Consider the following 288,358-nt stretch of genomic DNA (forward strand, 5'->3'; position numbering starts at 1 on the left):
TATCTTTTGAGTTTTAAGAATATATGCCTGTCCTGCTTGGACCCTGAAAAGGGTCTGCAGTATGTACTAAATAAATAAATAAATAAAAAGTGCCCCGCAGGTTCTTCCACCGGGCTTTCACGTCAGAAACTGCGTATAAGAAGAATGAGTACATAGCACCCACTGCACTTCGCGCACATGCCATGATGAATGCAGCATTCGCCCTATACATGCATGCCTGCGGTTGTCACATGCGATTTCAATGCGCGATAGATCGCAGTGTTTCTTTTTTTTTTGCAATTACAGGGCCGCAAGTTTGCACTGGTGCCTTTTCCCGCGCTATTCTTTTTCGCGCTTGTTTAAAAGTGGTGATCAAGCATCGCTTCGCCCACGTTTTATGAAAGGGCTGGATCACCAGCATAGAATGCAGCAGAAGGCTTGGTAAAATTCGGAACCAAGCACACGATGTAAACAGCGACAAAGCACAACTCACCGGTCGCTCCGAGTTCCGCTGCTGCACGCCGCCACGCTGCCTCGCATGCGCCACGGGACTTGTAATCTTTCTGCTACAGGTCCCACAGGCAGCGCTTTCGCTCAACTGCGTCTATCAGACGCTCACTGAATTCGTTCTTGTTGTCCGCGTTCCCCATGCTCAACGTGGATGCTGCAGTACGCTCGACCCAGGGAGGCTGTCTGTTCAGCTCAGCACGTCGTTTTGTATACCGACAAGCGCGCGCGCGCGCGCAAACCGGTAGTACGTCACTAATGTACATCCCGTTGCGGCTGCCTACTATTGGCTAGCCGCTCATACCACTTCCGGGTGACGAGTGACGAATTCTAGATTTGCAAAACCGAGCGATCGCGCGACAAGGCCGAGCGCTCTGTTCAAGCGACGGCCCGATCCGTCGCGCGAAGCCGTCGCTCGTCGCTGTCGCGCACAAAATCGCGCGCATGGGGTTCAGCCTTTAATGTGACTAGATTTGATGGCTTATCTTTTACAGTGATCGATACGATGTGATATAAGTTACGACGGAGCTATCACTTAGGAACAGAAAATTCAAGGTTATATTTATTTGCGGCTAGAGAAGCATTCAACATATACATTCGACATATAAAATGAGTGGAGTAACTTTGAGACGCTCTTTGAGGTAATAAGACTAACGGAATTGCGTACGGCGGATACATACTCTAGTTTTGTTCCTATTTGAGTTTTCTATAGTAGTGGCTTGAGAGGGGGTGGTGGAGTATAGAAGTAGCGGTGGAAACAATCCATAAGTTTGGCTCGCATTATTATTAATGTCAACGTAGGTTGACCAAGCAAGATTAGCGGTAATATGATCGCATAGATACAAGGAGTAAACAGCGCGTAAGACGAGTACAAGTCAAACAACGACAACAGAAGGGCTGACTAACAACATTGTATTTATTCCAACAAAGCAATATATAGACACCATGTACAGCGTCCCCGCATGCGCCGAGCATATCTTCAAGGATAAATGCATTGAGTAACCATTTTCTGTAGGAAGGATGAATAATCAATTTCTAAAGGTCATTATTCCTCAGGAGTGGTCTAAGAATGCTATTTAATTTTTGTTTAAAGCTATCTAAGTCCTGATCACGCATACATTGCGTCCTTTGTTGATAGCGCAAATGTTATGCGTTCCATTCGAATAGACCCGATAGAATTCGATCAAATATAATAGTGAATTCAGGAATCGCCTACGATCCCAATATAGCATATAGCATTCGACGAGACTAGCTTGTTTCTACTTCATTTCGCCTGCTGGCTCATTGAAGAAGATTGCCACACTAACCATTGGACTTTACGTCCCAGTCGCCCCGATTCAGATTCACTACACAAATGTGATGTCTTTTCTCAAGCATTTTTGCTTATATTAGCGTCTAATCACTGCCATGATTCCTTCTCTCGGAAACGCCATTTGCACACTAGAGCGTGCTAGAATTGTTGCGCACTCTATTTCCATCCGTTCATCTGGGATAAGGCTCCAGCCACAGGCGTTCGGCCGAAGCTGGCGTGCGCGCTCCCATGAGCACGGCACCACGATCAAGGAAGGCACGGTGGTGCGGCGTGGGCTAGTGCGAACGCACTTATTCCGGTAGAGAGTTATCACTTCTTTAATGCTTACAGTTAAAGTATCTGCTAAACTTTCTTACACACACACACACACACACACACACACACACACATATATATATATATATATATATATATATATATATATATATATATATTTATATATATATGTGTGTGTGTGTGTGTGTGTGTGTGTGTGTGTGTGTGTAAGTCGTAAATATGTCTATGCGTCATTTCATTTACAGAGCAGTGTAGTCATCCGCTTCTCTTCCTGTCACGTACTTAATTACTAACCTGGTTTACTTCGCCATAATATTGTTTTCTTCGATTATTTGCCGTGTTGTTTATAACTTTACCGACAAGATGCAGGCATGAAACAGCATGATGAAATTTTCTGACATAGCTTGATGTTGGAGATCAGCGGTTGCTGAGACAAAATTACGGGTTAATTAAAAAAAAAAGTACGTTGAATACAGAAGTTCAACTGGCTAAAATTAAAGTGGGTAGCAGCCTAAAAGATCCGTTGGCACAGAAAAACAAATAAATAATTAAATAAAAAATTTGCTGTACAAGCTCTCTGCAACAAAAACCGCGCAAGGAAGGCGCGCTCGCTAGCACACGACGCGCTTCATAATGACAGCAAAATTGAAAACATCTAATCCATGCCTCAAAAATTTATGCTTGGCGAAAATGGTGTAAACAAATTTGCACTTTAAATAAAGCACAGTTTTAAGAACGTAGAATGTGTGATCTGCCTCGGCACCCGCAACGAAAGTACGTAAATATGCCGTGGGGCGGGTCTCCGCCCCAATAATAGAGGAAGGAAAAGTTATTTTCCTTCCTACGTGGCCATTGGCCAACTGGCTGAGTGCACTGCGGCTACCTGAGGACAACCACGTTTGGCACGGCTGGCGCGTCGTAGGCACCAAAATCGAAAATAGTGGCGTCTATTTCAGAGATGCAAGTGGTTGAAAATAACATTGACAATTTGAGCGAAAAAAAATGTTTCTTTTTGTTCTTTTCGCAACCAGGATATAATTGAAAAAAAAAAACAGAGCTTCAACGCAGTATTCTGTTGCGACGCGAGATCTTTCCACACGCCTAAATGGTTGGTCAAAAGAAGGAGTTAGGGCATCCGCGAAGCACCTGGATCCATCCACATAGACGCAAGGACTTTGCTTCGAGCAGCCCTTGAACCCCCTAGCCTTTCGCGTACTGCACATTTCCCCTTCCTCTGCGGCATGTGAAAGAAACTGGACCGAGTTTTCAAATGTGCACACAAAGTTACGCAACAGGCTCGCAGTGGATCGCATCCAAGAGCTGTGTGCGTGCACTCGAACCTCAATGTCCGTAAGGCTTCGTACGCTGAACGGCGAATTGTTGACGCGTCAAGCGGAAATGAATCGGTCACAGATTGATACAACTGATTGTCTTGACACTTTGATGTGAAATCGGTGCATAGATTCGGAACCCGGACGCTCTGCTGGGACTTTTCTGAAGCAATTATGTAACAATTATATTCTTTTCAGTGTCAGAGAAATGAATGCATCGGGTTTTTCGTAGCTCTCTGCGCAGCCATATATTTTTTTTTCAATTTTTGGTACTTTTAAGAAAATAAACACGGTAGAAATCAGTTCTCTGTTTTTATACCCCCTCAAAATTTTATGAAATTTTACATCTCTAGTCTACGTGAACATCCAAAGTGAAATTTAAAAGGCGCGCTTCGGTGAGGTTCACCCGGGCGGAGCGCTGTGGGCTCAACCCGCTCCGCCGTACCCTTCGTAGTCCAAATAATTGAAGTAGCGAAAACACCGTGAACGCGATTTTTGATGGCTAATAACTTCCCTTCAGCTGAACTCACTGAATAACTTTTTGCGGCAAAGTATTTCTGAAATAGACCAAATTAACTTTATCTGTATTTTTCTTTTTCTGCGGAAGAGTGGCCGAGGGCCTCTTTAATATAATCAGGTAACTCTGAGGATTCTATTATATTCGTGGGAAATCGGCAATCGTTTTTATTGACCACCTGGACACCGAATATGATGAAGTATGCTGAATTTAGAAGAAAAAAGTCAAAATGTAGCTACTTCAGAAAGCGATTTTGTTATTTAGGCTGTCAGCATTTTCTTACAAAAAATCATAGCTATTACAAGATTTCGGAAAAAACTTGATGTATTTAACGGTGTGCCATAGAAACTAAAAGTTACATCTTAATTCTGTACGCTGCACCTAATAATACATATAGAGTGGACAAAAATGATATATCAGACACCATTCTGAAGTATGGCAATAATTTGTGTATGGAACATTTGTAAAACATATTGAAGCCTTGTAGCAAACACGTATAGGCTGTGAATTCATATGTAAAACTTGCCCACTTTACATTCTCCAACGGATGCTGTTTATAAAAATGCGTCATTTGTTTTTGATGCTGAGTTACAGATTTGCAAATTCATGCTGCCTTTATTCTTATTTTTCTGATTTACCAATGTCCGGCAAGTCTTGTAAAAACATTCCATGCCACAAATCAAAATTGTATTTGCGGAGTCTCTCTAAGATACCTTCTTTGTTAAACGCAACAAATTTCACTTAAATAAGGTTCAGTGGTTTTCTCATAAAACAATTGACCACCCTTCCACTACTGTAAGGAAGCGTACAAGCGAAGCTCGGGATCCACGGCTCTTTGTTGTCGTAACGCTTCTGCTTCGCGCTTCCTCACGGCGAGGTTGGCAAGTTCATAACAAGCCCTTTCTCGAGCGAGTTCCCGAAGACGTTCATCAAACGCCCCCTATACTTTGGATTTAAAAAATCCGCATGTTCATAAAATTACACCAACTGGCCTGGAGTGCATCCTGATCCCGATGACCAGAACCGGTAACGCACTCCCTAACCAGAGCAGGATTGGCCACCCTGGCGCAGTACTTCTCCACAACCTCCTATATGAATACAACAAGTGTTCTACTTAAATTGAGGACGACGCAACGAGCTATGGAAAGAAGAATGATGGGTGTAATGTTAAGGGATAAGAAAAGAGCAGATTGGGTGAGGGAACAAAGGCGAGTTAATGACATCTTAGTTGAAATCCAGAAAAAAAAAAGGGCATGGTCAATGCATGCAATGAGGAGGGAAGATAACCGATGGTCATTAAGGGTTACGGACTGGATTCCAAGGGAAGGGAAGCGTAGCAGGGGGCGGTAGAAAGTTGGCTGGGCGGATGAGATTAAGAGGTTTGCAGGGACAACATGGGCCACAATTAGTACATGACCGGGGTAGTTGGAGAAGTATGGGAGAGGCCTTTGCCCTGCAGTGAGCGCAACCAGGCTGATGATGATTCTTTGGCCGAACGCGCGACTCGCGACCCCGCTCCCCCTGCCGTTTCTTCGACGCAACCGACACAACCGGCAGGAGAAACCAAACGCGGCCTCCCTCTCTGACTGCCGGGCCTTAACCGCCGGTGAACGGCGGGCGCGAGACGAGCGAGCAAGCGACCACTCCCTTTCTCTCCTCCAGAGGGAGGGGACGCCTGTGATTGGCTCGTACCTTGCGTTGCGCATACTTGGGGTGCCATGGCAATATTATCGTGGCAGTGCAGCGTATTAGATGGAAGATCTTAGAAGAGTTCAAGATCAGACAGAAAAGTGGGAGGGCATAATTCTTCCATGTTTTCAAGAGCTAGTGTTTGCAATTTATTTTAGCTACAAAAGATTGTTATGTACCACAAGTGTTATGCATGGCAAGCATCTCGGTGCAGAAATTTCACAGAGTGTTTGTGGTATATATAAGGGATCCACATGGGAAAAAACTAGCCGGTGTAACTTGTTTCATTCGATGAAGAAGGAGGGACTAGGGCTAACACACTTGTTTTTGAAACACATTTTTATTAGGTTCTTTTTCTTAAACAACCAAATGGATATATTTCTGCGAGATTACGTTCTTCCTTGCCTCAGTGGGTTGTCTCATCAGCAAATGAGCAAACACCATCACCAATTGGTTTTCTGAGAGAAGTTGTTATGTCCTTTTCTTTACTGAAAGCACATTTTTCTATTGAACCTTTGTCTTCTCTGACACGTATGAAACTCTACTGTGATCTGGTTGATGTTTTCTTGCCGATTCCTGTATACCGCACGATAACTTAGGACCTGAAGGCAATGTGCTGAAAGGCGTTAAAAAAATGCTGCTTGGATCTTCAGCGAAAACCACCTATTTTTTTCAATTGCATTCTAGCACTCTCCTTGTGAAGCCGTGGTCTGTTGACTGCAACATATGGAAGAAACCTGAAATTATTCAGCGCAACATCTTCCATTGCCCTAGACTTCGTTTCCTTGTTTGATGTTCTCAAACGATCTCTGCAGAGTGAACTGCCATTACGCCCTTTCGGTATTGGGTTCTTACAATGCGCTGACGCAGGGGAAGTGACGGCTGACATGATTATGTTTTTGTGTATGAGTAGCGTGTGGAAAACGCGCATTGGTTTCTTGAATGCCCGCGTAGATGAAATGTCTGCGAGGCAAAACCTAAGTCAAAGTACCAGGTACACGCGCGATGCCCTCAAGCAAGTCATGGAAACACCAGAGTGTACGGCAGTTTGGTGTCTGTGATATCCACATTGAAGGCCTTTGAAATCAGTACAGTCTCACCAAATGATTTAATATTATTGTTCTGCCCCAAGTGACCTGCTTTGTATATGTTTACGTGGTGTTGTAATTGAGGAAACAAAAAAAAGAAAAAAGAATAATAAAGGAAAGAAAAAAGAAAATGGCTGAATCCGCTAGCGTGGTGGTCTCGCAACCCGGAGAACGGTGGTTCGAATCCGCAATGCGACAAGGAATCTTTTTTTGCGCGCCTTGGCTTTTTTTTTTTGTACGGCAACACCAACACCGACGCCGAAACGAGAAGGCAATACAAGCTTCGCTTCGTAACGTTCCTGCGTTTTAGATGCATCTGAGTAGCCCGCATCGGAGATAGGCGCGGCCTAAAACTTCCTCCTAAACAATAGATTTACAGTTTTATAGGAAACGTATGAAACAAAACGCTGGCGTTTACGCAGGCCCCCAGCAATAGTAGTGCCCAAACAAAATAATTATGCAGAAACTATACTGGATCTGTTTAAGTATGCGTAAGCATTGCGCGGCATTTCTCATCTCTATGGAGCCTGGTGTCGTTATCGATCTTGTCCAACTTGATCCAATAAGTGTAAACCCTTAACGGTTGTTATCAACCTTGTCGCAATCGATCCAATCCTTTCTGTCAAGTATGTAGTGATGGTGAATAACACAGTAGCAAAACTGTGAATCGCGAAAGGAATTCCCTATTGGGCGAACCTGTACCCACAAATGCAAGTGACACTCAACGCACAACGATAGCGGCGAGCGTAGTTGGCGATGGTCAAAATCTGATTCAGTGGGTCAAGTGCGTCGGCTTTTAAGAATGCCTCGTCGGACGTTCCAGCGTAATCGCTAGTGCCCACGTGTCTTCCTGTGTGTAGTGCACGATTCGTGTCGCGCGCACAATCTGACTGCAAAGTTTGGCGAGAACATACACGCAAAACAGATAAAATCAGCGATAACAGCCGTGTAAGTTCCAAACCATGCACGCGCGTCTTGCGCCAAGCGATAACATTAGGTCAGCGGGTGAAATAGAGTCCCCGCAAAAAATATAAAGATGTATACGTGTCACCATCAACCATTAGCTGTTCTTATCAACCTTATCGGACATTAGCTTCACCTTATGAACCCTTATTAGTCCTTATCAGCCTTATCGGAATTGCTCCAAAACCATTATAAGCATTTACGCTCATTAGCACCTTTTCCATCTGCGTCAAATGATTATCGACCGTGATGAGACTCGTATAACCCCTCCTCACACGTCATACTCGTTATCAACTCATTGACTCCTTATGGCCCTGTATTGCGCGACGCAATGCGCATGGATGGATGGCATTTTGGACGGAAGGCGCATCCCTCGGCAGCCGGGGATGTGGCTTGTGTGGCATTAAATATCGGCAAAACCGGAATTTTTCAGATGTTTCCAAGGCGCCAAGTCCGAACTATATGTGGTCCTAGAGATGGTCCAAGGGTCCAAGATGGTCCTACAGGTGGTCCAAGAGAACACTAGATTCCGCGTTCCCCAAATATATCAAACCAGCACTCATACAAATTGTTCTCATTTGACTTTTTTTGTACCTTCAGTGGAACACATACACATTGTTCAGATATATCCACCTTGTGGATGTGGTGTGGAAGACACTGGGCTTCTAAGCGTGGATTCGTACGTTCGAGTCTCACCACCGTGAATGTTTTTCGTTTCGAATTTATTTTTCATTTCTTTATCGAGCATATCGTGTGACGCGTAATGGACGGAGCGACAGACTGGCGGAAAGATTTTCTAGGCGAGTTGCCCAAGAATGATTACGCATTGAAAGAAAAATGCTCAGGAAGAACCGTATTCAACGGAAGTTTCCCGGGAGCAGTATGTCGACCATGCATCTCATGTGGAATGCCAGCAATCTATAATACCAGACGTCTAGCAAAACCATTGATTTATTGCCAGTAGAGCAAGTAGCCAAGCGATCTTCGAGGTAGCGCTAATACATAAGCGCCCTCATTTTCGAGTACCGAGGTCAAGAGTCCGGCTCAGAGTGTGCTTATTTTTACTCTGTTTTCTTTATGTGTGCGGAATCTCATACGTAATGGTGGGAATTTGATTTTTTCTTAAGGTTGATGCGGCATGTGTTGGCTAAAAAAAACCTGAACTAATTGTCACTAATACCTAGCTATGTCCTTACGCGGTAGCTACAAATCTTGAGAGGAGCGGCTAAAGATCACTAATTGTCTTCGTGTTATACGTAGAGGCTTCATTGTGTCGTCTGTGTCCATAAGTACAGGGAATTTCCGTGCGCTCAGCAATGGCGATGTCACGCAACGAAACAAAAATGTTCAAGAAAGGGTACGACACAGTAGCATATATTTTATTCAACGTTCTGCAATGCATAGCTAGCAACGTGGTAAAAATGCCCACCAAAGGGAACGATGCAACAGTGGTATCTCAGTTATAGACTCAAATGACCCTTTACGTTTAGTAACAGATGCGTGAAACTGTTTCAAAACAGTGGTGGTCTTAATTTCATCGCATCTCTTATCATCTTGCTAACTGAGACAGTGCTCCCGGTGTCCTCGTGTTGTACATTAGCCAATACGTTCGTATTTAAATGCCTCAATGCGTTATTTCCACGTGTGATTTTGTTTAAAAGGAAACCCTTTTAAGCCGGGGTCTACCATCAACTTCGCGTAAAGAATGTGACGTCGAAGCGAACACGTAAAATATTCGCTCTGTTGACAGGGGTGGCGCATCCATCTAGGAGCGGTAAAGCTAAGCACTGCATCATGACACTAACGAGCGCCGCCAATGAGCGCTTCGGCAGTTTCAGCGCACCGGAGGGGGGAGAGAGAGAGAGGGCTCTTTATTAGAAAAACAGAGAATTTTGCCGGTGTGTATATAACCGCTGGCATGCTACTCTGTATAGGAATGGAGAATGGGATTAAAAGATTCCAGAAATTAGTGGGAGAAAACAAGGATAAAAATAAATATGAAATGTCCGAGTGGAACTGATACTAATATTTACAGGTGACATGGCAGGTAAATTTAGGCTTTTGTATAGGAAGGATGCAATTTTTAAAGATTTCCTATTTGACCAATTTCTGTCAGGTATTTGAACAATAAATCCGAAATCCGTTGCTGTTTTGAAGGGCCGGGCATTGGACCTAAGACGCTCGGTAACGTTAACGGTTCGTGGCAAATCATTTCCATTTGGTGCTCAAAAAATTGTCTCTCGTCGCGGTGCGCGGGGCATTCTAGTAATATGTGCTCAATTGTCTCTAAGTTGCGACAGTTATCACAGTATGGGTTAGTGGTAAGTCCTATGCTATACAGATAATTGTTCGTGTATGCCACGTTCAGTCGAAGGCGATGGTACAATGTCTCGAAGTGTCGAGGAAGTGGTCGTGGAATTTACCCGCCGTGGTTGCTCAGTGGCTATGGTGTTGGGCTCCTGAACACGAGGTCGCGGGATCCAATCCCGGCCACGGCGGCCGCATTTCGATGGAGGCGAAAACACCCGTGTACTTAGATTGGTGCACTTTAAAGAACCCCAGGTGGTCAAAATTTCCGGAGTCCTCCACTACGGCGTGCCTCATAATCAGAAAGTGGTTTTGGCACGTAAAACCACATAATTTTTTTTGGTCGTGGAATTTTCGGTCTCATTTCTTGGTCAATCTAACGTAGGAAGTTATCTTGGTGAAGCGGCAGATTCAAGATGCGGTCTTTTTCTTGATAGGCATATTTTTTTGCCATGTTTGTAGCGTCGGCTTTTGTAAAATATGTTCTTTTGAACTTGCGGTATTGGAGTCCATTTCTGGCAGCTTCGTCCGCTCTTTCATTTCCCGAAATGCCGGCATGGCCAGGTATCCACTGGAACTTTATGTTATGCCCAGCAATCTTAGCCCTGTGGTGAAGATAAGCAATGTTAAATGTTGCTGGTTGATTATTGCAGCGCTTGTGCCTGTTCCACATACATTGTAGGGCTGATTTTAAGTCTGTGAAAATTACCCATGTCTTTGGCGGCTGCTGTCGAAGTACATACACAAGGGCCTCCTTAATGCCATATAGCTCCGCTGAAGTAGATGATGTCGCTCGCTCAAGACGAAACGAGAATCGTTGCCCTGTAGAGGGAACAAAAAGTCCACATGATGAACGATGTGGAGTTGTAGAGCCATCTGTGAAAATGTGCGTTGCGGCTGCGTATTCTTTGCGCATATATTCTAAAGCTATCTGATAAGTCGCTGCTTGAGGCTTTTTCTTTTTCGCACTGATTCCAGGTATATATGGCACGATTTCCAGTGGGGAAAGTGTCCATGGTGAAATGTTTCGCGGCATAATTTGTGACGCCTGAGCTGGAATCGAAATAGATATGCTTCCGACGGCCTGCCCAAAGCTAGATGTAGCACGGGTTCTGGAAATATCCTTTAAAAAGTCAGTCTTCGTATGAATGACGTGGCGGAGGTGTATCCTAAGTGTCTCCTGCGAACACAGCACTTCTAGAGGCAGGCATCCAGCTTCTGCTACAGTCCCTGAGCGGGACGACCCCTTCGGAAGGCCAAGACATACGCGAAGGCAGTTGTTTCGTGCTGCCTCGAGTTTTCTCTTGCTTATGGGAGATATTTTGTGCAGGATCGGGAGGTAATATTGTAGTGTTCCGTCGACGTAGGCCTTATGGAGGAGCACCATTGATCGACAGTTGCTGCCCCACTGTGAGCCTGCTAAAAATCGGAATACGTGCGACGCCGAGGAAATCTTCTCACTCAGTTTTTTCACTTGGGGCGACCATGTGAGGTTCCTATCGATCGTCACTCCAAGAAACCTTTGCGTCTTGACATATGCAAGGGCACGACCACCCAACACTAGTGGGTATATTTCTATACACCTCCGCGTGAAAGCCATGGCAACGCTTTTGTCGGGGGACAATTTCAGACCCCTTGGATTTAGGTAGGCGGATATATTTGCTAGTGCTCTCTGTAGGCGTTGTTGGGGGGTACTGCGGGAACGCGCCGCACTCCAAATGCAGATGTCGTCCGCATACAGTGTGATTTTGACGCCAGGGGGCAGGTTTCTTTTCAGATGGATGAGGACTAAATTAAATAATACCGGGCTTAACACAGCTCCTTGTGGCACTCCCTTCTCGACGGCATAAAGCGCCGTGGGGCCATCCGGGGTAGACATGAAAAGTTGGCGTCCTTGAAGATAGTCTTCAATCCATGCATAGAGCCGTCCTCCAAGACCAAGGGTTTCCAAAGCATCAAGTATTGCTTTATGATAGACGGAATCATATGCTGCCTTAATGTCTAAAAATAATGCAGTAGGTATGTTTCCAGAGACCAATTCCTCTTCAATTGATGACACCAAGGCAATGACATTATCAATTGCGGATCTATTTTGCCGGAAGCCATTCATTTCCTCCGGGTAAACTTTTGCAGTTTCCAGGAACCAATTTAGTCGTTTGTAGATCATTATTTCGAATAGCTTCCCCACGCAGTTAAGCAGAGATATGGGTCTGAAGGAGCCGTAATTTGTTGGCTGCTTCGCTGGTTTCAATATAGGAATGACGTTCGCAAGCTTCCATTCCGTAGGAACCTCCCCAGTTATCCATGGGGCGTTGTAGTACTCCAGAAGGCATAGGCGAGATGTGTGGCATAGATTTGAGAGCGCTTCATAACTCACGCCGTCATGGCCAGGTGATGATCGATTGTTTACGTCGCCGATTGCTGCCGTGAGCTCTTCGATGGTGAATGGTAACTCTAAGTCAGGAAGGGTAGCTCGAGGTGGATTAGGCTGACGACTTGCAATTTGTCGCAAAGGTTCTGCCCCGTTGGAAAGGAGCTTGCAGTACTGCTCTGCCACCTCTTTCAGGGATGCGCGCTCATGTAATGAGAGGGCGATAAAAGGATAAAGCTGTTGCGGCTCTTTGCGAATGCCTCTGACGACTCGGCAGATTTTGCTCAGCGGTTGTCGTATGTCCAGTGTCCCACAAAAGTCCCTCCACCTTTTTCGGTCCAGTTTGGTGAGGTAACGGCGTATATGTCTTTGTGCCCGTCGACAAGTTCTGAGGTCTTCGATATTCTTAGTACGTAGAGCCTTCCTTTCGGCACGCCTTCGAATGGCACATAACCTTTCAAATTCCTCGTCGTTTGTTGGTACATTACAATGCATAGTGGCGTAGCGGGTACTTTGTTTGAGACAATGAGCTATTGTCGGTACTATTTCTGTATTCATAGTCGAGGCTGTGATTCCTTTGTTTACGGCTGCTGTGTAAGCTTCCCAGTCTACCGACTTCAGTTTCACTTTCCTAGGCGACGTCCGAAAATGATGGGCAGAGATTAGGATCGGGTAGTGAGTATCGAAATCTGTACACCATCCGAACATAGGGGCCATTTGACTTGATACGAATGCGACGCCAATGAAGCTAACTGCCGTCGGATTTTTCAGGTATGTTATGCTGCCATCGTTCAAGGGCTCTATATTGTATTTTGCAAAAAGCTTCGCCAGCTTGGCACCCGAGCACGTGCATGTGAACTGCCCCAGATCTCGTTATGTGCGTTGAAATGGCCACAAATAATATGTGGAGACTGAGTGTTTGTCAACAAGTTTTCCAATCTTGTCACGTCGAAAGGTGATCCTGGTTCCAAGTAGACGCCGATCAGGGTAAACACTTTGGGTGCAATCATTGTGGTTGCGCAAATATATTCGTTCTTGTCATGTGGTGCTACGTCAATCGCAGAGGCAGGTATGTCGGTGCGAAATCCAACGAGCAGTCGGCTAATTCCATTTTGTCGCCTTGAATGATGAAAATATTACCCCTTTATCCTAAAGTGCTCGTCGACGCGAGAGTCGGAAATGACTAAAAAAGGGAATCGGTACACTCGCGTAAGATGCTTAAAGTCTGCTAAATTCGAGCGCAAGACGCGAGCGTTCCACTGGAATATAGTACATGTGCGGAAGTGTTTGTTGGTGGACACCGCTTGTGAGACGATTGTTGGCGAAGCCATCTTTGCTACTGCGAAGAATTACGGCTTTGCGCCGTGAAAGAAGACGACACTAGCCGTTCCAAAGCCAGGACGGCCTCTACTTCAGAGATGCTCTTAAACGATGGGCTGGCGCGGAGAATAGCCTTGACTGCGGCGAACATCATGGGAATCAGCATACTTGATATCTCATTTGCAGTGCTACCATGTAACAACTTTTCTTGGTTCTTGCTGTTCTTCTGCTGCGACCTTGAGGACAATTGTTGCGGTCGTGGGCTGGAGGTTATATCACTTGAGGGCTTTGATGGATTCGTTGCAGTTGAAGGCCTTTGCTGGTTTTCTTTCATGACTGAGGCGTAGGACTTTTTCAAAGCCGTGTCGCTGCGCTGCACCGTGTCGTGTTGCTTTTGGTTTGTAGATGTATACATCATCTCCGTATTTGGTGGTGGTTCTCGTCATTTCCGCACTTTTCCTTGGATTTGCTCCATCGTCCGTGCAAGAGTGGCTAATTTCTTTTTAGGACACCCTCCGTATGACGCAGCATGCTCAGCTCCACAGTTTGCACACCGAGGCTGGGAACGTGACGTAGGCTCCTTATGCGTATGTGGACCAGTGCATATCTTGCAGCGGATGGGGCCTTTACAATATTTCGCTATATGTCCATGGCTTTGACATCTGAAACATTGAGTAGCAGACCCCATGTATTCCGTCACGGGATAACTGCAGAATCCAAGCGACACTCGGTTTGGTAAAGGGGCGTCCTTAGAGAATTCCAGGATGACCGAGCGTCTTCGGGTTTCCGTTACTACGCCATCTTCGTTAGGGACGTAGAAAACTTGCCTTTTAGCAGATATGACTCCTTGTTCGCTCAAATACTCCTCGAGGTCGTCATCTGAGTACTCAACAGGAACGTCCTGTATCCTCTCGTACGTGGCAGATTAGGAGTATGGAACTCGAGCTTCTACAGGCATACCCGATAGATGTGTCACTGTGAGGAGACGATTGGCTGCGGGAAGTGTAGACACTGTCACCATGAGGCTGCCATCCTTGTTGAGACGGTGGCTGAGTATCTTTTCTTGGGCTGTTGTCACGACAGCAGAAGCCAGAAGATTTGGGTTTACTTTCCATAAGCTGCTGTCAGGCTGAGTTGGCTTGAATATAGCAGGAACACCTGCGGCTCTTTTCTTTTTTTAAAAGACAACAGTGAAGGCTGTCTGGTCCATCTCTTCGTTGTCTCCTGCAGATTGCCTTGTGTCGATGGCATCTTCACGAAGCCTTTTCCTTGCTTGCTCATCTTCTCTGTGGTCTACAGAAGCAACGTGCTGACCTGATTGCTGATTGCTTGCGACGGATGCCATCAAAGCATCACGAAGGGCGGCCGACGGCGGAGGCTCGCCGCGCTGCTTCGATCCGGTGCGCTTTGGGAGCAGCTTGCTGTGCTTCTCTCGCAGGACGGTGACCCCCAGACCGGCGTTCGGTGAAAGAGAGGCACAAAGAGTAAAAATGAGCTCTACACTTGCTAAAAAGACTTAAAATTACAGACGGGCGTTCGGAAGCGAGCCTATAGCTCGTCGTCTTCGTCTTCCTATCCGCACCGGAGGCTCCAACGCTGTGTAGCCTGGTGTAGGAGGTGTAGGCCTTCTGCTGAGGTGACAACGCAGTTCTTACGTATGCTTTGTCTTTCGCATCAGATTAGCCTGTGACGCGTCATCGCTTACGGAGTGCAGGTTGAGCATGCATCTGCAGTGTTTCCACGCCGTCTACTGCTTCGCTTGCGATTGTAAAAAAACTGCTGCGCTAAGCGGCGCAGAAAGGCAACGACGTCGATGGGCGATTCTCGCTTTGGTCCGTCGCGAAACTCGCCAGTGTGAAGCGGAGCGCCTTATCGTGTTCGAGGCGCACGCTGCGGAATCTGCCGCTCTCATTCCTGAAGCTCGCCACGTCGCAACTGGCTGCCCAGGGCATTACGGAGCCCGACCAAAGTGCTTCGCTATAGCGACTGGCCTGCAGGATGCCGCTGGCCAACAGGACGCCGCGCGCCAAGCAAACCTGAAACACGGTCGCCGACCCCAAAATTGTGCGCCTTTCGCTGCAGTGGACCGTGAGTTCACGAAGGAAACGTGGAACAGCTTCTGTGAAGGCCCATTTCACTTTCGTGTGCTAGCGATTCCTATGAAAGAGCGATCAACCGTTATTTTTCTTTACCATACGTTATGCTAGATGTAATATCAGCTTATCATTTGTATTGACAAATTTTGTAGTTTGCAATGTGTACCTACTGAATCTTTTGCATTTTCTTCTGAGATTGACAGATCCCTTGTACAATAAAGCGCTAGGCCTGAGCAACGTTTGTACGTCCATTTCAGTATGAGCCTTACAAAGGCTACAATAGTGATAAACAGACGAACAAACAAAGAAGAGATGAAATAATGGTATAAATAAGTAAGTAAATAAATAAATAAGAATTCTTACTCACATTTTGGTTGAATAGAGTCCCTTGCGATTCCTGCATTCAGCACGGCGGCGTTAACGATGGACCAAGCCTTATCCACTGCGCTGTCTCTATTTGTATAATAGTCAAAGAAAGCATCAGCCATCAGGTTCACCGCATTGCACTCTTTGTAGCGGCAGAGCTTGTCATTTGCTTTCAGCAGCACCTTAGTGGATCCGACAACTTCCTTCACAGCGTCGTCTACTATTTTTTTATATAGCTGGAGTCTTGAAAGCATTTCTTCGTCTGTGAGAATAAAACAGAGATAGTAATCTACTACCAAAGTATAGTAGAATTGAATAGTTCGTGCTACCTTTACGAAATGTAACTGATACTGTAAACAAAGCTGTCGATTGATTTCGGGATCTTTCAAGTCATTAGTGCTACGGTACCTCACAAGTAATTCCAGTGATATAATTATTATGAATGAAATAGTGTGCTGTCCAAGCTGTAAGATTAACATCGACGATATCAGACAGCGCAAAGGAACAAAGGAAGCTAGAACAAGGGCGCGTGTTGCCTATGCCTGTTCTTTGTTCCTTAAGTGCTATTTTATTTTGACGAAGGACTACTTTTCTGTGCTACTGTAGCATTTATGTATCTTCGACCTCCTCATTGCAGACTTATTTACCCGTAATAAATCTTTACGCACTGTAAGTTGATCAAGGTATTTGTTGAAGTGGGCTAGTGGGAACAAGTTGAAAAATAAATCAAACAGCGTAAAATATGGCAGGAAGTGGAAAAAACAGCGCTCTATCTCGTCTTCACTTTGTCCGGTCTTCCGCGCATTTTACATCTTACCTAAATTTACTAAATACTCATTGAATAGCGCAGCTACAATTGTCTTAGAACGACAGAAAGCTCAGCTAGTTGGTAAGGATTCATCATGCTAAAAAGAAGTGAGGCGTGCAGAGAGGACACAAGAGTAGAGAAGTGGACAACACGAACGCCGACTATCAACTGAAGGGAGCACTGAGGCGAAAAAAGAAAGAAGACACTAAACTCATCTGCGAAAGCTCAGGAATGGTATCACCACGTGTCAATCGGGTACATGTGCCAGTCTACATGACGGATAATTGTTAAGGCACTTAATCTCTTCGTTATGTAAAGTAATCGAAGGCTGACTCACACACGCACTTCCACCATTATAGATATGCCATGCTTCTGCCATAAGACGCGTATTTTCATTCTTATGCCTCTACAATATCGCGCATTCATCTAACTCTGGTGTACAGTTGCAATCTTGGCAATGTAGGGAAAGATTAGAAGGCGATCCACCGGTTAACGACCTTTTTTGCACCATCAGCCTCTGATTATTACACCGTTCCGTTAGCCCTACGTGGAACTGGCCACAGCTAAGGGGAATTTTATGAACCACACCCATACGACATTCAGTAAAACTATTTTTCTTATTCTGCTTAACTGGACAAAAATCTGCTCTTTTTATGCCTTTTATGAACTACTTTTTCCTCTGTACAGCAGCGCATATCTTACCTAGCTTATTGCGAGCACTGAAAGCAACATTAACATCATATCTGCTTGCAACTTTTTTAAGCCTGTGCGACGCTGAATGAATGTTCGGAAAAGCCACTACTCTTTCTTTTGCTATTACTGCTTTCTGTAATCACGTCCGTCCCCCTCGAAACCGACTTCTTCAGGAGCTCAGCCACAGTGGCCACTGCTACACTGGGATAACCTGCTTCTAATAGGTGGTGGACCTGCGCATTAAACCTACAACTGTCACTCAGTTGGATTGAAATTTAGTGTCACATAAGTTACATACGTGTAGTCATTAGGCACGCAAAAATTTCGCATGCGTAACACGACTACGTTAGGTTCTCATGACCCTCATCTTGCGTGCAAACACTGCCAATCGTAGTGGTTTACGCAACGGCAATGACAATAACCATAGCGCCGATCAATGGCGCGCATATTATGCATGTAATATATTAGCATGTACATAAGTACTTGATAGCTCGCATGATCTTATCATTCTCGTGAGCCCGGACGTAGAATTTGTTCACTCACGCTCCTATATATTAACTGTCACAGATATCTACGACCAAAACGTCAGTGCAGGTGCCTTATCTTACATTGGTCAAAGGCATACATCACTGACGATCTGACAGCCTAATATTAGGCACCGTTTCAGTTCTTTTCTCATAGAACTCGAAGCGAAAAAGCGTCATCAGAATAAAGCAAGTCCTCTGTCTTTCTTGAACTCAGCCCAAGAAGAAGTGAGGAAGGTGCTTCAGAAGGCGAAGAAGTGTGTGGCTTTGAGGAGCTGATAAAGAGAGATGGCCGTCTTGTTGGCCTGGTTACTTGTTCTGTTACAAATTTAGCGCAGTCGGATATGTAACCTTGTGCTACTCGCCTGCGCCGCTCCGATTTTGCATGGCCAATGGGCACCAACCTTACAGTTGTTCGTGGTGAGCCGGTGAACCCCATATAGTGTATGTGCACTGAAGAGTGATTCTGTTCGGGTAAGCACTGATTATATTGCACTCTTACTACTACAAACTTGACTCCCAGAAATCGAACGCAGGCCAGGTCTTTCAAGATTGGCATGAGTTAACCTCAGCATGGCAGAGAGGTTGCGCGTTCTTGAGATTATCGTGGTTGCACCTCGGATAAACCACTGTCCTTAGCAGAGCAAGCACTCTTCCTTACTGGGCCTCACTGCTGGCCTTAAGTGAAGTTTTTTTATGACGGTAGCAATTATATGGACACTCCAGGTGCATTTTTGGCGCCACCGGCGTTGCCGTCGTCCTCGCAGTCGCCGTAAGGTTGCAAACGGAAGTAACCTTTCATAACTAGTATTTAGAGGACCGCCGTCCACGTGCGCTGCTACAAGACATACTACAGTTGCAAGAAACGAATAGCCACCAACAGAAGAAACTGTTGGATTTTTTACTGCAAGAAAACTTTCGCCAAAGGCGCACGACACCTATGCAGTTTGTCAGACCAGAGGTTTAAGATTGGTCGTACGCAGGAACTGTCCAGGAATTCGTAATAGTAAGAGCACGATCAAAACGCCGACGGAGCGAAAGGTCACAGGACGGGCGCTGACTCACAACCAGGTTTACTGAAACACACAAATCAAGGAATATCTCACTCCCTCTTCGTTCTGATCGAGCTGTTACCATTATGAGTGCATACCAACTCGCCCAACTTTCCGCTTGAATGCCCAGGAAGAGCTTGGTTTTTAGAGCACGCCTGTGACAGGAATTGCCAGCGGGAGGATAAAGTTATCAATATGCGGCTGTACTTTGGAAGGCAGTGCAAGATTTTGTATTAGTTTGGAGCATCTGAAAAAGCTCAATACGCCCACGGAACGACTGGAAACGGAACTTCTTAATTTCATTCTGTTTGACCAAGCTTCAAAACTGGGATAAAGCTATATCTTACAAGTAGTACTATGGGCGCGTTCTTCACTATATCTTTGAGAAATGAAGACTGCTGTATTTAGCTGACTTTGATCTTTCGCCGCCTTCACTGGTTCCGCTCATTACGTTGGGACTTCCGGAAGACATGCGATCCCGTTTTTAGCTGTGAAAATCTAACACAGATGAGTTTCGGCAGAATATGAAGGAGCTGTGTTATAATTTCCAGCAGCCTGTGAGTAGTTACGATATTGTCAGCAATGTGTAAGAGGGGTAGAATTTCATAGTGTGAAATACCAATATGGAATGGCTCCACCGAGTAAACAAGTCAATAACTTGTCCATATACACGCCCATGTTAACAGGCAACATTACATGTCACACGCACATCTAACATGTTAACATGTAAATAGAAAAGAAATTAGCGCGTTGGTTCCCAGTGGAGCTCCCATAACTGTTGTGAAGGAGAAATATATTCCGGACTTAATACCAGTAAAGGTTTTACAATCGGCGTCTGTGGATATGAGGGTAAAAAAACAAGTGGATATTGAGTGGGCGGAGGTAATGATCACATGTCAGGGCATGACTGTCACAAAAGCGCTGTTGCTCGATTGAGTAAAATATTAAATGCTTTTGTCATGCCCAGTAATGCAAGAGCTACGTCCAAATCTTCAATTGGATGGCCAAGTTACCACTCAAGATGATCGTCAGTTATCATCCTTCTCCCTTTTATTGAAAGCATTCGAAAGCCCGCAAAAGCGGATGACGTCACCAGGGTGCACCCGGAAGTCCTCTGTGTAGGATGTTATCCCAAGAGCATATTCAAGTTAAATGCTGTTTGAGCGACGGGATACAACAGTTGTGAAACGAAAGCATACATGTCGCGGTATACGACGCTATGGCTGAAGAAAGAACAACAGAAGATGCTCGGCGCTGGTTTCATCCAGCCGTCCACGTCTACCTTCGCATGCCATTCCCTCACGTTATTTTCCTTACCCTCGCCCTCCTTCCTGGAGTGCGTGGCTGCACTCGGGCTCGGCGGATAAACCACTGTCCTTAGCCGAGCAAGCGCGCTTCCTTACTGGGCCTCAGTGTTAGCCCTAAATTAACTTTCTTTTTATGGCCATAGCAATTATATGGAGACACTCCAGGTGCATTTTTGGCATCGCCGTCGGCGTTTCCATCGTCCTCGCGGTCGCCGTAATGTTCCGTACAATGTCCAAGGGCGATAACTACGTAGCCGCGCGTCGTATGTTGCATGTGCGAGTGAAAGCAAGCGATGCAAGCCGACTATCGCGGCTCAATCTTGGGTGCGCGAATAAAGAAAGCGGACAGCAAGCGCGCTGTCGTCCGTATGCTAAAGAGAGAGAGGGTGGGGGGGAGGCGGCGGCCTTCTGCTCCGGCAGCAACTACGCATTTCGCGACCAGGGGCAAGAGGTACTGCGATCAATCTTGCGCGCCATATAAGGAGGAAAGCGAAGTGGCCCCGAGGGAGGGAGGCGGGGGGGCGGGGGGGCGATTTGCACTCCACCAACAAGTGCGTACTTTGCGCGGACACGCGCTGTCGCATATGCCGAAAATCTATCTCGAAAATCTCGAAAAGCATCTGCAGACGGCTCATACCTTTGTGCGCCTTTGTTTTTGTCGCTCTTGTATTGAAGCGATAGACCGCAAGAAGCTCTCTTTGCTCGCTGCTGCTGCCGCGTTTGCTCACACCACCGTTTTGACAACGTGTCGGCGCTCATCGAGTGTCATGTGATTTTGTTTGCCTGTGTTCGATGACACATTACTTGTTAATTCACTGTGTAAAGGAATGTTTCCACGTTTATACGGGCGATAAAACTGCTATCCACCGCTCGTATAGTTGATTACTAATTTGCTATTGCAATCGATGCTTCGTCTTGCGGGCAAAGCTGCGACATTTTTCTTCCTTCCTTGGCATCAGCCATCACTATAGCACCGAAATAAGAGGGAGCGTATCAACTTAGCACCGATTACAGGCAAATTAACAAACAAACTGACTAGTTACCTTTCCGGATGCCACACATCGACGAAATTATCAAAGAAACTGGTGGCTGCAGCAAATTCTCTAGCTTGGATGTTTGCAAGCATTTGACAAGTGCACTTAGAAGAACAGACCAAACGTTTTAAGCATTTGTGGCGCCTTTCGACATATATGAATAGTGCCTTTTGGTTGAAAGAATTCACCAGCTTTGTTTCAAAAGATAATGAATAACGTTTTGAAGTCACATGTTAGACTATATTGAAATATGCATATTGCCACGACCTTGAAACAACTGACAGCCACTCGGTGCAATTCGGTGGCACATGCCAGGCGTGTTCGGTCGATCCCAGAACAAGACAACGACGATGGTGCCAGGACAGCTTTATAAAAGATCTATAGCGTCGACCGAAATCTTTGTGGCTTTGTCTGTGACAAACTGGTGGAGGTGCTGGGTAGGCGTCCATGTACTCTGACCCCCAGGCACTGGGAATCGACAAGCTATATAAAATCCGACGGCTTCAAAGACTGCCTCGGGAATACGGCCTGCAAGATCTGTCGAGGATGTCAACCACAGCCGCAAGCCAGACACCGGAGACACACGGTGCGGAAGGGGCTCCTGCGTCGCTGGTTCTCCACACGTCACGCTGGCCGCGCTCGTTCCGTGGTGAGCCTTTTGAGGACGTGGAAGACTGGTTCGACGACTTCTATCGTGTCATCGTCATCATCATCAGTCTGGTTACGCCCACTGCAGGGCAAAGGCCTCTATCATACTTCTTCAACTACCCCGGTAATGTGCTAATTGGGGTCATGCTGTCCTAGGAAACTTCTTAATCTCATCCGCCCACCTAACATTCTGCCGCCCTCTGCTACGCTTCCCTTCCCTTGGAATTCATTGCGTAACTCTTAAAGACCATCGGTTATCTTCTCTCCTCATTACATGTCCTGCCCATGCCCATTTCATTTTCTTGATTTCAACTAAGATGTCATTAGCTCGCGCTTGTTCCCTCATCCAATCTGCTCTTTTCTTATCCCTTAACGTTACATCTATCATTATTCTTTCCATAGCTCCTTCGGCCGTCCTCAATCTAAGTAAAACCCTTTTCGTAAGCCTCCAGGTTTCGGCCCCGTACGTGAGTACTGGTATGACACAGCTGTTATACACTTTTCTCTTGAGGGATAATGGCAATCTGCTGTTCATGATCTGAGAATGCCTGCCAAACGCACCGCAGCCCATTCTTATTCTTCTGATTATTTCAGTCTCATGATCCGGATCCGCAGTCACTACCTGTCCTAAAATGATGTATTCCCTTACCACTTCCAGTGCATCACTACCTATCGTAAACTGCTGCTCTCTTCCGAGACTGTTAAGCATTACTTTAGTTTTCTGCAGATTAATTTTTAGACCCACTCTTCTGCTTTGCCTCTCCAGGTCAGTGAGCATGCATTGCAATTGGTCCCCTGAGTTACTAAGCAAGGTAATATCATCAGCGAATCGCAAGTTATTAAGGTATTCTCCATTAACTCTCATCCCCAATTCTTCCCAATCCAGGTCTCTGAATACCTCCTGTAAACACGCTGTGAATAGCATTGCAGAGATGGGATCTCCCTGCCTGAAGCCTTTCTTTATTGGGATTTTGGGATTTTGTTGCTTTCTTTGTGGAGGACTACGGTGGCTGTGGAGCCGCTATAGATATCTTTCAGTATTTTTACATACGGCTCGTCTACACCCTGATTCCGCATTGCCTCCATGACTGCTGAGGTTTCGACTGAATCAAACGCCTTCTCGTAATCAATGAAAGCTATATATAAGGGTTGGTTATACTGCGCACATTTCTCTATCACCTGATTGTTAGTGTAAATATGGTCTATTGTTGAGTAGCCTTTACGGAATCCTGCCTGGTCCTTTGCTTGACTGAAGACCAAGGTGTTCCTGATTCTACTTGCAATTACCTTAGTAAATACTTTGTATGCAACGAACAGTAAGTAAGCTGATCGCTCTATAATTTAAATCTGTGGCGTCCCCTTTCTTATGTATTAGGGTTATATCAGCGTTTTTCCAAGATACCGGTAAGCTCGAAGTCATGAGGCATTGTGTATACAGGGTGGCCAGTTTCTTTAGAACAATCTGCCTAGCATCCTTCAACAAATGTGTTGTTACCGGATCCTCCCCAGCTTCCTTCCCCCTTTACATAGCTCCCAAGGCTTTCCTTACTTCTTCCGGCGTTACCTGTGGGATTTCGAATTCCTCTAGACTATTCTCTCTTCCAATATCGTCGTGGGTGCCACTGGTACTGTATAAATCTCTATAGAACTCCTCAGCCACTTGAACTATCTTATCCACATTTGTAATGATACTGCCAGATTTGTCTTTTAACTCATACATCTGATTCTTGCCAATTCCTAGTTTCTTCTTCACTGCTTGTAGGCTTCCTCCGTTCCTGAGAGCATCTTCAATTCTATCCATATTGTACTTCCTTATGTAGGCTGTCTTAAGCTTGTTGATTAACTTCGAAAGTTCTGCCAATTCTATTCTAGCTGTAGGGTTAGAGGCTTTCATACATTGGCATTTCTTGATCAGATCTTTCGTCTCCTGCGATAGCTTACTGGTATCCTGTCTAACGGAGTTACCACCGACTTCTATTGCACACTCCTTAATGATGCCCACAAGATTGTCGTTCATTGTTTCAACACTAAGGTCCTCTTCCTGAGTTAAAGCTGAATACCTGTTCTGTAGCTTGATCTGGAATTCCTCTATTTTTCCCTCTTACCGCTAACTCATTGATCGGCTTCTTATGTACCAGTTTCTTCTGTTCCCTCCTCAGGTCTAGGCTAATTCGAGTTCTTACCATCCTATTGTCACTGAAGCGCACCTTGCTGAGCACGTCCACATGTTGTATGATGCCAGTGTTAGCGCAGAGTATGAGGTCTATTTCATTTCTAGTCTCGCCGTTCCGGCCCCTCCACGTCCACTTTCGGCTATCCCGCTTGCGGAAGAAGGTATTCATTATCCGCATATTATTCTGTTCAGCAAACTCTACTAATAACTCTGCCCTGCTATTCCTAGTGCCTATGCCATACTCCCCCACTACGTTGCCTCCAGCCTGCTTCTTGCCTACCTTGGCATTGAAGTCGCCCATCAGTATAGTGTATTTTATTTTGACTTTACCCATCGCCGATTCCACGTCTTCATAGAAGCTTTCGACTTCCTGGTCGTCATGACTGGATGTTGGGGCGTAGACCTGTCCAACCTTTATTTTGTACCTCTTCTTAAGTTTCACAACAAGACATGCCACCCTTTCGTTAATGCTATAGAATTCCTGTATTTATCCAGCTATGTTCTTATTAATCAGGAATCCGACTCCTAGTTCTCGTCTCTCCGCTAAGCCCTGGTAGCACAGGACGTGCCCGCTTTTTTTTAGCACTGTATATGCTTCTTTTTGCCTCCTAACTTCACTGAGCCCTATTATATCCCATTATATGGACACCATAGTCGATCGAGTGGCTGACTTCAAATATTGGGCAGAAAAGTTGAGGAACGTGTGCTTCGCCCTAGAGGACTCTGCCCGAACATGGTTCGCCAACCACGAGCCATCCATCACCAGCTGGCAAAAATTTAAACGGCAGATACGCGATACGTACAGAAGTCTCGCAAGAAAAGAGCGAACCCAGCAAGCCCTTCAGAGTAGGGTTCGAAAGCTGAACGAAAGCGTAGCCATGTTTGTAGAGGACATGTCGCGTCTGTTCAAGCGGGCTGACCATGGCCTGACAGAAGCGAAGATGCTGATGCTGATGCGTGCAGTGAAAGAGCGAACGGATTCGAAGGCCTACAGTTACGGTAGCTGAGTTCGTCAGTGAGGCGACAACAATGGAGAGAGCCCTTCAGCAACACTCCTCGATCTACGATTGCCAAATCAGCCTGTGATCAACACCTTCTCTTTTGTTGTCCTGTGACACCGATGCGCTTCGAGAACTTGTGAGTAGCGTCATGCGGGAGGAGCTCGATCGATTAGAGGGAGTGCGATTTCAACCGACCGTAACATCCCTCACATATATTGTCCGCAAAGTCCGGTAGGTGGCACAGCCATTCCCGCAAAGCAGACCTGAAGCCATCCCCTTACTGACTTATGCGCAAGCAGTGAGGCTGCCTGCGCAACCCGTGAACCACCGTAACCCGCCTTCTTCTGAAGAACCGTTGTGCCACTTCTAGGGCCAAGCTTCACATACAAATATGTACGGGTCCAGGAGCCCCCGAATCAATACGCGAAAGGCAGACGTGTGGCGCATACCTGACTATCAGCCACTCTGCTTCTGCTGTGGCGAATCGGGCCACCTTGTACCGTGCCTGCTACTAACGAAGAATAGCACTCCAGGGCTATCACCGTGGCGCTCGTCGCCCACGTGAGGGAGAGCGTCCGAGAGAAATCCAGCAATACCTAGCCAGTCAACCTTCGTCGCCGTACGCACAGTTACCACCGGTTCAACAGTGACTGTCAACAACTCGATCACCGTCTCCGTAGAGGCGCTAGTCACTATCACCACCTGTTCGACGATGAGCGTCGCCTAGCCGCTCCACGACGTTCACCGCTTCCGTGGGCAACCAGCCCGCGAGCCCGAGTCGGGGAAACTAAGAACAGCTACCTTCGAGGGTGGGGCGGCTGTCCAACGCACTTCGAAAGATCCTCCGCTGCGACACCCCGATGACGACGTCGACGACGATAACGACGATGGCAACGACGACTGCATACCTTCGGCACCTTCCTTTGAAAACCGTGAACCTGTTTCAGCCAACATACTCGTTTCTGTAGATAACCACCCGGTAACCGCTCTTGTGGATACTGGTGCCGATTATTCTGTCATGAGCCGAGAAGGGGTTACTGCACTTCCCAAGGTGACGACACCATGGCCAGCATCTAACTCCGTACAGCAAGCGGTCATGTTCTCACGCCGATCGCCAAATACGCTGCGAGGGTTCAAATTTGTGAGGCCACATTTGTTGGTTCATATATTATACTAGCAGAGTGCTCTAGGCAGGTCATACTCGGCGTGGACTTTCACTGGGAGTACAGCACAATCATAAACCTTCGCGAGCTGCTTTTTCACTTTTCCAGCCAACACGCAACTCATTCGGACGACTATCACACACAGTCCACGGTGTTAGGCGTTTCGGGTGACTGCGCTACTTTACCACCCCCGAGTACTGCGTTGATCACCGTAGAAACAGACGATGATCCTGCCGACCTCGCAATCGCTGAAGGCAATTTGTAAGTCTCGTTGGTTGGACAGGTTTGCGTAGCCCGCTGTATCTTGCAGCTGTCGTCACGGACTTCTCAGATTTTAGTGACCAATTTCAGTCATGAATACCAGCACTTCGCCCCACGAACTGTCATCGCCTGTTTGGAGCTAGTCAGTGACTCTCGTGCTAGTTTAACTGTAGGACACAATGATGGGGATTCTCACTGCGACGCACCAGCGAACAGCACAATTGGTGTCAATTATAAATTATCATGTGGACAACAAGCTAGCATTAAGAGCGTTTTACAGTCTTTTGCAGACTGTTTCGCTTCAACATCGAAGGTCAACCAAACCCCTATTGAGAAACATATAAATATTACAAATCCGAATGAAAGACCCGTACGCCAACGTGCCTAACACGTTTCTCACAAAGAGCAAGACGCCATCCGAAATCAAGTCCAACAAATGCTTACCGGCTACATCATAGAGCCCTCCACCAGTCCAAGGGCGTCACCTGTGGTTGTGGTGAAAAAGAAAGATGGTGCACTGCGTTTTCGCGTTGACTATCGCAAGCCAAATAACATTACGAAGAAGAACGTTTATCCCCTTCCCTGCATCGACGACATTTTGGACTGCCATCGACATGCTCGATGCTTCTCATCAACGGACCTTCGCAGCGGCTACTAGCAAATAGAGGTTGATGGCTGTGGCTGTGAGAAAACCGCATTTATTACGCCTGACGGACTCTAGGAATTCAAGTTCTTTCCTTTCGGATTGTGCTATGCGCCTGCTACTTCTCAGCGCGTAATGGACACGATTCTATCAAGCCTCAAGTGGCAGTCATGCTTTGTCTATTTAGATGATATCGTTGTGTTTTCAGAAACTTTTGAGCAGCACTTCCAGCGCTTACAAGCAGTTCTTGACGCAATTCGTACTGCTGGCCTGTCTTTAAAGCCTGAAAAATGCCATTTCGGGTATGACGAATTAAAATTTTTAAGCCATGCCGTCATCTAGGAAGGCATTCGACCAGACCCCGAGAAAACCATTGCTGTTGCTTCGTTTCCAACACCTTCGAACAAACACGAACTCCGCCGTTTTCTAGAGCTTTGCGCATATTATCGACACTTCATGACTACCTTTCACGGATAGCCGAACCTTTGCAACGGTTAACAAAGGATAATGTTCCGTTTGTCTGGGAGCAGGACCAACAAGAAGCCTTCTGTGAACTCCAGAAAAATCTGCACCCACCTCCAGTTCTAGGACACTTTGACGAACACAGTGACACCGAGTTGTACACGGATGCCAGTAATGTTGGCCTTGGTGTGGTCCTCGTACTGTGCCAAGATGGAGCCCAGCGCGTCATTGCTTTCGCAAGCTGCACTTTTGTCTCCAGCGGAAAGGGACTATTCCACGACGAAGAAGGAATGCTTGGCCGTTGTGTGGGCAATTGCTAAGTTCCGACCATATTTGTACGGTCGATCGTTTCAAGTTCAGAGAGATTACCATTCATTGTGACGACAGTGTTCAAGTCCAGGCGTAAACACACCGACGCCGACTGCCTGCCACGTGACCCACTTCAACCGTCGCAACTCGACGTTGATGAAGCGGAGGCATTTCTTTCAATTATCGCAATATCAGACATCAGCAAGCACATCGCGATGATTCAGAACTGCGGCCTCTCATCGACTACCTTGAGAACCGTCGAGCAGAGCCCCCTCGTATGTTCTTCCGCAAGTTATCCTTGTTTTTTCTCCGCGATGGCGTCCTCTACAAATTGGGTTTTCACTCGACCGCAACCGCCTGTATCCTTGTAGTGCCGTCTTCATTATGCAACGACATCCTGCGGGCCTCTCACGACAAGCCATCTTCGGGCCACTTGGGATTCGCATGGTCTTTTTCACGGATACGCCAAAAGTACTTCTGGCCTAACCTTCGTCGTGACGTAAAGCAATACGTGAAGACATGCCGCGACTGCCAGAGGCGCAAGGCACCCCCCGTGCGTCCCGCTGGACTTCTCCATCCCGTGGATCCTCCGCGAATTCATTTTCTACAGGTTGGCATAGATTTTCTTGAACCATTCCCCACGTGGAGGGCTCGTAACCATTGGATTGCTATTGCCACAGACTACTTTACAAGTTACATTGAAGCCTGAGCTCTCCCACGAGGCACTGATAATGATATTTCCACCTTCTTTCTACATGGTATCGTAATCCGCCACGGTGCTCCAATAGAGGTTATAACCGACCGGAGCACAACATTTACAGCACAGCTCTCAGCAGATATCATGCTTCTAAATGGTACAGTTCACCGTAAAGCCACTGCTTACTATCCCCAGATGAATGGGCTCACAGAAAGGCTAAACAGAACGATCGCCGATATGATTGCCATGTACGTTAACGTCGACTACAAAAACTGCGACGACGTTCTCCCATATGTTAAGTGCGTATAAAACGTTCAAGAAACTACCGCCTTCACCCCTTTCGCTTAGTGCATCGCCGGGCAGCTGTCACAAGATTGGACGCAATGCTTTTACCCACCCACTTTTCTAATGTCACTGATGCTGCCGAATACGCTCGATGCGCCGATGAGGCGCGCCAGCTCGCACGAATGCGTAACCACTACCAACAGCACAAGGACACCGACCGATACAATCTTCGTCGCCGCGACGTCACTTATCAGCCCGGTGACAAAGTATCGGTCTCTACACCGATCCGCCAGCGTAGTCGGTCGGAGAAACATTTGCGCCGCTACTTTGGACCTTATAAGTTCCTTCAACGACTCCGCGACGTCACATACGAAGTGATTCCTGAAGGAGAAGGCACCGCTCGCCGTCCTCAACGCCTGCGTCTGTCCAATGTCGTTCACGTCTCTAGGTTGGAGCTATGCTACTCCCGCTGACCGCAAAGCTCTAGACCTCTCTCACCACCTACGTCTTCCTTAACAATATCCCCGTGGCAATCTCCACTGCATCAATGTTCCGCATCGAGACGATGCTTCTAGGGAGAGGAGTAATGCCCCGACTTTAACATGACTGACAGCCACTCGGTCCAATTCGGTGCCACATGCTAGGCATGTTGGGTGGCCCCCAGAAGAAAATAACGAAGAAAGTGCCAGGACAGCTTTATAAAAGATCTATAGCGTCGGTCGAAGTCTTTTGTGGCTTTGACTGTGACCATATTGATAATATTATAGTCTGCTTGAGATCGGAAAAATAGCACTCTGAACACTTCGCCACTGTTCTGCAAGCGCTTAGTGATGAAGATATGAAGATAAAGGAAAAAAAACGCAAATTCTTCAAGCATCGGACAGCTTTTCGTGGAAGGGTGTTTTGATTGTGCCACCAAGAGCATCAAACAAGAGTCGGTGCAACGAATCTCGAAGCTGGCGAAGCCACATGATCTGTATTCTCTGTGTTTTTCTGGAACTTGCTGTTCACTTCAGTGTATTTATCCAAAATTGTGCTAAGATAGCAAACTGCTTCACTGAACTGAGAAAAAAATGATCTCTCTTTCTCTGAACTGAAGACTGCCACGCAGCCTAGCAGGAGCTCCTACATCGAATATCATCCGACCTAATCTTTACGTTACCGGACTTCAGCCGGCCATTTGAGATGAATACCAATGCATCTAACTAGGGTACTGGGGCAGTCTTATACCAAAAAGACACACGATCTTCCTCGAGTCTGCCGCTAGGGGTGATACGTTACTATTCTTATACCTTCAGCCCTCCTCAAGTTAATTTTGCTGTGACCGAAGACGAGGCCCTGGCTGTTTTAGTGGCGGTGCGCAACTTTCTGTCACATATCAGAGGAAGAAATTTTACAGCACCCAAAGATCATGAAGCACGGACTTACTTCCTGAACACGTCGAAACCAAGAGGAAAGAGCGCATGTTAGGGCGTATTGGTATTCCATAACTGAGGTTGTTAGCGCACGAAAAGGGACGAGAGACAGAGGCAAGACGCGGATACAGCGCTTGCCTCTGTCTCTCGTCCCTTTTCGTGCACTAAAAACCTCAGTTCAAGAGGAAAACTTGCTCGCTGCATAAGTGAACTACAACAATATTACTTAAAATTTTGCCATCATTCAGGTACCACCCTTGCCGACACGGGTGCATTGTCTCGGTTGACAGTTGAGCTCCCACATAAGATGGTCAGCATGACCAAACTATGGGAAGGACGTGGCGACCTAGATATTCAAAGCGGCAGGTTGAAGGTACGCGAGACCCTTATGTCAAGAATACTTCGCCTTCACCGCAAAACTCCAGAATCCGGCGGCCACGATGGTTTCTTGCGCACGTACAAGAGTTTTCAGAAGTTTAGATGGCAAACCATGAAAACAGACATCGAAAACTATATAAGGTCATGCCACTTCTGCCAGACAGACAAATCCAAGTACCGGCCGAGACCAGACGAGGTTGCGTTGCCTGAACACTCAGACAAGCCCTTTGAATTCGTACATGTAGGCTTCATAGAATTGAAAGAAGTCACAGTTTCACCCGAAAGACGAAGTATGGATTGCGATGGCGAATGAGTGGACAGCTATACGAAGTAAGGATAGTAGTTTTGTCGGCCGTATAAGCTTGTAAACATAGGCACGCTCACTAAATTAACAAGCATGGTGTCACGCGCACACAAGAAAACATGAACGAACGTGACTCGATGACCGCAGAAACTCGCTGCGAACACGCTCCCGCGAGGAAACGTGACTGCTGCAGAGAGCGAAGAAGCATTCGTGCTTTCTTTCGCTTCAACTAAAAGTGAGCGCCGAGAACAGACAGCCCGCACAAAACTACCACCCGCCGACGTGCCTAAACTCTGCCCTCACGCAGATCGCCCTCAAGAAGCGGCCGGGCCACCGCGCGCAGCCGCCACATGCGCAGATGCAGCTAGAGTAGAACACCGTCTCCATCTCTCTCCCCTCCCCTCGGTTCCTCCCGCACGACGGGAGCTGGCCCGTTTCCTGCCCGCTTTTGTCTCTTTCGCGGGGATGAGATTAAGCCGAGATCCTCGGCCCCCGCCTTGGCTGGCACATACAACGCAGGGCGCGAGGCTCGGTGTTATCGCCCTTCAACTTTGCACGGAGCCACACGGCGACGGCGATGCTGGCGGCGGCAATTCGCGTATTGCTATCCCAATAAAAGAATAGTGCAAGCATAATCAAACCTTAGTAATTTCTTGACGCAATAGATAAATCTACCACAATGGTTGTGGCGCTGCTCGGCAAGAAAGACACAGTGTTATAACCCTCTTTGAGAGAGGAATATTCTCCAATTTGAAGCTTATAATATCGGATAATGAGCCTGCATTCCTTGACAGAAAGCTTAAAAAGTGGGCAAAGAGCCGTGGCTTGACACTGTGCCATTGTGGGCCCTATCCGCACAAGCAAATGGAATGACGGAGAAGGCGGCACACGATATAAAACAATTCGTGGTGATGTATCCATCTTTTAATGGTTGCAAGAAATGTTGCCTAGAAGCGGCTGTGGCTCACCACAACTGGACTCATACAAGTAGTCTTAGATGTAGTGCCTATTTTGCTGCATATGGTGAGATTGCAAAGCTAAGTGCAGACAAAGAGTTTGGAATTGCAGGGAAGTTACTGTTGGCCGAGCGTCACAAAAGATCCGAGGAGCGATACACATGTAGAAAAGCTATGAATTTTCATTTCGACAAGCGGTGCCAAAGCCATATACCGGGCGTTGGACTATAAGACTTCGTGCTCGTATGGAAAGGACTGCTGGCCAGTGAAGTAACGATTCTTCGCCCTTTGGAAGCAATGAAATCATCGGTAGAACAAGGTGCACGCAAGAGTTGGCTACATCACTAATTGACCGCTAAAACTTGCGGCCATAAGCAACTTCATTTGTATCACCCCAGGAAAAGTGACCCAGAAAAATGGGAAAGTGTAACCTAGACGAGGAATATGCGAGGAAGGCGCTCCAAAAGACGAAGTGTGGCGCTTTGAGGAAGAGGAATAAAGAGTAATGGCCGCGTTGTACGCCTAATCACTTAGTCTTACATTTCTACCCATGCATCACCATGCTGTCTCTGCTTTCATTACATGTGCTATGTTCAAGAATTAAGGCCCCAACTCTAAAACACGTACATGGCTTTGTTAGGTGCAATGATACACCACTAAGGTTTCTCACTCTGGGCAAGATACACCGGACAAGCACCGCTGTGGCGGCCACCATAGCATCGTGGTGTTGGAGGATTGACGGATGCCAATTAGGCGAACATTGAAAACAACAGTGCGATACGTTTTATCGGATAAGTTACAGTCGTCCCTTATCACGCGTCGACAGCCAGGCATTAGCAATAAGTAACTTTTTTCCGTGCGATAACATTATAATTCATTACCGGATCACTAAACCAAATGTTCAAAGCGCATTGAATTTAATTACGTATTAAACCACTAAATCTTCGGGCTTCAAGATACGGACGGTTTAAAGCACTAGCGTTGTTTGGGTACTTGACGTACTTTTTGGAGGGCTGTCTATTGAAGCTTGTATCGACCTATGTTTTTATCTAACCATTTTCCCGCCTGCCTGCGTCACTGTGTAGTTCATGGTCGGGTGGGTAGCACATCGAACTGCTGTGCTGAGGTAAGAATGTTTGAAACGAAGCACTGGCCCAGCTTAGGTCACTGAGTATGTGGCAATGTGTGCATGAGTGACGCCCTTCAACGAACCTCTTCGCGCCAAACTACACTTACACGTGCCGACGCGCAAAAGCCCGCGCTCAGGCGGCTTGCGTTTCCCGTGCCTCGCGAGTAATGGCGGTTTGAATCTACAAGACACGCACCAGCGTGCTTCCACTTGGCTCACTATTTTCGCCTTGGTAGGCATAGTTTCGTATTTTTCTGAAGCAGCCAGAGCCCCGATATTTGTCTCGAGAAAATATCTGTGCTCGCATCGAGATTCGATCCGTACCACCTGTCCTGCATCATCTGCGCGTGCTTGAAACGCCTGGGCGAAAGCTTTCGCGCAACGGCAAGCGTACGTTTAGTTTGGCCTTTACGCTCCAACTTGGGTCACTGTAGCACTGGGTAACTACTGCAGTTCCGAAAAACTCTGACACCTACTTGCAGCACTAGGTAGGCGCCACTCAGTCTCAGCTCGTCTCAGTGAACCTCTTTCAGGCCAGCTTGGGCCACTGGATATGTGCCGGGCGCTCGGTACCGCTTTTCAAAGAACATCTTTGACGCCGACTTGGGTAACAAGGCATGCGTCACTGTGAATGTGCCACCTTACTGTCGCGAAGGCAATGTAACGCGGCCTTCTTTGCTGTCTTTCGGGGAATTTTGTGGGGTCCTTGACGCGGGGCAAACCTTTGTACACAAATGACCTCGACGGCGCCGCGGACAGTGCTGCCGCGCGGCCGCCGCCCCCGCCGCACCTGACGTCACACCTGCACATGTCGCGTCGTCTTCTCACGCTCGGCTGTCAAAGGCCAATTAGTTATGGTCAGAGTGCTTTTGTGTACGGAGTGTTGACGCGACCATTTCTTGACCCCTTGAACTCTGCCGCTTATTGGATGATGTCGGCTTGCCTGATTGGTCGGAGTAACGAAGTAGCCCATTGGTGGAGAAAAGTGTCTCTTGGATGCTGGGGAAACTTATTTAAGGACTGGTTTGGGGTAGTTTAGGGTGAGCAAGTAGACCGCAGCAGACACGGCGCAACTTCACCAGGGGAGACCAGGCCGGTCAGGCAGGCCGGTCAGGCAGGCCGACGACGACGGGTATGACATCGTTCTGTTTGTAAATATTTTTGTACAGTTTAAACTTACGGCAGATGCCAAGTGAATAAACCTAGTTATTTAAATGTTACTCTCGTCGTCGTACCTGCGGATTTGGACTTTCCCCTGCCAGAGCTCATCCCCATTCTTCTTCCGTCTCCCTGGTGAGTTGATGCGTCTGATATCTCACGGCTGCGTCACTTCGCTACATTACAATGACGAGAAGGATCCCTTAAATTTCTCCCATGCGGAACCGAATCGAACCCACATCACAAGGATTCCTCTACCAGGCGGATTCGCCGGCTGCGCCGCAAATGCACTGCCTATGGGCTGCTTTTCGATTAACCTCTTTCACGCCAAACCTTTAGCGGGCTGCGCCATGGATGCACTGGGTGTGTGCCGCTCTCCAAGGAAACGTGCGTCAACTTAGGTAACTCGTATGGGTCACTGAATGTGCGACAAGCGAAGGACCAATTCTCAGCGTTCGCAAGCACCGGTGCGCGTCGCTTCTCGTCTCAGAGACCACGACTGGATTGGCGGCAGCGCCACTAGAGGGCGCAGCCTGTCCGAAAAGAATAGCGAGAGAGGAACGCGGTTGCCTCATGACGCGTTTGTCGCAGGATTGCCAGATTGGGTTATTAATAGCCCGATTATAGCCCGAAATTAAAAGCCCGATTAATGGCCCGAAAATTTTCTTTTTGGCTGCGTAGCTATTTAGGGGCTACATCTCTTTTTTGTGTGAAAAAAAGTAAAGTAGTTCAGCACAAATAAAAAAAGCTGGAATCAAACTGCAGACGACAGCAGGTTAAAGAAATTTAGCGCGTCTGCTACAAAATCAAAATTAACAAGTTCTATGTAAGATAACATATAGGGACGTCAAAAGGTCAAAGATCGCGGCATCTTGATAATTTTAATTAGAGAGCTGTCCTCAGGAAACACGTCTCCATCCTCGAACTAACGCTACCTGCGTGTGTACGCCAGCGAACATAGACTGTTGCTGTCTCCACATGTGAGCTTACGGCGTCCTGCGTTTTAAGGATGAGATGCTTTTAGATCCCGTTGACGGTGCGCCGCGGGTGACCTCGGCGTCAGAACGAGGGAATTTTTGCCGAATTTTCTGCTGGCCGCCTGGCGCGTACGTGGCGATTCGCTCTGACCCTTCCCGCCCGAATTTCGCCTTCTCCAACGCCAACGTGGAACATATCCTGTATCGTTGCTCCACAACCACCACAGCCATCCATTCCCGACATAAATCCAAACCCTCCTTCTGTTTTTGTCACTACCCGTATCAAATGCCGCCGTCGAACGAGTATCCAGCCAGGTCTCGCTCATTAAAACTGACCTTTGAAATATAATGTCAAAAGAGACATTGGTAATGCTTCTTCTACGTGAAGTTTGCCCTGGCCATGAACGGAGGCTGATGCCAGAATTTTAAACCGCGCCAAGAATTTTTGTCCCGTTTCAGCTCTGTCATTTATCTAGGACCAAGCAGTTCCACTTCGCAACAAGCTCATGATGCTTAATCATAGCATATATATATATATATATATATATATATATATACATGATACTACATTTTGTACCAACAGCCGTCTATTTTGTGAAACTTTGTCTTGCAATTTTTTGCAGTTTTTCTTTTAGTGCATTCTGTGGTGGTAAGCGAAATTATCATCAGCTGTAAGTAATAATACTAAACGCTGAATGCATGCCATTGCTTAGCGTGTATATTGCGCGGTGCTATTTGTGCGTTGTTCTTTTCGTGATCTTTCTTTTTTGTTCGCTAGAAAAAAAAAACAGTGCATTTGCAATGATGAACCGCATTTTCCTTATGGATTTGCCTGCACGTACACGTTCCTGCAATTCGTGCGCTAGTTCAGCATCTGTTTTCCGTGCTGCATGGCCTCCGTGACGATGCGCGCGGAGATCATTCGTGGTCATGGGTGGAAGAGCCAATATGTAGGTATTCTTGCCGAAAATTTATTAAATATGCTTAAGAAAATGACTTCACAAAAAGAGAAAGCTTTTTCGCTACTTTTGGGCTATTAAAATGTTTCGCTTTTGGCTACATTTGGGCCACTGCGGAGGCCAATTTGGCTACCTGTTCTTGGAGTGATCTGGCAACCCTGGTTTGGCATTGTTGGCACCACGGGTTGGCACGCACAGGAGCGCCACACATTTCGGAGACCGCGAGCAGGGTTTGCGGTTCCGTTGGCGCACCGATTGTTCCTACGGAAGCGCGAAAGAGGAATCCCGCTGTAGTGCACGCCTCATATATGACTCGCGTCGACGGTGGCAACACGTTGTGTAGATATACTGGTTCATTGCTAATGCATTGCCGTCGACATGCAGTCATCGTGAGGTGTGTCGTGCCGCTTTTTTTTCCTTCACTGTGAAGATGTTTACTCTAGCCTCCGTATGCATCCCCCGCATGCATGCCCCAGGGGGCTACCGTGTCCGGCTTACGTGCCTATCGCGGCGCGTGGACCTATCCCGGAGATAGCGCAAAACTGTGCCGACCCGCGGCGGAGGCGAAGCAGGCTTCAAGCTTTCCGCGAACTCTTGAAAATAAGTTTAATATCATGGGCCAAATAGAACCGCATAAATTCGGCGTTGTAAGAAAAATACTACATATATACAAGAACGTGCACTTAGTATAGCAAGTTTGCCTTCACGTGCTTTATTTCTTTTAAATCCTGTTTGACGAATAACGAGAGGGTGTAAGAGTGTGGAGATCGTGCCTGCGCACGTGGCCTGCGCCTCTGTGGTTATAACGTCACGTGCGTAGGACGTGCCGGCGCATTGTTTGCGGCAGATGCATGGCAGGTGCGGCGACTGCGGCGCCGCTTGTCTCGGCGTAGTTTCGCGCCGTATGAAAAAAGTATCATTTCATAATGTATGCAGCCATGTTTGTAGCCTGAACTGTTTCGCGGGTAATCCGTCTCCATATGAATGTTGTGTTCCCACGAATTTTTTCTGTCTACTTGTGCGGTTTGATCTCATCTTCTACTACGTTTCTTTGTGGATCACATGTAATAAGTGCTATAACTTTTCTTATTCCTCTGTACTTCCGGAATAATCGTCAACTGGGCAGTTGGTAAGGTGTAGTAATGTAACAATTGTTAAAGGTTTTAAAGCGATGCGTGCATTGCGAACCAGCCCTGGACTCTCCTGACCGTGGCTGCCGCCTGCTGCTGATTGGGCGTTATCGCTTAATATCTCACACTGGGCTGCGGGGCGGTGGCGTCATCTAGTAGCGATGGTTCACACTACTTCGCCCGCAGCAGTGGAAGGTAGAAGGATCAATCCGGCCTGCGCATGCGCATGGTTGCTGGTCAAGAGGGTGAGGGGGCCGCGATGAAATGGGAAAGAGGCCATCGGAGCAGATGGCCGGGCATTGACAAGCGTGATTCACGCTGTACGCTATGCTTTTATTGCTACCGCCATAAGCGCCATGGTATGTTTACATGTTGAAACAAAGGTCATTGTGTTCGCCATTGGATATGTACAAAGTTATACTGTCACGTAGTAGTGGCGTTAAATAACACAGTAGAAGAACCCCGAATGACGAAACTGAGTTTAATTGGGAGAACATGCGACCAAAAATACAGGCTGCACAATAAGCAAAACGATAGCGGCGAACCCAGTCGGCGATCGTTGGAATCTAATTTGCGGGTCAAATGCCACGGCTTTTATACTTGAATCATGGGAGATTCCAGAGTAATTGCTGGTGCCCGCGTATCATCAATAAAGTGCTACATAATTCGTGGCGTACATACGATCACATTACACGAGGTTCAGTGAGAACAGACAACGAATAAAAGCGTCGGTAACATTCCAGTAAGTTCGAAATGTGCCGGCGCTTCTTGCGCTGAGTGATAATGCAGTTCCCGAGGAAAGGATAAATAAGAACATGTGTCAATATATAGAAAACGCGATTAAGATGAAGACTGATTTAGTTACAGCTACGTTGTGCTGATCGTTCTTTCAGCTGAGAACCATTGGTATGGGCTTGTTTGTGAAGGACCTTTTCAGGGTGCGGACCTTTTGTCGCCGGTCGCTGAATGGCAGGACGAATCAAATTGTGGTGCTGCGTGGAGATCGCGGAGAACTACCAATTCTCGTCCCCTTTCTGTGTTATCATTTTTTCGAGGCCCCGTGTAATGTCCTATTCTTACGTGTTTGTGTTGAAGCATCTGTCATGTAAATTTGAACATTCCAAAACATACTTTCATTGAAAGGTGCGATTGTGTACGCGGCTACAACTATATTATTGGCACAAGGCTGCGCAGCGTACTTCTCCGAAACTTACCTTGATCATAACTCTGATTAAGCAAAATTGGATTTCCAGACCATTCTATTATATTTCCCGTCTCCCGGTCAATCTTGACATCCAGGAAACCGAGATATTTTCCGAAGCGATAATCTTGGACAATAAGACAGCGGCTGCCATTCGCACCTGTGCGGTTGTATACGTAAGGATATGGTCCTTCCGGAATATCGTCCACTGGAGGTATCCCTGGAAAGATGAAAATATATGGCACAACTTCCACAAAAGTATTCCTCAAAAGGAATACACTTCTCTAGTTCGCTCAAAAATAGAATATGCTTCATTCATTTGCAACCCACATCAAACCTACCTTGTAGTAAGGCACTGCATCTGGGATGACGAATTCACACAAGCTGCTTTTGGCAGGTTAACTACCACTTTGGTGCCTAATCTGTTAAGACCAGCCATTACTACTTGCTGAAGGTGTCGTGGCCTTTACAGCTTCAAGAAGTACCCAAGTGAGCACTGCATGGGTACTTCATCTGATTTGTGTTGCATATTGCTGTAATTGTTACTCGTGCTGTCTGGTGATGTTGAGCTCAAGCCTGGTATAATGGCCAAGGCTGAGGCTGACGCTTCTGGTGGCGTCATAGACACAATTTCTAAACTAGATGAAAGGGCAACGAAATGGTCGTCAGAGAATTCGGCCAATTCAGCCAAAGATCGCATGTTTCTGCCGATATTCTGGATCATTCTAATCGCCTCGTAACAACACTTCAAGGCGCAACAATACGGAGGACAGGCCTCAACAACTTAACTCGCTTGTCTTTGGTATTCGCAAGGACTCAGAAGTGACGGTATCGTAGCTGAAGATAATAAAGTGTGGCGCGGAAACGCTGAATATAAAGGCAACCGGTGCACAGTTTGAACGCGTTGGTCGACTAGGCAAATACAATGCAGACAAGCACCAGTCTGTCATAGCAAAGTTCGTGTTCCTTAAGGGACACCAAAGGCAGACATTAAGTCAAGCCAAAGTGATAGATTAGTACACGAGAATATCTAAGGTGTCAATAATATTACGATATCATCGAGCGATGCTCAAGAGACGAGCCGCCGCGAGAACGACGAAGAAGTTGGTCGGTGCCCTAGGCACGAGTGAGTGTCAGCCTGGCTGCCTGGCTCCAGTGTAAATAGCGTGTAAATAGCATCTTTCGTCTGTGTCTTTCCACACGAGGTACACCCGAGAGGTACTGGGATCGATACCCCGTGCCTCCACCAGAAATGTTATGTGTTCAACTTCCATGCGATGTCGAGGGATGTCCGAACGGTCTACGACACTTGACCAAAAAGCAGCTGTACCGGCGAATCCACCGACAGCTGTCGGGCCGCATTTTAGTCACAGACTGCACCCTACCGACGGCAGCAAAGGGTGGTGGTGATGGCGTATGCAACGTCACCACTTCCCTGGTAGGGTGGCGGCATTTTTGAAAGGCAATAAAGGCATTCGGACCCTTCAGCTGCAATTTTTTCGTAAACTTAGTCTTTTCTTTGGACGAAAGAAGCGTTGTGAGTTTTCTCGAATGGTACTTAAACAGTCAACGTGTAGTTAGCATCAGCCTTTAGTGCGCCTTTAAAGATTTAGAACAGGTTTTTGCAGCTGCCCGTAAGCTTGAAGGCTTATCATTTTTCGTACTCGAAGACATAACATTTCCCACCTGCCAAGCCAGAACAAAAGCGATAAATTTGCTAAGGCATGAAACAAGCCGTATAAGATATCTAATAATAGGCTGCGCATGGATACGACAACGTATAGCGTTGCCGCGCAAAATGTTGTGCTGTGGGATAGATAGCATGAGAGGCGCACGTGCACTCATGACCGTCAAAAACAACGTCCTTTTTCCATTAAGCCGGCAATATCATTCTCATTTACTAACATCCAAAGCCGAATATCAAAGCGCGATAAATTTTCTAGGAGGCTCCGATTCTGACAGCCATTCTCAGCAAATGTTAGCTGCGGAGGAGAAGGTATAAGCATGTTATTGATGAGAGAAAAAAATAGGGGAAGGGAACGGTGCAGGGTCGGTCCCTATTCCAATACTCCAGTGGCCATCGCGACCTGCCCAGCTTGATCCAGGAGGCCCTTCTGGGCCTCGAAGTCAGCAAGAGCTAGGATGGCCTCCCAGGGCTCCCTTAGTAAGGTAAGTACCAAAGGTGAAATAATGGTATAAGGTCTTTTGGCGCACTCCCATATTAGGTGTGGCAATGAAGTCCACAATCTGCACCACGGCCAAGCGTTAGTGTAGAAGGTTGGGTTTATTTTATGGCATCCACCTAAATGTGGGTAGGTATGCATCCAGACATCTCTGGCAACGAATTTTTTTCCCTCACGAGCATCTACAGTATACAATTGCATAGCCGCTTTGACAGGCGAGGTGATGGCGCCATCTTTGCGTTTAAAAAACGACGACATCTTATCACGTTATCCAAGGCTCAAATCTCGCGATGGTTTGGGCCACCTGCCTAACCCGTTCTGCAAAAGTACAAATTCGTGCCTGTTACCGTCTTCGTTATTCAAACCAAACATTGGCCACCAATCCTCGCAATAGTATTGCTATTACAATGAAGCCCTGCCCAGCAGATATGATTTATCTGCTGGAGGAATTTTTCCCGGAGATCGAGGTTGCAAAGCTGACCTCTACCTGCGGAATGTCGTTACAATTCAATAATTTAATCGTACAGTGCAACTTCTCACAGATTGTCAACCAACGCACTCGTGGTTCAAACATCTTTGTTTTAATGCTAATAACCAACTGGTGAACAGTTCAACAAATAACATGATACGGGTACATGAATGGTTTTAGCGACCATAATCTGCTCCAAGTAACTCTTAATATTCCGTTACCATATAGCAGTGTAGAAAAAAAATTAAAATTTATCGAGGTGATTATGCTACAACTAATGCCGCCCTTCATACATTTTTAATAATGCATTGCTTCTTTCATTTAACAATCAAACTGTCGAAAGAAGCTGGGCGCTCTTTCGAGAGAAATTGTGCTTATTATTAAAGCAGCACATCCCAGTAATCAAAATATCCTACGATAAATCGAACCCATGGTTCACAAATTTTCTTCGGCGAATTCGAAACAAAAAGAAACGCGTATACAGGAGTGCTACATTATTTGACACATCATCGGCTTGCAAAATACAACTAGTGTTCAAAAAACTATATCTCCACTTTGTGCTCGGCTATACATAAGCATTTTTCACAGGACCTTCTATCTCTGTTGAATGCAGATCCTAAAATGTTTTGGCAAATCATCTGTCGGAATCGTGACTCTAATAACATTCCTTTAGATGATAGCCACTACGTAGCTCTTCTATACGATGAGTGTCCTTCATGCTTCAACACATAATTTTCATCTATTTTTACTACAGAAGATCCCTCCGCCCTACTGATGTTACCGATTTGGAATATAAATAAATGACGTCCATCGACATTCCTATCTAGGGGTTTGTATCTCTTGTAAACAACCTTAAGTTATCTAACTCCCGTGGTGTCAGTGATATTAACTTCAAAATAATAAAGAACACGCATCTGACTTCTAGCAAAATATTGTATCTGATCCTTAGACAGCCACTAACTGCAGGAGAGCTCCCATCAGATTGAAAGGCCGCGAAAGTACCCATATCCAAACACGGAGACAGGTATTCGCCAAAGAATTGCCGGGCAATCTTACTAACATGTATTTCTTGTAAAATGCTAGAACATATATTTTCCTCTCAAGTATACAACCTTCTTGAATAAAAAAATTTTTTTTTCTCTGATAAGTGCACGTTCACGAAAAGGTATGTCATGTGAAACACAGCTTTTAGAATTCCCAACTGGCTTGCATTCTGACACAGACCGTAAATGCTAGATTCATAGCATCTTCATAGACGTTTTTTCAAGGCATTTCATGGCGTAGACCATTGCCGCCTGATTTTAAAGTTATCCGCACTAAGATTAGATTCATTTACACTATCTTTGTTCCAGCACTTGCTTTCTAATCGCCAACAGTTTACAATCGTTAACAATCTTTCTTCGCCCTTTTCATGTATCACTTCCGGCGTACCACAAGTAAGCGTTTTTAAGCGGGTACTATGTTTAGTGTATATTGATGATATTCCGAATAACTTAGCGCCCCGACCACAAATTTTAGCAGACAACTGCATTATTTGCCGCCCTATAACCAGCATCGCTGACCATCTCCTTATCAAAGCCACCATCACCTAATTTTGAATAGGCGTAGCTCTTGGCTAGTGACCTTAAATTTATCTAAATCCAATGTATAAAATTCCTTTCATTTTACAGTCAATGTCTAATTTCACTTATCACCTGAATAATAACTTGCTTTTCCCAGGTACTTCATACAACTACTTAGGCATTATTCTAGTACCAAGCCTTTCCTGGAGTCATCACGTTGCTGCAATGTCTGCTAATAGTTCAAAATCACTGGAGTATTTACGCCGAAACCTGTGTAATTCACCCTACAACATCTGCATGCAAGCTTATCAGGCGTTTGTTTGTCCGTAGCTCACATTTTCTCTCCAATTTGGTCACCTCATCGGAAGAACCTAATCAAAGTGTTACAATAGTTCAAAACAGGGCCGCTAGGTTTAACTCACGTAACTATTACTACGATTCAACCATCTCGCAAATAAAACTTTGTATTTCATTTCAGTGCTTCTGTACTTGTGCCTTTGGACCTTTACAATTACTTCACAAGTACATAGAAACCGCAGCTATCCTCAGCGACTCGTGCAGAGCAGTCCGAAATTAGGTCAAGGGAAGGGTTTCGCCGGAAGCTTTCATGATTCTCCAGTGCGTAACGCAAGATCGGGAAAGCCCGGTCACCGTGATCTGGTTCCCCGCCCAGATGGACGAATGAAAGCAACAGACCCAAGAGTGACGCTAGGCCTTGGAGTTTTAACAAATGTGAAGCGCTTGGAAAGGAAGAAGACGAAGAAGAGGGTCAATTCATTGCCACGAACTTTCAACCAATCGTTTATTTCAAACCCAGGCTCGCATTCATATATTGACGACGTGACACCAAAATACCACGCGCAAAGGTACTACGTTGGTTTTGTTTTCATGCACTTACACATTCACAAAAGTGTTATTCTTCATAGGCCCTACTGTATCAACTAAATATAAAGCTATAGATCCGCTTTCACGAAGAAGTCCGAAAGCGGCCGGGGTAGAGGACCATGCGTTGAGCGCGTTCTGTCAGGTTGTCGACCTGGGTATTAGCCAATGGCTGCGCAGGTGGCGGGTGTGGGTATCGTGAAGGTCCGGATAGGTTGCGAGGAGGTGTCAGCTGAGTCGGCTGAGTCGGCTGGGGCACTGCAGAAGGGGCAGAACAATGAGAGAGGCTGTACATGGAACATTCAAGTACCGGGATCGCACGAATTAACGCGGCACGTACGCCGATCCTTCTCAGCTTAAGCTCCTTTCGGTGAGTTAAGCCGCCGCAAGGTGCGATCCAGGCACAGCGTTGAGTGGACGCGTGGAGCGCCAAAGCAATTCCTTGTGAAGAGGCAAGCTGCCCTTTTGAGTTGGACCGAGACGCGGTAGTGGGTTTTTGACTTCCGCTGCATTGTTGGCGGTATCTGTGTTCAGTTGGGCAGTTGCAGACCGACGCGTCTACGGTACCTGGACAGAACGAGTGCAGAAGTCGATAAGGCGACGCATATCCGAGGCTTCACCTTGGGAGCCGGTTACTTTTCTTAGCTCTCTAACAGAATCCGAGCCTGTGTATATATTGAGTCTGTTTAGCGACAGGCACTGAAGCTTAGCCAAGCTTGTGGCAAGTGACGTGTCTCGCATCCAAGCCCTATATTGGGTGTCGCCATCATCGGAATGACGACAGTGCACCCCCGGCAGTGGTAATGGGAACGCCAGCTAACCCTTTATATTGTAAACGTTGTAATATTGTCCCGCAGAAATTAATTTACGCACCAACGGAATTACCCTTGTCGGCATCGGTGTCACTACGATGTTCCGTATAAAGTCTAAATGCGATAAAAGCGGCTGCGCACCGTATTGGCGGCGAGGACTTACGGAGTCGCCGTTTGTCGGGAGCGCCTCGCTTGCGTAGTATGAACGATAACGCAGCGCGATACTCATAGGTTTGGTTGACAGCGCTCAACAAAAACACCACCAGGGAGCCCTCCTAGACGTTTCTGTAAGTACTCTGAAAACGACATAGTTTTTTTTTACTGTCAAAATGTTAATCTTGGCCAAACAGAAACCACAGAATTATTTACAGACGCTACCGAACACGTACAGTGAACGCCCACTGCGCGCAGTTGCCGTGGTGGAGTCGCCCGAAGCAGTTTCTAGCGTGAAACGTAGGCAATCATTGAGAGAAAGCTATGTGAAATATGTTCTTATAGTGGGCTGTCTGTAGAACCAAATGGATCGTAACAAAAGGAAGCCTGTATGCAGCGATCGCACAGGTTCACAGCGACCGATGGCTCGTCTGAGTGCGTGTCCGCGCAATGTTTCGCTTTCGCTCCGAGCGCGTTTTCTCAACGTGCTTTAGCTACCGAGCTTTAGCACCGAGCTTTAGGCCTCAGCATATGAGCTTTTTACCATACACAAGCAACCTGTGTTGCGCAGACGCTATCAGAGCTCTTACTTAAAAAATAATATGGTTATAACTATGGACAGCGACGCCTAAAACGGCGCCTTCTGATGCGCCGTCGCAACAATTCAATACTTTCTTTTTTGTTTCTTCTAAATTCTTGGAGGTTTCAATATTTGCATTTCTCAAGTTAAACCGAAGTGTATGTTTGTAGGCCTTCTCAGCGACTAATTTCCCCCTAGTCCTTGATCTATTATACATTAATTGTTTTGTGCTAACACACTGAGCACATGCCATGGCTTTTTTACCGCACTTGCCGTTAATTACCTCTCCATTCCAGGGAACTTGCCAGTATCCGCCCCATATGAGCATTCGACAGGACGCGTTGTCGCTTGCACGCAATCAGAGATATTCAAAAACAATGTTGTTGTAACTAGGGACTTCTACGGCGACTTGTGGTGTGCCGTCGCGACGATTGAATTTTTTTTCGTTTCGTCTAAATTCTTGGACGCTTCAGTATGATTATTTCTGAAGTTGCATCGCACTGTATCTTTATCAATCGTCTCAGCGAGGACTTTCGTGCTGATTTCTTTTCCTAATCCTGTACTTTCATTGCTTGGTGCGAAAACAAACATGAGAATATGCCATGCATTTTGTATGTGCTTCTTACCATTCCCTTTCAATTGCACAGAACTTGCCAGTAAATAGCATCAACACGCTCATCGACCAAAGCTTCATGGCAATAGCCGGGTAGCGCGCGCAGGCGAGCGTCTCAGGGCCTGCTTTCTGTTACTCACTGAACATCGCAGCCCCGACGCCGTAGCAGAAACCTTCCTTGCGGAAGTGCTTGCGGCACACCCAAGTTGTAGCCAATGGGCGCTTGCCGGTTCTAAATTTTGCAATCCAAGCTTCAAGCAGCTTCTTGTCCTGTGGGTACGTGTGAAGGCTGACATCGGGCTCCGTTGCGTACGTCCAGCACTGAGGCACCGAGCAGCAGCCTATCATTTTCGACACCTTCAAAGACAGCCACTACCTTTCATAGTGCTTTCAAGTGCTGTGAAGCAGACACAGGAAGCGGGAAAACCTCCCCTTTTAATCAGAACCGCAATGTGGGTGAGACTTTAAACTTCGGTTTTCAGCTCGCTTCGGCGCTTCCGAAGCTGCCGACAGGGCAGCTGGGTCCACGTGATTCTTCATACCACGTCACGCCAATGGCGACGCCAGTTTTTTCCAGTTCAGGAGCTCGCCGTCAAGGCTGCAGATGCGACCGAAAGCGAGGGTGAGCCGAAACGATGGTGGCTTCATGCGGTGGTGTCTTAGGGGACGGCGGCCAGGGTTCCCGCAGTCTTTTCATGTGTGAAAGCGCGCGAGCAGGGTGGGGGCGGGGGTTTAGCAGAGAGATGTGATCGCGATACGGCTGGTGGCAGGTGTCGGTAGGTTAGTGCGCATCTCCTCTTCTACTCCAGCTGGGGCTCCTGAGCTCGGCTGCGGGCGCCCTATCTTAAAGGTAACCTGCGGTGTGTTCGAAGGCTACACACTCCAAGATAGCCGATCGCGAAGTGTGCGCTGTGCTCACGCCCACTTAGTTTGCATTTAGGTGAGGGTCGGCACGAAGGGGAATTCACTCGTCGCTGCTGCCGTTCTTCATCACAACGGTGTTCTAACAGCAAACGTCCATGGTCATCGAGTGAAATGTGTCTTTATTTGCATGTACACTCGCGAAAACTTGCTTGTTAACTTATTTTTTCTCATTGAGTAAGCGTACCTCTACTGTCCATTATGCAGATCATAAAACGAATGCACCTACTTCACAATGCTAGTTAATGATTTGCTGGCGCAATCAGTGCTTCCCCTGTCGGGTGAAACTGAGCTCTTCTATAGCACTTTAAGCTAGTTTGTGCGAGAGAGAGAGAGAGATAAAACTTTGTTATATCCTTGATGGGGTTCAGGGGTGGCGGGGGTCGGGAGACTAACCCCCAATCCCCCCTTCCTCAGACGGCGGCCAGTCCTTGCTTTCTGGCGGCGTCTTCGACCATCCGGACGGCCCAGAGCTGCTCCTCTGGGTCCAAGCTGAGCAGCAATGTCTCCCACTGCTCGGCCGTAGTTATGCGTGTGTTAGTGTGGGAGGTGTTGGTGGGTGAGGCTTTGGGGCATTGCCAGATAATATGATCGAGGTCAGCGCGGGCCTCGCACGCTTTGCAGAGTGGAGAGTATGCATCGGGGTACGGGGTTCGGAAAGGTTCGTGTCTGAAGGAGTCGCCAAGTGGTAGATTGAGACTTATTCAGTGTTTTGTGTGCTGGGGGGGTAGCGTAACCGCTCCCTGCGGTAGTGCAGGAGAATTTCTCTCAACGTGACCATTCGGTCCCGCGCGTGACCGCGATGCAGAACAGAGGGCTGGTCGGGATCGGAAGACGCAGGAGAAGGATGATGCGCCCGGTGTGCGAGAGCTCGGGCGGCATCGTGGGCGGCTTCGTTTCCAGCCAGACCCGAGTGACCAGGGGCCCAGTTGATCTGCACGCGGCGTTGCCTTGAGGGAGGAGTGCCAGAGAGAATCTTCTGTGCTTGGGGTGCTATCAGTCCTCTTGTGTAGTTACGAATGGCCGTTGTTGAATCGCTTATGATGCAGTGTGCATTGGTAGCCGCGTAAGCCAAAGCGATGGCCGTTTCTTCTCCTACTTCGGGTTGCGTGGTGAATATTGATGCGGCCGCGGCGAGGCGGTACTGCGAACCCGCGACTGCGACGACCGCCATGGCATTTTGGTTGGGCTATTCTGCTGCGTCGACGTAGGTTACGTCAGCGGCTTGGTCGTAGCGCTTTTGTAGTCGTTTAGCTCGTTCTGCACGTCGCTCCGGATTGTGTTGAGGGTGCATATTGCGAGGTATGGGTGGGATAACTAGTTGAGCACGAATGTTTGGCGGGATGGGTACTTTTGGTCCGAATTGGGTGGTGTAGGTTATGCCTAGGGTGCCTAGAATGTGCCTGCCCGTGGTAGAATTGGCGAGTCGTTCGTATTGGCTAATACGCTGCACTTCAATAAGCTCGTCTATGGTGTTATGGATGCCGAGGGCGTCCAGTTTCTCGTTAGAGGTGGTGATGGGAAGATGTAGGGCTTGTTTATAGGCCCTCTTGATCATGGTGTTGAGTTTGAGCTTGTCAGTTGCATTGAGGCTAAGGTACGGGGCGACATAGGTGATCCTGCTCAGGGCGTAGGCGGTTACCAGGCGTATAAGGCTGTTTTCTTTCATCCCGTGATGTCGATTTCCGATGCGTGCAATGAGGCGAGTGGTTTGGTGTACATGATTATCTAATTGCTTGAGTATCTCCGTGTTTCTGCCGTTATGTTGGATGCGTAAGCCAAGGATACGAATGCTAGGTACAGTAGGTATGCGTTGCTGGTGCACGTGGAGTTCTATGCGGGTGAGCCCGAGATAGAACTAAAGCTTGCTTTTGAAAATTTAAAAGAAACAAGCTAGTTTGTGCGAGCAAACGCTGCTTGTTTCTTCTAAATTTTCAAAAGCAAGCTTGACCTGTCCATTGGAAGGTTTTATATCAGGACAAACGTATCGAATGGGCAACTGCGAGCGAAAGCGTAGGCAATGCAGGCGGCAAGATGAACAGTGGCGACAGAATCCTGCGTTGTGAAATTCACGTGTTTATACTCAAAGTGAGCTGAAGTTTGCTGATTATTGTAAGCAAGTGGTTGAGACATCTTGAGGAGCTTTAGCAGCATAACCTGATCACGCAAGCGATGCCTCAGGGGGTTGGATGTAGTTATTCATTCAGCCGTGAACAGTTTGTGTTCATTGAACATATGTAGTGGGTCATTGCACGTATTATCTTTTGGCATAAAAAGACCTATGCACGTTATGTACCGTTATATCTTCTGGAACGCCACTCGCTTGCCTTTTTTTTTAAACTTCGGAGGGCTGTTATGATAAAGCAGTTTATTTGTAGCATGTTTATGGTGATTAGCGTTGTGCTTTCGCTCGACCCATACGGCAGCGACAACCTTAAGATGTAAATGCAGAAGCTGCTTCTGAGTGCCAAATAAGAAAAATCTATGGGCACTTTGCTGAGCTAAACTGCGATAGGCGAAGGCCTATCTATGACTGCCTTTGTTGCTGTTCTCTGAACTGTTCTGCGAACAGGCGCCGCCGTGGCCCCGAGCATGAGATGCACTCACAGCCATATGGCTGCAAGGTTTGTCGCCTATGTGCGCGCACCCCCACGCGCATTTTCGCGCTCTCCCACGCGCCCACTCGCACAGCGCCACTTGCATGGCGCCTCCTCTCATTGCTCCCCTCGCCGGTGATCATCGCTTTCCTGGGACCACCACGGGCTGCACCCGGAAACTCATTAGCCACTAAAGGCTTACGCCTTAAAATATTTATGCTATGGAACGAAATAAAATTTGGGAGATATTTGGCCGAAACAAGCGGGCAGCCGCAAGAGCATTAGCAGAAGCCAACAACGCCGCCGTCGACATTCTGTTATGCGGAACGTCTCGCAAGCATGAGTTTGCTTTCGATGCACTTGCGTGTACCATTTTCCTGAGATATTCGCAGCAGCGTGTGCTATCCACCGAAAGCATTCTTTTTTTTTCTGAGCCCGAGGGATGGTTCGGGAGCCCGTAACCCATGCGGAATTTCTGTCATGCCGTCGTCGTGAGACAATCACAGTCATGCCCCTATTGTGAGACCATCGTCGTAATGTCGTGGTCGTGTCATCGTGGTCAATCGACGTTCGTCATCCGAATATCGTTACGCCATCGCCATGAAGCAATCGTCCTCATACAGGTTTAGTGATAAAGACATTGTTGTGCATTCGTTGTCACATTGCCAACGGCTTGCCGTCGTGGCCGATCCATCATCACCAATGTAAGTTCGACATCCAGCTCTCGTCAAGCCCTCGTCGTCATAACGTTGTTGTCACGACGTCGTGGTCATGCTGTCCTTTCACCATCGTTGTCGCTTCAGTATCCTAATTCCATTGTCGTCATGCCGTCTTCATCATACCACATTCCAATTCCCTTTATTGCGTTAAAGACCACCGTTTAGGCGGTATTACATAAGGAGGGGGTCAGCAAGTGAAGGTTACAAAAAGCAGTCTTGATGTGTAACAGTGTATTGTGAGGTTTTCTGCAAAAGCTTGCGGACACGTTATGGCTGCAATGTCTCGGGGGAGGCCATTCGAGTCCACTGCTGTACGAAGAAAAATTGAGTCAGCGTAGGTGGTAGTGCGAGCACGTGAGCATTGGTTAATGCTGTGGGATGTACGCGTCGGTTGGATGACGTAGGGCGCGCGATTGAGGAAGCTGTGGAAAAACTTGTGAAGCAAACAGAAGCTTGCGATGCGGCGACGCATGGAAAGATGCGGGAGACTGGTTTCGCTTTTGAGGAATGGTGTGCTTATGTCATATTAGTATAAAGAGTGAATAAATTAAGTGGCACGATTTTGCACGGGTCCTAATTCGTTCATTAAGTATACCTCGTGCGGATTCCAGATGGGCGCCGCACATTCTAGTTTATATCTGATTAGATAGGCGAGAAGTTTTATGTCCTTCGGGGCGTGACGCAAGTGACGCTTTAAAAAAACGAGAGATATAAAAAAAATAAATTATGGGGTTTTACGTGCCAAAACCACTTTCTTATTATGAGGGACGCCGTAGTGGAGGACTCCGGAAATTTCGACCACCTGGGGTTCTTTAACATGCACCTAAATCTAAGTACATGGGGGTTTTCGCATTTCGCCTCTATCGAAATGCGGCCGCCGTAGCCGGGATTCGATTCCGCGACCTCGTCCTCAGCAACCCAACACCATAGCCCCTGAGCAATCACGGCGGGTACCGCAAGATCTGTTCGCCGATGACGCGATCTTGGTGACACGTGCGCACCAGGAAAGATCGCAGGATAAGGTGACGCCAAGGTACATAGAGAACTGGACTTTTTCAACACTTGTGTTAGAGATCGCGTACGCAAAAAAGCAAGAGATTACGCTGCCATTGAAATGAAACGAGCTTGAACTTAGTCGGATTAAGCTTCATTAGCCAAAGAGTGCATCTTTCCTGTACACGGTTAAGGTCACTTTGGAGCGCATTTTCAACTAAAAGGTAAGTAATTGTGCGATAGATGAAGCAATCGTCCGCGAATATACAGATATGAGAAGATGCGTAGATGGTTAGGTCGTTAATATATGTTAGAAACAGAAGGGGTGCGAGGACAAACCTTTCAGGGATGCCCGATGGCAATGAGAGGGAGCTAGAACGGTTATTTTAATAGAGATGAACTGAGAATGGTTAGTAAGAAATTGTGAAATTCATTCGAGAATGTGAGGGTGCAGGTTCAACTGGGCACGTTTTAGTAACAGGCGTTTGCGTGGTACTTTGTGGAATGCTTTAGCGATGTCCAGAAATATTGCAACAATCTGTAGGTTACAGTTAATATTAAAATGCAAGTCATGAATAAATATTGCCAGTTGAGTTTCACAGGATAGAGATTTGTGAAAGCCAAGCTAGGAATAATGAAAGAAATTGTTCGTGTCCAGCAAGTGCATTACTTGAGAGTATATGACATATTCCATGATTTTGCACGGGACGCTCGTTAGCGAAATGAGGCGGTAGTTTGGGGGAAATCGTTTGTCCTTTAAATTGTGGAGCCGAATGACATTTCCCACTTTCCAGACATCTGGCGAAATTCTTATTTCAAGCGACAGTGAGAGCAGCATTGAGAAATACACTGCAATAATTTGTTTAGTGTCTTTTAACACTTTGGAGTTAATTTCGTCCATGCCAGCCGATGACGAAAGTTTCAAATTGTCGAAAAAGGGCAAAATGCCAGCAACCGAGAATGTCAGTGGGGCCATCATTGGTAATGATGTATTAAGTGGCGTAGGAAATCGTAAATCAGCTTCTTTAGTAAACACGATCAGAACGCCACAATCGTCACATTGAGTGCGGCTCACCTCCTCTACGTTATCAGTCGTAAGTGTAATCTGTGTCGGCTGCGCGTTTATGACTTCCCAGAATTTTTCAGGGTTACTTGTTAGAATGTTAGGTAAGCCACTGTGATAAAATGTCTTTATATCATTTCGAATTACAGTATAATAAGCGTCTTCGGCAGCACAGCAGCTATCCCATGCGCACGCATTTCCATCAAATTTCACCGTGCGAAAGAGCGTTTTTGTTTTCTTGTGTTCTTAAGCTTTTTGAAAACATTGGTTTGTTCTCATTGGCAAGAAAGTCAATCTTGTGGGATCAATTATTAGTTAGCTCCATTATTTTGTCCCTAAATAATAGCCATTTGAGAATAAGACTTACGATACGGTCGCGCACGATATCATTACGATAGCGCACGAGCGCAGCCACGTGGTTTTATTTCTTCTTTCGCGGGTTTCTTTTTTAAACGCCGGAAGGAATCACCATGCAGCATGCATATTGCTACAAAAAATTGGATAGGTCGTTTTGAAATGCCCTCCACAGCGTAACGAAACGCACTTGGCCCTAAAGGCAGTATTATAAATTTTGCATAATTGATCTTAGTTAAATAATAAATTAAGTGTAATAGGAAAATGATCATAACATATATATATATATATATATATATATATATATATATATATATATATATATATATATATATATCTTATAAGCATTCTCATTCTTAAACCAATTCTACGATGTGACCGCCGGCTCACATTTCACACGCATACCCCTTTTTCCATTAGGACACTCTTAATGATGCGAATGCATAAACGATCAGAACTGCCGTAAAGCGCAAAACCTTGATGAGGCGGCCCGGCGATAGTGGCGGTGATTGTGATGCGATCAACCAGGCACAGGCAACGCGTCAAAAGATTGTACGCGCTTCTGCTCGTCTCACACTCAAGAATTTGAAAGTAATCAAAGAGCGCGCGTTGCGCGGCCTGGCGCAGCGTCAGGCATATCCTTGCCGTATATCCACGGTACAGCACTTTCTTTCTCTATGGTGCAGCGCCCTGTTCAGTGACGACGGGACAGCCTGGGTCACTATCTTGAGCACGTTCGAAAAGCCGACGTTCGATTTCGCCTCGCGCGATTGTGCAGGCTGCGCCGATATCGCGGCCTCGGCCAATCTAGTCCAATCGCGTGAGGCGACATCGAACGTCGGCTTTTCGAACGTGCTCAAGATAGCGGCCCTGCTCTCGATAAATCGCCGCCAGCCGTTTCGTCACGCTTTCACATCCGCGAACGGTTTCTCTTCACTCTCATCATTGTATTGAATTTGCTCCAGTGTTGTGATTCGCTGAGACCGTCGACGCTGCAGTGATTAGGCTGATATTCTGTGCGTGCTTGTGCTGTGTACCCTCATGCTAGAAAGGTTATGTGGAGTGGCCAGTGCGGTGACCGATAATTATGCCTAGAAGAAATTTTGTGGCAATACGAACACTTTCATCTTGCGTGTGGGACTCGCTCGCTATTTTCTGTGTTCTTCTCGCATACTTCTTGCGCCAATCTGCAGGGATGAATGGAGTTTGTCATTGTCCTTCCCTTAACCGGTTCCATCTGTACTCCACATGGGTGTAGCATATCAGAAGGCAAGTTTATCATTTTCGCTCCTGGCTCTATTTTAATTGAGTGAAAAAATGTTCGACAAACTTACCTTCTTGTTAGAAGACCGGCTTGCGTGTGCCTCGCTGGCCGCACTGACTACGTATTAGTAAAACAAGCGAACGCATAATTGTTGTCGCGTGTAAATAAACCGATCGTCGGAAGTATATTGTCACGTACGAGTTTCTGCCGCTGTGGACAAAAGGACGTTGGGAGGTGAAGGAGAGGCAGAAGTGTCTCGACAATGGGTAGATGGTGTTACCTTGGCTACTGAGCTACAACCTTGTAGCTGTATATATTATGAATAGGTATATTTTCTCCCCGTAGAATTTTGGTCGACGTGTGGGGTAATCTCGCTACCAACCGGCCCTGGACCATCGCAGCCGGCGTCACAACGGTTCCGCTATTATGGCTAGTGACGCCGCCTGCGCCGCTGACGCTGCATCCACCGCTCAGACACCGACGGAGTTAATGCTGACCCAGCTACGTCACCTGGGAATCTTCATCGACCATTGCAAGGTCGACGGTGAAGACTGGCTGACGTCATTTGAACGCATCGGTAAGCACAACAAGTGAGATGCCGCACTTTTACTGTCCAACGTGATCCAGTCCACACTGGTGGCTCTCCTCCTATACACCGGCAGCCCCACCGTGTATATGCGGCTGAATGCCAGGTCATCCAAACGCAAGTAGACAAAATGCTCTCCAAAGATATTACCGAGCCTTCCTGCAGTCCGTGGGCGTCACCTGTCGTTTTGGCTAAAAAGCAGGGCAACATCTGGAGTTTTTGTATCGATTACCGGAACTTCAATAAGATTACCAAAAAGGACATGTATCCGCTTCCGCGTATTGATGACGCGCTGGACTGCTTACACGGTGCCAGTTATTTTTCTTCAATTGATTTTCGCTCTGGCTACTGGTAAATAGCCGTGGATGGACTTGATCACGAAAAGACCGCCTTTGTCACCCCAGATGGTCTCTATCAATTTAAAGTGATGCCTTTCGAACTGTGTAATGCCCCTGCTGCCTTCGAGCGCATGATTGACTCTCCTCTGCGCGGATTGAAATGGACCGCATACCTCTGCTACCTTGATGACGTCATTATCTTTTCACTGAAGTTCGAGAGCCACCTCCACCGACTCTCAGCTACCCTTGTTTTCGACGAGCTGGCCTACAACTCAATTCTGCCAAATGCCATTTCGGCCACCGCCAAATACGAGCACTTGGTCATTTGGCTGATGCTGCTGGCGTTCAGCCTGATCCTGATAAAGTTCGTGCCATTGGTGAGTTTCCACTTGCGCGTTCTTCTACCGATGTTCGAAGTTTCCTAGGGCTGTGTTCCTATTTTCGGCAATTTATCCAGAACTTTGGCGAAATCGCTCGTCCTCTCAGAGACCTCCTCATCAACGACACCACTTTTCGTTGGGGACCCGACCAGGCTGGAGCATATTCAACGCTTATCAGTTGCCTTATCAGTCCACCCGTGTTGGGTCATTTTGATCGGCATGTGTACACCCAAGTTCGCACTGATGCCAGCGGCCATTGCATTGGCGCTATCTTGTCCCAACGACGGTGGGACACTAACCACGTGATCGCGTATGCTAGCCGTCTACTTTCAGCACCAGCGCACAACTCCTGCATTGCAGAACGTGAATGCGTGGCCTTTGTTTGGTCCATTGCTAAGGTCCGCCCTTACCTCTTCTGTCGGCACTTCACCGTCGTGACAGATCATCATGCCTTTTGCTGGCTATCCTCACTCAGAGACCCGACAGACTGTCTTGGCCGCTGGGCTTTACGTCTGCAAGAGTACACCTTTTCCGTGTCCTACAATTCTGGGCGGCTACATAAGGACGCCGCCTGCTTCTCCCTCTATCCTGTAGACCATCCGGATGGCACTTAAACCGACACAGACAACTCCGTTTTGTCAATCTCCGGCTTTTCACTCATCGCCGACGAGCAGCGTCGTGACCCATATTCGCGAACCATCATCGAATGCCTTACCTCGGAGCAACAGGAAGTTTTCCTCGGTATGCTTGTTCTCCAGGACGGGATCTTATACCAGCGTTATTTGAATTGACATGGTGCTGAACTGGTTCTCGACGTTCCCCAGCATCTGCGCTCGACAGTTCTCTCGCAGTTACATGATGTGCCGACTGCTGGTCATTTTGGCGTCTCCTGTACGTACGAGCGTCTGCGCAGGCGATTTTTCTGGCCTGAGCTATATTGCTCTCTTCGAAGCTACGTCACTGCCTGCGAACTTCGCCAACGCTGCAAGAAGCCTCCATTGTCTGCCGCTGGGCACATTGAGCCTATAGATATCCCCAGTGAGCCATTTTACCGCGTCGGCCTGGACCTCCGTAGCCCATTTCCAACTTCATCCTCGGGCAACAAGTGGTTGTCCGTTGCGACGGACTATATCACGCGTTATGCCGTAACGCGGGCCCTCCCCACGAGCTGCGCAACAGGTGTGGCTGATTTTTCTAATTCATGAAGTGATCCTACATTATGGTGCCTTACGTCCGCTCCTCACTGATGGTGTCCGCTGTTTTCTTCCTAAGGTTGTCAACGACCTACTTCGCTCTTGCTCCATGTCCCACAAGTTCACGACGGCTTACCACTCACAGACATACAAACGGACTTACCGAGCGTCTTTAACGTACACTCACGGACATGTTCTCCACGTACTTGTCCGATCATCACCGGGATTGGAACTGCACCTTACCTGTCGTGACGTTTGCATACAATTCGTCACGTCACGATATTACTGGTTATTCTCCGTTCTGTCTACTACATGGCCGTGACCCCTGACTCTTTACTCGCTGCTTATTCCGATGCCAACACTACCACGTTCTATGCTCACGACGCCATTGTTCGCGCGGCCACAGCACGTGGCATTGCCCGCGACCGTCTTCTGGCGTCTTCGACTATCCAAAATCACCGTTGCGACAGTCGTTCTCGGGGCGTTCAGTTCAGCCCTGGGTCACTTGTCCTGCTTTGGTTAGCCTTCCGTCGCGTCAGCCTTTGCGAAAAACTGCTGCCGCGATACCTCGAGCCATACCGAGTTCTTCGCCAAGTCAACAGCCTCACATGTAAGATATCACGTGCGACTTCGACGTCTTCTACCCCTACAAGAACTGATATCCTGCCCCCCCGTTGCGAGACTAAAGCCCTATAACTCGCATGCTGATTCTACACCCTAGGAAGCATCGAGAAAATGCTTCTGCCGCCGGGGGTTAATGTCACGTATGAGTTTGTGCCGCTGTGGATAAAAGGACGTTGGGAGGTGAAGAGGAGTTTGAAGTGTCTCGACGATCGGTAGATGGTGTTACCCTGGCTACTCAGCTAGAACCTTGTAACTGTACATATTGTAAATAGATATATATGCTCCCCGTAACGATATTGACACGTGTACTTGTTTATTTTTCCCGGGTTGATATGACTAGCGCCACACATGGACATCAAACGAAAAACGTTTATTGAACAGTACGCAGGAATATATATATATAGGCCCGAGTGGCGTGATAACGCAGCATGGAATCATGGTTCTTTCAAGACCGCGATGACGTCACAACACAGCGTCGCGCTACCACATTTCTTTCCCCTCGACAGGCTGTACTTAAATGTTCTCGTGTCTGAATCGATATGGTTGCATGCGCAAACGAGTGCTTCTACGACGAGGTCGCGGGATCGAATCCCGGCCACGGCGGCCGCATTTCGATGGGGGCGAAATGCGAAAACACCCGTGTGCTTAGATTTAGGTGCATGTTAAAGAACCCCAGGTGGTCAAAATTTCCGGAGTCCTCCACTACGGCGTGCCTCATAATCAGAAAGTGGTTTCGGCACGTAAAACCCCAAATATTATATTATATTTAGTGCTTCTACGAAGGATTGGTTCTTCCCTTATAGGTGGCGTAGGCTCTGACACTTTGCAGATGTCCTGGGCTTTGCTGTGGTGCCAGGTCTGCACTTGTAGGCCACCATACAGAGCTTCTGGCTAGCATTTTCATGCATATGCTGCCAGGATGCTCGTCATGAAGGAAGTGTAACACGCGTTCTCTCACATGATCCGGTATTACTACCCGAGTACCCCATGTTAGGCACCCTTGCTCAAGGGACAATTCATAACGGCGCACGTGGTATGTCTTCATTTCTTCAGGGTATTGATTTGGCCAACCGTTAAGTGAGTATTCAGACAGATGACTCGAAGTAAAATTCCGCTTTGTGGCCTTAGCATCCACAGCATATAACGGCAAGCTCTCGAACACTGCCAAGTATACCTCTGCAACATCAGTTTCCTTGTTAGCGTACGGTTGTCTGGAGAGCGCATCCGCTACTTCCAGGTTCTTGCCTTTGCGGTACTTAAGCGGATAATTGTAGGCAGCAAGCATCACGGCCCAATGCTGCGTGCGCACTGCGGCCAAAGTAGGCGTTGATTTTTCCTGGCCAAGGATTGCTAGCAATGGCGGATGGTCGTTGTAAAGTGTAAATTCCCGGCCGTATAAATACAAGATAGAATTTCTTCAACCACAAACTAAAGCCAAGGCTTCGCGCTCACATTGCGGGTACTTCGTTTCCGCAGCTGCCAACGTTCAGGAGGCAAAAGCTATGGGACGTTCACTGCCGTCTGGCGTCTCATGAAAGATAACGGCGCCCAGGCAATAAGATGAGGCGACGCAAAGCATGCCGATAGGCTTATTGACATCGTAGAAGGTTAACAATACTACTTGTGAGTAGCTTTTTGGTGGATCGGAACGAGTCGCGGCATTCTGTAGACCATGACCACTCTTGATTTTTTTAGAAGCTGGTAAAGTGGCTGTCCTACAGTGGACACGTTATCCAAAGATTTTGAATAAAAATTCAACATTCTCAGACACGCCTTCAGGTCGGTGACTGAACTTGGCTCCGGCGCTTTCAGGATTGCCTGAACTTTCGCGTCAGTATAGCGAATGCCCTCCGCAGTGACTTTGTGACCCAAATAAGTCACCGAGCATTGAAAGAAACGACACTTGCCGACATTTAGTGTGATGTTGAAGGCACACAATCTCTGCAAAACACGTTGAAGCGTCTTTTGCAGTCATCGATGTCCGACCCTGCCACAATGACGTCATCAATGTAGCAGCCAACTCTCGCAACGCCCTTCAACTTCACCACTTCATCCATCAGGGATTGGAAAATGGCTGGAGCGCTCGCCAAACCATACGCAAGGCGTTGAAATTCAAAAAAGCCCCAAACTAGTATTAATAGTCAAAAGTGGTCTGGCTTCTTGAGCGAGCGGCACGTGCTGGTATGCAGCAGAAAGGTCGAGCACACAATATATCTTCCCACCTGCTACTGTTGAATAGAAGTCCTCCTTTCTTGGTAGCGGGTAGTGTTCGGTTTTCAACACTGGGTTTACCGTAACGTTATAATCCCCGCATATCCGCAGGCTGCCATCTTTATTCTGCACCATTACAAGCGGTGTTGCCCAGTCACTGTGTGGAACTTGCCGAAGCATGCTTGTCGCTACCATTTGGCCGAGTTGTTTTTCTGCTTTTTCACGCATCGCGAAAAGAACTGACCATGCGCGACTGAAAACTGGAGCAGCATTCTGTTTTAGCACCATTTTCGCCTCGAAATTACGTACTGCCCCCAACATGCCCGAGAACACCCAAGGAAAATTTTCACGAAGTGCTTCGGCGCGGCTTCCTCTCGAAATGTGGGCGAGCTGCTGCCACTCTAACTGAAGGCGTTGAAGCCAGTTGCGACCTAGCAGTACCGGCAGCCGCTTCCCGTTATCGCGTGATACGAAGACGGGCACATTCATGTTCTGATTGCCGTAGACGACTGATGCGTCACAGCGGCCTTTCAAAGATAACTGCTCTCTCGTGCACGTGCGCAATGACAAGCTAGTGGGCACGCACTTCACATGCGGAAAGACAGAATTGTACGCACTCTCAGGAACAATTGAAACAGCCGCGCCAGTGTCGATCGTCATTCTCAATTGCTGGCCTTCCACTTGAACGTTTACTTCGTAACTCGATCGCGTGAAGTTTTTAAAATGGTGCACGTCTGCCTCGTCCTCAGTGTCATCCACTGTATTCAGGAGCTTTGACTTAGGGCACATTTTCTGCAAGTGACCGATTTATGAACACTTATGGCATTTAAAAATTTTGCACCAACACTTTTGCGATTCGTGTTTCCTGCCACATCTTTCACAAGAGGCTCTGACACCTGGTCAGGAGACTTCGCCATTCTTTCGTTCCTTGCGCTTTTACTCAGCCTGCAAAGAATGTAGCGATAAGTTTGCTCCTCTTGTTTGCATTCAAGCAGCGTCTTTTGCCGCCAGCTCCCGGTCCAATGCAATTTCGCACGCCCCCACAAACGTTAATTTTTCTGCAGTGAACAATGCGCGCTGGCTTTTCTCATTCCCCAAGCCTGCTACCAATATGTCCCGTAACGCATCTTGCCAGAATGCGCCAAAGTCGCACTTCCTGGCCAAATGTTTCAGTTAAACAATAAACTCTTCCACACTCTTCGTGCTCGAGTTTTACGCGGTGATTGAACTTGCAACGTTCGGCAATCATAGAGCTTTTTGGGCAGTAATGGGTTTTAGGCAACCGCAGTACCTCAGCATTCGGCGAGCGTTTTGAGAACACTGATTTTATTAGCACCACATAAGCTTCAGCGCCAATAACTGTCACAAATATAGTTTTTTTTACCTCAGCAATTTCGTTCGCGCTGACAAAAAGTTCAAAACGTTCCACGTACGATTCAAAGTTCTGAGTTTTAGCATCAAACTCCGCTATCTTCCCGTAAGAAGGCATTTTGACAGTACTCATCACACGTTGGATCCGAAGTAGTCATTTCCTCCCGTCAGCACTTCCGCTGGACTTCCGTCGACACCTCCGTTGGCTGTCGTGCTCCTTGAACATGTACAGTACACACAGAATGAAACGCGTCAATTTAGGGCTAAGTAATGCGCATACTTTCGTTCCCACCGGCTGCAGTTCATGTCACATCGACGTAATTTTGGCGCGTACACTTACATCGGAGCCCTCGTCACCTTCGGTGACCAAATTCCTTGCGGTATGACATGGTGCTCTCGTGTACTTTGCACGTATGCAGGGTTCTACTAAATGCTCCGTATCGCGTTTCATTCCGTGAGCATAGCACAGCTCAGTTGATGGTCGACGAACATTCCGGGTCCTCTGGCTGCTCATTCCGCGTAGAACGTTCCTTCCGCAGTACCGAGCCAGCTCCGCACGCGGGCGAAGTGCCTCGTCGCCAGATGAAAGGACTGACGCCAGACATGGACGACGAACGAAGAACGTTTTTTCAACAGTACGCAGGAATATACATATAGGGCCGAGAGGCGTGATGACGCAGCACGGAACCATCGTTCTTTCAAGACCGCGATGACGTCACAAGAAAGCGTCGCGCTATCACAAAGGTGACCGCTTGTCACCGCCTAACAAAAGATACCGCACAGCGCAAGACGCGCCTGCATGTATCGGAAGTTTCTGGAATGTTCGATCGTTCCATCCGCTGTCTGTCACTGTACCATGTGTAATCTGATTGCAGGTATGCGCGACGCGAATAGTGTAGAACTTTGTGGAAGACACGTGGGTCCCAACGATTATTGTGGAACATTCGACGACTCATGTATAAAAGCCAACGTGCTTGACCCGCTGATCAGATTTTCGCCGATCGCCGAGTGTGTTCGCCGCTATCGTTGTTCCTTTAGTCTAGCCTGCTTTTGAGGGCACAAGTTGACCCATAGAACGCGTTTGGCTAATCCCAGTTTTGCTGCCTTCTTCACCGTCACTACCACGTGACATCTGGTGGAGGTGGTAGTGCGTTCATGTGCCAAACGCTCCCGCAAAGCCGCGATTCAAGCCCGAAATCCGAATACAACACCAACGTCGCCAAACACCAGCGAGCAAGCCGTTGGCAGCAATGAATGCGACCGGAACACGGACCTCTTCCCGAGAAGACCAGAGGGATCAAGCCCAAGTCAGAAACCCCAATGGCTGCCCCAACGTCCCCCATTCTGCTGCCACAATTAAGCTCGGGGCCCACCAACCTTTCATGGGTCATCGTGTGAAGATCCGGGAACCTGGCTCGAGACGTATGAAAGAATCGCGATTTTCAACAACTGGGACTCCAAATTCAGGCTGTGGCATATATACTTCGCCTTAGAGGACGCCGCCAGAACCGAGAGTCGACCTTGACAACGTGGGACCTGCTCCGTAAGGCATTCCTGCGGACCTTTCCGAAAGTCGTGCATTAGGAAAGGGCCGAAGCTATGCTAGAAGCTCGCGTACAACTACCCAACGAAAACATAGCGATCTTCATGACGCGCCTGTTCTGCCAAGCTGACCCCAAAATATCCGAGGAGAAAAAGCTTCGTCTTACTGATGCGTGTCGTGAAGCAAGAACTTTTCGCCGGAATGACATGAAATCCACCAAAAACTGTCGAAGAGTTTCTTCACGATGCCACGAGCATCGAGAAAACTCTGGAAGTGCGGAACAGGCAATCCAGACGCCGCGCAAGCCCAGCGAACTACGCCGAAGTTCAATCATTGGCCTCCGACGACCTACGCGAGACCATTAGAGCGGTCTTGTGAGCGGAACTTCAAAGGATGTTTCAAGGCCCCAGCCTCAGGTTGCGTCGATCGCGGACGTCGTGAGCGAAGAAATTCAGCGGTCACAGGAACTTCCCGAAGGCCAGCCGAAATCACCACAGGCCCAGCCTGAAACGATGACCTACGCCGCCGTCGCCCGCCGTCAAGGTCCCCCACCACAACCGCGCCAGGGCCCTGTAACGCCGCAATTCCGTCGTCCACCGCCGCTACTGCCAGCACGCCCATCCGTCGCCATGCGCAACTACCCGAGGCAGACAGACGTCTGGCGCGCTCCTGATCACCGCCCGCTCTGTTACCACTGCGCAGAAGCGTGTTACGTCTACCGAAGATGCCCATACCGGGACATGGGACTGCGAGGATTCGCCGTTAACTCGCCGCAACCACGGATTGGCGAAAGACCTTGCAATATCGCTGACTACCTCGCCGCTACTCAGTGGAATGCTCTATGACAGTTCCGTTCGCCATCACCAGGCTGCTACCTGTCGCCGCAGCGCCGCCCATACACTGGCCCAGCCCGGGGCCGCTCTGCGAGCCCATATTCGGAAAATTAAAAGCAGCAACCAATGGAGATGCGATTGCGGTTCGTCGAACTGACGAAGATCCCCCGCCGCCGACGAAGATGCCGATGAGACTATCTCGGCGACATAACAACGACACGCCGCCGTCTTGACGAAGTCTGGAAGCAAAGAATACGCCGACGAAAGACGACCTGACGACGCCACATACCAACCACAGGTCCACGCGACGCAGCTGTGATCCGACGCCAAGACCTATCTGTAACGCAAGATAAAGAACCACCGACCTCAACGTGCTTCTTGACGCTCACGCAGTCACCACCTTAGTGGACACAGGGGCTGATTACACCGTAATGAGTGGATACATCGCCGCCCAGTTGAAGAAAGTTAAAAACTGCATGGGAAGGCCCCCAAATTTGGGCCGCTGCAGGACACCTCATTATGCCGACTGGAATCTGCACACCAAGAGTTACCGTTCATGACCAGACTTACCCTGCCACCTTCGTTATCCTTCTACAGTGTTCGCGAGACATCATTGTTCCTGAACCGACATGGCGCAATCATCGACCTGAAGTCGAAATCGATAACGCTGTCGGGAGATCAAGCGGTACCGCCGGAGAGCTCCCGTAGTCACCACGCATTGAGTGTGCTGGAAGATCAAGTGAGCATCCCGCCGCACTCCAGCATGATTATTTCCGTCGGCACCGAAACACCCGCTGACGTAGAAGGCGTCATCGAGGGCGACGAACATCTGCAGCTCGACCGTGAAATTTGGATCGCAAGAGAGATCGCTCGACTCCACAGAGAGAAAGCAGAAGTGATGCTATCCAACTTCAACCAAGTGTTTAAGCACATCAGCAAGGGCACGACAATTGCGTACATCAAGGAAATCGTGGAAACCAGCAATGCCTTTGTCCTCTCGGATTCTGCTGCATCTACCCCGACGACCATAGTTTCCGAACCAGACATCGACATAAATCCAAGTCTCGCCATGAGTAAGCAGCAACAGCTCAGAAGTGTTCTGCGACGATAAAAGGACTGCTTTTCGAAGTCATCGAGGATTCCACAAACACCAGTCGGAATGCATCGCATAATAACCGAAGAATGCGCTCGACCACTCTGCCAGAGCTCTTATGGAGTTTCTACGCGAGAAAGTGAGGCTATAAGGCACCAAGTCGACGCAATGCTGCGCGAAGACATCATCCAGCCGTCGAAAAGCCGATGGGCATCTTATATAGACCTGGTGAAGAAAAAGGACGGAACCTTACGTTTCTGTGTCGATTATTGTCGTCTGAACAATATCGCGAAGAAGGGCGTATACCCCCTTCCCCGGATAGAGGACGCATTGGATCGGCTCTGCTACGCTAAATACTCCTCGTCGATGGAGCTCAAGTCTGGCTACTGGCAAATAGAAATCGAAGAGAGGTATCGCGACAAGACTGCCTTTATCACGCCAGACAGCCCCTACGAATTCAAGGTCATGCCATTCAGACTGTGCTCGGCGTCTGCAAATTTTCAGTGCGTCATGGACACGGTGTTAGCAGGAATGAAGTGGCAGACCTGTCTTGTTTACTTGGCTGACGTCGTTTCTTTCGTCGGAAATTTCGACGATCACCTTAGGCTGCTTGCGAGAGTATTAGAGGCCATCAAGTCACCAGGGCTCACTCTGAAGCTGGAAAAGTGCCGCTTCGCTTACGATGAGCTTCTGTTCCTATGCCACCTCATCAGCAAATCTACACTATGCCCCGACCCTCAGAATACAGCTGCCATCGCAAAGTTCCCGCAGCCTATCGACAAAAAGGTAGTGCGTAGATTCCCTGGCATGCGTGCCTACTACAGGCGCTTTGTCAAGGACTTCTCACACATCGCTGAGCCGCTAACGCATCTAACCAAACCTTATCTCGAATTCAAGTGGGAAACGCCGCCGGCCGACGCATTTGAAGAAGTCAAACGACGCATGCAACGCATGCAGTCGCCGCCGGTACTTCCCCACTTCGACGAAGACACAGATACCGAAATCGACACTGACTCTAGTAGCCTAAGCCTCGGTGCCGTCCTAGTCCAGAGAAAAGACGGACTTGAAAGAGTGATATCTTATGCTAGCCGGACGACTGAAAAGGATTGCCTCGCCATCATTTGGGCCGCCCTTACCTATATGGCAGGCCATTCAAAGTCTTCAGCGACCATCACGCGTTGTGTTGGCTAGCTAACTAACTTAAAGGACCCTTCAGGACGGCTGGCGCAGTGGAGCCTCAGACGGCAAAATATGACGTTACGGTAATCTACAAGTCCGGACTGCTTATCACGTGCCCCCATCGATTCCCCGCCGCAAGACGACGAGGACGACGACGACTTCGTCGGAATAGTAAGTGCGGAACACTTCACTAAACAGCAGCGAACAGACACGGAGCTAAAAGGCCTCGTCGAGTATTTGGAAGGGAACACCGATGTTGTCCCTAGGGCATTTAAGCTCGGATTGTCTTCGTTCACGCTACAGAACAACTTGCTCGTGAAGAACTTCTCACCAACTACGTTCTTGTTCCATCAGCGCTGCGTGCAGAAGTACTCGCCGCCCTACATGACGATCCAACCGCCGGGCACCTCGGATTCTCCTGGGCGCTGTCGAGGATACAGGAAAGGTATTACTGGCCGCGTCTGACCGCCGACGCCGCCCGCTACGTCAAGACTTGCCAAGACAGTCAGTAACGCAAGACACCACCGACAAGACCAGCAGGATTACTACAGCCGATCGATCTTCCTTGTCCAACATTTCAGCCGAGCGGGATGGATTTCTCGGGACCGTTTCCGACGCCAACATATGGAAATAAGTGGATCGTCGTGGCGACGCACAATCTAACCTACTTCGCTGAAACTAAAGCTCTGCCGAAAGGTAGCTCAGCCGAAGTGGCAACATTCTTCGTCGCGAACCTCCTGCTGCGACATGGCGCCGTAGGGCCGATGATGGCGGCCCTACGGACCTTCTCTGGACTAAGACGGCACCGAGGCTTAGGCTACTAGAGTCAGTGTCGATTTCGGTATCTGTGTCTTCGTCGAAGTGGGCAAGTACCGGCGGCGACTGCATGCGTTGCATGCGTCGTTTGACTTCTTCAAATGGTGAAATGATGGAATGATGGTGGCGCCGTTGATGTCACTAGCTATTTCCAGCGCACCGAAGAAGCATGACAGCTAGCCCGCCTACGGTTTAAGAACCAGCAGCGTACCGACAGCCGACACGACACCCTCCGACGGTCGAGTACCAGCCCGGCGACCATGTATCAGTTTGGACCGCGATACGCCGACTAGCACTTACTGTGAAATTATTGCGACGCTATTTCGGACCTTACAAGATCATCCTTTGTGTTGGCGAACTGGACTATGAGGTTGTGCCAGACGGCATTTCGCATTCACAGCGGCACGGCGCAGGATCTGAAGTAGTCCACGTGTTGCGTCTTAACCACTTTTACGCACGCTGACGAACTTCTTTATTTTTCTTTCTCTTTTCTACGGGTGTTCTTGTTTATTACTTTTGTTTGTTTTCAGCATCAGGTCGATGCTGTTTAAGAGGGGGGTATTGACACGTGTACTTGTTTATCTTTTCCGGGTGACCGCTTGTCACTGCCTAAATTAAACAGTTATCGCACAGCGCAAGACGCGCCTGCATGTATCGGAAGTTTCTGGAATGTTATCGATGGCCCCATCCTCTGTCTGTCACCAAACCTTGTGCAATCTGATTGCATGTAAGCGCGACGCGAATAGTATAGAACTTTGCGGAAGACACGAGGTTGCAAGCGATTACTCTGGAATATTCGACGACTGATGTATTAAAGCCGACGCCCTTGACCCGCTGACCAAATTTTCGACGACGCCGAGTGTGTTCGCCGCTATCGTTGTTCTTTGAGTGTAGCCTGCTTTTGAGGACACGAGTTGGCCCAATAAAACGTTAGTTTCGTTAATCACAGTATTGTTGCCTTCTTCACCGTCACTACCTCGTGACAACATAAACAGTAAGGCTTCCTTTCATAATAGAAGTTGCTCTTTTGTTGCTTTCCCTTATAACTTGTTTCAGAGTCGTTCAAAAATTATTAAATATTGAGGTTTTACGTACGAAAACCACTTGCTGATTATGAGGCACGCCGCAGTGGGAGACTCCAGAAATTTTGACCACCTGGGGTTCTTTAACGTGCACCTAAATCTCAGTACACGGGTGTCTTCGCATTTCGCCCCCATCGAAATGCGGCCGCCGTGGCAGGGATTCGATCCCGCGACCTCGTGCTGAGCAGCCCAACATCATAGCCACTGAGCTACCACGGCAGGTTCAGAGTGGTTTACTCTCTTCATGTTTTTCTTCATGCAGCTCGTTTTAGAACATTTGCGTACAGGCGCATACTGAGTTCCGCAGAATTTACCTCGGCATCAAATATGCAAATGGCAGCAAATGCGGCACCAAATGCCATTGTGTCGTATTTAGTTCTTATATTCTAAGAAATGAATGAATGAGTAAATTTTATAGCGAGAGTAAACCCACGGTCACGCTTATATTTACCACTACGTTTCTCAGGCACGACTCAACCTAGGTACTCGCAGCGAATGCGTCCTTACCGGCATCGAGATTCTTTTCACCAAAATAAAGGCATAAATTCAAGAAAAGCACGCCTCTTGTTGCTTTCATTGCGTTATTAGTATTCAACTGGTTGTAGCAGTTCAACAGAAATAAAGCCTAAGGTTCCGCATGCAGAATTTGCTTATGCTGTTCTTGCGCTAGATCACTTTATATAAGCAGAAACCGCCAGATTCTTATATTGAATATATTATTACTATCGGAGCAGGAACACTCCGTGCAAACTACGTATCATTAAGGCAGCTGTACGCTTTCTATATCTTCGTTGTGTGAAGCCAAGGGTCGCCACCGAAATTCGCCGCGCGCATCTCACGCTCTCGTTGTTGCGATCTTGCAGTGAGGCGATGCTCTACCCAGCTCGAGCGACCACGCCGTCGAACAAGGTTCACCTTCGCGGAAGAACCGAGCGGAAGCCGCTTGAGGACTGAGTGATCCCTGAGGCAGCACGAGTAAACTTGCGTTCACTGGAGTGGACCGACGAACGAAAGATAAGTGTATATTAAGGTGTTAATCAGTTACAGTAATGCAGTTATGTGATCATTCTAGACAAACTGTTTCTCAGACTTTCGTGGCGTAGGTGACTGGCAAACAACGAACAGCTATTACAATGAAAAGCTTTGTATACTTGCTACCTGTATTTTCAGCCGCGAAAAGTTCGAGTGCGATGGTAGGGCAGTTTTTGAAACAAACTGTAAACAATAAAGCAAGAGTGCTGCCAGCAAATTTACGAAAGATAACGTGTTTTACGATGGTGCTGTTAGCACAAAATAATATAGCCGTAATCAGGTTGCAGAGGCATGCAAACAGGTTCGTGTAGTGACGTGCATATGAAGTCAAAATTATTCCCTGGCCTCCCACTACGCTGTGCATCCAATTAGCTGCTGGTTTGCGCTAATGAATGACAGTTCATTGTATTATTGTACCAATTATGCTGAGTTGTGGTGCAAATTGTTCGTAACTTTCTATTGAAGTACGGTTAGGTATGCTTTCTTGGTAAGTTCATATTTTACCTTAGACGCAACATTTTCATAATGTCTGCATAAGACACGAACGGTGCAAATTTAAATCTAGGAACTTCCACATTCTGAACCTTGTTCAATGCAGCTGAGAGCATACTTGTCTTTTTGCCGCCATAGATCTGGCTGTGCCGGCTGCCCAGTGCGCAACAGGTTCGTTCATCTGGAGAGAAACACTGGACCACTTCACGAATTGGACGCAACCGCCTCCCTGGGGCGGTGCTCAATTCCTCTGCTGGCAACCCGGATGGCCGAAACCAACTGCATAGGCTGGCAGCATGGGCTGCGCCGTATTTAAGCGACCATCCAAATCCTCCTCGTCGGGACACGGCACCGATTAGGCAATGGAGTGCTCATCCATGTTCTGATTTCTGGTTGGTTACTTCAATCGCTGTTCCTGTTGAAAAAGTAGCAACCGCAGTAGCCTTTTTGCGATGTCGTGTATCCAGTGAGCTGCGGTCTTTAGTGAAATGCTGCAAAAACTTGTTTTCTTTATGCCTATATCGGCTGCGCCTACTTCTATCCGATGATGTCGAATCTAACCCCGAGACGGGTGTGCTTGGATAATGTGCTCGCAACAGTACAACGTATTGGATCCGTCCAGGACGAGATCTGTAATGACTTGCGTGCAGTAAAGAGTTGGCAGGCGTCAGTTGAGGTCGAGCTAAAGCAGGTGTCGAGTAGGCTTCGTGCTGTTGAAGTGGATATTGTGTCAGTGAAAAGTTCCGTAACTAATACATTACCCGAATCGCTGAACATAGATCACCAGGGAAAACACAGGAAGGCGGGAGATGGAAATTCAAGACGATAAGCAAAACAAGAACAATGTAAAGGAGGGAGCCAAGCTTTCCACAAGTGGACTGGTCTGTTTTGAAAGTGACATGTGTGTTTCTCGGCACGGTATATGTAGATAGGGTTCTTCAAAAGGGGCGAAGGGGTAAGGCGGTTGTGTGAGGCCGAACACACCCGCCTTACCGCCTTCTCGTCTTTAGAATAAGCCTACCTATATATATTGTCCGAGCATAGATAACGGAATTTCGGCACAACTAAAGGCAATAGAATCGCGCTTTGAAGACACAGAAGGTAGAGTTCGCCGCTGCAACTTGTTCTTCTTGGGAATCCCTGACGCAAAAACGAATCATGGTCATTATGAGAATCAAAAGTCTTTGACGTATGTAACCATAACCTTGGTATCACTGTCGATCCAGCTCAAGTAGACCGCGCACATCGCCTCGGCCAGTACAACAGTGACAAGAATAGGCCACTCATTGTCAAGTTCGCATTTTTAAGGACAATCAGCGCGTAATAGAAAAAGGCTGCCAATTCGATAACACCAAGTTTGCTGTTCGTGAAGATTTATCTTTGCAAATCCGTGTCGTTTCGCGCAAGCTAACTTCGCAAAAAAATCGAAATTTACCGCAACCCTTGATAAACTAAGAATTGATAATGTCGTCTACACATAGGAAGCAGTGTCCGCCTTGTAGTTCCTCTAGTGCGATAGCAAAGGCTTAGCTTGGGAGCACGTGCATCTAAAAAACCCAATTTACACATGCTCAGATTGTGCTCTCGCACCTATCCATATCATTGACTAACACTCGTAGCATTGTTCCTAAACACGCTGAAATTTCGTCATAATTAGATGATGGTGAATGTGACACATTGGCACTTGGCATATGGCATATGGCATATTGGCAGAAATTTGGCTCAGCTCTGAAATTACGGATGGGGAAGTTCCACATGGTTCTAACGATTTTATCGTCTGTCGTAGAGATAAGTACAAAAGGAGAAAATGGCGGCATTGCTTGCTGTAAAAAAACATATCAGGTCATTTGTTGTGCCCATACCTTCGAGCCTCGCAATTCGGTGGCTCCGCCTACCATTGCCCTAATCGAATGCAATTTATGGTCTTTCCTGCAAACAACGCAAGACTTCCCCCATTTTTATTTTCGAATAACATGATAACATTACTTGTATTCGGCCCAAACGTAACAAAGCCGTCCTTTTTCTTCTTGGTGACTTTAACTTTCCGGAATCTGACTGGCAAAACTTGTGAGACGAATCACGTGTATCTTGTGAGTTTGTTCAACAAACACGATTTCTCACTTGTGCGGATAACTTACCAACCCACTCATATCGACACGTTTTGGAATATAGTTATAACATCAGCACCCGAGAGGGCTAATGCCATCAATGCCATCACTTTTACGTATCGGTTCAGTGATCACGGCTTATTACAATTCGCCTTTCATAGACCTCCATACTTCCGTCACCTGAAGACTACACAAGTATTTGACTACAAAAGACAGAATATCCGCGCTATATACAATAGTTTGGAAAGCTTCATGTCTTCATTCTCGGCAACCTTATGTGAGCTGACGGTGAACGAGAAGTGGTGCCTGTACAAAGAAAGGTTAATGGAATTAGCACATGCGCTAATACCAAAGATTTCATTGCGCATTAGCGCATCGAAATGACCGTTCAGTAAAAATCTTCGCACTCTGGAAAAATGAAAAAGCGTCTCTATAGTACTGGAAAACGTGACGACACAACCGTATCTTGGAGCAAACATAGAACATGTGGCAAAGCCTACGGCAATGCTCTCCGTCAAGATAAGCATAAATACGTGCTTCTCTGGTAATCTGCAATCCCTGCTTCAAAATTACACAAAACATCTTTGGACAGCCATCTCTCCTGCCGAACACTCCCACATTTCATCATTGCTTGATAGTTCTGGCTTGGCGATTACACGAGAGCTTTCTGCGTCTCTTTTCAAGAATTACTTCACGACCGTATTTACAAAGGAAGACCAATCCCAAATACCCACATCCATCGAATTCGACTATCCAAACATGGCCCCTATTAATATAACAACTATTGGCATCGAAGAGTTGATTAACAATCTCAAGATGTCAACTTCTTTCGGCATAGATGATATAAACTCCAAAATCTTTATATGTACAGTAGTACCCTCACGCAGTGCAGCGGTGGCGTAGAGGTAGAACACCCGCCTCGCGTGCAAGAGGTCCGTGGTTCGAATCCCGGTGCCGGCAATTTTCCACCGGATTAAAAAAAAAAAAAGATCCGCGTGTTGATAAAATTGCACAAACAGGCCTGGAGTGTGGCCTGATCCCGGTGACCAGAACCGGTAACGCACTCCCTCACCAGAGCAGGATTGGCCACCCTGGTGCAGTACTTGGCGACAACCTCCTATGAACACAACAATCAAACCCCGGCCCTCAGTCCCCAGCAGCTGCGAAGCAACTGACCACGGCGGCGGTCAGACCTGCGACGCAGCAGAGGGTGCTAAGAATCACTGGCTCCGGACAGGCCGCCATTGGAATATGAACCTGGCAACGTTTAACGCTAGAACGTTATCTAGTGAGGCGAGTCTAGCAGTGCTATTGGAGGAATTAGAGGGAAGTAAATGGGATATAATAGGGCTCAGTGAAGTTAGGCGGCCGAAAGAAGCATATACAGTGCTAAAAAGCGGGCATGTACTCTGTTACCGGGGCTTAGCGGATAGAAGAGAACTAGGAGTGGGATTCCTGATTAATAAGAATATAGCTGGTAACATACAGGAATTCTATAGCATTAACGAGAGGGTGGCAGGTCTTGTTGTGAAACTTAATAAGAGGTACAAAATGAAGATTGTACAGGTCTACTCCCCTACATCCAGTCATGATGACCAGGAAGTCGAAAGCTTCTATGAAGACGTGGAATCGGCGGTGGGGAGAGTGAAAACTAAATACACTATACTAATGGGCGACTTTAATGCCAAGATAGGCAAGAAGCAGGCTGGAGACAAGGCAGTGGGGGAATATGGCATAGGCACTAGGAATAGCAGGGGAGAGTTATTAGTAGAGTTTGCGGAAAAGAATAATATGAGGATAATGAATACCTTCTTCCGCAAGCGGGATAGCCGAAAGTGGACGTGGAGGAGCCCGAACGGCGAGACTAGAAATGAAATAGACCTCATACTCTGCGCTAACCCTGGCATCATACAAGATGTGGACGTGCTCGGCAAGGTGCGCTGCAGTGACCACAGGATGGTAAGAACACGAATTAGCCTAGACCTGAGGAGGGAACGGACGAAACTGGTACATAAGAAGCCGATCAATGAGTTAGCGGTAAGAGGGAAAATAGAGGAATTCCAGATCAAGCTACAGAACAGGTATTCAGCTTTAACTCAGGAAGAGGACCTTAGTGTTGAAGCAATGAACGACAATCTTGTGGGCATCATTAAGGAGTGTGCAATGGAAGTCGGTGGTAACTCCGTTAGGCAGGATACCAGCAAACTATCGCAGGAGACGAAAGATCTGATCAAGAAACGCCAATGTATGAAGGCATCTAACCCTACAGCTAGAATAGAACTGGCAGAACTTTCGAAGTTAATCAACAAGCGTAAGACAGGCGACATAAGGAAGTATAATATGGATAGAATTGAACATGCTCTCAGGAGCGGAGGAAGCCTAAAAACAGTGAAGAAGAAACTAGGAATTGGCAAGAATCAGATGTATGCGTTAAGAGACAAAGCCGGCAATATCATTACCAATATGGATGAGATAGTTCAAGTGGCTGAGGAGTTCTATAGAGATTTATACAGTACCAGTGGCACCCACGACGATAATGGAAGAGAAAATAGTCTAGAGGAATTCGAAATCCCGAAGGTAACGCCGGAAGAAGTAAAGAAAGCCTTAGGAGATATGCAAAGGGGGAAGGCAGCTGGGGAGGATCAGGTAACAGCAGATTTGTTGAAGGATGGTGGACAGATTGTTCTAGAGAAACTGGCCACCCTGTATACGCAATGCCTCATAACCTCGAGCGTACCGGAATCTTGGAAGAACGCTAACATAATCCTAATCCATAAGAAAGGGGACGCCAAAGACTTGAAAAATTATAGACCGATCAGCTTACTGTCCGTTGCCTACAAAGTATTTACTAAGGTAATTGCAAATAGAATCAGGAACACCTTAGACTTCTGTCAACCAAAGGACCAGGCAGGATTCCGTAAAGGCTACTCAACAATAGACCATATTCACACTATCAATCAAGTGATAGAGAAATGTGCAGAATATAACCAACCCTTATATATAGCTTTCATTGATTACGAGAAAGCGTTTGATTCAGTCGAAACCTCAGCAGTCATGGAGGCATTACGGAATCAGGGTGTAGAAGAGCCATATGTAAAAATACTGGAAGATATCTATAGCGGCTCCACAGCCACCGTAGTCCTCCATAAAGCAAGCAACAAAATCCCAATAAAGAAAGGCGTCAGGCAGGGAGATACGATATCTCCAATGCTATTCACAGCGTGTTTACAGGAGGTATTCAGAGACCTGGATTGGGAAGAATTGGGGATAAAAGTTAATGGAGAATACCTTAGTAACTTGCGATTCGCTGATGATATTGCCTTGCTTAGTAACTCAGGGGACCAATTGCAATGCATGCTCACTGACCTGGAGAGGCAAAGCAGAAGAGTGGGTCTAAAAGTTAATATGCAGAAAACTAAAGTAATGCTTAACAGTCTCGGGAGAGAACAGCAATTTACAATAGGCAGCGAGGCACTGGAAGTCGTAAGGGAATACATCTACTTAGGGCAGGTAGTGACGGCGGATCCGGATCATGAGACGGAAATAATCAGAAGAATAAGAATGGGCTGGAGTGCGTTTGGCAGGCATTCCCAAATCATGAACAGCAGGTTGCCGTTATCCCTCAAGAGAAAAGTATATAATAGCTGTGTCTTACCAGTACTCACCTACGGGGCAGAAACCTGGAGGCTTACGAAAAGGGTTCTACTCAAATTGAGGACGACACAACGAGCTATGGAAAGAAGAATGATAGGTGTAACGTTAAGGGATAAGAAAAGAGCAGATTGGGTGAGGGAACAAACGCGAGTTAATGACATCTTAGTTGAAATCAAGAAAAAGAAATGGGCATGGGCAGGACATGTAATAAGGAGGGAAGATAACCGATGGTCATTAAGGGTTACGGACTGGATCCCAAGGGAAGGGAAGCGTAGCAGGGGGCGGCAGAAAGTTAGGTGGGCGGATGAGATTAAGAAGTTTGCAGGGACGGCATGGCCACAATTAGTACATGACCGGGGTTGTTGGAGAAGTATGGGAGAGGCCTTTTCCCTGCAGTGGGCGTAACCAGGCTGATGATGATGATGATGATGATGACCCTCACGCAGTCTTTTCTCGGTTGTTTCAATAGTCCGTCTCAACAGCGGAAGTTCTGTATGATAGGGAGGTCGGTAAAGTTACACTGCCCTTTAGGTCAGCTGATCAGAGTGCCGTTAACAATTCCATCCCTGTAAGTATAACAAGTGTTCCCGATAATCTACTTGAACACATAATCTTTTCAAATGTAGCACATCACTTGGAAATTACCTGCTTTAAAGGGAAGCTGAAGAGTCTGTCGAATTCAATAAGACGCTCATATACGGATGCGGGAACCTTATAAACCATGTAGGTAAAATTTGGGGGGGGGGTTCCATTAGGAGCGACGTAATCGTCGGTTGAAATTGCGCTGGAGCTCCGCCCCCCGCCGAATGCCGCGCGCTGCTGTTGACGCTGACGATGCGAGCGGAGTCCGGAAACCGCGGTGTTGTGACGTCAACTCTAGTGTTTCGTTCCTTCGCAGCGTCCGCGACAGTGCCTGACCGCGCTTGTTTCTACGTGCGAGCCATCGTAATCTGCTTCGATCGACCCTGCATTCCTTTGTTGGTGCGTCTGCGTGTATGTACAGTGGTAGTCAACGTGCGTGGTAGTCAACGTGAGTGGTAGTCAACGTGAGTGGTTATCAACGGGAGTGGTAGTCAACGTGGTAGTCAACAGATGAAGGTCACTACACGTACTGCATTACCCGGGAAGCTTTTCACGCGTTTAAACCGTCTTTGTAGATTGCCGACAGCTTTGTACAGCGCACAAATGTCGACGATCGCATCCCCGCTTACGTTCCACGAGGAGGCATGCAGGAACACAACACTACAGTTGTTTGACCGGAAACGAGCTCACTAGATCGGCGAAAGATTGGCGAGATGACTAGATCGCTTTGCAAACATGCATACGAGGAGATCCCAAGACTTTGCTTTCGTTCGCGTCGAAAGCACTGCTCGCACCAGCATCGTTTGCTTCTTCGAGAGGCCGGCTCTTCGCAATCGGCTCGTACATGTAGGGAGTAACGCCGAACTCCTCAGAAAAACGCAGTCTCTCTAAATTTTCCATTACCGTCTCAGAAAAACAGCACCAAACTACCTGGCACCGCGCTTCATGTGTAGCGGCAGCGGTCGGTTACTAGAGTTGACGTCACGACGCGCCCGACCAATCACTGGCGGAAACGAGACGCGCGAGCTGGGCGTGTCCGCTGCTGTACTTATCGTCGGAATAAAATATATTTGCGCCTTCTTCCGCTTAATTTCGATACGATATTCGAATCCGGAGGGTTGAAAACCATTATGTACAGATGTTCACTCATTTTTTCTGGAAAACCTTTCAGCTTCCCTTTAAACATGCACATGATTTTGGAAGAGGACTATCATGTGAAACCTAGCTAATCCAACTTACTATGCATATTTCCCGAAAGATGGATATGGGTCCACAGATAGATGCCATTTTCATTGATTTCGCTAAAGCTTTTTATCGGGTCGCTCATTCCCGTCTCGTAGCAAAACATTCAGGCTTAAACGCCGATTTTCAACAGTAGCTTCTTCTTCTTCTACTTCTTCTCAACAGTTCTTTTGTCATTCTGTAAGCAATTCACCGTTGCCGATGACGACATTTCCAGTATTAGTGATGTAACATCTGATGTATCACAAGGAAGCGTACTCGGACCATTACTTGTTCTGATTTACAACCTGCCATTCAATATAGGATGATTCATTCGCTTGTTCAGAGATGACTGCGTGATCAATCGTCAAACCTTCTCAACTTCTGATGACGTCGTTCTTCTACGAGATCTTGACCGTATCACTAACTGGTGCTCTTCTTGGTAAATGACCATAAATACTGATAAACGCAAACTAGCAATATTCACCCGCAAGAAGAACGTTACGCTTTGTTTACTCACTGGATAAAAACCTCGTTACACGAACAAACTCGCACAAGTACTTCGGCATTCTCCTTATATGTAACCTGTCATGATTTACGCAGATGGAAAAAAATAACTGCAAAAGCTTCACGAATGCAAGGTTATCCTAAAGGTAAAGTTTGCGGTGTTCCTGGCCTCACCAGAAAAATCGCCTATCAGACAAATGTAATCTCTCAACTCGATTTTGCGCCCTCTATCTGGTCACCTCATCAAGCTTACCTAATCGCGACTCTCGATTTAGTTCGAAACCGTGCCGCCTGCTTAGTTGTCAGAGATTATTGCCGTGACTATAGCGTGACTAGCATTAAGTCATCTTTATCCCTCTCAACTCTCGAATCACGAAGAACCATAGCATTGCTTTGCCTCTTTCACAGAATAATCCACACAACGCGTCCGTCCACCTTGCGATTCATTCGTTCATAACGGCCTCTGCAGAATCATCTCACTTTCCAGCGTATCTATGGCCGAACCAATGCTTTCAATTCATCCATATTATCATGTATCATTCAGCATTGGAACAGACTACATTCTTGAACCTGTATCTTTCAGAGCACGTTTACACAGAGTAGTACCATAATTCATCACATTTAACGCCAATAAGCATCCCGTTATCTCTAGCGAAGTGGTATAAAGTCATTTTTGCTTCATTCATTGCGTTATTTATATTTGTTAGATATTTGTTCTTTCATCATTGCCCATTAAAGTTGTCCAATTTCTTTGTACTCTCTTATTTTTGCTAATTCCCTGTATCCTCCACTCAAGCAGTGTTCCTTCGAGAGCCTGTGAGCTAACTGAAAAAAAAAATAGATAAAGAAAGAAACCGACATTCGCTTATAGTTCAACCTACCGTTAAAATTGGGCCCTATAATCATGGTCACGCATTAACGTACTCCTCTAGGAAATCTGCGTGGAACTGCAGAGTGACCTAAGGTTGCAATGCAGAAGCTGCTCGCACAGGTTATTTTATATGAAAACCCTATAGAAGTGCTGCGTATAAGGTAATTGAAAACTTTCTCAGCCACAGAATGGCATGATTGCACTTCAATGAAAACATACGGGTAATTTCAATTCCGTTTAGTACAATTAGTACGATAACTCATTGAACCTTCAATATTCATTCAGTATTGACCTTCAGTATTGTCTGCCAAAACCAATACATTCTCAAATTGAAATAGCACCCTATTTCAGTGGACGTTCTATATACGTTCAATGTTACTATTCAATATTACGTCAGTCATAAATCAAGCATTCCGAAATTGAAAAATATACATGTATTTCAACGATATGTAATGGCCCTGTTGTCTGTTTTTGTTAATGAAACTCTCAACAAACCTTCAACGAACGCTTCGCTTACCTTCAACCCAATTTGTCGCCATTAGCTAAACACCTTTGAAAAAATTCTCAACAAAATGCTTTTAAGGAAGTCTTTACATCGCATGCAGCTATGCCAATATACAGATAGGGGCTTCCACGAACCTTTTTGGTCCCTAATTGAGAAGCAAGTACTCTCGCGCCTCCTGATACCTAAAAGCTAGGCCACTGAGCGGAATACGAAATGCTAAAACGTTACTTAGCTACATGGCTGTGTCATGGTGTTGTACTTTACGCAATAGTAGGTCAATTCACGCTGCATGTGATAACACATATTGTATACCGCAAGTTGCTAGGCGCCAGTTCAGCAGTGAATAGCTAAAGAAAAAGGAAAATTAATTCAGTTACTGTCAATGTAAAGACGTGCGTACTGAGTACACAGAGGTTCTTCTTCAATAAATCCGTGTTTAGGATACGAGCAATTACATTCCACCTATGTGCAGAATCGCGAGCTTCACATTATGCCGCGAAAAACGTGGGCGCTTTCACTTATTATGTAGTTTGGTTTCAATTCAATGTATTATCTTTAAAAATAACCATCGCTAAAATTGCTGCTATGGACAGCACGCGAAACGTGTGTTTATATGGTGGCGTGCTTTTTTAAACAGTTTTAAGTTAGAAGACTCAACCGTACATTATATTTACATCATGTGAGCCACCACACGAATCCTGGCAGCGTGAGACGCGACTCTGGTAGAGCTCGTGCGGCCCTTGCTGACTCAGACGCGCTATGTGGTTTTCCTATTGCCTGGTTTGTACACACGTATAACAAACGAGTGAGCGGGAGCCCGAACTAGCGTTTTCCTTGCCGAGTCCTGCACTATTGCATCTGCACGTTTTCTCATCTACCAATGCCGCTAGTGAGAACTTCACATTGAAAGCAAAATGTCGGCAGGCCGACACTATATGCGCTTCGCTGGTTCTCCACCGTCGTCCCACTAGCGGCTATTTACCTAGCTACCCTGTTTCCCATTCTTGACTGCAGATGCGGGTAGATGTGTGTGCGTGGGCTGACGAAAAGAACGAGGCAAAAAAAAAAAGATTGTCTGACGATTATGATACTCGATAATACGCATTGTGAGCGTAGCTGTACACGTGTTTTAATTTTGCGTACACTGTGGCAAGTGGTTTGTTACCGGAATCACTGCTGCGACTGGCATTGGGCCAGTGTCGTCAGAGCACCTTCACATAAGGAAGGGCTGTATGGGAGTGCTAGTATGATGAGCGGCATCAGAGGCAGCTGTGGAAGAAGAGGACGACGAAGAAGGCGCGAGCACTCGCACGAACGCGAGTGGCAGTATGGGAACGCTGACATGAGGACCGTCATCGGAAAAATCTGTGGATAAAGACGACGAACGCGCGAGCAGTGGCACGAGCGGTTACACCGAGGGACGGCGGCGCTAAGCACAGGAACAACGCGCGCGCAAGTGCTGCGCCCTAAAAATGCTGACTTATGAAATGGTGCTTCGCACTAAGAACAGTCTATGGGCTCGCGTGCCGCTGTTCGTATTATCGGCATCAAACCGTCCTGCTCCACACTGCATCCTGAACGTCAGGTTACTGAAATGCAGGCATGCAAGCACGAACAGAAGGAATGAAGAGGCTAACACTAACTCCGATTGGCATGCATCCTGAATCGACTACCGTAAATCTCTACCAACCAGCTCAACTTTCAGTTGTACTAGCCCTCAATGCAAATTCGCCTGCTCTTCATGGTGCATGCACATATGCATACGTACACATACACATACGCCAGTTTTACTTGCGCCTCTACAGCCTCGGCACGTAGAAACGCCTGCGGCAGCAGCGCAAGTCTCTGCTGCTCAATCTGAAATTCATGTCCCACGTCGTGACGTGTTTTTATCCAGCCCCCTGCCCCTCCTCCCTGTGTACGGTTGAGCTTCTCCTCTATGCTTTGCGCCTCCGCGGCAAACTGGAGGAAGTTTAGAAGACAAGCGGAGGAAACCTCACTGCGGAGTGCGAAGGATCTTCGGCCATGGAAAGATGTCTAGTATAAGCCTCCTTTTTTCTCTCTTATCAAGCAGGTTGGACATGGTCATACTCTACGACACTGCGATGCTTATGACGTGAGTGATATCGAGGCCGAGTGCAGGGATGTGTCGAACTACCATGCCAAGTGCCGAACACTCTAGCGACGCTATTGCCAAATAAGCACCTGCTGCATACTCGCATGTTCGCACTCTAACCTGAATAACATGTTTAGCGCCACTACACGACGACAGAAGGGAATCGTCCACAACACAATGGTCTTTGTGGTATCAACGCGCATTTTGTTTTCAACGTTTCTCCTCGGACCTTGTCCGCTGGAGCTAAAAATGCTATTTATGGCAAACAACGTTGCCCTTTTGTCTGTGTTTTCTGTAGCCATGTAAGAATATACTCAGGACCGATAACACAAGAACAACAATTGTTCTCCCTCTTGTACAACGTAGACTTTCTTTTATCCTTGCTAAATAGACACATAGCGCGGATAGCGCTGTCCAACGTCATAAGAAGGACTAAAAGTATTTGCTCCAAGCCGGTCCGCGATTGGGCTCGTAGTTCAAACAGATTCGCGAAGCGGTTCGCAACCACAAGTGGTAAAACAAACTCGGAAAGCCTTGCATCCAAAACCAATAATATTTTTTTTCGTTTCCACACCTTTCAGACAGTGTATACCCAGTGGCCAAAACACTGCGTGTAGTGCTGCAAATGACGTATTAGGGCATAGTGGTGGTGCTGCAGTAGAACATGAAATAGGCTTCAATGAGGCTTAATGGCAATGTCATACTAGCGTAATTTCGGCAATGCACGGCTACTGCCTCATTCACGCAAATAGCATAACTCGAGTTCGAGTTATTAAACGCATGAGTTCAATATTAAAGTAATTTGACGATGGTGGTTGGCGCAGGTGTTCTCTATATTACAAAAAAAAAACGTCTCTTGATTGTGGTGATCTGCTTCATCAAACATAACTAGTGCTCTTGATCAAGGACATGTAAGCTCACTACCCTAGCTTGCAGGCCATTGTGTATGGCCGTGCTTTGTAAATCCAAACTATTTTCTGATAAATGAAATGCTCATGTTAACAGCATTTGATATGAAAGTTTTGATTAGGGAATATCTTGTAGCAATTTGCATTGTATTTTTTCCTTCAAACGCAAATAAACTAGATTTTCATACAATCACAGCACACTTATCATATATAACAATATCGTGTCTGCTTCTATTTTTGAAGTCTCCTTTGAACTTGTACTGGTAAAAAACCTCACAATTCCTACTCACTTTCTTTCTCCATAATAAAATAAGCATTTTCTAAACTGGCAGAGCTACTCGACAAGGGTTCCTACCCTTGTCTGTTTTGTTCTTTGTTCGGGACTGTCTTCCACTTGAGCGGAAATAGCACAAATTAACAGGATGCGAGAAAAGGACAGATAACTGGGGGAGTGTTGTTTGCTTTCTTTCTGAGACCTTTGTATTTTGCGCTGTTTCAGTTCAATTTATAAACCAAGCAGCCCAAATACGTACGATTCTGCTGTCCGCTACATTGCGCTAACCCATGATGATCAAACATCAACGCAACACATTTCGATTTAGCTCTGGTAGGATACACGATGTCAAGCCCTTGGCTGAAGTATTGATAGAATAAACGCGACATACTCACTTCGCTGAAGTACTCGTGAAATATAAATGTTGCAATGACATGTGATGTAGCAGCTGTCAACGAACAAGACCGTTTGAAAATAACAGCCAGGCGATAAATATAGTGAGCGCGCGTACAAAGGGTCCGTTCTACAGAACGCACATTCACTGATCGAAATTGATGTTCCAGTTTGGGCATGCACAGGTCAGTGAAATATTTATAGACCACAAGGAAAAAAATAAACATACCAGTATAGAGGAAAGTGTTGGTATGCCCTCCAACAATTAGGTCGAGATCAGGACATCTCTCCGCAAGGATCTGGTCAACATCAAATCCAACATGACTAATAAGAAAAAATACTTTGATGTCACATGCAGTTTTAAGGCGCGCTATCTCTTGGTTAATGCTTTCAGCTTCTGGGAGGATCTTCACACCACCTGAAAAGAAAGAAGTTACGGCAGAACTCATCTCAAGACGATTGTCATGCGAATGGTAATCGAGCAATGTAATTGCAGACCGTATGTGAGAGCTAACGTCTGTTTAACACTTGTAGTGATAATACTGAGACAGGTTGCTTAGGCTGTATGCCACGTACTCCGATATCGTCCCAATTTGCTTTGGAAGTTGCTTGCGATAGTCCCCTATAGGCATGGCGGCTTGATGAAGACGGTGTGACGCCGACGCAGTGAACATAGAATGACGAAGGAGGAATTAAATTAAAGGAACGTCAAAGGTAGCGTAACGATGACGGCATAACAACAATAAGCAGTCGATTCTGAAATCATGGCGATAGTGTAACATCAACAGCGTGACGACGACAATATGAAGACGATGAGATAACGCGACTGTATGACGACGATGGCACGAGGATTAAAGTATCACTGCAACTGGATAAATAAGCTAGAATGACGACGATGGCACGACCACGGCACCATGTTGACAGCGGTGGGACAACAGATGCATGATAGCGTCTGCCTGACGACGACACCATCACGAGAATGTCTAGACGTGATCATGACCACGATTGTACGACGACAGCATGATTTCATTGGAATGGCGTCGATGGATCGGTGAAAGTTGCATATGGAAGGACGACAATGGAATGACGTAACTGGACTGATTAATATGACGGAACGACACCGCGGCGACGATGGCATGAAGACAATGGTGTGACGTTGACTGCGCACCGACGATGACATGACGGGTGTCAGGTGTCCAAGTTACAATGAAAACGATGTAACATAACCCGCCATTAAATCACGACGATTATGTCACAGTAGGTACATGGCGACAACTGTATGGCGACGACGACGCAATGATGATGGCTTGAAAACGGTACAAGGATAACAAGATGACAAATATATGACAGTGGCGTAATGCTGAATCTAGCATGAAACCTTTATGACGAAAATAACGTCAGATGAGTCAGATGAGAAAGCTGGCATGACGACGGTGGCGCGACGTCAGTGGCATGATGACGGTCTTAGGAGGGATGCATGGCGATGACCGTATGACGATGACAGCATGACCAATGGGAGGGAAGGGGTGTTGCATTGAACACGGTGCAAGACTGCGCGAGGATTGTGATTAGGTAACTTCACTTGAATGTTTGTTCTGCCCATGCGCAAGAGTGTTATCTTAATGCATTATTACGCGATACGCTGTGATGCGAGTTTTTTTCATTGTTGCTGCGACCCTGCCAGTATGTAGCCGATGGAATAAAGACGTTTCGTAAGTACGACTCAGCGTGTGTCACGGCAGCGACATGCTCTGCGGCTTGTGGCTTCTCCTGGATATGGATAGAGATCGTCAGCGAGGCGAGTCAGGAGTTTTACTTCTAGGGTGACTCGGCAAACGGCACTGAGGAGTGTTTGATGTGGATGCGCCTACGACTGGTGAAAACAACGGTGGTGGTGGGTGTGGTGCACACCGTAGTCGGGTAGCTTGATGAGCAGCTTTTAGCGGCCTTTATAGCCTGACAGGCTGCATATGTAACAGGGCGAATGCCGTTGCAGTTGTCGCAGTTCGGGGCACATAAGTAAGGGGCACATTCTGTGGCATCGGGTTAGCGTCACACCTGTGGCCGCGTTTAAGGCTGCTTGTCCCTGCTGTGCACGGGGATAGCATGGGTTACACCGGTATACTGCCCTATTATAGAACGCGGTGTATGGCGTAATATTGCCGTGAAAAGTTGTCAGAGCTGTCTCTATGCTTCCCATCATCCGGGCGGACAATATCGTGAAGCCCGGCCGTGCATGTTGGCCATTATTTCTACTGTGGTTCCGGGTACAATTGTGCGGCAGGAATTGTCTGGGGGTGCCATATGCGTAAAGACTGTGGCAAATGTCTCGAAGTGCGAGATTAGTGAGCTGGGCCAGTTTTTGGCTACGGAGTCTCGTGTAGAGCTAACGACAGCCAGGTCTCCCTGTTCTTGTATTCCGAATTTCGTCCCTTTGTATTCGTTGGCGGTGAGAGAAACGGCAATACGCACCACAGAAATGAGTTTGACAGGTCGCAGAATATTGAAAACGAAGCCTCCTTATGGTTAAAACACGCTGGCGGGCTAGTTGGTTAGAATCCATGGTAGAGTGTATAAGCGCGACTGGACGAGGACGAAGAAAGAAACAGATACACAGACACAGCGCTTCACTTTCAACTATATATTTTATTTTAGCACGCATCGATAAATATATACCGTGCGAGCGGAAACAAACGTGACAGCAAAAAAGAACATTGAGTGGTACATTTCGTTGAGCCGGACATGTGTGCAAGGCAAGGGAAGAAAAAAAAGAGAGAAAAAAAAACATGTACTACCATCGTCACGAAGACAAACCAAGGAATCGTATTTTGTGGTCGTGTGACCACAAAATGGAAGCCAGTCTCAAAGAGCAGGCCAAGCGCCTGGCAGATTCTGGTTACCCGATGCGCATGCTAACTTCTGTCGCGGAGGGCTTAACCAAAAAGTGCAAAAACGCGTCGAATGCAAGCAGTACCAATGCTAGAGCAAAGAAAGTTGCTGTGGTACCATACATTCATTGCATTTCTCATAATCTCAGAAGAATAGCGGCGAAATCGGGAGTAGACGTAGTTTTCTCTGCCCCTGAGTGTCTACAGAAGGTATGCAAACAGGTTAACACAGAAAATAACAAAAGGCCCTCATGTTCTACCCAACATCGCAAACAATTTGTAACCTGTACTCATAACGTTGTCTATGCCATCCCATTTTCATGCGGAAATACGTATATTGGTCAAACCGGCAGATGCATCAACGAGAGATTGGGAGCATCAATACAATGTCAATAAGGTAATCTCGGGTGACTTGGGTATTCACTGCCGAGATTGTTCCTGCAAGCCCATGTTTGAAAGCACTTCCGTTCTGTATAAGGCTCATAGCAGGATGACGAGGGAGATTGTAGAGGCATACGAGATAGCAAAATTACAGCAAAAGTGCGTAAGCAAGCCTTCGGTATCACTTTCGGAAAAGGAGATACGATTCCTTGGTTTGTCTTCGTGACGATTGTAGTACATGTTTTTTTTCTGTCTTTTTTTCCCTTGCCTTGCACACGTGTCCGGTTCAACGAAATGTACGACTCAATGTTCTTTTTTGCTGTCACGTTTGTTTCCGCTCGCACGGTATATATTTATCGATGCGTGCGAAAATAAAATATATAGTTGAAAGTGAAGCGCTGTGTCTGTGTATCTGTTTCTTTCTTCGTCCTCGTCCAGTCGCGCTTATACACTCTACCATGCCTCCTTATGGTCGCAAGATCACCTTGTGGTCATGAAGCCGGGAGGTGAAGCTCGGGTGGCTTTAAGGTTGTTGAAGGGCGTGTACAGAATGAGGCATAGATGCTATAGAGGCAAGCGCTAAAGAAAGTGACAATACGTTGCAGGTTGCAGTGATGAACCCTGAACGGACGCGGGGCCACTGGGACTTTCCTCCAATGCTTCCCTGAGGGACACAGGAAGGAGAGATGCAAACATGGCAAGAATCGCTAGCAACCATTCGGAGGGCACAGGTATTTGACATCCTCGTAGTCCAGGCGATGAGAGCAACAGCCTGGTGGTACTCAAGTAACAATGACTGAACGGTAGAGTTTCATAGAATTTCTAAATAAATACGCTAGAGGGAAATGTGGCGCTAGTGTCTACGGGGGCTCCCATCAGCGTTGCCTCAATCTACATGGGAATCATGAAAAGTACAGGCTCTGGACTGACTTCGATCTTTAGACTAGTGGCGTTTGCTTGGGATGGAGTAAACGAAGCTGTAATAAAACACTTTCGCGTGAAATGTAATTTTATTTCTGCAGTATTTTATATAATGCACAATGCATTGCATAACGTTTCTTTGACATTGACATCGAAGCACGGCTTACCACCAGAGCACGCCAGGGTATGCATTGTTCTGCAATTATGTGCCTCATTTATTTTGGATGAATATTTATTTATTTATTTTTACAACAACAATAACTGCCGTGCATGTGTTATATAAAAATATTTTTATTGTGACAAAAGCATTGCGCCCTCGAGAGAAATGCTGCAGGTTTCGTCTGCTACGGCACCTGATCGCTGCCAACGCGAGAAAAGGGCACTTTTTTCACAGACAGGCTGGCACTTACGAACTCTCTCGCTCTTTAGAAAGGCTGCGTCGGCTGTTACGATTGCTGAATGTCTTCAAGTACTTTTAAGCACATCTGCCGCAGTACTAGCTGGGACGCTTGTGGCCTCCTGCAAGTATGCTTCATTTTATTTTACGCTGGCGCACCGATTCTTCTGAAGCGTGCGCCAGCAGCTGCTATGTCGTGATTTGCGCTTAACCATTTTGCGAGAGCAGAGTACAGCCAGGAAGCAGCGACCTTTCTTACCGCAAGTAAGGTTATGTTCTGAAATTTCCTGACACACAAATTTCAATGGAGTACATAAAGGAGCAATGTGTAATGAAGCACTCATTCAGATTTGATTGTAAACCACTAGGAGCACAACTGTCTATGTAGTAAACCAAATACGTAATGCAAACAGTCAGCCGTCTTTTCATTGCACTCTGCATCACTAGCAGAAAAACGTTACTGGGCGGTTATTAAAAAAACTAGCACATGTGTGCAGCTAAGGTTTAGAGCTTTAAGGCTTGCAATGCAACTATAAGCATGTACAAGAAGTGGAAGAGCTGTACCAAAGCAGTAAGTTGCATCTACATGCTGACCACGCAAAGATAGTCCGAATGGAAGATCTTACGTGCAACGGCAAGTGAAAGGAAGAGAGCAGTAGTGATCAGCGAGCAAAAGTGAAGTGCCGATACTCTATTTGACATTAGGAGAAAATAATGGAGCTGGGCAGGACAAGTAAGGCGCAGGACATAACCGGTGGACCGGTAAATGCCGGCCAGATCAGTCAGCCCACGAGATAGAATCAATCGACTCAGAATCGCGACGCATTTTAATTAAAGCCCCAGTTAAGCTTATTAGTAGACACGCCAGGTATTCTACTTGCTCTAAAGGTTCTAAGCATAGAACATGTGCGTGATATTGTGCTTGTATCAGTAGTACCTTTTTTGTACTCTTGTATTGTTTAATAAAGTAGGTAATGCTACAGCGCCAACCTAATACACTTAACAAAGCAAAGTCAAAACAGTCAAAGCACGTTCTCTCGCCATTATGATGCCATCGCTTTCTCGTCATGCCTTTGCCACCACGCCGCGAGACAAACCTCGACCGGGGCTCCAGCCAAGCGCGTTATTGCCAGTTCAAACAATAGAACAAAGGCAGACAGCTTTGCGCCGCACTGCTCCACAACGGCTTATAGCAAGTGCACTTGGAGAGGAACTAAAACTGCCAAAAAGATACCTGTAGGCTACTTCGCCAATTAATATAATACCAATTCGATGCCTGCACTTCTCTTCATTCCCATTATACTTGAACGACCGCAACGCCAGATTCCCCTCTGCTTATAATTTTATTAAAGTCTTTGACACAACAGGAACTGCCCCGACGTCACGTCACATTTTTGAAGACGGAAGAGCAGCCGTAATGGTGCGCCATCTCCCTTTGCGCTTCCATTGAGCTCGCCGGAGGAGATAGGCGCGAGCTTTGAACTTGCATTGGTATGAGCCGCCGGAAGTGTGTGCAAATGACGCGCGTAATAAAAAAGTGCACGAAACTTCTGTAACAGTTTTAGTGAAGCAGATGCGCTTCTATGCTTTTCCGTGGCACGTTGAAGACGACGACGAAGACCTACGCCGTGATTACATGAACGTCTCTGCTGTTGGCTGAAACTCACACTCACAGAGCCCCACACTACAAAGTCAGTGATCTTATCAGAATGTGCTTCGAGATATACACGGGATAAAAAATATTACTACGTTTCAGAGGCCGAGGGCAACACTTAGAGCTTCAGGAGCTCGGTTTTTACGGCAACATTGACGTTTGGGGTACCCGTGTCATTGCTCCTTTGCGAAAAAGAGCACGTGACTTCACCACATATTCTCCGACAAGTCCATGCCGGCCGGGGTGCCTCCTAGGCTTCCCTTCCTTCATGTGAAAAAGTGTTGTTGGAAACCTTAAGTTTAGCACTGTGGACATGTGTGAAAGGAATGGCCGTTTCATGGACGCCATGGACCCACGACTTTGTGAACGTAGTGCACAAACCGCAGACAACTCTCAAAGACATTTTGCTGCTAAACAGCGTATTCCCACGAGAGTCCTGTTTAAGTGCTCTCCTTTGAGACGCGTAGATGACGTGCTCAAGTTTTGTTCATTAATAGCAGTTGTGGTCCTCCGTTGCCTTTTTTTTCGAGTCCATGTGAAGGGTAAGATAATCCCAGTGGCGTTTAACTTGGTTGCAAGGGGACATCGTTCCATCGAGTTCTGCTTCAGGGCAACTGTCTAATGCGAAAGCATTATATTGGTCATGAAGCGAAAAACCTGGCTGCGTGGCCAGAAATTATTCTAAAATATCACGTTGTCTCACAGACTCACTCGCGCGTTCGTCGTCGTCGTCTTCCACAGCCAGCTCCGATGCCGCTCATCATGCCAGCATTCACATACTGCCCCTCGCGCTCGTGCCACGGCTCGATCGTTCGTCGTCGTCTTCTTCCACAGCTGTTTCGAAGGCCGCTCATCATGCCAGCGTTTCCATACTGCCCCTCTCCCTCGTGCCAATGCTCGCTCGTTCGACGTCATCTTCCACATCTGGCTTCAATGCCGCTCATCATGCCAGCGTTCACATACTGCCCCTCGCGCTCGTGCCACGGCTCGCTCGTTCGTCGTCTTCTTCCACAGCTGGTTCGAATGCCGCTCATCATGCCAGCGTTTCCATACTGCCTCTCTCCCTCGTGCCAGTGCTCGCTCGTTCGACGTCATCTTCCACATCTGGCTTCGATGCCGCTCATCATGCCAGCGTTCACATACTGCCCCTCGCCCTCGTGCCACGGCTCGCTCGTTCGTCGTCGTCTTCTTCCACAGCTGGTTCGAATGCCGCTCATCATGCCAGCGTTTCCATACTGCCTCTCTCCCTCGTGCCAATGCTCGCTCGTTCGACGTCATCTTCCACATCTGGCTTCAATGCCGCTCATCATGCCAGCGTTCACATACTGCCCCTCGCGCTCGTGCCACGGCTCGCTCGTTCGTCGTCGTCTTCTTCCACAGCTGGTTCGAATGCCGCTCATCATGCCAGCGTTTCCATACTGCCTCTCTCCCTCGTGCCAGTGCTCGCTCGTTCGACGTCATCTTCCACATCTGGCTTCGATGCCGCTCATCATGCCAGCGTTCACATATTGCCCCTCGCCCTCGTGCCACGGCTCGCTCGTTCGTCGTCGTCTTCTTCCACAGCTGGTTCGAATGCCGCTCATCATGCCAGCGTTTCCATACTGCCTCTCTCCCTCGTGCCAGTGCTCGCTCGTTCGACGTCATCTTCCACATCTGGCTTCGATGCCGCTCATCATGCCAGCGTTCACATACTGCCCCTCGCGCTCGTGCCACGGCTCGCTCGTTCGTCGTCGTCTTCTTCCACAGCTGGTTCGAATGCCGCTCATCATGCCAGCGTTTCCATACTGCCTCTCTCCCTCGTGCCAGTGCTCGCTCGTTCGACGTCATCTTCCACATCTGGCTTCGATGCCGCTCATCATGCCAGCGTTCACATACTGCCCCTCGCCCTCGTGCCACGGCTCGCTCGTTCGTCGTCGTCTTCTTCCACAGCTGGTTCGAATGCCGCTCATCATGCCAGCGTTTCCATACTGCCTCTCTCCCTCGTGCCAATGCTCGCTCGTTCGACGTCATCTTCCACATCTGGCTTCAATGCCGCTCATCATGCCAGCGTTCACATACTGCCCCTCGCGCTCGTGCCACGGCTCGCTCGTTCGTCGTCGTCTTCTTCCACAGCTGGTTCGAATGCCGCTCATCATGCCAGCGTTTCCATACTGCCTCTCTCCCTCGTGCCAATGCTCGCTCGTTCGACGTCATCTTCCACATCTGGCTTCGATGCCGCTCATCATGCCAGCGTTCACATACTGCCCCTCGCCCTCGTGCCACGGCTCGCTCGTTCGTCGTCGTCTTCTTCCACAGCTGGTTCAAATGCCGCTCATCATGCCAGCGTTTCCATACTGCCTCTCTCCCTCGTGCCAGTGCTCGCTCGTTCGACGTCATCTTCCACATCTGGCTTCGATGCCGCTCATCATGCCAGCGTTCACATACTGCCCCTCGCGCTCGTGCCACGGCTCGCTCGTTCGTCGTCGTCTTCTTCCACAGCTGGTTCGAATGCCGCTCATCATGCCAGCGTTTCCATACTGCCTCTCTCCCTCGTGCCAATGCTCGCTCGTTCGACGTCATCTTCCACATCTGGCTTCGATGCCGCTCATCATGCCAGCGTTCACATACTGCCCCTCGCGCTCGTGCCACGGCTCGCTCGTTCGTCGTCGTCTTCTTCCACAGCTGGTTCGAATGCCGCTCATCATGCCAGCGTTTCCATACTGCCTCTCTCCCTCGTGCCAGTGCTCGCTCGTTCGACGTCATCTTCCACATCTGGCTTCGATGCCGCTCATCATGCCAGCGTTCACATACTGCCCCTCGCCCTCGTGCCACGGCTCGCTCGTTCGTCGTCGTCTTCTTCCACAGCTGGTTCGAATGCCGCTCATCATGCCAGCGTTCACATACTGCCCCTCGCGCTCGTGCCACGGCTCGCTCGTTCGTCGTCGTCTTCTTCCACAGCTGGTTCGAATGCCGCTCATCATGCCAGCGTTTCCATACTGCCTCTCTCCCTCGTGCCAATGCTCGCTCGTTCGACGTCATCTTCCACATCTGGCTTCGATGCCGCTCATCATGCCAGCGTTCACATACTGCCCCTCGCCCTCGTGCCACGGCTCGCTCGTTCGTCGTCGTCTTCTTCCACAGCTGGTTCGAATGCCGCTCATCATGCCAGCGTTCACATACTGCCCCTCGCGCTCGTGCCACGGCTCGCTCGTTCGTCGTCGTCTTCTTCCACAGCTGGTTCGAATGCCGCTCATCATGCCAGCGTTTCCATACTGCCTCTCTCCCTCGTGCCAATGCTCGCTCGTTCGACGTCATCTTCCACATCTGGCTTCGATGCCGCTCATCATGCCAGCGTTCACATACTGCCCCTCGCGCTCGTGCCACGGCTCGCTCGTTCGTCGTCGTCTTCTTCCACAGCTGGTTCGAATGCCGCTCATCATGCCAGCGTTTCCATACTGCCTCTCTCCCTCGTGCCAGTGCTCGCTCGTTCGACGTCATCTTCCACATCTGGCTTCGATGCCGCTCATCATGCCAGCGTTCACATACTGCCCCTCGCCCTCGTGCCACGGCTCGCTCGTTCGTCGTCGTCTTCTTCCACAGCTGGTTCGAATGCCGCTCATCATGCCAGCGTTCACATACTGCCCCTCGCGCTCGTGCCACGGCTCGCTCGTTCGTCGTCGTCTTCTTCCACAGCTGGTTCGAATGCCGCTCATCATGCCAGCGTTTCCATACTGCCTCTCTCCCTCGTGCCAATGCTCGCTCGTTCGACGTCATCTTCCACATCTGGCTTCGATGCCGCTCATCATGCCAGCGTTCACATACTGCCCCTCGCGCTCGTGCCACGGCTCGCTCGTTCGTCGTCGTCTTCTTCCACAGCTGGTTCGAATGCCGCTCATCATGCCAGCGTTTCCATACTGCCTCTCTCCCTCGTGCCAATGCTCGCTCGTTCGACGTCATCTTCCACATCTGGCTTCAATGCCACTCATCATGGCAGCGTTCACATACTGCCCCTCGCGCTCGTGCCACTGCTCGCTCATTCGTCGTGGTCTTCTTCCACAGCCAGCTCCGATGCCGCTCATCATGCCAGCGTTCACATACTGCCCCTTGCGCTCGTTCCAATGCTCGCTCGTTCGTGGTCATCTTCTTCCACGGGTGGTTCTGATGGCGCACATCTTGCCAGCGTTCTCATACTGCTCCTCGCGTTCGTGCCACTGCTTGTTTGTTCGTCGTCTTCTTCCACAGCTGGCTTCGATGCCGCTCATCATACCAGCGTTTCCATAATGTCCCTCGTGCTCGTTACAATGCTCGCTCGTTCGTCGTCGTCTTCCTCCACAGCTAGTTCTGATGCCGCTCATCGTGCCAGTGTTCTCATGCTGCTCCTGGCACTCGGGCCACTTGTCGCTCGTTCGTCGTCGTCTTCTTCCACAGGTAACTCCGATGTCGCTCATCATGCCAGCGTTCCCATGCTGTCCCTCGCTCTGCGAAGGTGCTTACCGCACGGACGCAATGCTAGTGGGTGTGATGCTTTCGATGAGTTCTGCCGTACGCTTCGACGGACAAACCTTTCGCTTCACCTTCTGAGTCAGTAGCTGCGCCCGGCTCCTTCGATGGAAACACGTGAACGAGACGGAGGATCGTGATGCAATATGTGATACAAGGAAATGTGAAAATAATACCATTACGTTTCGTTCAATACGTCGTCATCGGGAAGATGTCGCAATGATTTCCCATTCATGGCCGTAGAGATAAGTGCCTTTGTTTTTCTCTGGTGTAAAAATGCAAGCTTCATTAGATTTAGGCTCGGGACTCTTGTGGGAGGCAGTAGGCCACCGATATAACCCTCTGCATCGCATTTTGTGACGCTAAACACAATATTGTAGGATCCTTTTCGGCGTTCTTGCCACGAGTGGAAGTACATTGGCCTCACTAAACAAAATGGGTGTTGGTAAAACCTGCAAAATTCCATTACCTAGAAGGAAAAAACCATTCAAAAAACACAAAGGACAAGAGGAGAGGTTCACCCACAACGACTCCTCTTGTCCTTTGTGTTTTTTGACTGGCTTTTTCCATCAAGTATGTACCAACTAGCACAGATTTCAACGCTTCTCCATCATCTACTGCAATTACGTTATCTCGGTAGTTTGGACGGGAGCAGCCGCTTCCTAGGACTCCAGCCCATAAACTCGCCATCACTGAGTGTTACTGCCCCCCTCCCCACCCCCACCATCGCTCATAACCGCCCATACTTTCCCGCCAGCCTATTTGCACTCTTTTCGAGTTTACATTTTTATTCAAAAGGGCCCAGTTACCTTACATCACAAACAGAATGGCTCCTTACCGGGGAAGATAATGAGGGCAGGCTCATCGTTAATATTCAGCTGATGGCGTAACAAGTCTAATGTGACTCCATTTCCCATGGTAATGCGTATGGTCCCGGCCGACTACTGAACGTCTGCCAGCTTGCTGAAATGCTACCATTCTTCTGAGATCGCTATGACTTTTTTCATACGTATTAAACATATTGTTTGTCACTTAAGAAACTCGGAAATCTTTGTACCTTAAACAAAATATTATATCTGCTGGGATCTATGACCTAGTATCTGAGTCTTTTGGCCTAAAATTCTTTAAGCCTCACAAACTACAGTTTGACTTCTTCCAATACAAAGGTAGCTATTTTCAAGTGGCTGCACTGGTATGTACCATATGACACAATCTGTTCAAGTGCTCCGGCAGTCTCGAAGTCCTTGTTATTATCATTCAGGTGGTAGGCTCTGCCGGCAAAATCACAATGTTTTACAACTCTGTTGACGACTTGTTCAAAAGTGAACAGAGGTGGCAGAGCAATCCTACATATTTCAAGGAATTATTTCATGAAGAAGATTATGCAGCAACGACCGACAATAATTGTCTATGTCAGCGAATAGCGTGGAAGCAGAGAAAATTCCGCTGTTTCGCACAAAAGAAGAAGCATTGATTGGGATAGCAAATCAGTAGGATAGTAGTTTATTCAGCCCTATACACTTGTAAAGAAAAGCTTACTAAGTAAATTAACAAGCATGTTCATGCGCACAAGCAAACATGAACGCGTCTGACTCTATGACAGCGGAAACGCATGGCCAAAACGCTAGCTTGAGCAAGCGGGACAGTAGCAGTGAGGGAATTAACAAACGTGCTGCCTGCAGTTTCAACGCGAACTACGCTGCCAGAAGATAGCGCCCACGGAGCTCCTAGAATTTGTACTCATAGCAGAGGGTTGTCAAAATAGGGCCCGCGCGGCAGCGTGCGACGGCACGATACGGATCAGCCGCCGGAGGAAACTCCCCCCCTCTCTCCGCTCGCACCGGTCCGTGGCGGCTCCTGTAGTTTGCGCCCACGCGTCACCCATACGCTGCTTCTCGTGATCTTCCGATTAGCGAGGCAAAATTTAAAATTAAATTATGGGGTTTAACGTGCCCAAACCACTTTCTGATTATGAGGCACGCTGTAGTGGAGGACTCCGGAAATTTCGACCACCTGGGGATCTTTAATGTGCACCTAAATCTAAGTACACGGGTGTTTTCGCATTTCGCCTCCATCGAAATGTTGCCGCCATGGCCGGGATTCGATCCCGCGACCTCCTGCTCAGCAGCCGAACACCATAGCCACTGAGACAACCACGGCGGGTGATTAGCGAGGTAGTCGTGCCAACTTCGCTACGTTTGGAACGCGCCGCATAAGACAGATTAGCCGCGCAAGCCAATGCTTCGCGAGATAAAAGCACGCATAAAGCTGCTCTCTGATTTCGCATTATGGTACGTTCACACTGAGGAATCCGGCGTCTACAGCGAATGGAATTCTCCTGGCGCCGAAAATCGCGTAGTTCACACTGCTTGCGGACCGCGCCGCCGGAAAGACATACAGCGCCATCTGCCCCATAAAGTGCGAACCTCCAATCAAGCGCGGTATATCCCGGATGTTCGCGCGGCTCGAAATTGCGCAGTTGTCTCCTCTCGCGTCGAGTTCGTGGATTTATGTTGCGCGTCTCCACCATTACTTGGAAAGACAATGATGAACCCCGAGCAAGAAGAGGCAGTACTGCTCGGCCTGTTGGCAAGCACCTTTCTGGCGATGCATAACGCGCAGAATTCGCCGAAGCTCGCGACCGATCGTGTGCCACAAGTCGTCCTTCAGCACGTTGTCTTTTTGCTTCAAGTGGCGCTTATCGTAGAGGACTGGGTGGTTGCGCACCAGTTCGATGAGCATTTCGGATGTGGATGTCGGGGCGGACTTTGATCACTGCGACGACTGTGACATCACGTGAGACTCGGCCGCCATCTTTGGAAGTTCTGTTTCGCGCTCCCCGATTGGTCAGCGCCGCGCGGCGGCGAGGCAATCCGGCGGCAGCTGCCGCAAAAATCGGTACGGGAGCGATCGGCGCGGAAGGGGCTATTCCGGCGGATCTCGCCGCCGCCGAACTGCGTTCCGCCGAACTGGGCGCCGCTCCAGACGCCGAATGTCTCAGTGTGAACGGGGCATTAGGGAGTATCGTAATCGTCGATGAGTTTTTTTTTCAACACTTTCCATGCGCTTCCGGAAATGTTCAGTGAATTTCACATATAATGTTGCCAATATAAAGGAGCACCTTCTCTTAACAGGGTCACCAAACTTGTTTTGGAAATAAAGAATATTAATTTGAATTCGGATTCGCTGACATTTACTTCTCACTGGTGCCGCCGGACTTGAGTCTCGGTGCTCGCCTGTGTCCGTGTATTGCATGGAGCAATGCTGAGACGTGTTGTCCCAGTCGCCAAGCAGAACACGCAATATCGCGTTCTGTACCTTTTGTCGCAAGTATCAAACGCAAAACAGATGGTATGACTGCTGGCAAAAAAGTCAACAAGATTTTTGAAATATTTATGGCTGTACAAGAATACGGCAAACCGTGCGCTGATGTGGGTACCCAAATATTGCTTTCATATATGCATCCAAGTTCGTTCACCTAATTAAGTAAAATAACTATGAATAATTACATATATTTACGACTACTGCTTGCGAGGTAAAAAGTATTGTTTTATAGACAAGTAATTTAAGCGATGCATTGCAATCACTTCATATTTATTACGGGAAAATTTCTTCATAAATACCTACGTAGCAAATACAACCGCACAACAACAACATCCGTATAGTGGTCAGGAAAACCCGTATCTTGACAGCCCTATAACCGAGGCTGAAGTTCGAGCGGAACTCATCAGGCTCAACACGAAATCCACGCCAGGCCCCGATGGAATCACCAACAAGATCCTGAGAAATCTCGATGATGAATCTATGTCGGCCCTCACCAAGTATATTAACAACTGCTGGGAACAGGGTAATATTCCACGTCAATGGAAAATCGCCCAAGTTATAATGATTCCAAAGCCGGGAAAGAAACTACAACTTGAGAATCTCAGGCCTATATCGTTAACGTCCTGTGCTGGCAAGCTCATGGAGCACGTCATTCTCACACGTCTAACTAATTACATGGAAGATAATGGCCTTTTCCCGCACACCATGATTGGGTTTAGACCAAAACTGTCTACACAAGACATTATGTTGCAAATCAAACACCAAATAATGGACGCGGGACCTCAAACACTAGATACAAAAGCTATCCTTGGTCTTGATCTTACGAAGGCCTTTGATAATATCACCCATAGGGCTATTTTAGAAAACTTACAAGGCCTAGGAGTGGGGCAACGAACCCACGCGTATGTTAGAGACTTTCTCTCTGACCGTATTGCGCAAATCACAATCGGTGAAGTGAAATCCAAAGAGATAAAACTCGGAAGCCGAGGCACACCACAAGGATCAGTCTTATCTCCCTTTCTTTTCAATGTAGCTATGATTGGCCTGCCAGCAGAATTAGAAAATATAGAAGGATTACAGCATAGCCTGTACGCCGATGATATCACCCTTTGGGTAACAGGTGGAAGTGATGGGCAGATTGAGGAAATCCTCCAAACAGCCATACATACGGTTGAGAAATATGTCGTGGATAAAGGATTGAGATGCTCGCCGCAAAAATCGGAATTACTTCTTTACCGACCGACACGCAGGGGCCGTAAGAGTTCTACGGATAAACCAAACATCACGCTTTTTGTAAATGGCAACCAAATACCTATTGTCGACAGCATTAGGGTCCTCGGACTCCACGTATCAGCGAACGGTCACAAAGGGGAAACAATCAGAATACTAGAAAACAGCGCACAACAAACAATGAGACTAATTAAGAGAATAGCTAATCGCCATTATGGGATGAAAGAGAACAATCTGGTACGATTAGTCCAGGCTTTTGTCATCAGCCGCATAGTATATGCAACCCCTTACCTAAATCTCCAAGTAGCAGAAAAGATAAAAATCGAAGGCATCATTAGACGATCATTCAAACAAGCCATAGGTTTACCGATAAACACATCGAATGACAGGCTCCTAGCCTTAGGCGTCCACAATACGCTCGAGGAACTCATAGAAGCCCATACGATAGCGCAATATGAAAGACTCTCACAAACACTTACTGGCAGACACATACTTAACAAGCTTAGAGCAACATACGCATCACAGTATGGCACTAAAGTAGACATTCCCCACGACATAAGGAAGCAGCTGATTATTCCACCGCTACCCAAAAACATGCATCCCGAACACCACAGGGACAGGCGGGAGGAAAGGGCAAGGGCTATACAGAGGAGATTCCAACGCTCTCAGGACGTGGTGTACGTCGACGCGGCAGAGTACACGATTAATCAAAATATGTTTATCGTTGCAGTGAACTCGGAAGGTGAGCTTAAGGTCAGCGGATCTATTAAAACCAACAGAGCCGAGGTGGCTGAGGAATCGGCCATTGCTCTCGCAATGGCTTCCACACTGGCCACGATAATAGTCAGTGATTCTAAAACCGCCATTTTAAATTACGCAAAGGGGCGCATTTCGCCGAGATCACAACGTATCCTGGCAAACTTCCGCGGTGAGCGCGTTGTCCATATCATCTGGGCGCCTGCGCACTCCTCTCTACCCGGCAATGAGGCGGCCGACACCGTGGCTCGAGGATTCACAAGCCGAGCCACCGGGGCGCCGCGGCTGCGGCTGACAGGGGACCGGATGGTTGGCTACAGGGAGATAACTAATCATTACAGATCATTTCCTCCCGCACACCCATCATTTTATAAGCAGCAGGCGGTGGCATGGCGCCTCCTTCAAACAAATACATATCCAAATCCGGTGACTTATAATCATTATTACCCAGACCAATATTCGGCCAATTGTAAATTTTGTCAAGAAAGGGCGGACCTAGATCACATTATCTGGGCCTGCCCTCGGGCGCCCCGACAGGGCCAAAGAATTCAGGATCGGAAGCAGTGGGAGACCGTGTTGCTCAGCTCGGACCCCGAAGACCAACTTTTGGCTGTCCAGCAGGCCGAGGATGCCGCTAGAGCTCAAGTTGGCCCCCCCACCGATCTGCCGGCTATATAAATAAATGTGATTTCTCTCTCTGTCTCTCTCGTAATCAAAACTAGTGGAAATGAAACGAAGTGGTAATCGCTAGGTTAGTAGAGTTGTTACGTGAACTTTTGTGATTTTCGTTGCACGAGTCAGGGCGTCATAAGTTTAGTAACTTTGATATTTGTGTACCAAAGTTTAGTACATTAAGAAGTGCAGTCTGCACTTGTGACTTGATGACAATGTCGCTTTCTTTTCTGGCAGAGCTGTTTCGCTGTACGTAAGTGTGAAAGAAGCTGAATTTTTCGTCCAGCCAAGTTCAGGCAGATAGCTTCTCGAAAAAGTGTCACATTTTGTGAATCCTAGTTCTTACAGTAAAAGTAAAGTGCAGCTTTATTACTAAATTTGTGTTGTAATAAAGTGGCATCTATGGTTGAAGCCGTGCATCAAAGCGACTAAAGATTGTAATTTTAAAAGATGATAATTTCTATGGAACAACTTACCTGGTTTAGCAATAGTCATAGTCTCTGTAGTGACAACCCCTAAAATGGCTACGCTCGTTCCTGAAATGTTGTAAATTATGGACTTCGGTAGTGTAATATTCGCATTTGTGAACAAGGGCTCTTCTGTGGTATCCAGGTTAGTCCCGAGAACTGTAACGCTTGCTTCTTTCATTTTCAATAGAAAAGGGACCAGTCCTGCAGGTCCATCATCAAATTCATGATTTCCAAGGCACTGTTGGATAAACATGTAGAGTAAAAATTAAAAAAAACACAGCATGTATTTCATAATTACACCAAAATTCATAAATAGATATATTACTAGGGATGTTCATGTATGAAAATTTTAGGATCGCATTGAATACAAATTTTAGAAAGACTACCTTGGAATGGTGACTGGAATATTACATAACTCCAGGTTCTCATGAAACTGAAATATGAAAGTTGCCCTGAGTCCGCACGAAAACATTTAGTTAGGTTATTTGTTTCATCGAATGACATTATCTGCAAGCATACAGATAAACGAGTAACCAATAGAATGGCTTTCACATCTTCAGCACGTCAATACAACGACCGTAATGAAACAAAAAATATCTTTTTACCGCGCACCTATAATACAGTACAGTGCCCGTTGAGGGAGCGAAAACATTACTACAGCACTGCGCTTAGCTTCAAATATCTTGACATGGAACAGCCGCCACAGTGTTCTTGTATTGAAGACGAGGAAACCACGTGTTCCCGATTTCTATAGGGTCACCATCTAGGCCACAGACCTACATCTCAATATATTGTAAACAGCCTTGTGCATCCACTACATGCAACATTATTTGATTGAAGTCGACGATCCCCGTACCCGCCATGAAATTCCGCAGCAGTCGCAACACCGTCGATTCAACGTCGGCTCTTGCTTGCGGCACTTGATCTATGCATGCCTCTACACCTGATGCGATGACCTACGTCAAAATTCCCCCTTTTGCGATCCTGGCGTTTTCAACGGACATGGTAGTCCTGACGTTGGTCACTGGCTGCGCTTGCACTAGCGTGTCAGCACCAATCACAGGTGGGATCCAACAATAATGCTCGCAAACGTTCTTTCCTACATCGACGGCACTCGAGGGGCATGGCTCCGGACTCACGGAGAGGAGATGACGAGCTCGGACCTCTTGAACGAGAAGCTCTGTGACCTTTTTGGCAATCTATTTGGTTGCCAACTCAATGCAAAGAAGGCCCCTGCCACACGCGTACAGACGTCGACCGAGTCCTACGTGTCGACGATTCTCGACGCCTTCCCCTTTTGTAGTAGGGCCGACGTGAACATTTCGGAGGACGGAAAGGTTAGCCACGTCTTTAAAGGCATCGTCACAGGCATCGATACGATCCTCAAAGAATGCCGTCATCTCGATTATGCTCAAAGTAACCGAATATTTCAACATATCACGTGCCTTCCCAATGCTACATCATCTTATGCCGACCTCTTCCACCAGCCCTCACGATGTGGCAACTTAACCCACATCATTATTGGGGACGTTAAAACATCACAGCCGGTGGCCACTTCTTTCCTGTCATCTTATCATTCTCGGGCGCGTTGTCCTCGATGCAAGCTGTCATCCGCCAAGCCCTGTAAATCGTCGGCCTTCACTCCGTTCGTCCCGTGCGCTCTGGACCTTTTTGTCCACCCACGCTGCCACCTCGCTCCCCTTACTTATCTTACGGACAACTCAAATCGTCCGAATGGCGCACCATTGACGGCAAGGTGATATGTTTTAACTGCCGACGCATCGAAAATATCACTCGTCAGTGCCACAGCCAATGGAGTTGCCGGACACGCTTTTCTACTGCTGACCACCCTCCTCCCGCTAGTTCGTGCTCTTCATTCACTCGCTCTATGTGCAACCCATCATCTCAGCCTGCTTCAGCTCTAACAAGACCCCGCTACGCCCCCTCACGTTCTTTCTCCCGCCGTCAATCTAGTTCGCGTCCTTCACAACGTGCTCCTTCTGCGACCTATTCGCAGCACCCCGGCCGGAAAATTACAGTGCAGCTTCGGGAGCTGAAGCTGCATCGACGACTTTGGCACAAGAACCTTGCTTGATCCTACCCACAAACCAGAATCTTTTGGGCGCTCTTGTTGACAATGTTCCTTAGTGCGCGTTCATTGACACCAGGTAACATGTGTCTATTACGAGTGCTGCTCTTCGCTATCGATTGAAGGCAGTTCTGACGCCTGCCCCGAACCGAGCCGTACGAGTCCCCGACGGAGGAACTGTCACTATTGTTCACATGTGCTCTGCCCGAATCACCATCGCTGAGAGAACCACCGTCATTCTCTTCACTGTCATCGAGCATTGCCCCCACGAACTTATTTTCGCTCTGGATTTTCTCGCCACTCACTCTGCCCTCAATGACTGTTCCGCCGGCTCACTTCGCCTGGACATGCCTCCTCTTCGCGACCCTTTGGACCCGCCTCAAATCCGTTTTAGCTGCATGGAGTTTATTCGCCTCCCACCATGCCTGCGACACACGTAGACGTGTCTTCAACACCAGCTGCGAGACAGCGCACGCACACCACGCAGCAGGGCTCGGGAGAGCCGCTGTACATAAGGAGATTTACGTTGTGGCGCCAATGCCGGCCGTTATGGGGTTATGGTGTTGGGGTTCGGCACGCTTTACTGAGAATTACTGCCAACAGCACCTGCCTTCCCTTTGTCAATTTCGTGCTAACCACACAAGTCTTCTCATATGGGATCTCATTGGCTGGAATTATCGCTCTGCAGGATGATTAGGTCAAGCCCTCCACAGTCGAAGCTTCTTGCCGCTCATCCATGCATACCGCGACGCATTCTCACACCAGTGGCATCGAGATTGAGAAGATGGTTTACTCTGACCACACACCTGCTCAAGCTGAAGACCTATTTCGCGTTCTTGAAGGTTCTTGCGACATTTCTTATGTTGACAATCGGTCCTTAGGCCAAACATCTGTCGTAACCCATCGCATAAACACTGGCGATGTGAATCCTATTCACCGACGTCCATATCGCGTTTGCGTGTCATTTCAGTTATCCAACACGCAGCAAAAAAGATCCTTGCAAAGGACATTATCGAGCTTTCCTGTAGCCCTTGGGCTTCTGTCGTCGTAGTTATCAAGAAGAAGAAGGGAGCGTGTCAATTTTGTGTAGATTATCGCCACCTAAACAAGATCACCAAAAAGGACGTTTACCCTTTGCCCGGTTTTGATGACGCTCTAATGTGCCTGTGCGGAGTCACCTATTTTCCTTCTCTCGACTTACCGTCTGGCAACAGGCAGATTGCCGTCGACGGCATGGACCGAGACAACGCTGCATTTCATGACGCTAGCGGTCTTTATCAAATCAAGCTGATGCTTTTATGGCTCTGTAACGTATCGGCCACTTAGAACGAATGCTGGGCTTTTGCTTCAGGCGTTCAAGTGGTCCACCTATTTGTGCTGCCTGGACGGCGTAATCATTCTCTCGCCCACATTCGACAAGCATCTCGATCGCCTCTCAGCGATTCTTGACTTGTGCCGGCGGGCCGGTCTCCTGTAGAACTTTTCAACATGTCACTGCGCTCACCGCCAAATCACCGTCCTTGGACGCCTCACGGTACTAGAGTTGGCGGCCGTAGTTGTAGGAAGGAGCTTGACTCTTCGTCGGGACTTAGACGAAAAGGATTTACATACATTATTTACAGTTTAAACATGGGATACATATACACAGTCTATGCGTGACTCCCAAATGGAGCCCGCAAGACGAACATACAGCACACAGCTTACGAGCACATAGCTCACGAGTACATTCGAGCACAGACCCCACAGGGACGTCTGCGTAAGCAGGCGTTTGGTGTGTTGGGACACCATGTACCTGAGCACACGAAGGTTGGACCCTTCCCCGTGTAGCCGTGCGCGGCTTAGCCGTGTCTGGGGAAAGGGGGATCCTGGAGGTTGAGCCGATGCCAGGTGTTTGGACCTTTAAAACCCCCCGGCGGAGGCAATACACCTCTTTGGCCTCTGCTTCACATAGACGGCAACCCCGGACTGAGCCACCCGGGGGAAATCAGTAGTTGCCCTTTCCTGTTTCTCTCTCCCTCCAGCCTTCGTCTTTCTCCCACTTTCCACCTTTCCTGTCTTCTCCTGGCTTCCCTTTACTTCCAATTTTTCCATGCAGCAAGGGTTAACCTAGGTTATTTCATATTTGGTTATAGTGATGACGTACAGCTGGCGTTTACAGGACATGTTCTTACAGTCCCTGAGCGTCCCCTTGTAGGACTCCATGGTGGGTGGCTGGCGTTATTGCCGAAAATTCAATTCTTTCATGGCAACATCCTTCCCTCCGCTTCCTGATCGCCCTCAGAAAAGAGGGCGCACCGATGAAGTATTCCAGTTTTTGGTCGGCAAAAAGAATCTTTCCCTCGTTTTCACGTGATCCACTCTGAAAAACAGCTAAACCAGTACGAACAATCTCACCATTCCTTGTTTATAGGACACTGACTGAAGTCTTTGGTCCAGGTTATAAGGCGTCGAGGATGGCAAGCGGTGATCTCCTCTTGGAGCTCCGCGATCAGAAATATTACGAGAAATTGACAAAACTAGTGTCATTTGGGGAAACCCAAGTAATTGTAGCCCCGCACCATACGATGTACACAAGCCACGGTGTTGTCTCGGACGATGACTTGCTGGAGCTCACTGAGGATGAACTCTTGGAGGGCTTCAGTGACCAGAATGTTATTAATGTTAAAGGAATAAAGATCAGGCGTGACAGCAAAGAAATCAAGACCAAACACCTTATATTGATTTTCGGCTCAAGTATTCTGCCCGAGTCTGTAGAGGCCGGGTACATCAAGCTCCACGTTAGGCCATACGTGCCAAATCTCCTCAGATGCCTTAAATGCCAGCGTTTCGGCCACAGTTCGCAGAGCGGCCGAGGCCGTCAAACCTGTGCGAAGTGCAGTGCCCACGAACATACTTCTGAAACTTGCGAGAACACTCTCCATTGTGTACACTGTGAAGGGGAGCACGCCACATACTCGCGGTCGTGCCCATCTTGGAAGAAGGAGAAAGAAATTGGGACAATCAAAGTCAAAGAAAACATATCTTTCAAGGAGGCACGCAGGCGGGTATCTTACCTGCCCAAAAACACATTTGCCGATGTGGCGTGTCAGGGGGCAGCGCCACAACTGTCTCCGGAGGCTGTCCGACCCACACCCAGTGAGGCGGCAGTGACGCCATCAGCCCCCTCTGCGGATGCAGCTAGTGGATGCAGCTGCGGAGCTGCTACGCCAACCCAGCAGACGGGGCCATCTACCTCCGGGCAGCTGACCCCGAAAGCATCGTCCAATGTGCCGAGGCCTTCACGCCAAACAAAGCGCTCGGAAGAGCGCGTGTCCAGTGCCTCGCAAGAGGCGATGGACACAACCACGAGCCACACGGCGCTACCAGCGCCTAAGGAGCGGCGAAGCCCTCTCGATCGCTCCAAAAGAGATAAAACTCCCATCATGGCGCCTTCAAAGCGCCTGTGAACTAATCCGTTTCTTAAACACACAGCACACAACACATTTATCAAAATGGAAACACAAATACTACAGTGGACGTGGACTTCTATATAACCTCGACGACATTAGAGAAATAATACACAAACATAATCCGAAGCTGCTGTGTGTTCAAGAGACACACCTCAAACCTACCAATAGAAATTTTCTTCGGAACTACACCATCTTCCGCAGACCGTGAGGAGGCTAATGCCTCCGGCGGTGTAGCAATAATAGCCGACAGGGCGGTAGTTTGCCGACCCGTCGCCCTTAACACGCCCCTTGAGGCAGTGTCTGTTCAGGCCATTCTTACTAATAAAATAGTAACTGTGTGATCCATTTATATACCGCCGAATCAGCGTCTCGAAAAAACAGACTTTTATAACCTCATTGACCAGTTTCCCGAGCCTTATATCATAGTGGGAGATTTTAACGCTCATAACACAATGTGGGGAGACTCGCGATGCGACGCGAGAGGTCGACTCATTGAAAATTTCCTTTTAACCACCAGTGCGTGTCTCTTTAATAATGTCACGTGGTAGTGACGGTGAAGAAAGAACACAGTAGCAGTACTGTGAAAGAGAAAACTAGCTTTTATTGGGCGAACCTGTGCCCACAAAATAGGCTACACTTAAAGCACAACGATAGCGGCGAACACAGTCGGCGATCGTCGAAAATCTGATCAGCGGGTCAAGCGCGTTGGCTTTTATAGATCAGTCATCGAATGTTCCAGATTAACGGTTGGGACCCGCATGCCTTCTACAAAGTTCTACACCATTCGTGTCAAGCGATGAAATCAGATAACACAAGGTTCGGCGACAACAGACAGCGGATAGAAGCATCGATAACTTTCCAGAAACTTCGGATACATGCACGCTCGTCCCGCGCCGTGCAATAACATTTGTTAGGCGGCAAAACGTGTCGCCCGATAAAGACAAGTACACGTGTCAATACCCCCCTCTTAAAAAGCATCGACCCGATGCTGCAAACAAACGAAGGTAATAAACAAAAGCACTCGTAGCAAAGAAAAGAGCAAAAATGACGAAGTTCGTCAGCGTCCGTAAAAGGGCTTAAGGCGCACCACGTGGACCACTTCAGATCGTGCGCGGCGCCGCTGTGAATGCGAAATGCCGTCTGGCACGACCTCATAGTCCAGAGCGCCAATACGTCGGATGACCTTGTAGGGTCCGAAATAGCGTCGGAGTAGTTTCTCACTGAGTCCTCGTCGGCGTATCGGGGTCCAAACCCAAACACGGTCGCCGGGCTGGTACTAAACAAAGCGTCGTCGGAGGTTGTAGTGTCGGCTGTCGGTCCTTTGTTGGTTCTTGATCCGTAGGCGGGCGAGCTGTCGGGCTTCTTCGGCGCGCTGGAGATAGCTAGCGACGTCAACATTCTCTTCGTCAGTGACGTGGGGCAGCATGGCGTCGAGGGTCGTCGTCGGGTTCCTGTCGTAAACCAGCTTAAACGGCGTGATCTGTGTTGTTTCTTGCACCGCCGTGTTGTAAGCGAATGTTACATACGGCAGGACGGCATCCCAGGTCTTGTGTTCGACGTCGACGTACATCGCTAGCATGTCGGCGAGGGTCTTATTCAGCCGCTCCGTAAGACCATTCGTCTGCGGGTGGTAGGCCGTGGTCCTCCTGTGCCTTGTCTGACTGTATTTCAGAATGGCTTGGGTGAGCTCCGCTGTAAAGGCCGTTCCTATGTCGGTGATGAGGACTTCTGGGGCGCCATGTCGAAGCAGGATGTTTTCGACAAAGAATTTCGCCACTTCGGCTGCGCTACCTTTCGGCAGTGCTTTAGTTTCAGCGAAGCGGGTGAGGTAGTCTGTCGCCACGACGATCCACTTATTTCCGGTTGTTGACGTCGGAAAGGGTCCCAGCAAGTCCATCCCGATCTGCTGGAATGGTCGGCAAGGAGGCTCGATTGGCTGTAGTAATCCGGCTGGCCTTGTCGGCGGTGTCTTGCGTCGCTGACAGTCTCGGCATGTTCTGACATAACGGGCGACGTCGGCGGTCAGGCGCGGCCAATAACACTTTTCTTGTATCCTCGATAGTGTCCGGGAATAACCGAGGTGTCGAGCGGTCGGATCGTCATGTAGGGCGTGCAATACTTCTGGACGAAGTCCTGACGGGACAACAAGAAGGTAGTTGGCGCGGACTGGTGAAAAGTTCTTCTTCACGAGGAGATTGTTTTGAAGCGTGAAGGAAGATAATCCGCGCTTAAATGCCCTGGGCACAACGTCGGTGTGCCCTTCCAAATATTCCACCAGGCTTTTTAGCTCCGGGTCTGCCCGTTGCTGTTCAGCGAAGTCTTCCGCGCTTATCATGCCAAGGAAGGCGTCGTCATCTTCGTCATCTTGCGGCGGCGGGTCAATGGGGGCGCGTGATAGGCAATCGGCATCGGAGTGTTTTCGTCCGGACTTGTAGGTTACAGTGATGTCGTATTCTTGTAGTCTGAGGCTCCACCTTGCCAGTCGTCCTGAAGGATCCTTTATACTCGCTAGCCAACACAACGCGTGATGGTCACTGACGACTTTGAATGGCCTGCCATAAAGATAAGGGGGAAATTTAGCTGTAGCCCAAACGATGGCGAGGCATTCCTTTTCGGTCGTAGAATAGTTGCCTTCCGCTTTTGACAGCGACCGGCTAGCGTAAGATATCACCTGTTCGACTCCGTTTTTCCTCTGGACTAGAACGGCACCGAGGCCTAGGCTACTGGCGTCAGTATGGATTTCTGTATCGGCGTACTCGTCGAAGTGCGCAAGTACCGGCGGCGACTGCATGCGTCGTTTGAGTTCTTCAAATGCGTCGGCCTGCGGCGTTTCCCACTTGAACTCAATATCACATTTAGTTAGACGTGTCAACGGCTCGGCGAGGCGTGAAAAGTCCTTGACAAAGCGCCTGTAGTAGGCACACATGCCAAGGAATCTACGCACTGCCTTCTTGTCGGTGGGCTGTGGGAACTTTGCGATGGCAGCTGTTTCCTGGGGGTCGGGGCGTACTCCGGATATACTGATGACGTGGCCTAGGAACAGAAGCTCGTCGTAAGCGAAGCGGCATTTTTCTGGCTTCAGAGTTAGCCCTGATGACTTGATGGCCTCTAGTACTGTGGCAAGCCGCCTAAGGTGATCGTCGAAATTTCCGGCGAATACAACGACGTCATCCAAGTAAACGAGACAGGTCTGCCATTTCAATCCCGCTAAAACCATGTCCATCACGCGCTGGAACGTTGCAGGCGCCGAGCACAGTCCAAATGGCATAACCTTGAACTCGTAGAGGCCGTCTGGGGTGATGAAGGCGGTCTTTTCGCGATCTCTTTCGTCGACTTCTATTTGCCAATAGCCAGACTTGTGGTCCATCGAAGAGAAGTACTTAGCGTTGCAGAGCCGATCGAATGCGTCGTCTATCCGTGGAAGGGGGTATACGTCCTTCTTCGTGATCTTGTTCAGACGACGATAATCGACGCAGAAACGTAGGGTTCCGTCCTTTTTCTTCACCAGGACAACAGGGGATGCCCACGGGCTTTTCGACGGCTGGATGATGTCGTCGCGCAGCATTTCGTCAACTTGTTCTCTTATAGCTTCGCGTTCTCGCGGCGGAACTCGGTAAGGGCTTTGGCGGAGTGGTCGAGCGTACTCCTCGGTGATTATGCGATGCTTGGCGACTGGTGTTTGTCGAATCCTCGATGTCGTCGAAAAGCAGCTTTTGTATCGTCGGAGCAGACTTCTGAGCTGCTGTTGCTTAATCACTGGGAGACTTGGATTAATGTCGTAGTCTGGTTCGGGAACCATGGTCGTCGGCGTAGATGCGGCGGAATCCGAGAGGACAAACGCATTACTGGTTTCCATAATTTCCTCGATGTACGCGATCGTCGTGCCCTTGCTGATGTGCTTGAACTCCTGGCTGAAGTTTGTCAGCAACACTTCAGTTTTCCCTCCATGCAGTCGAGCGATCCCTCTTGCGACGCAAATTTCACGGTCTAGCAGGAGACGTTGGTCGCCTTCGATGACACCTTCTACGTCAGCGGGTATTTCGGTGCCGACCGAAATAACAATGCTGGAGCGGGGCGGAATGCTCACTTGGTCTTCGAGCACATTCAAGGCGTGGTGACTACGAGGGCTCTCCGGCGGTATCGCTTTATCTTCCGACAGCGTTATTGACTTCGACTTCAGGTTGATGATTGCGCCGTGTTGGTCCAGGAAGTCCATACCGAGAATGACGTCTCGTGAACACTGTTGGAGGATAACGAAGGTGACAGGGTAAGTCCGGTCGTGAATGGTAATTCTTGCCGTGCACATTCCTGTCGGCGTAATCAGGTGTCCTCCAGCGGTCCGAATTTGAGGGCCTTCCCATGCAGTCTTAACCTTCTTCATCTGGACGGCGATGTGTCCACTCATGACTGAGTAATCGGCGCCTGTGTCGATTAAGGCGGTGACTGCGTGGCCGTCTAGAAGCACGTCGAGGTCGGTGGTTCTTTGTCTTGAGTTGCAGTTGGGTCTTAGCGTCAGATCACGGCTGCGTCGTGTTGAATTGAAGCTGGTACGTCGCGTCGTCAAGTCGTCTTTCGTCGGTGTAGTCTTGGCTTCCTGACTTCCTCGGGACGGCGGCGCGTCGTCATTATGTCGTCGAGATGGTTTCTTTGGCGCTTTCGTCGGCGGCGGAGGATCTTCGTCAGTTCGACGAACAGCAACCGTACCTCCATCGGTTGCTGCTTTTAGTTTTCCGGATATGGGCTCGCTGACCGGCCCCGGGCTGGGCCAGTGTATGGTCGGCGCTGCGGCGACAGGTAGCGGCCTGGTGATGGCGAACGCGACGGTCGTCGAGAGCTCCATTGAGTAGCGGCGAGGTAGTCGGCGATGTCAAGTGGGCGCTCTCCAAGCTGTGGATGCGGCGCGTTGACGGCGAAACCTCGCAGTCCCATCTCTCGGTATGGGCATCGTCGGTAGACGTGACCTGCTTCTCCGCAGTGGTAGCAGAGCGGGCGGTGGTCAGGAGCGCGCCAAACGTCTGTCTTCCTCGGGTAGCTGCGCTGGGCCACGGGTGCGCGTGCTGGCGGCGGCGGTGGTGGTCGACGGAATTGCGGCGTTACGGGGCCCTGGCGCGGTCGTGGAAAGGGACCTTGACGGCGGGCGATGGCGGCGTAGCTCATCGCTTGCGGCTGAGGCTGCGGTGGTTCTGGTTGCACCTCAGGAACTCCAAGCGATCGGTGCACCTCTTCTTTTACGATGTCGGCGATCGAAGCCACTTGAGGCTGCGACGAAGGCAAGACCTTGCGCAGTTCTTCGCGCACAATGGCCCTGATGGTCTCGCGGAGATCGTCCGTGGCCAGTGATTGAATTCCTGCGTAGGCGGTAGAGCTTGTACGGCGGTTGAATTGCCGGTTCAGCATTTCGAGTGTCTTCTCGATGTTCGTCGCCTCACGAAGAAACTCTTCGACGGTCTTCGGTGGGCTTCTTACCATCCCGGCGAAAAGTTCCTCCTTCACACCGCGCATGAGTTGGCGAACTTTCTTTTCCTCGGCCATATCCGGGTCTGCGTGGTGGAACAGACGGGTCATTTCTTCCGTAAAGATGGCAACGTTCTCGTTTGGTAGCTGCACTAGGGCGTCCAGCATAGCTTCGGCCCTTTCCTTGCGCACGACGCTTGTAAAGGTGCGTAGGAAGCCGCTACGGAACAGGTCACACGTAGTCAAGGTCGACTCCCTGTTCTCAAACCACGTTCTGGCGGCGTCTTCTAAGGCGAAGTAGACATGCCGCAGCTTGTCGTCGGAGTCCCAGTTATTGAATGTTGCGATTCGCTCGTAGGTCTCCAGCCAGGATTCCGGGTCTTCAGTCGCTGCTCCATGGAAGGTCGCTGGGTCCCGGGGTTGTTGTAGGATAACGGGGGACGCTGGGGCAGCCATTGAGGTTGTCTTGACCACGATCTTCTTTGTCGCCTCAGGTAGAAGTCCGTGCTCTGGGGGCAGTCCTTGCAGTCTGCGGCTAGCACGCTGGTCTTGGGCGGGGTCGGTTTTCTCCTCGGGCTTCGGGCTTGGATCGCGGCTTTGCGGGGGCGTTCGGTACATGAACGCACTAGCACCTCCACCAGATGTCACGTGGTAGTGACGGTGAAGAAAGAACACAGTAGCAGTACTGTGAAAGAGAAAACTAGCTTTTATTGGGCGAACCTGTGCCCACAAAACAGGCTACACTTAAAGCACAACGATAGCGGCGAACACAGTCGGCGATCGTCGAAAATCTGATCAGCGGGTCAAGCGTGTCGGCTTTTATAGATCAGTCATCGAATGTTCCAGATTAACGGTTGGGACCCGCATGCCTTCTACAAAGTTCTACACCATTCGTGTCAAGCGATGAAATCAGATAACACAAGGTTCGGCGACAACAGACAGCGGATAGAAGCATCGATAACTTTCCAGAAACTTCGGATACATGCACGCTCGTCCCGCGCCGTGCGATAACATTTGTTAGGCGGCAAAACGTGTCGCCCGATAAAGACAAGTACACGTGTCAATAAGAAAGAAGCAACGTATTATAACCCACATCATAACTCGTACTCATCAACAGACCTGGCGGTCGGATCCGCTTCCATCTTTCCTGATTTAGAATGGCATGTAATTAAAAACCCATTCGGAAGTGACCACTTCCCAGTAACGCTGAACTTCGTAAACAAACATGTCTTGCATCCACACTTCCCTCGCTGGAAACTGGCCTCAGCTGACTGGGAACGTTTTAGAGAATCCACCCACATATTACGGGATTTTATAGAGAATTTTACTACAGATAATTCTGTTTCATACTTCACCGCTTTTATCATTGACGCCGCTGAAAAGTTCATTCCTCAAACAAGAGGCACTTCATCCAAAAGACGGGTCCCCTGGTGGAATGGCGATTGTAGAGAGGCGAGGAAGGGACAAAAGAAAGCTTGGAGCAATGTATTACAGCGGAAAATCTTATAGAATTTAAACAGGCTAAATCACAGGGAAGAAGGACACGACGACTGGCAAAGAGGGCAAGCTGGCAGAGGTTTCTCTCCGGTATAAATTCATATACTCTAGAATCTAAAGTATGGGATTGGCTGAAAAGGCTTAAGGGGCAAGAAATTCATCCGTTGCCCCTAGTAAACGGCGAAGCAAACCGCTTGGAAGACCAAGCTGACGCCCTTGGCGAACACTTCCAATATGTTTCCAGTTCTAAACATCACTCCAAGGCGTTTCTAAAACACAAAAAGTAGCAGAACACAAGGCTATCGACCGCAAATGCAGACAGAACGAACCCTTCAACGCGCCTTTTAACATCGTCGAGTTAAGAGCCTCCCTGACTGCATGTCAGAGCTCCGCACCTGGACCGCACATGATCATGTACGACATGATTGAACACCTTGCCAGTGATACTCAAATTACTCTGCCAGCACTTTTTAACGCAATATGGGCTGCGGGATACCTCCCTACTGCATGGAAAGAAGCGTTGGTCATTCCAATTCTTAAACAGGGCAAAGACCCCACATTAGTAACTAGTTATCGCCCAATTACCCTCACAAGTTGTATATGGAAACTTTTTGAAAAAATGATAAACCGTCGACTTTTACACTTCCTTCAATTAAATTAATTTATTGATCCCTATCAGTGTGGTTTTAGAGTAGGACGATCTACAACCGACCATCTAGGGCGCATGGAAGGAAACATTCGCGACGCCTTCGTGCATAAACAGTCCTTCTTATCCGTGTTTCTCGACATGGAAAAGGCGTACGATACAACTTGGCGCTATGGCATCCTGCGTGACCTATCGACGCTGGGGATCCGCGGCACTATGTTAAACATTATAGAAAGATACTTGCAAAACCGTACATTCTGAGTGAAAATAGGTAATGCGCTGTCGCGTGTATTCATACAGGAAACTGGGGTACCCCAGGAAGGCGTACTGAGCTGCACGCTCTTTGTACTTAAAATGAACACGCTTCGTAAAACATTACCCCATCTATTTTTTACTCCGTCTACGTAGACGACATACAAGTAGGTTTCAAATCCTGCAACCTAGCAGTCTGTGAGAGGCAGGTACAACAGTGCATAAAAAAAGTCTCCAAGTGGGCAGATGAAAACGGGTTTAAAGTGAACCCTAACAAAAGTTCTGGAGTTCTTTTCACCAGGAAGAAGGCCTTGCTGCAGATCCCACTGTTGAAAAATATGGGCAACGAATACCCGTAAACAAGGAACACAAATTCCTAGGTGTTATACTTGACTCCAGGCTTACATTCATCCCACACACAAAATATATTAAAGCAAAATGTCTTAAAACAATGAACTTGCTTAAAATCCTATCCCACACAACATGGGGTAGCGACAGAAAGTGTTTATTGAATCTTTATAGGATCATAGTTCGATCACGACTGGACTATGGTCCCATGGTTTATCAGTCCGCCGCACCGAGCGCGCTAAAGATGTTAGACTCCGTTCATCATCTGGGTATCCGCCTCGCCACTGGCGCATTTAGAACAAGCCCCGTCGAAAGTCTATATGCAGAGTCAGACGAGTGGTCACTACATTTTCAGAGAACATACATCAGCTTCACCTACTTTCTTAAAGTGCGCCCTAAGAAGGAACATCCGTGTTTCACGAAAGTAAACGACTTAACGTGCGAAACACTTTTCCTTAATAGACCCTCCATGAGACTTCCTTTGTCGCTGCCGGTATGAGAACTTAGTGAAGAAATGGATGCCCCAATACTCGAACATCGCCTAATGGCTCCTGCTAATCTATTACCGCTCTGGGAGTGGCAGGTGACAGAATGTGACACATCCTTTGTAGAGGTCTCGAAGCACGCTCCTGAGTTTGAAATTGCTATGCATTTCCGAGAGCTTCAATCGAAGTACTCCTGCTACGAATTTTACACAGACGCGTCCAAATCCCATGCTGCCGTATCCTACGCTGCTGCTGGTCACTCTCTTTCTGAATCTGACGTGTTGAACCCCCTAACAAGTATCTTCACTGCGGAAGCCTATGCAGTACTGTCTGCAGTAAAACATATAAAGACACTGAAACTTGACAGAGCAATAATATTCACAGACTCGTTAAGTCTTGTAAAAGCACTAATTTCTTTACAAAAGCATACAAATCCTGTCTTCAATGAACTCTACACACACTTATGTAACATCTACTCATCACACAGACATGTAGTAATATGCTAGGTTCCTGGCAATAGAGGAATCCAGGGAAATGTGCTTGCTGACGAGATGGCCAAATCAATGGCATCGCAGGGTACTCCTGCTGCAGTCCCTGCCACAGATATGAAGCCTTTCCTCAGAAACAAACTGCGAAGCCACTGGCAACGCTTGTGGGACGCAGAAACGAGTAACAAGCTTCACGTAATTAAGCCTAAGTTAGGTTTCTGGCACCCAACAACGAAAACACGAAGAACAGACGTCCTGTTCACTAGACTAAGAATAGGACATACGTTCGGCACTCATAACTTTCTCCTGACTGGTAACGAGCCTCCTACCTGTGGTAGATGCGGCGACAGGCTTTCTGCCCTCCACGTCTTCTTGGAGTGCCGGGAAGCCGAAAGAGACAGGAGGAAACATTTTCCTTTTGCATACAGCCATCACGTCCCTCTGCATCCGGCCATGTTTCTTGGTGTAGAACCGCTTTTTAAGACCAATGAAGTCCTCGCTTACTTGAAAGATGTTGTGCTACACGTGACAAGCCTAATTATTCCGTAGTGCATCCTCTTTCCAGAGGATACATCTACGATAGTGTTCTTTGTATAGCACATGCCTCTAGGTCCTTGGCTTTCAAGGGCTTTGGTGAGGCAGAAGTGCTCCAGACATTTTAGCATTTCACGTATTTTATATATTGCATCATTCTTTCTCAATCCCTTCTAATGTTCTAGTACACGTCAATAGTCATTGCCATAATTTTATTACTACTACATTTTATAGAATGTGGATCAACTCTTTTAGGCCCCTTTACAGCCACGGCACATTAGGATCACAGAACCGATCTGTCCACCGCGAACTCATTACCATTAGCATTGCGCTCTTTGGCCACACCTGGCCCTTGTGCCATTAAACACCAAACATCATCATCATTCGAGCACAGAGCACGACGACGAGCACACTCTAGCAGCCGATACCTGCTGCTTATAAGCACTACATTTGTCCCTAGTTCCCTAGGTGAGGAAAACGTTCGACCAGTGAATTCGTAGAAAGTCATCGTGGTCGCCTTTGTGAAAAGGGGTTAGGGGTTTTACACACACACATGCCGCACACGTTTCAGTGCTGCCTCCGAGGGCCGATGACCTTTGCAGCGCAGTCGTGGTGGCATCCATTGTCCTGCGTCCCCGTAGTCATGTGGTCACGCCCGAACCAAGCCGGCGCCTCTACATTCCAGAGCTGCCGTAGCCCACAGTTCTCCAAAGGAAGTTCACGGTTGGTTAGCGCTGTCCTCGCTGGTTCTCTGAAGGGCGCCACCACCCCGTATTGATTAACGCACCTGCAGCGGGCTGAAATAGCTGCAGGCCGATTCTAACAACGGATGCAAGAGGCGGGCGACCTGATCCAGACAATATTTGAGCCGTTACGGGCTTTCCTGTCCTGAAGTTTACAAACGACGTTCGTATTTTCGTAGGGCGATCCTCCTATTTTCGGCGCTTTGTAAAGGGATTTGCGACCAATGCACGTTTCCTTACCAACCTCTTGAAGAAAGACGGCCCGTTTTTTAGGGGCCTTGATCATGCCGCATCTTTTCCTTATCTCACTACTTTCCTTACCACACCTCCAATGCTGGCCTACCTTGACCCGTCTGCCTAAACGGAAGTTTGAACTGATGCCAGTGGTCACGGCATAGGAGGAGTGCTATTGCAACGCCAGCGTGGACGTAATCGCGTTATAGCCTATGTTTGCCAACTTTTATCACCCGCCGAGCGCAATTGTTCAATTACAGAGCGCGAATGTCTCGCTCTTATGTGGGCAGTTGCAAGGTTTCATTCATACTTGTACGGAGGGCCATTCTGTGTCGTCGCTGATCACTACGCTCTGCGCTTGCTATCCTCGGTCAAGGACCCCACGGGAGCGCTCACTCGCTGAGCTTTATGCCTGCAAAAATATGCTTCACCGTCATATATACCTTCTCCATCGTATATAAGACGGGACGCTTGCACCAGGATGCAGATTCTTTGTCAAGCTACCATGTGGAAGATCCGGCAGATGTGGACGCCATCGCTTGCGTGTTCTCTGTGTCGCACTTGCTCTAAATGGGCAAGGAGCAGCGCCACGCTCCTACGTTACGAGCTCTCATCGACTTGCTGGAGTCAACGCCTGGTGACGCCTATTTGAGGATGTTCCTCTACATGTAGGGGACCTTATACCGCCGTAATATGTATCCCCACGACCCTAAGATTCTCCTCGTCATCCCACCACACCTGCGTTCCACTGTCCTCCGCTAACATGATGACACTCCCTTGGCTGGGTACTTGGGCGTGTCGCGCACTTATGAGCGTGTATGCCGCCACTTCTTTTCACCCGGTCTCGCCCGCTCCGTGCGGCGTTACGTTGCCGCTTGTGAGCCCTGTCGGTGACGAAAGCCCTCAGCGCTTGCAGCTGGATTTCACCAGTCAATCGAGGTACCGCCCGAACCCTTTCTCAGAGTTGGTCTAAACCTAGGGTTGTTTCATCTCTCTGGCTCCAGAAATAAATAGGTAACCATCATTAACAATTACGTTAGGCGGTACACCGTTAGGCGGTGTTGTAACCTAAACTATAGGTTACAACACTTTAACCTCTAGTATAGGCATACAGTATTGAGCACGTTTGCCTAAATATAGAGGTTACTTGCTACATTATACCGGTTGAACCATTAAAATGTTTACACAAAGCGGCTTGCTGGAGGTCCATGATGGACACCGCGCTGCGCATGCTCCGTATAGCCAGTGTCACCTAGCAACGGGGACGCGGCTCTTATATCTTTCGGGAATCTTTCTGCTTGCGCCTCTTCTTTCTTACCCGCTGCTTTCTGCGGCCGTATTAGCCAGCCTAAAACCATGCTCAGAGAAATGTGCGCTGTCGCGGAGGGCGCCCCGCGGGCAGTCATTTTCGCAGGCTGCCTTTACACGCGCTTGCGCTTCGATATAGTTCAAGTGTCCACCTTGTGCGGTTTCCAGGGTAAAGTGTGTCCCTGTGTCCCTCTCAGCCTAAGAAAAAAAAGTACCGCAACATCTCCTGTTCGACCTCCAGGATATGAAGACGAAATAATGCCACCTACTCCCCAAAAAGGCGCAACCAAGGTGAGCGCGGTAGCCACAGAAATTTCTTTACTTTCGAATAGTATATTGTAAGTGACAGACTCATATTCTTTTGGGCTACAATTGTGCAGCTGCTAACCAACAAATGAGTCAAATTTTCGCTTTTCCAACATCAAGTGTTCCGACCAATGGCCCGCGCTGTTGCTGTTTTTCTTCTCCTGCACATGTATTTGTGTTTACTCCGTGGATTGCTCTTAAGGTGTCATTTAGCGTGCGAAAGTGAAAAAAGAATGAATTTCAGCTGACTGATTTTCTTTTTTAATTTTTGCATGCTGATGACACATTTGGAACAATCCACACAGGAAACGTAAATGCATGCGCAAGAGGAGAACAACAGCAACAGCACGGGTCAAGGTTCTGAACGCTTCTCGTTGTTCACGGACAAAGCAAACATTTCCTTTATTAATTGCTTAACAGGTGCAGAATTGTACCCAAAAAGGGTATGCGTCTGTCACTTACTATTCCATTCGTAAGTAAAGATCTGTTCACTCGCGCTCACCTTTGTTGCGCTTTTTAAGTGGTAGAAAGCATTTTCACACTACATATCCTTGGGGTCGAAGAGGAGATGCTACGGCTTGCGTAAATTCTAAGTTTTCAACAAAACGCAGTTTTTTTTTCTGAGGCTGAGAGCCACAGGGGCACCCTTTGCTGTGGAAACAACACGAGGTGGACAGGTGAAATATCTTGAAGCGCAAACGCGTGAAGAGACAGTGTCCAAAAAGGACTGGCCGAGTGGCGTCCTCCGCGAGGGCTCAGATTTCTCTGCGCACGGCTGTAGTCTGCTTAATCCTGCCACGGAAAGGAGCGCGCAAGAAAAAAGATGCAGAAGAAAAGCGAAGCACGAAAGAAGGAAATGGTGCACCTGTTGTTTGGCGGCAGCTGGCTGGGTGTACCATGCGCGGATTTGGCCTTTCTGGTACAAAGCCCAAGCGGTGGCGCGTCCTCGTAGCTAAGCCACACCAGGCTAGGCGGACCATATAAAAAGCGGGGCCGATATAAAATTCTCTGCAAAAAAAAAAAGAATCGCTCAGCTGAATGGGATAACAAAAGGTTACTTCCATTTAAATAACTTAAATTGTTGTATATCAGCCAGCAAAGGGCTACTGCTAGTATCCTTCCGGATTTATGCCGAAATGAAACTCCCCGTGAGATAGTCCATTGTTCAACATTTGAGAAAATATGTAATGTTAATGTTCCCAACAATACAGTTTCAAACACAATATGAAGGCCTGAGGAGAAGGCACAGTTAGCTTGTATAAATATTTTGCGTATAAACTAACAGTTCCACAACGATAACATATGGTTGTTTAGAATGCAATATTTTTATTTGAAGATACTACATAGGATACACCACAAATACAGGAATCCTTGATGGCACATGACTACATTTGAAACTTCAAAAGTATAGTATCACTTGCATAATGTCACAGGAAATCACTTCTATCACATCACGGTGTTTGAGCCATGCACGTCATCATTAAATCCGTGTTAACTGTCTATGTAAAAGTTTGTACTGCAGTCAGGAAGCAAGAAAACAAGGCAAAGGTTAAGTGTATGAGATTGCAGGCACTAAAGCATGAATTGGACACTTGTGTTCAGATCCACCTTGGACACTACCAAAAAAAAAAAGAAGCTTTACACATCCTCTGCAGCTTTAGTGCAGGACAATAAAGACACTCCCAATGCAATGTAGCAAATGCAAAAGATACAGAGCTTCGGCTATGGTGACACCTAAAAAAGAAGACGGAGCCGGAAAGCCATGCGTGCTTCCAAGCCAATATAAAGGTAAATTGGCATCAAGACCAAAAACTAGTCTTTCAGCCTGCGTCTCAACAAAGATAACATTAAAAACAAATTTTGAAATTAAAGCTCTATACATGTGCATGTAAGCACTGGGGGAAGCATTTTCTCTGTGCATGTGAGCAATAAGTATCTCTCAAAAGTAGTAACATTTGCATCATAATATACTATGAGCTATACATGACCTCAGTAAAATGGTGTCAACTGTCTGCATAAGTTTGCACTGCGGTTAGCAAACAAGAAAACCAGGAAAATTTGAACTGCACCGTGATGTTACAGGCACAAGAACAGAAATGGGAAAATTGTTATTATATCACCTTTCAAGACCACAGAAGTATTGCTGCACACCCTTGTGTACATTAAGAATATGGTTCCAAAGGCACTCCAAATGCAATATAGCAAATGCAAAAATGCAAGATTATAAATGTTTGATTATGGTTAACATCTGAAAAAGAAGCACTACCATAGAGCCATGTGCAGCGCTTCAAGTCAATATTATAGGGAAAGCGAGAGGGAGACAAGGAAGCATCCTTTCATGGTGTAATTGAGCAAGAATAAAATTAAGAATGGCTGTTGAAATTAGACGTCTATACATGTTCATGGAAGTAGAACAAGCAATGCTTGCATACATGTGAGCTAATACTAAAATCTTAGCAAATACATCAGGCGACTATTTCAAACATGCTGACTAATGTGTAGCAATGTAAAATAGTAAGATCATCACACTTCAATTGTGGCACTTGTATGATACAACACACACGCTACGACAAATATCGAGTATCACCTTAAATAAAGTATTGCTCACTAGTTAACATTTGTAGGTATTTAAATAAATGCTCATATTGCAAATAGAAAATAAAGGCTGCTGAGTTTGATCACGTTGTTATACACATTCCTATTTCTGGCACAAGTATTCACTCTCAAAGTCTACTTTAAAGCAGGCTCATCTTGTTAAACAGGCTAAGTCTAAGCATGATAGAGGCTTTTCGCTGTGTTTTACTGCGATAATGTATCAGGATCACAGAAGGCCATGTGACACTAACAGGACACCTATGGCATCTATAGATGCTATGTTCGTTTGTAGGCGGACAGTTTGGGAGCTCAAGGTTGCTCTCTTTTTTTCTGCACGGCCACGAAGCAATAATGAAAAAAAAACCTTCAAGCACAGCGCTGCGTGGCAGAACACATTTATTGCTACAGCCGCAGCAGGAATGATGCAATTAGACATAAAAGTTGAAGGTTCGTGCACAATATGTCGAAATAGAAATACATATAAGTTTTATACTATCATAAGGAGGGCGATCTCAGCCCTGTTGAGAGCACAGTCATGTCTATTTGCAGCCAGTATGTCAGTTGTTCATTTTCCGACCTCCAGTGGAGCCTACAAGAACAGAATAGTAATCTTCAACTTTTATATTTACTGGCTTAAGTCGCACTGCAAACAGCTATCAACATGTAATGAAAGAGGCTTGAATTAACCACAAACATATAAAATATATACACAGAACATATAATTAAACAAGCAAAATTTAAGTATGTTCTATCAAGGACATTTCGGTAACAATAAAAATTAAAGGTTAAATGTTTAAAAAAAATATTAATCAGTTCAAACTAATCATGCAAATTAATTTCCAAGTCAGTTCGTACTCGTCTTCAGTTCAAAAAACAACACCAGAAGAACTTGACAGTTTAACAGTAAAAACGCGATATCGAGTGATTATGAAATGAACTACTGCCAATATTGTTATTTAATTAAGGATAGTTTACAATTCATTTGTAAACATACGACCATATCAGCACCAAACACCAGTTCCGTGCATGATGTCTAATGCTGTGTGTACGCACAAAAGTGCAACATGTACTCGAGCTTTAAGAATAACCAACACGGTGACTCATAGAGATAAAAAAAACGTGTTTATGAAGCGAGCGAGTAGTGCGGTTCAATAAAGAGTCACCACGGAATACGCACGAATCCCCTCCGTTTGCAGCGCTGCCGACCGCTAAACCTACATCCGAACCTTTTTTTGGACCGTATCGATGTCGGAAAGTCTGCTCCTGGCCAGCCGCCGCACTGGGTCTTGCCTCGCTAGAGGCTAGGCCAATCACTGGTAGCGCACCCACCCCCAACAGCCATGGAGGTGCAATCGCAGGGCGAAGACCTCGACCCGACAACGCTCAGACCCAGTGAGTGGACCACGATACTCCGTTCGTACAAGGGAGGCAAACCAAGCCCGGAAACGCTGGTTGTGCCTCCTCATGCAGCCCCTGTTCGAGATAAGCCTGCCGCACCCGCCGTCGGTGCTCCGGCCGACACTGCCCCTGCGACCTTCAAGCCGACATACCGTGCTCAAGAACAACAGCTGCGCGTGACGCACGCAATCGCATTGCGAAGTAAGCAACTTGCTTCACTCCCTCCCGGCACTATAAGGGTAGTCTTCCGACCAAGATGAGGCCTCGCTTTGAACGGAGCCATGGCGCAGCCACTCATAAAAGCTCTGCGAGTGACCGCCGCTGACCGGGACCTAGGAGAGTTTCACCTCCGGATTCACCCGACGAATAACACCTTCACGGTCGCTACACCTCACGAGTCAACGGCCCTTCACCTCGTCCAAATCAAGGAAGTGGTCCTTCAAGAAACCAGTTACCCCGTCGCCGCCTACATCGCACCGCCGCCCGCTGCTGCGCGCGGAGTCATCTCGCAAGCCTACTGGGCGGAAACACCGGAAGAGATGCTACAAGACCTCCAGACTCGCAACCCGGAAGCTGATATCATCGCAGCCCGCAGAATGGGTATGACACTTTCCATATTGATCACATTTGCGCGTGGCCCAGTCCCTCACACCATACGCTACATGAGTGTAGTGCATAGATGCACGACGTACAAGGGAAGTCCAGACGCGTGCACAAACTGTCGTCGACCGGGCCACAGATACGACGTGTGCCCCCACCCCAAGAGTGGTCTCTGCCCGCGGTGCGGGGACAAGCATGAGCCGCAAGATGTTCCCTCCTGCATCCCGATCTGCATTCTCTGTGGGGGGCAGCACCTCACGGGCACCGGCTCGTGCAAGGCAAGAAATGCCGCCACCAAACGACTTAGCCCACCGCCTCAGAAGACAAAGTTCCCTAAAAAGAAGGACTTTCCCCCGCTTAGCACGACGCTCCCATCTACCTCTACATAGGCTTCCAAGGTTGCCAAGACGAACATCATGACCTCCCAGGACTCGGACGTGAAGGCTTTGCGGGATGAGGTAAGGCAGCTCAAGGCAGCCCTCTCTACCTCCACCCCTGCTTTACCCCCACTCCACCATCCGCATCTTCTTCATCCACCCCGTCCGACCAACCTCCTCAGAAAAAGAGGAGGCCTGATGAGAGCCCAGTCCAACCTATAGACCCGGAAGCCAAATTTCAGGATCTCGCCCAAAACCTAGAATCCAAGTTCACAGAGCGCATTACTGCGCAGGTCACTGCACAGTGCCACACTATGATTGAAGCTACCATTACCGGTATAGTATAATAGATAGGGTCATATCTAGCATCATGGCCAAGGTTGAGGAGCGTTTAGCTAACCTTATGCCTGGACTCTCAGCGGCCTCTCCTCCCGCAGTCCCACCTTCTGCACTCCTCATTCGCCCCGCCACCCTTCAACATGGCTCCTCCGAGGCACCATAATTCCTTACAAATTATTCAATGGAATTGCAGGCGCTTTCGGCGAAAGCGCGACCCTCTGCAGCAGATTATCGCCAATTCTTTGTCCCCACCAGACATTATCGCTATCCAGGATGCCAATGTTTGCAGGCAACTGCCAGGATACGCTGTTATCCCCTCTGACTCCACTGATCTTCCTCGGGTGGTTACATACGTCTGTAACACCTTGCATTATGCGGAGCACGATGTTACCTCCCTTATTGCTCACACCTTCATCAACATTTTACCCCACACCCCTGCACAATCTCCCCTGTTCATGCTTAACTGCTATCTTCTCCCACGACAGCCGATTCACCTACTTGCTCCACTCCTCAAATCCGTAACCAAAATGGCCGGATCAAACCCCCTACTGGTTGCCGGTGACTTTAACTGCGCTCACGTGGACTGGGGCTATCGACGCACCAACCACAGAGGCACAGTTTTATACAATAATACGCTAATACTTCATCTGACCATCTTTAATGATTTTAGCCTACCTACGCGGGTTGGTAACAGTGTTACTGCCAATACTAGCCCAGACCTCACGCTTGGTAGAAACTTGGCTCACCTACAATGGGAAAGAACGCAAGCCACACTAGGCAGCGACCATCACCTGATTCGAATAGCGGTGGACTATCGCCGACCTCAGCGCAAATTTACCGCTAGGCACACAAATTGGTATCAGCTCCGTAAATTTAGGCAAGCGCAGCCAGCACAGGGCCCCTTCGACCTAGACACCTGGACTACTCAGTTACAGAAAGACATTCGCCAACATACCCAAACGCTCGATACTACCCCAGACACCCCCGTTAGCGACAGTAAGCTCGCCCACCTTCTTGAAGCTCAAGAGAACATAACGCGAACATAACGCGAACATAACTCAAAAGCACAACATGAAACTGAAACTGAAACTCACCCAGCTTCAATAAAAAATAGAACACCATAGTGCCACTCTTTGCAAAGCTAACTGGGCTCAGGTTTGTGACGGCCTCCGAGGCAATCTCTCCACAACCCGCGCTTGGCACCTGTTACGCCATATGCTCGATCCCACGCAATCTAAAACTCAGACGCGTCTTAGCATTCGCCGCCTCACTCATAACCATCGGCAGGACACCGACGCCTTCCTCGCGCAGATGAAATGCACCTATACCACCCCAGGTCCTCCTTGGAAACATCCCGAGTACACGGGCTCACCCCAACCACAGCTTGACGCTCCTATTACAGAATCTGAATTTCGCGCAGCCCTATTGAAATTGCGCAATACCACACTAGGGAAAATCAAATTACGAACGCTGCCATCCGAAATCTTGATGATGACTCCATATCTCACCTCGTTACCTACTTTAACGAGTGCTGGGAGGCATGTACCCTCCCTGCCTCCTGGAAGCATGGAAAAATTATATTTATCCCAAAACCCCACAAGCCCATCACCCTCGAGAACATCCGCCCCATTTCTCTTACATCTTGTCTCGGCAAGACCTTTGAGCACGTAATCCTTGCCCGACTGACAACGTACATGGAAGAAAATAACCTTTTTCCCCGCAGTATGGTGGGCTTCCGTGCGCATCTATCTGCGCAGGATGCCCTACTTCAAATTACGCACGATGTGCTTGATGATACCATCCCCCATCTTACTAAAGCCATCCTGGCGGTTGACCTCATTAAAACTCAGTAGCGTAAGCTTGAGCATGAATTGGCGGTGAAATATGCGACACACACACACACACACACACACACACACACACACACACACACACACACACACACACACACACACACACACACACACGCACACACACACACACACACACACACACACACACACACGCACACACACACAGGCGCGCACGCACGCACGCACACACGCACACACGCACGCACGCACGCACACACACATACACACACGCACGCACACACACATACACACACACACACACACACACACACACACACGCACGCACGCGCGCACACGCACACGCACACACACACACACACACACGCACGCACGCACACGCACGCACGCACGCACACACGCACGCACACACGCACACACACACGCACGCACACTAGAAATAAATGATTGAGCAAGAAGCAATGCTTACCTGGGTCACATTTATTGCTGTCTTCAGAATTCGTTACAGCAATCCCAACATAAGCGATGCTCACAACTGTTGCGTAAGCGAAGAACATTTACCATATTCCCATCGGCAATGCGGGTCCTTGCAGCGGCCAGTGCCACTCAGCGCGCCAATATGTCACTGCTCAACGGCGGCAGTGCTTCTTTTCAGCGGCTCGCGCACCGTTAGGGGTCTTTTTTGTAACTGTACCACGCGTCGCGAGCGACTCAGACACACAACACGCTTCGTAAGCGCGCACCACCAAATCGGAGAGCGTTTAAACGTGGTTAAAGCGATGAAACAAAGCCTGACACGACCGTTACAAAAAGACCGCATCAGCCGTACTATTCTCGGCATGCTTCTTGAGAGCTACACAACGCAGAGGAGATATGACTGCGCTCCCGTTTGACTGAAGCTGAAGCGCGTACATACATAGCGGAAATAAAAAGAATAATGAAGCTACAGCTCCGCCAAAGTGCCACATAACAGTATATCAAGATTCTAATATTCTATAGTTTAAAGATGTGTTTAAACATGTTGCTGTTTGCTTGTATTTGTATATTTTCTCTCTGCTCATTTGGCCGTCCGCCATTGTGGCCTCATACCTGAGTGCCCGTTCATCTCTCTACGAGACCTTACTGGAGCGGCAGTCGCCCGCTGTCATGTGAATGTAGTGGCGTCGTTATCGCGTGTTAGCGAGCGAGCAAAAGCGGTGCGTTTGTGGCGTTCTCTATAAGGAAGCCGATATTCGCTGCAGGTTAGGGTCCACCTCCTATTATGCGTTAGAAAGTAAAAAAAAAAATAAAAGAAACGTGGAGGCGTAATACATTCTGTTGCAGTGTACAAAATATCTTTCTCCCCTACAGAGTAGTTACTGGGCCTGCTCGACGCTTTCATTCTGTCGGTCGCTGAGCTTTTACAATATTCCAGCGTGTGCCCGCATGCACCCTTCGATGTGCATTCTGCTGTCAAAGGGTGTCATGTTTCAGGAGAAGATTACAAACGCGACTAAAGGAAGCGTTGATGCTCAAATAAAAAAAAATTATTGGGTACAAATGTGTATTCAATCACCAGAATACATCTGCGTTTAGTTTTTCTGCAGGCAGGTTTTGTACCGCAGCATAAAATGCCTGCAGGGGTAGTGGTAGGGTTCCCACCACACTGAACCGTAGTTACAATTTATGACACAGCATCGTTCGCCACAATATTCTCCGATGTATGTTTCATGTTTCTGTGGCTTGCTTTTAATTTATAGTGGCACGTATGCAGTACATAAAATTGGTCACTGAATTGCTGCTGGTTGACTTGAGCATGGGCTCATGCAAGATTTAAGCTTTTTTTTTTATATTGCGAAAAAAAAAACATTCCGACTGGCAAAATAACATCTCAATTTGGCCCAACCTACCTCCATCACGCGGCCTCACACCATGTTTTACACGTTAGTCTTGGCTGAAAATGTCATATCGGGATCGCCAGTGCGACACAATATTCAGCAAACTTCCAATCCATACAATAAGTGCCCTGAGCCACGGATCACAACTTTCTTTATATAAGTTACAATCTCAAGGTTACGAGACATTTGGCGTTGAAGTAACATCTTAAATAGCATACTTCGACACATGTAACTTCTAGCCACGACTGTAATTAACAAAAACACAAATATCAAGTTGGTTTAGTACCCTCGTAACCCTTATGCTATAGGTTACTTGCCAATAAAGGTAAACTTAAACGTTACCATGCTAAGAGTGTAACATCGTTCACGTAGCAAGACTAAAGCCCTATCATGCGCCTTACACCAGGGACGGGTAACTTACCCACCGGGATAGTGCGTCTACTACCGGGGGTGATGACACTGTCAGGTAACAGTAACGGCAAAGAACACAGTACCACTACAGTGAATGAAGAAACTAATTTTTCTTGACCGAACCTGTGGCCACAGAAAACAGGCTACACTAAAATCAAAACGATAGCGCTGAACATTGTCGGCGATCGTCGAAACCTAATCCGTCGGCCAAGCGCGTCGCCTTTTATGCATGAGTCATCGAATGTTCCAAAATATTCGCTGGTGCCCGTGTGCCTTATGTAACATTTTAGACAATTCGCATCGCACAAGCTTCGGTGACAACAGATGTCAAATAGGATCACCGGTAACATTCGGGAAACTTCCGATACATGCAGGCGCGTCCTGCGATTTGTGATAACATGTGTTAAGCGGTAAAACGCGGTCACCCGAAGAAGATAAAGAAGTGCACGTGTCAATGCCCACTCTCAAAGATAATCGTCCCGATACTGCAAACAGGAGAGCTAAAAACAAAAGTACACTTACCCCCGAATTCACAAACGCTCTTTGACTCGACCCTCCACTTGAAACGCTCCTTGAGGGTCGTTTTTCATTTCACAAATCGCCCTTGACTTGAAACGCTCCTGAAGTGAAGGAAATCCCGAGTGCTTTCCTCGAGAATCTCAAGGTAGCATCGAGGCTACCTTGGGCAGCTCCTTCACTCGAGTGTTATGGCGGACTACGCTTCGTTTGTCGATTATGTTCTCCGCGTCGACGAGCTATTCGGCGTCGTCATGGACGACGACGATATTGCAGACGTACCATGACAGAGGCTGAGGGACCGCCTGAATCCCGTGGAACACTTCATCAACAGCGAATTTCTCGCACGCTATCGGTTCACGAAGTGTACCGTGAAGAAGCTGCTTGACTGCCTGCCACTTGAACAGAACGCCAGCAACCGTGGCCACCGTCTGCCACCAATGCTTCAAGTTCTTCTCGCTTTACGCCTTTATGGAGCGGGCACATTTCAAGTTGTGACAGGTGACCTAGTGAAAGTGTCGCAACCGACAGTGAGCCGCGTCGTCGAACGTGTGTCACGACTAATTGCTGCGCACTTGTTCCCGGTCGTCGTGAAGTTTCCTAGCACAGATAGCGAGTTCCGTGCGACGATGGTGGATGCCTACCGCATTGCCAAGTTTCCTGAGGTGACGGGGTGCATAGGCTGCACCCACATCCGCATCAAGGCACCAGGTGGGCCGAATGGCGAAGTTTACCGCAATCGGAAGGGTTACTTCTCCATTAATGTACAGGTAAATTGCTACTTCTTTTCTTTTCTCTATATTAGTGCAGCATTAATTCTTAAAGAGGCAGTCATGTGTTAATGTCTACGAGCTTCAATAAACAGAATACTGGCTAATTGGATCAGTCATGGCAGAAATCAATTAACTCAATTCCGATCCTTTTCCTGCTCCAGATAATGACATAGCGCATTTCGTGACAATGCGCGGTGATATGGCCGAGTAAATGAAGATTGGCGTAACAATAATGCTAGACGTTTTTATTTTAGAAGACTGTCGTACATATTGGGGCTCTTCTTATCTTTGAATTTTTTTTTAAATCACCAAAAGGGAAGTATGGCCTTGCAATTCTAAGAAGCAGTGATTGCTTCTACTCAAAAAAAGACTATCGTGTATGTATGAATTGCGTGGCTTACATTCACTTCAGCTAAAAAAAAAAACAATCGATTCTTCTTTTTTTCATTAGGTCATTGCAGGGCCACAGCTGCAATTTTACGTCGTGTCTAGCTGGCCTGGATCCGTGCATGACAGTCGAATCTTCGACAACAGTCGTGCACGTGTTCTCTACGAGACAAAACGAGTGCCTGGACTTCTACTTGGCGACGCTGGCTATGCATGCATGCCCTTCCTTATGACCCCACTAGCTTCCTCCGGACGTCCGGACAGCCCCGAGAGCAAGTGAGTACCGCTGTATAAAGCAAAAAGCACAAATAATAATTATGTAATTACGTACAGTTTCTTGCGTTTGAAGGTTTAATTAGAGTAAGCGTGATCGATATTTTAGTAGTAATGACGCAATTTTGCAAAATATAGCTTTGTATTATTACCTTCATGTATTTGATGCAATCTGTTCTTGCTGCACTGAATATAAGACACAATACAATTAACATATTAGCTGCAAGAGCTTTGACGACTAACCTGCTTATGATTCCAAGGTATAAAGTGCGTCTCAGAGTAGTTAGCATAAGTGTAAACTAACATTGTCAGTTTTGCACAGGTATCAAGCGGCTCACATCCGCACCCGCAACACTGTAGAGCGAGCTTTCGGTGTGTAGAAGCGTCGCTTCCTATGTTTTGACATGGGGCTTCAGCACTCTACGGAGTGTTCTGCGGTCATTACGACAGCCTGTGCTGCCCTGCATAGCCTGGCAGTCCTGAGGCAGGACCCGGAGCCTCCAGCTGTGGTGATCCCACAACACTTGAGGCGGCAGCAGCCTGATGTGGCGAGGCAAACTGACACACTGCATGGATCACAATGTCGAATGAGGCTTATTGCTCGAGCATTTAACTAAAACATCATAAAAGTGAATGTGCACCTACGTTCATCCAGATTTCAAAATGAGTACATCTTGGAAACTCCAATTATGTGCAAGTTCAGATAAGGAATGCCATCAAAGTGCAAGCACACTTTACTGCTCAGGACACTCCTTTAGTACTTCCTTCATATTATATTTTGATGCTTTTTTCGTGTATGTGTATATTATTGCTCATTTGCACCACTATAGTTTCATTCATTAACCACAGTTGCAGCTGTATCATACTTCTTACATATTAAAGCATAGACGTGTGTGAAAATATAATGAAACATTTAGTTTTATGCCTGCTGGCTTTATGCAAGTTGCTGCTTCTTGGCCTCTAATTCAAGAAACAGCATCTGGCGCTCCACGTCATCGCGTCACTTTTGCTGCTCCAGCTGCTGTTGCCGCGATTGCACTTCGATTTGGTGCAGTTCCTGCTTTCGTTGTTCGTCCATCCTGTGACGTTGTCGTTGCTGGAGGAGCTGCTGCCAACGCAAGCGCATCTCTACAGAGTGCAGTTCTGCTTTGCGCTCCTCATCTTTCTGAAGCGCCTTCAGTCGGGCAGCTCCTCCAGGTGCGAGCACCCGCTCTACCGCAGCGTGCTGGTGGTCTCAGTTGCTGAGGTGTGTCAATGAGAGCTGCAGCGTCTGAAGCTTCCACTCGAGCCGGTGTGGGCACTGCATGTGGCGTGGTCTCAGTCGTCGATAGCGGCGCTGTACTGGGACTTCCCAAGACAGCACTTTCCTGAGCCGGCAGTGGTGTCTGAATTGGATTATCTGCACACATAAAACAAACGTTAACTTAGAGCCTAGGAGGCACTACAGTTGAAAACTCATATTTGTAAGGAGTGTCGATTCATAGTTTGAACATCTTATAAATACAAATACACATACATGCAGGCACACTATTCAGACAGTCACAAGTGATCAGTCACACACGAAATAGAAAGCGCAAGTGGCTCTAAACTGTAACCCAGGCGAGCAAGTGAAAAGAAAAAGTAAGCAGCTTATCCATATGATGCCCTCCAAGTGTGTTAGTCACAGAAATAAACAGGAAAAGTGTGTTCCATTCTAGACTCAGTGCTGCCGTAAGAGACTAAAGTTTCACTACTAAATAGTGACACCTGAGTAGCATGTAATTTGAAATAGCAATAGATACAACTTCACTCTGTGATGTTTCTGACAGATGTTACTTACACAAAAATGCTGTGAAAGGAGGCTCAATTCCACACAGGTTCCAATACTGCTAGATAAGCAAGCTATTTAGTTTTACTGCTGGCTGGATGCGTCTCAGCTGTAGCATGAAATTTCAGATAACAGGAGAAACAACTTATCTGATGATGCCTGCTACATGTTAGTCACAGAAATCGGCTGCAAAGAAGACAGGTCGCCAGGAGCCGGCGCTGCTGGAGGAGCAAGCGCATGAGTGTTAGAACCGAAGGCGCCCGAGCTATAGAAGGCGACATGCCCGTTGCTTCTGATAGAGCGCAGACTTCCAAAGCTAGCTGTAGTACCACAGGGGTAGGTCCTGAAAATACAAAGGAAGCCGAACTAGTGCCCCACAGGCAGGTGGTGCAATCAAAAGAGCATTCATACATTGCAACTTTACTGTCACCGAGAGGTACTTTTGTTTGCCTGCTTGCACACTTATTTTGGCACATGTACACACAGGAACCACAATGAATGTCTTCATGTTATGAGCATTAAAATTGGATAACAGGTTGTAGAGGGCACATTGCTGGCACTATGCAAACACAGATGCACCTCGAAAAGAATGAGAGATGGAGACAGCTCGTTTAAGTGCATGCTAATTTTGTGAGACACAAACAAATTAGAAAAAAGAGGCTGTCCTTCACGAACAGGGGCTTCAACAGCAGCCAAATGTTGAGTTGACCGGTGGAGTGAAGCATTTCAGCCATGGCAGGTGAAAGTTACCGGTTTATTGACAGGCCAGCTATTTCCTGCGCTGGAAGTAGTGCTATGGAAGAGAGGATCTGCACATAGAAAACAACCAGGTTCAATTACAGCTCTAAATGGCTGCAAGCCTATCAAACCAGCCTTGATCTTCGTATTTATTTATGACACACAAAGACATCTTAAGGTTAATAAAAATGCTTGCCCATGACACTAATTTGGTGAAGTAACAGCAAGATGCTCGCACAACATGGCGTATTGCTGATAAGATAGTAATGACAGAAACGTAAATTTTAGTGAAACAGACACACAAGCCATGTGAACACCTGCGCCAGCTGCGTTACTCACAAAAATAAACGACACAGAAACAGAACATCTCAGAAACAGTATACATGCATGCAGCCATATCACAACACAACAGCAGCAACATGCCAATTAAGAGTTTTTTGCCAAATCTGGCTTCACCAAGCCACTCGTCCATGCTGTCTTGATTTCCAGATACCATAGCCTCAAAGATGCGCGCAGGTGGTAGAGACAGCACTGGCTGGTTGGTATGGGCTCCATCGCTGTCATATGGGTTTGGAAGCCGTGTTCCAATGTGCGAGGCAGCTGCCCCGACAAGCGCCAATGATGGGCTCATTGGCCGGCAGGTAGGTGGTCCACCCCCTGACGTAAAAAAGTGTAAATACATGTGCACATTCAAAATTACAAGTTACAAAACAACGCACACGCATAAACGCGACGAGCAGCTTATTGAACTGTAACGTCAACATATTCGATAATACATACAGGTATTAGCTACGCTTTCTGATTATGCCGATAATTATTCGCGTGCGCATAACGTGCGCAGAATATTTGTGGTTAACCTGAATCTAGCAAAAGCATTTTTTGCACTTTGCATTACCATTATTAATAAAATTGTGCAGTAGCTCGGGGATACGCAGCGTGTACTAGAAGGGGGGCGGGCGGTGGGTTGAGTGGTTCAATGATGCTGAGGCTGCATACAATTCTTTTACACATTTAGTTTCACCGTAGTCTTCAGACCTCTGCGCTGCTTAATTTTGCCAAGCAAATGTAAGGTGAAGTTCTCACCTGTTGCGCACAAATCCCGCTTTTCTTCCGAATCTTTCTTCTTCCATTTCAATTTTTTATTGTCCCACAGCTTCCGCAGCTGCATCACCGTGACCCGACGAATGCCTGGTTGGCTGTTGTATTCTTCGGCCAGCTTCTCCCAGGCACTGTCCTTGGCGCGCTTCGATACATTATCAGTTTGGCGCTTTTCTATAATGGCACTGTCCCTCATCACTAGGTTACGGAGCAGTTCCCGTTCTTCATGCGTGTAGACGAACCTCGACACGCCGGTTTTATCGCCACGACGATTAACGCAGTCGTCGCTATTGATGCTCATTTTAATCATAAAAACACGCACAGAACACGGCAGAAAAATATTTTTTTTAATATTTGGGGTTTTACGTGCCAAAACCACTTTCTGATTATGAGGCACGCCGTAGTGGAGGACTCCGAAAATTTTTACCACCTGGGGTTCTTTAACGTGCACCTAAATCTAAGCACACGGGTGTTTTCGCATTTCGCCCCCATCGAAATGCGGCCGCCGTGGCCGGGATTCGATCCCGCGACCTCGTGCTCAGCAGCCCAACACCATAGCCACTGAGCAACCACGGCGGGTGGCAGAAAAAGCTGACAGCAGGAGCAGCAGCCGGCAACAGAAGCATGCGCAAGCGAACCTTACGATTTTTACGGATTGTGCTCTGGCACGGCTTGGCCGAGCTTGGCTACTAGCCAGTTTTGGCTACATCAGAGTTTGATTGACGAAAAATTATGTTGCAAGTGTAATAAATTCAGAGATACATTGAAGAAAACTTTATCAATTGCAATAAAAAACATGTCGTAAACGTTTAAAGTGTTTTTCGCTCTTTTTATTTCAATATTTGTCCATATACTCTCGTTATAAGGGGCGCTTTCCGGAAGTCGCTCACCGTTGAAGTGAAGGCCGGTTTCTCAAGCAGTCCCTTGACGAAGTAGTGCTCAAGTAGTGTTCATGAAACGCAGCGGCGCCTTGAGTGAAGGAAAGCGCGTCACCTCGACTTGGCGAAGTCAAGGTGAAGCGCCAAGTGAAGGTGCGTTTAAGAATACGGGGGTTAGTAAACAAAAGTAACTAAACAACAAAGAAAAAAGTTCAACGTAACGCAACCCAAAAAAGGAAATTCCAGAGTTCAGCTATGCAAAGGGCCAAAGTTCGTTGGCGCTAGTCATCATCATCATCAGCAGCAGCATCATAATCAGCCTGGCTACGCCCACTGTAGGGCAAAGGCCTCTCCAATACTTCTCCAACTACCCCGGTCACGGGCTAATTGTGGCCGTGTTGTCCCTGCAAACTTCTTTATATTATCCGCCCACCTAATTTTCGGCCGCCCCTTGCTACGCTTCCCTTCTCCATGAATCCATTCCGTAACCCTTGATGGCCAGCGGTTATGTTCCCACCTCATTACATGCCCTGCCCACGCTTATTTCTTTTCTTTATTAGCGGCAGAAGAACAGCTTAAGTCTCACATGGACTATTTCAGGGCGGGGGCGGTGCAGCTGTGATAGCAAAATGCCGTCTGGCGTATGGCCATAGAGTTTAATGCAATAAATGCTAGATGGAACTCTGGCGCTAGTTTGATATTGGCTGATATTGAGACCATTAAGACACGGACGCATGCATCGATAGGCGATTTGAAACGTTCTTATGAATTTATAGCGGGCATACCAGCCTCTTGAGACGTTTGATACGTTTCGATTTGGCCACCTCGACAAGCTCAATCGTTGCAATTATTAGCGAATGTGCATGTTCCCAGCGTCTTCTGCTATAGAAGGGTATAAATTGCTCTGAAATTTACGACAATGAAGGCATATAAAGCGTAATGAACAAAGCCAGAAGAACGCCTGAATCCACGAGCGCGAAGATCAGACAAATACATGCGCTTCCTATCATCCACCTGGTGGGTCAACGACTGCAGCACCACAGTTCCCTCTATACTCGCGGACAACTTTCTGTGGAAATGAAGAAAAGCTACGGAGGCAAAGCGCGCACAAGTGAGAGCGCTTCTGAAAGGAGTCCCGCGTTTTCATCCAGGTGCGGAAGAGAAGACATAAACACCATATCAGCAGCAGTTGAATAAGATAAAACACACCATTGAATGTAAAGGTTTACTTATTTTGCGACTTTCCCTTCTGCGTCTGGGCAAACGTGAAACCGATGCACGTGAAGTTGCGTCGATTCAGCGTCTGTTCCGAGCAACCAAAAGTACTGTGAAGTGCTGGCTGACTACTTGGCGCCGTTAAACATGTGCAGCAGCCACGCGCGTGCAGCTTTTCCATCATTGCCACTGAAAGTTGTCCGCGATTATGGTATATTGTAAGAAACTCTTATCTGTAAAGCAGGAGCGAACGCTAGCCGCCGGGGAGAGAAGTAAAGGACGATAGAAGAGGGCCATGAACGGTTGGATTGGCCGCATGTGGCTGGCTAGCCTAGAAAAAATTGAGGAGGCGACGAGTTGCAGGAGTAAAAAAACTACCACTGAGACTACAAAATTATAAAAGGGCTGTGCACCGCATAGATCACCCTTGTTGGGCGAGCGACGACAATAACCATCTTGATCGACCCCTCCGCATGACGGAGTCACGCATTGAAAAAATGAAGCCTAGCTTCCTTGTGATTGTGAATGTAGGAGAAGACGTGGTCCTTGAGCGAGAATGCAACGCTCATCAGCTGGTCACCCACTTATTGGGCTAAATATAATCCGACGTAGCGTGAGCGATTGCATACGTTACGTCACGTTGGCGACAACAACACCGTCTATAATTCGACCGATGGTTCGACGCACTGGTGCAGCCAACGTAACCGGACGCGGCCAACGCGCTCCGACGCGTCCGACATCCAGCAACGCTCGCTCCCGCGCCGATAAAATCGGACTATAAGCTTGCCCTAAGGTGTTCCAAACGCTTAAAAGAAAACAGCGGTATGCGCAGTAGGCTTAACAGCATCACTATGCGAAGACGCATATCCAAACTGTACTCACGGTTACACAAACGCCTCTGTTCGCATAGGCCTGCAGAAGTATTAGACATCAATAGTGTGGGTTCAAGCATGCTATCCAAAAACCGAATTTGTCAAAGGCCGTTATGGAAAGCGACTCCCAGTGGAGCTATGAGTTGGTTGTCCAGCGCCAACGCCGACTAACCTCTTTCACGAGAAGAATTTACGATGACCCATGAAATCTTATGCAAGAAAGAAGCAGCAATGCTTCATTGAATAGTAACGCACATTAGCATCTCAGGAAAGCAGAAAGCTGATTCGCTGGCGCCGTCTGCGCACAACGTGAAAGTCATTGATTATAATTTATTCAAATTCTATGAGGCTAGACTGCTTATACGCCACCTACACCACTCACACCCGGATGAACGTATCGCCAAGATATCGTAACCACAATTATTTTTGGTGGTGCATTAGGTCCCTACTGCGCAAGTTAGGCGTTGGGTGTGTAAATTTCACACATCGTCTTCACCGACAAAGACGTGCACCGAGTTCTTCGTGCCTAGCTCGTAGGCATTACAGCGAAACGCTTAAGCAATTGCTGCTCGAATGTTCAAATATTCAACAGTTGTAGCATTGCGGTGCTGGGCAAGTGCAACAACTTATTCTTGCGCGAGCTGCGCTTATAAATATCTCCTTTTTACAAGAGGTCATGCATGAACTAGATGTGATTGGTAAAAAGCTGTGCTAGAACTCCTTTTATTTAGGGGGATAGACAGTCACCTTTATTGCTCTTACTCTGCCTGTGTCTGTGTCGTGTGTTGTCGTGTGTTTTCCTCTTTTGTCTTCTTTCTTTTACATCTGTTTTCTTTCTCTTCTCTCCAAACGCGTGGGTGGTCTTTCCCTTGTAGAAGACAATTGCTAGCCCCCTTCTCCCCCCCTTTCTGTTTGTTTTTAAGTTGGTTCACATCAATATTACTTTTAATAATAAAAATAAACGTAACACAATGGGATTCGCCCAATAATCATGTGGTCTGCCTAACCCTAGGACGCAATTACGTAAGATGTTTAAAGGGAACTAAGGTTATTTAAAGACTAAAAAGTTTCGTTCTTAAAGGGACAGTAGACGAAGAAGTCGACTAGTGCGGACGCGTTGACATCGGCTCCGGTTTTCATAAATGTTCTTTGGGGGTTCTCCCTGCAGAACCGGGTTTTTCATGCATTATTCGACGTGGCAAGTCAAGAGGACTCTGCCGATGCCGGATTTCTGTCGGTTGGAGGTCTCTTCGCCCCTCTGTGAATGTTTGAAACACGACTCAGAAGCGTCTGAGGGGGAAGGCCAGCAAAGAAAGATGTTGGAGGAACTATTCAGGACAAGCAGAAAAAGTCAGAAAAGCGTAAATTAATTGTTGCACATAGTAATTGTACAAGAGCAAAAGACGGCGGTTATGGCCAAAGGCAAAGTTCGAGTACAAAGCAAGTCAGCGAATCACTCCGAGTATGCTCTGGGTGTGGAGCAAGGCATGGTAATGTAGCAACATAGCGGCCGATTCCAAAGAGCTGGTAATCTGGCCGTGGAACTGTCCTAGTTTTGAAAGGCTTAAGGCTGCGCTACGGCAGTTTTTGACGAATCAGGTGGAACAGCCACCGACTTTGTTGTTACAGGAGACACTATGTGACATCCAAACCCTCCCTGGCTTAAAAAAAAATCAGAAATAATTCATACCTGTATTGAGCACCCAATCCAATCTGGAAGGAGTAAGATGGATGCCCTTTACGTGGAGGTTACACCGCAAGGGTGGCTCAAGCAGAGCGCTTTTATGCTTAATGTCTATAGCCCCCCGTCCAATCAGAGAGAGACGTTTAACTCCATGCTTAAGAAGACGACGTCGATAGCGAATAACTATTCCCTGATAGTTGCCATAAATTTAAACGACCCACATTGTTGATGGGGCTGCGTCAGACAGACGGTAAAAGGAGAGAACCTGGCGAGGATCCTGGATGATCTCGCGTCTACGGTAATCACTGACCGAGGGTTCCCCACTCGGCTGGGCAAGTCGGTTGCGCGAGACACAACGCCTGATTTGGCATGTGCAACGAATGTAGGACAGGTCACGTAGGCCAATAAGCTGGAGAACCTGGGCAGTGACCACTTCATAGTGGCAGTAACTTTAAAGGTGGACGCCCGACCGGCCAGGGTTTTTCGAGTCACGGACTGGGGGGGGGGGGGGTTCAGGATACTTAAGAAGGAGCGAAATAGCACATTTTCTTCGTTTGGCGAGACTATCGATTCGCCCACGGAGGGCGTAAAGAGGGCTACCAAGGAAGTAGAAACGGAAGCGGAGGTCCCAAGAATGGGCCCGCACATAGCGCACTTGTTGAAGGTTGAATTCTCGATTCTGATGATGCGGAATACACAACGGCTAAACCGCAGGCTAAGGAAAAAGCTTGCAGAGCTTAATTGAGAGATAGAGAAATATTCCCCGGGGTTCACTAAGCTAATATGGGAGCAGCTCAGCGCGGTCGCAGACGGGTTCGTGCGCTCAGGAGGGAACTGCAACCTCCTCAGGCACCTCCTGAGTGACGCGCAGACTAAGGGTAATCGAAGGCCAACATTTAGTAAAGTCATACAGAAGCACAAGCAGGAGGGAAGCACTGAACAGTCCCTTTTGAATGCGGTCGTGCACAGATACCTCACCATAGGGCCGACGCAGGAAGAGGATTATCTGCAGATCGAGTACGTGACTGTAATAGAGCAAGACGCGCCCTTCACAGAATCGGAGATCAGGGCGGTGCTCTACAACTTATAATGCAGATCGGCTCCGGGTGGATAAGTTTTCTAAAAGGCTATTACGACACCTGGAGTATAGGGCAGAGGAACAACTAACTAAAGAGATCACCAGGGTATGGAAGGCAGGACAGTTGCCCGACCGATGGAGGGCGGCTACAGTGATATTGATCCCTAAACCTAGAAAACACTTTTGTTTGGACGACATGAGACTTATATCGCTAACCTAGTGCATAGGCAAGGCAGCGGAGCACGCGATCTTGAACTTTGTTTCGGAGTACATAGAGCGCAGGGACGTCTTCCCACATATGAATGGTTCTTGGCCCGGCCTATCGACGCAGGGTGTTATGCTAATGCTGAAGAAGCAAATATTTGACAGCGGTCCTCGGAACGTGAGAGGGATTCTCGCCCTAGATCTCACTAAAACAATCGACACAGGATTACATCGATACATACTGCAGGCAACGGTCGGGATAGGCCTGGGAGTCAAATTCCAAGCCTTTGTCAGATCCTTTCTCGTGCATAGAGAGGCTACTATTCAGGTGGGGTAGATTCGGATTAGGAGCTCGGGGTACCCCCTGGGGATCACTCATCTCACTACTGCTCTTCAATATAGTCATGAATGGTCTTTCAGAGAGGCTGGGCGGCCTCCGGATAATAGGCCAAGCACAAGAAGCCTTGGACGAGATGGAGGTTTACGTCGCGGACACGGGTCTGAAGATGTCTCCATGTGAGACGCAGCCGTTACTTTACAGACCCGCAGGGCAGGGGGTTAGGGGTCTGACACCCCTCAACCAGCTTCACATGCTATTATATGCGAATATTGGGCAGAAAATTCCTAGAGACAACTCAGTCAAGATCCAAGGTCGGCTCATAGACGCGAGGGGCTGTAATGCCAGAATAATTAACCACGTTACAGCCAAGACGGAGATTCGTCTGAGGTTAATCGCTCTAACCCAAAGAAGGCGTCCAAACCAAAGAAGGGGTTAGGTGAGGACAACTTCCTTGGGATGTACCACGGATTTCCCATGAGCCACATTAACTATGTGGCGTCAGCTCTAGTATGGCCCAAAACGGTAACGACCAAGTTAAATGCCCTCATGCACAAGAGCATCAAGAGAGTGCTAGACTCGCCCATTGCCGCGAGCTCCGACAAGCTAGATCAAGTCAGGATGGACAATAACATTGACGAGATCATAGAGACGCAGGTCTAACCACTACCTAACCTAATCAGTGATAGCCTAAGCACTGCCCAGGTGGTTAGGCAATCACCGACCAATGCTGGCAGGCGAATTCCTGACGAGTTTGTCATTGCTCCTAGGATAATGAAGAACAATGGATAACACTGACACGGGAAACAAGGGCGGCCTACCTGGTGAGGCCCTTCCCGCGAAACGTACACCCACAGCATAAACAGGGAAGACGTATAGCGCGTGCACGGGCCCTCTTGTAGAAAGTTAGGGATGATATAGACTCCGCGGTCTTTTGCAATGTCGCGCAGTACGGGAACATGAGAATGTTCGCCCTGTCTGTTACAGACGGGCGGGAGGTGCTTGGCTCCTCCGCCTCGGTAAAGGGGGCCACCCCGGGTCTAGCGGAGCAAATCGCGGTTGCGCTGGCCTTGTGTGACCCAGAGCATTTCTACATTTACACCGACTCGAGAGGCGAAATCAGAGCTTTCGAATCAGGTAACCTCGCTCGAGAGGCGGCCTCTATTCTAGAGAAGAGGGCTTGCCCCAGTACATATTGTATAACGTGGTCCACTGCACACATGGGGTCGATTGTTCTCGAGGGCTTCCCAAATCTCAACAAGCTGGCCCGCGACTATGCACAAGAACTCACGCGCCCGACGGTCTGGAGGCTCCGGAGGGGCAAGAAGGGACTCAGCAGAACGACACGCTTCTCACATTTGTTGAAATCACTGAACATCACCAACTCGGCAGGAGGCTTTATCCTCTTCCTCACCCGAAGTTCTGTAGAGACCAGTCAGCTACTCCTTGAATGTTGCAGACGGGGTCTTTCCCGTCGCGGGGCTTCCTCAGTAGGATATACTCGGATGTGGACCCTGGTTGTCCCGACAGTAATGAAACTTTTTGCTCTATGCCTCACATGCTCTGGCAATGTCCCGCTAAGCCTAACGACCTTCTCTCCAGCGTATCCGAATGGGAGGAGGCCATCAGAAGCACGGTATCCCGAAAGCAAGCCTAGGCTATCCAGAGGGCCAAGAAAGGGCGGAGGGTCACGGCATTCTGTCCTCTACGCAGGCAAGGCGAGCAGTCACAACGGGCTCCTGTTAGGGTGTCCTGACTGTAGCTGCTGAGGATCAAATAAAATTCGTTGTCTGTCTGTCTGTTTGTCTGTCTTAAACGTTCACTAAGCAACACGATACATTAGTGCAGAATGGTAAAGTATTTTTTTCAATAGTTTATTGTCGTTAATTTTGCGATAATAGGTTCATTACTCTAAATGAAAAAGAACATCAGCGGCTAATTTTTTTTCATTTAACGCCAAAGCCCCAAAGCATATACGTCCGTTCGGCGTCACAGATTTCAAACTATTTTTCCTTATTTGCACTGCGTTGGCTCCGCAGTAGTTTCTGAAACTTGCCGTGTTACGCCCTTGGGTCCTTTAGAACATAATGTAGTCGAAACAAAGAAATTCCAGGCGTCCTTAGCTGTCGTTTCATACACAACGGCGAAAGCCCTCTAAATTCTAGTTTAATTCACCTCAAGCCACACTAATGCTCCGTAATTCACACTAACCTACTTTATTCTTTCGTAGTCCACCCCAATCCATCCTAATACTCCGTAATTCAACTTGATCCTCCTTATTTCACCCTAATCAACCATAATCGCCTTAATCGAACTGAATCTAGCCTAATCCACCTTAATAAGTCTTTATTCATCTTAATAGACCGTAATCCAACTTAATCCGCCTTAATAGAATAACTAATTAAATATGCCAACCAATAATCATCTCTAACACACGGCTGCGCATGCTTTGGTTCACATCTGGCCTTCCTTGGGTCACGTCATATTTTCTGTACCTTACGACGCGTCCATGAAGCAAGGAGATCTAAGACTTTCGCCTGAAAAAATATGCAATTTCACGAGCCAATTTTATTGTGAGGCGCAGCGTGGGGGAGGGGGGGTTCGAAAAAATTTGGACCACCTGGGGTTCTTTAACGTGCACCTAAATCTAAGTACACGGTTGTTTTCGCATTTCGCCCGCGAGAAATGAGGCCGCTCGTACGTGGCCTGATTCGATCCCGCTACTTCGCCCTTAGCCATAACGTAGTACATTGTCACTGTAAAAAAATTAGGTAGGGTGTAAAAGACACCATCAAATTGCCCTACTTCTCTGCAAGCTGGTGCGTGCACTCCAAGGGGGTGCCCTCGCCACCCGTCTTGCGTTCTTGCGTTTTCTGGCTTATCAAGCGGCGTCTAGCGGTACGAGTGGTGTTTATGGCATTGCTGAAGGGCAATTTATTAAGACAGATGAAACCATTCTTCTCTTTAGAGTCCCTTTAGGCGATTTATATGCGCTTGCTGTGCTAACGGAAGTTATGCGTCAGCAGGGCAGTCGATTGATCCTGCTGCGGAACGATTCGAAAGTCTGCACATGCGCCAGTCTCTATCTATGTATACGGTAAAAGACTGTTGTTCAAGTTTGTAGTATTGGAAGGCAAGGAAAATCGCGAGATTCAAATCTGGAGCCCTTGAATTCAATAAGAATCTAATTGCAAACGTTTAAAGTGCACTGCTTTTCATTGAATATAGACTGGTCTATATTCGCGCTGCAAACAGCGTGAGCTGTACGTCTTAGAAATTAACATGCATTACCTGGAGCATGGCGGAGGCTCAAACTAGGCACAGCACCGTCAGAGAATACTGCGTTAGACAGAGAATGAGACCACAGTGACAAAAATGTCATCATTTTTCCCGTAAGAATAAGCCTTAGAGTTATTGGCAAGTGTTAGAAAAGTACACGAACATTTTATTTTTATATGTCGTAAAATTGCTGCAGTCATATACTTTACAAAAACTGTACAATCGTATGTCAAGTGCACACGGACGTACATAGCCTAATTAGAATTAGAATTTGTTGCTGGGCTAGCTGATTCATATGGGAGGTATTACGAACGCACACCTCAGGCCGAACAGAGCACAAGAAACGAAACACGTGGTAGCTGGCTACTAAAGTCCCCGGAAAACAGCGCAAACATAAAGGGAGAACGAAGGTGCGCAGGCCGAGCCGCGCAGATATATCGCAGTCATCATCTTGTAGTGCATACAAAAGATAAAAAATAACTATGCAATGAGCAGCATCATGTTATTCGTAACAGGTAACATAGCACAATGCAGAACAGCTTTTAGGGAACTCAACATTAGAAACAGAATCATTAAAAATGAAGCACCCATTTAACAAACAAAAACTTAAATTCCTTTTAACTTTATCAGTGCAACCCTTTTGTATGCTTTCAAGCAATGAATTCCGTATTAAAACAGAAGAAATGGTACCAATTGTCATTCCGTAGTTAGCTCTGAGCTTAAATAAGAAATGGTCATTTGATGTAGCATAAGAGTGGACTAAACATCACGAAAGTGACTAGGGTGTAGCAATGAAGGCTTTGCGGGATATGTGCTTTCGAAGTACATATTCAATGTAACCTGCAGTTCATGATGCGAGAATGCCTGCCAAACGCACCCCAGCCCATTCTTATTCTTCTGATTATTTCCGTCTCATGATCCGGATCCGCCGTCACTACCTGCCCTAAGTAGATGTATTCCCTTACCACTTCCAGTGCCTCGCTACCTATCGTAAACTGCTGTTCTCTTCCGAGACTGTTAAACAACACTTTAGTTCTCTGCAGAATAATTTTTAGACCCACCCTTCTGCTTTGCCTCTCCAGGTCAGTGAGCATGCATTGCAATTTGTCCCCTCAGTTACTAAGCAAGGCAATATCATCAGCGAATCACAAGTTAATAAGGTATTCTCCAGTAACTCTTATTCCCAATTCTTCCCACTCCAGGTCCCTGAATACCTCCTGTAAGCACGCTGTGAATAGCATTGGAGAGATCGTATCTGACGCCTTTCTTTATTGGGATTTTGTTGCTTTCTTTATGGAGGACTACGGTGGCTGTGGAGCCGCTAAAGATATCTTTCAGGGTTTTTACATAAGGCTTGTCAACACCCTGATTCCGTAGTGCCTCCATGACTGCTGACGTTTCGACCGAATGAAACGCCTTTTGTAATCAATGAAAGCTATATATAAGGGTTGGTTATACTCCGAACATTTCTCTATCACCTGATTGATAGTGTGAACAAGGTCTATTGTTGAGTAGCCTTTACGGAATCCTGCCTGGTTCTTTGGTTGAGAGAAGTCTAAGGTGTTCCTGATTTTATTTGCGGTTACCTTAGTAAATGCTTTATAGGCAACCGACAGTAAGCTGATTGGTCTATAATTTTTCAAGTCTTAGGCGTCCCCTTTCTTGTGAATTAGGATTACGTTAGCGTTCTTCCAAGATTCCGGTACGCTCGAGGTCATGAGGCATTGTCTATACAGGGTGGCCAGTTTTTCTAGAACAATGTGCCTACCATCCTTCAACAAATCTGCTGTTACCTGATCCTCGTCAGCTGCCTTCCTGCTTTGCATAGCTCCCAAGGCGTTCTTTATTGCTTCCGGCGTTACTTGTGGGATTTCAAATTCCTGTAGACTATTCTCTCTCATATTATCGTCGTGGGTGGTAGTCGTACTGTATAAATCTCTATAGAACTCGTCAGCCACTTGAACTATCTGATCTATATTAGTAATGATATTGCCGGCTTTATCTCATTTCAATGTGCATTTGCATCATGTCGCCAAAAGTCTGCTGCTGATCCGGACGGCATTACATACAATAAGCTAAGAAACCTCGGACCGACAGGTACAAATGCTCTCTTAGACATCTATAATAATCAATGGATTGAAGAAACTGCGTGACTCTTGGAAAGATACTGGTACCATCCCAATTTTCAAACCGGGTAAGACGCCCTTGTTCTCTGAATCCTTCCGCCCAGTTAGTTTGACAAATTGTTGATGCAAACTAATAGAGAAGATGATTGACGCGCCACTTCAATGGCGGTGTAATGAAACGGATGTGATTTTCAACTACCTAGCAGATTTTAGAAAACAGAGATGCACAATGCTTTCAATATTGGATATAGTAACCTTTGTGTAGAACGAACGTGCATGTAGAAAATTGGCGATATCAGTATTCCTAGACATCAAGAGGGCATTTGACATTGTTAGTCATGTTCATGTTCTGCTAAGTATGTTGGAAATCGGATTTTCTGGCAGGTCCTTGCGGTGGATTTCTGAATTTTTATCTATTCACAAAATATTTGTCGAAACGGGCGAAGCAAAAAGCGATGACCAAGTAGTCGAATACGGAGTACCCATGCGGAAGCGTACTCAGCGCCTTTCTTTTTAACTGCGTCATGGCTCATTTTACAAGAAGGCTGTTATGACAGTTGAGGTTTACACTGTATGCAAGCGATGTGTGTATTTCGACTTCTGGGCATAATGTTTAATTCCTTCAGATGGCATTGCAACACAGCATAAATATCATTAAGCAGCTTTTGAGAGAGAGAGAGAGAGGAATGATTCTATCACACGCGAAGACAGCTGTATTGCCCTTCACTCCGACGCAGTTAAAGAAGTTCACTCTAATCTGGAAGGACGCCCTCTAATGATTGTCACACAGCATCGATTTCTTGGCACAATACTTAATAGGCAGCTATCTGGAGCATCCCGCATCGAAAACGAAGTCAATGCGATAGTGACTGTACTTCACAGGCTTGCAAGCACATCATGGGACGCATCAGTAGCGTCCATGCTTACTGTTTACCATACAGTAATACGACACAAAATTGCGTATTCCGCAACCATCTTACAGGGACTTTCCCACACGTCTGAAGAGGGACTTCAAAGACTTTTAGCTAGAGGACTACGCATATGTCTAAGAGTTCCACGAGCGACTTCTAGCTGTCTTTTATTAGCTGAGGCTCGCCAACCACCGTTTCCACTTATGAGAACAACAGAAACGTGCCGACGTTATTTCCGTCTTCAAACACAGCACAAAAGCCACCCATTGGCTCTAGACGTAATGAAACGAAATCGAAGTTATGTTCAAAAGAAATTCGAGAAAATCTCCCTATATTGCCTAGAAATTAATTTTCGAACTTTGACGTCGAATATCCTCCATGGCTGCTGGCACTTCCAAAAATCAAATTGTCGATAGACAGGATATTCAGAAAAAGAGACATGTTCATTCAAGCTGCACAGTTAGCAGTTTCCAAGATATATATGTGGTATTCAGGATGCAGACACGTCTACACAGATGGCTCCAGTACAGCATTATACCGCACCTCAGCAAACAAGAATCGTTTAAGTTATTTCGTGCGACTTCGTCCACAACGGCTGAACTGTTCGCAATCCTATGTGCGATACAATTTACATTGTCAGTAAGAGATGCTCAAAAGTGGGGAATTTGCAGCAATTTACAGGCAGCTCTAACATCACTCTGCAGCACAAAAGGAACAACAATCAGTGATAGTACAACGTACGAAACACTCAAAGGCCTCACAAAGGCTAGCCAAGCAAAGCATGAAATAGCATTCCAGTGGATACCAGGGTAATCTAACGTTCCTGGCAACTCCGCAGCCGATGAAGCAGCATGGCCAGCACACCTCAAAGATAATGTGGTTCCGCTCCCAACATCAAAGAATAAATTACGCTGTTTTATGAAGGCAATGTCTTTCAATATATGTAGAAATCGAGCTCTTAGAATTCTGACAAAACCACGCGATTTGTATCATATTGATGCTTTTATTGAATTCAAATTTCCATAGTCATTAGACAGACACATGTAAACCCTTACTCATCGATTAAGGCTAGGCACTGCCTAGAAAAAACATTTCATCGGGGTGCAGTTCAGAGCGTGCATGTAAATGGAATGCGCGTGGCAAACAAGAAAGGGTACGCGAGAAAGTCGTTTCCACCGCGTCGAATGTGCACAATGCCCTCTGGAGCTCTGTGTGCGTGTTCCGCTTCCTGGTCTTAAATTATCCGTGGCCTCCGCACAAGCAGGCCGCCATTTCGGCGTGCGTCATAATCCGATGGTGGTATTGGCACAGACAGTCCATAATTCAGTAAAAGTGTGACGCCTCTGCCAAGATGTAATGTGAGGCAGTGACAATGTGAGGCAGTTTAACCCCTCTGTGAGGTTGTAAAGAATGGCGCACAACGACGCCTTAAGCAAACACGACTCCCATAGTGCTTAATGTATTCCGCAGACAAACAGCAGTGATGCGCGCACGGTAACCTTTCACATCAACTAACCACTCACGTGTTGGACTAAACGTTGAAGAAATTAAAGGTTCACTGTCGACATCACTGTAGTCACCGTCAATCAAAGTCAACCTCACAAAAAGCTTCGCATACGTCGATTTCCTCAGTCCGTAGGGTCAGCATGATTTTCAGCTCCGTTCCGTTCGTACTGCCATCTCGTGTAATCAAAAAGCATCTAAGCTTGAGCTGGTGAATTCGTGTATGCCTAATGCTACCTACTTGTAGTCGCCGAACATTCGATGCGTTATTTTGTCAACCAGCACAGGAGTGACGGTTAACACTTATGTTTGCCTCAGCTTCGTACTTTTAGCCTCAAACGGCTTCGTAATCTCATCATTTTAAACAGAGTACTGTTTTATAAATAATTAAGTAAATTTCACAAAAATTGCCCGACGCTAGGATTCGAACACACGACATCTGGTACAGAGGCCCAATATGGAAACCATTGTACTGCAAATGCATGCGTCGGCAAATGACATAGAACATGCTTACGAGTTTCTCGTGGGCGAACGAGCTCTTTCAGACGCTTCGCGCGCTATGACTTCGTTTTCGCAGTTAGAACACAGGGAAGAATACGCCCGCAAAAGGAACACGCGGGTAACGCAAGAAAGCCAGGAAACTGCGACTGCAACAATAGGGACAAGCTGCTAAAGATGACGCGTTGCAACGAAAGCGAGCATGTTGGCCTTGAAAGTATGCGAGAAAAAGGAACTATAGCACCATTTTGTTCATTTAGGAAACAGAATATTAACCTTGAAAATTTTACTGAAGAGATCGTCATCTTGTGCGTGGTACTGTGTTTAGTCACCTAACTCTTAATATACGGCAGCCTTGGTTTCAAGCGCACAGCCTAGGCTTCGTAAGTAACGATTACAAAGAATATTACGCCCTATATGACAGTTCTGCAGCCGAGAGTTTCTGGCCACATAATATATATATATATATATATATATATATATATATATATATATATATATATATATATATATATATATATATATATATATATTTTAAGGAACCGCTTTATTTCAGCCGAGCTCATCCTAGTACCACGAGAATTAAGCTGTGCTGCTGTTGCTGATGGATACAGACGAAGATGTACAATGGATGATGATATATGGAGATGATGATGTTGAAAGTCATGCATGTGTGGAGCTCACACTGATTCGCTCTCACTGTGGAAGCGGCCACCTGGCCGCGCGGAAGTATCAGGCAATGCGTGAATATACGATTTGAAGCGGCAGACATGCACTACCTCGGTCCTACGGCAACGGCAATCGGACGGCGTTCCAAGGGGCGAGACGCGGTAATTGACAGGTGATGTCTGCTTAATTACTGTGTAAGGTCCAATAAAACGCGTGACACATTTTTCTCATAAGCCCGGAACGCGCACAGGAGTCCAAAGAAGAACTTCATCGCCAGGAGAAAAAGTCACAGCAAGATGGGTTGAGTCGCAACAAAACTTGCGAGCGTCTTGGGAGATGCCGGTGTAAGGCGGGCGAGGCGACGACAGCCCCCGAGGCGAGACAGAAACTGCTCTGAGAAACGAGCTTATGGGGGTACTGGAGTCGAAAGGTAGTATACATAAAGAACGAAACTTGGTGAACGGCCATAGACGAGGAAAAAAGGCGAAAATCTTGTGGTACGTTGCGTAGCCATGTTATAGGCGAATGTCACGAACGGCAGAATTGCATCCCAGTTCGTGTGGTCGAGGCGGATGTGCATCGCAATCATGTCGGACAGAGTACGAAGAAAACGCTCCGTCAAGCGGTTCGTCAAGTCGTCTTGTGATTGTGGTAGTGGCGCGCAGAGCTTTGGTAAGGATAGAAGAGAGGGAGACTCCGCCGCAGTTACTGAGGAGAGTGCGCGGAGCGCCATGGCGTAAGAAAGTGTTTTGTAGAAAGAAAGCGGGGACTTCAGCAGCAGTCCCGGATAGTAGAGATGCTTTCTCCGCGTAGCGTATCCGCGTTGCGTGTTAGATGGCCTACAGCCATTACAATTCAGCGATTGCCATGTGAGGTCGTGGCAAGAGGACTGTACAAGTCTATTCCAACTCCTTCGAAAGGCGAAGCGGGGCAAGGCAGATGTTGTAAAAAGTCAGAAGGAGCTGTTGTCAGTCGTTTGCTGCTGTGACAATGAACGCAGGATGCAACATACTTCGCAACGGCTGAAGACAGGCTAGGCGAGCAGCAGTGACTTCGTATTCTGTCGTAAGACTTGTGGCAGCCTAAATGCCGGCCGTCGAATCATCGTGAAAGGCTTACAGCACTTCATGTTAGAGAGAACGTGGTATGACCGGGACCCAGTTGTTGCCATCAACGTGATAAATGTATCGATGTAAAGCTTCGTTGTTCAGCTAGAATTGATGAAGTTGTCGATGAAGTTGGGCGTTCGGAGATGACGAAGAACATTCCATGCGTTGGAGAATTGTTCGGCAGTATGGGTCGATACGTTGGTGGGACACAAGGACAGATGGGCTGTCGGTTCTTAGCCAGTCGAGGGTTGCGATGGGTAAAGCCGATGAAGAGTACTTGGGAAGTACGCTAGTATGGAGGGGCAATTTTGAGCCGTCATTATTTGGCAGAGGGTAGCGAGATGGGCGTCTTGATGCTTCATTCCAGCCCTGTAGGTGACCTAGAAATCGCAATTCTGTAGGCGAAGCACCGAGCGACTCAGGCGACCTGATAAATTCTTTAGCGATGAAAAGCAGAGCAGTGCGTTATGGTCGGTAGCGACTGTGAAACGGCGGCCATAGAGATATGGGCGAAATTTTAGCACCGCCATAACAGCAGCAAGGCACGCCTGCTAGATTATGGTGTAATTCTTCTTTGCAGTGGTTCGTGTACGACTGGCGTAAGCAATTGCTCGTTCACGGAAGGTGCTGTCAGTTTGCAGGAGAATGGCACCGAGACCATGACTGCTAGCGTCTGTGTGAAGGATGGCGGTCGCGCTCGGATCAAAGTGGCACAGTACTGGTTCCGACGTTACGGTATGTTTCAAAGCCAGGAAAGAAAGTTCATATTCGTCGGACCAAATGAAGGGCGCATTACTGGCGAGGAGTTGATGGAGCGGGGACGCAAACGCAGCGAAGTTACGTATGAAGCGCCGGAAGCAAGAAGCACGTCCTAGAAAACTGCGCAGGTCTATTTGACGCAGCGGACGGTAAAATTTGAGGACGGCTGCAAGCTTTTCAGGGTCCGGTCGAACACCTTCCTTGTTGACTATGTGGCCCAGCACTTTGATGGTCTTGCTCGTGAAACTGCATTTCTTGTGTTGAGCTTCAGGCCAGCGTTTTCAAGACAGGCTAGGACTTCACCAAGACGTTGCAAATGTTGTACGAACGTCGTTGAAAACAATCAATGTCGTCAAGATAGCACAGATAGGTTTTCAATTTCAAACCACGCAAGACATTATCGATGATGCGTTCGAAGGTGGCAGGCGTTTTTAACAGCCAAAAAGGCATCACATTGAACTCGTAGAGCCCATCAGAGGAAGCAAACACAATTTTTTTCTTTGTCTAATTCGGACATCGGATCTAAGGTCAACGCTGGAAAAATATTGGGCCCCATGGATCGAATCTAATGCACCGTCGATCCGTGGCAGGGGGTAAACATCTTTGCGCGTGATTTTTCTCAACGCACTGTAATCAACGCGTGAAAATTGTGACAACTGGTAATCGAAGTGTGACAACTGAAGCGGAATGGGTTTCAACAGAGCAAGTGACAGTTGATCCACGACTCAACAGTTGGGGTTCGGGAGTTTGGTTTAAGGCAGCAAGCAATGCAAACCCCTGAGAAAAACGAATAATGCCAGGGGTAATCAGAATCCCTCGAGATATGGTATGGCCGTAGGGTAGAATAAGTACGTCGCCATCCGCAATGTTGAAGGAGTTGACACTTATCTCTTCTCTAGATGGAAAAAGAACGCAATCAGAGGAGGTCACCAGACGAATGCTTTCCTCATGGGTAGGGAGAGAAGTGCCGGTGGTATCCAGTTGTATGAGGCGCCGACGACAAGAAAGAGAAGCGAACGAGGAAGATAAAAAGTCCCACCCCAAGATGAGTTCGTGGGTACACTGACGAAATACCGCAAAAACAATGTGAAGACGAATTTCGTCTATGGACATCCGAACAGTAGACTGTGCGATTATACGAATAATAGCGTTGGTCGCTGCACGAAGCGAAGGGCCGCATTAAGGCTTGGTCATTTTTCGGACGCGGGAACAAAAGTCAGCACAAATTATCGAAATGGCAGCGCATGTATCAACGAGAGCTTCGACATGTACACCTCCTACAAACACTGACAATAAATTGGACGGTTGCTCCGGATGAATTCTGGGTTGTTCAGTGGATAAAGTTGCCCCTCTTAAAACTGTATCGGGGAGTTTTCCGAGAGGGCGTTCGTGACATGAGAAGCGGATGGAAGAGGCGACACCGAACGGCCACATGGAGACGGCGAACTCCGGAGAGATTGACGAGAATTCACAGGCATATCAGTAGGGTAGGAAGGAGAAGGTGACCGGTGATAAGAGGAGGGGTAGGACGTGGGCTGATAGCTCACTGCAAGATGGACGCTTGTACGTTCCTCGTGAGCGCAGCCACGTTGCTAATCCTGTTGACGCCTTCGAGAAAATCGGGAAATGTTCCCTCGATAGCCCCTCGGCAGTACGCGGAGCATAGCAACGACGTACACACACTGGCGGTGACAATGAAGCCACTGGAGGGTGGTCTGCTGGTGTAGGCAGATGGGTGGTAATGGCTGGAGAGAGCGCCGTAACGTCGGTATACGTTGGTACCTGAGGAGTGCAGGGGCCGTCGGAGCCCGATAGACGCGATGCCGACGTGATCTCTTGCCGAATGATGTCGCGCAAGCTGGCCGGTGGAGAAGGGACGATACATAGCGGAGCGAAGGAAGAGCGCCGCCCGTGAAGCTCTCCACGGACGATGTCGAGGATAAGCGCGCGCAAGTCCATGGTCGAAAGGAGATGAATGTCGGAGGTATCGGTACATAGCCGAAGGGACTGGAGCTCCCCAAGTCGCTGGCAAGTAGATATCACATGCTGGATGGTGGCAGGATTTTGTGTAGCAAGGGCTTTGAAGGCGACAGTGCTTATTTAATAATGTGGTGTATTCAGTCGCTATGGGACATGGCGGCGTTCACACGCTTGCAAAATGCAAGCACATCCTCAGTGTATGAGGAGTACGATTCCCCAGCGAGTTGGATGCACCTAACGAGCTTCTTCTTCGCGGCTTCAGCGCGAACAGCTGGGGTACCGAAAATCTGCCGAAGCTGTTGCGTAAATGTCGTCTAGGCAGGAACATCGGGCTCATGGTTCCAAAACGAGGCTTTTGTGAAATCGGACAGGCAGAACGGGACGTTCCGTAATTTCTGTGCACTGCCCAACTTGTTGAAGTCACTCACAAAGTCGTAATTTTAGAGCCAGTCCTCTACGTCATAGCCGCGTAGACCAGCGAAGATTTGGGGGTCGCGCTGGCGGTTGTTGATGGTCACGACGCAAGGCGAAGGCTGCAGTGGAGCAGTGGCCTCGGACGTGCCGGGATTCGATGAAGCGAGCATGGCCGGTGGTGTTATGCGGCGACCCGAGCCGAGCTCCAGGGAGAACGTGCCAGATGTCTTTATGAACGAAAAGCACCGTCTACCACTTGTAAGGAACCACGTTATTTCAGCCGAGCTCGTGCTACTACCACGAGGATCAAGCTGTGCTACTGGTGATTACATATACAGATGAAGAAGATGTACAATGGATGATGATATGAGGGGATGATGAAGTTGAAAGTCAGCAATGTGTTGCGCTTAAACTTTATTCAAAAATACGTATTACAAAGGATTAGCGGTAATAGCGGATTGGAAATCACCTTGGTTCATAACGGAGACAATGACAGCGGGAACGTGGTACCAGTCTTGACTAGTCTTTGCAATAAACGAGCCAGAGTATTTGTTAATCCAGCACGATGGAATACGAAATTCATATGGCAATTGATGCGCATAGATACACAGTTAGAACTACTAAAAAGACTAAATATTAGGTTCTCGTTCAAAAATAAAGCCTGTGAAAAAGTCATAGACGATTGATGAGGCGACCAGCGGAAAGATCAGGGCGGCTTAATGTTTTTTTTTTTCGCATTTGTAAGACTAGACCGCGAGAATAGTCAGCTGTGATAAAGTGGGCTTATGGATTCTGAATGGCTTGAATAGCTTTAAGGAGTGATTGAGCACGCGGTTGCCAAAGGGATGAAGCGTGCTACGCTTCAATCTACAATAAACCTATAATCACACATTCAATTGCGGAGTCAGAGAGATCCGTTGGCTGCGGCAAAGGCGTGAACGCGAGTCACGTAATGTTACTTCCTATGTCTTTGAGATAGCAGCGCCGCTTTTTCCAGTGGTGGCCATCAATGCCATATCGGACATACAGGCCGTTTTATTAGTGATCTAGCAGGGAAACATGACCTGCCTATATGACGATCGGCAAATAAATTTAGCAGTAAATTTTGAGACATGGCCTCTGTGTCAGCTGGCAGCGTGCCAATTCTGGGTAAAAGTGGAGGCATGAATGTGTGTAAGGTAGTAGAAGCTTTGCATACAAGAACGAACTAGGAGGCCTGTCTCAGGGACACTTCTGTTTTGTTTCGCAGCTTTGAAGGAATATTCTGGGAAAGAAAGCTATAGTTTGCCGAGTTCTTTTCTTTTGCGTATGTGCTGTCAGGTGATGGCTACGATACGCCTGCATGGTATGGTGTGCCTACCTTCATTGTGTATATGCAATCTGGCTTCCCCGAATAACTTTAAGTGGCAAGTTAGTGCGTGTCTCATTTCTACTTCCCTATCCTGTTTGAGGTGTGAGCTTTCATAATGTGTGAATACGAAGGCCTCACCAGATGACTTCAAGCACTAGCTGCCTCAACGTAGAAGTAATGATGAGGGAGAACCAGGAGCCCCTGTGCTTCTCCGAAAGCGAATATTCTGTGCTTTATGTCGCGGCGCCCTATGAACGACGTCTCAAACACTCAGATGATGCGACCTTCAACACCATCTCGCGGGGAGACAGCATCCACAAAGCCAGCAGCCTTAATTCGCCCTTTGCTTTTGCGCCCAAAGGATATCACCACCAAAATACAGCTCGTGAGCGAGGTAAGTTGTGGTCAGCCTCTTGCACAGAGAAGCTCAGCCAAGGCCGGGCTACAGGAAAAAAATTGGAGGACGCTTAAGCTTCGCCTTCAAGAGTGGAACTCGACAGCGTTCCCGTCGACCCGCCAAGGGGTGTAAGACAATGCGCTACGGCGCAGCGATCACTTACGAGGCGCCCCGCATCGGACTTTGCACCCACCAATCACGCGGTGAGCGTCGAGCAACGCAGCGTTCGGCGCGGCAACGAAACGTGCGCCTGAGCCAGCTGAACGAACCAAACAACTCAGTGTCTCGGAGGGGGAAACGATCGACGCCAGCCAAATGTCGTGATCGGCACGGGCAGAGAGATAGATAGATAGAGATCTAAAGAAAGGAAGGACGCTTGATTCTGCAACCCAGGAGTGAGCACGGCGAAGCGTCGTCAGGGGAGAGGGAGTCGGGGCCGCGACGCGCCTCGCACCGGTCCCCGCACAGCCCCAATGCGCGCGTGGCGCGCCACCTGTCGGGGCAGCGCCGTACATTGAGAGGAGGGGGTCTTCTGTGTTTGTCGCAAGGTGGCCCTGCGTGTGCGAAAAGCGCAGGAGAAATGTAGCTGAAACGTACTTCGCTACGCCTTCAACTGCTACTTCTGTAATTTACAAGCTCATAATTACCGATATACACAGCAGTATAGCTTTCTACGGCACGTTTGTAAGGCAACACCGCATTCACTAGAGGCGTTTTTGTACCACGTTGAACAATCGAACTCATGGCTGAGTGGTAGTGTCTCCGCCTCACACTCCGCATACCTTCGCTCGATTCTCATGCAGCCGATCTTGGAAGTTGTTTTTATTTATGAATTGCCTGCCGAGATTTTTCACTCACGGCCAACGCCGACACCGGCTTTCGTGCGAAACGAGCTCCTTAACGCTGTCGCGTTAAAACGCGTGATTAATCACGTGACATTCAATTAGGAACGCGTAAAGACGTTGCGCATCTAGTCACCGTCATTTCAGGACTTAGTTTTGCATGCTTTCTGTCCAGCCCGCCTCTCGTTGTTCTTGTTCGTGGGCATATATGAGAATATCACGAGGATTTCGATATTTTCCCGAGTATTCCTATCACTGATATCACAATATGATCGATAAACTACTCTTGCGACAACAATATTCCATAAACATCGCAACTTCATTTTTCCTGCAGCATACCTGCAACGCAAGTGCTCTTCAGTTACTTCAGTCTTGCGTTGGGTGTCAGCGTCAGATAGCTGAATTTTCATAACATTATAATACAAGCTCTCAGCCTTCTTCAACAGCATTGTACCCTTATGCAGTCCATCCTGTATTCACAATGGAGCACCGGTTATCCGCGCCACACAGTACATTGCCTGCCCAGCTCTATTTCGTTAGCAGTTACACTTGTTTCTGTTCCAGACAACACCACTGTGTTATGTTTTAACAATGCGCGTGTCATTTTTATTGCAATAACAATGATATGGACACTCCAGGCGAATTTCCAACGTCAGCGTCGCCGTGGGGTTCCGCGTAAAGTCAAAGATCGCAGAACTTCTTTCCTTTTCGGTGGCACGTGGGATTGAGCCTTGACGCGCTTTTGTTGATGTGGGATATGGCGATGTGTGTCATTTGAAATCTACTATAATCTTTAGTTCTCATGTGGCTTATTGGTGTCACTGACGTGCCATAGAAAAACAAAACAAAAAACATCGCAGCCGCTCGCCGTATGCTAGAGGTGCAAGAGGAATCATTCGAGATTAATTCGAGAAGTATGGTGGCTTGGTGCGGCAGCGTCTTATCGCGGACGCATGGAATGAAGGCGAGAAGGTCCGTGGTCTTTTCTCGCAAGAAAACGGGGGGGGGGGAGACGTGAGCGCATTCTCTTCTACTCAAGCTGCGGTAGCTGAGAACGCCGACCCCTGCCCTGTCCTGACCTGAAATACGTGATAGATTTGTGCGCGTTGTGTACTCGCACGCCTAGTTAGCATATCTGAGTGGCAGGCGGCACGAAGGGAAATTCACTCGCTGCTTCGGCCGCTCTTTATGACGCCAGCGTTTTGACAAGTGTGCGCGATCATCGACAAAGATGTGATCATGCTTGCCTCATTATTGTTTAGTTAGTAAGCGCCCGTTTACACCACTTTATACAGCTAATAAAACTACTAACATTACTACGCGTAGCTCTCTAATCATTTGCTGTCACAATCAATATTCCTCCTCTCGGGCGAAAGAGCAAATTTATTTCATTCCATCGCATTTCTTTTCGCGCGCCTTACGTTATTTTCAAGAATCTTTGTGAGCTTCTAAGGATGACGGTAAGCTTTCGGTCGTGCTTGGAAGATAGCCTTCTGCGATCAAACTCTCTCATTTCTTCTTGTAATTTTCTTTTCACGTTTTGTCACATGCAAATACGTGGTTTAGATTTATAGTGACATAACTTATAGCTCAGCTCCTGTCTGCTGACTTCCAGGCATAAATTCTGTCTTTCTTTTCAGGTTACTGAACAATTCTGATTCAGCGTATAGGAGGGGGGGGGGTAGTGCAACCAAAGTGTAGACTTGTTAATTATTCATGTTTTATGAGCTTGTAAGACTGTGTTTGTTGTTGGTACTTCGCCTGAATGATTGATATGGTTAGAGCATAGAAATTTTAATTGAAGCTAAGCATGGCGCGGCTTCAATTAAATTGAATTAGAATTGAAATTGAATTGAAATTAAATTAGAGCGTGGCTAACTGATTGCACATGTCCAACTCATCGACCCCGCTCCCTACTAAAATATTCCACGTTGATACGAAAGTAGGCTTTAAGAGACTGTGTAACTGAAAATGAGCATGTGCGTTTTTCACATTGTGGCAGTAGTACGATGCCACTAGTGTCCGTCTTCGAATTAAGTATTTCTTACTGATAAGACATTGTCGTCTTAGTATTAATTCCCTTGATACCTGAACAAATGATGCTGAAGCACATTTCTGTCTAAGCCACATGACGACTTGCACGAGATTGATAGAAAGTGGTTCGCTTAATCAGCGCTGAAAGAGGGCGAAATATGTCTAAAGGTATTTTCGTACGCATCACAAGGCATGACTGAATGCTAAGAGCCTTCCACTTTCTCATCGCACATTTTGTGGCCATTAACCATATTGTATTACAGCTGGGGAAACAAAGTCGCCGCTGTTGTTCCTAACTATGGATGCGATGGAAGCTAAGTAAGTTGCAGCCGCAAACGCGCCGAGCGTTGTTGTCAAACCCGCATGCTTCGTCACCCAGATTTTTACGCGTTTGGGAGTTGATTGTAGAGCCCCCAAGTTTTTTTTTTTGCGGACCAACAGTGACACCAATAAGCGGCATGACAACTAAAGATTATAGTACATTTCAAATGATACACATCGCCATATCCCAAATCGATGAAAGCGCGTCAAAGCTCAATCAAACGTGCCACCGAAAAGGAAGAAGATCTGTGGGATACGTGATTCGCCACTATTTCTACTAAAACGGTCTATATTGAATAGTGGTACCTACCACAGTGTCGTAGGACATGTTTGTCATCACAGCAGAAACAATGTTGTATTTTAGTATCGAATACCACAGTGTTCCTTGGAAGAAGTCTCCAGCATTGAGGAACAGGGAGCTTCCGGAAGTGTTCTTCAGTGTCCTAACCTGCACGTGAATACGATTCCGTTCGTTATGTTCAGGACAACAGATATTTGTGAGAGGACTAGTTCTGGTGTTCTTGCGCACTATAAAATGTGGGAAAAAATATAAATATAAACCAATGGATGACGGATGGTCTTTTAGAAAGTTTAACGAAGAAGAAAAACATGTACAAGAAAACTAAACGTCAGCCCTTTAATACTGGACTTGCTAGGCGATATAGTACGCACTCTAAGTTACCGTGCGTATTACTTAAAAAGGCGAAAAAAGGCACTACTATATTAAATTTGAGCAGAAGAGGAATAACCTAAAAAGCAGTGCCATTTACTGAACTCTTTTCTTAACAGGTCATCTGCTGATGCCTTTATGACCAAAATAAGTTACAATGGTCTCGCATTCTCTGAGCCCAATATAAATGCTAATGCTTTGTCCGACCACTTTTCTCCTGTTTACACTAATAACCACCTACATGCGCAGTTGTATAATACTTTAAGCCGTACTACACAATCATTCTTCTTTTTACTAGCTACACCAAATCATCAGTGTTCCGCCATTGCGAATCTTAAAAATGCAGGGATTCGCTTATTAAAGCAAAAGCTTTACTGGCCGTGAACTTGCGATTTCGCCGTGGCGGTGCTCCGAGGAGGCACGTAACGTCACAACGCGCGCTTCGCCCCGGATATTTCTCTCTCCCTCTCGCTCTCTAGTCACTACTGCGCATGCGCCATTAGTAGCACCGAGCCATAGGTGTTCCGCAGCTGCGCTGCGCCGCGCCTTTGCCGCCGCCGTTTGGTATGACGTCACATCGCGTTACTCGTCGTTGCGCTCGCCTCCGCTCGCTTCGCCAGCTGCGTCGCATGAATAATGTCGGAGGATCGAAAATGAGAGGTCGCGTGTGCCGCAACCAAAGTTGAAGCGCCAGTATGGACGGCGACAATTCTGATAAGCAGGAGGAGGCCTGGAATCGAAATCGGCACGAGATGAAGAGGAAACGAATCGCCCAGGAAACAGACGAACAGCGCACCGAACGACTGGCTAAACGCCGCAACATATTTAGACAACCAGACTAAACTGGACTTGCAATCAAGGTTAACCAAGGCTAAGCATGCTATGCCTTAGCTTTCGGTACGTTGGCACGCTACGCTGGCATAGCCGAGCTAAGCCACTACTAATTTGAAAAAAAATTATGTCAGGCATTTAATACTGGTTTCTGATACGCTCTGTATTATTATCAACCTTATTTTTAAACAAGGTGCATTTCCTTTATTTTGAAAAAACACTAAGATTAATCCTGTTTTTAAAAATGGCGACAAACCGTTAATAATTACCTGACCAATTGCAATTATTTCATGTCTTAGTAAACTCATTGACAAGTTATCTGTTTAACGTCTTAATAATTACTTGACAAAGTTTAGGTAGCTAAAAAACAACACATTTGGTTTTCGCCCTGGAGAGACAGAGAGGAGAATATAAGGAAGGCAGGGACGTTTACCAGTCAAGAGGCTGGTTGGCTACCCTACGCTGGGGGAAGAGAGAAGGGGAGAGAAGGGGAAGAGAGAGAAGATAGAGAAGTTATAGAGATTTGCATGGGAAGTACTTGAAGTAAAGCCGCTCGCGCACACCAGACGTTCTGAGTAAGCGCAAAACTGCCTTCCATGCCTTTTGAGCACATGACCGGTTGAAGCCATGATCTAGTACTGTCTGTTGACTCAGAGGACGATCATCTAATTTCCTCAACGTGTTGGACAGAGATTGCCTTTGTGCTTGAAATTGAGAACAATGGCAGAATAAGTGGTCAATTTTCTCCTCGCATCAGCAAACATAACACTCAGGACTATTAGCCATTCTAATTAGTGCTGAGTAGGCATTTATGAAGGCAACTCCAAGAGACAGCCAACACAGAAGAGACGCTATGCATCGGTGCAGTCCGGCCGCAGGACTGAGTTGCAGTGAAGGGTTTAGTCTGTGCAGTGTTATGCGCTTTGCATGTGCAGTATTCCACTCTGTTAACGAAATCGTGCGTGCTACAATACGAATTTGTCTTGCAGCGTCGGGACTTGAGAGAGGAATGGGGACGCAGTAGTCTTTTCGGTTTGACCTCTGAGCTGTCTTATCTGCCCCAGACTGCCCTTTTTCTAGGTTTTTCAGCATTTATCACATGAAGCGCGTCGTGGAGAACCGCGTGCTATGCACCTGGGGCGCTATAACTAAAAACTATTCCAATGTTTTCTATTCCAATTCTGCAATCTGCCCATCTCGATTGATCAAAAACTTTTGTGGACCACCCGCACTTCACCTGTCTGTCACGCGACTTCACGAAAACCGCGATAGCTCCCCTTCTGATACGACGTGTACACACTGATTATGCATAATTTAACCGAACAAACCAAAAACTTATTTCTGATTCGAAGCCTTTTTGCCATTAGCCCTCGGCTATTGGTAAAATGTTTTCGGCTTGCGCCCACTTCACCTGCCTGTTGCGCGACGTCACAAATCCGCAAAAACTTACCGCGTCAAAGTGACGCATACGCGTTAAAGATGCATTAATAAGCCGAACAAAACTGAATTTTCTTCTGAATAGCTGCGGGCTGCCACGGCCGAAAGGAATAAAAGATGGCTGCCGCCGATCGCTCCGGCAGTGGCTACTCGCCCCTGCTGGAGAGCATGGCTTTATTTGCGTGTAATAAAACTTTTTGCGTGGCCGTGTAACGTTTTCGAGAACTTTTGGCACGTTTACGACCTCGTTCTGCCAACTCTTCTTCGCTGAGTATCCGTTTTAGCGTCATTCTTAAGCTTCCGTTGTATGCCGCCTCGATTATCGATGAGCCACAGCAAGCTAAGTAAGAGAAAGCGGACCAATCGCAGACGCCGGCACCACCCTCTTCATCTGGTTATCGATATTCAGCGCAGTGGCTCGGCCCCAACGAATCCCTCTCCACTTGGAGATGCACCTCGCCTCTTGGGAGCCAATTATATAAGATAAGCCGCTCAGTGCCGGTAATATTCGTTTTTCAAGCAAACAAAAGTGACCTCCTGTGAACCTGGGGAGCATTTAATTGGTTGGTTCAAACAACCCTGAGGGGGACCGCCCGATGCTTGCGTCAGTGGTTACGCAAATTTGATGTCAGGAGATTGGAATGAAAACGCATTGGAATATTTTTACGTTATATGGCCCCTGTAGACGTTGTGATATGGGATATCTCGAAATGCTGGGCTATTCTCATTGTTTGTGTAACTACAGCGCCACCGGAACTGGTTGATGTAGTAGGGCCCCTGTAAGTTCCACTAATCTAGCTGTGCTGCCTCTGACTGACTAAAAAACAACATATATCAATTCGGGAAACTCTGTCGGATCTGTTTCTTTTTCCGACTTCACTAAAGCTTATGACATGGTTAATCATCAAGTCCTGTTTAATGAACTTGACTCTTATGGTATAAGCGGTCCTGCACTAACATTCTAAACACTAGTGACTTGACCGGCATACACAGTACATGTAGCAAATACTTTCTCTGTAATCAAATGTATTAACGAGGGTAAACCACAGGGATCAGTTCTACGTGCTTTGCTTTTCGCTGTATATATTAATGATAGTCCGTATTCCCTTAACTCCTCCAACTACGTTGACTGCGTTTTATACGCAGATGACACAACCATATACCCATACGATAAATCTATTGCTGCTTTTACTTCAAAGTTAATTGTTGTATTGAGTAACCTTATGAAATGACGTAGAAACAGTTACTTAGTTCTCAATTCCCTAAAAACCAAACTCATGTTGTTTAAAGTGCTCAGAGGCCCTCAACTTTTATGCCTGAACTAAAGCTTGCAATTCATTCAGTTCCCATTTGCAACGATGTTACTTTTCTTGCCATTCATCTTGGCCATGCACTTCGCTCTCACTTCCAACACTTCAAGCAGAAGACTGCGTTTGGCATCCGTGCTTTAATCAAAGCTCGACCTTTTTCTTCTCGTGAGGCTCTGCTAACGCTGCATTTCGCTTTCAAACATAGCCACATTAATTACGGCATTGTTGCATGGGGAAACACGTACGCTAGTCACTTATCAATTGAACATATCAAAAATCATTCAATACATATTATCACTTCTTGCTCCATGCAATCCAATGCCTCTGCGTTACTTCGCGTATACAATATCTTGCCTATTAAAAATTTGTTCCAGTATTACATACTCGTCTTATTCCAAGAGTTGCTTCATAATAACCGTATGTTTCAGTTCAATACAGTTTACATCCGGCAGAATAAAAATCTAACTATATTTGTGGCAAACAACAATTTCTTGTTACCTATGGTTCACACCAATTACAGCATAAAAACATCTGTGTTTACTGCAATTTCTCTTTAGAATGAATTGCCATCAACTATAAAACCCTGTACTTCTCTTCAAATCTTTAAAATTTAGATGAAGTATAATTTCCTGCAATAACTGTACTACGATCCTGGCCGTGTATCTTTGACTTCTGTCGCAGTCACTTCTCGTGTTTCACCCATGCTTTCTCCCCATCTTTCTTTTTTCACGTGCTTTTTCGTATTTGTTTGATTTTAAATGGCCTGTATAACGATGTATTCTATCTGCCGATGTTATTTGATAATGAGGCTCATTTTCTGGGTATAGATGTCGTCATATATATTGTTGAAATAATACTTAGTACGATGTTGTAGTGAAGAAAGCCAACGAATGTTAGCCTGGTCTTGACCGGTGGCATGACTGCGTTTATTTATGCCCGGTACCTTAGGGGCCCTTTGAAGGGCATCATCGCTTAACTGACTTAACTCAACACAACGAAATTTAAGGTATCCCATATCTCCCGTACAACTCCGTACCCCACTTCCTACTTACTCGAGAATTACGCTCTCGAATCCGTAAAATCGTATTGCTACTTAGGTGTCCACATAACTTCCTCTCTTGCTTAGTCTCTTCAAATTAGCAAAATATTTAGCAATGCATACCGCTCGTTAGGTTACCTCCTGCTCAGTTTTTACACTCCTGTTTCTTTAAAACTCCTGTACAAATCTTTCGTCAGAAGTAAACTCGAATATGCATCTTCCATCTGGGATCTCAGCACTCCTATATTAACCTCGGCCCTCAAGCTCGTCCAAAATAACTCTGTCCGCTTTATTCAGGAAACTACAGTCGTATTGCTGCTGTTATTTTAATGAAAGAGTCTCTACAGCTTGCGTCACTCACCTATCGCCGCAAGTATTCTCGCCTATGTCTCTTTCACAAAATATAATGCAGTCCCGCCCTGCACAATGACCTTATTTTTCCTCCATCATACATTTCCCCTAGTTTCGATCGCGCACAAAAGGTGGGAATAATGTCGCGCTTAACGCAAATATGTTATCAGTCATTTGTAACCCGCACCTCACAGGGGTGGAACCACCTTTCGGGATCAGTCATGTCCGTTGCTCACTATTCCCAGTTTCATAATGTTTTAAACACAAGTGTATTGCAATGGCACTAACCAAGTATGTAATTATATTTTATCGGTCCATTGCTTGAATTTTTGTTGCTTCCCGCTTTTATCTCATCTTTTTAGTTAACATTGTATGTACAGAACAAAACCTGTATCGTGTCCTTTTTCCCGTATGTTCCACTCCCCTCTGTAGTGCCTCTGGCCCTCAGGTTAATCTTAACAAACAAATAAATAAATAAATAAATAAATAAATAAATAAATAAATAAATTGTGCACCTTTCGAGTGTGTTCTCGAGCAGCACAGCTTTCGTTCAAAATTCTGTGACTGCCTTATTTGGGTAGCAGAATAAAGGCCAGCGGCAACAAAAATTTCAACCACGCGAAAAGTCCGGCTCCATTACCGCTCGGTTGAAGTGAGGCATTAATAAGAATGTTGGGAGCCAGTGCCATCTGGTGACAGTGTCGATGCGTTGCGTCCACACCTGAAGATAAAGAGCGCATTGGGATGGTGAAAATAAATGCGTGGACGCCATCTACACGGAGCTCAGTTACTCAGTGTCATCAAAAATTAGACACCATTCCCGCGTGGCCGACGCGGGAATAGAAAGTCCTATATCACGCCGGAACCGCTGAGTGCACCACACGCTGGCTTGGCTGACCAGCAGCATGCTGGCCTACAGCTAAAATGCACGGAAGGATATTAACTTCATGCACTGAACCAAGTGTGCCGAGTTTGCATATCTGACTAACAACAAAGCACTACGTTACTTTCGGCGATACTATCCCCGAAAGGTAGTGCTCAGCAGCCAATCAGATTATTCGATTTGGCTGAACCAGCCAATAAGCGCGCACTCAGTGACATCAAAGAAAGCAACCGTCCGACAATGCATTCCCCAATCGCCGCGCTACTGCGGGCCAAGGCTAACGTGCTTAACTGCACCAAAAGCAAACTTTAGTGAACTTAGCAAGGCCTGGACAGCGGGCCTAGTTTCAGTATCTGGCAAAAAGCGGCGCAACGTTTCGGGTGGCCAAAGGAAATTTAAATACATTTGTCATTGTAGTAACCTGCTGGGACAGGCAACAGCACAACGAGACGCTAGCTGGTCGTGGAACAACGTTTTCTTGCAGGCACCGCTGCAATATATATATCGCAATGGTGAAACGGTTTGCGAAAGCGAACGCAGACGATATTTCGGCACAGGAGACGGGCGGGAAGGGGTACACGAACGAGAGGTTGCAAGAGCGTGCGCGCACGCAGCTGGCTTGGCTGATGCGCAGCAACGTACAAGACAGAACACATAACATTCCTTCCCACTTAATTTAAAACCGCTGTATCGCCTTTCGAGTACTTCTCGGTCGCCGTAGGGGAGGCTGTGTCAGGTCAGTCGTATCCGTGGTCACCGTCGACGTCCGAAACTTGCTGCGTCGGTCGAGTTGCGTCGTCAATGTGGCCCGTCGGTGGCTGTTCAGCCGAGGTCCTTTCCTCGTCTGCCGCGCGATGCTCTGGTGCTGCCGGGACCGTGCTTGTCGCGCCATAGGAAGAGGCAGTGCCAGTTGTGTCAAGTCGCCTGTCCAACTGTTCGCTTGCAAGGGTGCGATAACCATTTCTTCCAGTCGTACCTTCACGACAGTGGCGGACTTGGTCGGCATGGCGCTGCACTACTCCGACTGAATTTTCCACCTTTACTATCCTAGCTCCGGACGTAGACTGCACGTGCCCTGGTGCCCGCTTTGGGCGAGTGCCATAATTGCGCACATATACTCTGCCACCTGGCGAGACAGCCCAGTCGTCAGTGTCTGCTTCTAAACCTGTGGCCATATGCGGCAAAGACCTGTGCAGGCGCGAACGGAGCTGGTAGCCCAGGAGTAACTACGAGGGAGGTTCCTTCCCTTAGAGGGGTTCGCCTGTAATTAAACAACAGTTGCATGCGGCTATCTCCCAGCGCCCCTTGTGTAACCTTGAACAACCCATCCTTCACCGTTCGAACTGCTCTTTCGCTGGCTCCGTTCGACCTTGTATGGAACGGCGCTGTACGCAGATGCATAATATTACTTCTTGTTACGAACGTGGCGAACTCCTGACTTGTGAATTGAGTGCCATTATCAGACACGATTCTGCGCGCTACTCCGAAATGGATGATGATGATGATGATCTGTAGTGTTTATTGGCACAAGGGCCAAGTGTGGCCAAAGAGCGCCAATGCAGTGGTGACGAGTACTTAATGGACTAATGGCTGATGTGACATGGCTGTAGAGAGGCCTAAAACTGAGAGCTATAAGTTGCATAAAATATACAAGGAATAAAAATATGAGAATGGCTGAAGTAGGGTATGCTATAAGTAAAGGATGTACAACAACCGTGTAACAGCGTTACATGAATAAAAATGGACATGTGATTGTTGCTGACGAATAGCACAACAGCCTCAGCGGATCGCTTGAGTACAAAGGCCTGGAGGCATGTGCTATAACAAAGGTTCACATCGCAACCGTGGCCTCTCGCAAGAGGCCGTGTTACGAATTTCTTGGACAGAAAACGTGGAGCGTGTCAACGTCGTTTAAAAAGGCTAAGGTAGATTGCATGGGAAGTAGCGGTTCTCTACCTAGAAACAGTGCCAGGTGAAGTGGTATACGCTGACTGTATGCTAAAGTGAAATGTTTTTTCCTCTGGACTTGTGTTTCGCGGCATTCTAGGAAGACATGCTGAACACGGAGTGTGTCCCCACCTCTACTATACATTTGACGTTCACCGCCACTCAACAAAAAGATCTGTGAACCGTAAGTGTGCCCTATTCTGCGACGACAGAATAGGACATCACTTCGTCTGGACTTGGTCATAGATGGCCAGTATCCTAAATGTTGCTTAACGATGTGGAGTTTATTAAGGGTTTCAGCGTCACACTTATGCTGCCAGTAGGTTCTGAGTTTTTTTCAGTAAGTATGGCTTTAGGTAAGCATGACATCAATGTTTTCACAACGCTTAATGAGTTTGTGTATATGACCGCCTTATGTAGTTTTAACTGTTTGATGTGTTTCGCAGCCTACGACAGCGCATACGCCTCTGCTGTAAAGATGCTCGTTTGAGGGTGCAGAACATCGGACTCGGAAAAGGATGGGCCGACGGCTGCATATGACACACCAGCATGTGATTTAGATGCATCTGTGTAATACTCTGGACACGGGTATTTAAATTGTAATTCCAGAAAATGCATATGAATGTGCGCCTCTGGAGCGTGCTTCTTTACGTCCACAAATGACGTATCACAGTCAATGATTCGCCACAACCACGGTGTAAACAGCTTGGCAGAAGCCATTACACGATTTTCATGAATATGAACATCCATCTCCTCGCTCAGCTTTCTCACACAGATCGAGAATGGCTCTCTGGCTGTAGTTTTGTTATGAAACAGTGTCGCAGAGGTCATATCGTTTATGGTGGGGTAACAAGGATGGTTTTTGTCACCGTGTACTTTCAGAAAATAATTAAAAGTAGAATGTGACTGCTGCAGATCGAGCGACCATTCATTCGATTCGACATAGAGGCTTTGAATCAGACTCGTCCTAAAGGCGCTGGTGGCGAGGCAGATGCCAAGATGATGCACAGGGTCCAGCATCTTGAGAGCACTGGGTGTAGCTGAGTGATACAGAACGGCACCATAGTCTAACCGCGATCGAAGGCTTCTGTGGAGGTTCATGAGGCATTTCCTGTCGCTTCCCCATGTTGTATGTGACAGTATTTTCAGGATCATCATTGTTTGAAGGCATTTAGCTTTCAAATACTTGATATGAGGAATGAAGGCTAGTTTTGAGTCCAGTATTATGCATACAAATTTATGTTCAGTGCTGAGTGGTATATGTTGTCCATGCAGCATACGATCAGGATCTTGTATCAAGCCTCTCTTTCTAGAAAAAAGTACACAGGAGCTTTTGAGGGGGTTTAGCTTAAAGCCATTTTCATTTGCCTGTTTTGAGACCTTGTTCAGTCCGAGTTGGACTTGGTGCTCGCAGACAGCACGGTTACAAGACTTAAATCCTAGTTGCACATCGTCTACATATATCGAATAAAACATTGAGGGTGGAATGACTTTTTGGAGGCAATTCATTTTCACAATGAAGAGGGTGCAACTAAGCACGCCCCCTTGTGGCACACCAGTCTCTTGAGTGAATAGCCTGGACAGGACATTGCCCACTCTAACACGGAAGGTGCGGCTAGTCAAGTAGTTTTCTGACATATTTAGCATATTGCCACGTACGCCCATCGCAGATAGGTCTCGGAAGATTCCGAATCGCCATGTTGTGTCATAGGCTTTCTCCAAGTCCAGAATTACAGAGAGAAAAATTGTTTGTGTATATAAGCCTCTCTAATATTTCCCTCAATGCGAACCAGGTGGTCTATTGTTGACCTACCCTCTCTGAAACCACATTGAAGGGGATCAAGTAGACGGTTGCTTTCCAGGAAATAGACTAGACGCCGATTTACCAGTTTTTCATATAACTTACACATAGCTTGTTAGTGCTATTGGCCTATAACTACTGGCTAATGCAGGGTCTTTGCCTTGCTTATGAATTGGGATGACAATCGCTTCTTTCCATGAGGATGGAATATGCCCAGATACCCACAAGGTGTTGTAAAGAGACAGAAGTATGTTCAATGTTTCTGGATGCATATTCTTGATCATTGCATACATTATGCGGTCACCAACTGGCGCTGAGTTGCTGCAGGAAATGAGAGCAGCCTCCTGTTCAGCGAGACTAAAGGGACAGTTGTAAGGTTTATCAGCTGTGTATTTTTGTTCAGGGCACTGTCGCTCTATGCTTTCCTTGAAATTTAGGAAAGTTGGCGCATATTGTAATGCACTAGAAATATTTTGACAATGCTTGCCCAGGAAATCTGCCTGATCTTTCACGGTGTCGCCTTGAGCGTTCACTAAAGCAAGCGGTTGTGTTTCCCGGCCCTTTAATCTGTTCACCCGGTTCAATACCTTACCCTCATCCTTGTAAGAATTGATACTACATATTTACCTTTCTCAGCTTTCTCGCTTAGTACGGCGTCGTGTTCTCCTGCCCTGTGATTTTTCCTTCTTGAAATCAATGAGGTTCTCCGTAGTTTGAGAGTCACGAAGCAGGCTCCAAGCTATATTTTTTCCGTGCGTCTTTGCATTCGTCATTCCAACAAAGCAAACGACGCTTATTAGCAAGTCCATTAGTTTGTTTTATGCATTTTTAGCGGCGTCAATAGTAAAACTTATTAAATATGCCACAGCGTCATCTATGTTTAAAGAGCTCAAATCATCGTACTGTAAATATGTATTCTCCTGAAACAGTTCCCAATTCGACGAGTCGATTTTCCATCGGGGAATCTGTGGAGGGCATTCAGCGCGTTTTGTTAAATTTAAGAGAATAGGAAAGTGGTCACTTCCGTAGGGGTTTTTCAGGACCTTCCAATCAAGGTACGGCATTAGAGATGCAGAGGCTATAGTTAGGTCTATTGAAGAATATGATTTTTGTCTAGTGCTATAAAAGGTGGGTTCTTTTTTATTCAGAAAAACTGCACCGGTACATAAAAGATAGTCTTCTATAGTACGCCCTCTTGCATCAGCGGGAGTCGCCCCATAGCGTATTATGGGCGTTCATATCACCTGTTAAAATGAATGGTTCCGGAAGCTGATTGACTAGCGTTTCAAGATCCCTTAGTTGCAGGCGATGTTCGGATGGTATGTAGAGGGAACAGACCTAGCTTAACCAACCTGTCGAATAGAAGCGCCCTAACCGCTACTACCTCAAAATTAGTTTGAAGGTGAAGGTGTTGGCAAGCAACTGACCTTTGAGCTATAATGGCCACGCCAACAGACGCGGCGTGGCGATCATCGCGATCTTTGCGGAATAATGTGTATTGTGTTAAGAAGTTTGTATTTGATGTTTTCAAGTGTGTTTCCTGAACGCAGAACAGCCTAGGATTAAACTCTTGTATTATTTCTTTGATGTCATCTAAGTTGTTTAGAATACCACGGGCATTCCAATCAATAATTTGTACAGCCATTATATTAGGACGAGAAATGTTCTGTGTTCAGGTGTGTAGTGGTGTACCTTAGGTAAGAGGACCGTCGTCTGGCCCTCTTATGGGTTTTTTGTTTCTTTTGGCGAGCTCGAGAGAGCCACACCAGTTTTTTTGCACCAAACGTGCCGGTGTTGTGTCCATTGCCTCCTGGGAAGCACTGGACGACCGCGTGTGTGGGCTCCTAGTTTGTTTGTCAGACCTCGCCTGGGGAGGCATGGTCTTGAGGCCCGACGTACCCGGGGAAGCCGGCCTCTGTGTCTTGTTTGGTGGCGCAGGTTTGACTGCTTCCACCTCGGGGGCGGGGGATGCCACAGCCAACCACTCGCTGTGCGCGGGCCGGGCAGGTGGCGCAGGCCGGTGCGGCGTTGCCCCTTGACGCGTCGCATCGGCGTACGTTGTGGTGTGGAATGGCGAGCACCTTTTTGTGCTTCCTTGAAAGAGATGTTTTCGTGTTCTTTTAGGGTGATTATTTCCTTTTCTTTTTTCCAGTTGGGACAAGTTCGGGAGTATGCTGGATGTTCACCTTCACTGTTTACACAGTGAGGTATAGCTTCACACTTGTCTGAGGCGTGGCTTTGGACTCCGCATTTCGCACATGTGAGTTTACCACGGCAGCTCTGCGATCCGTGGCCAAATCTTTGACATTGGAAGCATCTTCTTGGATTAGGGATGTATGGTCTGACAGCTATCTTTGTGTATCCAGTTTCAATTGTTTGTGGCAGATCGCTAGTGGCAAAGGTGAGGATCAGGTGCTTTGTAGGAATTTCTTCATTTTCTCTTCGGATAATGATTCGTTGTACGTTAGTTACATTTTGCTCTTTCCAGCCCTCTAACAGCTCTGTTCCGGACAAGTCAATGAGATCTGCATCAGATACTACACCGCGTGCTGTGTTCATAGATCGATGAGGGGAAACGGTACCTGGAATATCTCCAAATGCCACAAAATTTTTTAGTTTTTTATGCTGTTCTTTATCATGGATTTCAAGGAGGAGCCTGGGCCAAGTCCATCAGTCAAGTCCTTTGCAACAAGGAATGGGGATACGGTTCTAGCTTGCTTTTCCGTTCTTTCGCTGTGAGAAACTTGGAATCGGGGGAAAATTTCTTTTGGTTTGAAGAGGCTTAGAATTTCATTCGTGCGTCCCCTCTTTTGAGGGTGACGATCAAGTAGACGTGGAAAAGCAGGTGTTCCCGTAATATTTCGGTCATTTTCGGCGGCATTGGCGGCCACCCACAATGGAGCCCAACAAGGGGACGCTGTAGCACTTGACGTGTAAGACTACAGAGGCCAGCCGTGCATGGCTGCTATAACCTAATATAACATACCCACAGCCTTCGCGAAATGCGAAGGCTGTGGGTTCGGTTCCCACCTGCGGCAAGTAGTTTTTTCATCCACTTTAATTTCCATTAATTCTTCGTTTCCTTATTTCATTTATTAAACACAAGTAATTTCCCCTATGTTGTCCTTGGTGTCAGTGTTTGTTGGCTTCTTATGATATTACTAATAAAATCGGGACCCTCGGCTAACCCCCTTTCTTCTCGTTTATCGCAAAACGAGGGTCTCGAATCCGGCTACATTGAGGCCTTCAGGTAGCATATGTGGGTTTATTGACCAGTTGCCTTCACCCTGAAGGATCACGTTCTCGTGACGCCTGCGGCAAAAAGGACGTCCCACGTCCGCCGCCATGGTCTGTGTGTGGTGGCGCTGGCTAACACTCCCAGGGTTCTACTAGGACACATAAATACCCAAGAAAGTGGATGGGTAAACAGCGCCGCGGTAGCTCAATTGGTAGAGCATCGCACGCGAAATGCGAAGGCTGTGGGTTCGGTTCCCACCTGCGGCAAGTTGTTTTTTCATCCACTTTAATTTCCATTAATTCTTCGTTTTTTATTTCATTTATTAAACACAAGTAATTTCCCCTATGTTGTCCTTGGTGTCAGTGTTTGTTGGCTTCTTATGATATTACTAATAAAATCGGGACCCTCGGCTAACCCCCTTTCTTCTCGTTTATACCCAAGGGAGGGCACATACACAACGTTAACCCTAGCCGCCTAGAAAAATTAGGAAGTCGCGGAAGAGAAGAGATGATAGGACAGTAAAAGAAAGAAGATAGGAAAGAAAGAGATTGAAGAGGTGGACAGGAAAAGGCGACTGCCGATTTGCCCCGGGTGGGTCAGTCCGGGGGGGGCCGTCTACGTGAAGGAGGGGTCAAAGAGGTCTGTTGCCTCCGCCGGGGTGCCTTAACGGTCCGAACGCCCGGCATCGGCTCAACCCCCAGGATCCTCCTTTCCCCGGATGCGGCTAAGCCGCGCACGGCTACACGCGGGAAGGTCCGGTCCTCATGTGCTCGGGTACGTGGTGTCGCAACCCACCAAACGCCTGCTGACGCAGACGCCCCTGCGGGGACGCCGAAATGGCAAAACTTGCTTCGCAAACAACAAACCGTACAAGCCGTGTTCGCTTGCCTCATGGGAACCAATTCATTTAGTGTGCGCATCAACCGCCAGAAGTATTATCTGGCCTGCTATTGGCCCGGCTAATCAATGTGGATCCAACACCACTTCTGGGCCAACTTACTGGCCGGGTTGCTGCCGGAATGGGTAGAATTTGCACTCCATTTTCACTGTGCCGACACGTCCTCTATGTCCCTGTCAACATCTGGCCACCAGAATAGTGAGCGTGTGACCGATTTGAAAGCCTATGCGCTCTGGTGCGTTTCATGTAGCAGCTGTAACATCCTTTTCTGTGCCGCAGACGGTATTACAACCCGACTTATTTATTTATTCGGTATACCTACATCGCCTGTACGGCATTATCGCAGGGGGGTTAAAATACAGGTGGTCACAATGGAAACATATTCAGCAACATCAAAAGAATGTATCAGTAGACTAGCTTATGGGTCCACGACAGCTGCAACTTCCGGTCGAAGAACGGCAGCAGCGATTTCCCCAATTCTTTAGCCTTTCACGGCCACCCATGCAATATAAACCGTGCGACACAGACTAACACTGGGTCCTTGGCGGTTAGCTCTTGTAAATCGTGGGTTGTGAGAATACCTTCATCCAGGGCCTCCAATGACAAGACGTACTCGGGTAGGTCGCCATCCAACGCTGGACCAGTCCCTTATGAAAATGAATCATGAGTTTCTGTAGAGGACGTTATGTGTTCCTAATGTGACATCAGACATTCATAAGAAATGCATCGTCTAATGTTTTTTCGGCATTACAAGTACATTAGAGACTCAAATGACTATGCACCTTATGATTTCTCATGAGAGGAGTATACAGCTTTTTTGGGTTATTACTAATTTCAAAGTACATCATATATGAATGTGTACGATGCCAAGTCGTGAAAAATTCTTCGTAATGCGATAGCATTAAATGGCTCATGAGCCCGAAAATCCGGCATTGTCGGCGTGAGCACTTGATGTACAAAGAGGCTACAAACGCTCAACCTTTCATGGGAGTCGAACAAGCTACCTTTGGCGGTAATTAAGGCTACGAACCCACGACCTTTGGTGTTGATTAAGGCACCGTTAATTAAGATAGTTATTTATGATATAGTTAATTAATGCACCCGAACCCACGTACGACCCTAAGTAGAAGTAGAAGCCTGTTAAATAATATGTTAATTATAGTGCAGTTAATTATTATGTGGTTAATTAATGCACTCGTACCCACGACCATTGGTGTTAACGAAGGCGATTTTAATTAAGGCGAAGTTAAGATACAGTTATTTTGACGCACTCCAACCCACGACCTTTGTTAGAGAAGACTATGCTAATTAAGGTACAGTTATTTACGACCTAGCAATTCAGTCACTCGTACCCATTACCTTGTGTAGGAATCGAACCCACGACCTTTGTTGTTAATGAAGGTGATGTTAATTAGGGTAATATTAATTAAGATATAGTCAGTTAAGGCACCCGAACCCAGTGCCTTTGTTGTTAAAGGTTATGTTAATTAGGATATATGTAATTACTATATATAATTAATGAAAGCACTCGAACCCATGATCTTGTGTGCGAGTCGTGCCCACGAATTTTGTCGGGAGTGAAGATGATGCTAATTAATGTACAATAATTAGGATATAGTTAATGAAAGCACTCGGACCCATGACTATTGGTGGGAGTCAAACACATCACCATTGGTGTTAATGAGGACGATGTTAATTAAGGTACCGTTAATTTGAATATAGGTAATTGAGACACTGGGACCCTTGGCCTTTGCTGGGAGTGGTTCAGATTCATCGTTGGGGGCAGTCTAAGGGATAAAATGAAGGAAACGATATAACACAGCGTGAGCGCCGAGTACTCTGGAAAAACTTCCGATTTATCAGGGCTAGGCACAAAAACGCTAAGTCATTTTTTTATCTTTTTAAAGAGCACTGTAAGTTCGTGTTACCCCGCTATCAAATTGGGCAAACAGTGCATACCTATAGCGTATGCCTTGTTCTGCGCAGTTTGATTTCTCAGATGTGTTACTTGTCTTTAAGCGGCAAACCAACAATTGTGCAGATTGACATGATCATGACATGGAAAACTGCGCGTCAGCGGCAGCGTCTATTTGCTGGAACTCACTGTAGTACTTGGTTGCAAGCACATCGTACGCCAGCGCACATTTTTGGCGTATACCACATAGGACAAATGCACGCTGCCGAGACCTGTGGGTTTTTCGAGGAATCTTCGTGGGTAGCACGATCAACACAGAAGGCACGAGCTACAGGAGTGCAAGCCACGCACAATAAACAAACTAACACGAAAGCAAGATACGGACGACAGGGGTGTAAGCTGCGCCACACGAGCAAATTTGATGCTTTCCATCTGACACTGTTGCAACGGGCGCTGAAACATCGCACACTGCACATGTGTCCCTCAGAGATCGCGTGAACGATGTCTGAGGCTATACAGTTGATGTTAACGACAGCAGGAAGCTATTTAAAATGAAGTGACGGCGCAGGTAGCACGGGGCGGAGCGAAATGCGTAATTCAAGGGTTTTAAGAGAGGTACCCGAAGTGCAAATCGTTCGAATAATGTCAGAGCAAGAGCTTTCTATAGGGATAACATTTTCAGATCTCGAAGGCCATGCTCTTGCTGGCTGCAGATAGCAGAAGCGATTCAAATTGAAAATACGTTATAGAATTTCTTTCTATGCCAAGCTATAGCTTAAAATATAGACTTATCTGTGGTTCTGTCTGTGCTGCAACAGCTATGCACAATTACGCAACTGCACAAATCTTCAGATGACGCTGGCCGAAGCACTGGCTGGCCCCTAGAGACCTGTTGGTGGCGCCACCCACCGCGCCGTTTCCAATCCAATCAGCCTGTCGCTGTGTTTAAGGCCGATCCACACGAAGGACAAAGTCTGCAGGCCGATCGGTCATGTGATGCGACGTCACGGACCGCCATAGCAGACGGCTGAGCAGACCTACCAGCTACACTCTCGGCCAGAGTATCATTGTTATCATTCCGGCTCCAGTCCCACAAAGCCGGGAACTGCTCAACGAGAGATACAAAATAAAAAGAACCTCCTCGTGACTCCGAAATGACACGGTGTTTAAAAAATATATCTTGTGCAGGCACGTGCAGGCGGAACGGCGGACATGAAACGACTGGCTTGACTGGCTTTTAGTGAGCCCAAAACTAGATTGGATTTGGCGGAAGGCACTCTGTTGCCGGACAACATTCGTTGGCTACGCCGAAATCGCTGCGGTTTGCATACGGTCCGCCGCCAAAACTGAAGCGGGAAAAGCCTCGGCTATTTGTTGGACCGAGGTGAGGGCCGCAGTCTTGCGCGGGCGAACGGCGGTACGCACGAACTGGTGAGGTCCTGTCACATGATGCGCGGACCGCGGTCCAAAAGAGCAATTTGGTCCGTCGTGTGGATCGGCCTTTACCAGTCGGTCGGGCGTGCGAGCTGCAACGATGTGCTTGTTTGATCGTGTGTTTTTGTGTTTACAGTAACGAAATGTGACTTAGTTCGCGTGCGCATAAGTTCCACAGACAGCTTGTGTCTCGCTGCAAATTCGCCGTATGCGTGGCGCGCCAGCCAAATGTGGACCAACGATGTTCATGGCGTGGGGTGCATTCCCTTTGTCTCTGATTGACGTGAAAAGTTGGGTGGACGTCGCAAAGAAACAATGCGTAGTGTTAGCGTGCCGCTGCTCGTCCACGACGCACCGGCTTCTATGCTGGGAGTAACATCCAAGCACCGGCAACTTGGAGGGCGGTTTTCGACCGCGTCGTGCCATTCAAAAGTTGACTAACCGTGCTTCCTAACTACACACGTGTTGTGCGTGCTTCTAGTGTGGGCATAGGGTGCCTTGCGAACGTAGGAAAGAGAACTCCCACGACAACAATGAAACCGATGCCGATGCTTGCTGGGTGTCAGGGTTTAGTTGCGCGAATTTATTTCTATAATGCGGAATTGAAAACCTTCATAAGCGTTTTTTTCATATGAGAAAGGTTACGCTCGGAAATAATCTTGTTCATCATGCGCGCTTGTGCGTGAGCTCCCGCTTTTCTGCTGAAGTCGCATGATGACGACACACCTACCTCTTGACCGATTCTTACTGCAATGACGCTTCCTCGCTTATAAATGATTCGACGTTGTAGATAATCTCTACTTACAAAGTTTTCGCTTTGCGAGCAGTATTAGGGAAAAATATGTAAGCAATCACAGCGTGCTACTGGTACAGGTTTGTTTTGAAGGGGTTTTGCCATAACTTTGACGTAACTAAACATTACAAGGGATAGTTACTTAATGTCACGAAAGAAACTCTAGATGTTATGTAAACAAATATTCTTGTAATGCGCTGCTGTTTATGCATGTGAAATTTTGCTTTGTTGAGGTGGTCCCTGTTATCGTGACATTCATCAGTGACTTCGACTTTGTGCTCTGTTGCCACTCTGCACCAGTGCAGGCATTGTTTTCGTGACTGTTTTTGCATGGTCCTTGCATGTGTTCAGGATGTGATAGTCTTATTCTACCACAGCTATAAGTTAGCACAGAATTCTCTTTGTAGTGGTGAAGCCGTGACCCACAACAGTGTCCACATAACCCGTGGCCATGGCTGCTGCAGCACGGCGTGTAATCTGGATGGACATGTCAGGTATGCTTTAAGTGTACGTGTTCACAAAAGTAGGATCTCGGTATCATTAGTGGATAAGTGTATCGACATATTACTTAATGGATCTTGCTAAATAGGCTAAATATTTCTGCAACTTTATTCCACTTTCTACATATTTGTGTTTGTAGACATTATGCACACGTTATCTTCTTCTGTTAAAACTACACCTCGCATGTCCTGACGTTTAGTATTTTCCTCGCATCAATAGCTTGGCTGCAAGCCCATTTTATTTTTGCCTATTACACAGTATGTTTCTTTTTTATTTTGGTTTTATTTGTTTGAAACTGTTTCCTATGCTATAGCATATATTTCCCTATTTTCCTTTCTGCTTATGATACACCCATGTGCTGTTTTTGTCCATGTAAGAATCCGAAGTGTAGTGTGCCATATATGTCACAGGTCTATGCACGCAGTCTGCATACCATTGTTTAACATTGATATTTACAATGATGTCTACACATTTGATGAACTCGAATTTCTCGAGATGAAATAGGAAGGCCAGTATTCATTGTGCTGCAGTTGCTTAAGTAGTGATGTGTTATCTGGTAAGCTTGCTATTTTTTCTCTCACTTTCTTAATATTTTTTTCTTTGCAAGTTGCCCCTATTCATGCTGGAAGGCATTGTAGATGTTGTGAGTGTGTCTACTGCAGCAATGTCGCAGCTAGTTTGCACACACTACAGGATGCCAACAGATACACATCACTGTTTTTGTGCATTTCTGAGAACCAGCCGTGTCCACTCGGCGAAACTTGTAGTGTCCAGTTGAATTTACGAATCAGTTCGTGCAACCTTTCAGGACAAAATTCACGCAGCGAGGGAACGGAGACCATACAACATGACCTTGGCTAACCACTGACTGTTTAAGTTGATGGAAGGATTAACAAAAATAGGACTGAGTGTGCGCTTCTGTTGTGCACCAGGTAATTTGAGAGGGATGGCAGAAGTTGTAATGCAAAGGCATAGCATCTTGATAAACCCTGTTTGCATAAAAGGAAGTAAATAGGCAGAGACTAATTTATATCCCTTGTAATCTACAAAGGATGCCTTTTTTCATGCAATGATAATGGAGGCTGGCTCACACTTATTGTTATTTATGTGGTGTGCCTGACTGATTTCTCTTGCTAATTTTTAGCGATGGGTGAAAACAGATAAACGATCCTAATCTGGCCGACTAAGTCGGACGAGCATACTGGTCTTTTGAGTTAAATATGGTGATCTCATAGGTTCATATTTAGACACCGGCCAGTCTGCCCTTTGTACATTTGACCACATGTGAAAGGAATACAGTACAGTGCCTGTGACAAGTACTGGACAAATTTGGTGCTACCTTTAACCAAGCAAGCCTCGCTTGTAACCTTGCCTTTCTCAATTCAATTTTGAACTGTTGTGCATATGCTGCCTAATTTATTTTTGCTGGAAATATATGTGCATTGCAGTCCACAAGTGAATTGACAAAGGCGCCCAGGCATTGGAGGCTTGCTTATTTAAAGATACCCAAAATTTCTCTCGTATCTGTCAGGGGTAGTGTAGGCTATTCTTTTGATCACGTGCATATTTGGTGCAATGTACATCGGGCATTCTGACTAGCCGGCGCCTCAGCATGCGCCTAGGAGAGCACCATAATTCACTCAAAGGACCAGTGTGCTCGTCCCATTTGACCATGCATTGACAAGACAAGCTGTTCACTGGATTTAGATTGCTTATCTGCTTTGTTCGCCTATGGCAACTGATTGATACAACAAAATCAGTGAGGAATACCACATCCAGAACTGGTAAGTGTGTCAGTCAACGCTCATTATGATTACATGACAAAGAGGAATACTCTCTAATGACGTGAGATAGCAACCACCATGCTTGTTTATTAAATTCTTTTTAGGCAAGCTTGTTTATCATGCTCCTACGCATTTGTTTTTCAACTTGTGCCCTCCCTCTGGAAGCAGCGCTCGGGTGTAAACGATAAAAAACCCCAGACATGGTGTGGTGTATTTCTTGAATGGGATATATGCCATCATACAGCAGGCCAACACAGGCATGACATAGTAGGCTTGGAATGTATGAGAAATGTGCCGGTAGCTGATGCAAATATTCTATAACGACTGGCACTTGGATGTCTCGGGGATGCATTGGCTTGCCCGTACACAAACACTCCTATGCTCATTTCCATGCCAAGTAATTAGTGAGATTATCTAATTCACGCTAGCAATCCAGAGACAGTGTTGTCCTTTGTCAAGTGGAAACCGATATAGCTGAAGTAGTTCACAACATGTACACACGCCACAGCTGATCAACGTTGCACATTTGTACAGCCAAGAGGACTTTCTGCTTACTGAACTTACTTCTGCACCCAAAGACCACATAGTGGTTGCTCAACAACTTTGTGTGAACCGACACCACATGAATTTTTCGCAGAACTAGCTATAACATCTCCACATCGTTCTGCAGCAAATGATACAGCGTGTATTTCTCTCGTTGATTGCCAAGTTTTGATAATTTTCTGTCCTTTCTGCCATGCAGGGAACACGTGCACTCACTTCAAGACGACGACCGTCCCCCTCAAAAGCAGCCTCTCCTCAATGATAAGTAACGAGATTAAATGAAGGGAAAATGTCACATCCGTAACCAGACTAATACTGTGTTTTCCTTTCATTTGACCTCCTTCTGCATTTAAGAAAGCATTGATATGCCCAATAAATGGTACTCTTAAGTTTTTTCGTTGAGTAATGTCTAACATGCGGCATGTGTACGGGCCCATGTACATGTTGTCAAAAGTGCTACATCTTCGCTGGACCTACATACATGCATACAGGCTGCATATATAAAGCACCAAAGACAGTCACGCACAGGTAACATCTTTAAATAAGGTGCGACTGTCATTGGGACACATGAGAAAATGTTACCACACGTGGTGGCCAATTTTGTTAGTGTGCTATGAGCACAAGCAGTCTAATGTATAAGCTCATTACAGATTCATTAGGAAGACATGAGAAAGTCACAAGAAAACTGCTTTGGAGGGCACATTAGAAAGACATTTCACCCTCACAAGAAAAACACTCACCAAGAATTGAACAGACAGACGGTGGCCAATATGTCTTAGAGTTACATTAGGAGTACATCAGAAAATTTCAAGGAAACTCATCAGAAATCTAATGGCTGTGATGTCAAAACTCATCAGACATTCATGTGAAAGTCGTCTCATATTTTCTGAAGGGGTCGCCTGTACTGGAAGTCTACTGAGGGCATCTGCTGTCAACAGCTGCTTCCCAGGCACGTACTGCAGCTTGTACTGGTAGCCGCCCAGGAACAGTGCCCACCGTTGAATGCGAGCGGCCGCCATCGTTGGTGTCTGGCGATCAGGCCTCAGCAGCTAAAGCAAGGGTTGATCTCGTCGGTGGCCTGCCGTGGGTAAACTGCCGACTTAAAAGATAATCCGGGAAATCAGATACACCAAAAATAAGTGCCAACTCTTCCCGCTCAGACTGCGAACAATTCTCTTCCGTTTTCGTTAATTTTCTGGAGCCGAATCCAATTGGCCTATGCTCGTTTCCTTCCGAATGAAACAGAACTGCTTCCACACCTTAGGGAGACGCGTCGCATTCGAGCTTCAGCTCTTTGTTGGGGTAGAAATGGACAAACAGTTGTGCGTTCTTCAGGCTTTCCATCGCTAGCTCGAATGAAGCCTGATGCGGTGGCAGCCACTTCCAGCGCGATATCTTTTCCATTAGCCGGTACAACGGAGAGAGAAGCGAGGACATATTTGGCAAGAATCGTGCATGATACGGGAGCATGCCCAAGAATGAACGCAACTCTGTGATATTACGTGGTCGTGGCGCTTGCATGATGGCGTCTAGGTTCTCAATGGGATGCAATCCTTCACGATCTATTCGATTCCCAAGATACGTAACTGAAGGTTGTTTGAACATGCATTTGTCGGACCTAAATTTCACGCCGTGGTCTCTGAATCGTTCTAATAGTTCCTTAAGCCTTACTCCGCTGTCACCGCTACGCTCCGACAATAGCGCTTTGTCAAGGTAGGCTTGGACGCCCGGTAACTCGCTAAGTATAGCTTCCATCTTCCTTTGAAAGGTAGCCGGCGCTAAAGCTTTGCCAAACGGGAGTCTGTAATAATACAAACCGCGATTGGTGTTAATGACACACAATTTCCGGGACGTGTCGACTAGCGGTACTTGGTTGTACGGGTCCTTCAACTCCAACGTACTGAAAGCCTCACCCCCATTTAAGCCAGCAAAAGATGTCCTCGACTACCGGAAGTGGGTAATGCTCCACATCGAAAGCTGCGCTGAGGGTGACCTTAATGTCTCAGCGAATTCGAACAGCACCGTCTTTTTTCAAGACCAGTATGATAGGCGTAGCCCATTCCGCATGCTGTACCGGCGACAAGACTCCCAGAAACACCAACCGATCAATTTAACTTGAGACCTTGTCACGGAGCGCGTGAGGAATGGATCTAGCCTTACAGAATTTCGGAGCCGCTGTCGACTTGAGGCTGGCAGGAGGACATTTGATGAGTCCAAGGTCGGCCAAGAAGACGTCTTCGTAGTCCGCAAGCTTACTGTTCACCCTGTGAGCGGACAAACTTCTAGCAACAGGCTTTTCCGGCGCCGTCAGCTATCCAATCGTCACGCCCATATTGCGGAGCGCCGTTATCAGGTCCCGTTCACACAGGCTCGGTCCTGCATAGTCAAGCACAATTAGTGTGCACATAAAGGCCGGTCCACACGACGGACCAAATTGCTCTTTTGGACCGCGGTCCGTGCATCACGTGATAGGACGTCACCATTTCGTGCGTACCGCCGTCGGCCCGCGCAAGACTGCGGCCCTCGCGGTCCAACAAATCGCCGAGGCTTTTCCCGCTTCCGTTTTGGCGGCGGACCGCATGCAAACCGCAGTGATTTTGGCGTAGCCAATGAAGGTTGTCCGGCAACAGAGTGTCTTCAGCCAAATCCAATCTAATTTTCAGCTCAGCAAAAGCCATTCAAGCCAGCCGTTTCATGTCCGCCATTCCGTCTACACGTGCGTGCAGCAGATATATTTTTTAAACGCCGTGTCCTCTTGGAGTGACGAGGAGGTTTTTTCATTTTGTATACCTCGTTGTGCAGTTCCCGGCTTTGTGGGACTCGAGCCGGCATGAGAATGATGATAACGCTCTGGCCGAGAGTGTAGCTGTTTGGTCTGCTCTGCCGTCTGCTATGGCGGTCCGCCGTGTGGATGTGCTCTGCGCCAGACCGGACCGCGCCGGGCCGTGGCGTCGCATCACGGGACCGAGTGGCCCGCTGACTTGGTCCGTCGTGCGGATCGGCCTTTAAGGCCCATCCACACGACGGACCAAATTCCTCTTTTGGACCATGGCCCGCGCATCACGTGATACGACGTCACCAGTTCGTGCGGACCGCCGTTGGCCCGCGCATGACCGCGGCCCTCGCGGTCCAACAAATCGCCCAGGCTTTTCCCGCTTTAGTTTTGGCGGCGGACCGCATGCAAACCGCAGCGACTTTGGCGTACCCAACGAACGTTGTCCGGCAACAGAGTGTCTTCAGCCAAATCCAATTTAGTTTTCGGCTCAGCAAAAGCCAGTCAGTTCATGTCGGCCGTTCCGCCTACACGCGTGCGCAGCAGATATATTTTTTAAACATTATGGTCTTTTGGGGTGACGAGGAGGTTTTTTTTATTTTGTATCCCTCGTTGAGCAGTTGCCGCCTTTGTGGGACTTGAGCCGGAATGATTACAATGATAACACTGTAGCCGAGAGAGTAGCTGGTTGGTCTGCTCTGCGGTCTGCTATGGCGATCCGCCGTGTGGATGTGTTCTGCGCCTGACCGGACCGCGCCGGGCCGTGACGTCGCATCACGTGACCTAGTGGCCCGCGGACTTGGTCCGTTGTGTGGATCGGCCTTAACGTACACATTTTTGTACTGCACCGACAGTTCTAGTTAAGCCAGCGCGGGCACTATTCCCGCTTAACACGATAACTTCATTCTAGTAGCCTTCAAGCGTGGCCACTGTGCGCAGTGTCGCTCGTAGTTATGGCTTGAGATGACGCACAGCGGAGGCTTTGTGCCGATTTCCATCTGTTGTTCCACACCTCCCACAGAAGACGTGCGTCGTATCGGCGGTTCCAATCCGTTTTTTCTTGCAAAGATTACGGCCCAAACGTGTGCCGCGCTGGCTTCGTCGCTGTCGTCATGGTTTGACGTGGTTTGCGTGACCGTCTATTCTTTTACACTCTGTTCCCCTCTGATCATGCCGCGTCACAGCACATCCTATCAATATGCCCGCGCCACCCACAACGAAAACAGCGTGCCGTCGTCCACCAGCAGGCGTTATCGTCATGCCTCGTGCTTCCGCATCTTCCGCACGTTAGCGCTGGGCTTCTGTTGTGGTTATTTGGAGATGAGCGATGAACGGGTCTGCACTTTGAGCCGCGTTGGCGATTCTACGCTCATATCTCTAGCAGAGTTGACCGCTGCTTCTGCTGAAATAGCTATAACTTTGCCGTCTTCTAGCGTTAACCCTTCTTTCGTCAGTAGCTGCTTGCGCAGGCTATTTGCGAATACGCCGCAAATAAACCGGTGCCTTAAACTTCGGTATAATACTCTGTCAAAGTTGTAGTTTTCCGCTATGCTTCCCGTATGTAGAAGACAAACTCTTACATCGACTCCCCTTCCTGTTGGCAACGCGTAAACAACTTGTAGCTCTCTGTGGTTTCGTGACGCTTGGGGTCGTAGTAGCTATTGAGCTGTGATAAGGTGAGCGAATTGAGAGTCATTGGCACGATTCGACCAGCTAGCACTTGAACTGTTTGCGTGCTGGGGCCAGCCACCAACAGCGCACGTTGCTTATTTGAGGCGGAACTGTCGTTTGCTTCAAAATATGCTTCTGCGCTTCAGAGATATGTTTTCCACTTATCTCTGGTATCGTCGAACAGCGGTTAGCTGAAGAAAAGTCATGGTTCTCTTGGGTGCTTCATGTCGCGGTAGTCCGGTTTCACAGCCATCTTGGGCCACTTTCACCACATGGTCGATGTTCGTGAGACTCGTCGCCACTGTAGTAACTTTCTGTGGATCGCCAGACGAGGGCATGTTTTCATTTGTATTGAAGCACTAGCTCAGCTTGAGTGCCTACTAACGGTCACGCTACAGTGTATCAGCTACCGTGTGGACCTTACACTCTACCGTCCAGTATAGCCGTCATCTTGGGAGCCAATAGAGCGACATGAATTTGATGGTGCCCGAGAAATGGTTTCAGCTCTTCACGAGCCAGGGCCAGTTAATTTCCTTTCCCTTTATCCTTTGGTAGCTTCAACACTAGTTAAGGAGGGAAGGAGTTTAAGGTCCGAATTCGGCGCCTCCCAATGATTCGAGTGCACGGTGGCAGCGCAAGGAAGGGTCGTTGCCCGGTAAAAAGACGCTTTATTCAAACGCCGAGGCGGTTGTCCGAATGGAAGCCCGAAACCTTTTTAAACCATCAGCTGCACAAAACAGTCACAAGCCAGCCTGTGACACATGTGAGTTCCTCCCTTTGCAACCAGTAGCACAACCTTCGTGCCACACACGGCTTTGGTGGAAATAGTGGCACATTTTATAACACGCCCAGGGATAGGCTCGCTCAAAGATACGTGTCATCTCCCTCTCTCCTACGTTAGGCTCTGTGTAGTCGTGTTGATGTCCTCCCCTTTTCTCCGGCAAGTGGTCACCACGGCGGCGAGAATGTTTCCACGAAGCCACGGCTCATTCACGGCATGTGTGCCGGACAGTGGGTGGCCCTGCCAGTACTAATAAAACTCCAAAAGAGTACGCATTTGGGCTGGTTGGTTCATGATTGCGAGCAATAAAAACAGCGCTAAACGACGGGACGAGCGAAGGGACACAGACAACAGCGCTGACTAACAACCAAAAAAAAAACGAAAACAGCGTGCCGTTTTTTTTTTTGGTTGTTAGTCAGCGCTGTTGTCGGTGTCCCTTCGCTCGTCCCGTCGTTTAGCGCTGTTTTTATTGCTAATGAAACTCGTTCCCTCGTGCAGCTGTGGGCCGCTTCGCTTGAAATCCAAGTACCATAATTGGGACCCGATGGCGGTCGCACACAAAGGCATCCATCGGTCGTAGCTGGTGAAATCGCCATGAAGATACCGCCGTTCTCACAAAGCATCCTCAGAAGGCGCGCGCGGAAGGCCTAATATTGACACTCAACCCGGATTGGCAGTGTCGCGTCGCCCGTATTCCGTGACCGAGACGGTCGTCGCGAGATGTGGGAAGCGCGTGGGCATGAGCGATGGCGATGACCTCAAGCACCCCCTACCTTTTATCTTCACGCCTGTATCCCCGAACGCTCCTCTCCAACGCGGACCATCTTCCCTTTTTTTTTGTTCCGAGAGAGGGTGCATATCTGGCGCCTGTTCTACTGCGCAACCACTAATTCGATTTCTTTCCACGCGTGGGTGCCTCCCGCGTCCTTCGTTTCCGGTCATTGGCCGATACAGCCACGTGTGAAATCGTCCTGCACTTTGCTGTAGTCGCATAAACGGGGCCCCACGACAACAGCGAGACCAACCCCCTAACCTCGACCTGACTGGGCCAGCCATTTGTTTGGGCTTTTTGCGTTGCAAAAAGATTGGTCTACTCGATGATTTCATCGAGGAAGCTGTCGTGAAAATATTCTTTGAAATATTCAATAGGCGCTCTCACAGTGTTATATTCAGGAAGAGTGGCATTCCATAATGGTATTTCCCGCTGTTCTCGACAGTCTCTTTTTTTCACTTCACTGTTTCTTCTGCAGAGGCAGTTGGTAAAGCCAGCACCTCACCGTCTTCAACTTCAATGCTCGACGAAGACACTCTCAAGGGTGCAGCTCGGGCTTGTGCATGAGGATCGTAGTTAACATCGTCGTCATCACTGTCACTAAGATTGATCTCGTTATTCTTATCCTCACGTGGCAGGCGCGTGCGAAGCCGTTTTGTTCCATTGAGTGATCCGACGTCCATGCTCTGCCAAAAAATCTAAAAACAGACTCGTCATACCTGCAGTCACCGCAAAGTAGCTAAAGGGCCGAGTGTCGCGAATTCGCGACATACTGCGAAAGCAAGGCGCATGCAACAAAACAAAACGTATTTCTAGACAATGTAACACGTCATGAACAGTCTCCTGAATGTATGCAAATATAAACAGTATTGCGGGAGCTTGTAATCACTTTGGTTACGTAGAAAACGACGAAGAAATGAGTATTGTCGCACGTGCCTCGTGCTGTCCGCCAGCCGATAGATAACACTGGGTTCTAATTTTCAACACCCTATACAAGATGGTGCTACATGTCTGGAGCGCAACGCCCTCTCTGCCGAAAACACATCGTAACGGGCGTTGCAGGCAGCAAACGTTTTCCGAGTTGCTTGACCACCTTCTTTCAGTATGTCGCGAATTCGCGACAACTGGCAGTAAAGGGCTAAGAACAAATCTTGCTGTTCATGCAATCCATTCTATGCCCCAGCTCACTCAGAATACATTTTCATTCATTCATTACACCTCAATGTTAAAGCACCTTCCAACTTTTTACTATTTGGTGCCAGTGGAAAATATAAGTACTGATGTCTTGTCCGCCTCGAAAAATGCTGAGTGATTGCATGTCGCTTCGTCTCAGTCGAGGCCATCACCTGAATACTGAAGCGCGTTTAACTATAGTACTACACAATTTGCAGACTCCTTTGTCCAATGAATACCTTTGTTTCCGCCACAGAAATCCTCCTTGCGGCACGCGTTCTTTTATGCCGGCTGGGTCACTAAACATCAAGAGAGCCACCAATGAAAAAAATCGGCCAGAACCTATTTCACGATGATTGTTTAGGTTAATGCGAGAGCATTTATACGCTAAAACACACATTTAGACAACTGCCATTGTATCGTTTGTCGTGCAAATTACGGCAATCAGGAGACGGTGATTTCTAACGGATGGTGCATACTTGAAGGCTTTCTATTTGAACTTCAATGCGACTCGCATGTGCTGTAACATGCACTCATGTTCTTGAGGTGTTCCTTGTGCGATGCGTTGCCATTGGTGTACACTGCAGTTGTGGGAACCGGCGTTTCATGGCTCCTCCGATTGTGACAGCATAACGAAGACGTTGTCATTCAGCTCTTCGTCGCTTCCTATCTTCAACATTTTCTTCTGACGGAGATGTGTTCCTAGGTGTGTTCTTTTGTAAAGGACGAACTACTTGTTGTTCAAAGGAACCAAAGCTACTCGCTAACTCCTCCAATACATTGTTTTCGTTTTATTCATAATGGGAACTACTTCGGGCTCGATTCTGTACGCCGCCTTCTTAGTGGCACCTATTATGTACCCCTTTCTAAACTGTTGGGGTGATGCAAAGAAAGGTGCCCCGCAACAATTTTTGATTTTATAAAGAAGCAGAGCCAGCCACCTAAATTGGTTCAGGATAACTTCTCCTTCAAATACTTAGGCAGGGTAAAATAGAAGCAGCTCTAATGTGAAGCCGTGGACCTGATATAGCCTCCACTGCTACTTTGCAACCTTGGCAACGCTGGCTTCACTTCACTGTGTTGCAGTGTTTACGTAGGGACACCGCTTGCACAGCAGCAACATACTACTTTGAATGCATGAGTATCAAATTGCTGATTGAGCCGAAAATTCGGCGATGTTTGTAGCAGCGAAACGGCACCTAAATTTCCAATGGCTTCGTCGCCGCCTCACGAGTGCGCCTCGACGAAGCAGAGCGGGCGAATCGGAACCGCTGCAGTATTTTTCGCGAGGGGTAAGGGCATCACCGCGGCTCCTTCTCACCAGCGGGGCTCAACTGCGCAGATACGGCGATGCGACGCCGGTCTTTGTGGCGGCTACTTCTTCCTCGGTGTCTCATCGCGCAGGGCGTCGGTGGAATGTAGCGTCCGTGATTTCTCAGCAATATCGTGCAATTTATTCAGGTCTACTGCCAACATGGTAAGATAGAAACTGTGCAATAGAATATAAGCCGCACCAATTTATTCGCAATACTCGATGAAATGCTCGGCAGCAAAGCTAATAACTTTATTCACAGAGCAGAACTCGAAGGACCACTCAGCCGTTTTCAATTGGAAATAAATGCCCGCGCATTCACAACTCATAAGAAATGTTTAGGTGTCCTAGGATTTTTTTTCATGCAGCAGTCCTCTTCGTTGATACATATTCGGTGCTTAAAGCATTTTATTTACTATGGTCAGTGAATTGTGGTTTCGGCCCTGTACCAGGAACGCTGCTGCATGTGTTCGTGGCCATGGCTCATATGAATGCTTTGCAGTGATACATTATACATGGTGCGTCAGCAAGCGAAAATTGGAGCCGCTACACAATATTTATTATGCTGTGTCAAGTAGAACACCACGCTATCTCTTGTGAATAAATGAAATAGAAAATTTTTATTTCGTGGGAAAAAGAAATGAACTTTACTCGCCCACCACGCTGCGGGTACTAGCTCAATTTGTTGTTGGGAACTGTAGTGCTTCCATCTAAATTCGCTTTCTTTTTCTGACGACGGCGACAGAGCCATCATATCGAGGCCAGATATACTGCCAGGATAAAGTGGGTAAGGGTAGGCAACAAAATGATCCGCTATTTAATACTTAAACAGGCCCTAATTTTCTGCTTGGTCATCTACTTAATTCAAAAGCTGATTTTCCTCAAAAATACAGCCAACAATTTTTTTTTTTTGCACGAGGACTTCAAATATGTTAGTATCCGATGATATGTCTTTTGCTGTGAGTAAAGCTATGCTCATGCTGTTCCCTGAAACCTTTGTTCTGGAGTTTATTTCGGACTCGTAATAGTTTAGCCTCTAAATATTGAATGCGAGAAGTTAGTCCGAGTAGCCTGCTGCTCTTGAGGAAGGGTATATCCTTTAAAATTTTAGCGAACCTTAAATGTGGCTATTACAACACTATAAATAGGCGTCCAGTTTGTCGAAAAGCTTGATAAATTGCATAAATGTACTACATATAATTACAAACATTGTAATAGCTATAGATTTACGAAATGGTATTTTGGGTAACACTCTTAATACATTGAGTATAATTCTGCAGCTGCTTTTTCTTTCTCTGACGTTGTTTTCCTTACACTGCTATTTCATAAACGAGAAGAAAGAAAATCAACGGGCCTGATTTTAATATTATTTTCATTGGAAGCCAGCAAACACGTACAGCAGCGACAACACAGGGGGAATTACTTGTGCCTACTAATTGCATTTAAAAAAATATAAAAATAATATAAATGAAAAATTGATGAAAAACAACTCCCCGCAGGTAGGGAACGATCCCACGATTTACCAATTAATTGCCTTCACCACAAACGATCCCGTACTCGTGACACCTCCGGAAGAAATGATGTTCCCCATCCGCCGCCAAGGTTTGTGACTGATGGCGCTGCCTAACACTCCTGAGTTTACTTGTAGAGGTAAAAGATAAGTACCTCAGAAAGTGGATGGGAAAATTGCGTTGTGGTAACGCCATTGCTAAGAACATCGCACGCGTAATGTGAGGACGTGGGATCGTTCGCCACTTGTGGCCAGTTGTTTTTTCATGCATTTTACTCCTTATTTCATCATTTCTTTCATCCAGATAGTAAGTACAAGTAATCTCCCCTGTGTTATCGTGGGTGCCGTTGTGGCTTCATATAACATGCTATTTCATGTAGGATGACGTGTCTTTAACTTTGCTTCGGTTTCATTACATTTGTTTGTGGGCTGCCGTTCTCAAAATTCCGAGGAATAAATTTGGTGCAGCGATGACGTAGAGGTGTAGGATCCGCCTCGCGTAGCAAAAGAACCATGGTACAAATCCCGGTGCGCTGCAATTTTTCGCCGTATTAAAAAAAATCCGCGTGTTGATAAAATTGTATAAACAGGCCAGGAGTGCGGCCTAATTCCGGTAATCAGAACCGGTAATGCACTCCCTCACAAGAGCAGGATTGGCCAGGCTGGTGCAGTACTTCCTACATACGTGCTCCAGTACTTACTGCACCAGTGCGTCCAGTACTGGCCCAGTACTTCCTATATGAATACTACAATCAAACCTCGGCCCTCAGTCCGCAGCAGCTGCGAAGCAACTGATCACGACGGCGATCAGACCTGTAGCGCAGCAGAGGGTGCTAAGAATCTCTGCATCCGGACAGGCCGCCATTGAAATCTGAACCTGGCAACGTTTAACGCTAGAACGTTATCTAGTGAGGCGAGTCTAGCAGTGCTATTGGAGGAATTAGAGTGCATTAAATGATATATAATAGGGCTCACGGAGGTTAGAAGGACAAATGAAGCATATACAGTGCTAAAAATCGTGCACGTACTGTGCTACCAGGGCTTAGCGGAGAGACAAGAAGTAGGAGTCAGATTGTTGAATCAAAAATTAAAAAAATAATTCCAATTAACAAATTTTAAGGAAAATGAAACATGTTAATAAGGATATAGCTCGTAAAGTACAGGAATTCTATATCATTACCGAGAGGGTGGCAAGTCTTGTTCTGAAACTTAATAAGAGGTACAAATTGAAAGTCGTACAGGTCTCCGCGCCTACATCCACTCATGATGACCAGCAAGTCGAAAGTTTCTACGAAGATCTGGAATCGGCGATGGGTAAAGTAAAAAGAAAATACAGTATACTGATAGGCGATTTCAATGCCAGAGTAGGCAAGAAGCAGGCTGAAGACAAGTCAGTGCGGAAATATGGTATAGGTTCTAGGAATGGCAGGGGAGAGCCATTAGTAGAGTTTGCAGATTGGAATAATTTGAGGATAATGAATTCCTTTTTCCGCAAGCGGGATAACCAAAAGTGCGCGTGGAGGAGCCCGAATAGCGAGACCAGAAATGAAATAGACTTCATACTCTGCACTAACCCTGGCATCATACAAGATGGGGACGTGCTTAGCAAGGTGCGCTGCAGTGACCATTGGATGGTAAGATCTTGAATTACCCTAGACTTGAGGAGGCAATGGAATAAACTGGTACATAAGAAGCCGATAAATGAGTCAGCGGTAAGAGGGAAAATAGAGGAATTCCGGATCAAGCTACAGAAGAGGCTCATGGTATGGGTTGTAACAGCGCACACAAGACAGGGACAACAGAAGAATAAAACGACGACACAGCGCTGACTCTCAGCTGATTTTTATTGAAGATATGTCTAACATATATATATGTAGGAGCCATTTGATAAAAACCATGACATGCACAAGATACAGATATGCGTCGAGGCAACTGCGACAAACTGACACAATCAAAATTTACATAGGTAATGCAGTTCCTTGTCATAAATTGCGATAGAAGGTTCACTGATACACGCTTTGTCCCTAATCCTTATACTGTGAGCTTCGGCGATCTCTCTTGTCATTTGGTTTGCGTGTTTAAAAATGACAGTAGTTTTCTTAAATTCCGGGCGACACCCGCACGACTTGCAATGCTCCGGGAGATGAAGTGGCGCAACCCCTTGCAGAGAGAGCTCATGCTCTCGAAGTCGATCATTCACACATCGCTTCGTTTGTCCCACGTACTCTCGACCGCAAGATAATGGGATGGCATATACGATGTGCTTTGCACAATTGATGTATCTGTTCACATGTTTTACAGTGCATTTTCCCTTCCCTTGCTTTTCCTTCAGAAAATTATCAAGTAACGGGCATATGCGACTTATCTTTTGTTTCGCAGAAAAACAAACATCAATGTTGTACCTTGACCCAATATTCTTAAGCCCGTGCCCTAGCTTGTGTACATACGGTACAACTGCGTTTTTTCTTTTTTCTTCTAATTTGGCTTGAATACCTTGGTCATTTGTGCTCTTGACGCCCCGAGCCATACTTTCACTCACAGATGAAATGATCGCTTCGGGGTAATCAGCGTCCAATAAACGAGTTACTTGATCAGAAAAAGCAGCCTTCGTCATATGAAAACACGACTTTTTTAAAGCAGCATTTAGGATAGACTTCGCTATAGCCCGCTTCACTAATTTGGAATGACCAGATTTATAGTTCAATATGGGCTTAACCGACCTGGCACCATATTTCCAGCACGCATGAAATTTACCAAAAATTATTCTCAGGTCAAGAAACTGCAGTTGATGGTCCTTAGGCACTTCGAAAGTAAAATCAAGGCCCATGCCGTGCTGCCTGAATAACGTTAAAATTTCTTCAACACCTTCGGCGTGAATGTCTCTGGTAAAAAATAAAACGAAATCATCAACATAGCGAAAAACCCTATTGGAAAGTTTAGCAAGGTGGCCCTCTAATTGCCTATCAATATAACCTAGAAAAAAATGTCACTAATGATAGGAGCTACGCAGGAGCCAATGCATACCCCCGATTTTTGTATATACAGACCCCCTTTCCATGAAACAAAGGTCGATCTCAAGTAAAAGGAAAGGAGTTCAAGAAAGGCCTCTACCGAGATACCGCTACCATTGATGAAGGCTTGTTCGTCATTGTCTCCCACTATGCAGTGTTTAACACATTTCATAACCTGGCCATGTGGAAGGGAGTAATATAGGTTTTCTACATCTACGCTGAAGGCACATCGAATGTTCAGCGAACTGTCTTCCAGGTACTTGCATACGCTATCTGAATTGGCTATCCGGAAAGGATCAACTATTTTCAAGCTCCCAAGATTCCTTTGTAGAAATCGCGACACACATAACTACCAGCTGTCCTTTTCCGAGACTATAGTCCGGAACGGCATGTCAACCTTGTGCGATTTCACGGTGAAGAAAACTTGTAGTTCCATAGTTTTCGCTTTCTTTACGCTGGCCGCTAAACGCTGCAAATTCATTGCTTCCAACAAGGTCAGTGCTTGCTGCTTGACTTTCGCAGCCTTAATCTTTACATCTTTGAAATTTTTCCCAATTGCGTCCTCAGACTTTTGTGAATAAACATCAGAATTCATGACAACGAAATGCCCTTCTTTATCTGCTGCTAACACACGCAACTTCTTCTCACACATAAAGTGAACTATCGGCCATAGCACGTCCTTGCCACCCCTCCCTCTTCCCGTCCTAGTAATGGCCTCTACACATTCCGAAACACACCTTGAACGTTCGTCCTCTTTGGCACACCTTGAGTGGCACACCTTGCTGTGGCGACCTTCTCAAAGGGGTTCAGGTGAGGTTCGATGCAGTACTTCGGGCCGAGGCCCAAACCCCGCTTGTGTTCCTCCGGAATATCCATGGTGCTCAGGTTAAGCACATGGCCCTGAACATGTTGTCCTGTTTTTTTCTTCACCGGGAGCGTTGGTCGAACCGTGCGCCAAAGGAATTCACTGGTGGAATCAGCTGTGTTACACCACTGCCCATATTGGCATGAAGGTAGTGACCTCTGCAGTGGATTTGCACACGCGATTCGAAGTAAGTCCTTAAGAATTCTAACCTGTCGCCACCACTCGGACTTGAGAATTTTGCACAACCTTCGCGAATGTCCAACGGAAGGCTGGAACCACCCGCACAACAGCTGTACATCGACTGGGCAGATTCCTTGTCTCACGTGCCAAGACGCAACTCTGGCCCTACATACACACACGGCTATCATGGCTGCCAAACAGGCTGGGTCCTGAAGGTTTGAGTTGACACGGACTTACTTCGAATCGCGTGTGCAAATCCACTGCAGAGGTCACTACCTTCATGCCAATATGGGCAGTGGTGTAACACAGCTGATTCCACCAGTGAATTCCTTTGGCGCACGGTTCGACCAACGCTCCCGGTGAAGAAAAAAACAGGACAACATGTTCAGGGCCATGTGCTTAACCTGAGCACCATGGATATTCCGGAGGAACACAAGCGGGGTTTGGGCCTCGGCCCGAAGTACTGCATCGAACCTCACCTGAACCCCTTTGAGAAGGTCGCCACAGCAAGGTGTGCCACTCAAGGTGTGCCAAAGAGGACGAACGTTCAAGGTGTGTTTAGGAATGTGTAGAGGCCATTACTAGGACGGGAAGAGGGAGGGGTGGCAAGGACGTGCTATGGCCCATAGTTCACTTTATGTGTGAGAAGAAGTTGCGTGTGTTAGTAGCAGATAAAGAAGGGCATTTCGTTGTCATGAATTCTGATGTTTATTCACAAAAGTCTGAGGACGCAATTGGGAAAAATTTCAAAGATGTAAAGATTAAGGCTGCGAAAGTCAAGCAGCAAGCACTGACCTTGTTGGAAGCAATGAATTTGCAGCGTTTAGCGGCCAGCGTAAGGAAAGCGAAAACTATGGAACTACAAGTTTTCTTCACCGTGAAATCGCACAAGGTTGACATGCCGTTCCGGACTATAGTCTCGGAAAAGGACAGCTGGTAGTTATGTGTGTCGCGATTTCTACAAAGGAATCTTGGGAGCTTGAAAATAGTTGATCCTTTCCGGATAGCCAATTCAGATAGCGTATGCAAGTACCTGGAAGACAGTTCGCTGAACATTCGATGTGCCTTCAGCGTAGATGTAGAAAACCTATATTACTCCCTTCCACATGGCCAGGTTATGAAATGTGTTAAAGACTGCATAGTGGGAGACAATGACGAACAAGCCTTCATCAATGGTAGCGGTATCTCGGTAGAGGCCTTTCTTGAACTCCTTTCCTTTTACTTGAGATCGACCTTTGTTTCATGGAAAGGGGGTCTGTATATACAAATATCGGGGGTATGCATTGGCTCCTGCGTAGCTCCTATCATTAGTGACATTTTTTTCTAGGTTATATTGATAGGCAATTAGAGGGCCACCTTGCTAAACTTTCCAATAGGGTTTTTCGCTATGTTGATGATTTCGTTTTATTTTTTACCAGAGACATTCACGCCGAAGGTGTTGAAGAAATTTTAACGTTATTCAGGCAGCACGGCATGGGCCTTGATTTTACTTTCGAAGTGCCTAAGGACCATCAACTGCAGTTTCTTGACCTGAGAATAATTTTTGGTAAATTTCATGCGTGCTGGAAATATGGTGCCAGGTCGGTTAAGCCCATATTGAACTATAAATCTGGTCATTCCAAATTAGTGAAGCGGGCTATAGCGAAGTCTATCCTAAATGCTGCTTTAAAAAAGTCGTGTTTTCATATGACGAAGGCTGCTTTTTCTGTTCAAGTAACTCGTTTATTGGACGCTGATTACCCCGAAGCGATCATTTCATCTGTGAGTGAAAGTATGGCTCGGGGCGTCAAGAGCACAAATGACCAAGGTATTCAAGCCAAATTAGAAGAAAAAAGAAAAAACGCAGTTGTACCGTATGTACACAAGCTAGGGCACGGGCTTAAGAACATTGGGTCAAGGTACAACATTGATGTTTGTTTTTCTGCGAAACAAAAGATAGGTCGCATATGCCCGTTACTTGATAATTTTCTGAAGGAAAAGCAAGGGAAGGGAAAATGCACTGTAAAACATGTGAACAGATACATCAATTGTGCAAAGCAGATCGTATATGCCATCCCATTATCTTGCGGTCGAGAGTACGTGGGACAAACGAAGCGATGTGTGAATGTTCGACTTCGAGAGCATGAGCTATCTCTGCAAGGGGTTGCGCCACTTCATCTCCCGGAGCATTGCAAGTCGTGCGGGTGTCGCCCGGAATTTAAGAAAACTACTGTCATTTTTAAACACGCAAACCAAATGACAAGAGAGATCGCCGAAGCTCACAATATAAAGATTAGGGACAAAGCGTGTGTCAGTGAACCTTCTATCGCTCTTTATGACAAGGAACTGCATTACCTATGTAAATTTTGATTGTGTCAGTTTGTCGCTGTTGCCTCGACGCATATCTGTATCTTGTGCATGTCATGGTTTTTATCAAATGGCTCCTACATATATATATGTTAGACATATCTTCAATAAAAATCAAATGAGAGTCAGCGCTGTGTCGTCGTTTTATTCTTCTGTTGTCCCTGTCTTGTGTGCGCTGTTACAACCCATACCATGAATCCCAACCAACTGGCCAAACTTGCCGTTCTGATACAGAAGAGGCATTCGGCTTTAACTCAGTAAGAGGATCTTAGTATTGAAGCAATGAACGACAATCTTATTGGCATCATTATGGTGTGTGCAATAGGAGTCCGTGGTAACTTCGTTAGAAATGATACCGGTAACCTATCCTAGGAGACGAAAGATCTGAATGAGAAACACCATTGTATGAAAACGTCTAACCCTACAGCTAGAATTGAACTGGCAGAACATTCCAAGTTAATCGACAAGCGTAAGACAGCTCACATAAGGAAGTACAATATGGATAGAATTGAACATGCTCTCAGGAACGGAGGAAGCCTAGAAACAGTGAAGAACACACTAGGAATAGGCAAGAATCAGATGTATGCGTTAAGAGAAAAAGCCTACAACATCATTACTAATATGGATAAGATAGTTCAAGTGGCTGAGTAGTTCTATAAAGATTTATACAGTACCAGTGGCACCCACGACGATAATGGAAGAGGGAATCGTCTAGAAGAATTTCACATCCCCCAAGTAATGCCCGAAGAAGTAAAGAGAGCCTCCAAAGCGAGAAAGCTATGCAAAGGGGGAAGGCAGCGGGGGAGGATCAGGTAACAGGAGATTTGTTGAATGATGGTGGGCAGATTGGCCCAGAAAAACTGGCCACCCTGTATTCGCAATGCCTTATGACCTCGAGCGTACCGGAATCTTGGAAGTACGCTAACATAATCCTAATCTCTAAAAAAGGGGACGCCAAAAACTTAAAAAATATAGACCGATCAGCTTACTGCCCGTTGCCTACAAAGTACTTACTAAGGTGGTCGCAAACAGAATCAGGAACACCTTAGACTTCTGTCACCCGAAGGACCAGGTAGGATTCCGTAAAGGCTACTCAACAATAGGCCATATTGACCCTATCAATCTGGTGATAGAGAAATGTGCTGAATATAACCGACCCTTATATATAGCTTTCATTGATTACCAGAAAGCATTTGATTCAGTCGAAACTTCAGCATTCATGGAGGCATTACGGAATCAGGTTGTAGACGAGCCGTATGTAAAAATAAGGAAATAAATCTATAGCGGCTCCACAGCCGCCGTAGTCCTCCATAAAGAAAGCAACAAAAGCCCAATAAGAAGGGCATCAGGCAGGTAGATACGATCTCTCCAATGCTGTTCACAGTTTGTGTACAGGAGGTATTCAAGGACCTGGATTGGGAAGAATTGGGATAAGAGGTAAGGGAGAATACTTTAATAACTTGCGATTCGCTGATGGTATTGCCTTGCTTAGTAACTAAGGTGACCAACTGCAATGCATGCTCACTGAGCTGGACAGGCAAGCGGAAGGGTTGGTCTAAAAATTAATCTGCCGAAAGGTAATGTTTCAGATGGTGGTGGTGGTGGTGCTGGTGGTGATGTTGAAGCAGGCGGGGTTAGCCTGGCATACATAGCCGGCAATTGTTCCGCCTGATCCTCCTTCGAGTTGAGATCATGGGTGTGTCACCAGGTGTCGATGAGCCCCGTGTCTAGCAGGAAGGCTATCAGCAGTCGTTGCGCTCTCTTCCTGAATGCCGCGGGCCCTCCGGCGAAAACAACGTCTTCAAAGGTCCTGCGCGTGTGACCGCTTCTTGTAGGTTGTCGACCATCGCTTTTCTTTCTGTGTCGAACTGCGGGCATAGCCAAATGAAATGTTCGATGTCGCCAATGTCACCACAGAAAACACAGAGTGGGTAAGCGCGAAGCACAGTCTTGAATAACTAAGCTGGGGTGTACGCGGAGTCGGTCCTGATGCGGTATAAAAGCGTCGCTTGTTCGCGTCTAAATACTTGAGTCACACAGGATTCGTGTGGATTCTTGTGCATCCCTCTAAAGTGAAGGCGGATTGCACCCTTGGGGTTTCGAAAAGCTTTTGGAGCTTTCACTTTTGGGACACATGTCAGCGCTAGGCGTGCAAGGGCGTCAGCTTCCTCGTTTCCATCAATTCCTACGTGTGATGGAATCCACTGAAACCTTGTGTTAAATCCTTTGCTCGTTCGCTCGTCAATCAGTGCCAAAGACTGCCTTGTAAATTTCTCTAGAGGTAGGCCCCGATGTAATATCTGTAATGCTGACTTGGAATCCGTCAGCACCACGACATCTCGTGCAGAAAAGGCCCGTAGCTTCCGCAAAGCCGCGATGATTGCGGCGCTTTCTACTGTTGTAGAGGAAACTACGCGATCCAGTCGGCCAGACCATGACACATCAAGGGATGGTATGCAGAATGCCGCTGCAAAGCTATCTGTTTGTGCGCACACCGAACTGTCTGTGTACACTTGTAGATGGCTTTGAAACACAGTGCTCAAGTGGTCCAGCACAATAAACTAGGCTTCGGCAGTTGAAATTGTACGTTTCGTCTAGGTGGGGTACATTGAGGCTGCAGGTAACGTCCGGAAAAGACCATGGCGGGTCAAGGCGAGTTCGTTTAGGCCATTCCAATCCTAAAAATCGGGAGGTGTTCAGCGCCGCATAGAAATGTGAGCGAGTTCTTGCTTTTAGCCGCCGGAGAAGGGCCGTGCCTGCGTGTGACTCGCCCAGCCTTAATAGCTGCATCAGCAAGGCCTGAGATGCGAAGAGGAGGAGTGGAAGAGACTCTGCCTCATTAGTGACTTTCTTGTTTGAAGCCGCCGTTGGAACTCCCATCGCCAAGCGAAGTCCCTTTCTGTGCACTGCCCCCAAGCGCTCGAATTGACACGTTGACGGTGATATCAGAGGGAGCTGATAGAGAATTCGGCTGGTTATCAGTGCAGCGTTCAGTTTAAGCATGGATATAGGATTGTTTCCCCAACGTACACCTTCCAATCGACGAAGTGCGTTGATTCTTTGCGCTGATGCACCCACAACAATTTCGACCGCATCACGCCACAGTAGCTTGTTGTCGATGGTGACGCCCAGGAATCGAACGTGAGTTGCACGAAGAATTGAATGCCCTCTGATATTCAGCGTCAGACGTGTTGACTTGTGTCTCACTCCCGGGAAAAGCATGAAGGCTGATTTTCCTGCTGATAAAGATAGGCCAAGCGTCGATAAGTGGCGATCGATAGTGGAGATTGCGTCCTGGGTTATCCGGGCCAAACGTTTGTGTTGGTGCCCCGTGATCCAAATGCAGATGTCATCTGCGTAGATGGACATTTTAACTGCCGTCCGACCTACTTTCAGGGCATCTGGAAGGCTGGCCACGGCAACGTTAAAAAGCAAGGGGAATAGGACACTTCCTTGTGGGACGCCAAGGGAAATTCGTCTCTTGTCACTCATTATACTTGAGTCAGCCAGTTCTACGTAGGGCAAACGGGACGGTGTATCAATCAGAGGCTAATGGAACATAAAAGGTGGTTAACCGGTGGATCGCCTTCTAATCTTTCGCTACATTGCCGAGATTGTAACTGCACGCCAGAGTTAGATGAATGCGCGATATTGTACAGGCATAAGAATGAAGATACGCGTCTTATGGTAGAGGCATGGTATATCTATAATTTTGGAAGTGCGTGCGTGAGTCAGCCTTCGATTACTTTACATAAGGAAGAGATTAGGTGCCTTAACAGTTATCTCTCACGTAGACCGGCATGTGTACCAGATTGACAGGCGGTGTTACCATTCCTGAGCATGCGCAGATGAGTTTTGTGTCTTCTTTCTTTTTTCGCCTCAGTGCTCCCTTCAGTTGATAGTCGGCGTTCGTGTTGTCGACTTCTCTACTCTTGTGTCCTGTCTGCATGCCTCACTTCTTTTTTGCATAATGAATCCTTACCAACTAGCTCAGCTTTCTGTCGTTCTAAGCTTCATTTCTAGTACCCTGAGCCCTTTTCCATGTTCCCCTACTTATCTGCACAATCATGCTTCGCTAGCTTCCTTAATTGCGATATGTATGTTCCGCGCTGAAACCATGGCGTGGTTTAGTCGTAATCGTGTCGTCCCGTTAAAAGTTTAAATGATGTGCGGCTTCTTTCAACCATCAACTGGGCATGCCAGGAGGATTGGAGCTATTCTTTCCGCTGAATCATTGCGCCAAGTTACGTTCTACCAGGAGTATCTAAGGGTTCGTTGCGCGGCCCTGGGAGACGGTCACCATTGGAACCGCCCCTACGCCAAATGGAATAAGTTAGCCGTGCAACACGCGGACTTCCTATGGAGGATGAAACTTCTGGAACTTCAACAAAGTAAGAGGAAACGCCTTTCTAATATTTCACCGTCAAATAACGTACTGGCTCTTGGAGACGCCGTCGAAAGTGATAACCATAGAATAACCCTTGCTTTAGATCCTAAGCACTGTTTTAAGCCTAACATAAAACCCGTAGATGTTTTAAGCATACCGCGCTGCATAACCAGGTTCGTCCCGGAAGAAAAACGCTCACGCTGTGTTTCGGATTGCATCGCTAGCATTTTTCGTGTTAGCATTGTTGCTGTAGTTCGTGTTGTCCACTTCTCTACTCTTGTATCCTGTCTGCACGCCTCACTTCTATTTTGCATAATGTATACTTCCGAGCTTAAGTTGGACACATCGATCACTGAGAAATTCATGGACGAATCGAAGAGCATTTCCCGAGACGCCCATGGCTCGGAGTCCGTTGGTGATGCCTGTATGAAGCACACAGTCGTATGCCTCGGCAACGTCCATAAAGATGGCGAGTGTGGAAAGGCCGTCTACGCGATGGTGCTCGATATGGTTTAGTAGATCCAAGACACTGTCCTGGGCACTCAACCGTGGGCGAAATCCGGTCATACATGATGGCAGTCCATTTCCTTGTTCAAGATATGTTAACCTCGTACATATTAGTCTTTCCATCAACTTTGATACGCATGATGTTAGCGATACTGGCCGATATGAGGTGAGGTTTGCAGGATCCTTTCCGGACTTGAGCACCGGCACCACCCATGCTGTCTTCCACGCTTCTGGGATCTCTCCTGTGCTCCAGACGTGATTAAATATGTCCAGAAGGGCTCGTTTTTGTTCATATGGCAGATTTGTTAGCATCTGATTGCTGATCAAATCTGGACCCATTTTTCAGAGTCTCAGAAGAGAACAGCAGTTTACGATAGGTAGCGAGGCACTGAAAGTGGTATGGGAATGCATCTACTTATTACAGGAAGTGACCGCGGATCCGGATCATGACACTGAAATAATCAGAAAAAAGAGGAATGGGCTGGGGTGCGTTTGGCAGGCATTCTCAGATCATGAACAACAGGTTGCCATTATCCCTCAAAAGCAAAGTGTGTCTTACCACTCTGTGTCTTACCAGTACTCACCTATCGGGCTGAAACCTGGAGGCTTACGAAAAGTGTTCTACGTAAAGGCCGACGCATCGAGCTATCGGAAAAAGAATGATTGGTGTAACGTTAAGGGGGGGGGGGGGATAAGAAGAGAGCAGATTGGGTGAGGAAACAAGCACGACTTAATGACATCTTAGTTGAAATCAAGAAAAAGAAATGGGTATGGGCAGGGCATGTAATGAAGAGAAAAAGTGACGGAAACGGGGGACGAGTCGTTCGCGTCAGTTTTTCGACGATATTATTCGTCGAAAAACTGATGACGATATTAGACGATATTATTCGACGATATTAGGTCAAGGACCTTGGTGAAGTGTTACGAACCTCATCATAAGAAGATTTCTATTCCAGTATGACGGTATGCAACGCAACAAGCTGTACAAACCGCACGGAAGCTGGCAAAGCTTTTTACGCGGTGCCGCGCGAACGGGAAACGTGCGCCGGCGAGAAGTACGGCTACTCTGTAACATCCGCGACTGGCCGGCTCCGAAAGGGGCCAGAATAGGCGAGATGGGTTCTCCTTATTTACATCGGTGAGTTTGCGTTGTTTACACTAAAGCAACATTGCTCTCGAGTAACAGGCCTGTTAACGCTGAGATGCGTACTTGTGGCATGAAAAGTTGCTCACTTGTACGCTTTTTGGCGTATATGTAAAGCACGACACAGACATGCGACAAAGAATGAACGACATGTCTGTATCGCGCTGCACATATATCCCACGAATGTTAACTTACCAACTAGCACAAATCGCGGTCTTGCTTTTAGGATTGTTCTGACTATGCGTCTCTAGAACGGTGTTTTCAAAACACAGCAAGTACTAGCGGATACAATTTGCGCGCTGTGCCCTGGTTTTTCCCTACTCTTTTTTATTGTTTGTCGGTGTTTTGATTTTTTCATGTAACGTTGATTGATGTACTAGTGTTCATTCTTTTGTAGCAAGCGAAAACCTCGCGGGCTGCCGCTTACGAGACAGCTGCGTGATAGCTTCGGCATTTACAGCCCGCAATATCATGCTTGTTCGCTCGGCCTTAGTCAACGTGAGCAATGTAAAATTATGCCTGTATGTTTAATACGCGCTGTGCTTAGGAAATTGACCCGAGTAGTGTGAAAAGATAAAGAAAAATGTGTCATACTAGAGTCTGCAATGTGTGAATAACTACTTTGCAAGTTTGCCAACTTGGCGTGATTATTGTAATGAAAATAACCTCTTGTTACTCCTAGTAACTTTCTACCTTTCCAATTGCTTTGAATTCCGCCGCACCAGGCTCCAAGAAACAGCACTCTTGCCCTTCTGCCTGGAGCCACTGGTCATCCATTCCCTCGAACGAAATAAATTGAAATTGACGCTCGTGCATCTTTAATCGTTTCCCACTTGGAGCTTTGTTGCTATAAAGCAGCGGGTAAGTCTGCGGTATGAATGAATCGTAAAAACAGCTGTGCGCAAAACGCTTTTAATTCTACGTGTAGCCGCTAAATCTACGTGATAAATGACGCTCTCGTAACTGTTCCTGACATTACTACAGGCATGGTAGTTCTCATAGCAACGATCATTTATCAGCTGGTTTCGGCAGCGAAAATACGCTCACAGAATTGTCTACCTTATGTGCGTGAAGTTTAATTGAAATACCTTTTGAAACATTTCTTGCCTTCAAACCTTGGGGAGAAAACTGATGCTGAAAAATATGACACCGCATTTTGTTGCAAGGTGCCGTGCGTTTTCACGCGTACTTTTCAGCTGTTCGAGCCACGCGCATAGTGCGGTTTCTTTTTCGAAGTATCAAGGGGAGTCCTACCCCTTATATGTACGCTCGTGCGTGTGTTTAGGTTTTAATGCCTTAGGTGACGTAGTTTTACTGCTAAGCATTGCATTCATGGTGAAATAAAAGGCGTGTTGTTGGCTTATTTCAGCTGATGTTTGATTTAAGAATCGGCCTTTCTGCGAATGCTTTCTATGTGCTGCTGCAAAAGTACCTTCTGCTCCACCTTGCTATCGTTACTCAATTTGTGTCCAAGTGCAAAATACTGCGATAATGTGTATTTGCATTTTTAGTACAATGGTATTTTTGTTCTGCCATGCTATTTTTCATATTGTTCAGTAGTAATCAACATGTCACGCATTTCATATACTTTTATGCAGGTTTGTAAGTAAGCTCTTGTTGTTTTTCTTGGCACGGCTGTCAATGAAACAATCAACAAAGTGAATTTTCCCTTTCTTTAGTTGTCATGACTATGTCCTACATGTTTTCCAGTTTTATGCAAAATATGAGTGAGTATATCAGAAGACCTCAGTGCGCATACCAAAAGCTCTGCTACACTTTGGTCTTTAGGGAATGATGTAAAAGTCTGTTATATGTGTGTACATGAAACGCCCTTCGCACTTTATTGAGCTTTTTTTGTCATTTCACTGTCTGTGAACTTTTGTGTTGTTTAGTAGTCATATACATGTCACTCATTTTTCACTTTTGTTCATTTTCTGAGTGTGCATCATCCTAGGTTATGCGAAAATATTTCTTTTCGGAAACGTAAGTAAATAAAACGAGCCCAAAAATCTGTTGTCTTGGAAGTGGAATTTATATATGTTCTGACACATGCTGGCATACTCAAAGTAGGGAAAAGTCTGCGTGCATGCTAACGCATAAAGAACCCATGACGCACCACGCGCCAGTGCACCAGGTCACAAAGAAAGCCTGGGGTAGCGCGCCCGCGCAATAAAAAATAACAATAAAATGCGCGCCGCGGACAAGCAAACAGAAAGCAAAAGTGAAGGTTTGCGGTGCATGCGGAAGGGTGGAGAGGGTGCGAAGCGGGTCGTCATAATAAAACAAAGAAGAAACAAAGAGCGCTAAGGTGAGGAGGCGCCGCATGGCTGCTGTTCTTGTTGCCATGATAACGTAAACAATCGTGTGCTCCGCCATTTTGTCAAAGTATCACCCTCTTGCTGGGGTCGTAACTGATGGGGACCTTGGCGCTAGCGTCGCAAGAGCGTCTGCATCAAAACAGCCAATGGCAGCCGTGCGGAGATTCAAGCCTGGGACCAAAGTGCGCGCCCAAGCGGTCCTCATCTTCAAAGCGATCTGCTTTGTTTGTAGAGTGAGCGTAGCGCAGGTAGCTTCGTATGCGCTGTGCGTTCCACGTTTCTTTCGCGTCGAAGCGAAATATGCACGAAGGTCAATTCGATTGCTGCTGGTGCCGCGATTGCTCACTCTAGCATTTTCACAGCGAGTTCCCGCTGTTTACCTGTGCGCGCCAGACACCGTTCTTGTTAATTTAGTTAAGACACGTTGGCGGGCTAGTTGGTCTGAATCCGATGGAATGTGTAAGTGGGACTGAACAGGCACACAGAGACAGCGCTGTCTGTGAGTGTCTGATTCTTTCTACATCCTCGTTCAGCCATGCTTACACATTCTATCATTATTACTTTACTTGGTAAGTGAATGCTTACAAATTTATACGGACGATAAAACTACTCTTCGTACTTCATATAGCTATCTACTTATTAGATATCACAATCGGTGCTTCGCCTTTTGGGTGTAACTGCGATATTTTTGTTTAATATTAGTGAAATCACCTTTCTGGGGAGCTTAGCTATCGGTTAACAGAACATACAACATTAAGCAAATTTACATAATGATCAAACAATACAGACTCCGAGTAAGCTTGATAATATGTCAAAATGTGTAAAGTAGTTAAAATAAGCTGGATACTAACAATAATAGCGCCGGCGCCAGCACTGCATTACTACTTTATTTCACTCAGTAGCAGTGTGAACAAAGAGGAAATGTTTAAATACTAAACGGTAGTAAAGGGACTGACAACCAATTTTCATGGAACCTCATTTTCTTATGCAATGGAAAGCTCAGCAATCGCAGTGTCTAATAGGGAAGTGGAAGCGCAGCAAACGTGTGCAATATTTCAATCTAAATGTTTGGATCTGTAGTGACGATGTAGTCGTTCACTGGAAGCATGCAAAAACAGTGATTGCTAGCGGTAGCGATTATACGTCGGAATCAGTAGGAGGCAGACGACAAGTACGGCCATAACTGTGAGGAATTATGTTTTTGTCAAGTTGATGTTCCTGCGATTCATATTTTGAGAAATGTTAAAGTATTTCTGTTACAATAGCTACTCGTTTTCATTGTTTTCTAACCGACTGCTTTGGTATTTAACCAGTTAAAACGAGAGGAATTGGATCGCAAACGAAACGACGCTTTTACATGTGATGCGCAGTTCAGAGTGTTGTGGTAGCCATGTGTGCACTTTTAATTTTCGAAGCGTACAATAGAGCAGACGTGTCTAATCGTGTAGCCACTGTATATTTAAGCAATAATTATGTTGTACTCAAAAGCAGCCGACTTACAATAATCTCATATACTGCAATCGAATTTCGCAGCCAGGCTTGACCACTTACTTGTTTATCAGACTTTCTTTGCCAATATAAAATTATAATTCCTACTTAAATGGCTAACAGCGTGCTGGATTCCACTACTATTATTCTTCATCATTTTGTTTCCATCAACTTCTCACAACGCAGTCTGACCAGTTGTCAGTCCATTTATTGTTCGAATATGGCATCGCCCGGTGGCATATAGCGATTAAAATTAAATAGTTTCGTCATGTCAATGTTATAGTGCTCTACCTAAGCGACAGACGAACTTTAGGTAGGAACAGCTCTTTCTCTGGCTTAGGGTTGGTAGATTAGCTTCCGAGAACAGTTCAATTATCGATGCGTAGCGGAAACTACAAGAACGAAATTCCGTCTGCTTCGCCCTTTTTCGTGTTTCTCAACTCGTATGTGGATCTCAGATGACAAAAGCGTAAGCAAGTGTTTAATGCATCACTGATTTGTATGTTAACAGACGTACTTGAAGTTTGGAGAGCGTCAGTGATCTTCGAAGGAGCTAGAGCTTATGATATGTTATGCTGGTTGCATTAAAGGATATGTTTAGTTCAAATATGGTCATCTTCATCAAGATATCTAAATGTTCACAACCTGTCACAGCACAGAAAGACACATTATTTTCAGAATAAAGAAGTACAAGATGGCTCTCCTTTCTTCAATTCCTTAAAAGCCTCATTTCTAACTTATTGGACACTTCTCAGGCATCGCACAATATACCAGCTTTCTGGAAAGTTTAGTTTGGTATTGCTTGGTCGGAAGAACTTTTGAAAGTGGAATACCGCAGACAGTAAGTGGGAAACGGTTGTATGTTAACGGGCATGAGTGGAATATCATATTGGATATTACGAAAAGCAGTTGTGCAGCACCCAGCCTTGTGGGATGCCATAGCGAGCGGGAAGTCGTCTGTTAACGTTGTCTCTGAAAACCGCATATGGCCGCTGATTACTAAGGTAAGCTTTCAGGAAGTTAAAAGGTATCTGTTCTTGAGTGGTTTTTGCTAGCCTAAGACAATTTTCTGAGCGTAACCTTGTCGACAGCTTTCTCGAAGTACAAGAAGTTTTTAATAATTTGGTTCCCCTTTTTTATTCACTTCGGGGAAATCATGCAACGTTCCTACATGCTGCGCGCAAGCAAAAATCACTTTGCTGAATCCGTGCTGCTATTCAGTTAGCATTTTATATTTTTCTAAAATTCCAGTATGGCGTTATTAATAAGGTGCTTCACTAGTTCACTGATGGCTTATGGTATTTAGAATCCGTAGTAGTGACTAATGCAATCCTACTTGCCACTCTTATTGTGTTTGTGAATTGTGACGCACTATGGTGGTTACCATTTAGGCAATGACCCCGTGAAATGCGCGAAGTGTCATGTCTGTCACGAGTCACCTGCTTTTGAAACCCAAGTGCATGCATGGAGATGAGAACATTATTGAAATTGGAAAGCGGAAAGTTGACAAGTTTCTTCTCAGTGATGTGCTCTACATGCAATTTCTCATATGCTTCATTTCTTCTGATTATTAGTGTGTACGTTTAGCTCATATGACAGTAATTATGTGATGTCTTGTTTATTCATTTTACTGAACCACATTGTTTATAATTGTTGTAAGGCTACATAAATACCGCGCTTTAAAAAATAGGTCCAGCTCTGTTTGTAATCTTGTTAGAGGCAGATTCATTAGTACATGCGCTATTTGTGTTCAAATAAGTTCAATTTGACCTACTTTTTTTTAAATTTAATGTTTCCAATTAGTTACAATAAATTTATAACCTATACCGCATGCTCAGTGAAAGCTATCGAACTGTAATCTTAGTGGAGTGCTGATGCCGACGTCATTTGGCACACATCTAAGCAATTGTCCCAAGTTAAGTATAGCGAGAAAGCCGTTTCTTTATATTTGTTCAATTAATTATCTGCAGATAGCGTGGCGCATGGAATAAGATTTCAGATTACAAGTCATTATTTTTCTCCGACTCGGTGTTTATAGTATTAGTCATTTAAAAGCCTCAATCACTGCGGCACACTATATTGTGCAAGCTCACTGCCTTTCCGAGGAATTATGAAACTCTCTGAATAGTTGCTAATACATACGTTTCCATTACTCAACTGCTCAAATTCTGTGAACAAACCTCGCAAGCCATTGCGCGTGTAAAGGTACCAGTAAATATTATTTAGCATGTTTTTCTCCAGGCATCGTGACTACATAAACTAAATGTGGCAATACCAGTATGGCAACGTAACTTTAAAAGTTCTTCTAAAGCACTATAACTTGTAGGTAACTTGCAATTCTCAGAGAATAAGGTATACTTCTAATAAATGGCACATTCATTGAAATGAAACTTGGGCTCATATCTATATAAAATTGTGAAAATGCGCACTTCTTTTCTATAAACAGCAAATTTAGTAAGGATGCTATTTCTATATATAGGTATAAAAATTATGAAAAAACTGACTTACGTTCTACGTTACAGTGTACACGTAGGGAAAGCCTTCATTTCCTGCTCTATGATTATTGCAATCCCCGTTATATTTCGTCTTAATTGAGTTACAAACGTTATGTTGCTATTGCGTCCTGTGTTTAGTTTCTGTCTCTCATTATTTGTTGTATAAGTTTAAAGCTTTTTCCAGGTTATCTCTTCCTTGTTCATCTATCGTCGTTTGGTCTAGTCGTTCATAGAGCATTACTGAGGCTAAGATGCATTCGATGTATGGCTCTTTATTTCTGCACTGCTTCATTAGCTCTCCATGACACGTAATATTCCTGCTCAATGCAACCAACGTCTTTTCTAGGTACACAGCCTGCACGATTTCACCATTATAATGAATATGTCAGTTATATCTTCCATTTGCGCTTTCATATCATTTACTATATCCATCTTGGGGTTTTTCTGAGGTCAATAATATGTTATAATATAAATGAATAAATCAGCAACTAAATAACTAATAGCGCGCCTAATTTAGGCAACAATTTCTGTTCTAAATCTCTGCATCACAAACTGTATATAGGCAAGCTACTCCGAGCCAAGCCGTTCTCATGTGCAGCTAATGAATGAATGTTGCTCCTTACTTGACTGCTCCTGTGTTTCTCTTTTACCGGCTAATAACAAAAAGGGCGCCTCGCGGAGAGACATGTGCTCTCCTTCAGTGCGACGATGAAAAAGAAATATCTACATAAAGGCTCGTGCATGAAAGAATAAAGAATTTTATAGACAACTCCTACGCTCCTTTCATAAGCATGTATGCCAACGTAAAGGCTGGCGTTCATAAGCTTACCTACAAAAAGACAAAGCTGTGCTTGATATATAGTCCAACATGGGCATTATCTGTATAATTGTTTAAATGAATTCGCGAGTCACTGAAGACGGGCGCGATTAGGTGAAGCTTCATCGCCCCAGGTGCATTAAGAACAAGTAGATTACACTACAATTCTCGCCCATTATTTTACAGCTGACGTCGCAATCTACAAAATTGGCGGTATAAGATACACTATCTCACTGACAGATATTGTCTTACTGCCAAAATTATAATGTGAGAAATTATTGCTATCCTATATTTTTGGGAAAGCCACCAAATACATAATAGAAAAATGCTTGAGAGAACCCACACGGCAAGATTTGTTTGTAACTTTGAATGTTACTATTCGCTTATTGTCCATATGGTTTGAGAACGAGGCTGCAATATTAAAAATGAAAACAAAAATGTGATAGAACAGAAAACTAAGGAGTTGAAGGGCTCATTGGACGTTTGGGTTAAGCGTCACTCTGGGCGATTCAGCGTGATGATATTGTCTTAACAACGTCCAATCTTGATTAACCTTCGAATGCCTTGCTATACTCGAGGGCTCACTTTTACACATTTTCCACTGAGTACCAAAGGTAAACGCATAAAAGTTCCAAACCGAACTTTTGCCGGTCTGAAAGCGAGGAAACGCAGGAAAATACTTATGACCACAGCAAGTATAAAGTATGTACTTTGCTGGCTCTGTGCCTATAAATACAATGTTCCTCATTTACTCACCACATTGGCGATTCTCGCCACTCCACCGAAGCACTTGTTCGCCTTCCGTGCCTTGTCGTCACATTGTACGCCGCGTTTTGTGCTTTCAAGCATTCGCGAGTGAATGTCATTTGTATGAAAAATTGTTAATTTGACTGCTCCACCATCATTTGCTTTCTTTTCAACCTGGCTATTGCCATTCCGTGCCACAGGAAGCGTATGGTCGTTTGCTGTACTTACGCTAGAGGGTTCCCTTGACCCAGTCTGAATAAATTCAGCGTTAGTTTCACTCCTTCCGAACGGTATGAAAAACAATAGCACGGCTAACACTGCGGGGAATACGTTGTACGGCATCTCTCTACGGTCGCTTGAAATCGCCTAGTGATTCTGTTGGGTTGTCCGCTTGCGTTTGTCGAGTGCTCACGAATTGCTTTTCGTCCTCTTGCACTAAAATCAAAGTGAGTGTTCACCGCTTCGTTTCATTGTATGATAATGCCAAACCAGGTAATATATAATAATGTGGAGGGGTGGCAGCTCAAAGTGTTGCTGTAAACACCGTTTGACCTAAGTGCTTTTCTTTTTTGAGGAATGAAAGTAACGCAGAAGGCGGCGTATAAGACAACATGCATTCTCACGAGGCCACAACTGGTAAACTTTTCCAACACGCAAAATGCAATGAGTGTAGCAATCTGTTGTGCCTTTTCTTTCGTACGTTTTTTCAGTTCCTTGGCATGGAAAGGAAGCCATGCTGCTGACCTTTATCGGAAACTATGAAACATATGCGAAGTCAGGAGGATTTTATTTGTGGCCCCCTAAGGTGTGTTTTGAGAAGTGAATACAAAGGTTCCTATAGGTCACTCAAGCGCCTTAGTGCGACTCATAGGCTGACAGAAAGAGCACCTTTCGTCTGTGTAGCATCGCCATAAAAGCAAATATAGAAGGCACACTTGTATGATTCAAAGGATGCATTAATTAAAACACGGATGCTGAATGTTCAAAAAATTTGCACCCAGAGAAAGGTAGAATGCGCCGAGTCTTATATGGAATTTTCAAGCCTCGCACGAAAATTTAGAGCGGCAATGGCAACTTGTGCATAGAGTCATGGGAACATACATTTCATTTAGTATGTGGTTGTTACAATGTCGTAAATATTGTATAACTGAGGTTTCTAGCGCACGAAAAGGGACGAAAGACGAAACGAGGACACAGCGCTGTGTCCTCGTTTCGCCACTGTCTTTCGTCCCTTTTCGTGCGCTAGAAACCTCAGTTATGGAATACCAACACGCCCTAACCTACGCTCTTTCGTAAATATTGTAGAAGTGTGCAGATTTTGGCTGCTTGTCTCATGACTTGAGCGGAAACAGCACATAATATCAGAATATTAGAATGGGAATGACAGCGCTGCTCCCTATATCTTTCTCACTTCCGATTATTTTGCGTGGCTTTTCCTGAACTATTTTCTTTATATCAAGCAAGAACTAGCTGTGAGGCAAAAATTTTGTTACTTCTATAGAAACACTTGGTCGCCTTGCCAAGCACATACACACAAGAAAAAATCGGTGCATTCCAACGAAAATCTCCACACAACAATACGGGCCTCTACAAGTGCTGTGCAAGTGCATCGCAATGCTCGTAAAACAATGGCATTATGACAAAGAGTTTTACTCCCTACCCCCCCCCTCGGCTCTTCTCAGTGTATTACGCACCAATTGTACGAGTTCTCAAATGGTTTTATTTCATTTCATCAAATAAGTGAGATCACGTTTTTGACGACTAACTATAAACGTTAACATTACTTATACCTGAACAAAAGCTCTGAAGCATGTTCCTTCTTGTTTTGCTCCAATTCTCGCCTGCATCAGAGACAGTTTCTGTTAATTAACAAGGCAGTTTCGCGTCCATTGATGAAACAGAGTTGAAAGATATCATCGTGACTTAACGATACACCACGTCATCAGAGGAAGCTAAGTACATACAGGCACGTGCTAGTAACACTGGAAGCCGAAGATCAAGAAGTGTGTCTGGTAGCAGCTGCAGAAACGAACAGTAAACGGCCATTCCCTTGGAACGGACTGCTTGGTTTTTCCTCTCGCGATGAACTGGTGGAAGCACTGTGTACGCATCCGCCCTATGCCTACTCGTCCTAAACGAGAAGCTACCGACGCCAGTACCTCGGCGACGGCAGAAATCTACCGAAGCAGCCCTCGCCTCCAAGGTCTTCCACCACAGTACAGTCCCCTGGGAAGCTCCGTGAGGAAGATGTCAACAACAACCGCAAACCAAACCGAGGAGATCTCAAATGCTGCGGTACCATGCATTGTCAACGCGCCTTCCACGCCTAACCTGTTCCAGGGCGACGCCTTTGAGGACGTTCAAGACTGGTTGGACCATTTCGACCAGGTCGCCACCTTTAATTACTGGGACGATCACCGTAAGTTGAAGAACGTTTACTTTTTCCTTCTAGACGCGACAAGAGTGTGGTACGAGAACCACAAAGCTTCGTTTACCAGCTGGAAGGAGTTTTACCGACTGCTTGGCGACGCCTTCAGCACCCCCGAAAGGAAATTAAGAGCCGAACAGGCACTGTCTTCGAGGTTCCAAATACCGAACGACACCGTCGCCATGTTCGTCGAAGACATGACGCGATTGTTCCGTTGAGCCGACGCACTAATGCCAGAAGGCATGAGGGTGCGTGTGTTATGTGAGGCGTAAAAAGAACGGTCTTTCGCGGGTCTCGTGGCGCAATGCTCCTACAACAGTGTCTCAGCTCGTTCATGAGGCAACAGTCATGGAACACATGCTTCGGCAGTGGCTCTCGGAGTATGAACGCCATACCATCATGACTGCTCCACGCTCGCTTGTACTTGCAAATGATGACAGGGAGTCCCTTATCGAACTAATGCGGCAGATTGCTAAAGAACTGCCGGTCTTTTGCGTCGGCTCCGGCACCTCCGAGTGCCGCGGCTCTTACGGACGTCATTCAGGAGGAAATCGGCAAAGTGGTTCATTCCTCGCCACCAACACGTACCGTATCCCCCGCGATCTCGTACGCGCATGCTCTTCGGGTTTGCGCGCCGTTGACAGGCCGTTTCTCGCAGCCGGCAGCTGGGATTCGTCGACGCTTCTCAAGTCCAATCCACCGCACTACTTTGCAAGCAGCCTTTCATTCCGGTCCGCGTAAGTCTACGGTATGGCGTGCTCCCGACAATAGTACGTTGTGCTACCACTGTGGGGAGGCTGGTCATTCGTATCGCGACTGCCAGTACCGACGGATTGGTCGGCGGGTATATACGGTGGGTATATATACGATTTCATACGGGTCGGCGGCCCGTGTGAAATCGAGGAATACTAGGAAAGTAACCGGCGGCGCTATAACGTAAAACTATTCCAAACTTTTCTATTCCAATTCTGCTATCAGCCCTCCACGATTGGTCAAAAACTTTTTTTCGACCACGCCCACTTCACCTGTCTGTCACGCGACGTCACGAAAACAGCGATATCTCCCCATATGATATAATGTGTGCACACTGATTATGCATGATTTGACAGAAAAAAGGAAAACAATTATTTCTGATTCGACCCCTTTTCGCCATTAGCCCTCGGCTATTTGTAAAAATTTTCGGTATGCACCCACTTCACCTGCCTGTAACGCGACGTCACAAAACCGCACAAACTCACCGCGTGAAAGTGACGTGTACGCGATAAAGATGTATTAATATGCCGAACAAAACTGAATTTTCTTCGGAATAACCGCAGGCTGGCCCCGTTCCGAAAGGAATAAAAGATGGCTGCCGCCGATCGCTGAGATGCTGGCTACTCGCACCTGCCCGAGAGCATGGGTGTATTTGCGTATAATAAAACTTTTTGCGTGGTCGTGTAACGTTTTCGAGCCCTTTCGGCACATTTGCCACCTCATTCTGCCAACTCTTCTTTGCTGAGGGTCCGTTATTGCGTCATTCTAAAGCTTCCGTTGCATGCCGCCATGTTTTTTGACCAGCCACCAGAAGCTAAGTAAGGGTAAGCTGACCGATCGCAGACGCCGGCACCACCCTCTTCATCCGGTTATCGATTTTCAGCGCACTGGCTCTGCCCCAGTGAATCCCTCTCCACTTGCGCGTTCTCCTCGCCTCTTGTCAGCCAATTAGATACGACAAGCCGCTCAGTGTAGGCAATGTTATTTGTTTTTCAAGCAAAAAAATGTTACCTCCTATGAACGAGGAGAGCGTTTGATTGGTCTGTTCAGACAACCCTGAGGGTGACCGCCCGGTGCTTGCGTCGGTGGTTACGCAAATTTGACGTCAGGAGATTGGAATAGAAACATAGAATAGTTTTACGTTATAGGGCCGTGGCTTCCGCCTGCCCAGCAGCGAAGACAGTCACGGTCTTAATCACCTCGTCGGCACGCGTCAGCAAGCCGCGCTATACCCGCCTTTGATTCGTTTCGATGTCTTCCCGTATCTTCTTGTTCCAGTAGCTTAGAAGCTCACTTTATTTACGCCCTTTGTCTGGAATTTCACTAAGCCCTTCTCGACTCTTGTGAATATATTTAGTATCTGTTCAGCATTTAAATTTGTACTGGCTATTCTTCGCTCGTTGCGCTCTTATCCCATTTTTAAAAGGATGCATAGTCGAGCCACCACGGTGCCACCGAGCCATGACGGTTGTCACTTACCGAGAAGACCGACTAACTTTCCAAATACACTTCCAACCGCTGTCATCTTCAGTACCCTACTAGGAGCCCTACGTGACAGGCATACTGTCCACGAAGTTCTTCATTATTAAGATAAATGACACGTACTCTCATTGCGACGAATAAATGTCATCAAGAGAACAATTTCGTATATGCAGCATGCCTTTGTAACGTTTCTATGCCTCCTTTATTAATCATTAGCTATCCTAAAAACAGCAAAATATGGCGGCGATATAAACTTTCTGACGCTAACCTCTTTACTACTCTTCCTTGTGTCCAGGCTTCAGTGCGTATTGGCTACGAAATTAACCACCGATAAATGATAACTAAACATCCTCACTGCAAAAGATACACTTCTTGAAAAGCACAATTCCGGTTATATACCAAATCTTTCCAACATTTTTATGTATGCTATCCTTAACATTTAAAAAGGCAACTTATCGTGATTTCGCGGACTTGCATGATGACGATTGTGTCACATAGTTCCTCGTGATTGCGGACAGATCTTCAGTGGAGCATGACATGAAACAATTCCGCGTTTGGGAAAATGGAAAGCTCGGGTGAGTTTAACGTATATACTGGAAGCTGTTGCAGTGCGTGAGATTCTAACATGTGCTTGCCATTGGCGGAACAGCTCTCGCGTAATTGAGAACATTTTTTCTCACTGCTAAAGCTGCCTGGAGGCGAAGCACCAGAAGGCGACCAGCTGAAGCTGCTGTCTTCTCGTAGATCTCGTGGTTAGTAGGAAAAACAGCGAATTTTCTTTTCTTATTCAATATTGGCATACTTAGCTACAATAATTTTATGTTTTGATGGGTGCATTGTCACTCTTTTATGATTCGCAGTGAACTTGCTGAAGATGACGCAACATGAGAATTCACTTCCTGTCATGAAGTGCGGATTACCTACTCATGACCTTGTACTAATTCACTGATCAAGGTCCTCATGCAGGACCCGACAAAGACACACTAAGCTCACGATGACAACATCCACAGACGCCTACATTTGACATACCCAGACGGTAAATTGCTCTTGGTCCCGAAGGTAACGCGAAGCAAAGCGTCATTGCTACGCAGCATTCACCTGGGCGTTGCTTTCATCTGCCGCTATGCAGGCCTCGTCGGTCAGTCAAACAGCTCTGATTGCGAACACTGTGAGACTCCTGAAACGCTGCAGCCTGGAGCACACATTATGCATATTATGTGGTTTCCCAGCATATAAGCTTGAGCTACGGACGTTCGATAAGTCCCTATAGCCAGCCTTAGCCCGCAATTACTGTCGGAAGGTGCTATTCTCGGCCTGTGACTGCTACGCAGTGGTTTATACACCGCCCCCTAACCCCTCCGAACAATCACCCCCCCCCCCCGCCCTACCAGGAGGATCCAGGCACCCTCCCTTCGCTCACCCTCCCCCAAATTTTTTTCTTTCGATAGAGCCCGCCCTTTTCCCGTTCTTTCTCCTTTGCAGGAGGTATTGCGAAATGCCGGAAGGGCAGAAGTATCCAAAGGGCCGACAAAAAGAAATGGACTCTCAATTGTAGTTGAAGCTGATGTTGAGGCAATATTAGGAATGGAATAATGCAACTGTAGTGAAGTGAAAGGGGCTGTCGACATTACATGCTGTGCTTATATGTATATTAAGCATGATAGAATGTTTATGATCGCAATATTAAAACCATACACACAAAAAAATGCATACAGAGTGGCGGCATTAGCGCAAGACAAATGGCGTCAGTGGTGATCTTGAATGGTAACAAGTGCGTTTGCCGGCCTAAACTCGAAAAATTGGAAATCTTACAGAAATGTGTCAGTGCGCCATTTGGTATGCTTTCGACTAGGCAAATACATATTTATCTGCAAACCTTTCACCAGGCGCATGGTCAACTCCTGCCTCTTAATTCTTTTTTCATGTATTTTATCCCTTTGGCTGCTCACTCTAGCATGTTTATATGTTCGTCTGCTGCAATAATAAATTAGCTGGTAGTACAGCGTGTCGTTTTCCTTGTTTATTCACCTCTCGTGTTGTCTGCTCCCGCCTGAAGATGAATAACAAACTATTGAATGGTTTCACAGTAATTAGCCCATATAGCCATTTGCGCCACAATATATAAATTTGGGCAGTAGTGAGGACAGCTTTCATATATCTGGAACCAAATGCTATCTAAGAGACAGCGCAGCCCACGATGATGATGATCAGACACACAGACAATTAATAGAAAACACATGCGGCTGATGATAGCTTAAACAAATAAAGGGGTTCTACGTGCCGTAACCACGATTTCATATGAGGAACTCCGGATTCATTTTGACCATCTGGGGTTATTTAATATGGTTCTAAATCTAAGTGCGCGGGTGTTTTAGCATTGCGGCCCCATCGAATGGAACCGCAGTGGCCGGGATTTCATTCCGCGGCCTCATGCTTAGCAACGCAACACCCAAGCGACTAAGCAGCCACGACGAGTGCTGATCAAGATGTACAGATTTCAAAGGCGTTTATTTGTCACCAGTGCTTGGGACCAACCGTTAGAGTAGGGCAGGGACTCTCAGCACGAGCGACGTCTCCCGAGAACAGTGCTGGGTTGCTTGACGCATTAGAACGTGCTGGAGAGGATGGCCCACTATAGTGTTGCTCTCCTTCGCTAAAATTACCCCCAGGAACGAAAAAGGAGCCGTCCGGTGACCTAACAGCTCCTCACTATCAGTGGAGCGTAGTAGGGCCTGATGTGATCGACGTTGACAATGTCTCGTCCACGACGGCGGACGTCCGCGGACATGTTTAAGGGAGCTCTATCACATAGTTAACGGGGGATGTATGCTCGAAGATACGGCATGACCTTTCATACTTGGGCAGTAGTTCTGAAGAGAGCCCAGGTGCAGCGGAAAAAAAACGAAAGGCCACACAAGCGCTCCAGGAAGGAAGGTGCGTGCAGAGGTGTTGTCTCCGCGAGTGCTCCTTTGGTGCTCTTGGTCCTTGGAGGTAAAGGGCCGTGCGAGGTCGCGGCGCTCTTCAGCATGTCTTGCCGTGACAGAAATGGGCGCACATTGAAATACATCCGGCCCGTTTGCTGGAATTGTGTCGATGGTGTGCGACGGGTGCCTATCGTACAGTACAAGAAAGGGTGAAAAACTGCTGGTGCTCTTAGTAGCGGTGTCGTATATGCCTATTTACGAATGGCACAATGACATGTTAATTTGTCTGGTCGGAAGCGACGTACATTGGAAGCTTGTTGTCGAGCGTGCGGTTGAAGCGTTCTGTAAGGCCATTGGTTTGAGGATGGTACGCCGTAGTTGTGCGATGAACAACATGACACTCTTTAAAAATAGCTTCAACTACTTCTTATAGGAAGACACGTCCGCGATCACTAAGCAGTTCACCAGGTGGTATATAACGCAGGATGAATCCATGAAGCAGGAAGGAAGCAACATCGCGCACTGTAGCTGCCGCGAAGGGGGCAGTTTCGGCGTATCGCGTGAAGTGGTTAGCCGCCACGATGTTCCAGCGGTTTACACGCGACGTCAGGGGAAAGGGTCCATACAAATCAATGCCGCCGCGTCCAGATGGCCGGGTAGGGCAAGGTAAATGATGCAAATTGGCTGGTGAGTGGAGGGGTGGATATTTTCGGCGCTGACAATCGGGGCAGCAGCTAACGAACTTCTTAACGTAGCTCTACATCCCTCGCCTGCGGTACAATAGAGTTGTTTCTCTCCCTCTCTCGCCAGTAGTACCGAACTCGAAGGCGCTGATAAGCTTTGAAAACCCCCGAGTGTGCACACCGTGGAGCGGCAAGGAAAGCTGCGCATAGGCCGAAACGGAGATTGCGAGGTACTACTAATAACCACTTGTGCCCGTCGGGGTTATAATTGCGTCGGTGAAGAAGGTTGTCGCGAATGGGGAAATGGTGAGCATGACGACTCAGCGTGCGAGTGGTTGCTGGTGCTGATGAATCAGAACGCAAGACTTTAAGAAAGGTAACCCAGTCGTCCTTGCGCTACTAAGATGCGATAGTGGCTGAGTCGAGCGAACAAACGGCAAAGTGGGCTAGTGAACAGCAGAAATTGTCAGGCAAGAGAGAGTGCGAGAGGGCGTCGGTGTCACAATGCAGGGGTACGTTGCGGTAGAGCACGCGGATATCACAGTCCTGCAGGCGAAGGGACCATCTGACAAGACTGCCTGAGGCGCCCTTCAGTGACGACAACCAACGAAGTGCGTGGTGGTCCGTGGCAACGTTAGACTGTTCTCTGACTACTGCGTCATCTACCGCAATATGAAATTTGTGGATGATCACTCTAATCTCCAAAATAACCTTGAACTAACCTATACATGGCGCGCAACTTGGCAGATGTGCCTTAACGCCTCCAAATGCCAATATTTCTCGTTTACTCCAAAGCGCACTGATTGAGTGTTTCACCACTTGATTAACAATGTCGCAATTTCGACAGTCCCATCATACAAATATCTCGGGGTTTATCTTTCATCGGACCTATCCTGGACAACGGATGTAGCAGCTGTCTCATCCAAAGCTTTTCAATCTCTCAGCTACCTGCGTAGAAACGTGCTCAGCGCGCCTTCGAGTGTACGAAAATTAGGAAAGCTTATTTATCTTCGCCTACAACTAGAATACGCTTCGTGCACATGGTCATCATACCAAGATTATCTGATCCGTATGCTGGAAGTCGTTCAGAGTCCGATTCATCTCTGGCAACTACGAGTATTATTCGAGAATTACCCGGATAAAACAAAACCTTGCATTTCAGTCCACGGAAGATGGCCACGTTATTCTACCTTATGTCTGTTTGACAGGTACATTTGTAGTGACGCGTGAACGTGTTTATATTTTACGCGTGAGCGCTTTTCACCGTCCAACAAATGTTATCGGTCAGTGAAGGACGCGCCTACATGTATCGGAAGTTTCTGGAGTGTTATCGATGCTTCTATCCGCTTTCTGTTGTCGCCTAACCTTGTGTAGTCTCATTGCATGTATGCGCGACGCGAATGGCGTAGAACTCTCTTGAAGAACCGCTGGCACAAGCGATTACTCTGGAACGCTCGATGGCTCATGTATGAAAGCTGACGCACTTCACCCGCTGATCAAATTTTCGACGATCACCGACTGTGTTCGCCGCTGCCGTTGTTCCTTGAGTGTAGCCTATCTTTGAGTGCACAGGGTCGCCCAATAAAAGGGTAGTTTCACCACTCACAACTTCGCTGCTTTCTTCACTGTCACTACCACATGAAATCTGGTGGACTTGCTTTGCCCACAAAGCCATGACCCAAACTCGAACGCGGCAGACAACACCAACGTCTCCAAGAACTAGCGAGGTAGCCGCACGCTGCAAGGGTTAGCCCCGGAGAACGGACGTTTACCTGAGACGACTAGAAAAATCGTCACCAAGTCAACCCCAATGGCAGCCCCAGCGTCCCCCATCGTGCTGCAGCTGCGCAGGAAGCCTCCGACGTTCCGTGGTTGAACATTCGAGGATGCGGAAAGCTGGCTTGAGACATATGACAGAGTCGCTACATTTAACAACTGGGAAGGCGACGACGAACCGCGACATGTCTTTTTCGCATTGAAAGACGCCGTCAGGACGTGGTTCGAGAACCGGAAGCCACCTTAGTGACGTGCGACCTGTTCAGAAGCGGCTTCCTCCAGACAAACGTCGTACGCCGAGAACGAACCCAAGCTCCACTAGAAACCCGAGTGCAGCTGCCTAATGAGACCATCGCAATCTTCACGGAGGAGATGAACCGCGTATTCCGCCACACTGACGCGGAAAGGTCTGAGGAGAAGAAAGTGCGCCTATTCATACGGGGTGTGAAGGAGGAACATTTCGCAGGGTTGATACGAAGCCCACCGAAAACCATCGACGACTTTCTTCGCGACGCCAGCAGCATAGAGAACACACTCGAAATGCGGAATCGACAATTCAACCGCCGCATGAACTGTACAACTCTAAGCCGGAGTTTAATCACTGGCCACTGAAGATCTGCGCGAGATGTTCAGAGGGTTCGTACGGGATGACCTGCATAAATTACACTCATCGTCGCAGCCTAACGTGGCCTCAATCGCCGAAATCGTCAAATAAGAGATTCAGCGGTCGCCTGGAGTTCCTGGGGTGCAACCACAATCAGAGCAGCCCCAGCGGGAAGCGATGACCTGCGCTGCCGTCACCCGCCTTCGCGGCCCCCCTCCGCGAGCGGGCCAGTACACATTAAGGCTAAACCTCATAAGAGCGGTTTTGTGCGTGACAGCGACGAGCGATGGCTTCGAGCAACGGATCGGACCGTCGCTTGAACAGATCGCTCGGCCTTGTCACTCGATCACTCGGTTCTGCAAATCTACAATTCGTTGCTCGTCGCCCGCAAGTGCTGTGAGCGACTAGCCAAGAGCGCGAAGCCGGTACTGTTACTCAAATACTACCGATTATCGCACGGAAGGAGCAAAGGATTGCATGTTTATACCTGCAAGGATAAGAAGCTGCTGCAAGGCCCTCAGAAATATTTTATGCAGCTTTTTGCAGTAAAATACATCACATTAAATGAATAAAGAACGCGTCACGCTAGTTTCGGCGCTTATATTGCTGCCCTCCTACTGGCAACACAAGGGAGACGTCGCTCGAAGTCATCGCGTGCGTGGGGTACGGCTTTAATAATAATAATAATATTTGGGGTTTTACGTGCCAAAACCACATTCTGATTATGAGGCACGCCGTAGTGGAGGACTCCGGAAATTTTGACCACCTGTCATTCTTTAACGTGCACCTAAATCTAAGCACACGGGTGTTTTCGCATTTCCCCCCCCCCCCATCGAAATGCGGCCGCCGTGGCCGGGATTCGATCCCGCGACCTCGTGCTCAGCAGCCCAACACCATAGCCACTGAGCAACCACGGCGGGTGGGTACGGCTTTAAGGCGATGATGCAACACGACAGCGATCTCCATCGCGTCGCTTCTTGCTGTCGCGCGCAAGATCGCTTGCATGGGGTTTATACCTTAACGCCACAATTCCGACGTCCACCGCCGCCGTCGCCAGCACACCCACTCGTCGTCCAGCGCAGCTACGCAAGTAAGACGGACATTTCGCGCGACCCTGACTATCGCCCGCTCTGCTAGCACTGCGGAGAAGCAGGCCATGTGTACCGCCTACGCCGATACCACGACTTGGGACTGAGAGGGTTCGCCGTCAAAGCGCCGCGTCCACAGCTTGGGAGCGCCCTCGTGATATCACCAACTACATCGCCGCTACTCAGTAGAGCTCTCGACGACCGTCCCGTTCGCCATCACCAGGCCCTGTTGCCGCACCGCCGTCCATAGACTGGCTCAGCCCGGAGAAGATCCGTCAGCCCATATCCGAAAAACTAAAAGCAACAACTGATGGAGGTGCGGTTGCTGTTCGTCGAACTGACGAAGATTCTCCGCCGACAACGAAGACGCTCAAAAGACTATCTCGACGCCATATTAACAAGGCAGCGCAAGCCTGACGAAGCCTAGAAGCAAAGAATACGCCGACGAAAGAATACCGGACGACATGATGATCAAGCCACAGGTCAACACGACGCAGCCGTGATCTGACGCGAAGACCAAACTGCAACGCACGACAAAGAACCATCGACCTTGACATGCTTCTCGACGGCCACGCAGTCACCACCGTAGCAAACACAGGAGCCGATTACTCTGTCATGCGGGGACTCATAGCCGCCCAGTTGAAGAAACTGACGACTGCATGGGAAGGCCCTCAATTTCCGTCCATTAGAGGACACCTCATAACGCCGACTGGCAAGGCAAGAATTACTGTGTATGACCGGACTTACCCGGCCACCTTCGTTATCCTCCAACAATGTTCACGAGACGTCATTCCCAGCATAGACTTCCTGAACCAACATGGCGCAATCATCGACCTGAAGTCGCAGTCCATAACGCTGTCGAAAGTTCAAGCGATACCACCGGACAGCTCTCGTAGTCACCATACCTTGAGTGTGCTTGAAGATGAAGTGAGCATCGAGCCTCGCTGCAGCATTAGTATATCCGTCGGCACCGAAACACCCGCTGACGTCGGAGGCGTTATTGAGGGCGACCAACGTCTACTGCTCGACCATGAAATTTGTGTCGTAAGATAGATTTCTGCACTCCAAGCAGGGAAAGCGCAAGTGATGCTAACCAAATTCAGCGAGGAGTTGAAGCACACCAACAAGAGCGTGAGAATCGCATACATCGAGACAATTGTGGAAACCAGCAATGCGTTTGTCCTTTCGTATTCTGCCGCCTCTACCTCGATGATCATTGCTGGCAAAGAAGACTTCGACATAAATCCAAGTCTCCTTTTCAGTAAGCAGCAACAGCTCAGAATTCTTCTCCCACGATACAAAGATTGCTTTTCGCCGTCATCGAGGACTCGACAGACACCAGTCGCAAAGCATCACATAATAACTAAAGAGTGTGTTCGACCATGCCGCCAGAGCCCTTACTGACTTTCGACGCAGTAACGTGAAGCTATTAGGCAACAAATCGACGAAATCCTGCGCGACGACATCATCCAGCCATCGAAAAGCCCGTGGGAATCTCCTGTAGTCTTGGTGAAGAAAAGGCACGGAACCCTACGTTTCTGCAGCGGCTGAACAAGATCACAAAGAGGGACGTATACCCCTTCTCACGAATAGACGAGGCATTGCATCAGCTGTTCAACGCTAAATACTTCTCGTGGATGGCTTTCCGGTCTGGCTAATGGCAAATAGAAGTCGACGTAAGAGATCGCGAAAAGACCGCCTTCCTCACGCCAGGCGGCCTCTATGAGTTCAAGGTTCTGCGATTTGGACAGTGCTCGGCGCCTGAAAAGCTTCAGCGCCTGATTGACTTGGTTTTAGCAGGATTGAAGTGGCATACCTGTCTTGTTTACTTCGATGACGTCGCCGTCTTCGCCGGAAATTTCGACGAACTCCTTAGGTAGCTTGCGACACTACAAGAGGCCATCAAGTCATCAGAGCTCACCCTCAAGCCTAAAAAATGCCGCTTCGCTTACCATGAGCTCCGGTTTATAGGCCACATTATAAGCAAGTATGGAGTCCGCCCCGACCCGCAGAAGACAGCTGTCATTGCAAAATTTCCGCAGCTCATAGGCAAGAAGGCAGTGCGCAGATTCCTTGGCATGTGTGCCTTCTACAGACGATTTGTCAAGCACTTTTCGCGCATGACTGAGCGGTTGACACATCTAGCCAAATGTGATGTCGAGTTGAAGTGGGAAACGCCACAGGCCGACGAATCTGAAGAATTCAAACGACGCATGCACTCACCGCCGGTACTTGCGCTCTTCGACGAGGACGCCGAGACCGAAATCCACACTGACGTTAATAGCCTAGCCCTGAGTGCTATCCTATTACAGAGGAAAGACGGACTTGAACGGGTGATAGCTTATGCTACTCGGTCGCTGTCAAAAGCGGAAGACATTTTTTTCTACGAATAAAAAGAAATGCCTCACCATCATTTGGGCTACAGCAAAATTTCGCCCTTGCCTATATTGCATGTCATTGAAAGTCGTCAGCAATCATCACGCGTTGTCTTGGCTAGATAATTTAAAAGAACCTTCAGTACGGCTGGCGCGGTGGAGTCTCAAACTGCAAGAATATGCAATAACTGTAACCTACAAGTCCGGACGAAAACACTCTGATGCCGATTGCCTATCACACGCCCCCATTGACGCGCCGCCGCTAGACGGCGAGGATGACGTCGCCTTCCATGGAACAATAAGCGCGGAAGACTTCATTGAACAACAATGAGCAGACCCGGAGGTAAAAGGTCTCGTCGAGTATTTAGAAGGGAATGCCGGCGTTGTTACTAGGTCATTTAAGCGCGGATTGTCTTCGTTCACGCTTCAAAACTACCTACTCGTGACGAACTTCTCACCAGTCCGCGCCAACCGCCTTCTTGTTCCGTCAGCGCCAGAAGTACTGCATGCCTTACGTGACGATGGAAACGCTGGACACCTCGGATTCTTCCGGACATTATTGAGGATACAGCGAATGTGCTGGCCGCGCCTGAACGCCTACGTCTCCCGTTACGTCAGGACATGTGAAGAATGTCAGCGACGCAATAGACCACGGACATTAAAACAACATTAACCGACATTAACACATCCGATCAAGCCTCCTTGCCAGCCTTTTTAGCAAATCGAATGGATTCGTTGCGGACATTTGCGACGTCAACGTCCGGAAAGATGTGGATCTTCGCGGCGACGGACTACCTCACCCGCTTCACTGAAAATAAAACTCTGCCGAAAGGTAGCCCAGCCGCAGTGGCGAAAATTTTCGTCGAGAACATCCTGCTGCGACATGGGGCCACACAAGTCCTCTTCACCGACAGTGGGACGGCTTTTACAGCAGAGCTAACCCAAACCATTCTGCCATAGAGCCACACAAGCCACAGGAGGACAACTGTCTACCACCCGCAGACGAATGGTCTCACGGAGCACCTGAACAAGACCCTAGCCGACATACTGGCATTGTACATCGACGTCGAGCACAAGACATGGGACGTGGTCCTACCTTACGTACCCTTTTCTTACAACACGGCGGTGCAAGAAAAACACAGATTACGCCGTTCACGCTGGTTTATGGCAGGAATCCGACGACTACTCTCGACGCCATGCTGCCGCACGTCTACCCCGATGAGAATAATGACGTCGCCACCTATCTCCGCCGTAGTAGCCGGACAGCTCGCCCGCCTGCGGATCACCAACAAGTAGAGGACAGACAATAAAACCTTCGACAACGCTACGTCGAGTATCGTCCCATCGACCGTGATTAGATTTGTACCCCTGTACGCCGACGAGGACTTAGCGAGAAGCTTTTACGCCGCTATTTCGGACCCTTCAAGATCATCCGACGCATTGACGCCCTCGAGTGTGAAGTTGTACCAGACGGTATTTCGTTATCACAGCGGTGCCACTCACGGGCTGAAGTAGTCCATGTTGTACGACTTAATCCGTTCTGCCAGCAGCAATGAACTTTGGGACATTGTATAGTAAACTTCGGATTTTCATATTTTTTTAGACTGTGCTACTTTAGACTTTGTTTTTTTTGTTGTTGTTTTAAATGTCGTTTTCTGTTTGACTCCCCTCTTCGTAGCATCGGAACGATGCCTTTTGGAAAGGGGCACGGACACGTCAACATGTTTATCTTTTACGCGTGACCGCTTTTCCCCATCTAACAAATGTTATCACCCGACCCACCGTGGTTGCTCAGTGGCTATGGTGTTGCGCTGCTGAGCACGAGGTCGCGGAATCGAATCCCGGCCACGGGGGCCACATTTCGGTAGGGGCTAAATGCAAAAACACCCGTGTACTTAGATTTAGGTGCACGTTAAAGAACCTCAGGTGGTCGAAATTTCCGGAGTCCTCCACTACAGCGTGCCTCATAATGAGAAAGTGGTTTTGGCACGTAAAACCCCATAATTCAATTCAAATGTTGTCGCGCAGCGCAGGGCGCGCTTGCATGTATCGGAAGTTTCTGGAGTGTTATTGATGCTTCTATCCGCTGTCTGTTGTCTCCGAACCTTATGCAATCTCAGTGCATTTATGCGCGATGCGAGTGGTGTAGAACTTTCTGGAAGACACGCGGGCTCAAGTGATTATTTCGGAATGTTCGATGCCTCATGTATAAAATTTGACGCGCTTTGCCCGCTAATCGCTTTTCGACGATCGCCATCTGTATTCGCCGCTGTCGTTGCTCCTTGAGTGTAGCCTATTTTTGAGGGCACAGGTTCGCCCAATAAAACGCTGGTTTCGCTACTCACAGCTTCGCTGTTTTCTTCACCGTCACTACCATCTGACAATGGTAAGAACTTTCACTGTTTGCCGCTTCATTCTCCTGTGCGCACATTTCGATGCATTCACAACGGACCCGATTTCACGCGCATTCATGGTGAAACGCGGGTATTTAAGTCATCACCACAACCTAGAGCTATTGCGCGTTGGAACGACCTCCCGGATCACATCATCCATCTCCAATCACGAAACATTCCGTGATGGCCTGAATTGGTTTTGTGTTATTACTGTACAACGATGTTGCACTTTGCTATTTTTCTGTCATGTAAGTATTTTGCCCCCCCCCTTACTGAATGCCCTTCATAGGCCTGTAGGGCATTCTCAATAAATAAAAAGAATAAACGAAACGGGCAGCCATACAGATATGGCCGGAACTTCGACGATGATGGCCAAGCCTTCTTTCTCCGTCACAGTGTAGCTGGTTTCAGCTGTCATAAGCGTGACTTGCATATGCCACGATGTACTCAGGAAACTCTTGTTTGCGCTAGGCAAGCAAAGCGCCGAGGCCAACAACGCTGGCATTTGTGTGCACCTCAGCAGGGGCTGTCCGGTCGTAATGGCGCAGAATTGGCGGAGACGTTAGCAAACGACGAAGCTTTGTGAAGGCCTCGTCAAACATGGAAGACCACGAAGTGAGGGGCGTGTTGCTTCTAAGTAGCTTCGTAAGGGACGATATGATGGCGGCAAAATTGCGAATGAAGCGTCTGAAGTGGGAACGCAGACAGATAAAACTGCGCAATATTTATACGGACTTTGGCTTAGGGAATTCGGCGACGGCCTAAAGTTTGGCTGAATCTGAAGGATTCCATTCTTGGATACGACGTAACCTAGAATTGTTAGCTGCCGAGCAACAAACTGGCTGGTTTAATTCCAGGCCTGCGTTTGTTAAACCCTTTAATATAGATTGTAGCCGTTGAAGGTGCCAGGAGCAAAAACAATGTTGTGAAAATAGGATAAGCACGTGTGCCACTTCAAGCCCTGCAGAACTGTGTAATGCGCCCGCAACGTTTGAGGGCAAGATAGACAAAGTCCAAAAGCCCTTACGTTATATTCGTATAAATCGTCGGATGTGACAAAAGCAATGTTCGGCCGATTGGCGTCTGCCATAGGTACTTGCCGATACCGTGGAACCCGGATATATCGAGCTCGAAGTGTATTGCGGAATAGTTCGATATACCAATAATTCGATAATAAAATAAAAATTTCATACAAAATTCTTGAGGGGGATTTTACAGATGTTTGTTATGCACAATAATTTGTTACAGCAGGGTTCGATATACCCGGGTTTGACTGTACTTCAACGCAAATCTACAGATAAGACGAATTCTGCGCCTTGTAGGCTATCAATCCCGTCTTCTATGCGCGGGTGAGGGTAGAAGTCCTTGCGAGCGATCTTTTTCAGGCAGCGGTAGTCCATACAAGACCGCACAGAACCGTCTTTCTTCGTAACTGGGACGACAAGGGATGAACATAGACAGTTGGAAGGTGGTATCACCTCGCGAATATGGATGTCCTCGATTTTTTCGTTGTTTACGCGACTATCTGCAGGATATACACGAAACAGACGTAGTAGCCGCAACGGAGGCCAGTATCGATGCGATGTGTAACAGCTAATAATCTTGTCAGGGTAGATTGCACTACATAGAAAGAAGGACGAAATTCTTCTAGAAGGCACAAAAGCTGAGAGCATTGGACCGGTGTAAACGCATCGGCAATAGATGACCCGAACACGTCACTGGACGATAGGTCACTCGTAGAAATAGCACTGAGCGCACTGGAACTAGCACGGTAATTGTTATTGGGCACGTCCATGACTTGCACGTTTGCGATCGCTTCTACATTGCCAAGTCATTCCCCTCAAATCAGCAACATTGGGTATGGAAACGGGTTGAAAACGAAAATGGTGCTGCATCCCTGTGTGATGTCCACTGTCGCAAAAGGCAGCCAGAGACCTTTCCCATGGCAAAAGCGGTTAGATTGAGACAGCAGTGCGATAGCGCCTGGGATTACGCCGGAAGACATGCGCTCAACCGTTGAGCCGTTCAGGGAAACGTGTTTGTCGGCTTGGACAAGTAGTTTTCTCGAAATAGAAGAATTGTCGATGAGCGGCAAATCTAACAGTGGTGAGAGCTCTGTTTCGGCCCGTGTGCAATGAATAACGGCATTGCGGCGCGAGAACAGAGCTCAGCCGAGGATGACGTCATGTGAGCACGAAGAAAGGATGATGAATTTTAGGGCGTATAGAGAGCCGGCCGTGACAACACGAGCAGTGCAAGGCGCCAAGGGGTGAACATGCTGCGCACTGGCTCGACAGAGCGACAGTGCAAAACGGGGTCGTACCTTTCCGAAGTAAGCGGCAACGCTTAGCGGTCATGCCACACACGACGGCTCCAGGGTCCCAAGTGCAGATCCGCGAACACCGTCATGCAACACGTGAATTACATTACGTTCGAGGGATTGCGGTGATGACTACATGGAAAACACAAGCGTAATATATATATATATATATATATATATATATATACCAAACCGGACAAGGACCGTGCGATGCTATAGTGGTGAAGGAGAAAGACGAAGTATATACGCAGTGTTTGGGCGAACATGTTTGTCTCCTTCCGCAACCTCCTGCTCGCGTCACACAAGTCGAAAAGATGACCTGGCAGCCAGCTCATCAGCCGCACATCAACATGCAAGTATTCAACGCCACGCCGTGAAACCTAATCGGAGAGATCCACCACTGATCCAGACCAGCATCATGACCGGACCACCGTAAGTGTTGGGCATATCCAAGTACACCGGATCAGTAAACGATGGGCCCTCTTCCATGTCCACGCATCTGCTGTATCATTGTCGGAACGCCATATGGTCGCCAACTTCAATGAAGAGGTCACCGGCAAGGCATTTCGCTTTTATCTCACGCATATTTTCTAAAGCTACGAATCGTGGGAGATATTGAAAGAAGAGATGATCTCTCGAATTCAAGTATGCGCTGCAGACCCGCTCATTATCCAAGCGATCGAGACACTGCTGCTGCGTCGCCGCTGTCACCCAGAGTCTCCACGTAGCAATCATCATCAGTACGAACCAGTCAAGTTTGACCATATTGTCGACACCTTTCCCATGTAATGCTCCTGCCGAAAACGTGACGTGCGAACTCATGCCTTGCATAAAGATGATGACGGCAGAACCCTCTCCATCATATACGCTCTCGACACGCCGCAAGGATAATGTGACTGAGCCATCATTGGCACTCACACCGTTGTCCTGTACGCACATCCAACCACCGGATTTCTTGTCACGTAGCACTTAAACGGCTGTCAAATAACTCTCAATAATATATTAACATCTCAAGCGCGGCTATACCTTATTCTGATGCATCGAAGCCGACTTGAAATCCGACAAAAGGTCAGAAAGAAACCACTCTCACCTTTGCTCTTTTCACAAGGAAATCAACCCACTCTCAGCAGCAGCCGATGAACGGCTTAGACTTAGAGCTCAAGAAACTCGCAAGTGGACTTCGCCATCACACAGGTCACATGAAAGCAAGCAGTGTGGTTGTTGTCCGCCGCTGGAGACACAAATGTCCCAAACTGGTACCAGGCTTATACCTGAATCAGTGCTACATCATCTGTCGCAGCAGCATCAAAGAGATCGACCTCAGTCACTCCAAGACCAAGCTGGACTACTTCAACGATGACTTCGACACCGACGACGACAGAGGCCGTTGCCGAAAACACCAGAACACAGGAAAACGTTAGTGCACAAGGCAGCTAAACCCAAAGCAGATTCAATGAATACGACGTTTTTAAAGAAAGAAACGTCGTCGAACACACGTGAAGTGCCACCTATAGGGACAGCTCCCACCCCGAGTATTCCTGCGACAACGCTGCGCAGAACGACGAAAAGGACAAGGACACAATGCCGGCGTACCGGACCAACAGAGACGTCGCCTCAACCACCCAGTCCACCGAAGGTTCGAGGAAGAGACACCGCGTATCTACAAGTTGCAAGGACACCTGAGTTTCCACGGCTCCCATGCATCCAAACCTTCCTTCATCGGGGCATGCATATGTCGCCCCCAGCGCTGCCGCCAGGCTAGGCCATCTGAGTTCTGCTGGACATCATCGGATTGCCACACTGACATCGTTCATGTGAGCACATTACGGCAGTATCATCCGCCCTGTACCTACGACTCCATCGGCTGTTGGAAGTTGGAAACATGTTTCAAAGCGCACGAGGTCGGTGCGATGCAATAGTGGTGAAGGAGAAAGACGAAGAATAAAGGCAGTGTTCAGGCGTCCAAGTTTGCCTCCATCCGCAGCCTCCTGCTCGCGTCGCGCGCGCACACACACACACACACACACACACACACACACATATATATATATATATATATATATATATATATATATATATATATATATATATTCGTATCATCAGAACCAACCAAAATGGCACCAAGGGCAACACGGGGCAAACTATGTGCACTTACTAAATGCATTCAATAAATTATAAATTAATGGAAATGAAAGTGGAAGAAAAACCTATTGGGCGCTGATTCGAGACGCTCGTTCGTTACATAACAACGGTCTCGAATCCGGTAGCATTGATACTTTCAGGTACCATGTGGGGGTTTATTGATCAGTTGTCTTCACCTAAAAAGATTGTCCTAGTAGTAACGCATAAATACTCCGGAAAGTTGATTGGAATACGCCGCCGCGGTAGCTCTGGTGGTAGAATATCGCACGTGTAATGCCAAGACGTGGGATCGTTCACTATCTGCGAGAAGTTGTTTTTTCATTCACTTTCATTTCCGTTAATTTATGATTTCTTTAATTCAATTACTATGTACAAGTATTCTCCCTCTGTTATCCTTGCGCTCTTTGTTTGTTGGTTTCGTATGGTATGGTTAATAAAAATCGGGCCCCTCGGATAAGCCTCTTCCTTCTCATTATATATATATATATATATATATATATATATATATATATATATATATATATATATATATATATGTACATACATACATACATATATATATATATATATATATATATGTATAGTCACGGAAAGGCAAATGAAGATGCACCCGGCGTCGGCGAGACAGACAGTTGTACAAGATGGCGCACACAAGACTCAAGCCGGCGTCCTCAGCCTCTACTTCGTCTTCAGCGCCCACCTCTTGCCGCGCGCGCGTTCCAGTCACTTCTTTCTCAGCGCTGGCGCGTGACACCTAGTGGCATTATTCCCCGACCAAAAGAAAAGCATCGACTCCGATGCTTACAAAACTACGATGCTTACTAAAAGAAAGTGGAAGTGTGGAATCAGGGTGTCTCCCAACCGGGAAAACCGGGAAAACCGGTAATTCTCAGGGATTTTGAGTAGTCTGGAAAAAGTCAGGGAAAACTCAGGGAATTTTGGCCTCTATCAGGGAAAATTAGCGCCAATTTTATTGAAAGGGTCGAAAGTCGCGGTAATGCTGGCTCGAGCAACAGACAGGAATCGTAATAAATCGTCTTTGACGCGCTGTCGTCGGCTCGCGGAGTTGCCAGTGTGCAGTCAACGACCGACTTTCTGGATTCCCGATAATTTGCATGCCTTCGCGGCACCGCCACGTAATAGAGTCAACGTATCAGAACGTGTGAAATTTCGGACGCAAGAACTCTTCGCCGACCGATTTTCCGGACGTTGTGCCGTGACCGTGGGTATGAAACGGCAATAATCAACGGTACCACCGCTGCCGTTTTGATTACTTCGCCACCTTGAACCGGCACTCTCGCACGCAGATCCGCTGGCAGCCGTTGCCACCACTGCGGCAACGCTAGGCCTAGCGGCTTCGACGTTCGCTATGAAGCTTCTTGCCGTTAGGTGCCGAGTTTTTTAGTGAAAGAATTAGCTGCTGTCAGCATTGGCACGGACTCCGAATTTTTGGTCCTCGTGATTGGCTTAGGAACTTAGAAAACATGGTGCATTGCATAATTCCGGTTCCCGAATGTCAGCTTCGCCTGTGTACAGAAATGTTACGTGGTGAAGCGTACGCAAAAGTATTGCAGTGAAGCATAACAAGCGTGGGAAGGGGCTATTGGCACGGAACACAGTATGCATTCCTTAATTATACACGCGTGCACCCTGTATTTCCTGTCACATTACAAGCGCCGCTATGCCTAATATGTGTACCGACAGGCCTTCAGAGCGTTTTCGAACGTGCCTGTCGCGGTTTGAGCCCCTAAGGGCAGTAAATGACACGTATTTTTTTTTCCAGCTGGCCGATTTTTCGAACGTTTTCCCGACCCCTAGGGAGTTCTAAAGATCGGTCGTGGACTGTGCAACTGGCCAAGATGCTTCAAATGGTCCTTGGGGTGAACGAGTGGCAGAAGGAGGACAAGAACAGAAATGATGTATGCATTGAGGAATAAACGGGAAAGGAAGCTTGCTGCCTCCGTTTTGAAGAAGTTTGAGCTCAAAAGACAAAATTTTGGCTGATGCCGAGATGCAGGTGTCCCTCATCCAAACCAAAATAAACTCTTTAAAGCAGTGAAACACAACACTCAGGCGCCGTGCATGGGCTGAGGGTTTGTCAGGACAGTTGAGGTTGACTTACGAGCGGTTGAGAGCGAATCTCAATTGTGACAGAGTTCAAGCCTCATACCACTGAGCTTGCTATCAGTTGATAGAAATAGCTCATATTCGGATATATTTGCTTCTATGTGCATCTCCTTTTTATTCGTATTTGTGAATGTCCGACTTCATTTGCAATTTTTTTCGAAGATACTTTATTTGCTTTGCATTTTACTAACCCCTGCCTTCTATTCTCTTTTTGAATAACATAAACACTACTCCTTAGTTTTCGAATTAAATCAAGTCGCTTTTTTATATTTTTCATGGGCTTAATAGAGAGTGACAGCATCAGGCGATATGGTTTCAGCCCGTCTTGACATAAAACATAGTTCTGCATCACGCAGGGAAGTGTGCAACAGCACTCAGGGAAAACCTGGAAAACTCAGGGAATTTGGAAATGTCAACTTGGTAGACACCCTGGTAGAAGTCGTATGACATTGGGTTGGCACCGCCATAAAGCGCGAAATACGGTTTGAGGAGAATAACATGCACTATCTCCGAGTGGTGCTGTCGACGCCGAGGCGACGCAGCACCGTCGGGAATCACCTCATAGTTCACTTCACTAACACGGCGTATCACTTTGTAAGGTCCAAAGTATCTACTAAGAAGCTTCTCATATAAGCCCCGGCAACGGACTGGAGTCCAAACCCAGAATTGGTCACCTGGCTGGTACTCGACTTGCCGATGTCGAAGGTTGTAGCGTCGTGCGTCTATACTCTGCTGCCTCATGATGTGTATGCGCGCGAGTTGACGAGCTTCCTATGGGTGTGGAGTAAGTTGCTCGGCATCGGAAGGAAGTGATGCGCCGGTGTCGTGCGGGAGCATTGCGTCTAGCGTGATCTGGACCTCGCGCCTCTAGACAAGACGGAACGGTGTGAATCGTGTTGTTTCCTGAATGGCGGTGTTGTACGCGCATGTAATGTACGGCAGGACTTCATCCAATGTTTTATGCTGGACGTCTACATACCTAGGCAGCATGTCAGCAATGGTTTTGTTTAGCAGTTCCGTCAGTCCGTTCGTCTGAGGATGATAGGCAGTGGCCTTGCGATGCTGCGTGCAGCTCAACTCAAGTATGTCCTCTATCAGTTGAGCTTTTAAGGCAGTTCCTCTGTCGGTGATGACGTATGATGGGGCACCATGTCTGAGGACTATCTGATCGATAAAGAAACGGGCAACTTCGTAGGCCGTGTCACGTTGTACAGCTTTCGTCTCGGCGTAGCGTGTTATATAGTCTGTGGCGACTATAATCCACTTGTTTCCGCTGGCTGAAAAGGGAAAGGTCCCAGAAGATCCATGCCGATTTGATAAAACGGCGCGCTACGTTGTGCGATGGGTTGGAGTAACTCCCCGGGTTTCAAAGACGGCGATTTCCTGCCTTGACACTCACGGCAGCTTTGCACGTAACGCTTCACCACGGTAGAAAGTCTGGGCCAGTAGTACGTCTGGCGTACTCTTGCAAGAGTACGTGAATATCCCAAGTGTCCAGACGTGGGTTCATCATGGCAGGCTAGGAGAATGTCATCACGGAGGACGGCAGGTACGACCAATAGATACTTTTTGTCGCTGGCACTCGAGTTTTTCTTGTAGAGGGCAGCCTTTTGGAGGCAGAATATCGATAGAGTGCGACAAATGTGTCGTGGGATTGTAACATTCTTGCCTTGCAGGTGCTTGATGAGAGGGCATATTTCGGCATCCTCGCTCTTCCGTGTGATCAGGTCAGATGTGGTGAGGGCCCCAAGGTATGCGCCGTGTTCGTCCATGTCCTTGTCGCAAGTTTTGACGGGAGCGCCCGATAACGTGTCCGCATCTTCGTGTTTGCGGCCCCATTTATAGACGATGAGAACATGGAACTCCTGCAGACGGAGACTCCATCGAGCAAGTCGCCCGGACGGGTCTCGTAAGTTGGCTAACCAAAACAAGGAATGGTGGTCTGTCACCACCTTGAAAGGGCGACCATAGAGATAAGGCCGAAACTTCATGATGGCTGGCACAACCGCTAGGCACTCTTTCTCGGAAGTGGAGTAGTTGATTTCGGCGCGTGAGAGCGTGCCACTGGCGTAAGCGATCACTCGCTCGAAGCCTTCCTGGTGTTGAACAAGTACAGCGCCAAGACCGATGTTGCTTGCGTCGGTATGTACCTCGGTGTCAGCGTCCTCGTCAAAGTGAGCGAGGACGGGTGATTCCTGCAGGCGCTGCCGTAGCTTGGTAAAAGCTGCGTCCTGCTCATCCGTCCTAACGAAGGGCGTATCTTCTCGCGCGAGGCGTATGAGTGGTTCGGCGATCTGGGAGAAGTTAGCGATGTAGCGACGATAGTACACACACAGACCCAGAAAGCGGCGTACTGCTTTCTTGTCACGAGGAGTCGGCAAAGCAGCAACAGCAGATGTTTTGTCTGGGTCAGGCTGGACGTTGTCGGCGTTCACGACATGTCCGAGAAACTTCAACTCTTCGTAACTGAAGTGACACTTTTCTGGTTTTACCCCCGTATTCACAAACCAAACTTAACTTATCGCGATAAGGTCACTTATGAAAGGAAGAGAAAAGTATAAGTATCAGGAAAAAACAAGGTGCGTTTCGAAAACGCACCTTAACGCGCCATAAGTGTGCCTTATGAAAGGCACCCTTCACACGTTAAGTGTTTTACCTGGGAGCGAGGCTAGAGAATTTTTGCTACGAAATACATACTTTGACGACGTTTAAACTGCTTTTATTATAAGAAAGCAATAATGGCATGCACACAAGCATCTGTACATAAATATTGTATAAATGATGAAACGTGATGAAACGCTCGCCGTTTTTGGTGAGTCCGCCATTTACGTCTGACCACGTTGGTCTAATCCACTCGACGCAGGGCACGTTTTTGTACCGTCTTCTCCAGATTGGTTTTGTCCGTGTTGTGTTTGTATTTCCTTCGTCCGTCTTGTTTTGCCTTGTTATTACTTTCTTCGCTTTTTCTTGCTTATTTATAATTAGCTGTGTATTATTTCACTCATTTTGTATCAGTTTAGTTGTTTAAGTAGTCGTAGTATTATCTTGTTTTTGGTAAACCGCGTTGAGAATGGAGCGGCGCAAAATTAACTTTACGGACGAAGAGCGCACCGTCCTGATGGATCTGATGGAGAGGCACCGCGATGTGCTTGAGTGTAAAAGGACTGATGCGGTGTCCACCAACGCAAAGAAGAAGACGTGGGAGAAGTTGGCCGACGAATTTAACAGTCGCCACAACGTGCGGCCACGAACGTCCAAGCAATTACAGAAGTGCTGGGACAACCTAAAAGAAAATTGGCGCCGTGCCAAAGCCGAAGACACGCGTGATATATTCAAAACAGGTGAGCATTATTCCTCATGTGCCGAAATTTCTGCATCTTGCTTCTATATATATTTGACGAAAGCACGGGAAGCCATCGCTACAGCTGATTTATAGCGCACTCTGCCGCAGCTTGTGCGTGTGCATACGGAACAGTGGCGAGGACATAATAAATTCATCGCCAAAAATAACGTTGCAGTAAACTTAGTTGAGCGTAACATGCAGGCAAACAAAGGATGTGCCAACACATGTTTGTTTTCCGCGACACGCTTGCACGACCGGCAAATTTGCGCATGTTTTGGTTTCTTGAAGGCGCTGTTTGCTACCTCAAAGGACGTCTTGCTGTGAAAGAAACGCTACCTTATTTGTTTGCAAAGCGTGCTAATGCAGTCCTTGGGCGAAAGCCATCAACTAGCTTTGTGTGTAGGCTTGTCGTGTGCTGTAATGAAATGCCAGGGGCAAGGAAAACTTGGGCACAGTTGCAGTTCATTAGCATATGCCTGGTGCTATGTGCGTGTGAGCACGGCGGCCTGTGTCTGTATTTCCTTTGCGCTCAGCTAGCAGGGCTCCAAAATGACTTAAAGCAGCTACATTATAATGTGTGCATATGTTTCTGCCATTATTTTCGAAGCAGTGGAACTGAAGAGGTATGGTTGAATTTTTAGTGATCGTGAAATTTTGCTAACGCTGATATTTGCTTTTCAAAGGTGGTGACGCCCCGGCGGGACGCCACATGAATGATGAGTTGCTCAGGGTCGGTGCGGTCGCAACTCACATGGCCACACGCCTTGTCAACCCATTTCGCAGTGACTCCACTGGGCCTGGCACAGAGCCTTCGCCAGCTGTCGCAGCAATGCTGGCTTCGTCACAGCCGGGACGAAGCACTGATGCAAATGGTGAGTATGAGTTAATGTGCGATATTATATCTGTACTAATTATTTAGGAAACTAGATTTGCTAATACAGAAAGGCACCAAATGAGGCATTGCAGGTGGCTAATGAACAACTCATTCTGTATTACGCATTTGACACAGCAGTAGTGCAAGAAACTAAGCTACTTTTTAATGTCGGAGTGCTGACATTACTTTTGGACATCATGGTGATGAGGTTGGAGCAGCGCAGGAAGGGTTTTATTTTTGTTTTGGTATAATGGACACTATAACGAGTAATGATGCAGTCATTGGTTCTGTCTCAAAGGCTCCCAAAACTAGTTTTTGCAGTTGCATTTGTGCATTATTTCATTGTTTTCATGTCAGTGTTGCAAACGGAAATCCCTTATTTTTTACAGTGGAGTGGTTACATCGCCAAACTTGCATGTGTGCAATGTACAGTACACATGGATGGATATGCTCTTGCACTGTCTGCATCCAGAAGAGATGTCATAATGTTATCTGCACTGAACATACGAGAAGGACCATGCCTTGTGGAGATAACTGTAAATTGACCATGTTGTCTCGTGTACTGGACATATGATTAGCTGTGTATGTCATTGGGTGCATATGCTGTGCGTATGTAGTCATATGTGTGTTTCATTTGTTGCCACATGCGTGTTTAATAGCAGGTAGACTCGCTATCGGGCAAACCTCCCCAGCGTTTCCAAAGCGCCTCTTTTTCCCATGCAATAGTGCCCATAATGGTACCGTCAACAAGCAATCTACACAGAAAGCCTACCTGTGATGCAAATAAGTGCCAGCATTGAGTGTAAGCATAGACACTATTGGTTTAGTTATTTTCATGGCCCATGAAACAGAGAATGAGTCCTAATATGAGGATGAGCGGCTTGTATGCAAAAGTTTGAATGCAACCGCATAGTTATCACTGTCACCGTTTCATTCAACCTGCTTCAGCTGGATGCACCAGCACGTACGTGCTGTATTCTTGTGTGCTCAAGGGCTTACATTGTGTCAAGTTCTTTAGTATGTCCTAATAGTAAGTACAGTGCAGCATTTTGTTCAGCAACATCGGTGCATTATGTAGCAAGGCGAAAATGTCTGTATAGCTCACAGCGCACTCGTAAAAGAGGATTGTAAAAGGTGCAAGCACTGTGGAAACGACACTAATGTCAACTCTGATTGCAATAACTTTGCAGATGCCGACATGAACTATGATGACTCCTGGCAGTGGGACATTGAAAACCAGGACGAAGCAGCAGCTTTGCAGTGTGCAGCGTCACCAAATGCTGAACCTGCTGAGCTTGTACCAGAGCCAGTATCACCCCTAGCTACATCCCCACCAGCTCCAGCCCCGCCATCTGCTTTGCCGCCAGTGCCGACAGCCCGCCGTGAAAGGCGGACAAACGCAAGCCGGTCATCCTGCACAAGGGATGATGCTGTGAGGAGTGAACTTGGCGCTCGGCTTGCTTCTATCACAAAAGATGCTCAAAGAAAAAGGAAAGGGCATTTGCTTAAGATGAAGCTTACTCGCTAAGGCCATGCACTTCGCATGGAACACGCTCGTGAGGATCATAAGGATAGACTTGAGAAAATGCAGGCAGGACATGCACAAATAATGGAAAACGTTAAAGCAAAAAAGGCCCTTATTGACTTAAAAATGAAGGTTCTTCAAAAACAAGATGAGTGAGGCAGAAAAAGAAGTTTTCGTATATGATCATATGCCGTATTTACTCGCATAATGATCACTCTTTTTTGTCAAAAAAATTGATGCATATCCAGGGGTGCGATCATTGTACGGGTTAAATTTCCCACGAGAAGAAACTTTTTTTTTTGATCCCGCATTTGCAGCGCGATGACAAGCAGGCGGCTGCCGTTGTCAGTGTGGGACACCAAAACAAAAATGACGGCTGGCGGAGCAAGCCGAACGCGCTGAACGCGATTATTTTTCTTCTCGTGAGTACATTACGCGCGTTGAAACAGTTTCTTCCATATCAGTAATGAATAATGTTAATATCGGCAAGTTTGCGACATAGCCATGTCCACTTTGAGGAGACAGAAACAGAGATGGGCACGCTTAGCTGCCAGTGACACAGAAACAAATCGCGAGCATGCTGTGGGGAACTGCGACATATGTCTTCACTGCTATCCCAATATGGCACGTTTCCACTAAGGCTGGGCGAATATCTTAGCTGTGTTACAAGCGTCGGCGTATGAATAGGGTACATTTCTAACATATCAGTGTAAACGTGGCCATTATTGTTGCCGCCCGCGATTTGTTGCGTGCCCCCGAGTGCAGACGAGAGGAATCGAAAGGCACCCTTTATTTTGTTGTTGTTGACCAAATCCATTAGGATGCCTGCAAATAAAGCCGAGGCAAGCTTGGTTGTAGTTTCTTTTTTCATGGAAGTGCGGAAAGTGATAAAATGATATGGGGCATCTGCTTAAGAATGTGGGGTGCATGTAGACCTCTTGGTATGTTTTCAAGAATAGTTTGCTTAGCATTTGACAGATGGTAAGTGCGATCATCATTAGCTAGACTTGGCACACGACATATCGCTGCGACAAGTTCAGGGTGCGATCATTACACGGGAAAGAAAAAAAATCGAATTTTGAAGACAAAATTCAGGGGTGCGATCATTATGCGAGTGCAATCATTATGCGAGTAAATACGGTATGTCTTGTAATATATGTTTCGTGTATATCAAAGTACATGGGCATTGTGCAATTCTGCCACCATCAGAATCGATCAGCTACCGCAGCTTGGATCAAACGCGTAACCTAGAGCTCAGCAGCCCAACATATAGCCTCTGCACTAGTGCCAGTTTGCCTACATTGTAGCTGAAAATTAAATTAAATTCTGGGGCTTTACGTGCCAAAACCACGATATGATTACGAGGCACGCCGTAGTGGGCCACTCCGGGAATATGGGCCACCGGGGGTTCTTTAACGTGCGCCTAAGTACATGAGTGTTTTCAGATTTCGTACATTGCAGCTTTGTACTCTTTCTCTCTCTGTCTCTTGTGATCCTCACACTGTATTTGCAGCATCAACAAATGAATAGATTGAAAAATGGCAGTTGTAGACGTTGGTGCCTTTCACAGCCATTCAGAAATGGTAAACTTTATGTGAAGCTCATGGTCATCACGGGTAAACTTCATGGATTTTAGGTCCTGTAATTGCTCATTGCGCCATCCTATGCACGCAGGCAGACAAGGGTACACAGCTGGCTAGACGCCTTGAAAAGCACGTGCGTATGTTTTGACTAGTGTTCCACGTGCCTTGCCTTGTCAGACTTCTCAAAAAGTCAACCCATTTTTCAAGGCATTTGGCCAGCCATCCACCCTCGTCCGACCACCTCCAAAAGGCAGATTGAGCAAGTACAGGCCCTTGCACAATTCATCTAATTCGTATCTGTTTGACACATTGTTTGTCGCATGTTTTTGAAAGAGGCTTCAACAAGAAGCATTCTGCCGAGGGATGAAAGCGGCATCTAAATGTAGTTCATGTAACAGATCACGGCAAAATCTTCTGCAAGATAGAGCTTGACATATACATGAATCTCGATGCAACAGAAGCCACGATGTCGAGAAATATGTGAAACAAGAACGAGTACTGTTTATTTCATTCTGTGCAGAGCTCGCTGACAACATTGCTGTTGTGCTATGTGCACGCATGTGCAAACAATCACATTTTTAATGCTAGTCTCCTGAGAAACAAAGGGATGATGTTTTGTACCACCAATTTCAAAGGCTTTGTATGCGATAACCATGTCTCACTGCGTTGAATTCATTGGACAAGACAACTGTATCGCTGAAATGTTCTATTGTGGAATTTGAATGTCATTGCACGTGTAAAACACAAAGCAATGTTAGGTAGCTCCCGCTCCTGGCCTTGAATTCTTAACAGCCAAAGTGCATAGGATCACTTTGTGGGGAAGCAGCATATTTAAAAGTTGTAAACAGTCTTGAATTTGGCAACGGTTAGGTGCTATTAATGGAGATTGTTGAAAAGGCATACGACAACTAGCAAAGCGGTGTTGCTGATAATCAGTGCACAACTGCCAACTGCATATTAAGGGGAAGTTGAAGAGTGTGCCGAATTCAATAAGACACTGATATACGGATGCGGGAACCTTATAAACCATGCAGGTGAAATTTGGAGGGGGGGGGGGACTTTTCACTTAGGAGTGACGTAATTGTCGGCCAAAATTGCGCTGTCGCTCCCCCCCCCCCGTCAATCACTGCGCGCTTACGATGTCAGTGGAGACGGGAAACCGCGGTATAGTGACGTCAACACTGGTGTTCCGTTCCTTCGCAGTCACCGCGACCATGCCTGACCGTGCTTGTTTCTGCGTGCGTGGCGTCATAATCTGCTTCGCTCGACCCTGCATTCCTTTGTGTGTATGTAGAGCGGTAGTCAACGCGCGCAGCATCAATTGAAGTGGTGGGCCAATCATGCCGACGCTCTGTGCAGCCTACGCTTGCACAAACACCAGTTGCCGCGACAATGTTGTCTGCTGTGAAGCGAAATAAATTCAAGCGCTCGAGAACAACAGTGCTTGGAAAACAGTGATGGCAGGAACATCTATTAAAAGTGAAGTGAGTTTGCAATGGCACCGCTGATCTGCCAAAAAAGCTTCTGCATTCATGAACACATGCAAAGAAATAGAAACAAATTACAGTCGACGACTGATTTTTCGGACGCCTAATTTTTTGGACATGCTTGATTTTTCTGACATTTTTCCAGCCCCAGGACATACCTCATAAAGTCAATATATTATGTGGCTTAAAATTTCAGACACTCTAGGAGGGTTGTTCGATATTTCGGACTTTCCAAGCGTCAACCGGGCCAACTGCCGCGCATCTTGAGCTGTGTCGCCGCCATCTTGTTTGTTTATATTTTCATCCTGTAGTCTCGAAGCCGGTGCCGGTCTTGCATGGCGGCTCCTCAGCTACTCTGACGCTGGGTTGAGGCTATATGCTAGCAGCTTCCGCAACAGCGTCACTGCCATAACGCAATGCTTTTTTTTCCTTTGTTCCTTCAATTGCCTGTTTGTGTTTGCTGGGCGTTGACAAGCTTAGCAGTAGCAAGCTACTGTGGCTCGCATTTGATTGAACCGGCTTCAGTGCTTCAAGACGCGGTTTCCGGAACTTATTTTTTTGTGCAACGTGGCAGCACTCAACAAAGTTGGTGTGACAACTTCCCGACGACTGCGCTGTGTGTGCTGCTTAGCCAAGCATGCTGATTCACAGTGGAGAAGAAATCTGTGTTGTTGTCGGCCTCGAGAGTTCCGATGAACCGAGGCAAGTACGCCACAGTGCCGATGGCGAAGAAAGTGGCAATCATCAAGTTCGTCGAAGGTGGCCGATCACAGGCAGATGTCACAAAAGAGTTTAAAATTTCCATACTCTTTCGGACTACATGGAAAACAAGCAAAAGATTTTGTAGGCAGTGGGCAAGTCTACTGCGTGGCGTCAGAAAAATGTAAGCCAAGGCACCTATCGAAAGCTCGAGGACGCCCTCCTTGTTTGGCTGAAGTCAAACAAGGAGGGCCTTCAATTGTTCCTTTGTTCCTTCAATTGCCTGTTTGTGTTTGCTTGAACCGGCTTCAGTGCTTCAAGACGCTGTTTCCGGAACTTATTTTTTTTTTTGCAACGTGGCAGCACTCAACAAATTCGGTGTGACAACTTCCCGACGACTGCGCTGTGTGTGCTGCTTAGCCATGCATACTGATTCACAATGGAGAAGAAATCTATGTTGTTGTCGGTCTCGAGAGTTCCGATGAACCGAGGCAAGTACGCCACAATGCCGATGGCGAAGAAAGTGGCAATCATCAAGTTCGTCGAAGGCGGCCGATCACAGGCAGATGTCACGAAAGAGTTTAAAATTTCCATACTCTTTCGGACTACATAGAACATAAGCAAAAGATTTTGGAGGCAGCGGGCAAGTCTACTGGGTGTCGTCAGAAAAATGTAAGCCAAGGCACCTATCGAAAGCTCGAGGACGCCCTCCTTGTTTGGCTGAAGTCAAACAAGGAGGGCCTTCAATTGTTCCTTTGCTCCTTCAATTGCCTGTTTGTGTTTGCTGGGCGTTGACAAGCTTAGCAGTAGCAAGCTACTGTGGCTCGCATTTGATTGAACCGGCTTCAGTGCTTCAAGACGCTGTTTCCGGAACTTATTTTTTTGTGCAACGTGGCAGCACTCAACAAAGTCGGTAGGACAACTTCCCGACGACTGCGCTGTGTGTGCTGCTTAGCCAAGCATGCTGATTCACAATGGAGAAGAAATCTATGTTGTTGTCGGTCTCGAGAGTTCCGATGAACCGAGGCAAGTACGCCACAATGCCGATGGCGAAGAAAGTGGCAATCATCAAGTTCGTCGAAGGCGGCCGATCACAGGCAGATGTCACGAAAGAGTTTAAAATTTCCATACTCTTTCGGACTACATGGAAAACAAGCAAAAGATTTTGGAGGCAGCGGGCAAGTCTACTGGGTGTCGTCAGAAAAATGTAAGCCAAGGCACCTATCGAAAGCTTGAGGAGGCCCTCCTTGTTTGGCTGAAGTCAACAGTGGCGAGCAAATCCGTCTCCGCTGCCCTCTTCAAACAGAAAGCCGAGACGATGGCACTTCAGATGAGCATTGAGGGACTTAAGGTCAGCGATCGCTGGCTAAAACTTCAAAAAGCGTGGTGATCTCAGTTTTATGAAACTGTGTGGCGAAAGTGCAGCTGTTGACCTGAGCGTTGTTGCGGACTACCACTGTGAAAAGCTGCAGTCGTTCTTACAGGAGTACTCGCCGGACGACATATTCAATTGCGGCGAGACCGCACTTTTTTTTAAGCTTATGCCAGAGAAGACCCTTTCGATGGTGGAAAACACAGTAAGGAACGAGTTACTGTTTTGGTCGGCAGCAACATGTCGGGGACAGAAAAACTGCCAATGCTCGTCATCGGCAAGTCGAAAGCTCCGAGGTGCTTTAAAGGCGTAAAGTACCTGTCTGTCTTGTACGAGGCGAACAAGAAGGCATGGATAATACAGCAGTTTTTTTAAAGCTATGTGAGAAAACTAGATCATAAATTTGATCTAGAAGGCCGCAAAGTTTTGTTGTTTGTCGACAACTGCGCTGCACACGGGCACATAAACAACTTGCGTAGTTTTAGGGGAACGGAAGTCTGTGGGAGATATCGAGAAAAAAAAACATTTTTTTCTCTCTCTCGAAGTCTGTGTGAGTCGAGTTCTTGCCCCCAAACACTACAAGTATTCTACAGCCGATGAACCAAGGCGTGATACGCAACTTGAAGGTGAAGTATGGGTCATGCTTGCTTTCGCGTGTGGCGTTGTGCCTCGACAGTGGAAAAGCCTACTCTTGATTTGCTTGGAGCACTCAGCATGCTCGCTGATGCGTGGAAGTCGGTGGCCACCCACAACGCTGCGGAACTGCTTCCACCATGCGGGATTTGTGTTGAATTGCCACTCGGCTTTCTTGGACGAGGATAGTGTCGTCGAGCAGCTGTCTGGCAGTGAGCACCTCATCGACAACCTTCGCACTGCAGGCGTCGAAATTCCCTCGACCGCTTCGTTTTCGGAGTTCACGGACGTGGACAGCGAGTTGGAACTGTGCGCCGGGCTCACGGATGAATAAATCCTTCGCCAAGTGCTTGCAGAGTCCGAGAGCCACGACGACTCGCATGCAGCAGCGCAGCCGACCTAAGCTGAGCTGATGCAAGCAGTCGCAACTCTTTCGTCGACTTACGGCGACATGACAACTCTTGCCGAAATTCAGGCGAACCTGCTTACACGCAAGCGAAGCATGGTTCAGAAGATCATTAATCACTTTTTCCAGCCTCTAGCTCAATAGTAAGCAATAAATTGAGTTTTTTGGGAGCACATTTGTTTTTTCGGACTGCCTGATTTTTCTGACATTTTCGCGGTCCTTTGAGGGTCCAAAAAACCTGTCGTCAACTGTAGCAAGTGCAGGTTAGCTTGATACATTTTATAGGCGTGCAGCACGTGTGCTACAGCCAGCCGTGCAGTTTGGCCTACGTTGTTACTGTATATGGCCACAGAATGAGTGAGAGGATGACTTGCTGCTAGCAGGCTTTCTAAACGCAGCGCGAGAAGGTCGGGGCAACGAACACACAAAGACGGGACGGGTGCAGATAGATGGTAACTGGTCGTGGAAGACGTTATGAATACATGAAGTCGCCCAAACCTGGATTTTGATTTACTGCTAGCTCCTTCGTGTTAGCATGCTGAATGGAAGGTGCATGTTTATCTCCCACCCTTGATGCCGGTTTCGTCGCAAAGCACCACGAATTTTCTATTCGCACATGTGTTGTGAAAGAGCCTGCATGCAGCTACCATAACACAGTGCAAGTTTAAAGTATGCATATGTTGAAAAGCTGGCGCACGCCAGGACGCTGCACTCCCCCTTCTCTCGCAGACAGAGAGAAACGGACCGTCCGGTTACGAGTAGCGTGCAGATGCTGCGATGATGTAGGTCACTACACATGCTACAAGAGCCGCAAACTTTTCCCCCGTTTAAACCGCCTGCGTAGATTGCCGACAGATTTGGGGCGTCGCACAAAGAGCGCTTCCCCGCTTGCGTTCCACGAGGAGGCATGCAAGAACATAACACTACAGTTGTTTGCCCAGAAATGAACCTACTGAATCGCTGAATGCACCACCAGTTCAACCTACCTACCTGCCTATTTTTGTTCTTTCTAATTAAAGAGTAATATAAAGTGAATGCAGAGTTTATATGGATTTACGAAAAATAATCTGCAACGATACGAGCGCGGGTTCTAAATCCACTGGAATCTTGTACTGCCATCTGTGGCTGTCCATTCGGCAATGTTGGTGCAGGCTGGTGAACACTGGGTGCAGTGGGGGGCTGTACGTTGGGAGGGCATGGGTCACGCAGAATTCTGCTGAGGTTGTGAAGCGCCGCGCATGCAGTGATACCTACAAGTGTAGTGTTTGTTTGAATTTGCAGCTTCATCTGAAGGCACGGAAACCTCCTCTTCAATATTCCAAACACACGTTCCACGCTGTTTCTTGTTTTTGCTTGTGACTTGTACCTGAAAAAAATAGCTGCATTATTTTTCTTTGCCGTGAAAACATTAACAGAAAGAGAGGCGATCAATTGCTCTTGATGTAATATGAACAGTGCTTTGTCTTTCTTTGTTTGACGCATTTTGCCTTTCATCAATGAGCTCTTGAAATGAATTGCGAGAACATTATTGAAAAGTGAGCAAATAAAAAGTGTTTAAATTCTGTGTTGGCTTTTGTCTAGTCTTGCATGTTCAAATATGCTGCTTTGCATGCAAGAAGCTTTTCGACCATTTTTGCAGGACCCTTTCTTCTTGAAAATAATTCTGATATTCTGCAGCACTGCTTCATAGAAATTAGCTAGCTTGCTTGTACTCTGGGCTGCCTTGGTCAGGATCCTTGAGTGGAGTCATGAGGTATGGCCTGCAGGCATAGCCCATATCTCCGAGAAGAATGCTGGGGACGACACCAGCCTTGTAGAGAACTCTCGCACGGCTGCTGTCGAAAATTCTGCTATCATGGGCAGACCCTGGCCAGCTGGCCACTACATCATCAAATTGTAGGTCAGGGCCACGGAGTAAAACATATAGGAGGTGAAACTCCCGTAAGCGCGAGCGAGCGCGGGCGACCAGATAAAGTCACAATTGTTGCATGCGCCGACGCTACCGTATACAGTGGCGGCACCATGTGGCGCGTCGTAGAAGCCGCAGCGGGGAAAAAAAAAAGCAGCGCCCGGCAGGCGGCTCGGCGGCTCCGGCAGCTCCGGCCACTCCATGGCAGAAGGCAGGCGCGCGCGGACGAACGGGAGCAACACGCTCAACCGGTGGCCCTGGCAAACGAAACGGCGGTAATTTCTTCCCATGCCGCCAGGCGCCGCCAGCATGAAAACATATCCGCGGGCTTGTGACTCCGCAAACAGCGGAGTTTCCACTCCTAAATATTTCTTGCTCCGTGGTCAGGGCCCGTGATGCCCTGCAAAACAGCAACTTTCGTTAATAAGGGCGATAGGTATCCAAAATGTACTTGCACATACAGAAAATTCTGTACAGGTAAGCATTTTATGGTGGCATCACATTCTTACCGACAGATTGGTTGACTTTTTTTGTCGTAAGTAAATATGAACGTTACTGTAAAGCTCCACAGTAACGGTCATATTGATTGCGCAAAATGCGCGAATACACTTGTTGAAACCAGAGTGGTAAAACAAAAGCGGGTGCTCCAATAATCTTGTTCTCGTAATAGTGTAGCTCTGTGGTATAGTTATGCAGTGGAATCTCGATTACATGATCATGATCGATACGAATTTTTGAGACGTCCCGGCCCGAGTACATTAGCTTAACAACGTGCTGAATTTCAGATTTTGCGAACCGCTTGTAGCGCGCTGGGTGATCCGAAGAGCCGAGTCGTCGTGTGATTTGCGGTACGTGCGAGCGTGAATAATTAACGAACGCGTGCCTATGCTTTCCCAACTTTTCATGACGCAATCTTCGCCGCATAGCAGCACTGTATTCCGACAAAGTTGACTTTCGCAATTACATGTACCCTTGCCGAATTTTCAGGCATGCTTGTTCTCGTTACATTCCGTTACGTTGTGGTTAATAACCTACTGATATTTTTTATGTCCCTAAAAATACACACACAATCGAGATTATACTGAGTGAAAACAAAGGGTTATATACTGGCGGCGCTGTGATTTCATGGGAACTACGACATTACGATGCTGCGGACAACGTTACCGGTTCAAAGTGCTGGTCACGGCACTTGCATTTTAATGAGGGGCAAGACGTTGGTGCAGATTCGGGCTACCAAATTCGAAACATCGACAACTGTCGCTGCAGAAATGTACACTGGCGGTGTGAAACCGCGTCGTAAATGATTCGGGTGGTTTACTTGGTGTTACGTCTGCTAAATTTACAGAGTCGTACTACCAGCGGCATACTGTACCGCTTCTGTTTGCATTTCGGTATTTGAAATGGGCACACACCTGAACATTTATCGAGAAATATCATTTCTGGTTGCGGTAAACCTCCGCGTGGTCACCACCAGGGCTCTTAATTGGCACATGGGTGCAGTCAATGCACCCGCTGACACCGGGAAACTTGCCTAGTTTATAAAATTCGCTCATCACACCGCTCATTTCCGAAGCGGCAGGGAACTTCACAAGCGCAGTGAACAGGCTTCTGTCGATCATGGTAGATACACGCTTGATGACCCGGGAGACCGTCGGCTGGGAAACATTCGCGAGATCCCCGGTCACAATTTGAAATGTGCCTGCTCCCTAGAACCGCAGTGTGAGAAGGAGCTACAGGAGAGGCGGCACAGGGAACCCACGTCCGTCGGTGTGTTCCCGCAGAGGCAGCATTGCGAGCAGCTGCTGCACTGCACTTTTGCTGAATCGGAACTGGCACAAAAACTCGTCGTCGTTGTAAAGCTCCATGGGATTTAGGCGATCCCTGACTACTCGACGAGGCGGCGATGCGTATTCGAAGGCTGCTCCAGTCGATATTTCTTCGTGGCGATCCAGGTAGCCAACAAACTCCTCGAAGTCGTCCAACGCCGCCATTTTGTTTGTTTACAAGGGAGCGTTAAGGTAGGTCAGAGGCTACCTTAACCGAGCCTTACTTATCCCGACCATAAGTACGAAAAAAGTTCTGCGATAAGTACAAGGTTGGTTCTTGAAACGCGTTAAGGGTTGTTCACTGACTTAAGTCATAAGCATAAGTTTGGTTTGTGAATGCGGCGGTTAGTGTGAGATTAGCGGAGCGGAGCGCCTCAAGTACCGCCTCTAAACGCTTCAGGTGTTATTCGAAGGTCACCGCAACATGGCGTCGTCATCCAAGTATACTAAACAATTGTGCCACTTCAGACCCGCAGAACAGTGTCCATCATTCTCTGGAATGTGGCCGGTGCAGAACACAGGCCGAATGGAAGTACTTTAAATTATTACAGTTCATCGGCGGAACAAAGGCCATTTTTTCGCGATCTCGTTCATCAACTTCGATTTGCCAATATCCACTCTTCAAATCTATGGATGAAAAATACCTGGTTCGCCGCAGTCGATCTAACGAATCATCGATCCGCGGACGCGGATAAACGTCTTTTTTTGTGACGTGATTCAACTTTATATAGTCAACACAGAAACGAAGTGTTCATCTTTCTTTTTGAGAAGGACCACCGGCGATGACCAAGGGCTTTGGGATGGTTGTATGACGTCGTCGTCAAGCATTTCTTTTACTTGTGCATTAATCACGTTGCGCTCTTTCGCCGACACGCGATAAGGCAGCTGTCGAATGGGACGACAATCGTCATACGTGGTTATTCGGTGTCTCGTGATGGGCGTCTGGCGTACCTTAGAAGAAGATGCGAAGTGCTCCTTGAACCGAAGTAGCAACTCACGCAGCGCTTCTTGCTTTTCCTCCGAAAGGTCTGAATTGATGTCGATATTGCTGAGTGCCTGAGCTGGGTTGTCCTTTGTTATAGACGCATAGCATTCAGCAACATCTGATATGGGCTGAACAAAAGCGATAGTAGTACGACGAAACAGGTGCCGATGTTCCGGGCTGAAATTCGTCACCAGGAGCGCACAATGTCCACCTCGAAGCATAATGAGACTGCGGGCTGCACATACACCATGAGTCAGCATAAGGGAGGAATTGCCCGCTGCAACAGCTTCGCCGTCGCGCAGATCGTCGCATACGACCGCTACCAGGGCACTTGCGCGTGGTGGTAAAGTTACACTGTCGGCGTAAACCCGAAGCGCGTTACGTCGGCAGCTGTCGCGGCTGTTCGCCGCTCTTTCTGTCGAAAAAGTCACTGTGCGCTCCCGGAGGTCTATAATGGCACCATACTCTCGCAGAAAGTCGACGCCTAAGGTGAGGTCCCGAGAACAATCGCGGAGTATAAGGCAGCCGGCTGGAAACGTGCGCCCACGAATTTGTACTCTGACCGTGCACATGCCCAACGGTGTTACGATATGCCCACCAGCAGTAAGAACTTGCGGACCAGAACAAGGCGTGATAGCGTTTCTAAATTCCGTTGCTAGTTTTCCTCGCAAGAATGAGCAGTCGGCACCCGTGTCCAATAACGCACTAACGTGGCGGCCATCGAGCACAACAGGTATGTCTAGCGAGAGTCTGTCCCTGTGTTCGGCTGCTGTCGTATTTGAATCATTCTGAATAGAACGTGCTCGCGTCGGTGAGAGGTTTTAGGAAGGGCGATTATCAGCGGCCTCGTCCCCGAAGGTCACTGTTACTTTTCCCGGCGAGGGCTTGGCGATCGTCCCTGCGCTGCCATTGGAGGGCTTCAAGGAGCTGGGGAAGATCGCCTGGGGGACGGCGAGCGCGACTGCCGCCGCGGAAACAGTGGCATACCCTGCTGGTTCAGGTACTCTTCAATCGCCTTAGGCCATTCGCCATATCTGGGCCTTGGTGAATCCGCGGCAAAACCTTGCAGTCCGAGGCGGTGGTATGGGCACTCGCGGTATACATGACCGGCTTCTTCACACTGATAACACAGAGACCTTCTGTCCGCAGTATACCAGACGTCAGATTTCCTTTCGAGCGGGCGCCGATCCTCTATACGTTGGATAGGTTGCACTGATGGGAGCGGCGGGACGTATGACGCGGCGTAAGACGTGGCGGGGATGAAATGGGTCGGTGCGCGGACAGCAACTCGCCCCAATACTTCCGCGTAGGACGGCCGCTGCAACTGTGTTGTCACACGCGGCGTATTGCTGCTTGGAAAGGGTACCTTGGATCGCTTGCTGCACAACCCAGCGTGTGCTGAGATAGGCAGCTGAGCCGTTGAAGCTGATCACGCACCACCGAGTGTTGAGGTCTCGGAGAACGTTTAGATTCCCAAAGGTAACCGCGTCCGTCAGTGAAGCAGCATTCGCGTGCCTGTCATACGTAGCGGAGCGCTGGTTCGAAGGTGAAGTAGCGTTCATGTGCATTACATTGAAAGCTGAGCTCTGGTGCAGCATCTTTTCCATCGTGGTGGCTTCGGTTAAGAATTCAGCCACGGTCTTCGGCGGGCTTCGAACCAGGCCAGCAAATAGCTGCTCTTTAACTCCACGCATTAGATGGCACAGCTTCTTTTCCTCTGACATGGTAGGGTCCACCCGACTGAAGAGGCACGTCATATCCTCTACGTACGACGTCACGCCTTCATTCAGAAGATGAATGCGGGATCGGGGCGCCCGTTCAGCTTGTTCGCGGCGATCAGCATTGGTGTGTGTCTCCAGCAAGGCACGGCGGAACTCGAGCCACGATTTGAGGAGCCCTTCTCGGTTCTCGTACCAAGTGCGAGCACCGTCCTCCAAGCTGAAGTAGATATTTCTCAACTTCGCCGCGTCATTCCATTCGTTTATCTCGGCAACGCGCTCAAACTGGGCTAACTAGTCTTCCACATCCTCGAAGATATCCCCGTAGAACACTTTCGGCACTCGGAGTTTCTGCAGCAGGTACTGTGTTGCCGTTGTGGCCGTACCTTGCATAATGGTCGATAGACACATCGATGTTCCTTCCATACTTGTCCGTTGGGGCGTCAATATTGTTGCGTAGAGATGATCAAGCTCCGGAGGCAATCCTCGGATTCTCCTGCTGACCCGATGAACAGGAGTGTCCACTAGTACAGGGCTGGTACTCCTGCTACATGGAGGGGTTTGTGGCATCGGATGAACCGTAACCCGCACCTCCACCAGTTTTGTAACGAAAATACAAATGAAGATACACCCGCCGTCGGCGAGACAGAAAGTTGTACCAGATGGCTTACACAAAACTCAAGCCGGCGTCCTCAGCCTCTACTTCTTCGTCAGCGCCCACCACATGTCGAGTGCGCGTTCCAGTCACTGCTTTCTCAGCGCTGGCGCGTGACACTTCGCGGCAATATATATATATATATATATATATATATATATATATATTGTAAAGGGGAACAGCAGACAACAGTGAGTGACTGAATAAACTTTTATTGGGTCCTGTAAAACGCGAGGAAGCGCGCACCCGGCTAATCCCACGACGGGACTGACAGATCTAGTCTGCCGGCCCGACCGCGGGTGCGCTAGACGGCCAGGATTTGGAGCTCAATGAAGGGACTTCGCAGAAGCGCGTCCCACACTTCTTTGGTAAACTTCGGGCCCAGAGACACGCACTCAGGGCATATGAGGCAAAGTAGCAACCTCACCACAGGCCACCCAAGGACAATTGATGTTAATTGCTGTTATGATGTTAAGGGACGCCGGAGTTGGGTAAGAGTGCGTTTGCAAGAGTCTGAGCCTGACCGCATGTAGCCGGCTTAGCTTGGAATGAGGCGGCGGGAAAACCTTTCGCTCTAAGTAAAGGAATTTAGTAAGTTCACTGCGCGCGATACGAGTGTCTATGTCCGGGGAGAGAGTCGCCCGATCCGAGGGCAGCGCCGTAAAACCACGCACAGCCTCGTGGGCAGACTCTTTGAGGTTCACAGGAATCCCCTCAATCGCCCCGACGTGGGCAGGAAACCAAAGGATTGAGTGTATGGAGGTGTTGCCGTGTTTGGCGCCTTTCAGAATTTGAGTTGCTTGCCGAGCTACCCGGCCTTTCTAGAATGCCCTGATGGCTACTTTTTAATCGCTATACTCCCTTTCTCTCCGACCGTCTTGCATGGCAAGTGCAAAGGCCACTTGCTTGGCCACCTCTGCGCTGGTCGTCCGGACGGAAGCACAGTTGATTACTTTGCCCAGCGTGTCCACGACGAAAACCGCAAAAGCCTTGCCGTCTCGGTATGCAGCTGCGTCTACGATCTTGTCCTTGTTTATTTGCTTCAGTATATTCAATGCGCTTACTTTGCGAGCACCTGCGTTGTGAACAGGATGAATGTTGTGGGGCAAAGGAGGCGACCACGATCTTCTCCCCTATTTCTCTGGGGATTTTGGTGTTTTCAGCCAAGTTCTTGGTGGGTGCGAGTCCGATCTCCTCGAGGATACGCCTGCCGGCCGGCGTGGTGGACAGCCGAATTATCTGGGCGCGTTCCTGAGCTTCGGCTATCTCCTCCATGGCGTTGTGTATGCCGAGCCGAAGCACGTCCTTGGTGTGCGTTCTGACGGGCAGCCCGAGGGCTCCCTTAACAAATTTTCTAATGATGGCATTAAGCTTTTCCCGCTCGGCTCTGAACCAGTTGTGCATGGGGACCTTGTAGGAGAAGTGGCGCAGCACAAAGGCATTGATAAGCCGAAGCAGAATGTTCTCCTTGAGGCCACGATGTCTCTTCGTGACCCTTCGGGCGAGGCGAAAAGCATTGTCGGTTTTCGCAATTACCTTGCCCAGCGCAGTGCCGTTGCCGACGCGTGATTCGATGAACATACCAAGGACACTGATGGTGTCGACCCTGGGTAGCTGGTTACCGCTGCGAGGGAACAGGTGAGTGTCACTTTCTGAGACGGGCTTCCAGCCCTTGGGGCTGCCACCTTTTTCTTCTCTATTAACCAGAAGCTCAAATTTGGTCGGGGAGCATCTGAATCAGCTGGCTAGCAGGTACTGCTCCGTGACGTCTACCGCCTCTTGCATGGCGCTTTCCACTCACGCTTCGCTACCGCCGGTGCACCAGATCTTGATGTCGTCGGTGTAAGTGATGCGTTTGATACCTTCAACTTGGGCCAGATTCCGCCAGAAGCCGATCATGCAGCTGTTGAGAAGAGCAGGCGAAATGACCGAGCCTTGCGGCGTACCCCGTGGGCCCAGGAGCACCTCGTCGGAGACAAAGTCGCCGATCCGTAGCTTAGCTTTCCTCCTCGTCAGTAACGAGTAGATGTAGTTATATAGTCTGGGGCCCAGCTCGGGGTCTGCGACGGAGGCCAGAATGTATTCTTGGAGAACGTTGTCAAATGCTTTCTCCAGGTCGAATCCGAGCAGGGCCCGGATTCGACCTGGAGAAAGCATTTGACAACGTTCTCCAAGAATACATTCTGGCCTCCGTCGCAGACCCCGAGCTGGGCCCCAGACTATATAACTACATCCGCTCGTTACTGGAACTCCTGGTGTTTCTGGTACTGCCGTCGATGATTTGATGTTTGATGATCTTCATGGCGTCTTGCGACAAGAGGCCGACACGAAGCCATTCATATTTTGAGTATAGTTGTTCTTCTCTTCGAGATATCTGCTTAATCTGTTGAGGACGAAGTGCTCCGCCACTTTCCCCATGCAGGAGGTGACAGAGATGGGCCGGAGGTTGCCCACGTTCAGAGAATTGCCAGGTTTAGGGACCAGGAAGACGTTGGCGGTGTTCCATTGCTCTGTGATCGTTCATATTCTCGGTAAGGTATTCGATCGAACGGTCGTCAAGGTTCCGCAGCATCTTGTTGGTGATTCTGTGGGCACCTGGCGCTCACTTCCCCTTGAGCGCCGAAATGGTTCATCTAATTTCCCCGATGGTGAAGTCTTCGTCCAATTCCGGACGGGCTGGGCCAAAATAGTCGGAAAACCGGTCTTTTGCGTCTCTGGGCTTTACGGGAACGTACTTCTCCATGAGCTTGGAACCGGCTCGTCCCCGGAACAGGATGCGGTAGCTTCCTGCAGGGCTCTGGCGAGCGTGTGTCTTTGACGGGATCTGGTGCTATGTCCCTATGTCCCTTCCATCGGAGAAGCGGCGCTTGCTTGGCTTCGATCAGGTGCGCTAGCCTGCTGTCCATCTTTTCTACCTCCAGGTCGCTGACGATCATCTTAGGGGATGGCTCGGTGTCACTCTTGATTCGCTCGCACCAATCTTCCATGTATTTGGGTACGGGTGCGCTGTCGTGGCCGCGGAGCTTGCGAAGAAGGTCCCAGTCAGTGACAGCGAATTCTCTGGATTTACTTCGGGCGACTTCGAAGCGGGTCTCGAACATGTAATGGTCGCTACCAAAATATATTGCTGTGTTACTCGACTCCACTCCCTCGACGTTGTTGAGGAATGCCAGATCGGGGGTGGTGTCCGGGCTCGCTGAGTTGCCGATTCGGGTGGGGAACGCCTTCTCCGTGATGAGCATGAGGTCCATTTTGTTAGTGTCCTGCCACAGACCCCGGCCCTTTCTCGAGTCGTAGACGTACCCCCACTGCGTAGGGTGCGTTGAAATCCCCGACGACGACCAGGGATGGGTGCTGGCCTGGTCAACGGACTTCTTGAGTATCGTTTTGAACTGCTGTTTCGGGTCCCTAGGATTGCTGTAGATGTTGAGTATAAGAACGCTGCTTCTCCGCTGGTTGCGTTGTCTCGTGTTGAACAGAACCTCCGCCATGACGTATTCGACCTTGTAACTCGCCAGTTTCACGTCGCGAGACAATTGTGTAAGCCACCTGTCAACTAACGTGCACACTTTCCGACCTTCGGGCTTCACGGAGACGGCACGATAACCAGAGAGGGATGCAGCAGAGACGAGGGTATGCTGTAGTGCTATTACTTGCGGTTTGTTAGGTAGCAACCTAAAATATTGTTGCAACGGTGCTCTCTAATTGGAGTACCCCCAGCAGTCCCATTGCCAAATTTTGAACTCCTCTTTTACCTTAACATAATCACCCACCACCTACCTTTCCCTGTATTTCCCACTTCTCCTTTCGCTAGTGAGGAGTAGCAGGCTAGAGACACGCTCTCCAGGCCGACCTCTCCTCCTTCCTCTTCATTAAAATCTACTCCTCCTCCTCTTTAGAACTATCAATGATTAGACATGTTGTCTGGGGTACCCGTTGTAAGCGCAGGTGCGCGTAAAAAGTGCCCCCCCCCCCACTCTGACGCGCCGATGCGCTCGTAGCCCTGATTATAGTCCCCGAAGCGTTCGGAACAACGACTTGCATCGGAGTTACGGACGTAGTATTTGGGATCACCAGACGCTTGAGGGCGTCCATACGATCAGCCAGCACGCATAGGCCTCTCTTCAGGTCTCGCAGGGCGATTTGCACATGCGCTAAGCCTTGCTGTAACTGCGGCACGCTCTTAGTGACCGCGGCCAGCATGTCTTTGATCTCACTAGTTTGCGAATCTGAATCTTCTTACTGCAAACTTCCCTACCCTTGACGGCCCCAGCCGAGTCCCAGGCCGGAACTGATGCTTCTGTGGCGGTCGGCACCGACGCATTGGCCGAAGCACTCTGACTGATTACGAATTTCTTAATCTCTGTCATTTCGCAAGCCATCTTTCTGACCATTTGTTTTAAGTCCGCGCTTTTCTTCTGAACGCACGCTACCTCGGCGTCCTTGGCTTGCTCTGGAAGTAGGTCGCGTGGGCCCCGGTAGGGTCTCGCTTCGGCACCACCAGTAACCATATCTGCCCACGATAGGGTCGAATTTCTCTTCCTGTGCTGGCCGGCACTGGCCCCATACCGGGCCCTGGAGACAGAGCGGCTCCTGGAGCGGCTTCTGGATCTGCCCCTGGACCGGTATCTTCCCCTGGACCTGGATCTCCCCCTAGACCTGGAACGGCGTCCGGAAGTCGGTGAGGGGCTCTTGGATCTAGAGCTCCCGCGAGCCACGGAGCGACCAGCGGCGGCCGGGAGTTGCCACTCGCCCATGGCGAAGGCGTCTGCTACCTCTGCTTGTACTCCTTGGCAGCGGTGAAGTGGCGGCCTCCGCACAGCCTGCATTTGGGGTCGCACTTGTGTTGATCGTCCGAGTTGTCGACGCCGCATCCCCTGCACATGGCTTCCTCCGGCGAGGGGCAGACGTCCGCTCGATGCCCGAGGCGGCCACAGGAGTAGCACACCTCAACTTGCTTCGTATATAATGTACACTTGACAAGTGTGCTGCCGTACAACACGTAGTTCGGTACCTTGTAGCCGTCGAAGACTACAACCACGGTGTCCGTGCTCTTGATTACTTTGTCTCCCAAGGCCCGCGGATTCTTCGAGTCGACAATCTTGCGGTCGAGCTCCTCTGGGCCGTCACTTGTTGCGATGCCGCGGATGATGCCTTTGCTCGTGGAGTTGGGCGCCGCTTCGTACGCGTTCACCTCGTGCTGCAGACCACCAACGGTGAAGCACTCGACCCTGACGTAGCCGGTCGCATTCTCTCTGCTGGGGGTACTGATGACCATGATATTTTGTTGGAAATTCGGGCACATTGTGTCCGAGTCCCGCTTCGCCTGGTCGAAACCGACCGCTTTCCATATGGCCTCGGCCCCACCTTGCTGATGTTCAGACCTCCCCTCGGTCTGAGGGTGATCTTCGCGTCTTCTTTGGTAAGCGGAGGCATCCTTCCACCCCGAATAATCTTCACTTTAGCAGTGCCGCGGTCTCGGCGACCCTTTTATTTATTTATTTCAAAGTACCTTACAGGCCCCAAGGGGAGCATTGAGTAAGGGGGGCGTCATTGAACAAATGACAAGAGAAAACAGATATATGAGCGCTAAAAAATGTGAGCGTCAAAAATGTTTGTAATGATCACATGCTTCCAAAACAGTGTTAAAAAAACGCTAAATCAATACAAAGAGTTATCGGGAAAGGAATGAAAAGTACATTTCACCCTAACATAAAAGGCGATGTAACACTTGCGCAAAATAACGTACATAGCGCGAGTACATAAAGCAAACAAAATTGAAACCACAATAACAAGAAAAAGAAAGTCACGTATTATATGACATGACATATGTACAGATGAAGATATTTGTTATGATGAAGACTGTAGGTTCAGTAGTTGTCTAAATTTATCATTGCTCATTTGAGCGACAGTGCTATTAGGAAGCGAATTCCATAACCGAATCGCTCGTGGTAAAGCCGAGAAGTTAAATGCGTTAGTGTTGCCATAAATGCGAGTGAGACTTAAATCATTATAAAGTCGTCGTCATGTGCAAGACGCGCGTTCCAGTGGCAAGTTTGGTGGCTTGATTTGGTGAACATATCTATGGAGCAAGGACAGGAGTGCTATGTCACGTCGGCTACTCAGAGATTGAAGGGAAAGGTCGAGTTTTATTTGAGTAATGCTTGACTGGTAGCTGTAATTTCGGGAAATAAATCCACTAGCTCGGTTTTGGATGGCTTCTATCATGTGGATTAGGTATTCATGGTAGGGAGACCATATAGGGGACGCGAACTCGAGCTCAGGGCGTACAAATGATACGAATGCTAATTTACGGATGTTAGACGGGCTATTACGCAAGTTGCGGCGAATATACCCAAGAGATTTGGAAGCGTTTGCGCATATGGTTGCAATGTGAAAGGCCCAGGAAAGGCTGGGTGTAAGATTTACGCCTAGATATTTATATGCTGATGCCTGAGATATTTTATTTGAGTTCATATAATAGGAAAACCTATGAGTTGATGTTTTTCGCGTGAATGTCATTAGTTGGCATTTAGATGAGTTAAGTTTCATTTGCCAGTCTTCACACCATTTGGTAACGAGATGAAGGTCCTCTTGAAGAATGTGATGGTCATCAAGGCTGCGAATTGGTCGATATAATATACAATCATCGGCGAAAACACGCATGCAGGATGAGATGTTATTGGGCAGATCATTGATATAAATAAGAAAAAGCAACGGTCCTAGTAAGCTACCCTGCGGTACACCGGAACGGACATATGCAAGGGGTGACGTAAAATTATTAACGACTGTAAATTGCTGACGATTTGTTAGGAAGTTACGAATCCAGGAGAGCGTTAAGCAGTCTAATTTGAGAACGGATAATTTGGAAATTAAACGGCAGTGAGCCACACGGTCGAAGGCTTTGGAGAAGTCGAGAAAAAAGCAATCTGTTTGAAGATTATGATCCATGTTAAAATGCAAGTCTGTAGTGAATTCTAGTAACTGCGACTCACATGACAAACCTTTCCTAAACCCATGTTGGTTAATAAAGAAAAAATTATTTGATTCCAAATGATGATATATGTGAGATGCAATGATATGTTCAAGCATATTGCAGCAAATACTTGTCAATGATATCGGCCGATAGTTTTCTGGGGAATTCACGTTCTCATTTGGCTTAGCGCCGGCAGAAACGACACCAACTCGCTCTACGGGTACCGATTTGGATCCGGAGCGCCTGGCAGCAACTGTTTGCCATCCGAGATCCTTGGGAAATTCCTCGGGAGTCAGAAGCTTCCCTTCCACTTCACATTCCATCACTGCAGACACAGACGAGAAAAGCTGGCGCCGCAGCACCACTTCGCCGCGCTAACCCAAGCGCGGCTAGGGTTAGCGTTCTGGAAGCGTTAGCATTCTAGGGTTAGTTCTGGACGGAAAAGGCCGATAAAGTCGCAACAAGGCCAGGGTTAGCGTCCCAGCGGCGTGTTCTGGACGGAAAAGGCCGATAAAATCGCAACAAGGCCAGCCACCTTCAAGACTCGGGCGTCTACGGGATCGCCACAGCTTAACGAGTCTGTTGGCACTAAAATCGCGGAACTGGGCTTAAATTAAATTGCCGAAATCATTTTCAGAACCGGGAGCCGATCTTCTCTGCTTACTGGCACGTTCGTCGTCGTCGTCTTCCTCCAAAAGCAGACAAGAGGTCGTCCCTGCGATGGCTTGCTTTACTCCGCTTTCCTCTTCTTTCTTCGCGCCCGCGTCCTAGAGCCACATCTTCATTAGGCTTTATGTACACACGGCGGCTCGAACGGCCAGTCGCGCGGCAATTTGTCGTGCATTTGTGGTTTTCTTTCATGCTCGAAAAAAAAAAAAACATTTTGATGTAGCTCGTATTGGGCAACAGAAAGCGGTATCGGGAGTTTTTAATCTCACTCTACTATTATCTCACTGCCACTTTACATCTAATTATGATATTTCCAAAGTTGATTAATAAATTAGGACTAATTATGTATTTAGACGGAATGAAAAAAAATTGAGCATTTCCTAGCGACGGAAAACATTACCTTAGTTCTGTTCAGCTACGTGGCATTTACATATTTTTATGCTCTGGCCGAATTTAGCTGGGACACACTAAAATGTAGCAGGAAACGCACATGGAGAAAAATGCTTGTATGGAAATTTTTTAACTCTCACCAAATTGCTTCATTTCTATAACATATCTCTTAGTATCTCAAAACGTTTGTCTTTTTTTAAAAAAGATGCCTAACATGAAAGCTCTTCGTACGCTGCACTGTCAGCGGTTTTTGCTTGTCGATATTGTAATTGATGGGTGTCACTGCTCTGCTTACCGAACAGCTAGGGTGTCGCCATCAAATTACAAGAACTCCAATAAGAAGCCTCAGTACGCTGGCACAAATACACCTGTGATGTTTTACTTTATTCCTAAATGCATTACCACTTACGCATTGGCGGATCACCCAATAGGTACACAGCAAGAACAACGCTTGCAGCAAAATTTTTTTTACGCATCGTGTATACAGACAGCACATAAAGTTGCAATGAGCTTTCAAACTCTCCTTATCTGCTTGCGTAAAGCGTTCATTAGCGACATATTAATTAATTTGCAATTCTTTTACAATTCTTCTACGAGAAAACTTGTGCAGCCCAAACGCGTTTCATATGTATTGGGGTGTAGTGTTACAAACCGTTCCAGGACACCGCTGCTACTCACAGTACTGCCAATTACAGGTCCGATTACCTGCGATTTGTAACAGTAAGAAATATAAGGGCAAGCTAAAAAAGAACAAAATGATATCTAAGTAAAATAAAAAGGCGACCGAGAACGAATCACCGACCTTTGGCCTTAGGTCGGGATGGCCAATTTATTGACCGTGGTGATAGGAGGTGAATCATAAGGATGACAGCATTCGGCCAACGTAGGAGGAAGGACGCAGACCTCGGCGGCAGTGTCAAGGAGATAGCGGACTTTGGTGACGCGGTCGGAGACGTGGAAGAGGCGATTGGATCTGGGGCCGGGTACAGCGGTCGCCGTCAGTGTTCGGCCCGACCGTTTCCCGCGTAAGAGCTGGGCTGGCGGCAGTAATGTGCGCGAAAATCTTGGCGACTGAGGTACCAGCAAAATGTACACTAACAAAAGTTTATACCTTTTGGGGTGCATATTGCCCCACAACAATAATCGTCATCTGTCTTGCCCGCATTTCATTTCACGAAAACACTGCGCTCGTTACTTTCCTGTCGAGAATGCTCTGTCATGCTGATAACGGGCATGCCGTTCGTCACTTGGAAGTTCCGTGCTGCCGGTGTTAAAGCAACGAAATGCGGGCAAGACAGAATACGATTATTGTTGTGCGGCCGATATACATCCCAAAGGGTGCAACTGTTTTTAGAGTGTGGCGAGAGATGTAGAACGGCATCCGGAGGGACCGGTGCTGGGGCGGCGAGGTCTTGACGAAGAATGCCGCCACCGTGTTCGGACGGCGGCGATCTCAGATGTAAGTCGCGCTGCATGCGGGGTGAAGTCCTCGCTAACTTCGAGGAGACGCGCACAGCTGTCGTCTCTAACTGCACGGTTGGACGGAGGTTCAGGAGGGCGATGAACTTTGGCCACGGAGGAACAAGCGATATCCATAATCTTGTCGGCCAACTGCAGAGATTCCAGTGTCGAGAATGAAGACGTGGTCAGGATCATGCGCACCTGCGGTGGAAGGCACTGTAGGAAAAAGTTCGCAGTGAAGTGCGGTAAAAGAACCATGTTTCCAGCCAAAGCTTACATGCGACGCAATAAGTCGGTTGGTTTGTAGTCGCCGAGCTCCTCCAGTGTAAGAATTTGCTGTAATCGATGCTGTTTCGTTTAAGTAGTGCGCTGGATGAGCGTCGCCTTAATGTAGTCATATGGGCCGTCGACGGGCGGACAGCGTAGAACAGCGCGAAAGCGTATTAGGCGGAATCAGTCCTAAGACGTGTTGGAACATAGTATATACTGCGTACTGAGGCCGTGACGACGAAACAAGGACTCGATAGTGACGAAAGTTCAGAGTTCGACGACCAGAACACGGGGAACTTGCGAGCGAGACCTCGGACTCGTGGGGTGGGGCGCTGATGACGGTACTTAATCGTAAGAATCCGCAGCCATGACTTACTGGATAGAAGGCGAGCTGGTAAGACAGCGGGGCTCGAGCTCCTGGCGGCGGTAGGCCCAGTGAAATGGCTGAGGCAAGTGTAGGGCAGGGTGCGAACACGAACTTGAGGACAAAGAAAAGCCAGAGAGACGTTGGTGCCTGGTGTCCACAAATTGTATTTTAACAAGGCCTGCTCAATCAGGCGGGAGCTGGACAAAGCGCTGCTATCCATAGATCTTGCAACCACCGATTCCCTTGCTCGGGCACCGTCAGTATGCTGGACGTGTCATCATCTTTTTGGTCGGGTCAATATGGCACGCTAGTAGCGCGCTGTAAACACACGAAAGATTTTTGCTACCAAAGTCTGGTTGCATTTACTTATAAAATGTTTGGCCACTACTCAAATTCGCAAATTACTGCACCGGATATTGTAGCGCCCGCATTCATCGATACTGTAGACATTTATTTATTTCTGTTTATTTACAGCACCCTCAAGGCTTACATGAAGCATTACAGATGGGAGGAGCTAATAGATACAGATAACTATACAAAAAAGAAAACACAATAATCAGACAACAGTGCGTAGTCCAATGTGAAAGTAACGCGTTAGAGCGACACAATAAGCATACCATAAAAACAGAGACACACTATTATACAAACCGGTATTACTGGCATAATGTAAATCCATGGTATGCATAATGAAAGTTAGAATGAGGAGATTAGCAAATATTAATACAGACAAATCTTAATACAAAGTATACTACTTGTAGATTAGGTAGGTAGCACGTAGGATATAATTTATAAACAATACTGGTCAGTAGAAAATAGAGCTACTCTGCACGTGTAAATATATTAAAGTAAAGGTATACTAGATAACAATAGTAAGTGCCTTACGGAAGTCGCAGGTATTAGTAATATAACACTAGCGGATCCGGTAGGTTATTCCATTCCTGGCATGTTTTTGTATAAAACGAGTTACCATAGGTAGACGTTCTGTGGGATGGGATTTTTAGAACGACAGAAAGCTGAGCTAGCTGGTAAGGATTCATTACGCAAAAAAGAAGGGAGGCGTGCAGACAGTACACAAGAGTAGGGAAGTGGACAACACGAACGCCGACTATCAACTGAAGGGAGCACTGAGGCGAAAAAAGAAAGTAGACATAAAACTCATCTGCGCATGCTCAGGAATGGTAACACCACGTCTCAGTCGGGTACACGTGGCGGTCTACGTGAGAGATAACTGTTAAGGCAGTTAATCTCCTCCTTACGTAAAGTAATCGAAGGCTCACTCACGCACGCACTTCCACCATTATAGATATGCCATGCCTCTACTATAAGACGCGTATCTTCATTCTTATGCCTGCACAATATCGCCCATTCACCTAACTCTGGCGTGCAGTTTTAATCTCGGCAATGTAGCGAAAGATTAGAATGCGATCCACTGGTTAACGACCTTTTATGTTGCATTAGCCTCTGATTGATGGACCGTCCACTTTGCCCTACGTAGAACTGGCCACAGTTAAGGGGAATTTTATAAACCACACCCATACGACAGTCAGTAAAACTAGTAAAACTGTTGTTCTTATTGTGCTTCACAGGACAAATATATGTTCGTTTTTTGCCTTTTACCCGCTCCTTTTTTCTCTGTATGGCAGCTCATATCGTACCTAGCTTATTGGGAGCAGTGAAAGCAACATTAACATCATATCTACTTGCAAGTTTTTTTAAGCCCGTGCGACGCTGAGTGATTATACGGAATAGCCACTGCTCTTTCTTTGCTATTACTGCTTTCTGTAATCACGTCCGTCTCTCTCGAAACCGACTTCTTTAGGCGCCCAGCCACAGTGGCCACTGCTACACTAAGACAACCTGCTTCTAATAGGCGCCGGACCTGCGCATTAAAACTGGCGTTCATTTTGTGCATGCAGGATCTGGTGAGGGAAGACTTAAGGCACGACATGGCAATTCTGTTTTTTACTACTTTGGAATGCTTGGATTAAAAGTTTAGCAACGGCTTCGAAGATCTTGGGGAGTACTGCCAACAAACATGATTGTGTTCGAAGATCAGGGAAATATTGTGAAACTGAATTACGCGTCGCGGAGGAATTTCCTTGGTACACTTTAATCCTCCCCCATAAAGTTTAAATTGCTCACTTACGGAGGTGGCAGCGGAATCGAATTCTTCCCTATAGCAGAAAAGCAGGTAATCATCAACGTAATGAAATATTTTGATAACGCTATCACCTAAGGCTTTCTCTGAGCAGTTGTTAACCTTACTCAGGTAAATATTGCTAAGAATAGGGGGCAACCTTTGAGCCAATACAAATGCCTGATTTCTACAGAAAAACGCCATCTCTCCACCCAATCAGCGTCGACTTCAAGTACATTGAAAGAATTTCTATAAAAGCTCCCGTGGAAACACCACATCTGTCAATCAAAGCCGACTCTTGCATTTGTTCATTATGCACTCATTTACGGAATTTAGCAACCCCTCATGCGGCAACGAATAATACAGGTCTTCGATATCCATACTAGAAGCTGTACGATCACCAGGATTTTCCTCTTTCAAATACTAAACTAGTGCCTGAGAATTACGTAAGCAAAAGGGGTCTGAAAACTAGTGAAGCTAAGCAGTTCTGTATATAACTAGCGACACAGACCTGCCATGTTCCTTTCTCTGACACTGTAGCACGAAAAGGAATTTCTTGTTTATGGGTCTTGGCCGAGAAAAACAGCTCTAAGTTGAGGGATTTAGCATTCTTGACATTATAGACAACCCTATCAAGATTATGCCTTGAAAAGAGGTCGACCGCACGATGCCTAACTACCGAAGGCTTGAGTTTTACTGGCTGTAAATTTTTTTCTATGGCTGAAAGCGCTTTTTCTGAAAACATGTCATGTGGCATAATTACGAAATAACGTCCCTTGTCAGGTATTACTGGACTAAGTTTATGCTACACAAGGTAATCAACTAACGGCCGGACAGGGTCAGCCGTCATAAAATGAGAATTTTATTGTTTAATGCTAGCGATGCAATCCGAAACACAGCGTGAGCGTTTTTCTTCCGGGACGAACCTGGTTATGCAGCGCGGTATGCTTAAAACATCTACGGGTTTTATGTTAGGCTTAAAACAGTGCTTAGGATCTAAAGAAAGGGTTATTCTATGGTTATCACTTTCGATGGCGTCTCCAAGAGCCAGTACGTTATTTGACGGTGAATTATTAGAAAGGCGTTTCCTCTTACTTTGTTGAAGTTCCAGAAGTTTCATCCTCCATAGGAAGTCCGCGTGTTGCACGGCTAACTTATTCCAATTGGCGTAGGGGTGGCTCCAATGGTGACCGTCTCCCAGGGCCGCGCAACGAACCCTTAGATACTCCTGGTAGAACATAACTTGGCGCAATGATTCAGCTAAAAGAATAGCTCCAATCTTCCTGGCATGCCCAGTTGATGGTTGAAAGAAGCCGCACATCATTTGAAATTTTAACGGGACGACACGATTACGACTAAACCACGCCATGGTTTCAGCGCGGAATATACATATCGCAATTAAGGAAGCTAACGAAGCATGATTGTGCAGATAAGTAGGGGAACATGGAAAAGGGCTCAGGGTACTAGAAATGAAGCTTAGAACGACAGAAAGCTGAGCTAGTTGGTAAGGATTCATTATGCAAAAAAGAAGTGAGGCGTGCAGACAGGACACAAGAGTAGAGAAGTCGACAACACGAACGCCGACTATCAACTGAAGGGAGCACTCAGGCGAAAAAAGAAAGAAGACACATAACTCATCTGCGCATGCTCAGGAATGGTAACACCACGTGTCAGTCGGGAACACGTGCCGGTCTACGTGAGAGATAACTGTTAAGGCACTTAATCTCTTACTTATGTAAAGTAATCGAAGGATGACTCACGCCCTTCAGTTGATAGTCGGCGTTCGTGTTGTCCACTTCTCTACTCTTGTGTCCTATCTGCACGCCTCTCATCTTTTTTGCATAATGGGATGGGATGTTCACTCTGTGACGATGGTGCAAGCATGCAGAAGTAAGAGAGGCTCGTTCGATATAGCGTGATTTGAGCGTGGGAATTGAACGGTATATTTTATGGAACAAGCAAAGCCAATTGATTTGTCTGCGTTTAGTGAAGGGATGTATATTGAGGGCAAGCTTTATGCTAGTTACGCTTGCTGTGCGCTGGTCTTCGTTAAGAATAAAACGAACGGGACGATTCTGTACAGCTTTTAAGCGTTAATTAGCTTAAATAATGAGAGTCTCACATTGATGATGTGTGTTCTAGATTAGGTTGAATGCAGGTAACCTATAGCTGTTGCTTTAGAGAAGGAGTTGCCAGCGGGAAATTGTGATTCAAGTAGCCCAGCAGGCGATTACCTTTGGATGTAATATGCTCAATATGTCGCTTCCGGGAGAGGTTATTTGTAATGTGCGCTCTGAGGTACTTATAACATGATACTGATTTGAGTGAGATGTTGTTAACGTAGTAATCAGAATTGAGTAGGTTACGTGAGATACTCAGGAATTTACATTTTGAGGTGTTAAAATTCATGCGCCAACGAAAGCACCTGGTGGTTACGTGAGCTAAATCTGATTGTAGTGTAACCATGTCAGAACAATTAGTTATCTACCGGTAAATTAGGTAATCGTCGAAAAATAAATAAACAGAACTGGTGACCTGATTAGGCAGGCCATTATATAAATGAGGAAAAGCAAAGGCGCCAAAAGAGAGCCTTGAGGTACACCCTATTCCACCCGTACCTCTGGTGATTTATTGTCATTAATAGTTACATATTGAGTACGGCTAGAAAGAAAGCTACAAATCCATTTGAATATTAAAGGAACAATATTTAGAAGGCTTAGCTTATAGATAAGTAGTTGGAGATTAACTTTATCAAACGCTTTAGAAAATGGTGCAGTCAAGGCTCATGACACTTAATAAAACTAAATGTAAAAGTATGCAGGTTTCTCGTCACAGCACTAATCATTGTCCGCGTACTTACTGCCTCAATAATATTCCATTACCATCTGTTAACAGCTATAAATACCTTGGTGTTCACATTTCTTCTAATCTATCGTGGAATACGCATGTAGAATATGTAACTAACAACGCCAATCGCATGCTTGGTTATCTGCGTCGTAACTTTTTTGATGCCCCATCGTCCCTGAAGTTAACACTTTACAAAACCTTGGTACGTTCTAAATTAGAGTACGCATGCGCCATATGGGATCCTACTCAGACTACACTCATTCAAACTCTTGAAGCCATTCAGAATCGCGGCGCACGTTTCATCTTGTCGAATTATTCACGTCATTCCAGTGTCACATCTATGAAGAGAACCCTAAACTTGCCTGACCTTTCGTTGCGTCGAAAGTCATCTCGCCTTAATCTTTTTCATAAAATCTATTATTATAACAACGAGATGAAGGACGATTTGTTTCATCCACCTCATTACATATCTTCAAGGGACGATCATCGCTTCAAGGTGGGGCTACCTTCTTGTCGCACAAAATTGTGTAATGACTCTTTTGTTCTATGGTAAAGAAGTCCGACACGGTTGTGGACGACACGAAGGACGCGGACACGGACACGGAAGACGCAACAGCGTATGCTTAGCCAGTCAAAACCAGGAACAGCGTCTAGCCCGAGCCCCACTCCAGTAGCGCTGGCGATCCGGCTTCGGAGCTCGGCACGGCGCACTTCTTCTTCCTTACAACTTCCCCCCTCGCTGAAGACGGAGCCGCACAGGAGGCCTAAGGTGTCGTGAGGACGAAGGGCTCGTGATACGGCTTGAGCCGATCTACGTGCACAATTTCCCGGCCTCGGCGGCGCAGGTCCGTAGGGGGCGTCAGAGGTTCGGTAACGTAGTTCACCGGAGAAGTTTGGCGTAGAAACCGGTAAGGTCCATGATATCGGGATATAAACTTGGCGGAGACACCTTGTGTCGAAGCAGGAGGCACCCACAACCAAACAAGAGCGTCTGGCGAAAACTGGTGGTGGGGGCGCCCATCGTCATGACGAAATTTCTGTAGCGCTTGTTCTTGCGTTGTAAGGGCGCGAGCTAGTTGCCGACATTCCTCTGCATACCGGGCGGCTTCGGAAGCCGGTGTACCCTCTGATAAGTCGGGACGGTAAGGGAGAATAGTGTCAATGGGAAATGATGGTTCGCGGCCATATAGAAGAAAGAAGGGAGAAAAGCCCGTAATTGACTGGGGTGCCGTGTTGTAGGCGTACGTGACATAGGGAAGGATGAGGTCCCAATTGGTGTGGTTGGAGGCGACATACATCGAAAGCATGTCGCCAAGAGTTCGGTTAAAGCGCTCTGTCAATCCGTTGGTTTGCGGGTGATATGCGGTGGTACAGTGATGAATGACGCGGCATTCAGCGAGAAGTTCTTGAATCACGTCGGCGAGAAAGACGCGACCTCGGTCGCTCAGGAGTTCGCGGGGAGCGCCGTGACGTAGAACGAAGCGGTGAAGCAGGAAGGAAGCAACGTCACGAGCCGTCGCGGCTGGTAGAGCGGCCGTTTCTGCATACCGCGTGAGGTGGTCTACAGCTACAATGACCCAGCGATTACCAGCAGCTGTGTATGGCAGAGGTCCGTATAAGTCGATCCCAACCCGGTCAAAGGGCCGCGAAGGGCATGGCAGAGGTTGCATTGGTCCAGAAGGGCGGCAAGGATCAGGCTTGGGGCGTTGACATTCTGTGCAAGAGCGAATATACTTTTGCACAAATGTGTACATACCACGCCAATAAAACCTGTGGCGTAGTCTGGTGTAGGTCTTGAAGAGACCAGCGTGTGCGCACTGAGGGTCGGCGTGGAAAGCGGCGCATACATCAGTGCGGAGCTGCCGAGGTATTACAAGCAGCCATTTGCGGCCGTCGGAACCGTAGTTACGGCGATAGACAATTCCGTCGCGGATGGCGAAGTGCGAAGCTTGTCGGCGCAACGCTCGGGATGGTGGGCGTGCAGGTGAAGTAGAGATGGAATCTGTCAAAGATGAAATCCAGGAGTCCTTGCGCTGCTCCAAAGCCATGTCGACAGAAGCGAATGGGAGAAGTGGGTCGTCTAGGACAGACACACTGACAATGTCGGCGTGGACAGGCGAGCGCGAAGGAGCATCGGCATCGGCGTGCTTCTTGCCTGAGCGGTAGACAACCCGGATATCGTACTCTTGGAGCCTCAGTGCCCACCGGGCTAGGCGGCCGCAGGGATCCTTGAGAGACGACAACCAGCAAAGTGCGTGGTGATCGGTAACGACATCGAAGGACCGGCCGTACAGGTATGGGCGAAATTTTGTGATGGCCCAGATGATCGCGAGACATTCTTTTTCCGTGACGGAATAGTTCGCTTCAGCTTTCGTCAGAGTACGGCTTGCGTAAGCAACAACATATTCTTGGCAGCAGGGCTTGCGCTGCGCGAGCACAGCGCCAAGACCAACACCGCTAGCATCCGTATGGATTTCCGTGGGAGCAGTTGGATCGAAATGGCGCAGTATCGGTGGTGTTATGAGCAGGCGACGTAGCGTCGCGAAGGCATCATCGCAAGTCGGGGACCACGCGGAAAGATTGGGGTCTCCCCGAAGAAGCTCTGTCAGAGGTGCCATAATCGAAGCGAAATTGCGAATAAAGCGGCGGAAGTACGAGCAGAGGCCAATGAAACTGCGCAAGTCTTTTAGAGACGTTGGCTTCGGGAATTCTTTAACAGCACGGAGCTTAGCGGCATCAGGGAGAACGCCGTCCTTCGACACGACATGTCCGAGAATTGTCAGCTTGCGTGCGCCAAAGTGACATTTTTTCAGATTTAGTTGGAGGCCAGCGTCACTGAGGCTGCGTAAAACCTGCTCCAAGCGATGAAGGTGAGTAGGAAAATCTGGTGCGAACACTACTACATCATCCAAATAACACAATCACGTGTTCCATTTGAGACCGCGAAGAATAGTGTCCATCATCCGTTCAAAAGTCGCGGGCGCGTTGCAAAGTCCGAATGGCATCACACGAAATTCGTATAAGCCATCTGGTGTGATGAAAGCAGTTTTAGGCTTATCTTCTGCAGCCGTAGGGACCTGCCAATAACCAGAGCGTAGATCGAGGGAGGAAAAGAACTCTGCACCTTGTAAGCTGTCGAGGGCGTCGTCGATCCGCGGCAATGGATAAACATCCTTTCTGGTTATTTTGTTTAGGCGACGGTAATCCACGCAAAAGCGGATCGAGCCATCCTTCTTTTTAACTAAAACAACTGGCGATGCCCATGGGCTGTCGGACGGTTCAATGACACCACGCTTTAGCATGTCACCTACTTGCTCATCAATGAAGTGTCGTTCTGTCGACGAGACGCGGTAGGGTCGCTGCCGTAGCGGTGGGTGAGAACCGGTGTCAATACGGTGACATACAGTCGTCGTTCGGCCCAGAGAAGTGCTATGGCTGTCAAAAGCAGGGCGAAATTTCTCGAGGAGACGGAGAAGGTGATGGCGTTGCGTGGGGCTCAAGGCGTTGTCGATGACGTGGCTGAAAACTTCGTCAGGCGATGTGGCAGGAACGGGACTACAGTAGAGGGTGTTGACCTCTGACGATCCAACAGAAAGTTCCGACGTGGTAATGGTGTCGTAAGGCTCCACAGAGCCGAGAGATTCGCCGCGAAGCAACGCAATCGGGAATGGAAAGTGGTTGTGTATAGGAAGGTGAGTAGCACCAGCTTGAAGGCTAAGCAACGCAGTTGGGAGTGGTGAGAGGTGGCGGTGAACAAAAGCAGCGGAAGGCGTGAAGAGTACGGTAGAGTTGGAGGCAACGGAACAGGATACAGGTGCCAGAACGGATGCATGCGGAGGTATATGGATGTCGTCAGTGAGGGACAACTTGGTGCCGGAAAGCGAAACGTCATCAGATATGGCATTGCCAAGCGAAGAGAAGGCGACTTCTGCACGGGAGCAATCAATAATAGCTTGGTGATGGGAGAGAAAGTCCCAACCTAAAATAATATCGTGGGAACAGTGGGGAAGAACGACGAACTCGACTGTGTAGAGCACTCCTTGAATTTCAAGTCTGGCGGTGCACGCAGCCAGCGGCTGGACGTGCTGTGCTGTGGCCGTGCGGAGTAAAGGACCGAAGAAAGGCGTCATGACTTTTCGTAATGAGCGGCATAGTTTTTCGGCAATTACAGATATGGCGGCACCTGTGTCAATGAGGGCAAGCACAGAGACTCCTTCAAAAGCGACATCAATAACGTTCGGCGGCGAAAGAAGAGGGCTTGAGCGTTGTGACGATGACGCAGTTCTTGCCTCGGGAACTGCGCTACTTAGTTTTCCGTGTCAGCGGTAGAGGGACGTCGACGCATCGGGGAGAGCGAGCGACGACGAGGAGAAGGAGAACGGCGGTCGGAAACTGGGCGAAGGCTTGGGCGGGGAAGGGGTAAATCGCGGTCTGGAGCGTAAGACGACGGATGGGCGTACGCGGCGGTGCGTGGATCGTCACGTGGATGAAGTGGACGGCGGCGGCACAGGCGTGCGACGTGTCCGGGAATACCGCACGAATAGCAGATGGGCCGATTGTCCGGTGTGCGCCAGGGATTAATTACTCGATGGGCTGGAGGTCGTGGTGGCGTGGGGGTAAAAACAGGGCTAGGCATCGGAGGCGAAGCCCGGAAGGTCGGTGGGCGTGGTCGTGCGACGGCGTCGGCGTAAGTCAATGGGGCGGTGAGTTGAGGCGCCCGTTCCAGAGGAAGGACCTCGGACACTTGTTCTTCTATAACGTGTCGTAGGGTCGGACTAAGAGACGAACTGGACGCCGGTGGGTTGGAGATCAGGGAGAGCTGGCGAGCAACTGCTTCCCAGACGAAAGCCTTGATTTGCGAGAGGAGGGTGGCGTCTGGAAAAGGAGAGGTCAAGCCGGACAACGATTCCTGATGGGGAACAGGACGGCGAGTGAGGAGGCGTTGACGGCGGAGCTCGTCATAGCTTTGGCACAGTTCAATAACGTGGGCAACAGTAGAGGGGCTCTTGGAAATGAGCATCTGAAACGCGCCCTCGTCGATACCCTTCATGATATGCTTGATTTTATTGCCCTCAGTCATGGAAGCATCGACGCGTTTACAGAGATCGATGACATCTTCGAGGTAGCTGGTAAAGTTCTCACCAGGCTGCTGAGAGCGCGACTGCAGACGCTGCTCGGCACGAAGCTTTTGAACAGCAGGGCGGCCGAAGACCTCGCTGAACTTTGTCTTGAACACCGTCCAGCTTGGGACTTCGCTTTGGTGGTTCCGAAACCACAAGTGGGCAATTCCGGTGAGGTAGAAAGGGACGGTGGTCAATTTCGTGAGGTCATCCCATTTGTTGTTCCGACTGACGCGTTCGTATGAGGAGAGCCAGTCATCAACGTCGTGGTCGTCAGTGCCGCTAAAGATAGGAGGGTCCCGCTGGCGGAATGTGCCGGGGCAGACGGTAGACTGGGGAGCAGGTGGTGGGAAGCTCGTGGCGCTTTCGGTGGTCATGATGGCAGGGAGAGTCCGGCTGCGCAATTCCAGGATTGCAGGAGACCCAGCAAACCTCCACCAATTATGGTAAAGAAGTCCGACACGGTTGTGGACGACACGAAGGACGCGGACACGGACACGGAAGACGCAACAGCGTAGGCTTAGCCAGTCAAAACCAGGAACAGCGTCTAGCCCGAGCCCCACTTCAGTAGCGCTGGCGATCCGGCTGCGGAGCTCGGCACGGCGCACTTCTTCTTCCTTACAGTTCCTAGAACAAGTGTCGCATGGAACCACCTTCCCTCCACAATCGCCAGCATAGCTGATGACCACCAGTTCAAGATCGCTTTACAAGACGCCTTGTAATATATATTTTTTTGTTTGCTTGCTGCACGCCTTGCCATTTCTTCCCCACTCCTTCTGTAGTGCCTTTGGGCCCTGAAAGTATTTTAAATAAATAAATAAATAAATAAATAAATAAATGCAGTCCGTCGCAAAACCCGAGTCTAAAATCCATGCAAGTCATTAGTAAATGTTAATAGTTGTGTTTCACAAAAGTATTATTTCCTGAACCCATTTTGATAACAGCTAAATTTTTTTTGATTCAAGGAAAGTTGCAGCATGAGGGAAAATTAGATGTTCAAAGATTTCGCAAGGTACCGAGATTCACGAAATAGGTGCGTAATTCAGTGGGTTATGTGGGTTCCCCGATTTAAAAAATGGGATCAACGCTTCGGTTTTCTTGTCAGTGGGCAGGTCACTGTCGTTAAGTGATCTAGCTGATATTGAAAAGTTGAAAACGTTTGACACAATGAAACAAGGCATGAGCTTAAGCTCTGTTACTTACTCATTATGGCAGTGACCTTATTACGCCTTCCTTACGGTTTTGGAATGCTGTCCGGAGATATCCAGCTGGGTTGCGCTGTCAAGCAGCGCACTTTCGTTTCAGTTAGGCTCCAGAAAACCCATGCCATGCCTCTGACCACCTTCATCTCGTGGCCCGAATTCATGATGAAGGCCAGCTCTAAGGGATCCTGTTCTAAGCCTGTTCCAAGGAGTACTTACAAGTATGAAACGCATGAAAAATGTAGTCAACTATAAGTTTGTCCATTTAGGCAACAGCAAGGGAAAGCACAGCAGGGTGATAATATCTCACGGACAGCCTTATTTTCACTGCGTAATAGCGAAAATTGAAGTTACGAGGTTTAAGCTCCCAAACAAACACATTATAAACCATAGCTGTAGTGGGTGCGGAAAGGATTCTGATCCCCTGAGGTTCTTTATGTTCTCTAGTTGTAAGCAGACGAGCTTTTGCTATCTTCCTCAGAACCCAGCTATCGCAGCGGAGGTATGAAACCTGTAGCCTCATGCGCAACAGCAGAACACCACCATTAGCCGTGAGTCACCGTGATTGGTGGTAATGGTAAATATTGTTTTCTAAACGCGTTTTCAGGGTGCCAAACTTCTGAGCGTGATTCTTTTAGGGTCACTTCGATCAAAATATGACGTTTCCCGTGGATAGTTCCTACATGAATTTTGAATGTCTACCGAAAAACAATATCAGCTGTCCGTAATACAGACTGTTAGGATAAAGCCCGCTTAGCGCAAATCAACATAAAAATAAGAGGAGGAAGAGAGAAGGCCCGCGCTCTTTCTCAACTTTTTATTGTGGACACAGGTACATTTATTATGAACCACAAAGCCTCAAACAGGAAATATAAGTGCATCTTACAGCATTCGCATTATTCTTTCATTTAGATTAATCTCTGAGAGAATGAGGGTAACTGACTTGTCGCTGATACATGACGCACCAAAGAGAGAGAGCAACAAAGAGGGAAGAGCAGAGATGCTAACCAATGACGGGCCCGGTTGGCTACCCTACACTTGGCAAGAGGGAAAGGGAAGAACAGATAAGCAGATAACAAATAATAGTAGTTCACAGTCGGTCGCACCGGAATCTCCGCTGTCACAAGCGCTCACTACGATCCAATGTCCTTCAAGAAACGGAGGGCTGTTGTGGCCTTTTGCACGCATCCTTACCTGGTTTAATCATGGATTCACATTTGTATGCTTGACAGTGGGCACGGGAATGCGCCCCGTCTTTACTTTATAAGGACAGTTAGTGTTCCCGCACATTATAATTTATGCGGCGACTGCTATGGCCGACGTGGAGCTTTTTGTAGCCGACTTGCTCCTCCAGAAACGAGTGAACGGGAACCAAATAAAACGGACAGATCCAGCGCGTAGTACGGCATACCATGAAGCTGTGCCGTATTTTCGCAGGGTATCTCACAACCTAAAGAAGGTTGCAAACAGATATCGTTTGCCCATCTTGTTCTTCGCGCTTCGCAAGCTCTCCTAGTTATGCCGGCGCATGCTATCTGATAGTAGCGTAAAGCGGTCTTGCTTGAAGGAACATGCCAGGCCATATGAAAAATTGGAGGACGCTTAAGCTTCGCCTTCAAGAGTGGCACGCGATAGCGTTATCGCATCCCGTTCCCACCGCCTACTCAAACGCGCTACGCCAGCCAAACGTCGCGATCGGCAGAGATAGCCGGGCCCCGACGCGCCATGAAGGCGGACGCTGTCATGGGGTGAGTGGCGCGCCACGTGTTGGGGCAGCGCCGTACATTGCGAGGAGGGGGTCTTCTGTGTTTGCGGCAAGATGGCTCTGCGAGCGCGCAGAACGCAGAAGAAATTTAGCGGAAACGTACTTCGCTACTCGTGAAACTGCGACTTCTGTAAGTTGCATGGGCGTAATTACCGATATACACCGCAGTATAACTTTCTACAGCGCGTTCCTAAGGCAACACTGCGTTCACTAGAGGCGATTTTGTCCCATTTTGAAGGAGCAAACTCGTGGCTAAGTGGTAGCGTCTCCGTCTCACGTTCCACAGACCCTGGTTCGATTCCCACCACCCCATATTGCACGATGTTTTTTATTTATGAAGTGCCTTCTGGGATTTATCGCTCACGGCCAACGCCACCGACACCAACGACACCGGCTTTTCTGCGAAATGTGCTACCGGAGTAGTGTACAGAATACCGCTATCTTGCGGCAAGAACCATGTCGGCCAGGCCGGGCGCTGCGCAACTCATCATGTGCAGGAACACGAACAGTTCTTAAAAACTAAATCTATTTGCCTGCGCACTGCCAAGAGCGTCAGTATGAGCCACGGCTAGACAAGGTAGGAATGCAGCTGCACGTGAACTATTGAAGCTTTTCACATTAGGAAACTTCACGGGTCGTGTATTAGCGACATTTCAGGTACCCTCTTTCCGCCAGAGAGTCATTTTAATGAAAGAATGATGCGGGTGCTGTAACGTGCGTGTGAAGGTTCTTGCTGTGTATATTAAATATACCTGTGGGCACAATGAACAGTTCAGAATTTGGGCTCATCGTGTCCCCTTATCCCTTTATATTTACGCCAATTTGCGCTAAGTGGCCACAGTTCTTATGGTTCGCAATACAGTAGGAATTCGCTTGCGCAGCGACAAGTATGAGTGAGTTAGTTTCATGCCGTTTCCCTTGCAAGAACATTTGCTTAGGTAGTGCACATCAGCAGGCTATTCAATGCGTCTTGACATACATGGAGTGTCCTGAACAATACATTCGGCCAGCCAAACTACAAGAAAGATTTTTACCAATACAAAATATAAATATAACCACAGTTAGCATGAAGAACTATATGCATATAAGCACAGCTTGGAAGCTACAAAGTGAAAGAAGCGGACATGCATAACGCCTCATACATGCAACTGAAATAGTTACACTTCCGAATTTAGTTACACTTTCCGAATTTCATGCTACCACCTCGGCAGCAGAATGTCAGTCTGACATCACGAATATCGAAGCCATCTTTTTTATTTATTGGGCTGCGTTGGCTAGGTAAACTTTCCCGAAACTTGTCACGTTCAACGTTTGCCTCCTTTAAAACATACTTTAGCGCATGTTTGCCCTTAAACAATTGACTAGGTCCGAGCGAACACTGTCTAAATCCACGAAGATCTTGTCAAGAAACCTTAATGCACCACTGCTCGCCTTCTCTTCTTGCTTCTTTTCTGGCTTAGTAAAATTAAGCCTCATCTAGGAGAAACACAGGGCATTGTTGCTATTCTAGGCACCTAATTTACCAATGTAGTTGAAATTATTTTTCTGTTTATAGGTTGTAAAGTTTGTGCATCATGAAAACACGCCAAACTTAGAAGCATCTGGTAAAAAAACAATGAATGTTTTTCTCCTCCTCCTCCTGCCTCCTGGATGAGATCTGTTGGGTTTTCTGGAACAGTAATTTAAAGACAGCTTAAGCCAGTTATTTCATGTACCCACACAAGCCTGTCTGTCCCCCAAGCGTAAAAGTCTCATCTTCAAGTACGTGGCTGTAACTACTATGAACTGAAAATTGCAATCTTGCGCCCCGATTTCTAGTTTCATAAGTAATTCATAAGCTTGTATGCCAATACAAGGAAATTTTTTTAAACTCGTGTGAACACCTCTTTACTGAACTTCAAAAAGCACTCTGTAAATAAATGTGGCAACCTAGTTCAGGGGAAGCCGGGAAGGTAGTGGGGAAAGTTATAGAGAACTAGTTATAGAAAGATACAGAGAACTTTTCACGAGAAATTCATTTAATTTGTATTACTACCTTGAGAGCAGCAGTGTGTAGGAGCAATTCGGGTGCAAGCACTTTTTAATGCACCCCATTGTTCTAAAATAAAAAAATTGTACCGAATTCTAGTTACTTAAGATCAAATATCAAAGCTATATCAACACAATATTGAGACAAAGCGAACCACGAGTGCTAGAAAAGGCAGCCTCGTTTGTCCACGCGTGCACGCTCCAGCCTACGTGCCTTGTGCTTGCCATGCCTCTCAAGAAATGGCGGTTTACATTTACAGTAGACGTGCGCGAGTGCTCGCTCGCACGTCGATGTCTTGGCAAGCATTATTTCATATTGCTGTCAACAGTGCTTCAATATTCCCAAATATTTATCAGCACAGTTGTTTTATTTTTGGCCTTGGTAAATCACGTCAAACAGGAAAGAATAAGCCCTTCCTCAAACAACATTAATCAGCCCAAGTGATAATTGCTTGTTCCATGCCACAGCTTTGTAGCCAGGCTCGGGCCTAGCGTGGCAATGCGAGGCAGCCTAAGCCAATATTTTTAACAGAGCTCCACGCTCGCACCGCCCTTCTACACGATTGAGTTATCCCGCACCGTCTTTCAGAACGCGTACACATGCAGACTCAAGCTTCCGTGCGTACGTGTGGTTGGCAACTTTACACATAAGCACAACAAATGAGTCTTGCTTTGGTGCTAGTTATGGCCCTGCACACTCATGTCAAAATGTGTGAGAATATGCCTTGAACATACGTTGGACATGCTATAACAAACGGCAGGATGCACACCAATTCGGTCATTATATCCAGCATTTAAACATACTGAAACGCGCAAATGTCTTTTCATATTGCATATTGTAAACTAGCCGGTTCATTGTGAGGAAAACAGGAGAAAAGTTCTACAATAACTGTACAAAATAGCAATGCATAAGCTGCAGCAGTTACTCTTCAGAGTAATTCAGAGCAGTTACTCTTCAGAGGAGTCTGAAGCATCTGAGCGGAGCACAAATTCCTTTTCAAGGTCCGGTGCTTTTACAATTGGCCCAGAAGATAGCGCCTTCTTGAGCAATTGAAACGCTTCTTCTCTTTTTGTGTTCCATATCGTTTTATTCTTCTCCATCTCCTTCGCCATCTCGGTAAGGGGCTGTGCCTTTTCGGCGTAACGAGGTATTAGGTCGCGGTGGTAACCAGCTACCCCAAAAAATGAGCGAAGTTGCTTTTTTGTCTCTGGCTCAAAAGCGCCAGCAATTTTCTTCATTGTGCTTTGGACTGGCTGGATTTTACCATCTGCCAATCGGTGACCCAAAAAGGATACTGTGATAACAGCCACTTCTCGTTTCTGCGGTTCGATCTTCAATCCTGCTTGTCGCACTCTGGAAAACAATTCTTTAAACGTCGCTGGAAGCTCTTCCCATGTTGTGGTAGCGACTAGCACGTCGTCTATGTAATGAACCACGTTTGGGATTCTCAGAAGCAGCCTTCTCACCAGACGAGTGTACATCGCGGATGCGATCTTGATGCCAAACGGCATATAGAGGAAATGATAATGCCCAGATTGATTGGAAAAAGCAGTCTTCCGCTGCGACTCTTTTTCTAGTGGTACTTGCCAATATCCTTTGGTTAAATCAAACGTGGAGAACCATCTCTTCGTCTCGGTTTCGGCAAACAAGTGAACGGTCCTGGGTACAGGTTCTGCGTCAGAGACTAGAACAATATTTATGTGTGGAAAATTTATGCATGCGCTGTAGCTCTTCTCTGCTTTTTTAACATGAAGGAGAGGGAAATTATATGGCGATTGGCAGCGCTCTATATCCCCAAGCTTCAACATGTCCTGGACCTCCTTTTGAACTACTTCTTTCATGGCAAACGGTAAACAGTATTGTGGAGTGTGAATTGGTTCCGGGGTGGTCATTTGTAATCGGCATTCCACAAAATTTGTTTTGCCCGGAATATCCGAGAATATGTCTTTATATGTATTTAGTCCATCACATATTTCGGCGCGCTGTGTCTCCTCGATGCCATCTACGATCGTGACGGTGCCAATGCGACAGCTCTCATGGACCCTGAAGGTAGGTAATGGCTCCTCGGACTCCTCTTCCTCGACCGCCACGAAAGAGGATGTTTGATGAAGCTCTTCCATCTGACGTTCGTCACATTTTTTTAGCATGTTAATGTGAAAAAACCTTTTGCTGTTTGCAGGATCCAGCCAACAATCGTAATCATTCTTCTTTCCCGTGACTAGAAAAGGCCTTTTAACCTACATTAGTAATTTGTTGTTATTTGTGGGAAGCAGAATCAGGGCCCGGTCGCCAAGTTTTAGTTCTCGTTGTTTGCTGCGCCGGTTGTAATACTTGTCTTGCGACTTCTGTGCTCGGCTCAAGTTTTGTTGTGCCAGCCCCAACGTCTTATCCAGACTTTCTCTTAAATATAGGACATATTGGTATGCCTTCTTGGTTTCTTTATTTTCATGCTCCCGAGTCCAGAGCTCCATCAGTATGCTCAGGGTTCCTCGGCTATGACGGCCTAAAGGCGTTGAAAAGGCGAAAACCCGGAACTCGTTTGTGGTGCTTCACAATATGCAAACAGAAGAGGTGTAAGCAAGCGATCCCAACATTTTGCTTCCTCTTATACAAGCCTTCGCAACATCTGTTTCAAAGTTCCATTAAATCTCTCCACCGTACTGTTACACATAGGGTGATACGGATCGCAAGTTAGATGCTTGATTGCGAACAATTCCTTGATTTACGTCATGAGATTTGGCGTACAACATGAAGCTCGGTCGCAGAGAACATCGCGCGGGGAGCCATTGCCAGGAAATATCTCGACAAGTCCTTCCGAAACTGTAGCTCAATCGATTGCTGTCAAAGGTACAGCATCTGTGCAGCGAGTCGCAATATCCACAAGAATCAGCATATATTGATGATCGCTCGTGGAAGTGGGAGATAGAGTTCCAATGACGTCAACAGTCAGACGTTCATAAGGGGTGTCGATCAACGGCATCCGTCCTAAAGGCACCATGTCCACCTTGCTTTTTGGCGAGGTCCTTTGACAGGTGTCGCAGCAGTTGACGTGTCGGCGGATTTCTTCTTGTACTCCAGGCCAGTAGAACGCCTCAAGAACGCGATACCTCGTCTTCTTGACACCCTTGTGTCCAGGCATGACATTCTCATGAGCCAAATGTAACACTTGACCTCGCTGGGACTTTGGGACTACTGCTTCGTGAAAAATTTTGCCATGGGATGAAAAGTAGTGACGATATAAAATCTCTTTCTTGATGACAAACGCAAAGGTTCTTGATCCTTTGCCAACAAATTCCTTGCCCACTCTGGCTCTACATACATCGAGCGTACCGTCGTTCTCTTGTTCTTCCCAGAAATTTGTGTGAGACATTTGCCAGGGGAATTTAGCGAAAGGCAATCTTTGCAAGTTCTTCCTGCCTTTTATACAAACTAAAAGTGAATTTGGCCGGTTACCTTCCTCCGCAGAGTGCACTTCCCTCTCATTATAATCATACCGAGAAGAAAATTTCCGGGAATCGTCGGGGTCATTGACCTCACGCGATCCTGCTACATTTCCCACTATGACATTGTATAGCGGTGATGTCATACACTGGACAATCGGTGTCTCAGAGAAGTAGCAAGACCTAATTTGCACCTCGGCCTCAGACACTTCAATACTACTTCCATCCGACAACCACAAAGTAGCCGTAATCCGTGTGAGGGTTTCCTCCGGCACCACAGCCAAAGTGTTACTTCCGATGTGAGTTACTTCCGATGAAAGTATTACTTCCGAGGCGTTAGTTTAAGCTCGGTTACTTACTCATTAGGGCAGTGACCTTATTATGCCTTCTTTACGGTTTTGGAATGCTGTCCGGAGATATCCGGCTGGGCTGCCCTGTCAAGCCGCGCACTTTCGTTTTATCTAGGCCCAAAAATACCCGTACCATATCTCTGACCTTCTTCATCTCCTGGCCGCAATCCATGATGAAGGCCAGCTTTAAGGGATCCTAATGCCTGTTCCAAGGTGTACATAAATGTATGAAAATGTATGAAAAAGAAAGTCACCTGTAAGCTTGTCCATTTAGGTAATAGCAAGGAAAAGCTCAGCAGCGTGATAACCTTTCACGAACAACCTTACTTTATGGGCTAATAGCCAAAATTGAAGTTACGGGGTTTAACCTCCCGAAGAAACACACTATAACCGATAGCTGTAGTGGGTGCGGAATAGGTAATGATCACCTGAGGTTCTTTATGTTATCTAGTTGTAAGCAGACTAGATTTTCCTATCTGCCTCAGAGCCCAGCTGTGGCAGCGGAGAAATGACATGTAGCCTCATGTTCAACAGCAGAACACCACCATTAGCCGTGAGTCACTGTGATTGGTCCTAAAAGAAAATAATCTTTTTCAAACGCGTTTTCAGGGTGCCGAACTTTACAGCGTGATTTTTTCATGGTAGCTTCGATCAAAATGTGACATGTTTTCTGTGCATATTCTCTATATGAATTTTCAATGTCTACCGAAAAACAATATCAGCTGTGAGCTAGGCTGTATTACGGACTGCTAGTATAAAGGCCACCTACCGCAAATCAACATAAATATAAGAGGACGAAGAGACAAGGGCAGCGCTAAATCTCAACATTTTATTGTGGACACAGGTACATTGAATATGTACCACAAAGCCTCAAACGGGAATTATAAGTGCCTCTTACAGCATCCGCATTATTCTTTTATTAAAATTACTGTCTCAGAGAATGAGGGTAACTAACGTGTCGCTGATACATGGCGCACCAAAGAGAGAGAGAAACGAAGAGGGAGGGACAGGGAGGGTAACAAATGACGTGCCCATTTGGGTACTGTACACTTGGGGAGAGGGAAAAGGGTAGAGCAGATAAAAAGAGAGAAAACAATAATGGTAGTTCCACAGTCAGTCGCACTGGAATCTCCGCTGTCACAAGCGCTCATACGATCCAGTGTCCTTCAAGAAACGAAGGAGGGTTTGTATGGCCTTTTGCATGCAGATTTACCTGGTCTTAACCTTGTATTCACATTTATATGCTTGACAGTGGGCACTTTATAAAGACAGTTTGTGTTCCCGCGCATTATAATTTATGCGGCGCCCGCTATGGCCGCCGTGGAGCTTTTTGTAGCCGAGTTGCTCCTCCAGAAACGAGTGAGCGGGAACCAAATAAAACGGACAGATCCAGCGCACAGTACGCCAAACCGTGAAGCTGTGTCGTATTTTCGCAGGGTATCTCACAACCTAAAGAAGGTTGCAAACAAATATGGTTTGCGCATCTGTTTCTCCGCGCTTTGCAAGCTTGCCCACTTATGCCTGCGCATGCTACCTGATAGTCGCGCAAAGCGGGCTTGCTCGAAGGAACGTGCCAGGCCATATGAAAAATGTGCTAGCGGAGTAGAGTACAGGATACCACTATCTTGCGGCAAGAGCCACGTCGGCCAGGCCGGGCGCTGCATAACTCATCATGTGCAGGAACACGAAAAGTTCTTCAAAAGTAAAGGTATTTGCTTGCCCACTGCCAAGCGCGTCACTGTGCGCCACAACTAGACAAGGTAGGTCCTCGTTGAAAACCGGTATAAAATTGTGCGCATTCACCGTTCAACCACCGTCCGGGTTCCACCAACGGCGGAGGACCGAGGCGACCTTGACGCCTATTTGAAAAGAATGGAGAGGGTGGCGACCGGTCAAGATTGAAATCGGGGAAAGTGGGCAACGGCTGTTGGCTTATGTCTAAGCGGCGAAGCTCTGAAAGTATTTGCGCGATTATCGCCTGATGACTCTCAAGAGTACGTCACCGTTACGTTGGCATTGCTCCAGCGTTTCCCTTTCACGGCTGAAGGCTACAGGAATAAATTCCGGAAGAGCAAGCCTCAAGACGACGAAACTCGAAGGCAGTATACCACAAGGCTTCTGAGCTTTTTCGACCGCTACATAGAAATGTCCCAGACAGGGAAGAACTTTGATTCCGTCCGTGACTAATAGTGACCGAGCAATTCATGGCGAACTGTCACAGTCACCTGGCGCTTTTCTTACGCGAGAACAACTGCAAAACACTTCAAACCACGGCACAAGCGGCTGATATATTCCTGGAGGCAAAAAGACTACGGAACTTACTAATAGTTCGGGATAAGGGTGAAAAGACAAGTGTAAAGGCGGTAGGAGATAACACGGGTTCAAAAGTGGCGATCAGATGCTTCGTTTGTGGGCGTACGGGACACAAGGCTTCTGACTGCCGTAATAGGGTAAAGCTACTACATTGGCAGTACTGTCGCAAAACTAAACCCAAATGGACCCAAGTGTTGTACAAAAACGAAAAGCACATCAAGGCCAGCTACCTCTTGCCTGCGGTTGCTAAAGGACGCGACCAGTCCGAAGCAAGCCACAGAGGATTGTCACGGCTTGAAACAAGACGAGGACATCATTGGTATGGTGAAGACACGACCGCTATCTAGTACCCGTCGCATGCCTATTTTGCCAGGAGAAGTCAATGGACAAATGTTCGCGTCTTACCGGACACCGGAAGTAATACTTTGGTTGTTCACCGATCATTCGTACCAGATGAAGCCCTCCGGATGGAAGTAGCATTGTAGTCCCTGAGGCCTAGTTGCAAATTAGGTCTCCCTACTTCTCCGAAACAGCGATTCACTATGACATCCCCGCTATACAATGTCATAGTGGGAAATGTAGCTGGGTCGCGTGAGGCCAATGACCTCGACGATTCCCGGAAATTTTCTTCTCGGAATGATTCCAATAAGTGGGAAGTGCACTCTGCGGAGGAAGGTAACCGGTCAAATTCACTTCTAGTTGGTTTAAAAGGCACGAAGAACTTGCAAAGATTGCCGTGCGCTAAATTCCCTTGGAAAATGTCTCAGAAAATTTTCCGGCACGACCAAGAGATAGACGGGGCGCTCGATGTATGTGGAGCCACAGTGGGCAAGGAATTTGTTGGCACAGGATGAAAAACATTTGCGTTTGTCATCAAGAAAGAGATTTTATATCGTCACTATTTCCTATTCCCTGGCAAAACTTTTCAACAAGCAGTAGTCCCAAAGTCCCTGCGAGGTCAAGTGTTACTTTTGGCTCATGAGCATGTCATGTCTGGACACCAGGGTATTAAGAAGACGACGTATCGCGTTCTTCAGGCTTTCTATTGGCCTGACCTACAAGAAGAAGCCCGCAGACACGTCAAATCCTGTGACGATTGTCAAAGGACTTCGCCAAAAAGCAAAGTGGGCATGGTGCCTTCTGGACGGATGCCGTTTATCGAGACCCCTTTTGAACGTGTGACTGTGTACATCATTGGACGTCTATCTCCCACTTCCACAAGCGGTCATGGATATATACTCGCTATTGTGGATTTTGCGACTCGCTACCCAGATGCTGTGCCTTTGAAAGCAATCGACTCAACTACAGTTGCGGATGGACTCGTCGATATTTCCTCGCATTGGTTTTCTACGCGAAGTTCTGTGCGACCAAGCTTCATGTTTTACGTCGGATCTCATGAAGGAAATTTCGCAATTTACTTGCACTCCGTATCATCCGATGTGTAAAAGTATGGTGGACAGGTTTAATGGAGCTTTTGAAACAGATGGCTAGAAGACAAAAAATATTGAATCGTCACGACGGCACATCACAGTCGCCGCTGCTAGTTGTCGAAGTCTCTATAATGGAAATATTTTTGAACAGTTCTGATAGCGTCCACGCAGCAATGGTTACTAGCGTACTGTCAAATGCTCATATGCTGCGGCCTAAAGCTCACGGCATGGTGCAAAAACATGCCCACAGCGAAAGGAAAACATTGTGCGCGGACATGCATGCAAACGCGCAGTCGGTCGCTGCGAACCCGTGCGATCGCTAGATTGAGGCTCCATTCTGTTATGCCCCATTCGGTTATACAGACAGCCCGCTATAAGAACATATTTCGCATAGTTTACTATCAGCGTATGGCTACCTTTCACGCAAGAAGTCGGTTCGGGAGACTCCATCTCGGCGACCACGCGCAGTGGCGTTCACTGTACGTATTCGGTAAAGAGATGGCGTCTGTAAACGATTCTGTGCTTTTAGTTTCAGTTTAGTTTTAGTTTAGCTTGCAGTCAATCGATAGTCAAAAACTACCCTCGTTTTGAGAGTACCTACATAAATGTCCAGGAGGTATACTGCGTGGTATTTTTATTGAGCGCCGTAAGCGAAAATTATGAGGAGCGCGCCGCGTGATCCCTCATACTACGCAAGGGAGGCGCTTCCGACAGATGGTGAATCCGTAACTCCTCGCCGCCCATACCTGGAGATGGGGATGAGCGACGTCTGACGAGCTCTTCTCGACGGCTCGCCGGCGCCACCTTATCAGCGGCGTGGCTTCCGTTGTGATACGCAGTATAGTGCGGTTGCGACTGCTTCAACGCCAAAGCGCGATGCCGGGAATGCGCAAACATTTGTAACGATCGCAACGCCCCTATCTCTCAGCATTTCCTCCGCTAGCTGTAAACGTTGTCCTTCACCAACGCCACCAGTGGCAGGAGCAGTACAGTGCCGCTGCCGCGCCTGATGCAAAATACTAGAATGGAGATGGTGTGGTGTCGGCCAGTTTGGCGGGAACCATTACTTTGTGGGCACGTACGACTGCGACATTCTTCCGATGCTCTGGCTGTATCGCAGTATTCGCTGCTGGACGAAGTGGAGTGGTGAAGTTGCCAGGAGGCACAAAAAAGGTCAGTGCTCCATGTTTATGTGCTCGTTACGGTTGTTGCTCAGTGAAACCAAGAATACCACTGTGTCGGGTAGGATACCGCTACGCTGCCCTATGTATTCAGTGGAATTCAGACACGCCTGCTAAACTCGCTCTACGAAGACATTACTGCTTACATAGTCCGATAGCTTAATTTGAGTACCATCCCGGCGGATTTGTTTCTAGCGCGCGTAATAGAGCAATCTAAATGATGGAATGATGGCGGATCTCGAGACAAAGGGCGAAAAGGCACATGGAATGTGTACTTCGTAATCTATGCTGTCTTAAATTCTTCGCGGTAATTTTTACTCGTAGCGTCCAACTTCACTTTGTTTTGACGAAACGCAATCGGTAAACGGCAATTCGCGTCAATTTGCGTGCCGGTTGGTCGGAATCCGTTCGACGTTTGACTACAACCACGTTGCTGGTTCGCGTGTTAGTTTCCCAGTAATCTGTATACCTCCTCACAGCCGTGGCGTAGCCAGAAATTTCGTTCGGGGAAGGGGGGGGGGGGGGTTCACGTAGCAGCTCAGCCTCCTCCTTAAGAGGAAGAGTTAGTTCGGGTGCTCGCATCAGACAGCCCGCAACGACTCGTCGTCTCGGCAACGACTGCACCAAATTTCACGAGGTTCGTTGCATGTAAAAGAAAACCTTAAATTTAGTGACTGCATGTTTTGAATTTTTCATTTAGGTTGTCAATTCTTTATTAAGATTTGGCATAAATCGCAAATTTTCAGAAAACGAAACTATCAAGTTTAAGGCACTGTAACTCAACAACAAAAAATGATATCAAAATTCTGTGAATTGCGTCTAATAGTACATCTACAGCGGACAAAATTGCTTTGTTATACATAAAACAATTTATTGCTACGGAAATACGTCTTTTGCAGAACCCTTGTATACAACGTAACCAATTCACGTAAGATACCAATTGTCCTACCAAATTTGTCCGCTTTCACTGTTACAATAGATGCCGCTTAAGGAACCGCAATATATGTTCTTGATGCAAAGCTATTCGTTTGTAAACGTCGTGCTTCGGTATCTTTCGAACTTTCGAATTTTTCCAAGACATTTTAAACAAAATTCAAGCCCTAAATCTAAATTCCGTTTCAACAGACACTAGAACCTAACTTTCTCTCTCAAATGCAACAAATTTTATTAAAAGCGATCCAGGGGTTATTTCAGAAAAGCGCTTCTGTGTTCTACATGTATTTTACTAGGCCGCGTCGGAGTTGGGCCCTAGCTAAAGGATCCACTTAAACAATTTGTCGAGGGATCAAATAGATGAATTCATGGATCAAATACATACTACAGTGCCATTGCCAAAGATGCTGCAAACGATTTCTTTAACGCTACGCACTGTCAATACAAGCAAAATATGTATTTTTTCATAAAAGAATGTACTCGTATGTGCCAGAACTTGTGCTCGAAATTGCGCCCAAAGTAACTGATATCAATGCTTCCATATTTTGTCTATTTAATAACCAAAGAAAATATCACACGAACCTTAGAACTATATTAGTTCAAAACCAGCAAAACAGTGGAAGCTGTTGATATGAAAAATGTAAAGGCCGCGAGATGAACAGGGTGAGGACAAATATGCTAATGAAGCTTTGTCGTTCAAGAACCTTGTTTACATTCTTGTACATATGCAACGGCCAGTAAAAAATCTCCATTGCGCTGTCATTTGTTGCAACGTATTACGCACGAGTAGCTGTCACCGGTCGTGTATCGTGAGTAATTGCACCGAAATTAGAGTCGCAACAGCGAGCACGTATAAAAAGCAGGAGTTCGGCAAAATATACGAGGGCCAGTCAAATGAAAGTGAGCCAATGCGAACCTATGACAAATGGAGTACTTTATTTAAAAGTAGTCTAGACATTTGTCCTATTGACTAACGAGTCACATGATTCCCGTCTCATAAACTCCTCGGGTTGCTTCTTCAAAAAGTCTGCAACTGACTCTTTCACGTCATCGTCCATCACGAATCTGGTTCCCCTGAGCTGTTTTTGCAGTTGCCCCAAAATGTGGAAGCGGCAAGGCGACAGGTCTGAGCTGTATGGCAGATAATGCAGCGTTTGCCACTTGAACTTTTCCAGTTTTGTGTTAACCGTGCATATCAGCCACGTGGGGATGGGCATTGTCGTGAAACCAGATAACTCCATTAATTGATTTTCCACATCGTTTGTTCTTGATTGTGACAGGCAGCCGATTAGGTGTTTCACAATATCAGAAACAATTGACAGTCTCTCAATATTTGGTAAATTGTATCAGTAATGGGCCCTCACGATCTAAAAAAAGTCAACAACACCTTTCCGGCGGAAATGACGGTCTTTGCTTTCTTGGGGGGGGGGGGGGGGGTTAATTCGAATGTTTCCACTGTAGGCTTTGCCGTCATGTTTCAGGCTCGTAATAGTGGCAACACGGTTCGGCCCCGATCACAATTGCAGACGTCGCCCTCATTGCCATACCAGATCAGATGAGTCAAAGCAGAGCCGAAATTCTCCGTCTTCGGGCGGTGGTTCAAAATCTTGGGCATCCATTGAGCACACAAGAGCCGATAACCGAGATGTCCATGAATTGTGATGTGAACCGAATTGTGTCTGATGTTCCCATACTCTGCAAGTTCCTCGACGCTTATCCCGCGTTCTTCTTTAATCAGTTCATCAACCTTTGGAATTGTGTTGGGGGTGATTCCACGGTGGCTTTGGCCCGGTCTAGGATCGCCTTTGCAACTTTCACGTCCTTCTTTCAGCCGTTTACTCCAACGCTTCACAGTGGCCAATAAAATGTAGTGTTCAACGTACGCGGTAGACATACGGTGACTAATTTCTTTCAAGGAAACACCTTCAGCTGTCAAAAACCTTACAACACCACGCTGCTCAACTTCTGGAGCGTCCATTATGTCGCGCAACCACGTTCAACCCAGTGTATGAAAGCATTTAAGAACATTTATGCTCACAGCTGCGTGTTACTTTTGTAAATGAAAGATGCCTGTGTGCTACGCGCATGGCTCTCAGATAATGAACGGAACCATAATTGCGCGGGTTGAGTAGGCTCACTTTCATTTGACTCGCCCTCGTACATTAGAAACACAAAGATACAATGGAATATACAAATGCGAAGGCACAGCTTGATAAAGGCCAAGAAAGTGTCACTGGAAACGAAGCTCACTGCACGTATACACATAACCTCCCAACCAGATATGTAAATATACGTATATGTCTTCAATAAATATACATATCTAAGAAAAATTAACTCTATATAATGCATCAAACAAGGCAAATAAACATGCTACGCACCCGCAGATTCACAGAATCATAGATCCCACCACCATTCAATCCACTCCCCCCGATGCGCGCGATGAAAGGCTCCCCGCTTTTCTCCTTTGCGCACACAACCCTGAGCCACCATCGCCGGCTCACCCATTCCAACCACCCTCCGCCTCCTACGCTTCCACTCTCACATACAGCATGTGGCGCGCGGTCACGATGTTTTCGCCCTTGGATTTTATACGAAACGTGGGGGCCACGGCGACGGCAGGAATGGGCCTGGAGTGTCTATATAATTGCTATCTCAATAATATAATAAGAGTATGCGGCAACTGAAGCGTCCCGTGGCCCATTACTTTCTGCAAAAGAAAAAGTAACATAATCGAACTTTCACCAAGCGACAATTCCCTGCGCCGCAGTAATGTATGTTTTTTTTCCTTCTGAGGGGCAAGGCCACCGAACTAAACAAACCCAAAGGAAAGTAGGTCGGCCACAATTGAATGCCTACTTTGTGCAGCTAATGTGGCTACCTTAGGAATATCGAAGAAAACGTGAGATGCTTGGTCCACCAAGAGCCCATGCGCAAACTTCTCGGTATCCTACACCGGCAAGACTAGACATTCCGGAGAGGTTGCGCTCAAGATAGCGCGGCGCAATCCGTCGAATCCCCACAGTGATGGCGGTGAGCGACCATGGTTTCCTTTTCGAGTCTGTTAGCCAGAAAGGGTCCAAAACTCTGCAAGGCGGAAAACCACTCGGCCAGAGAAAAGCGAACACGCCCACGAAGGGCGCCGCGCGCTCGTCGGGGCAACACCAGAATAATGCATGCGCTCTGGCTGGCTGTGGCAGCCCGCAGATAGGCTAGTGAGAACAAAAGAAATGAAGAGGCTCAATGTGTCCTCGCAAATAAAAGTCAAAGTAGAAAAAATATATAAGAACGTAGTTACCTTGGCTGTCTTAGTGGCTTGACATGGATGCTTTGGCATAGGTGAAAAAATAAGTTGATTTTTTTTTGT

At 47.3% G+C, this 288,358-nt stretch overlaps 2 protein-coding genes and 1 non-coding gene across 3 annotated transcripts; 1 reads left to right on the forward strand and 2 right to left on the reverse strand.

Annotated features, from left to right (window-relative positions):
- Positions 1–16,115: 16,115 nt before the first annotated feature.
- On the reverse strand, positions 16,116–178,726 carry LOC142591628 (protein 5NUC-like). The gene is made up of 5 exons (XM_075703926.1): positions 178,613–178,726; positions 156,643–156,780; positions 99,045–99,276; positions 38,803–39,009; positions 16,116–16,384 (listed from the first exon to the last, which is right to left on the reverse strand). The coding sequence occupies exons 1-5, from the start codon at positions 178,724–178,726 to the stop codon at positions 16,116–16,118; spliced, it is 960 nt and encodes a 319-aa protein (XP_075560041.1).
- LOC142590802 (myb/SANT-like DNA-binding domain-containing protein 3) lies at positions 129,624–132,172 on the reverse strand. The gene is made up of 4 exons (XM_075703209.1): positions 131,857–132,172; positions 131,267–131,430; positions 130,786–130,844; positions 129,624–129,627 (listed from the first exon to the last, which is right to left on the reverse strand). The coding sequence occupies exons 1-4, from the start codon at positions 132,170–132,172 to the stop codon at positions 129,624–129,626; spliced, it is 543 nt and encodes a 180-aa protein (XP_075559324.1).
- TRNAS-CGA (transfer RNA serine (anticodon CGA)) lies at positions 170,033–170,105 on the forward strand. Its single transcript has one exon. It is a non-coding gene; the product is annotated as a tRNA-Ser (tRNA).
- Positions 178,727–288,358: the final 109,632 nt, after the last annotated feature.

The sequence above is a fragment of the Dermacentor variabilis genome, chromosome 8 (assembly GCF_050947875.1).
Source record: "Dermacentor variabilis isolate Ectoservices chromosome 8, ASM5094787v1, whole genome shotgun sequence".
In the NCBI taxonomy this organism is placed as follows: Eukaryota; Metazoa; Arthropoda; class Arachnida; order Ixodida; family Ixodidae; genus Dermacentor; species Dermacentor variabilis.

What these genes read in the sequence shown, in the direction of transcription:
- LOC142590802 (XM_075703209.1), bottom strand. Translation starts at nt 132,172, where the DNA reads ATGAGCATCAATAGCGACGACTGCGTTAATCGTCGTGGCGATAAAACC. An exon ending in GCGGGATTTGTGCGCAACAG is followed by an intron (nt 131,431 to 131,856) that starts GTGAGAACTTCA and finishes TTTTTACGTCAG; the next exon opens with GGGGTGGACCACCTACCTGC. An exon ending in CGCGCATCTTTGAGGCTATG is followed by an intron (nt 130,845 to 131,266) that starts GTATCTGGAAAT and finishes TTCTATGTGCAG; the next exon opens with ATCCTCTCTTCCATAGCACT.
- LOC142591628 (XM_075703926.1), bottom strand. Translation starts at nt 178,726, where the DNA reads ATGGCGGCCGCTCGCATTCAACGGTGGGCACTGTTCCTGGGCGGCTAC. An exon ending in ATGCCCTCAGTAGACTTCCA is followed by an intron (nt 156,781 to 178,612) that starts GTACAGGCGACC and finishes ATTCACGTGCAG; the next exon opens with GTTAGGACACTGAAGAACAC. An exon ending in ACATGTCCTACGACACTGTG is followed by an intron (nt 99,277 to 156,642) that starts GTAGGTACCACT and finishes TTTATCCAACAG; the next exon opens with TGCCTTGGAAATCATGAATT.